At 41.6% G+C, this 288,358-nt stretch overlaps 1 protein-coding gene across 3 annotated transcripts; it reads left to right on the top strand.

Annotated features, from left to right (window-relative positions):
• The first annotated feature begins 5,598 nt into the window (after positions 1 to 5,598).
• DIAPH2 (diaphanous related formin 2) lies at positions 5,599 to 173,698 on the top strand. Of its 3 annotated transcripts, none has more exons than XM_084213270.1 (28): positions 5,599 to 5,843; positions 21,171 to 21,203; positions 23,468 to 23,644; positions 24,502 to 24,606; positions 28,149 to 28,169; positions 32,275 to 32,414; positions 32,797 to 32,871; positions 32,953 to 33,022; positions 33,699 to 33,835; positions 34,612 to 34,723; positions 37,035 to 37,145; positions 38,974 to 39,092; positions 40,018 to 40,134; positions 40,665 to 40,783; positions 41,070 to 41,134; positions 41,784 to 41,888; positions 43,515 to 44,147; positions 46,558 to 46,672; positions 64,057 to 64,158; positions 65,593 to 65,687; positions 67,453 to 67,554; positions 73,532 to 73,771; positions 78,213 to 78,342; positions 89,083 to 89,206; positions 105,716 to 105,881; positions 113,815 to 113,950; positions 122,942 to 123,037; positions 169,115 to 173,698. In XM_084213270.1, the coding sequence occupies exons 1-28, from the start codon at positions 5,727 to 5,729 to the stop codon at positions 169,177 to 169,179; spliced, it is 3,627 nt and encodes a 1,208-aa protein (XP_084069396.1). In that variant the 5' UTR covers positions 5,599 to 5,726; the 3' UTR covers positions 169,180 to 173,698. The 3 variants fall into 3 exon arrangements, with proteins under 3 accessions (XP_084069396.1, XP_084069398.1, XP_084069397.1); XM_084213272.1 differs by lacking the exon at positions 169,115 to 173,698 and adding an exon at positions 124,677 to 127,130; XM_084213271.1 differs by lacking the exon at positions 28,149 to 28,169.
• The last annotated feature ends 114,660 nt before the right edge of the window (positions 173,699 to 288,358 follow it).

A 288,358-nucleotide genomic window follows, 5' to 3' on the forward strand; every position in this document is an offset into this window, starting at 1 on the left:
TATTAACATTGAGGAGTTGTGTCCTAGAATATAAAATGCTGGGAAAAAATAGAAGTACTAGTGCAAAAAGTTCTGATTGTTCAATGGAATAGGATATTTGAAAGGTAAAAGGGGAAAAAGAGCATCAATTATTAACTAATTACCATTACTTCATATATCAGCAGTTTGCTTAGTTTTTCTTGTGGAAAAAGTCCAAAATCAAGCAAAATAATTTCTTCTATTTTTTACGTTGTCCTCTGAAACAACCCTGTGCTATTTTTTTATACATTCCTTGTTTCTAAAAAGCATGAATGGAGCAAGAACTATGTTTTCTTGCTGTTCTGTTAAAACCTGGAAGCAGAAAATCTTTTGGAGAAGATAAACCTTGTTGGGATCTAGAATTATAGACTGAGGGGTCAAAATGGAGAAAAGAGTGACCAGACAATTCACCTGAATCAGTTCACTGCTTCAAGGAGGGGAAATGCATCTTACAGAGAAGAAACACTTTGGAAAATATATATATAAACCTAAAAAACTGTACTGATGTTTTGTTTCCTAAGTATTAGGGGAGCCTGGCCTGGAGTAAATTAAAATCTCTAATGATTTTTTTCCAGATTAAAACAATTATTCAGTTTAATGAAAAAAGTGTCTTAACACAAGTAAACTTCATATTTTTACTGTATCATTTCATAATGGTAGAGCTCATCCAGCCTTAGATTTTAAATCAGAGCTGGATTTAGTCAGGCAGGTTGAACTGGAGGTTTGCTGTAAGCACAATTACCTCCCCAACATATTCAATGTGAAATCTTTCCTGAACAATAGGTGGGAAACTCAACTTCCTCTTCCTACAAGGCAAAACGTGTAAGTTGTCTTGGAACTGAAAAGTTTAAAGCCCAATAAATGAGCTGTGGTGCAGCCACCTCACAGCTGGTTAAAAACAAACTGCAGCCAGGGAGAATTAACCTTGCTGAAGTGTCAGCCCGAGCCATTCAAATGAATGTTCAGAATCAGTTTTAATTAACATTTTTTAAAAGGTTAATGTAAGATGTTTTAATGTACCTTCCAATCACTAATAAATTTTATACGTGTGTGACAGTAACTTCTTGTGGCCTCATTTACAGAAACACTACAGAATGTTCAATTATTGCCTCTAGAAAGCCAGGAAATTATGGTTTAGATTATATAAAGTTTTAGCAAACAAATAATTCTTGGAATTATCAGTGAGTGGATTTTCTGTGGATTTGAGTTGCAAATAAATGATATTTATTAAGTAGTCTAAGAGAGTATTGTTTAGAAAGCGAGGTAGTTTTGTCAATAGAGACTATCTATTCATATGCAATTAACGCTCTTCATTTATTTTAATTGCTTAGCAGTTAATACTTCTAATCCTATTTTCCCACCTGTTAAGATAAGCTGTTCAACCCCATGCTTTCCTTGTTATTTACCACATTCTCATGCACTGTCAACATGCTTAGACTGATTTCCATCCGAAGAGAAATTCAGGAATTTTTTAAAATTCCTCAATGTAAATTGATTCCAACTAAAACTGCAAAAAGGAGAAAGAGACAGGAGAGTAAAAACTGACTGCAGTAATGACACTGATCAAGAAGAGAGAAAAGCTTCCAGCTCACCAGGAGCAGGGGAAGGATTGTGGTGTGTTCCCTGTGGTACAGTGGTTGTGCTAATGACATAGAATTTCTGGATGAAAAGCTGGGAATGTACTGCTGGGTGACTTAGCAACATATTTCCTGTTTGTGGTTAAGTTAAATACTGTGTGCTTTCTCTTCTGGTAGCATACAGAGTAATTACTTTTTCCTTTTTTTTTGTTTCCTCCAGTGCAGTTAGGACAAAGACTACAACACTGTTAACTTCTTCAGTTCCAGAAATGTGGAGACCAGAACATTTCCCAGGGACTAAAAGTGAATTGCTGCTCTGGTGATTTGTCAGCTGCACTTTTCGAGCAGAAACCTATGCCTTGTCTGGAAAATGGAAATTCTACCACTGAATTATGAATTCTCACAAATCCAGCATCATTTTCCTTTTGGGATATGCTTGGAGTGAGTGCCTCCTGCAACCCTGCATGACTGAACTTTTGGTGTTTAGAGGGAGAGTGTTAAGAGCTGTAAGATCGCCTATTGCTGGGTTAGCCAGTCATCCTCAGAGGCCTATTTCATCAGCTCAGATATAAAATCATGCACATTTTGGGGATGCTCAGAATGCCTCATGCTTATTAGTGCCTGATCATTTTGCTGTCAGGTAATTGTGTGGTCTCTGAGAGCTGCTGTGGTTGTGTGACTCAATGGGACTGAGATCACACATAAGGAGAAATGCCAGCACCTACAGAGCAGCGGCTCTTTGGAGTTACATGTTTGCAGTGTTGTGAAATGCTGTTTGTAATGAATAGTTCTGAAATCCATTTGCTTCAGAGATGAAGCCAAGTTAAGAACAGTTTGTACAACTACTCGTTTCCACCCTCAGGCCACACTGTTGCTCTCGGAGTTGAGCCAAAATACTGCATTGCAGTGTCTGCCAAAATGAGGTTTGTCTGCCTGCCTTAGGCAGAGCTGTGGTTTTCTGGAGGGTTTTTTCTTTGTTTCATGTTGATGTTGAGGGGCTTTTCCCTATATGTTTTTTCCTAATTGAGATAGCTGTATTATTCCTTTTCACTCCTTTTGCTTGGAACTACCTGCAGAGTTTATATGGTCATAAAGGTCCTCAGTTCATACATGGAATATTTGCTTCTCAGTCCTGGAAACTGGAGTGGGGTGGGGGAAGAACTCTAAAATGCAGCAATATGACTAAAAACATTTTCAAAAAGAAAACAACAGGCTTTAACTTCTGCTGAGGAGGCTGTGAAGTGGATCTAATGGCACTTTATCTATAGCAAGCCTTTCAAAAGCAGGTCTCCAGCAAATCCTGGAGCAATGTTTTGTACAACACAAACAATTTTAAGCCACAGCTGAAATCTCCAAATGGAGACTTGCAAAGCATTTGTAAATCAGAGTTTAAAAAATGAAATCACTCTGGTAAGCAAGCAGCCATCTGTCCCAGGAGAGCAGGCAAACCCAGGAAGGGGAACTAAGAGCAGCTGTGGGATGACTTTTCATCACATGATGCAGCTGCAGCCCGATGGTTGCACATCTTTTCTCCATCACTCAGACAAGGGTACATTAATTACAATGTACCAGTGTAGGGGGATACAGAATGGGAGAATGCAGGTGGTATGGAAGGTGATCTTATCCCCCAGTGAGTTGCAGCTGGACCAATTACAATTATCAATTACACTGATAATTCCTGATCTTAACAGGCCATACATGTAGCCAGTAAGAGCAGGGGGTATAAAAGAGTGGAGTGGTGGGATCTGGGGAAAGAGGAGCCAGATGATGCTGCAAGGACCAGGCACAGGCAGTGCATAGAGGAGCTGCTTGTGAGACACATTGAGGAGGTATGAAGCCCTGACAATATGAAATCCTTGCACTGTAATGTTGTTACAACTCATGCTATCTAACATACATACCAGCACTACAACAACAAATCCCCTGTGATGTTTTTGGTGATGTGTGGCATCCCCGCACCTGACTTCACTGTTTTTTTTCATGTTTTGCTAAAATCAGGAATACAATCTGAGTTCTACTCTCTCAAAACTAAATTAACTCAAGGCCTGACTGTACATTTGCTCAGTTTTCTCAATTTCTCACACATACGCTTGCTTTCACTCACACTGCAAATTATTTTTGGTCTGTTGTGCCAGCTGCTCCTGAATCTTAGAGGTCAGTTAATGTAAAGGTTTTACTGAAAAACACTTGGCTAGTGCAGTATGAGCAGCATTGTGGCAAATTTAGACCATGTGAGGACAAAAAGTTCTTGAGCACTTAAGAAGGTGTGCTGAACAACAATGCTACAGAATTTGGTTTAAAAACTCTTCAATTTGTGCACAGAGATGCCAGGCTGTTGGAAATTCTTCTCTGTTTTCTCTGAATGCAGACTGACTGAACTTTGTGCTCCAGATACGGGTGCTGCTTAAAACAGAAAAATAGAGACAGCAGAGAAAACTCAAAATGGTCATTAGAGCCCATTGAAAAGAAGAAAAAAACAGATTTGAGCATTTTTTTAAACAAACCACTGTTAAATTGGTGCTGTAGAATCATATCCTGTAAACTATAAATGGATGTAGTTGGAAATAACATGGCATTGCCTGATGTTGCAAACAAGCGATTAAATTAATGATTACTTGATTAATTTCATCATTACAACTTAGGTATGGTTAAGATGGTATCATAAACTATGTCCAAATAATTATTGCTAAAATCAACACAATGAGAAAAAGGAAGATTTATACAGGGAAGAAGAGATGAATCTCTAAGAAAATTTTACAACAGAGCATCTAGACAGACTGGCCTATTTTATAACCTCCTAACTTCCGCTGCCAAGATTCTACTTTGATTTCAAGATGCCTGCCAGTTTTACAGCTGTCTTTTTATTTGAAAGCTGGTATTGTCAGATTTTATCAACAGGTTTTCATTGCTTGATTTAAAAGATAAGTATTTCTCCCAGTACTCAGGTAAGCCTTGGAGACTCACAAGAAACAGAAAGCCCCCTGAATTTCAGGCTTTGTATCACTGTGTATGTATTAGAGATCAGAAATTCACTCTTCTGTCTTGTTTGTCTTTTAGGACTCTCTCCTATAAGGCAATAAACTGATACATTTATAGCTGAATGCAAACTGCAAAGGATTGCCCTTGTCCCACCAAAACAACGGATCATGATGGTGTTCATCACTGCTTTCTCAACATAATTTAGCAGGTATGGATTCAGCTATACCAACACAAAATGTTCATTTTTCTTTTAAAAACAGCCACGATATTGACATGATGCATCTATCAGCATGATGCCTTTAATAACCAGACATGTGGCCCGTGATTTTCCTCTGTCTGTGCTGATAGAGAGCGTCCTGAGACTCCTTCAGTTTACACATCAAGGCTTGGCCAAGGGGATTCTGGACTCCACAGCAACGGTTCAAACAGTTTTTCATTGTTGTAATCCACGGCGGATGATTCAGATATCGTTCAGCCTGGAGAAGAGAGAGGCAGCTTTGGGGTGCTCTAAGCGGCCTTCCAGACCCTGCCGGGAACTTTCACCAAACATTGGGAAAGGCAATTTACAAGAGCACGTAGTGACAGAACACGGGGGAATGGGTTCAAATGGAAGAGCGAAGGTTTCCATTCGATATTAGGAAGGAATCCTAATTGAAATCCTAATCCTGCGCGGAGGTGCGGCCTTAGCACGGGCTGCCGAGAGAGGTGTGCCTGCCCGTGGATCGCTGGGCGTGCCCAAGGCCAGGTGGGACGGGGACTGCAGACACCCGTGCTCGCGGCAGGTGTCCCGCCCATGGCAGGCCGGGCAGTGCACGGCTCCTCCCAGCGCACCGTGCCATAACCGCGGCCCGGGAGGCGGCCGGGCGCTTCCCCGCTCCGGGCCGAGCCGGGGGCGTTGGAGCCGGGGGCGTTCCGAGCGCCCCTCACGGTTCCGCCATTTGCTGCCCGCTGCCGCAGGGGCGCATGCGCGCGCCGCCCGCTCAGGCGCGGTGGCTCGGGCGGGCCGTGCGCGTGCGCGGCGGGGCCGGGGCAGCAGCGGAGCCGCCCCGGGCGGAGCGGGCGCGGGGGGCCCATGGGGCCGGTGCGGCCGTGAGCGCTCGGCTCGGCCCGGCTCGGCTCGGCTCGGCCCGGCGGGGGCAGCCCCGCGGAGCCATGGACGGACACGCGGCTCCGGGCGCGGGCGGCGAGGAGCCGCTGAGCTCCGGCAGGATGAACGCGAAGCGCGGCGGGCGCGCCGCGGAAGAGGAGAGCCGGAACAAGCCCAAGCTGGTGAGCGGGCGGGGAACGGCCCGGGCTCGAGCGGCGGCAGCAGCCGGGGGCGCGGATGCGCCGCTTCCAGCGGGCGATGCGGGGCGCGGGAGCCTTCCCGGGGATTAGCGGCCCCGCGTTCCGGGGTTCCGTGGGGGTTCGGGGGCTCCCGGAGAGGCAGCGCCCAGAAGGGCCGGGCCGCGGTGCCGCTGCCCGGGGCCGGGTGGGCGCTGAGCGCGGGCGGCAGCGGAGTTCCCACGCTCGGGAGGGGACAGGGACAGCGCCAGCGCTGCTCCGCAACCTCTGCCCCGCTCCGCGGCCGGAGCCGGGTGCGGCCGGCCCCGGCTGAACCATCCAGAACGCGGTGATCGTGATGCAAACCACGTGCTTGCCAATGGAACCTCTCACTTAATGGGAAAACAATTTCAGAAACTGGGTGGTGTCTCATGGCTTTTTTGAACGTAAATCCTGTTTAGGACTGTAGTTTGCTTATAATGGCTGTGCTCGTTGATCTTTTTACGGACAGACCTGATAAATCAAAATGCAGGTAGAGTTCAAGGCAGCATCACTGGGTTGTGTCACAGTTCATACATGCTGCAGCAGCAAAACCTGTAATGTGACAGTGTTTACCTTTGTGTGTTTACATTTGCCAGTTGCACGTGTTGAATCGACCCGATTTAGTTCAGTTCTTGCTGTATTTCCAAGAGCAACAGTGTAGCAGACATTTATAACTCCTTGAGTCCTCTCCTTGGAGAGAGTACTAAAGTTGCAAACTTTATTTAACCTGTTGCAAGGGCTTTCCCCGATACTGGTAAAACTAAGTCAGTTTTGAAGTTCTCCCACTGTGTGTTCCTTTAGTGAGCGTAGAGCTTTCAGATAATCAGCCTGACAATTTCAGTTCGGGTTCTTGTTGTTTGTTTGGGTTTTTTGTTGCAATTGTTTCAAAGGGTGGCAGTCAGAAGCCTGAATGGCTTGAACTGCCCTTGTATTAAAATTGACTAAGTGTATCTTGGCAAAAGATAAGCAAGTGTGGTGTCTTGTTTTGTTTCATGGTGTTATTGGAAACAAACTCATGTTTCCTTGCGTAGGATAAACTTTGTATAAACAGCACCTTTGGGTGTGTTTATACTACCCCTACTATTTCCTGCTAAAGTACATAAGAAGGCTGCCTGAAGATTCCTGCAGGGAAGTGATTCAAAAATCACTCAGGGAAGTGCTTCTCTTAGTAGCTGTGAACATAAATTTGAATTTTGCTCTAGCATAAGAGAACTCTGTTCTGCTAGAAACACATAATTTGAAAAATCAAAGTGAAATGAGCTCAAAATTGGATTGAACAGGATGACTATTTCCATTGCATGGTCTATTCGCTTATTTTAGAATCACTGGAATAAACTTTCATTGTTCCATTGAGTGGAAAAAAAGAACATTATGTTAATATTTGACTTCATTCACAGCAGTATGCTCTTGTTTCTTGAGGGGGTGGATGATTGCAGTCCAGCAGCACCCTGGATCAGAGCAGAGATATGTTGCTCAAATCAGAGCCATCTGAAAGATAGTTTTGCCCTAGGGTTAGTGACTGGCCTTTGATGATGTAATTGAGCAAGTGTGTTGAATAGGAAAGCAGATTTTTTTCATTCTGGACATGATGTACCTGACACGAACAGAGATTTACTTGTGAGGGAGAAAAAGGGCTGGGATTCAGGTGTGCTTTAAACTGAGTTGGGGTGACTGGACAGCCAGATTTACCAATGATTGCCGTGGGTTTGTTAGGGAAGAACAAACCTGTAATCAGAGAAAGGCTTCATTCATCATACAGGAGAGTTGTCCTACAAAATTTTGCTGGTTTTAAGTAGAATGAGGAGTTGGTTCTGCTGGGGTGGCAGTGTCCCCAGGCACTGGCAGAGCACTCTTACTTGCACCTCATCCCTGTTCTCTTCTTTGTGCAAGATAAGGATGTGTTTGGGACTTGTGGCAAGGAAGCCACACTGTTTGTGCTGTGCTGAGTTTCACTGAGTTCATATCCAAAGTTCCTCACAGCTGGGTGTGGAGGTTTTCTTGGTTCATCTTTGTAACTTCCAATTCATCGAGTTTCAGTGGAGTTGCAAATCAACCTGCACTCCCTGTGAAGTGTTGGGTGTAATTCCAGGAGCTCAGTGTGCTGACAGGAGTGTGCCTCCTCCCAAACTTATTTCACACATCCAGGGGAGTGCTGAGCAAGGGCTTGCTGGGACAGGCTGTGCAGCTACATACAGAGGAGAAAGTATTTTTGGTTCCTAGCACAGGAGCTGAAATTAGGCAAATCCTTGGGAAGAAGTCCAGAAAAATGATTTTTTTATGATAAAAATGGCTCTAGGTGACAGAGGGCTAGGAACTGAAGTCATTATCCTGAGGGAAGGGAAACTAGAATAGAAAGGTGGAAGGTTTTTATTTCCCTGTTCTCTTCATCTGAAACTAAAAGGTGTGCAGTGCTGCTCTGCCTGCAGGAGTGCAGTGCTTTGTTTGGTGGGGTTTTTAAGGGCTGCAGCCTGATCAATGGCACTTTTCCTGATGGACAGGAAGTAGGACTGTGCTGTTGGGAGAGAATCTGTGCTGGGAAGGAAAACAATGCTTTAAGTATTTCTCTGTAAGACAATTGACTATATACACACACAAGTAATTAAAAGTGAGCTGGATCAGGACTACTAATTCATTTATTTTCTGCTTTAGGTAGTTGGGAGAGGTGTTCAGGTTTCATGCAATTTGTTGAATGTGACTGAGCTGCACAATGAGAATTTAGTTCCAGTTTTTATAGTAGCAGTGTGTAAACTGGAGTATTTTACTGAAGTTTGATATCACTGTTAAGAGCACCTGGACTCAACTGCTGCTGAGGGAGCTCTGGGTTGGTGTTTTGGGGGTTTTTTCCCTTTTTTTTTTTTTTTTTTCTGGCTTAAGGACTAGAGGTTGGAATAAGTGCCTGGTATTTTTGTCGTCATTTTTGTTTACAGTGAAATGCGCAGAAAAAAGATCGAGATTGTTTTGGCAAACAATCATCTGATCTCACGTCAGCCCTGAGAATAGGCTGGCAGGAGGTGGCAGAGAGCACTTCATGGGTTTGGCAACATGCTAATTTGCTTGTTTTAAAGCATGCCTGTTCTGCTAGGGCAAACACACTAAATTAAGGTTGTCAGGGAGATTGCTGGGATTCCTCTGTTGGTTAATGCTTAACTCAGATGTTCTTTGCTCTCCTCCACGCTTCAGTCACATGGGAAATAGATAATTCTGTCAGGGACCTAGGAAATGGGAAGTGCTTGAGAGTGGCAGCTCTGGTTTGACAGAGCTGGGGTAGCTTACCAAGGGCCTGGCAAGCTGAGCATCTTTTTGGTTGAGAAGTTGAAGTCAGACTTTTGACAGGAGCTCATGGCAGAAGAAGGGGAGACAGAGGTCATAGAAAGGAGCTGGAGAGGAGACTCAAAGGGGAAGGTGGTTTGAAGGATGAAGTGTTTGTTGGTCAGAGACACTGAAATCACTGATGCTGGAGGTTTTCAAGTTCTGAACCTGGATAGAGTCTTTAGCATGCTGATGTGAATTTGGTGGGTGACTCTGCTTTTTGGGCTGCCCTGAGAAAAGAATGAGATCCATTCAAACGTCTGTGGTTTTGTGAGTCAGCACTTGAAAAAAGGTGCTGTAACAGGGTCTGGGGTGCTCTGGGAGTGGTAGAGCACTGCCTGATGAGAAATTCATGTGGCCAGTGGTTTTGGTGGTGTTTTTAATTCCAGTTAATATCTCGTGTCACTGTAGGATTAGCAGAAGCACGTGGTGGCCAGGACATGCTAGCACTCACTGCTTTACCCCCAGGTTCCCTCCAGGTCTGTGTGGGAGCTGTTCAGTGCAGGATTCTCCACTTCCTACAGACCACATTTCTGAAAGGAGCTGCCTTCTGAGTGTGTTGTGGCCTTTAAAATCAGATTAGGAGAAAGATGTTGTGTAACTTGCAAAACAAATTGTTAGGGGGAAGAGAGAGCTCCTTTAATTGGAGAGCAAGTGGATTTGGTGATTCACCCAAGGAGCATCTCATATTTTGTTTTAAAAGCAGAAATTGTTTGTGCTTAACACTGAAGTCTTTTAAACCATGTGAGCTTTGAGAAAAGCTAGGAACTCAGCATTCTGACTAATATGCCATAACCTGGCATCAAACAGTGGGATAAAAGTTTTTATGAAGTCACTTTAAAACAGAAGTAACCTGAGTGCGCTTGGGAGAGGTTTCCCAGCTGAGTTGCACCACCCATATCAGTTCAGGAGTGGAGTGATTTAAACTGTGCCTATCAATCCTTGTCAGACAGACTGTGTGCTGCAGGACCCACCAAAAAAAAAAAAAAAAGGCAGTGTTCTTCTTGCATGACTCCTTTAGATATCTGTGCACTGCATACGTGAACTATGAGTCAGGTTGAGCAGAGATTTTTGGCAATCAAATCAAATGTCTTACATTTGAAATCACAGTGTCTCTGAGTGAGATCTGTGCATGCCTGCAGAGAGTTCTTGTTTCAAGTGTATGCTTGAGGAAGAAGTGCACCAAAATGCTTGTGTTCTAAAAGAGACTTGATATTACCAGATCAAAGTCAGGGTGTTTCAGCAAGTGAAGCTGTCCCGGGGTGACTTTATGATGCTTGTATCCCCATTGGTCTAACCCAGGAATCATTTTGCACCTTTAAGACTGGTTCTGAGGGCAAAGAGCGAGGAAGAAGAAGCACACAGTTTTTCTCCCAAATTTGCCCTAAACCAGGACAGAAGTTTTCAAGGGTGCAATCATTACTGAAGAGTAAAATTAATGTCTTCTGGAGCTTCTGTTACTTGGACTTGTCCTGGTCAGGCACTGCTGCTGACATGGAGGGAAGGGCAGGCTCGATGCTGATGTTTAGGTAAATGCTGGAGCTTTTAATGGGAATTGCTGTTAACACCATGTGAGGTGATAGAGACAGTGATAAGCCTATCTGTGGTAATTAAACTTCCTGAACTACTCCTTGTAAGACAAAACTGTAGAGCACTTCTGTACACTACAGGAAGCTTTGCAAACAGAGCAGATTCCACCCAGGCTGGGTGAAAGGCAGCTGTGGGGACTGACAGTGTCACAGCGGATGGAAGTGGTGCTTTCTGAGACTGCAGGCAGTGTGGTGCTGAATGTTCAAGGATGAACTTTGTTCTGGTGTCCCAGAATTAGGATTGCTGGTGACCCAGCAGAAGGAAAAGATCTGCCTTTCCCCATGGAGTGGGCTACAAGATGATGACTTCATGATTTCTGCATCATTTGCAGCTCTCTAGAAGTAAACAATAAAGCAGTATTGGCTAATAAGATCCCTCTGATTCTTTTCATCCTTGTCCAAATTCAGAGTACAACAAGCAATGTCAGTTGCTGCTGGAGTAACTGTCAATTTCAGTTTGTTCTTCATCAGTTTGCTTATTCAACCTTGAAGCACAAGAAGTTAGCAAATTACTCAAATGAATGGTTTTAGCAGTTGCTTACAGTTTTTATATCATTATTCCTTACAAAAAAACAATGCAGTAACTTTGTTTAGGAGGAAATAAGGTTTTTTTTTCTTAAAATCAGCTATGGTGGTAGAGCAGATAATTTTGGGAGATTGAAACAGTTAAAAAACCTTCTTTAGTATTTGTCTAGCAATTGATAAAGCTGCAGGTAGACAAAGATAACTTGTCTTAAACTTGCATATTGGTTTTGTATCAAACTGATCTTCAGATCTTGTCAGTGAAGTGGCTTTTTGCTGCAGCATTGGAGGAGTGAGCAGCACAAGGATTCCACCTTCACCTGTAGCTTCCTCCCAGGTAAATAGGTGGGATGTTGTGTGCACTAACACAGCCCTCAAGGCAAAGGTGTATACCTGGTAACAATAAATTGTATGGGAGAAAGGGGTGCCAGGTCAAGAATTGGCTTTTTTAGGGAGCAGTGTGGGCTCCAGCTCTCTCCCTGCTCCCCTTGGTGCTCTGCTGACATCAGTTTGGTGTGGCAGTGGGACAGACAAGGTCCTGAAATGAACCTGTCAGAACCACTCCTGTACTATTTGGTCATCTTTGATTATTGCCTAGAACCAATGAGCCTGGAATTATGGCACATTATAACTCCTCCTGTTGGATGAGTTTGTCTAAAGTTCATCCACCAGTTCCATGGAATTGTGTCTGCTTTTCAGCCCTCCTCTCCTGATCACCTGGTCATGGTGTGATAGCAGCCCAGATCTGAGAAGGATCTGCTGTGGCAGTGAAATGATATTGTGATGTACATCATGATCTAAATCATGGACTCTTCTGATTTATAGAAATGGAGAAATACCTTGGAAGTTCAGTTCTGGAACAAGCCACCAATAGGAATTTTATGGTTTGCTTCAGCTCCTGAAGGTTTTCGGTTCACCTGGGTGTGGTAATATTTGGCCTGAAGGTGTAGTGCATAGTGTAATGTCACCACACCTTGTGTGTTGTGAAAGGCAAAAATGTTCTGAGGAGTTTCTAATGGATACTGGCTCCTCCCATGTCAACAGGAAACCCTTGGGAGAGTGAGGGAAGGGCAGTGTTGAGGTGGTGCTTGTGGCAGGCAGCTTTCTTGTCAGGCTCCCTTCCTTTGAGTGATCCTCAGAGAAAATCCTTGCAGAGGAGGCTAATGGAGAAAATGATGAATATGGTGAATGTCTGATGTGTCTGCTGCCTGTACGTGTTCTTTGCATAGTGTTACTAGAAATCTTTTCAATTTGTAACAGTTTAAACTTGTTTCAAAGGCTGAAAATGTTAGTGTGAAAGTGGCTGATTAAAAACAATGTCATTGGAAAAGGTACTGCCTTGCATTCCTTAGTGATATTTGTGTGTATGTGAATATATGTATTAACACACTTACTGCTGCCCTACTTATTGTAGAAATAGGAACTTTTCTTTTTATAACAAGACCCCATTAACACATTTAGTTTGTCCCTTTGAGTCAGAATAAATACAGAACAACTTGCTTGAGGATTGTGGAACTTAGAGCATTGCTGCCTCGCAGTTTAGAACAAGTTTCTAAATAAAAATTTTAAAATATTTGGGGCATAGTGCTGTAGAATCCCAAGCCCTGGTATTGAAGGACTGTTGCTCTTCAGCCAGGAGAGCAGCTGTGATTTTTATGTTCCAAAGGCTGAGGGAATTGCAGGATTGGTGGGTGCAGGTTGGTTTGAGGGACGCAGGCCTGGTTCTTGGTCCAGGGATTAGCTGGTCAAACATTAATAACTTTGTCCTGGCTGGAGTCACATGAACAAACTGTTCCATGTGCAGGCATGAAGGTGAGAGGAAATAACCTGAGACCTTCAATGTCCCTGTGGACGCCTTTTTGTCACAATTTGTTGGTTATGTGTTCACAGGTGGCTCTGTATAAATTCAGTTTGGGCTCAGGGATGGTGGAACAAGACAAAATAAGTACTTGGTCAGGAGAAATGCTAGTTCTGCAGTTCATTTCTCCTTCTTAATATGGTAAGAGCTAATGATGGTTGTTATAATGACCTTTAAGGGTGCCTGTGGTTCAGTGTTTTTAGAGAGTGTAGCTTTGTCAGGAACAAATACAAAGCCAACATGAGATTCATTAGATTCTAGCCCCTAATAACAGAATACAAGCTGTTAATTCTTGTGCAGTATAAAGTTTTCTGCTTCGTTCTCTGCATTTTGGTTCTTTGTGTTCTTTCTCTTGCTGTGAATTATTTTTGTCTGTTAAATTTGAGTAACTTCTGAAGTACTTGGGTTTCATAATGGAGCTGTGCTGGATGTTTGCATTTGTAATTGTGTGAGTACAGGAGTAGATGAGAACTTGACAGTTATTAAGAGTTGAAGTGGTTGTGTGTCCCAGTTGTATTAGAACAGGGGAGAATTTCCATAAAGAAGAAAGAAGGCAGCAGCACATCAGGCTGAGAATATGCACTGGTGCCATGTATGTTTGAGGTTTTGTGCCAGCCACGAAGATGGCCAAGTTCCACAGCTGCCCCAGGAGCTGAGCCCACTGCCATCCTTCAGGCTGGCCCTGCCCCTCCTGGGGAGCTGCACAGTAACTTTGCTCTCTGATTTGTACACACTGAAGGAAAGTGTACAGTGACAAATGCACAGCACTGCATTTTGTTTTCATCCTCCAGTTTATTGTAGCTTGGTGGAGATGTTCCCAAACTGGAAAGGTGAAGAGTGCAGCAGAAGGGTTTGGTGAAATTTCTGCCTGGAAACCCGAAAGGAAATTTGCATTTTTAATATGCATTCTTCAGACAAAGGTTGGGTGGATAGGACAGGCTTCCTAAATCCATTAAGGTTAGTTTACACTGTTCTGTGATTCAGACTGATTCCTGAATGCCTTCTAAGATAAGCAGTAATCCCATCAGTTAACATTTGATATTTCAAAAGAATTGTTTTTGAAAAACCTTTATAAAATTCATGTGAGTGTTCTGAGATAGCCAGAGCACATTGAACACTTAATATTAAGATAAACTTTTTTTTTTTTGCTCATCTCCTTTAGATCTCCTTTAGCAGACAATAAGATTCTCCACAATCTATGACAAATTTCTGTAATGTCCTGAATTCCAGTTTCTTAATAGGGACCCTCACCTGTACTGAAGTCAAGTGATACCATGGGATTCCTCATTATTAAGTACAATGTAATTCCTTTCTGTTCACATGGTGCTTCATTTCCTACTTCCCCAAAGGACAAATCTTCTAAGGATGCTGTTATAAACAGGAAAGAATAGGGAAGAGGACAGGAAGACCTGGAGTGTGACACAGCAGCTGTACATTGTTCAACTCAATATTCTTTGCCTCTTGAGGTACATTATGGTCCATGCCTGTGGAAATTATTTAACCCTGAATTTCAGTTCTGTGAGGAAAAGCCAGAGTTCCCTGCTTTGACAGCAGCACTACTCATTTTTCCAAGTTTTAGTATCATATCATTTATTATTAAGGGAGAAAAAAGTGTCTTTTTCATTAACTTATGGTAATGCAGGGATCAAATACTGCTCTGATTGTGTACTTGCTCTTTACTAGTAGGTCTGTCTTGGAAGACAGACAACATTATTCTAAGTTGTTGACATGATCCCTGTGACCATGTTCCAAGTCTGCTGAGTACAGACAAAATGAATGTTCTTCACAAGGAATTCCAGCTCCTTTGGCTCACTGCACCCCTTCTGCTGCCAGTTTGTTTGTGGGCTGTGGTTTGGTTGGTTGGATTTTCTTACAAAACAACCCAAACAAAGCAGATACACATGTTCTCACTTTCTCAAAGCCTATCAAAGGCAATCTATTCCATTTCCAAGGAGCTGCCCAGTATCCAGTGAAGCTCCTGCAGCTTGCTGTGGGTGTTCTGCTTTATTTTAAAGTGCATCATTCCTCTCCCAACAGATGCATTCTGCCAGTTTAACTTCTCAAATGGTTTCGTAGGAAAATCCAAATGGAGTCTGACACTTATTTCAGTGTTTACTGTACCCACAAGAGCAAGAGATGTTCTACACAGCCACCAGCATGCAGTGCAAAATCTTACCAAATCCGTCTCTGCGCAGAACAGCAAGAAAAGTTTATAGAAGCTGAGCCTCTCCCTTGCAGGGCTATTGGGCTGTCCTGTGTACACTGTCATAGAGAAAGCAAGTAAGCTGAAATGAAAAAAAAAGTGTAAGTATTAGTGCAAGTATTAGAGTGAAGAAATTTCTCAAAGCAGTTTCTGCTTCAATTTTCAAGATAACTTCAACTCTGTCAAGTTGCTCCTCTTGAGAGAAAATACTTATGTTACAACAAAAGATTAATTTCAGGTTCAAGGTGTGTGATTGTGGTTAAAAGGGTAAGAACTAGGATTGCAGCTCAGTCAGAGCAAAGATGACTCTCATCATGATGAAAAGGTGTCTCTTGAGGAGGTGAGGCATAAAAGGAGACCTGCTCTCACTCCTCTCCACTGACCCACCTCAGAGCTGTGCAACAGCTCCCACTCGGTCCCAGCAGCTCCCCAGAGTGTCTCAATGAAAAGCTCAGCACCTGCACCCAGGAGGGCCAGAGCAGGAGCCAAAGGTGAGCAGCAATTCAGTGCACATCAAGTATTGCTCTCAGAAAAACTGCTTTGTGCTGCCCCTGGCATGGAAGCAAAGAGATCAATCCCACTGCTTGTATCTCAGCATAAAACTGAGATAAAGTCTGCACGTATTATGTCAGGAATTGTTTTGACGTAGTTTTTCCAGTTTAACTGTTCCAGAATATTTCAAAAGCACTTCACAATAACATTATACCCAAAAAGCAAAAGCCAAGTTCCCTAAAACCTCAAAGGTCAACCATATTTTTGAAAAGCAAGCAGCAGAGATCCAGTGCTGAGCGCTGTGCTGCTAGGCACACTTTGCAGGAAAGCAACTTGGCTTTTTCAAAGGCTAACTTGCAAAAGCTTTAACAGCAAACTGTTGATAGTTTCAAGTGAGGAATGTAAAAGCTGTAGAGCATTCTGAGGAGAGACTGTGTTTTTGTGCTATGAAAATTGTGGTGTCTCTAATGAAAAGCCTGCTGCACTTTTTCCAGGTGCTCAAAGCAATCCTTGCAGGATGCCCAGGCAGCAGAGCAGGACCCAGCTCCTGGCTGGAGCAAGGGCTGCCTGGGGAGCTCTGCAGCTGGGTAGCAGGGATGTGAGCCCTTGTCTGATACAGCTGCTGGGGAGACTTGATGGGAAGTGTTTGGATTTCAGCTGTGGCTCTGGAAAATGCTGGGACTTCCTTAATTTGTCTCTGCAATTAAATGGTTCTCAGATCAGTGGAACCTGATCTGAGTGTCCTGTGCCACCCTTGCTCTGTGTCTCACACCCAGCAATTTTGTTGGCTTAGACTGACATGGAACTGCAGCTTTTAGAATAAAAACTTGTAATTTTTTTTCTGGTTTTTAAAGCTTACTTATTAATGAGCACCAAGAAACCATTGTCTGAAAAAAACTTTTCAAAACACTGATGGCAGTTTTGAGCTTCAAATTATATATGTATTAAAAAAAAGGTCAGATGTCTTCCTCAACTCCTTTTGTATCTTCAGTTACAAAGCTGATGAAATTGACTGTTTGTTTACAGTGATTTTTTTTTTTTCAATTTCTGACTGAATTTGCTCTTTTGTAAAAGCTCAGTCCCTGGCATTTGTGAGGGGAGTGTCTGATATGATCCCCATCCTTTGGCATGTGTTCCCTCCCCTTCTGTTTGGGAGCAGTGCTGAGGCATCTCCCAGCAGGTGATTAAGGATTGGTGCCCTCTGCTGTTAATGATTTACCAGCCTCGGGCTTTATTTAGCACGAGGAATTGTCAAACTTATTTCTGGAGCATTGCTCATTTGTGGATGGTCATTCTCCTGGGGAAAAAGTGGAGAAATTGGGCAAAGCTGGCAGCTTCCCTCTGGGGGGTGGTGCCATCCTGCCCTGACTCAGGGATGCCAACAGTTCTCCATCTGCATTTTGGCAGCCTGTGCTTCCCTCCATGCTCAGGCTCTAGGTTAAGCCTTGATTTAAAACGTTGAATAATGCACATTCAAGGAGTTTGTGAAGCAAGCAGCTGCAAGGCAAACATGATTTTTTCCATATGGTGTCATATAGCCCAAATGTAAATGTACAACAATAGTAACAAAACCATTGGTATTGCTCAATTCAAGTGTTTTGGAGAAAGCAGATGGATTACAACAGTCATTTCAAGGTTTTTCTGAAAGCATAGTGAATGCTCCTCGAAGTGTGAAAAATATTATGCTAAAGCAGACATTAGTAATAAAATTAGTAAAAATATAATTCACAAAATGTCAGGTATACTTCATCATGGGTAAAGATCTTGAAAGGCCTAAATGAGTGTGTAGTCCTGGTTTCTGCACATGAGCTTTAATAGCTTGGGTATCTTTTCACCATTTCCCAGGTGCCTTTTCAGATTTAATTCCAAAGCTGAATATGTTAACAGATGGTTAAATTGTCTAATGGGAACATTATTCATTCTCTGAACTGAAGAACAGAGGTTGTAGGAGTGAATTCTATTTTGTGACTAAGACCTAGATTCAAGATGCAGACAACTTTTTGTACTTCAAATATTAACCAGGATGGCATCCCTTTAAACTCCCTGGGTTCAGGTGCTCATATGGGAAGCTATTCCTTTGCTGCTTGTATGCAAATTAAAAGGTCTTGTCCTTGAGTGAAACTTTACCATGGCTTTTGCAGGTGTTGAAGTCGAGGTAAATTCTAGAAAACAGCAGTATCAGTTCAGTTAAAAGAGAAAAAAAAATAATAAAAACCCAAGGAAGTTGAGAGAAGGTCAAGTTTCTGGTTGCTACCCCTAGAGAATGAGCTTTGCTGGGCACAGTGGGAGCTGCTCCCTGAGCTTGCAGCCTGGCTGCAGAAATGGGTGTTCCAGCACAACACAGTTTGCCTGGTCAGTGGAGTAAAAATTGCTGTTAGGTTTAGAAGTTACCCAGCTGATCATTGCTCATTCTGCATGTGGTGATCTGGGAGTTGCTGCTGATTTGATTTTTGTGGTGAGAGTGAGACTCCTGAGCATAATAATTAAGAACATGGGAAAGTAATACTTGAATATAATCAATCCATGTAAATGTACCTCAGTGTACAACTCATGGCTAGCTCAAGTGATTTGGAAGGTTTTATTAAAACACAAGTTAGGAAAAGGTATAAAAAAGTAGCCTTGGTGTGAGTTTTGTATTAAAAGTTGGTGCAATCACCTCAAGTAATTGAATTCTGTGAATGTGACATTGTTGCTGCTGTAGCCTGCATTGTTTGCATGAGGAAGCAGTGATTTCTGCATCAGGAAATGTAGTGATCTACAAATATCTTTCTGCTGTTTTCATGTGCAAGATTTCAATTACTCTGAATATTAACTTGGCTGAGACCTTTAGAGATAAAAGAATTGTCTGGTGCAGGTGCATTAGTGTGTGCTATTATTTTTGTGTGATTTACTGTCGTGATCTGTCTGTGCTTATAAAAGTAGCCAGATACACAGAGTAAACTGAGACTGGGAAGAGTGACTAGAAAATGATATTAACTGTTGATGGACAGGAAAGGCTGTGTTTGGAAGGGAGAAGCTCTATCACTTAAATCTGCTAAGTACAGAACTATGTAAGTCAGTAGGAAATAGTTCTCTGGTGTAGAAGCTGAAGAAATTCTGTGGTTTGTGTTGACATTATAACTGGGAGAGATGATCTACAGCTGTCTTAAATTGTATATATATTTTAGATATAAATGTTAATTTGATATCCCTTATCTGCAAATGTTTCTCTAGGGATTTTTGTGAAGCCTTTTCCCTTGGGCTGCTCCTGCAAACAGGGACTCAGTGTCTTTAACAAGCCAGGAAGGTACAGAGTTTTCTGTCTTGTGTTGCTCTCTGGCTGTCTCATAGATGGCAGAAAGAATAATGCTAGAGGACTACAGAATCTGCAATATCTTAAATTTCTGTCTAGGGAGGTAAACTACTTTTGGGTTATGTTCTGAAATCAGCCTGGAAGTGCAATTTCTTTGTTAGTACAAGAGACTGTCAAAATTGTGTGAGGATCTGTGGGTACAGAAGTGCCTTGACTTTGCCTCCAGCTACTTGCAGTGTCTCTCCTACCTGTTAGATGTGCTGCTTATCTCGTGTGGCTGCTGGCAGCAGTGGAGTTGTGCACCTAGAAGGATATCTGGGAAGAGTGCTTGCAGGGTCTGCAAAAATGCAGTGTGCTATCTTGTTTTAGTATTCTGTACTTTGCCCAGAGGAGTTTGAGTGACAAATGCAATATAAGTGTAGAGATGGGGTAGATGATCCTGTTCCAGCTTCTGGCAGAGATTGACAGTGCTTAAATGAGAAGGGGAAAAAAATGTTCTCGTACAAGTAGCTCCTAAAATGTATATGGAGTTTCAGAACTTCTTGCTTGCCTGGCTGTCTCTCTATTAAAAACAGGGTCAGGCTTTACTTCATTTTTTCTCTGCAGTCTCAATTAAAAGGTTTTTTTACCAGAGTGGTAAGTGGACATCTTAGTTTTGATTTCAGGATGATAAATTCCATACTAAGTCCAGGTGAGGGGAATACAGGAGAGGTGTAAGGAAGGGCCTTGAGATGTGGCAGTTTGGGAGATGAAAGGTTGGTGTCAACACCTGGCTGTGCAGATGTCTGTGCTGGGTTAGGCTCTGGTGGAGCTGGTTCAGAGCAGCCCATCTGGTGCTGTGTCCTAGATTTGTGACCAAAAAGAACCAGAAGGAACCCCAGTGCTTCAGCTTTTGCTGAACAGCCCTTCCCAGTCTCCAGGATTTCTGCTTCTTGTGAGCTCCCTCCAGGAGCAGGGTGGGTGGTCTGGAGGTGGGAACACAGCTCATCCACAGTGACCAAAGACATTCCAAAACACATCACATCATGCTGAGCAGTAAAGGCAGGACTGCAGGGTGGGGAGGAGCAGTTTTTCCAAATCATCAGGTGCTCAGAAGCTGGGGATGCATTGCCCTGCTGGTACCAAATGATGGCTTTAGTTGTTTCTTCATTTTGTTTATTCCCATCAGTTATTACATTATATCTCAACCATCAAGTGTTCCTTGCTTTTTTACTTTTGATTGGCTACAAGATCCTGCTGGGAGGGAATGAGTGGGGACTGACCTGTGAGCTGGGGTCAGTCCTCTCCGCTGTCCCATGGACTTCTGAATGCTTCTCAAATTCTGTCCCCCCAAGACCTGAACTCCTATTCACGACTGATTTGTGTCAATTGAGCGAAGTTCATGAACCAAATGCTTCCTCAATAATGACTGTTGATATTGGCATGCAGTATGGGTGGCTTTTTTGGCCGTGAATAAAAATGTAATGTTGGTGATTGTTGTCAGCAGGATTTTCCTGCTTAGGAAGAAATTATGGGGCAGGAGGGAGGGAGGGAGGGTGGTTTGTGCATCATCAGTTCAGTGACTTGAGCCAGTTCATCTCCAGGCTGCCGTGACTCAGTGGCCAGCAGCAGTTGGCAGGAGGCTGCAGAAGTTTGGGCAGAGGGAGGGCCTGGGCAGTGCTGAGCTCTGAGCTCAGAGCTGCTGACGCACTCCTGTCCCTGCACAGTCTGTGTTTGTTTTGGAAACCCTGCTGGGAGCCCTGGCTGCTCCTTTGGGCAGTACTGGGGGTGCTGCAGCTCTGAGGCTTCAGGTGCATCAATTCCGTACCCAGAGGATAGGGTGCAGTGGGACGCAAGCTTGCTTTTTCACAGAAAAAATGGACATTCCATGTCCATTTGCCTGCAGTGTTTTAGAACACTTAGTTAAATTTCAAATGCTTTTTAATGTTCAATTACATGAAATAGAATTCTTTATTCTGAAGCAGTGGGTAACACTGTCTTTTTTTTCTTTGATTTGTGTGTGTTGTTTTTTGTTTTTTTTTAATAGAATATTCAAATAAAAACTTTGGCAGATGATGTGGTAAGGTCTTTGTAGCATCTTAATTTGCAATGGTAACTCCACGCTGCATGCTACTTTACTCAATGTTGTGGACAAAATAACATTCTTATAAGGATATTAAGCATTAGATTTCAGAAAGTTGAGTGACTATTCCTAAATAACTTAAATTTGACGAAGATTAATGATTTCTATTTGGAGAAACTTCCGTAAGCACATTTTAAATACTTTAGTAATACTGTAGCTATGTTGAAACTGTTACTCAACAGCTGAAGTGTTATTTCTCTTGACCTTCTCTTTACCAGTAAATGGTCTGCAGTGGCTCTTCAAAGTTGGTTGCCACATGATTCAAGTGGAACCATTCTGGGTAATAAATGTCCACTGAATGCCAAGGAACAAGTGTGTATTCAGTAGCACTAACTTGATAAAGCTGAATACTTTGAAACTGGTTCCAAAGTATTTTTTCAGAAAGTTGTATCAAAATTGATTTCATTAAAAGGATAGCCTTGTATTGTATATGTACAAAATAAAGCCAGACTGGTTCTTTAGTTAATGATTGTCTGCACATCTGAAATGAGGAAATGGTGCCTGGAAATCACACAGAAGGTTGCTTTGTGTCTTTCCAGTGATCTCACTGGTGCAATCTCATTGAGCAAATTTGGTGTTAATAAGTTACACTTGAAACAGATGACAGTGTGGTGCAATTGGATCTTAAATGACTTTTGTGACTGTTGAATGGTCAATATAAAACTGCACTTGGCTACAATTGGCTACAATTCAGACACTGTTGTATCCTTGGCCTTTTCACCAGGCTATGCCCTAATTTATTTTCCAAAAGTGTAATTTAAACTATTCCAATAAGATAGAAAATGGATTAAAGTTATATTCTTGCTTTGCCAAGAAAGCAAATTAACAGTATCCTTATAGGTATTGTGCTTCTGTCCACAAATATAAAAATATCTAAGGAAGAAGAAAACCCCCATACAACCCCTCCCTCAAAAAGAAAAAGCTCAAAAGAAATTCAAAGGAAATGCAGCTTATCTAGGGACACTTTCCTTCACAGATTGAAGGTAATCTGGTAGGATCTCAAAGATAACAACAAAAGCAATGAGCAACAAAAATAAATAAAAAGAAACAAAGTAACAGAATAATAATCTTTCTTCTCCGTACTCCGCAGCTCTTGCTCTAGTGTCTCCACTCTGGACTCACTAAACTAAAATGAATCGAAATTTTTGCAAATGAATCAAAATTTTTTGCAAAAGTCTGTCTCCATCAGACATTTCAGACCTCGTTTTGTTGTAGCCAATATAAATTTTGGTTTACAAGTTTTGGTGGAGATGACAGTGATGCTATGAGTGATTCTGGTAACCCTACATAAGCTGCTGTTAGATGAAAGCACATCTTCATAAGGCTGTTGAGTGTCTGAAACAAATACAGGAGTATTTGTGGGTGCAAACAGTTCTTTGAGGAAAATTGCTGTATGCATGATGTTCTCAAATTGAACATACATATATGTATATATATATAAAAAATAAAGAAATTAAAGAAAAAATTCAGACTTTAGTCAGCATAGAGTTCTGTGTTATAAATACAACAGAAATGGCCTTATAAGGAAGGTGCTGGTTATTTCCAACATTAACCCAGTAACTGAGCATGCTTCCAGCCCAGGAGTGGGGCTTGGTGTCAGCCCTAACCCGAGAGCCCTGGTAGTGTCTGGCCGTGTGTTTAACCATGGGTGCTGCTTCTGTGGGAGCAACCCTTCACCTGCCTTTCTAAAGCTCAGCACTAATTCCAACAGTTCCTCCTCACAGCTATGCTTGGAGCATTAATTCCTCCACAAACTTTCTTTTACTTCAGCAGGATGTTTTATAAACCTGATGAACTTGTGAGTACCTCCTTCCCCATGCTGCCTTTTCCAGTTGTCCTCCAAAGACTTGCAGCTCTTCAGGGGAAGGAACAGTGGACATTACCTTTGTGGTACCATATTTATTCACTATCAGGATAATTAGTAATGGGAGAAGATGAGCTGAAGATTTTGAAGTGCTAAGAGTTTAACCTAGCTGGTGCAATTTTGGATCAGTGAGAGTTATTTAAATCCCTTTTGCATGTAACCTGTCATGAGTTTACCTTATTGTCTTTCTGTGCAAAGTAATCTCTAAACATTAGAGTATTTTTACTTACAGTTCAGTTTAACTCTGCTGCTTGAATTAACTAAAAACACGTGCATTGCTGCCATCCAATTGGCTGCTTTTCTCTCTATTTCTGCTTATTTTGGAATGTCTTTGCAGCGTGACAGAATCACAAGCTTCAGGAAATCAGCTGTGAAGAAAGAGAAGCCTCTCATTCAGCACCCTATTGACTCTCAGCCTTCCATCAGTGAGATCCCACATGCCCAGGCACTTGTTGATGAGCGCTGTATGAACTTATCAGAGAAGGAAGTTATGGATCTCTTTGAAAAAATGATGGTAAGATGTGGTGTGGGGAGAACTGTCCTGTTGCACTGGGTAGCTCTGCTCTGTTCAGTGGAGCTGTGAATGTCTTTTGAAAGATTGGATAAGTGTTAATTAACTCTTGCTTGATTTGCTTGTTAAGGGATTCGTTTTTAACTTTTCCAAGTAATGGTAATTGAAGCAGACAATAGGTCTGTCTCACAGCCACTAAAGTTCTGTGACAAGGCTTGTTCACCAGTGACTGCAGGAGCATTGACTGCTCTTGGGTGCCAGTCCGAAATTACTTTGACTTTTAATGGCAAGCCTAGTCATGACTAGTAATGACTGCATTGTATTTAATCTCTTATCAAGTTAAAAGAAGTGTCTTAAAAGATTTATTCTAGCAGAGCATTTTGACTTTTAGGCTTGTTTTAAATACGTTAGTTGGAACAGTTTCAGCTCTATCCCTTCCACAAGCTACTAATCCATGTAATAAGAGCCCTCTGATTAGATAGTGCAGGAATGGTGTCCACTGTGATAAGATTTCACTAAAAACACAGGAGCATCTCAAGAGTTGGCGCTTCTTCATCAACTTGCGATGTGGAATTGTTGCACTTGTCCTCTAGTTTTACTTCTTGAGCCACATTTCACAACTGTTAACTCCCCTTGATGCAGTTTAAATTTTGGGTAAGTCTCAAAAACAATGAACACTTGAGGTGACAGAATTAAATGAGAAAATCAGGTAGGGCAAAATCAAACACACAGATAAACTGGAAAAAGTCACTTTTGTTTGTTTGAAAATTAATTGTTTAACAAAAGTAGCTTTAGAAGAGCAAAGACTACTAAAAATCCCGAGATGTGTTCCTGATGTTGTGTGGTCTGGTTCTTTGCAGGAGGACATGAACCTGAATGAGGAACGTAAAGCTCCTTTACGAGACAAAGACCTGAGCACCAAACGTGAGATGGTTGTCCAGTACATTTCTGCAACTGCCAAATCCGTAAGTACTCACCTGAGGAAGGAGCCTGCCTTGGAGTCTTAGGCTTTTCAAGCTTGAAACTTGAAATTTTTTTTAATCTGGATTTATCTAAGAGTGGTAGGAAAAAATGAATGTGTGTTACTAACACACTTGGGAATGCTTGCAGCTGCATCTGAGCAGCTTGTTTGAATTTCCCTTGCTGGGCAATGTCAAAACTTGGTCCTTTCTTGGAAACTGTAAGAAATTTCAAGTCCAATGATGTAGAGTCATGGATGGAACCTGAGCATATTTCTGTGCAATTCATCTTAAGAATTTTTGGTACCCAAAGTTTCTTTGTGGTTTCAGTAGCGATGTATGTGCTAGACTCCTTTAGTGAAAGGATGGTCTTAAAACCAGTTCCAAATTACATTTTCAGTAGAAAAAATGTTTTGACTTTTCATTGATGTTGATTATTCTTTGTCATTTAATTGATTGATTAACCCTTCATGCAGAATTTTTGAAGTCTGTCATCTTTGGCGTGCAAGAAATGTAAGAAAACTAAAGACTGTATACACCAACATTTTTGGGGTAGAGACATAAAATTTCAAGTAGTAAAGAGCTGCAGTTTATTTTCTGCAGTTGAACTTTTGTACTAATTAGTTATAAAATGCAGCAGCAATGCTTTGTGTGTGTTAAAATTGACTATGGCAAATATAGAAATAAGATTATGTTGGTGTCTGGCTAAGGAGTCTTTAAGTGTAGACTGCAAGTAGTACAGTTGACTTGTTGACCTTGAAAATCACCTCTGCAGAGTTAAATTTCAAAAATTAAGATGACAATGACATGCAATTATTATGCAAATGCCTTGCCTGAAACGTTATAAACGTCAGAGAGGAGAAGTTTGTGTTATAATGGTGATGAAATGGTAATGAAAGTGTTGATTTAAGTTCTGAGAGGAGTGATGTTCCTGCATGAGTTCATCTTAAACAAAATCCACAGTCCTTTAGTGTGTGCTGGAAGGGATCCAATGCTTTAAGCATGGTCCAACTAAATGTACAAATTACTGGAGAATTATTCAAGCTTAGGCAGTGAATGTTCTGAACTATGAACTAGACTGTCTTTGGAAACTGTTAATTATGCTTTGTAAGGTTTTTATCTGCACTTATGATCAATATTAAATCTGGGATTTTTCTTAGTATGGAAAAATACCTTAGTGAAGCAGTAGAAAGTAGAAGTAGAAATGGAAGTATTTGCATTTTTTTCCCAAAATGTAGTTGAGCAATGGTGGTGTCTCTCACGTACACTGCAATTGAAATGTAGCTGCCTCCAGCCCCAGAACTGTGCAGCTGAGTAAGGAAAGCATGGCTACCATTGCATGGCTCGCTGCTGAAATGTTCATGCATTGCATTGCTCCCCGTGTGTGCTGCAGCATGGGAACCTTAACAGAACTGGGAAGACATTTGCCTAAATGTACTAATAATTTAAAACCAAGTTATCCCAAAAGGATCTCGTACATGAATGTGCACTTTGGGCTTAAGTCAGCACCAGTGTGGATGTTTTACGCATTGCAAAGTGTTTTTCCTAGAGGAAAAACAGCTCATGTTAAAGTTTGTGTGCTTCAGTACACCCTCCTTGCAATTGAATCACAGCATTTGAATGGAATCTTTCAGAAATACACATTACCTTTCTGTTGTGTTATCCTAATTTAACTTGTAAATAGCTAGCATCTTGATTGTTAAAAACCAAGAAATTAAAATACAGAGGTTAATTTTATAATGTTGATTGGGATCTTATGGTGGCGCCAAACCTCATTTTCACTTGTAATTTCATCTTCTGTTTAGTACAACTACTATTCTACTCAATGAATTCAAGCCCTACTCAATCTTTACTGCATCATTAATTGTCAAACTTTGCTTTCTTCAGGATTTTCTTCCATGAAAATGCTGGTTGCATTCAAAATGATCTGTCTTTAAATTTTCTGCCTTTTTCTTTTGTCATAGATAATTATCTGTCTTCCTTTTTTACACTGCAAATGCTTGGACCTTCTGCTTAGAGCTCACAAAACACATTTAACAGTTGATGTGACTTTTCTTGCAGTTCATTTCATGTTTGTTTTAATTAGGCTTTTGAGCTCTCTCCCTTCATGTGAAAATATCACTCTCATTTGCTGATGTTGTCTTAACCAAATTATTTTCAATTTGGTGCTTTATTTTCTCTGCCTGTGTGCTGTCTGCAGCATGTTGACCATGCTTTTCTGAAACACTTGTCTTCAGAGTTCTGAGAAAGGAACTTTGGGTTTCACTGGGTGAGGAAAGTTTTCCTTGGGTACGGAGGACATGTAGAAGCTGATGAGCTGGATGCTTTCATGGGAAGTCATTTTCTGTGCTTCTTATTCCTTCTCTCACTTGAAGAGAAAGGATGTTGACCATGGGAATTATACCTGAGAACTGGTGAAGGATTGAAATGCTGTTTCAGAACTGACCCTGGTGACATTTTGTGCTGTACTGAATAGTTGAACGTTGGTGAGAGGAGAAGATAATAGATTAGGAGAGGAGATTGTCTGGTGATGGCAATCCCTTCTTGCGCTTCTAGGGGAAGAGAAGTGTTGCTTGTGAAAGACTTGCAGGGACTTTTGTTTCTGAAAGAGTTCTTAAAGGAAAAATGGAAGAGCAATAGTAGAAAATGAAGCAGGTAGAGGCTGAGCAGAGTGAGTCCCATTGAGATGTCAGAGCAGAGCAGTGGTGATCAGGTGAAGGTGGTTGTGCAGTGAACTGGCTGCTGTCAGCCTGCAGCAGGTGAGCTGAGCAGAGAGGCTGCACTGCTGGAGCAGATGTGCATGGTGCTCCCAGCAGCATTGGCATTTGTGCAGGGTGACAGAACAGGGCACAGATGTGTGCCTGCCTGCAGTTACCTCTGGGGCAAGTCACCTTTTTGCTCATGAATATAGAGAGATGCTGTTCCGTGGTAAAGAGGAGATGGCATTCTGAAAATCACTGCTCAATTATCCATGTAATTAAAAGCATCCATACCGAGCAGTTGAATAAAAATGTCATGTGAGGTTTTCTGAAATGCAAGTTGGAGTTATAACTGTAGGCTATGTTTTTGATTACAAAAACTTAATTAAATTCAATGTTGACATCATCTAAACAGATCAAAAGCTCCATAATAAAAGCAGTTGTTATACATACAAGGAAGTCAGTATGCCATTAGTGTGTTCTCGGTGTCATATGTAAAGTATCTGACCTGATAATTTTAACAACTGGCATTTTTAATCTTTCAAGATGTAGCTGTCAAGACAGGCATTTAGTTATTTGTAGGTAAATGTGTCAAATACTGAAGATTCACCAGCAAAACATAAGAATTTGAAATTGTTGCTCCTGCTGTAGAGCTGCTGTTTTCCTGTAGAGAAGCTGTAACCCCTAAACAGGTTGATAAAGTAATAAAAGAATGTAACTACTACTAATAATTAAACACTGAAAAATGTGTGTGCAACTACATCCTACTAAGTACTGTGCTGTGTTTATTTATGTGTTATTGTTATCTCTTTTACACAATAACCTCTCTTGGCTGACCACTGCATGCAGATAGTCGGAAGTAAAGTTCCGGTGAGTACGAACACGAGAGTTTTGTTTTCTTTATGAACTTCCCTTTTTAGAGATTAGGCTGGAATAGTTTGCACTTTTATCTGGGTTTTAAAAATTCAGTGGGCACAACTGAATCCTTGTGTTATCAAAAGAATTGTCAGCCATCTCAGTCATGTTGATCTTACCAGTATGAGATCATTGCTTACACTTTTGAGGGATTTCTTCAAGTTTTCAGGAGTCTGTTTCCAAATACTTTAAACTCACTGAGCTCATCTCTTCATTATGAGCAACAAATACAGTTTAACCTTGTCTTGCCTTGTATTGAAGGCAGGCACTTGAAATTTAAAATTGACAATATTTGTCTTACTTCATTCTGTTTAGATGGGGAATTTTTTATGTTCTAATTGTTGCTATTCATAGCTTGTCTTGGAAATGCCAACTTCAGCAGATCAATGTGACAATAAATTAATTTAGAGGATTCAGGAGGTCAATATGTTTAAGATGAGATCACTAAGAGCATAACTTTTCTCATATTAAGGACTCATCTACATTTTATGTGTTTTGATTGAATTCAAATATTACAGATAAATATTTGGGATTTAATTTGTTGGAGTGAGTTCAGCAAGTTTTTGTTTCCTCATATATAGGATTTTTTGGGGGGGAATAATTACATATGGATTTAAAATAGTAGTTGAAAGCAAAAATATTCTTTTAAATTATGGATGGACTTGATTTTTGATTACAGCCAAAACAGGCTTTTCAGGTACAGCAAGGCTTTCTACTTAGGTCATATTCAGTAATTAAATTCTGTAGTAGAAATAATAGAAAACAATCTATGACTTCAAACTGCCTAATCACCACCTCAGATGTAGTTAGGTTTTTCTCCTACACATTATATTCTTGTATATTTTTCTCTTGGCTTTGCTTTATTCAGAGTGGCCTTTAAAGAGACTTTTATGTTCACCAGTACTTTTTAGTTTTGTGCACACTAATTCTTCACACTAATTAGGTTCTTCTCCTAATTGAGGAAAATATCTTCATCGTGCTTATGTATTTAAAAGTATTTGATTTTTGAGGGGACAAATTATTAATTTTCCAGTTCAGTGTGTTAAAACCAGTTTCAAAAAAATCCCCGCTGCTGTGTCATTTCCTTTTGGTGTGAATTAGCCTGAACAGCTGCTTTGTGAGGAGGTTATTTTATAAAGCAAGCTGATATTCCCACAATGGGTAGGGGGGAAGTTCTAAGATGTTTTCTTCCCTGTGCCTTTGAGTTCAGGGTCTGATAGAGCACAAGAACAACTCTGCATTAAAAGCATGTTTTTGTGCAAATAACTTGCCAAATACTAAAATAAGAAATGCTGTGCCTGGTGTATGGCTTTGCATATCATTGCTTAAAGAGCACTTGCACCTCCATGTGCTTCTTCCAGGGTTCATCCTTTAGGACCTGTTTGCTTCTGCCAGCACGTGGAGCTGTTTCCTTCAAGATGTACAGATCCACTCTGATCAGGGAGGAGAGGAATTTTGGGATGCTCCTGGTAGTGCTGTTGGGTGTAGAGATGGCAGAGAAGAAGTTTCCCTGTTCATGGGAACTTGGGAGCTTGAACTTACTTGAATTTTACATGGAATCCTCAGCCCTGGAGGGTCTGCTGTGTGGTGCAGGCTCTCATTTGAGTTGGCATCAGGCAATCATTCTATGCCTTAATTGTAACACTGAAGGTGGCCAGTCATAAAGGAATTTCTAAGATTTTCCTTCTTGAGCACTGGTTTAATCTCTGACCATTCTGATGTTTATTTCTACTTCTGTTTATGTCTACTTCACTTGTGCTTCCATCTTTATTAGGTGTTCTCCTGTAAAACATTTTCCACTGAGACCTTACAGGTCAAAGTAAATGAGAAATGTTTGTATCAAAATCTGATCCATATAAAGACAGCAATTCTTAAGAATAGTATTCCAAACTCTCTTTGAATAGGGAAATAAAAGAAGTTGCACCTGGTTCAGCATTTGAGTTAGCGTGGCTAGAGGTGAAGTGGATTGAGTCTGAGACATTGATTGCAGGGAATAACAAAGAATCCTGGTGAGCTGAAAATTCTCTGAAAGATTTCAAGGGTAGATTTTTATGAGCTGTCTTGAGTGGCCATCCATTTTGAAGGAGGAGGAAAATGAGGAAGAGGAGTTGGTTCCTTATTGCTGTGCAGTTAAAGCTGCTTTTTAAAGAACCAATGAAGAAATGTGCCTGTCCTGCAAGCAGTGGCAAGGAGCCTTAGCAGAGCACACCACCAGTTCTTTTTGAACTGTTGATCTATTTTTTAGGGAGTCATGGGTCTTCTGAAAATAAGGGACTAGGCAGAGGAGAGGGGCTTCACCAATGGCCTGAATGGCACAGAAGGAGGAGGCAGCAAGATCCCACCTTGGTTTAAATATGTAGCAAAGATCAGTCCAGAGTAGCAAAGTTTCCTGTGGAGCTTGCAGCAGGCTGGAGCGGAAGGACAAACTCATCTCTTGGGAGAAGCCAGTGTCTCGCATTCTGGAGAGCTGCTCAGGGTCTAGCTTAACAGGCAGTGGCCTTGATTGAAGTTGCCATAGCCTCATCTCTGTACATTTTGTGGCTCACAGCAGCATTTCTGTTCTCTTCTTTTACCATTTGGGGAATGGCTGAAATGATAACATTTGTGCCCAGTTGGTTCTGTACTGTGTAGATGATGTGCACTTTTCTGATTCCCATCCATCCAATGGGTGGGATAAAGCTGTTCCTTTTTCCTACTTCTTTACCCTATGGTCCTTCAGAGTGATGATTTTTTCTGAATTTTGATGATTTTTGATGTATTAATCTGACTTACAATCAATTCCTACTCCTATAAATATAACCCTCCCATTTATTCCTTTTTCTTTTGGTGCAAGAGCATCTCTTTGTTTAGGATGTTGATGATGACTGATTCAAGTCCCTTTATATCCTTCTTACTCATCTTCGCTTTGGTCCTTTGATGTGATGCCCAGCTGAAGGTGCTTTGCATGTCAGCAAGGAACAGCTTCAAAGCTGACACAGTGCAGAGGACCCTGATGTCTCACTGCAGTCAGTCTGTCCTGGTTTTGTTCTGAATCTGAAAGTATATTGTGAGCACAGTTCTGGTTTGTGCCTGGAATCTGCCTAGGTCGAAGTCATTAACTTAAATTTAGCCAAGTCATTTTGTCATCAGCCATACTTAGTGCATTTTTGGAAAATGAATGGTAAGAATTTGAAGAGAGCAAGCCAGAAGCTTTGTAAGAAGTGGAGCTTTGTGAAAAAGAGACAAAAAATGGAATATTTGTGGTGGAAGTGATACAATTAAAACCAAATGCATATAAATCCTCTTCTAGGACAGGCACTTGATACTGCCTTTGCACCCATGACATCTTTATCAGGCTCTCTTCAACAGACCCTTCAGAGCTAAGGAGCTTTAGGAGCTGCAAATGAATCAAAACCACTCTTCTGAGATAAGCCTGCTGCAACTTGTCAGAGCTGTACAAAAGATTAGTTGCACCTTTTGGAAAAATGTTTTGTCTTGTTCAAGAGTTTGAATACTAAAGCTCTAAAAACTGATATTCAGGTATTTAATAGTGAAATGCTGTGTAAGTAGTTATTCTTCTGTAGTGGCACTTCAGCAGGAGGGAGCTCTTTGTCAAATCTCCTGGATGATTTTTTTGCAGCAAACAAGATCCTCTAGAGATCTCTATTAGGGGTCAAACACGAACTGTGGTACAGCAAAAAATTGGCTCAGGAAGTTGCACGATCTGGGGTTTTTTTGTATGTCTCTCTCTGATTGTTTCCAATACAGTGTTGTGAAGTAGATGTATAATGCACTCTCATTAAATATGTTAATACAGCTGAATGATGGAATGAAATTTTTCTATTCCATTTGTAGTATATGTGCTTTTACTCAAAGTGAAAAAGATTCCAGCAAAAATAGTTATCCTTGTGATGTAAAACCAAAAGTATTGAACACTCAGAACAAATCCAAGTCAAGTCAGGTATCTTGAATACTTGTACTATGATTTGGAAATTCATATGGAAATATTAGTCTTCTGTTTTATCATCTAAGCACTGGTTGATCACTCAAACACTCAGCAGCATTCTGCCTTCTGTGATAGGGGGGACTAAAAAACAGCAAGCACGAATGTACCCTGTCCTCACAAGAATACATCCATGAACTGCGGTCTGGAATTTCAGATGAAAAGCTTCTTAATTGCCTGGAGTCTTTGAGAGTGTCTCTAACCAGCAACCCAGTCAGGTAAGCAGAGCAATTTCTGCTGGAGTTTTCATCATGTTGTTTTTGCCAAGCAGGAGAGTTGTGGGCATGGGTTTTTTTTGGAAACCAGAGTAATTATGCTAATGCTTGTTGACAGGAGAGCAGTGTTCTCAGCACCCCGGATCAGGAGCAGTGAGATGTTTGCAGCTGTCTGCAGTATCTCCTCACCTCTGTCTGTGGCTTTCAGCAATTTGTACTTGTTGCAACTGTTTGCCTTCGTGGCTGATCAGATCTTTTGGGAAGTGAGACCACGAGTGGAGCCTGTGAAGGGATGCACGAGCAGTAACAGAGAAATAGCTTTGCAAGTTCTGCATTTGATTAAGAAATAATTAAAAACATTTTCCTTTGGTTTTTTTTTTTCCAGCTGGGTTAACAATTTTGGACATGAAGGTCTTGGGCTTCTGTTGGATGCATTGGAAAAGCTTCTGGACAAGAAACAGTAAGGACCTGGATTGTTTGTAGGGAGGGATGCGGAGGTTGTGAGGACTTTCCTTATGTGATTTTCCTCTTTCCTTTCAAGGCAAGAAAGTATTGATAAGAAGAATCAACATAAACTTATCCAGTGCCTCAAAGCATTTATGAACAATAAAGTAAGTATTATTTTAAATTCACATATTGTATCATGTTTGGGTTTTGTTGAGTTGAACATGTATATAGCATATTAAATGAAGAAGAGGGAAGGAAAGCTTGTATATCCAGTGTTTAACTCTTTGGGAATGCAGGTCCTAAACTTAGTGTTACTTCTGTTGAGAGTCTTCTTCATGAACCTTTCTGCATTTTTTCTTGTAATTTTGCTTTATTCATAGGAAAATCTGAAGTCTTTTATTTATGTATCTTCCCCAGCAAATAAAATTGCATAAAAGTTACTTATAGTTACTTCTGGTCAGTTTAGAAAAATCTCACAGAAGAACTTGTCCAATGAAATGGGAGAAAAGCAGATTTTTCATACTTCTGAGGTGTTTCAGATATAGGCAGAAAATGAAACCTGACTTGTCTTTTGGTGGGTGCTGATTTCACAAGGTCCTGGTGTCCTCCTGAGGAGCTGAATCTGTTTCTCTCTGTCAGGAGAAAGCCTCAAATGCAAGGCTGGGGACCCTGACCTGTGTCCCCCAGCAGTGATGGCCAGGGGGTTGGTGGGGTTTTGGGGGAGTGCTGCCAAACCCCTCTGGGAGGGAGGGGTTGGGAGAATCCCTCAGGATCTTAAGTTGGGGATGAGTTTCCAAGGCAAGCACAGCCTTTTCACCATGAGCTTTTTGTTTCTGCCAGTATGGTTTGCAAAGGATTCTAGGAGATGAAAGGAGCCTCTTGCTGCTGTCAAGAGCAATTGATCCAAAGCAACCACACATGATGACTGAGACAGTGAAAATCCTTTCTGCTATCTGCATTGTTGGGGAGGAAAACATGTGAGTGAGCTATTGAAGCTTTTTTTGGTGCTCATGAGTTGTTAATTTGGAGACAGGTGAGAAAAGTTGTCAGTGAAACAAATGTAACCTGTTAAGTCTTTAATAATGTGGTTTAAAATTAGAGACTTCACCTGTTGTGTTTCCCTAATTCAGTATTAAATCAGAGAAAAGCAAATGAGCAGAGACCTACACACTGTGGCTGAAGTGGAAGGTGTGAAAGGACAAATCACCTCTACCACAGGAACCAGGAGTTTACATTTACAGCTGGGCTTTGGAACAGTTCAACTTGGAGTTATTTTGCACCTGCCCATGAGATTTTTAAAACAAAGATGATCACTTGGCATGTTTCCTGTAAATTCACCACTGGGTTTATTTACTGAAGGCTCAAATGGGCAAACTTCATGTCTTCTATGCAATAAATAGATTCAAACATTCTGATTCCTGAAAGGACAGTTTATTAGAATTTCCAGATGTTAAACATGTCAACTGATATCAAGTGCACAGTTTGCAAAGGGAGGGATTTTTTTTCCCTCATTGGTTGTCTCATTGCTGATATAATAATATAGGGATTTAATCCCCCTTTTTTCTTATTTCAACATTAATCTTGTAGACATTTATAACACTTGGTTCTTGGATTGTTTTCAGCTTCTGTAGATAAATGAATTTAAACTCTGTCAGTGCACTAAGCCCTGAGATGTGTGAGTAGTGGGCTGAGTATGTTTAAAATGAGCAAGTTGGCTGTGCTGTGCTCTCCTGACAGTTTGTCTTTCTCTTAGCCTGGACAAGCTTTTAGGTGCTATAACCACTGCTGCTGAGAGGCACAGCAGGGAGGAACGTTTCTCCCAGATTGTGGAAGGCCTGGAGAACCACGAGTTCATCCAGCTGCAGGTGAGTTTGGCTGTGTGCTTCAGTGAAAGGCTGGACACTGGGTATGGCTTGGTGAGCTTTAATTCACACACAACATCTTTTAGTGCTATTCATCAGTATAAGAGGAGAAATAAATACCACTGACCCACTGCTACTAGATTTTCTACTTGTTAGTGGTGGGAGGTTGAGGAACTCAATTCCTGTCCCAAAAATAGAATTAAGAAATCTTGACCTTATTAAAGAGAGCAATTAGTGATATTTCTTTCCTTGGATGCCAGATGTAATGTTCAGGTACTTTAGGCAGCAGAACCTGTGGCCTCTGAAATATTCAGATACATGCTGATTATGGCAGGTGTAGCATGGGGTGTGCCCATTTTTGGCAGGGTTCCTTTTGGGATGAGTGAAGTGCAGCAGGATATTATTGGTACTTTTGTCAGCAAGGACTCTGCATTCCTTGCTCTGTATGTTCAATGTGTGCCTTTCACCAGCCACCAGGGCCTCTCTGAGGGTAACCTAGTGGGCTTTCAGAATTAGTTTTATAGAACAATAAAATGATCTGTGCCAGTGGTTGTTGCTTCATGACTTTGGTCACGTTCATTGCTGCTGATGTGTCCATGGGTGGAGGTTTTTGTGCTCTGTGGGCACCAGAGTTTTGGCTGGCATTAAGATGTGAGATTTTTTAGTTGGGATTGGTTGGGTTTTTTTGGTACTGCCATTTTTGCATGGAGTTCAAGTGACTGAAGATCCAATAAATGATGACTTTGACTTATGGCCTTCTCATTATACAGTAGTTATGCACATTTTGTACTAAAATTTATTTTTCAGCTACCTTGGCTGAAAGATATGGAAAAATACAGGCAGGGCAGTATCCTTGAGATGCCTTTTTCCACTCTTGGCTCAAATACACATCAGCTGTAGCTGCCTTAATGCTGTGTTTACCATCAGCACCTCTTGTTTCAGAGCTGATGAGCTAATGATGGCCAATAAGTTTCTATAAATGACATTCTAATCTTAATAGTGCTATCACTGAAGAATTCATTCTGGAGTTTCTCCCACTCCATGACCTTGTTGATTTAAGGCAAACAACAGCCACCACCCCCCATTCCTGCCAGCCTCCCCTTCCCAAAGCTCACTGATACCTCAGTGAGGGCACAGTTGCAAGACTCATTACCTTGTTTCTGACAAAATCCTTCTTTGCTGAGAATGTATTAGCACAAGCCATTAAGGCAGAGTCTCTCTGGCAGAAGCAATCACAGCAGATGGCACCTCTCCTCTCTATTAATTTCAGATTGGACATGTGCTTTGGCTTGTTAAGTCATGTCATAGTAGTAAAATAACAAGAATCATTCAAGCAAGCATGATGATACTGCATTATCTGAAGATGCAGCTCTATCAAGAGAGTGCCTTTGAAAGGGTGTTTTAATAGAAATTTGAGACTCCAGAAGGTGTTCTATTAAAGCTAAATAGTGAATGTAATTAAAACAGGAAGGTGCTTTTTATCTGATTTTTTTCCTCTGCAGCTATTGATTTTTTTTTTGTCCTACTCTAAAGCTACTTCTATTTGCAGTTAACATCTTTTACCAAACTTGCCATTTCCCTTGAGTCCCATTTTAGTCTTTTAAAGTGGAATCAGCACTTTTGGCGTTGTGCTGTTGTCTACCTGCTTTCAAATAAATCAATTAAAGTGCACAGCTGTTCAATTAAAGCATTAGCCACTATCCTGAGACCAGGCATTTTGCACAAGTGCTCTGCAGGAATGGAAAAAACACCTGGTGATGTGACTAATTTGGGTATGGGTGTTCATTGGGTGGTTCTGATGTAGGGATTTTTCAGTTTTTAGTTACTGTAGAAACAGTTTGCTTTCAAACTGGTGAATGCTGAGGAAAAACAGAAGGAGGTACATTGGGCACCTTTAGTTTGGGAATAACTAGGGCATGATTTTAGGGTGGGAGGCCCTGGCACAGGGTGCCCAGAGCAGCTGGGGCTGCCCCTGGATCCCTGGCAGTGCCCAAGGCCAGGCTGGACAGGGCTGGGAGCAGCCTGGGACTGTGGGAGGTGTCCCTGCCATGGCAGGGGTGGCACTGGGTGGCCTTTAAGGTCCTTTCCAGCTCAAACCAGTCCATGACATTATTCTGTAATGATCATTCATGTGGTACTCTTGTGATACAGTGGAAGCATCCTGATATGGAAACAGAGCAGTATTTGATGTTGCTAAAATAAACCCCAGTGTTGCATGTGTGCTGAATAATAAATTATTGCCATCTCTGGTTTTATAATTCAACTGAAAGAGTGAGTGAAAGTATTGATTTCCATTCTGTGTTTCTGGTTCCAGGTGGCATGTATGCAGCTCATCAATGCCCTTGTTACATCTCCTGAGGACCTTGACTTCAGGATACACTTGAGAAATGAGTTTTTACGTTGTGGCCTGAAGAAAATATTGCCTGTAAGTCATTTGTATCCAGGAGCTGGTCACTGTCCACTGTGACTGCTGAAGATAACCAAACTGTTTGGCCAGGAGAGCAGATGGGAGGGATTGGGGGTGCAGAGGGTCAGATTATCAACCCAAATCCGCTTTCAGCCTGCAGAGTTACAAATTCAGACTCTCATGAGCTGTGTAAACCAGAATAGTAGTTGAAACAAGTCACTATATTAGAAATTAAATGAGGGTAGCCAAATGCTGCATAATGAGCTCAATGCACATGCAGTGAATGTGAATCTGGCTGTGGAACCAATCTTGGCTTAACTTTCTTTGGATATGCTGTTCCTGTTGTTTTCTGTGAAATCTGGTTTTCTTTAATCTGCCTGCTGAGAATGCATTTGGACATTTCAAGGAAAAATCAAATCAGAAATTCATTCTGAGGCTGCATGTCTGTCTTCATGCAGCTGCACAGACAGGAATATTTCTGACTTGGGGAGAGATTTGTAGCTCTTAGCCAAGAAACCATTCTGATGCTTACACCAAAAATAGGTGTATTTAAGGTACTCATCGCTTTCTTACAAAAGATGAGAGAAATTGGAGTACCTGCTCATATTTGTCTGAAACAGAATTTATTCTGCTATGACTTCTAAGATGTGAAATTTCAAACTGTCAATTTGTCAGGAACAAAAACTTGCATTTTTGGCTCATTCAGCCTTGAGACACTTTCAGATGTGTGATGTTATTTTTTCTTAGGGATATTTTTAGGGTTTATATCATGTAGACACATTAATATGATCTAGTGGCTTTATTTGCTGAGGAACATCTGAAAGCCTCAAGAACTCAAGTTGTTTTTTTTTTTTAATCAATTGAAAGTTATTTTATAGAATCAATAAATGCCTTAAAACTTTCAGAACTGGGGGTGCATTAGGTAGCAACTGAATTGTAACAAATCATGATATGATAGAAAATTTGGAAAAGTGTACCAACATCTGCCATACAGATCTGAGTGTAAAAGCAATTAATATTTGGTGATAACAGTCTATTTTAAGAATGTTGAACAGCTAATGTGTTGAAAAAGAGTCAGGAGGGGGATCCAGAGCTCTGGCTCTTAATCTGTTCAGATGCAGAGCTGCCTGCTCTGCTTTTCAGCCCCTGGAGCTGGCACAGGCTGCTCCTGTTTTAGGGAAGCACACTTGGCTGCACCCAGCCAGGACAAATCCAGGCTCCCTTTCAGTCATGGAGTGCATTCCCATCAATGGATGGGGAGGAACTTTTTTAATGTGCTTTGCCTGGTAGGAAGCTAAACTTGACTCTGGGAATTAGGACCAGTCCTTACATTTCTTAAAAGAAAAGCACATTTTCCTCTGCTCCAAATGCTAACTTGTGTGTTTTTTTGGTTTTTTTTCTCTTCTGTATTTCTTCTTGTACTGTGGATGCTTTAATGCCATGGTCTAGGTTAACTGAGGAACAGAAATTTTAAACAAATATTCTTTACACTTCTTTAAAGTTCTTAAGTTCATGTCAAGTAATTTTTTGAAGTATACCTATTGTGGTTTTTTTAATGCAATTCTGACATTAACAAGCAGGAACTTCTGTGTCCCATTAAGAGAAATGGATTCAGCTGGAAGTCTTCTTGTTTGTTCTGGAGCCCATACCTGCCCTGTAAGCTGATGTTTTGCCTTTAGTTTTTCTCAGTTGAATCATTATAATAAAAAAAGCCCAGGCACTGAGTTGAAACTTACTGCTGTTCTAAAGGTTAATGTCTTATATTTCATCATGATGCAGTCCTTCAGGGGGGTAATTCTTGCTTTAAAAAAGGAAAAATTAAGATGTACTCTACCTTGAAAAACAGGCCTTGAAAGATAAGGAAAATGAGGAGCTTGATATTCAGCTGAGGGTGTTTGATGAGAACAAAGATGAAGACCACTTTGAACTGTCACATCGTCTCAATGACATCAAAGCTGAAATGGAATATCCTTTAAGGAAATGCTGTTATAACTTGTGTTGTTTCAGAACTTTATTAAATGGAAATTACAGTGCTCTGTGTGCAGGTTATTTGTCTCAGTTGTATGTCTTACCAGGGGCTTTGTCAAGCAGATTTCTCTCCAGTTGCCTTTTTTGTTGGAAAATATTTGGATAATTAGTGCTTAAATTTGCATGTCAAATGTAAGTCATTGGGAACTGAATTAATTTTTCATAAATAACATTTATTAAGCTAAACTCTGTCTCATAATACATGAAGAGATAAAATTATACCCGTGGAAGATCATAAGTTTGAAGAAAAATGACTTTTGATAATAAAAGGAAGAAAATTTCTTGAAGGTTCTGAAGCACTACAGATGTGTGCCTTTTCTAGCACTGAAAGAGCAGAAAATTTTAAATTACCTAAGTTCAGAATGGCTGCTTGCAGCTTTTAGGAGGAAGCAGAGGGAGGTAGAGGCAATCAGTGGGAGGACTGTAAAATCTCCTGGAATGTTGTTGCTGTGCAGAACAGGTAATTACAAGTAAGGGTCATCTCTAGGAAATGACAAAGATTGACCAGCACGTGTTTGCCAACAGCCTGGCTGAGCTCAGAGTGGAAACAAAGCTTTGTGGGAAATGTTTTTACAGGATTCTAAAACATGAGGTCTATATATGATTGTTCTGATTGATAATGAAGCATGTCCTAATTGATAAACTGGGCACACAAATTCAGTGCATGATCTTACTGGAGAAATAATATTTACTGCTGAGGATAGGAGCTGAAAGTGTGGAGGGGTTTTACTTGAGCAATGGGAACTGGCTGGGAGCTGTTTGGGTGGGGTGGCTGTTCTGACTGCAGTGGGGTTTTTTTGGCTTTTGTTGTTTCAGTTTGTGAGTTTTTTATGTACTGCTATTTTCTTAACAATGTTTGCACTGATGTGAGCGAAGTATTTCATCTGCTGTACAATATGGTGAAAGATACTTCTTCTGAAAATTACTTCTTGTCAATTCTCCAACATTTCCTCCTGATCAGGAACGATTACTATGTCCGGTGAGTGCCAGCTGCCAGGGGGACTAAGGGCAAGAATAGAAGTTGAGAACCTGGTAAACTGAGTAGCTCATGCCTAAAAAGTCACTCTTTGAGACTGATGTGTTATTTTTCTTTTTGCTTCATATTAGTGTTAAAAAGGTCTTGGTAAATATAATCGTGTTTATTTCAAAGATGCGAAGCTTAGTCTAACACCCTCATCCCAAAAACCTCTTATTTGTTGGGCACTTTTTCTTTATTCAATTTTGATATATTCATTGCTTCAAAGAACATGGTAGTTGTACAACTGATAATTGAAAATACTCCCACGTGCCTTGGATCTGCTCTTTTCAGTGTAAACTTCTCTTATGTGCAGCACTGTGTCATAGCAAGGTCGAGGCATCACATCCAAAATATTTACAAATAACAGTTTGAACTTGGTGCTTCTTCTGGCAGTTGTAGAATTCAGATATTAGGAGCTAGTTACCCCTTTTCCCCAACTGCATAAAGTCTTGTTCATGTTCTTATTGTCTTGTAAATGTTTCCTGTTTTAGACCTCAGTATTACAAGATCATAGAAGAATGTGTGTCTCAGATAGTGCTGCACTGCAGTGGCATGGACCCAGATTTTAAATACAGAGGAAGGATGGACATCAATTTTACACATCTTGTTGGTTTGTACTCTTTAAGCAGTTTTACCTTGTTTTTCTTTGTGTTCTTCTGCCTGGACTTAGGCTGGCTGGGAATTTTGTCAGTGTTCTGGAAATATGCATGTGAGCTACAGGTGGGCTTGTGGAGTAGCAGACCAATGCTGTGGCCTTTAATGAAATGAGCCAGGGTCAAAAAAAAAAAGCCTGTTGCTTTTGTGTCATGGGCTCACAGGATAATGATGGTTGGATGCACCTCAGAGCTGTGATATGTTTGACTGGACCTGTGTGTGGTATTTTATTTAAATTCTAGATGCATGTGTGGACAAGGCTAAAGTAGAAGAGAGTGAAAAGAAAGCAGCAGAATTTTCCAGGAAGGTAAGTCCTGCTCATGGTGTGGAACAGAATCCTGACAGGAGCACAGTCAGTTTGTTTCCCAGCTGAAACTGGGAAGTAGTGGCTCTCACAATTCCACTTGTTGCTCTCCTGCCCTGAAATAATCATAATTAAATAACTTTAGTGCAGGTATAAGCTTAAAAAATGAATGGATGTGCTATATTAGCTGCACTAGTACTGAAGTTCAGGTATTATGGAGGTGTGTATTGAAATAATTCCAAATTTTGGTACTTTTTGCTGGTCTGGTCTAAGTAGGCATTTTCAGGCCAAATGGCAGAACATGTTCTTGAACATGATGATTGCAGGTTTAATTTTTAATGAATTTAAGCTTGCTGCAATAGATGTGTACTTGAGTTTGGTTTGAGAAGTCTGCAGTGTTCTCTTGGAGGGAAGAACCTGAACTGAGTGGTTCAGAGAACCCCCCCTGAACCGGTGGTTCTCTGTCACTGACTTACTGATGGAAGAAACTGTGCTGCTAAAAGTGAACATGTTAGATAGAAAAATGCCTCTAAAAGGGTTAAAAGTGCATCAATTGCTGCAGCTCTGATGTTGTTCAAAGAATTCCTGCCAGTGTAGGCTCTGGTGTGGCCATAACTGGACAAACTCTCCTGTGCTGGTTGAATCTTTACAGTTTGATGAAGAGTTCACAGCTCGACAAGAGGCACAAGCAGAGCTGCAGAAACGAGAGGAGAAAATCAAAGAACTTGAATCAGAAGTCAAACAGCTCCGGACCCAGGTAATAAAATAATGTCACATAAAGTTCCACAGCTGAGGTGATTTTTTTTTGAGGAGGAGTTGAGAAAAAATTGCCCCAGAGTAACTTGTCTGTCTGGAGTTTGGAATGTCTGGTGAAGGTGTATTGATTTGTTTGGCAGCCAGCATAAGTTGCTAAGGATAGTTAATGGAGGTAAGATTTTACAAATAGTAGCATGTTCAGCCTGTCACAGGCATCTGCTTTATTGAGGAAAAAATGTTCCTTAGCCTATTAAAATCTTGCATCCAGCCTGATATTTTTTTTTTCCCCTGCAGGTATTTGTTTATGCTTTCATATTGCTTCTTCTGTATGTTTTGCAGAAAGTTTTTGTTTTGGAAGTGTTTATTTTTAAAGGCTCTTGGTTTTATATATATTTTTTACTCTTACACTTTATATAAGCCTTTTTTATTTTTTACAGGAGCTTTATGTTTTAGACAGGTTATTTATACCTTTTAGGAACTAACAGATATTATGATTTAGTTCTTTTGCCTCAGTCTGGCTTATTTTGTACTCCTTCAATGCTAGGCAAGATCTGCTTTTTTGTCTTTATTTTTTCTGCCTTAAAGCCTGTGATCTCATTTCCTATTTGGGCACTAAGGTGGAGACCCAGACACTCCTGTTCTTACTTCCTTCTTGCCAATTTTCATGTTTGTTACAAATTCCTACAAGCCAGCATTACACTGAAATGTGACAGTCTGTTTTAATGAGTTCTCCAGCAATTGTTGCATTATAACTTGTGAGCCAAAGAAACACATTGTGCCTTGTGCAAAGTAAAAAATGCACTTTTAGTCTAATTAATTGTTAATCCTTTTTTATTGATTCTAACACAGTTCAGATTATCCAGACATGACAGGGCATTCACGGTAATGCTGACCACTGGCTAATTAACCATGTAATTTTGGTATCTGTTCCCTTCTCTAGTGTTATGCTCCCCACAGAATATGATGACACTTATTTTTAGCTGCACTCACCCCTCTGATGGTTTGACATGCTGCTGTTTCTCTTCCTTATTAATTAGTAAGAACTTATTTAAATGGATCTTTTGATTGCTCTCTCTTCCTCTCAACAAAGAAGCACCCTCAGACAGATCCAAAAGACAGCAGGACAGGTTGTTGCACACCCTTCACCCCTCCAGATGTCAGAATAGCTATGAACAACTGTGGTCCTGTGACCTCTTCCACTGCAACAGCTGCTCCACTGATTGCTGGGGAAAATCTCCCAGCAGCAGATGAGTGCTGTTAAAATTCAGCATGGTTATTCTCATCTCTGATGCCCCAGCTTGCCGGGGTATCCTAAGTGGAATAAATGTTTTGTGCATTGGTAAGAAATAAAATGCTGTTCTGTTTCACTTAAATGTTACTGCTACTATTAAATTTTCTTTAAAATTGAAACAATTTGTTTTTATAAAAATGCTAGGTTATTCAGTTTACTTGGCAGCTTTATGGCACGTGGGATAATCTATTGTTATTGTTTCTCATTTAAATAGGAGAACAGTTGCATTTCTCACTTTCTTGAGATGCAGTTGGCTAAAAACCATCCTGGTTGGTTCAGCTTCGTATCAAACTGCCTCCTGTCGTTGATGAAAGGAATTCCTTTGTTATGTTCCAGGGTCCAGGCCTGACAGAAGTCCCAGCAATACCTCCAGCCCTCCCAAGTGAGAATGTCCCACCATCTCCAGCGCCTTCACTCCCTGGTGGAGCCATCCCTCCTCCTCCTCCGCTCCCTGGTGCAGGAACAATTCCTCCTCCCCCTCCATTACCTGGTGGAGCACCAATTCCTCCACCACCTCCCCTGCCAGGTGGAGCAGCAATTCCTCCACCACCTCCCCTGCCAGGTGGAGCAGCAATTCCTCCACCACCTCCCCTGCCAGGTGGAGCAGCAATTCCTCCTCCTCCTCCATTACCTGGTGCATCCCTTCCTCCACCGCCCCCTCCTCTGCCAGGTGCAGCCATCCCACCGCCCCCTCCGCTGCCTGGTGTGCCCCCACCACCTCCTCTGCCTGGGGGAGCAGGGCCTCCTCCTCCTCCTCCTCTGCCTGGGGGAGCAGGGCCTCCTCCTCCTCCTCCTCTGCCTGGGGGAGCAATCCCTCCCCCGCCGCCTTTCGGGGGCCCCCCGATGCCTCCCCCCCTGGGAGGGGCTCCCTTTGCCCCCTTCCCGGTGGTGCCAGCACTGCCACATGGGATGAAGGAGAAGAAGAAGTATAAGCTGGAGGTCTCAATGAAGAGAATCAACTGGTCCAAGGTACGCCAGCAGGTGTGGGGATGATGTTCCTTCCCCTCCTGCACTGCACAGATAGGCTCGGTACCGTGTGGTGATGGGTTTTTAAATCAGATTCATCTTGGCAGAGCTCCTTGTTGTGCTGAGTGTTGCAGGAAGCCAGCTTACTTCCAGTGCATTTTCTCAGCTGCAGTGAACATCAAGTTGTATATAAATATACATCTGTCTCCAAACTGTTTCAAAGCAGCTTTCACACATACCTAGCAAAGCAAACCAACTTCAGCTTTTTAAATTCGTGACGTTTGATGTTGCTGTGAGTTCAGAGATTGCTGCTATCAGGCCTTAATGTTACTTGTTGGTTATTTACCCCAGATATTTATTGTTCTCAATCAGTGATGTGCTGGAGCAGGGTTGTGGCCACTGGGAGGAGCCATGGGACTGCTCAAGGGAAAGGTTTGGGCATCATGAGCTTCCAGAATCATGGCTTGATTGTATTTAATCACATTTCATTTCTAAAGCCATCTTAGAAATGGAAGCATTACTTGAGCAGTGAAGTGCAAGCACAATCTGATTTGCAGGCGAACCCTTAAAGCAGTTCCCAGTTATTCCCTGCCTCTCAGTATATCCAGTCCCTCTAACAGAAGTTATACAAACATCCAGGTGGCTGCTGGGGTGTGTTGTTTTAAAAACCCCTTTTTGATCAGTGTAGCCACTGCTCCTTCCATGTACAGGAGATGAATGTGGAGTATTAGACAATTGCAGCTGTTATCGAGACTAAATCATTGCATCTTAAAGTTGTGGTTGGCAGTATTTTAGTGGTATAAAATATGACAGATATGTTGATGTTTGGTGTAGGAAAAAGTACCAAAATCACCCAAACATCAAGGCAAATGAAAGAACTTTTATATATTCCATGCTGTGTGGTTCCTCTAAATTTGAGTAGTCAAAAGTCTTTGAGATAACAAAACACCAGAATAATCCTACCAGTCTTGGAGGAGGAACCCGGAAGGTTGACAGAGAGCCTGTGTGGAAATGTGTGGCATGTCAATTTATAGTTTCTTTTGGCAGAAGAATTAATGCTTCAATAATTTAAAATTATTTCAAAATATTTGGAGATGTGCTAAAACAATCTGAAAGTGTATCTGGTGGCCATAGTTTGAAAACAGGCTTTCAATATATTTAACTAGACTGATATAAAACAGCCTGCCATGTTTTTAGAATACTAATTTAAATAAATTTTAGAATCAGTTGGAAAATCTTTACTTTTTCTGTAATTCTTATAAAATAATTGCATAAAAGGATAAGCGATAACTTCCCTTCATTCTGGGAGGAGGAATTAAATCTCTTGGGGAGAAAGGACTGGATCAGGATGCACTGCAGGAGTTTTGTAGCTGTGGGACATAGACTGCTGTCCTGTAAGCACAGAGAAAAGCAAGCTTTTATTTTATAACACATATTGGTAATTGCAGCCAATTTCATTGTGATCAGCTCCATTGGGGAGTTTGTGGGAATAATTTCTGAAGTGTCTGTGTGAACACTGGCTGTGACAATGGGAAGGAACTGCAGATGGACGCTTTGCTTAAGTGCTCTGGGAACAGTGCCAGAGATCTCCTGCCTACTGAGAAAGTGCAAAGTCTGTTTGATCATCACTTTTAAGGAGCCATCATTTGAGGAATAAAATTCTTACTGTTTAATTTAGTCCCTTTTGCTGTAACTGTCTTCCCCATTAGTGTTGGATTAAGGTAGTTTTTTAAAATGTCTTCCCTGCAGCTGCTGGTGAAGCAGGGCTGAAAGGTGGAGGACCAGGATGTGCAGGGAAATTGGAGTGAGGCTGACAAATGCAGTATTGCTAAATTCCCTGCATATCATCTTGAAGTTAAATAGCCCTTGGAAATTATTTTCATTTAAACAAATTTATCAACAAGAATTAATAACGTGCTCAAAGCTATTAGAGGAATGTATTTTGAAAACAGAACAGCAGTTCTGAGTCATACATGAAGAGTCAAGTTGTCTTTCAGCTTATATTGCAGAGCATTTTCTTCCTTAGTGAGCTCAGTCTCTGCAAGGTCCCCATGGGCAGTTCCTTTCCTGGTAAGCTGTTCCATACAGTTCTCAGGTAGCAGGGAAAAGGAGTGCTGAAGAGTTTGGGAACTCTCTGGAAAGTCATCAAGAGAGAGCTAGAACACTTTGAGAGCCAGCTGCTGTTATTAGTTCTGTTTGGAAAACTTGCTGAGTGGGAGAAGTACAGTAAAGCCCCTTTGTGGCCAGAGGCAGCTCAGCTCACCGTGCTTGTGCAGGAACAGCAGGGAGAGAACATTCCAGAATGGGGCTGAACTTCATCAGCCCAATTCTCACCGAGGTTCTGTAGCATTTGTTTTAACTGGGCTGTTGAAAACATTCCTAATTGACTCAGGAGATGCTGTTTTTCTTGCAGATTGAGCCTCAAGAAATAGGAGAAAACAGCTTTTGGGTAAAAGCTGAAGAAGATAAATTCGAAGACCCGGAGCTGTTTGCAAAATTGGCACTTACCTTTGGAACCCAAATGAAAGGTACATTCTTACTTTGCTCTTTATTGTGCTTTTATTAAGTTTAAAACTGTGTAATGGCAGTTTCTTTTATGCTTTGTGCAATACCACGGAATTCATTTGATGGTTTTATAGCAGGAAGATGATTTAAAACACATATTAAGCATAACAGTCTATTACAAGAATTGCTCCCCCTTCACTTTACAGCATGAGGGGAGGAACCTTTTTTGCAATATTACCTTTTAAAAGTGCACTGTATGTTGCAGACAGATGTGAGTTTTCTTTTAATGGAATTATAATTAAATTTAAATTCTGATCCTAAAATCATGTTTATTTGCATTATTATTCCTAGCTGAGAATTTCTGGAATAAGAACAGCAGTTCTTACTAACACAGTGTTAAAAAAGATTAATTCAGGAAGGGCTCTCAGAGGACTGTAATGAACTATTTCTTGAGTAGATTCCTTGAATTATTTCTGAATGTGGTTTTTTCTGTGTCCTTTTGAAACCTCTTCAAAGAGTTGGTCATGGCTGTGTTTTTCATAAGATATTCATATTCCTTTCAGTAGTCAGTGAATTTAAACCATTAGAATTCTCCTTTTGCAGCACACCTTGGAAGCACTTTCTGGTCTAAATGTTCAGCTATTCCATGCAGTAATTCAAAAGCATCATTTGCATTTTTCCATGCCCAAGCTGGATTGACTCTTGGTTCCTAGCACTGCAGGGAGGGTAAAATGCTGTGGAGTTGGTCACTTCCTTTGGTGTGACAAGAAGACCTTTAAGGGAAGGAATGCCCAGCAGCAGATGACAGAATGGCATGAGCCCCTTCTAAATGAAAAGGACAAGCTTCTGCCTTGAGCTGAATTCTTTCACCAGAAATCTGAAGAAATGTTTCAGAATTCCTGAAAAGCTTCTTCATTAAAAATGCTGAAAAAACCCTCTCGAAATGTTGACATAGTTGACAGTTCCCAGTGAGAAGAAATTCTTGTTGACATAGTTGCACAGCTGTAAAACTAGGAACAACAGAAACTCCTCCAATAGCTGGGTGTACTGATAGCCTTGCAGATATTTTTCCTTGTTTTGTTCTCAGTTAATGGTTGTAGAAAACAAGATGCCATAGCAAAGATGCACATTAGAAATGCTGCTGCACAGGACTCAGGTTATGAAAAACTTACTTGGCTGACTCCTGCAGAAAGGCAGAGTTGTCTGAGTTCAAGGGGGTTTTTTAAACTCGAGAACCTACTGGAAGCTAAAAAGACTCTTGGAACATTTGGTTGCAGCACAGACCCCAAGAACTGCATGCCAGAAGCAACTTTTTTCCTGCAGCTGCCACCTGCAAAGGGAAACACGGAATGATGTTCACTGTTCTTCCCCCCTTTGACCTTAAGCAGCTCCATGATGTCCCAAATACTTAATTCAGGCATCATCTGGGATCAGATCTCCCTCTTGCTTTATCCCATTTCCTGAGATGGTCTCTGAGTACATTACAGGAGAGTGATAAAAAGCCACATAGAAATGCATGTGATATTCTCTCAGGAGCACAGTCAGCATGTAAAACAAACAAAGGGATGAGTGGAAGCAAACTGACAATTGCCAAAAGCAGTTTGGATGACTTAGTGTTTACTGTCTTGTATTCTGTGGAATTTTGGAATGCCACTGGGAATGGTAACTGAGCTCAAAGAAATGGTAGTGTGCACATTTATTAAAAATCTGTGATTCCCTGTAAGTTGCAGCGCCGAAATTTGATTAAACCTCTGAATGCTATTCATGGTTCTTTGGTACAATGAGAAAAACACTTGGTGAATTTTTCTCATGTAACATAGCTTTGGTTTAGGATACTCCAAAAATGACTCAATGTTGGCTGTCACTGAGCTGCCAGCTGCCTTGCTGTTTGAGTGCTGTCAGTTTGAGAGGAATGCAGCCAGAGCCGAAGGGGTGTGGTGCTTCTGGGGGAGAAATAGTGAAGTTGAACAATAATTATTGCATATTATTAATCCAGTGTAGTTATACATCTCAGGAAAGCTGGGCTGCTGCTTTTTGATGGAGTTGGGGGTGTGCATGACTTAGTTCTGTAGAATGTCCTAAAACCCCCAACAACTGAAATTAACAGTTTAAAATACTAGTGTTCTTGTCAAGAACCCACTTAAATCTTTGGAATCATTTAAGCAGGCCATTTTATGGCAAGCACTCTTTTACCAAACTTTGCTTTTGTCCCTTAGCTGATATGAAATTTTCTCTTTGGCCACCAGCAGAAGGGAGAGCACCAGCAGCTCTGTCATGTCTTCAGTTCTTGCTGGAGTATGATGTCAAAAAGCTCCTGTTTAATTTATGGGGTGTTAAATCCATGTAGAATTGAATGCTGAAGTGTCTCCTAGCAGCACAGGTCAAGGCTGCAGTGCTGTGACTCTGCAGCCAGGTTGTGACACATCCCATCCTCAGGACTGGGACAATACTCAGGGCTGGGCCTGCTGCTATCCAAATAATTTCTCACTGTTTGATTGATGGTCTAATTGCAAAACACTGCAAAGCAAGTTAATGCCTTCTCCCTAAAGGATCATGTTAATTTCTGCCTCTTGTAATTTAGGTTGTGTATTTTGCCAGTCAAGAATGATAGTAGTGCTCTGAAGAAATTAATTATGTGTACAGTAGGTCTGTAAAGGTAGTAATTAGTACATAATAGTCTGTAACTACTGGGATTGTTCCAATACAGAATTCATTATCCATCCAGCTTGCCTCAAGGGAAAACTTCTCCATCAGGGTTCTGTTGCTTTACAATTAGACTTTTAAAATATAATTCAACAATCATTTTCATATGTTTTCAAAACTGAAGTAAGGTCTTAATAGCTGAGTGGTATTATTCACATTTTGGGAATTTGAGTGGGAAGGGACAAGAGAAAAGAGAAGCTTCCATGTAAGCTGTAATTGAGCACAGCATGAACAAAATATCCAGGTTTTGATTTTATATGTATAATGTACATAATGTCTAGAATATGTTTGTAAATAATGTGTGTAATATATATAAAGAATATATGGTAGGTCAGTGCACCATTCAACTTGAAAGAAAACTCTTTGCATTCATTTGCATTTGGGACTTGTAAATACAAGGAGCAGCAATTAGTACTTTTAGAAAGTGGCTTTGAATTTGCTATGCTGAGAAGGCCAGATCTAATTCATCAGAGAAGTTCAACGTTTGCAAGCTTTCAGTGAATCCAGCTGTGGCCAGATTTCCTCTGAGCCAGCTGCATTTGTAGGTGTGAGGCAGCAGGACTCAGTTGATGCAGAAATCTCTGCTGTTAAGCGTGGCTGTGTTGCACTAGCTCAGCTTCCTACGCTGCTTTGTCAACAGAAAAAGGAAGAAAAACCTCTGAACTCACCAGGAATTTGCTTCAGGATTGCAAACTGCAGGTGGCTCCCTTGGTCTGCTGATGGTTCAGGCTGAGTGTGTTTGGTTCCCCTCCCTGCCCAGCCTCTCCTTGCAGAAGGGTGGAATCCAAAGCAGAGCAGGATCAGCTTTGCAGTGTGGGGTCACCCAGGGCTGTGTGGCAGAGGAATTTCATTTCCTTGGCTTGCACACCTAGGTCATCAGTCTTCATATCTGTTTCACACGGAAGTGCAGCAGATTGGTTTGTTTTCATCTCTGGATGTATTTGAAATTGTTGTTTTTCAGCAACAGAATAAATTCAAGTACCATAAAGGAGGAGTGAGTTATTAGTTTACTATTTTTCACTTTCCTTTTCTTCTCCACTGGATTTATCTAGTAGGTAAACTCTCAAACTCAAGGGTGAAAAAAGCTTTGCATGGTTTAAACAAACTGCTGCCTGAAAATATTACCATCTAGCATAGATTTATATATGTATATTTCCGTATTTTGGTATATTTTATGTACATTTTAAAAATTCTTAAATGATCTTAGAGTTATTTTAGGGTCCAAGTCTTATTTCCAGAGCATCAGGACCCATGTCATCTATCACAGGACAAAGGGACTGATATGAGTATAGTGTTCAGAAGGGTCTAAAAGAAAGCAAAAGTTCCATTTAGGAGGTAAAGATTGTAAATACTAGTTCTTAATATTTTATTTCAAATAGCATTTTAATGCACTCACCTTTCAATAACTTAATCTTTATGTCAAAGGTAGTTTGTAATATGGAGTCTAAGAAAACATTTTTTTTTTGAAAAAACGTGCAATGTAAAATACATGTCCTGTTGGTGTGACCTACTGACTGTAGTTGTTTTCGTCATGTAACAGTGAATGAAGAATGTCCCAGATTAAAAAATAAAATCTGTTTAGACTTTTTCAGAAGTTAGGCTCAGTGTCAGTTGTGCTATTTTTGTTTATTGCCTTCTTTTTCTGTAAAATCTTGTTTATATAACCTTGTCAGAATGCTCTTGCTGTAGTGTTGGACAGAGGCAGGAATTTCACTGCAGGTCTCAGTGTGGCACTCTGATTGTGCCTCTAAGGACTCTGCTCTTAAAACGTTGTGGTAGATTCCTAAGGGGGGAAAATCAAGAGGGGTGGATCAGGTGGATGCAATTTTCCTCTCTCCCATTTGTTGTTCCTGGATCCTGCTTTCTTTACATCTGCAGCATAGTTAGAGTTTTTTCAGAGCATTGTTGTTCCATAAGAGGGTTCTGAGAAAGAAGTTTGGGCATTATCTTAATCAGCATTACAGCAAGAACTGCAATAATTGCACCTTCAGAAAATCAAATCCAAGCAGCCTGTGTGTGAATTAAATTGTATTCAGATGAGGAGACAGGTGGGAAATAGTTGGAGGTCTGGGCTGTTTGAAGGCTGCTATCATTATTCATGGATTGCTTGGAGGTACAGCTTAATGTATTCCCCACAATTCCTGGAGAAATGGAGTTCATTTCAGAATCAGCATTCTGTCTGTTCTGAATCCAGGTCAGATGCTGTAACGTGGAGGCCATCCCTTAGTTTTACTTTAATTGGCAGAGCTTAACCCTTTTGGAGCATCAGTGGGACAGGTGAGAACTCTCTACTGGAGATGTGAGGAGCAGGGATCTGAAATGAGGAATCCTGCTGGCTCCTGAGTGACTGGAGTAGTTCAGGTACAACCTGATTATCCACCTGCCTGCTCAGTGCCACGTGGCAGACTGAGATTGGAGGGGCTCTCCTGTGTGTGTGCCTGCTGCAAGGCCATCTTTTGGTTAAACAAACTCTGGCACTGAAAAACTCCTGAAAAATATTAGTGACACACCCCCTGCTGCTCAGATTTTCTGCAAGTTTCAATTAGTAATTTTGTCAGAAAGCTTCACCAGAAGAATTTAAAGAGAATTTAAATAGAATTGGAGTGGGGACAGACATGTATTGTCTAAAAAAACCCTCTTCTATGTATTTTTAACAGTGTTGTGACTGAGTTGTCTTAGTAATGTGCTGTATTTTAGGTGGTTGCTTACAGAGTTTTTGTATTAATTTGTTATGCCTCAACTCTCAGAATATGAAAATCTTGAAGAGGAAAGATGGAACAGCAGTTGTGACTAAAAAAAAAAGTCAAGGGAAGGTGAACTCTCAAGGGCACTGGGTTTTTCCTACAAAGGAAATTGGTCCAGTGGGTTTTTCCCAACCTTTGAGGTATTGGAGGTTCCCATTAGGAAAGTGTTTGGGTCACTGCTGGTGACACACAGACAAATGTTCATTACCCCCACATTCCAGGAGCCTGGAATTCCAGCCCACTGTGATCACTCTGCTAGAAGCTGGTACCTTCTGTACCTCCTCCATGCTCATTTTTCTCAGGAGCTGGAGCTTTTGTGTGTATGAGCTTGCTGAGATCCAGCAGGGGAAGAAAGGCAGCTCTGCATTCCCAACTGTCTGATTGAGGCTTGGTGATGCAGTGCTCAAATAAAGCCCAGCACTTTTAATGAGGAGCTGAGGACAGAGACACATGTACTGGCACTGCAGAGACAGGGATTGTGTACAAAGACTAATTAGCATGAAATATGAATACATTCATGAAGCAGTCTTGATCTATAATGCTCTTACAGAGAGTATTTTTTTCCTATGAATTCGATGAAAAAGAAATTCAGAAGTTGAATTGAAAAAAGAATCTGTGTTGAACTGCAAAAAGAAATGGGGTTTGTTTGTTTTTAAACAAATGGAAAATCTATATTTCTGGAATAAAACCCCTTCTGTATGAATAAATAAAGAGATTAGACTGAGAAGAATGCTTTCTCTAATGTCAAAACAGAAAGAATAACCTGCAGAAGATGCTCCTCTTCAAGTATGCAACTGCATTTTTCATGGGAATTTAGGTTAGATGTCCTAAAAATCTATTTGATGTGAATCTAGTTACTCCCAACATGAAGTGCTTAAGGCCAGGTTGAAAGGAGCTCTGAGCAACCCTAGTGGAAGGTGTCCCTACTCATGGCAGGGCTTGCAGCAAGATGATCTTTAGGTCCCTTCAACCCCAAACCATTCAGTGATGATGAAATCATCCTATGGGTTTGACAGCAGTCCTGTGTTCAATGAGCTGTTGGGATTATCCACTGTGGCAATTCTCCTCAAGGGTGGCTTCTCTTGCACATGAAGGAGTTGATATCTGTAAATGCACATGAAATGTGCTGATGATGAGTGGGAGGTCAGTTCTGGGTCTGAGCTCAGTGCAGAATGCTTTTATAACCATTCCTTTTGCCTTCTGATGTGTTTGGAGCTATAGATCCATTTTCTGGCAGCTCCCTCGGTGTTGGGAAAGGGAGCTCCAGCTGAGTGTTCCAGTGCAGGTTCTTCAGCTGAACATTGGCTGGGAATTTGTGACCCAAGTGAAGTAGGGGAAGAATAAAAAGTCTAGAGCAAAGGATGGAGAGCAGACCAGCTCCTTACCAGGACAGTTGGTGCTGACTATGGAACAGCTTATGCACCAATATTTCACTCTGCTGAAAACTTCCAGCAGAGTTCTAGGAATAACAATGTATTTGCTTAAATAAATAAAACCCCACTGTAAACAAAGCCATGGTTATAAGCAAAATTGATGGTCTTACTAGTAAAATAGTTCTTTCAAGGCTGCATTAAAGAGCTGCCCCCTGCATCTTTCAGCAGAACCACGGTTAGCACATCCTGCACTTCCTCCTAAATCTACTTTCTATCAAAAGAAATAGAATGTGGAGTTTTGTTTTTTTTCCTGCAGAAGCATAAACTGACAAAACGTGTCTGATTCATGGCCTGGTTTCACTTGCTCACTGTGCTGACCTGCAGTGATTCTGGGTTTGTAGAAAAATGATGCCCTCTCCATGGATTTTATGTTTTATGTGCAAAACTGTTTTTTCCTTTCTTATTGCTGACCAAAAAACCCAAAAAAATGTCATCTGCTCTTGACATGGAACATTTCTCTGAGTGATAGTTGCTTCACCTGTAATGCTGTTCCAGGCTGCTTTGGACAGAATAGCTGCTATTGCAAGAATTTCTGCCATTTATAGTGGAGCAAGGAGAGTTGTGTTACCTACATGAATAAAGGTTCTTTGGAGAAGGAGACATTCAAAAGCTATCTAAAGGATTAAAAGTTAACAATCATGCTATTAAGTTTCCGAATTCATTGAGAAATTGAAAATGCTAGGTACATAGGCATTAGTACAGATAATAACAAAAGTATCAGCTTTTTGAATTACTTATTAATCATCTCAAATGGATGTAAAGCTATAATTACAACTCTCTATATTGTGTGTCTTGTGCAATGTGAGAAACTGAAATATCTCTGAAACTTCTCCCTTTCAGGTGCTTTATTCTGTTCTGTGAGGTGGGAATGTAGTTACTGTAGAATACTACTACTGAATCATTTCCCACTGTGAAAAGGCTGTGGCTTAAAGGCTTTCTAGAAGCAAGAAGTCCACCTGGTAACAGTCAGTGTGGAATTCTCATCAAGTTGCATATTCTGAATGGGAGCACCTGTGGAGTGAATGTTAAGGTGTTCTTTGGCTTTTTTGTTGTTGTTTCATTGAGGACTTGGATCATTAGCACAGATACTGCCTTCTTAATGAGTCACTCTAGTCAAATTTGGCTTGTGTTGGTGGTATGAAAGGTAAGCAGAGCCAGGTGCTAAATTCAGCTGTCCAGTGGATCCTGCCTGTGCTGAGGTGAGCAGTGGAGCCTGACGTGTCTGCTGAAGGTGAGAGCCTGGGAGCTGTGTGTTCTGCACTATTTTTAGTCTGCTACAATGCAAGCAGCTTAATTTAGTACCCTGTAGGTCCCCTGGGACTAATGCTGTGATGTGGCAGTAATTTATCTTGTGTGTCTTGACGGCAGATAATCATTGCCTGGGTGTTCTCTGGGCACCTGGGTGTGTTCACAACACTTTGGGTACCTGGACCCCAAGAAAGCCTTTCCAAGGTCAATCTGAGGTGGTGGCAGCACACACAACCATCCAAGGCTGACTTCAGGCTGCTTGAGCCCTGCATTTCATCTTCAGCAGGTGACTGAGAGCAGCTGCTCAGTCCAAAGAGTAAATGCATGTTAATAGATATTAAATGGCTGCTGCTGGATGTACACAGAATGGATTAAACAGAGATCCTTCTCAGCTGCCAGCAGTTGATGTTTTTTCCAGGCCAGAGGTCACATCTTTACACCTAGTAAAGTCTTCATTGTGTTTTGTCTTCAGTGAACTCAGGGTCTTTTAGCATTTATAACCCGTGCCATTGCACGTCTCTGGATTTCAGACAGATGTGTTGTTTTGCAGAATTTTAACCCTGCTGCTTCTGGTCATCCTGGTTTGCTGCCTCCTTTTTCTCTCCTTGAACATCTCATTAATAGCTAATTTATATTTATTTCTCTTTGTTTTTAGAGACTGCCCAAAGGGGCAGACCCAAATAGTGCATGACCCACAGAAGATACAGTAAAACACCCCTCTGGCCATCAGCCAGCAGTGATCAGTGGGTTCACCCCCTTCTGAGGGGCACTCAGATGTCCTTGTCACCAAATACCTGGCTGTTTGTTTGTCAGAGTGCCATCAGAATGCCAGGAACACTGCAGTGTCCCAGGGTATTGGAGCTGTTGGGATGCCCTGGTTAAGGTGGCCGTGAGTCAGAGTGCTGGGGACAGTGGCAGTGCCCCTTCCCTGGGCAGCATGGGGCCTGCTCCAAGCCAGCCCCTGTGAGAGCTGAAACCAGGGATGTGGGACTCCAGGGGCTCTCCAAAATGCAGTTTATTATTGTACCCAAGGTGCCACAGCAGTCCAGGGCCTGGGTGACAGAGCCTGTGCCTACAGCTGTCAGCTGCAGCTGCAGGCAGGCTGGAGACCCTTTGGTTTTGTTACAATGCATTATAGACTTTTCTTTTGGTTCCATTGCATTATATACTTTTATTTGCTAATACAGAAGAACCAATCTATCCCTTAACTTTTCCCTATAGCCTATCATAACTACTGTAGTTACCATATTCGTGTTACTATTCCACAATCACTAAAAGTCAGTACTTTACAGCTTAAGCTAAAGTTGTTTTTCAGTTTTCTTGCAGTGGAAAATTCTGAGACCATTTTTCTACTTGCAACATTGGCAGTCTTGTTTGCCTGTGCTATCTTTTTACTTGGTAAAAACTTCTTGTTTGTGCTCAGCTTATGTTTTGCTCTAAGTCATAAAATCCCCTTCTGACTAACACACCCTTTGCCTCCTTGGTTACCCAGCAAGACTGGCTCAGCAATTCTTTTCTTTATCAAAACTTGCTTCCATCTCTATTCATTCTTCAGATTCTACATTCAAAAATCTTCCTGCCAAGCACCCATACCTGTGAGACTCTTATCAAACTTCTCTTCTTCCCAGCCAGCCCTGCCCTGTGGCTGCTCCAGGGGCTGGGGCAGCCCTGGCACAGCCTTGGTGCTGAGCCATGGTGGGGCTGGGGGCACAGCTGGGTTTAGGGGGCACTGCCCACCACAATGCCTCTGTTTTAAACTCCATGTGTTTATGGAGGACGAGTTTCCCTCCATTCTATCCTTATTTCTATTGATCAGCTATCTAAGCTCTGCTTACCAGTCAACCTCGTGGGGTGCTGACTTTTACTACTGAAATTAATGGACTCTATTAAGGCAGATCATTTGCCAATTATTTTTAATATGATCCTTTTACCCTGTGAAGTTCTGCTTTGGCCCTGAGGCCTATGAAAGCTTCTTTTTGAGTTTTGCAGGATCAATATAACAATAAATACCAGCTTTTTTTTTTTTTTCTCTAAATGGGAGAATAAACATAAACATAAAATCAAATTTCTTGTGTACTAAATCAGTGGACATGTAACATTTGGATTGTAGGGCAGAGTGTATAACCAGGGTGGGCTACATTACACTAAAAAGTCAAGCAGTTTGGGATTCAATATGTTTATGTATTTTGCATGCATGTTTATTTAAAACCTTGTTGATAGAGCAATGCTTTAAAAAGGAAGAGAATACTAAAATGTCTGTTTGGACATGTGTATTTTAGTGTTTCAATATTTACTCAGGATTGTTAAATGTCAGATATCACAGTGATAGAAGAAATCAATTTATCACTTCATTTTACTAACATTTTAGTGTTTTCCATTAAGCACCAATATCTAATTAACTTGAGTGTATAAAAGGATTTTTGGATATTGGGATTTTAGCTTCATAATTTGGAAAGTTCCTTTGGAAAATGCGATTCCCATAAGTGTGTTTGTTTGTGAAGGTGAGCTTTTATGGGCATCATCAAGGGGAACAGTAGGTGAACTAATAATTTAAGAGATATCTACTTATTAGACTTCTCATAGTAATAAAAGAAAATGAGATTGCTAGAATCTTGGTAAAATATGACAGCACTTTTATGACTTTTTTATTTCCCTGAGTCTTGATACTTTTTTTTTTACTTCTGAAAATTGTATGGATAAGAAACTCATCAGAATCTGGGAAATAATTACAGCTGTCCTGTCTCAGTTTGGTGGTGATGGTGGCCTGATGTCAGAGGAAAAAATACAACTGGGCCATGTGGCTGTTGAAATTAGAAATGCTATTATGGGCAGCGTGTTATTGACGTAGGCAAACATCTTCTCTCCCCCGTGAGAAAACTTCTGTGAGAGCTCTGAAAGGCAGGGATGGCTCTGCTGGCTCTGACCCAGAGCTCAGGATCTGCCCCCAGGATCTGCCAGCCCTGGGAGTGCTCCAGCCCCTCCAGGGACAGCCTGGGCATGGTGGCACAGGGACAAATGGGGTGCACAGTCCTGAGGTTTCTTATTGCAATATTCATGGGAAAATGGGAGAGGAGAGGTCATGGAAGAGGCCTCTGGGTGCCATTCCAGCTTCTTACAGCACATCTCCAACACAGTAAATGGGACCCACGGAGGAAATGTTCAGTTTAATCCTTGTTTGCCTGCTGTTGTTTGATTTCTAATGTTCATCTGTGTTTCTGTGACCATTTGTGTGTCATGAATTGTTAACATTTGCTTTGACTGTCTCACAGCAAAGGCAGCATCTTCCACAGGCCAAGCCAGTTGTGAAGTTGGGTGTGGGTGTGTTTGGGATTGAAATCAGCTGTGGGTGCTTTTGGGATTTTCTGTGTGTTAATGGGGTGAGGAGTTGTTTAGGTTGTTGTCTTTTTTTGGATTTTTTGTGGCCCAGGCATCTCCTTGATGCTGTTGATAGAAAGCTGAAAGCCATCCCAGTACAGAGTGGGTAATTAAGTTCACTTTAGCTGTACAACTTTGCTGCAAAAGTTCTTGCTAGAGATTGACAATTAGACTATTTACAGTCATTTTAGGGCAATTTTAACAGAGCAAGGAATATTTCATGTGAAATTAATAGTAGTCATTAAATGTGGTGGTCGAATAAAGTAGCAATCAATTATACAAACAATTAATAAGAGTACAGATCCCCTGTTACTTTTTTTGCAAAACTAATTTGTAAAACTAAGTTATGATCTTTTTTATTCTTCCACCGAGCATAATTTGTTGGGTTGATGCCACTTCCTTCAGCTTGATTACATTAATTAGGCAAAAAAACATACAAGATTGCAAGAGGTTCCATGTTTTTTTCCTCCCTGTTAGTTTTATTTTTTATCTTGAGAGCTCAGTGTAAGATTCACTTTTAGATCAATTGCTTGCTTTGTAATAATTCTTTTTTTTATTGCTGTACCAGGTATTGAGCTCTTCTGATTGCAGAAAGGACAGAGTGACAGCAGGAGTGCTTAATTAATTTTGCTTCAGGAATTGGTAACTGAGTGATTTTAGGTGAACTGAAAAATGCCAGGTGGCATTGGGAATAAACATGAGATCCCACAGCTGCTGCCTGAATTGACAGGAGGCGTGGCTGACATCTGCTGATGCTCTTGCATTTCTCTCTGGATATTTGGGGGAACTGTTTGCTGGCTGTCAAAGTTAGAGCCCAAATGGCAGAGTGAAGCTGTAAATGAATTTGGATGCCAAAGCACCTCAATCCCAGTTCCTGCAGCTCATGGATTGTGTGGCACATGTTGTGCAGGATCCAGGAGAGAGTGTGCCTTCAGCTGAGCTGTGGCCTCTGCCAGAGCCTCTCCTCTGCATCCTCTGCATGTCCTGTGGCTTCCTCCTTGCTGCCAGCACCAGGGCTCTGCTTCTGCAGGTGACAAGGGACAGGAGCAGAGGAAATGGCTTTGGGTTGCACCAGGGAAGGTTTGGTTTGCATCTCAGGAGAAATGTCTTCACAGAAAGGGTTGTCAAGAATCAACACAAGCTGCCTGGGGAAATGGCATCCTGGAGGTGTTCAAAGCCACCTGGATGTGGCATCCTGGAGGTGTTCAAAGCCACCTGGATGTGACATCCTGGAGGTGTTCAAAGCCACCTGGATGTGGCATCCTGGAGGTGTTCAGAGCCACCTGGATGTGGCACTTGAGCACGTGGTGCTGAAGGTGTGGTGCTGCTGGGACTCCAGGAGCTTAGAGGGCTTTTCCAACCCGAGCCATTCCAGCAGCCCTTGGACAGCTGGCACTTGTTGGTGCTCAGCAGGTTATTTATTGTGCAGTCTGGCCTGAGCACACAGACTTGTCGGGGTTCCTTGTGCTGCCTGCAGCCAGAGCTTGGGCGCGGTGCCTCTGTGCTCACAGAGCTTCCTCTGTTCTTGCAGGGGGCTGGAGGAAGGGCAGGCTGTGCCCAGCTGAGCTCCCTGTCCCAGTCCCTCGGTCATTCCAGCTGGGAATGCTGTGGGCACACCAAGGGACACCCTGGGGCTGGGGGGATTGCTGAGGGATAAAAGCAGCAGCAAATTTGCAAATTTGACACTAGTCTGTGTATGACTTTCCTGCTTCTCCCCCTTTATTCGACTTTTATTTCCACTTCTGAGTGCCTCCAGGACTAGCACAGAAATGGAAGATGATCAGTAGCATTCCAAGATGATCAGTTTAGCCAGACTCTGAGAAGCTTTGTTGTGTTGCAATAGAATTTGGTGCACTTTTGTGCTACAAATTACTTTCTAATCTTTTGGTGGCATTCCTAGCTCTTTATTTCATTTTTCTATCCAGTCATATTACATCAGGAGTTTTTAATTTTTTTTTTGGGGGAGGGGGTTAAATTCAATGTAATTATTACTTTCAGCTGCTCAAGTCTTCTCTTGTGTGTGTAGTTCACATCCCTTGTAACTGTATGGACACTTAATTTTTTCTCCTACACTCCTGTACTAGCCATAGCTCTTCTCCCAGGTAGAGGCAATAACAAAGCAGTTAATTTCTTTTGTATGTTTACTTCTGCTGCCAAGTACTGGTAAATGCAATTGGGAAGCCACTTGCCAGATGGAAATAAGATGAAATTACTTGTTCATTTCCCATGGCACTATAAGGATGTTTTTGTTCACTGTGTGAACAGACTTGACAGAAATTGGAGACTTTAGGCTCATGTTAGGCTAAAGTTCACCTGAATATCTGCTTTCTCCATGCTGTAATTCAATGTGCTCCTTTTTAGCTCCTTTTAATTTTCATCCTCATCGTATTCATGACTGACAGTTTTTGCTGTTAATTCTTTATTAAAATTATTCATTGATTATTTAAAGAAAGAAGGGAATTTCATAGGAACTGGACATTTCAGTTCATAATAAAAGGCTTTAACATCTTCAATATCATTAAATAAAATCATATATATTTCAAAAAATTAGTCATGGCCACTTCAAATTCTGTTCAGTAGCTAAATTAATGAACAGGTGTAAAATGATAATTTTCAAGAATAATGTATGCTTCCTTTTTTTTACTACAGAAGTACAAAAGTACTGATGGTAGGATTTTTTCCTAATTAAGTCTCTGAAGTATTTCAACCTGTTTTTATATGTTCTTTGCCATGGTTATCATTAGCCCTGCTTAATGTGTTTTGAGCTTACATAACATTTTGTTTAGGGTTTGTATGCCCTGGCTGGGTTTGCAGGGTTTCAAGCAGGGCACTTGCAGTGGGATTAGAGGAGCTCCCAGCTGGAGCTGCCCATGCACTGGGAAATGTCAGCTCAACAGCAAACAACGCCTTGCAGCTTCTTGCATCAGCTTTTTCCCTCCAACACTGATAAACAAATGTATTATTGCTAACTTAATAGAGCTCTAAATTAGGAAAAAGTCAGTTCTGTAGTGCTGGTGTTTACGTCTCTGTTTGCTGGTGGCCAGAAAGAAACTGTGTGTGCTGAAGGGCCTGGGCTCTGCTCTGGCTTTGCCAGGGTGGCTCTCCTTCCCTGTCCCTCCTGTGTCTGAGGTCAGGTACAAAGAAAAGCCCTCCCAAAGCCTTGCACAGCTCTAATGGTGTGAGCTGATTGTGCAGGAGTGGCTCAGCAGTTGCACTCCCAGAGCACACTCCCTGCTCCAGACCTGTTCTCTCAGTGCTCTATTGCTTCATCAGCAGAGGTCAGGGAGCAAGGAGCATTCCCCTCTGCTGCACCTTTGGTTTTAAACTCTGACCCTTTCTGGCATGGAAACCTGGCTGTGGCAGCACCAGGACTTGCTCTGGGAACCAGCTGATGTTCAATGAGGATGTAAGCCAGTGCCATTATCAAAGTGCTGTAATGAACAATCACAGCACTGAACTCCAAGGTCTCTATCAAGTAATACAGCTGCTTTAGCTTCCAGATTGATTTTTCATCTTGCTTTTCTGAGCTGCCCTGTGCTGTCTGCTATAAAATCCTTCTTTCATCTCTCCCTTTGGTTCTGTGGCATCAAACCAAAAAGTGTCTTATCTTTGAACAGGCACTTGTGAAAGGAGAGCCTGACGAGGGGCGGGAGGTTGGTCAGCGCTGGTGCATTGAGTTCTGCAAAGTATCAAGTCTCTTTTTAATTGAGTTAATTATTTTTCCACGTTCCATAATCCGTGGTTGTGTTTCAGTTGAATCACTGCTGAGATGGATTGTGTGAGCAAAGCCTCTGGCAGAGGAGGGGATGAGCTTTGGAGAGCTCTCTGATGCTCCATGTCATCTCTAGCACGGCTGAAATTGTGGTGGAGAGATTCTAGGAGCTGTCTCATCTAGAAACTTTAGTTGTGTCTCTTTCTGCCCCTGAATTTGGCCTTGGTGAGATTGGTGTTGTTGCTGTATTGTGGCTTTAGTGCAGTCACATAAGCATCTGGTTCTAGTGTTTCTCTGGGTTTTGTGAATTGGTGAACTTTGAAGTCTCATGTGTGGGAAGATAGAACTTTTTGGAAAGAACATTTCCTCTGGCCTTTCTCGAGTAGAAAATAAAATTGTTCTAACCCAGACATGTGATGTTTGTTAAATGGATGTCTGTAAGCAGTGGTGTTGCAGCCCTTCAGGCCTGAGTAGGTCAGAGTAGCCGTGGTTTGCTATGAAATGTGATGTGCTGTGGCTTAAATGCAGTTCCTGCTTTTACAGCCAGCAGAGGAGTGCACCTGCACACAGGTGAGCAGGGGTGATAAGGGAAGCTCCTTCTGTGCCCTGTACAGGCAGAGTTCCTGTTGTGAATTTTGCCTCAGCTCACCCTCTGCATGTCTGTCTGTAAAATATTGTTTGTTTATACCCCAAACCACTTTTCCTTTTTGCCACTGTAGCAGCTGAATAACTGAATACCTGTTCTGCATTGGGCTGCTGCAGCACCTTTGCCCTTGAACTCTTGTCACTTTTTCCCCCTGACTTGTGTGAATTACCACTGTAGGAAGAAAGTTTCCTTTCTGTGAGGCGATATTTGGTAACAAAACCATTTATTACTCTTGTTTTCTTTTCCACTGTGACTTCTGCAGTCTGCCAGCCGAGGAGCTGGGTGTGTTTTATGCAGGTTTGTCTTCGGTGCTCCCAGCTCCTTAGCTGGGAGCAAGGGTTGTTTGTTGTTCAATCATTTTTTTGTTCACTTTTCTCTGATTTAGGCTCTTTAGAGGTAGCTGGGGCTGAGAGCACTGCCTGGACTGGCTCAGTTAGTGCAGGCATGAACAGGGCCAAGATAAACTGATTATTCAGGGCTATAAACCCTGCAGAATTCCTTTGTGCCAGATGTTTTCCTGGTGGTAATGGGTGTGAGGAGACAAATACCTGGTATTTTACATTCTCTTATATTTTTTTTTTTTATTACAGAGATTGAAACAGAGGTTTTATGTTATTCTTCACACTAAAAATTAACATTTTTTCCTGAGGAAATACCTGTAATTAAACCCGCAATGGCTCATTAAAGTGCAACAAAAAATAGTGCTCAGAGAAAAAAACTGTATTCAGTCTGCTTGAAACTTCATCTTAATTTGACTTTCCAGTTTTTCAGTTACTTTTGAATGACTTAAAATATTCATTAAGTTCAATTAATGTTAAGCACATTAAGATTCTATTCCTTCAGTGCCAAATATGTGATATTTAAAAGGAAATAAATCCTTGTTAATGGGTTTACTTAATGCTTAAGAAAATTCTGCAAAAATTGACTGTTTTAAATTATGCAAAAAATCAGCTTATATTTTAGGTACTCCAATGCCACATTTCTTTCCATACAATTTAAAGTGCTGAATATAAAGACTAGTGAGTCTTGCTAATTTAAAAGAAATCACTCCAAAATATACACTGTTTTCTTAGTTTTGCTCTTTACCACTGACAACATAAATAATTACTGAAAACATACCTTTGTTCAGGGTGATAAATATCAAGTGATTTATGTTGTTGGTTTTGGATGAAGAACTTACAAATATTATTAATGTTTCAATAGAGGGCACTCATGTGCTTCGAGGTAACACCAAATCCCTGTGTTTTTAAAAATGCTTGCAATGAATTGGAGCTGAACTCAAATTTCATGGGGTTAAAATACATAAATATTATTTGATAGTGCTTGGGAAAATTGTTCATTGTCATATTTTTATTTCTTGTTCCTTTCAATTTTGGACATTTGCTTTGTTTGTTTGGATATTTTACAGCAGGTGGAGGCAGTGCAGTCACTTTGCCTTGAACTGATTGTAAAAGATGTATTATTATGGCTTGCTAATGGACTTGCTGTTAGCTAAGATGGAACTGTTGTAGTAATGAATAGAATTTCATAAATAACTTCTTTCCAGCCAAAAAGCCTGTAGAAGAATCAGAAGAAAAGAAAGCAGCTCAGTCAAAGAAGAAGATCAAAGAATTAAGAGTTTTGGATGGAAAATCTGCACAAAATTTATGTAAGTGATGTGAAGGACATTAGGTCAATGTCTAAGCAGCATCTACACCTCAGTGTTTGTAAATTGTCTTTTTGTGTTTGCATGTGCGATTGCTTTCTCTAAAAACTGTTAATTGGAACACGAGTCTTAAATTCAGTGATGTTTAAATACACATTCTGAATTCACTGTACAACTTGGGAAAAATGAAAAAAAGCCACATGGAAAAATGATTTAATGAGTTCCTGGGGTTTTTGTCAGGTAATTCTCTCAATTAACTGACAGGATTAACTGCTCAGGACTAGAATTGCAATTAAATGATCCCTAATTTGGGCAGAGCACAGTGTGGGGTGGGGTTTGTGGGGTGGGGTTTGTGGGGTGGGGTTTAGGGGCCGTTCCAGATTGTTCCTCCTGGTCAGAGCAATGCAGAAATGGAGGTTCAAGGGAAGGGGGATTACCAAATTACCAAACAGGCTACAGAGGTGCAGGTACTACTGCTACAGATGGGAACCAAAGCAGCCCACTTGTACATCCAGCCTGCTGCTTTCCTCCTTAATTATGGAGGCAAATTAATCATTAAGAATAGCAGAGTCTTTTATTTGAATCAGAAACACCATAAATGTCACTGGTCCAGCTGTGCCCATGGCAAATAAGTGTGTAAACTCAAATGTGGGCATTGTTTAGTACCACACCCACAAGCAGAAAATGAACTATGATAGAATAGTTCACAATTGATAGAAAACTTCAAATTTTGAAAGCATGGATGCAGGATAATCAGCCACACTAGTTAGGCTGAATATAAAGCATTTTTTCACAATGTTATGCTGATCCATCTGTTAAGAATTCTTTGTAGTTTACTGAATGGGGCTCTCTTGAGATTTTATAACATTCTGAGATCAAATTGCTTTGAGAGCTCCATCTTTGAAGGGTTTGCATTATGTGTGTCTCTTGTATAAGTTCAGCTGCCCTAAAAGTGGTAGAGTTAGGGCATTTTTCTTCCTTTGCCCAGCTCTTCATTACCACTTTGATGTGAAATCTTTTCTAGACTATCACATAAATATCATTGACCCAGTTGTACAGCTATTCATACACGGTTATGGAACAATAATAATAATAATACTAAAGATATCTGTTATTGCCTGAGTAGGTCTGCTTAAGTGGGAATGCAGATGTCATTCATAAAGATAAAACTTTATTGGAAAGTAACATTGCAGGGGAGCAGCTGAGGCTGACTTACAAGTTAAAATTGTTGTCATAGTTTCATTTTTTAGAAAGGAAATTCATTATAAGTCAAACTGCAGCGGTGGGCCTACCTAGGATTTGTTTATATGGGAGACTTCTCAACTGTGAAACAGTTTAGATGGAGATGTGACTTTTTGAGTTGCTAGAAATGGTTTTCCTTTGTATATCAATCTTTTTTGACCATTTTGATTCTGATGATGTGTTACTGAATTTCAGCAATATTTTTGGGTTCCTTCCGTTTGCCTTACGAAGAAATAAAAAATATCATTTTAGAGGTGGATGAGGAGAAGCTGAGTGAATCCTTGATTCAGGTATGTGAAAACACCTCTGCTTTTGCTTACAGCTCATTCTCCAATGAAAAGGTCAGGAGGGAGTAAGAATTCAAGAGTAAGACAGGGCATCAGCTGCAGGGTATCAGTTGTGTTTCCTGTTCCATTGATTTCACTTCTGCTTCTGAATATGGCCACGTGTAGCACTAAAACTGCTTTTCAAAGACCCTGCTAACAGAAGAATTCCTTGGGATTTCCCCTTCCCAGAGGAAATCTTTGAGAATTCTTGTTTCAGCTCGGAAGAGAAGCTGAAGAAGATGCAGGCTGGCGCATAATGAAGTTTTAGGAGGTTTCTTGTGGAAACAGCTCTGCCTGTCTCTAGTGAGAAATGAAACTCCCTGAATGTTTCAGGATACTGCTGCAGCTCCTAAGTTATCTGTAAATCTGCTCTCAGGCTGGTTTAGTCTCATTTTGAGCCCCAAATCTCTCAGCTGGAGAGTAGAAAGGATGGAATTCAACTCCTGTGCATCCCTCCCTGATTCTCTGATTCCCTCCCTCCAGGAGGAGAGCAGGTGTGCTCATGGCCCCTCGTGCTCTGGGGAGTGACAGAGCAGCAGGGAGCCACAAAACCCTAAAAGTCACAAAGATTTAGGGCCCCAGCAGTGCATTCCCAGATTCCTGCTCCCACACTGGGCCTGGATTTATCCTTTCATCCTTCCCTGTCTCCTGTTTGCACCTTCCCCCCCTTCCCCCAAAGTTTTCTAAATTAATTTCTTCTTCCTTTCTTGGACCTGCAGGATGGTTATTCTGAGGGTTCTGGTCTAAACTGAGTTGCCTCAGTATTTGAAAATAGGTGCAAAGCCCTGATTTTATTGAGGACTTGGTTTATTGATCAGAGGTGGTAGATCAGATGAGGATTAGGAAACCTTCAGGTTTAGTAAAATCTAAAATCAAAGGGGAGGAACAATCCCACCTTGGATAGCTGAAGTGCAGAGCAGTTTCATATTGATCTTCCCTACTACAAATACATTATTGTTTGGGTTTCAGCTTGTGTAGATATGAAAATGTTATATATTAAATGCAATCTTCACTTTTAATAATGCAATCTTTTAATGCATTGTTTTAAAAATATTCAATATTAAATGCAAATCTACACTTTTACTGAGTGTTTCTTTAACTATTATTCAGTCATAACATAAGTATTTTAAATACCATATCTGTATTTTGACACCTTAAGATCATACAATAACTGACAATTTTCTTTGGGGACATGAATAAGACTGCAAGCAAATTGAACTTTTTCCTGAGTTCCTGTCTATTTGCCATCCAAAAGATCTGTACAATTTTGGGGTTTTGACCTTTTTTTATAAGGAGTTTTTAAGTGTACTTTGTGCACAGATATTTTGAATGTCTAATGATTTAAATTTTTTTTTTTTTTTGCTACTTCTGTCATGTTTTACACAGACCAGTTATTCCTTGATTGATGTTTAATGAGCAAGATGCAAGCATTAGGGCAAAAGGAGATTGTAGAGAGACAAAACTCATTGATGCTGTCAGGCCCTGAAAAATTATACTCTAACCTTTTAATACATTCTTCAAATCAGAGCCTGCAGCAGAGCAGTTGATGTCTGTATTAAATAATTGCTGCTTTGATTTGATGTTTATATAAAGTTAGAGCTGTGTAAATAAAATAAACGTCCCGTAATTTCCTCGTGCATTTCCATGTTGTGGTATTTTAAGCCTGTTATTTTTAATATCTTAGGTAGTTTCATGTAACAAATTTGATATAATGCCTTGTTTGTTTTAGAACCTGGTGAAGAATCTTCCTGAGCAGAAAGAGCTCAATGCCTTAGCTGAATTAAAGGATGAATACAACGATCTTGCCGAGCCAGAGCAGTTTGGAGTTGTGGTACGTATCAGGGTGAGGATGAGCTGCAGGGCTCCGCTTGGGCACGTAAAAAGGAACAAATTTAAGGATTAAATTCTTCTTTTAGTGTTATTGAAAGACCTGCAGTAGGGAAAGGTAATATTTCCTGATGAGTAGTAATCAAAAAATCTCTTCAGTGTGTGTTAGGCCAGCCTGGGCAGGGCTGTGACCAACCAGATGGGAAGCAGATCTTCCTTAGTAAAATCAAAAATCAAAGGGGAGGAACAACCTTGGATAGCTGAAGTGCAGAGCAGTTTCATATTGATCTTCCCTACTACAAATACATTATTGTTTGGGTTTCAACTTGTGTAGATATGAAAATGTTATATATTAAATGCAAGCTACCCTTTTAATAATACAATATTTTAATAATTTAATTTTTTAATAATTTTAAAAATTATTTTAATAATTTAAATATATTATATATTAAATGCACACTTAAAATACTATATATTAAATTTTAAATATTATATATCTAAAATAGATTATATTTGTAAATTTTAAAATATTATATTCATAAAAGATTATATTTATAAATTTTAATATTTTATACTTATACCTTTTAAAATATTATATATTAAATACACATTTCCTGTGTGCACCCCTCTGATTCTGGGTGTTTTTCTGGGAGGAATTACAGGATAGCATTAAGAACAACAAGCACTCAGGTGCCAGACCAAGTCTTTTGTCTGCCTGTCCTGCCATGAATGTTTATTGAGCAGTTCTGAAGAACCCTCTGCCTTCAAGCAGGTTCATTTCCAGGAGCCCATGGAAGACCCAGTTACCCCTTGGCATTGTCAGCCCTGTTCAATTTGTTTTGTATCAAAGCCTGTAAGCAGCAGAAAGAGTTACTGTGTGCACATCCATATTTTATATGTGTGAATGCATGCACATATCAAACATCTGCATTTATACCACACAAGCTTGCAGGATGGCTCAAGGAGAGGTGGGAATTTATGCCAGAACTGAACTTGTAGCCTGTGTGCTGCTCCTTCCAGTCCTGGATCTGTTCCAGAGCAGGGCTGCCAGAGTGGCTGGGCCTCTGGAAGGCAATCCCAGCATTTGCAGGAATTCTTTAATCCCTGCCTGGGGGAGGCTGGGACCCCGAGTTCTGGGCCAGCCCTTGGGAATCGCTTCCTGCTCCTAGTCTTCCAAAGACCTCGGGAGTCTTTAGGCAAATGAGCTCCTGTTTTCACTTCCCCTCTCAGCCTGGGAGATTAAAATGATGATGAGAGCCTCTGGAACGTGCTCAGGATTTATCCCCAGCTCCACAGGAGCTACGCTTGCTCTTGCTGGATTTTTAAGGCATTATGTACATTAAAATGCATTAAAACAGAAATAGAGGCCTCTTAGAAGACTTTTTTACTAAAAAGCTCTGATTTGAGCATAATTTGGCTGCAGAAGTGGCTTTTGAGTGCTTCTTTTTTTTTTAATTATTTTTCAGTTGGGGAAGTAACAGAATATGATTTGTCCTAATGAGATTTTTGGAGAGGATTTAGAAAATGAAAGATACCAACGGCTTCTTTTGAAACAACTTTAGCCTATTTATTTCCTTTTCTTTTAATAAATGGCATAAAGTTCCAAAAATCTTATATTTCCAAACAAAGATGAGGAATTCTGGTAGAAGTGGAATACATTAATTAGCCTTACTACAAGAAGTAAAACATTGCCATTTTTTCATCAGTAACAATCTAAAAATCTCTATAGATACATATTTGCTGCTTTCTTTGAAGCAATAGTAGCATGCATATACATTTAAAATATAAACATTATTATGTTTAAAATATGCATATACATTTAAAATATAAACAGTATTATGTTTTTAGAAAGACCAAAACTTACCTATGAATATGTGTATTGTGATACATGCATATATTATATATTATTTTATATGTACACCTATGTATGGGTATATTCCTCCCTACCTAGATGTTGTCAGACAAAGTGAGAAATTGCTTGGGCTTTGTGCAGGGTTTTGAGCAGGGTTTTGAGCAGGGTTTTGAGCAGGTTTTGAGCAGGTTTTGTGCAGTCCCTATCTGGAGTGTGTTGAAGGGAAGTGCTCAATGGGAGCAGGCAAGCTGGAGGTGTTAGGACGAAGGAAGCCTCTGATATTTGGGAATTCTGTTCAGTTCCCTGCTTGAAATCAGCCAAGAAATTGGCCAAATTGTGCATTATAATGACTTGGATTGGAAGGGCTGTGTAGGCATCCCTCTGCTTTCCTGCTGGGAATTCCTCAGTGCTTCACCCTGATCTTTTCTTGGATCACTCCTGCCCTGCTCCCTCCTGACACAAATCCCCTTCACAAGCATCTCCTGCCTTGTCCCAGCTGATGTTTCTGGCTGAGGATGCTGCCCCCATGCCTGGGGCTCCTCCAGGCTGGGATTCCTGCTGGGCTGGAGCTGGCCTGGCCTTTCCCTCTGGTTCCTGGAAAAGCCAGAAAAGTCCCTTTATTTTTTATTTCCCAGCAGCCCCAGTGTGGCCACGGTCACTGTTCCACGGATTCCTGAGGAAACACTGACTAGAGCAAGCTGAGAGAGTTTCCAAGTATTTAATGCAACATTAATTAGCAAAAACTGCTTAATCAAACATCTCCAAATGGTGCTGTTTGCCTTATGAAGGAAGCGAGTTTCCTGAAGCTTGTTTGCTTATCCAGCTTTGCCATCTGCTTTAATAAAAACCAGGACTTTGCCTAACAGGTCCTGCTTCTGCCTCCTTTCTAGAGGCCTCTGAGTGCAGCTCTGGGGCTGAAATGCTGGGTTTGGTTCTGGTTGTGAGGTCATGGAACTGTCCATCCAAGTGGGAGAAATGCAGCTGAACCCACAGCCTGGGCTGAAGTTCTTTTTTCTAATGTGTCTAATTAATTTTGGAGTTCCTCATTAATAATAATCTTAACCTTGACTTTAGGAATAGAAGACAGATTACCTCAAATAATAGTTAAAGTGTGTCCCACTATTTTTATATAGATTTAGGTGTGTTAATTATTAAGATATGTAAATTGGATAATCACTTTGCCCATCAAATTTAATAAAGTTTGGAATAAGTTGCTTAAAATTTGTGCAGAAAAACCGTACTAGTTAAAAGATTAACTTATGTGAAGGAACCCATTAACTTAATATTCAGCTGATATGTAAATGAAAATTAGAACCGCATTTTCATTGAGATGAAATTTAAAATCAATTATATAGTCTAATTAGTTACTGGAACTTTTTGAAGTTATATCCTGGGATAAAAAAAGGCACCACAACTTCCTCTAAAGGAAAGTTTGCATTGATGTTGAAGTAGAGCAAGAAAAATAGAAAAAAAATTAAAAATTAGAAAATTTTTAAAAATAGAAAAAAATACAAAAAAATAATTTAAAAAATAGAAAAAATTAGAAAAGTTAACTGTATCAGCTGTGTGCCATGGACTCAGCTGGGTGCCTGAGTTCTGCACCTAAACCTCGTGTTCAAGAGTTCATTTGTTATGATATGGGAACAGCTCAGCTTCAGTGAGGAGCTGCATTTCCACTTCAGTGCCAGCTGAACATTTTTAGCATTACAAAAGCATAAATTTGAGGAGTTGTATAAACTTGCATATTCTGTGCCCCTCTTTTTCCTGTGTAACCAGTTCAGCTGCCATGAGCAGTCCTGGCTGGGAGGCAGACAGAGTGAATTGAGAATTGTACAAGTTTATTGCCCCTCCATTGGTTTAAAGTCATTCAGTCTTTTAAATTGAATTTATTGGCTGCTTGTTTGGCCTCATTCTAATTTTGTGAGCTGCTGCAGAATTAATCTTCCTAGAATGTTTCCAGGGGAAAAAAGGCAACTTTAATATAACATAGGTAAGAGGCTAAGTTTTCTTAGTAAGTTGACAAATTTTTATTAGAGGAATGTCAGCTTTTTCTCAGGAAGTGAGGCAAATTTAATTGTGCTTTTTGCCTTTCTCCAATAGCCTTTGATCCTCGTTTTAATACAGGGCTTGAGAATTGAATGATGCTAATAAAGCATAAAGAACTGAATAAAGAACTTGATTAGGTGGAGAGTTCAGACAAGACCTTTATGGGAGCCCAGAAGGGGAAATGATGACATGCAGCCCATCACTGACAGTCAGCTGGAAAAGGAAGATCCATTTTCTTGCCTCTTTAACGGTTTGCAGTGGATGCCAGAGCTTGCTGTTCCATGCACCTGTAGGAATGTTTCATTTCTTATATAAATAAATATATAAAATATATATATATATACACACATATAAAAATGTATATATATATATGCCTTTGAGAGTAATTTTATTTAAAGCCATAAAGAATTTGAGCTTTCCAAGTGAATGTAGGCTTTGCTCCTTACCTAATTTTAGGAGATTGCTCCAAATGCATTATGTGATCACTCCTTTCTCTGCCACTGAGCACGTGGATTTAGAAACAGGCCCAAAAAAGGGGAAACCAGGGCAGGGTGAGGCAGGAGGAGCTAAAACAGCATTTGTGCCCATCTTCTGCTGATACCTAAAGGGCATTATGTGTATAAAAATGTTCTGGGCTTAAGGAAACAACCCACATGAAAACAGCTCTTAGGAAATTACCAAAATAGTTTTAAAATATTATGTAGGTCAGGGAATGGAATTAAAACTTACTGCTGGGTTGGTGGTCAGAAGCTAATAAATGGTCAGTGTTCCATGACACTGCACAGGATTAAAGAGGAAAGGACACTTCTCTCAAGTTTAAGGATTATTCTTCACTAATGTTTATGCCGCACTCTCCTGTGGGCTTGTACATGTTTTGTTGCACTCTGGTTTTGGGATCTAAAGCTTTTGACATTTTTTTTCTGTGCCATTTTGAGTAAAAACAGCAACTGGAGATTGTTCTACAAAAGTTAAAGCAAATTATGTGATTAATTTTAATTTCCATCTACTGCAGATTAGTGTAAGTAGATCCTTTCAAGGCAGATGTTTTCAGTATGATATTTCTGAAATACAGGATGATTAGAAGAATAATGTTTCAAGACTTTCAATGATTCTGGCTTATAGAGGCTCAGAGAGAAATTTGTGACAATGGAGATTTATAAAAAAAGATCACTAGTTCTGCTGAGATGCTTCTTTTCTGATCCTTTCCTTTTCCTTGTTCCAGCCTGATCATAGGAATTGTTTGAGACCATCTGGAGCGCCTTCATGTTTATGTTCATTTTAGAATGAATTCATTATTATTCAGGCCACTCAAGTCCTTCCTGTGGAAGTTATGCTGCTGCTTCTGCTAGCTGTTGGGAGATAGCACTGGTAGAAAAAAAAATCGTGGTTCCTCAAAGGACCATGGCCAAATTTTGGCCAACAGAGACAGGAGCACATCAAAATCTTCCTGTTTTGTTAGTCAGGATCTGTGATTTGTCAGATGGCAAATCTTTTCTTGTCAAGTGCTTCAGGAACACCCCTGATGGTGAATACATTGGGGAAGAAATCTTTCTGTGTTCTGCAGAGTAAGATGAGCTAGATTTGGAACATAACCATTCTTGCAATTAAATTAAAAATTTCAAGTGGTTTAACAATGCTCAGTACATCTTTTTTCCCCTAATTTAAATTCCTCTTGTGAATTACGGTGTGCTAAGTGGGAGGAAATAACTCTGATCACTCGTGCAAAATACGAAAGATATTTTGTGACCTAGGCTAGTGAATTTGGTCTGGGGATTTAAATTAATGAATCAGCCTTGTAGATTACTTTCAGTATCTGCTGTGTTACAACATCAGGACTGTAACCTCCTTGTCAGGATTGATAACAGAGCAGGAAGGGATGAGTGCTGTGCTCTCTTTTGCCCAGTGTGAAACACAGAGGGAGGTGCTGGGATCCTGGGGTGCCTGGAAACACAGGGCAGGCAGTGCAAACGTGCAGAAGCCGTGGGCTTGCTGGCGGGTCCTGTATTGTAACAATGAGAATTGGAACTTTTTATGCTGCTGAGGGTTTGAGCTGTCCTGCTGAGTCCGCCCTTGGTGCTTGCAGATGAGCTCGGTGAAGATGCTGCGCGCGCGGCTCAACGGGATCCTGTTCCGGCTGATGTTCGAGGAGCACGTCAACAACATCAAGCCCGACATCATGGCAGTCACCCTGGCCTGCGAGGAGCTCAAGAAGAGCGAGAGCTTCAGCAAGCTCCTGGAGCTGGTGCTGTTCCTGGGCAACTACATGAACTCTGGCTCCAGGAACGCTCAGTCCCTGGGCTTCAACATCAGCTTCCTCTGCAAGGTGAGTGCAGGCACCGAGCGCCCGGGGCAGCTCCTGCGGCTCAGCCCAGCAGAAGGGCCCAGAGCTGGGACAGCATCACAGTGAAAGTCACTGACTGCACCCTGTGTGTGCTCATGGGCACACAGCCAGCATTCCAGCATTCCTTGGGGATTTGAAGGTGTCTTTATTTTTTCTCTTAAGGAATTTGTTTCAGCCTTCAGTCTAGCAGAGTTTGGGAGCCTCTATTTTGCATTTTATAATAACTCCATTTATAGTTATAGAGTTATATTAAACTATAGCCATATAGTTATAACAACTCCTTTTTCAGACCAGTGACTGTCATTTAGTGCACTTTCTGCCCATGTTAAGAGATTTTTATTATTTTTTTTTTTGAGCCAGCTGTCAGCAATATGTCTGCATACGCATTTCTATGTGCAGAATACACACACTTCATGATGAGGAGTCCTAATGTGATGAATTCACTTTTCAATACAACCAGAGTTTTGTATTGATTTTTTTTCTTTTTGCTTGTTTCTTGAACAATCTTAAAATTAATTGTCTGTTTACTGGATGCAGTACTTACATTATGCAGTCTGAAAAAAAGAGGAGAAAAGAGGCAAGTATTGATCTGGGATAAACGTTTGGTTTTGGAAAATAAATGATTTTACAACAGAGCTGGTCATTTTGTACACAGAGATCTGGTTGTGTTAAAACTTTTATTAAAACATGATAAAGAAAATAAAAGAAAGCACAATTCCAGCTTGTCTGGACTGAGCTAGAAGGCTAATGACTGAGGAGTAATTGCAAATCCTTAAAAACAGATTATCTCTCTGGATGTTATATTGCAGTGTATGATGTTATTGAAGATAGAAATGATCTGTAAACACCCTTGGCAGAAGGCAGAGAATTTAATTTTGCTCACATAAGAGACATCAACATCAGAATTCCTGGGATGTGTCCAGACTGGCCAGGGAGAGCAGGTGTTCCTGTGCCTGCAGCAGAGCATCTTCAGTGCCTGAGCATGGAATGCTCTGTGAGAACACAAACACAGCAGCAAAAGTGCTCAGGATGAGGGAGGCTGCTGCAGTAATCCACTGAAGTTTGCTGTGTTTGTTTAATATGTCCAGAGGAGCCAGCTGCTTTTTGAACCCCCAGTGCAGCAGGAGCCCCCTCAGGAGTTCCAAAATTCTGCTCTGTGGGAGTGGAGCTGAAAGGAAGGAGGTTTGTTTTAGGGGTGTGCAGGTACAGCTGCTGGTCCTGTGGGCTGAATTCAAGTGAGGACCACGAGCTCAGTCTCCATAAAGCTTTTGCAGTGTTCTGCCTGGATCAATGTCTGCTCATCTGTTAAGTGCTGCTGTGCTGCTCTTTGTTCAAAGTGCAAATAGAACAAGACAAGCTGTTTATCCAGGCTGAGCATTACTGATGAGGGGACATTTATTGTCCAGCAGCCCTTGTTCTGGGAAAGGGGGGGAAGACTTCTAGGCTAGGAGAAGGTCTATAATCTCATAAAAATCAATAGAGAGCCTTTTTATAGCTATAATAAAGTGTCACTCCAGTGATGGTTCCTACATAAATTTTTCCTTGCATTGGCTGCCACGTTTAACCCTCACACCTGAGAGCTGCATCCAGAAGCACCTGGGAGAGCCCAGCCCCATCCTGGCAGTGGGCTGGGGTGTGCTTGGCATGGCTTAAATGCTTTATTCGGTGTAGAGGGAGAGTTTTGTCCTGGTGGTGTTTTTCTGGCTCACAGAATGAAACATCTTACTCTGTGTGACTCTTGATTTGAGTGGCTGTGCTCTGTGTTGTGCTCTGTGTCCCTTGGCCTTTAGTCCTTCCCCAAGCCATGGATCTTATGGAATTGACCCTCAAATTGATGCTTCAGCATTCAGCTGGAGCTGCTTTCTGTAGCCCCCACTGATCTAGCAATTTATTTCATTTATTTTTAAACGGAACGTGTTATTTCCAAATTCCATCTCTTGGGCAAAGAAAGGCCCTAGACTCAAAACCTGTATTTTAAAATTTGAACACCACAGTGTTAAAAATTTATCCTGAATCATAGAATGATAGAATATCCTGAGTTGGAAAGGACCCACGAGGTTCATCAAAGTCCAGCTTCTGGTCTTGTAAGCACAACTTAATAGGCTCTTTTTGCTTTTCATCCACTTGGCTGGAGTGTGTAGAACAGCAGAAATCAGGCTAAGCTGTTAGGTTCTTTACCAGCCAAGGAATGCTACATCTATTGGGCAGAATTACTGCAAGGAAAAAGCTGAATGTAAAAAGTATTGCATTTATTGCAAAAAATAAAATAATGGGTGTGTTATTGAACATGAGTGTATACTGAATACAAGTACAGGGTGTGATACAGACACAACCAAGCTGCCACCTGTCCAGTTCCTACCTTTCATTTCTATTTTTATATTTAAATATTATGTGCTAAGCTACACTCAAACAGCACCTATCTTATGTTTCATTGTATGAGTGGGCTTAGGACTTGATTTTTAAAGCACAGATATTGATTCTAAATATCAAGCAGACCTATCTGCATCCATTTTGTTAAAAGTAAAGATGAATAGAGCAGAGACTTGTTTATGATTGGGCCAAACAAATTAATTTGGCACATTTGTTCAAGTTCTAAATAAATGTTTATTTAGGTGTTTATTTAGATGCTTACCTTTACTACAAGGTGCCAATGCTGACTCTTATTGTGATGTTGCTCTTGGTGGCAAAACATGTTCCTGTTGTAATTTGAAAGCAAAATAATTTTGTCCATTTAGAAAAAAAAGTGCTTTATCCACTTGATGATGTCAGAGAGATCAAAGACTGCAAATCCCACTACTGTTGTTCACAGACAAATTGAAATGCAATTTCTTTTTTCCATGCAGATGTTTAGCCAGTAAATCTACTATTTTTTTTTCAAGTCACAAGAACTTCTGTGTATGTAACACATGAAAGCCCTTTAACTGCATACCATTACTGAGCATTGTTTAGTCTTTAATCGCTGAATTGGTATGAATTAAATTGCTTTCTTAATTGCCTAAATACCTTATATTTTTAAAAGCCTGTTTTTCCACTGCACTCATTTATTCCTAACAGGGTAATCCTTAAAGCTGAAAGGCCTCTATTAAATTGAACATCGATGGCAAGCCTGTCATGAGGATTATAGAATTAGAACTTCAAGTGATTTAGAGAATGAGAAAACAAATAGGAGATTTTACACGAGCATTTATGTATTCTTCTTAAATAAATCCTTTATTTCATTTGTTGTGTATGTTGTAGCTTACTCCTGTGTAAGAACTGTACCAGATGAGTCAAATGCTGTTAAAACAATTCTTTCCAGATGTATTGCTAATTCTCTGTCAAGTGAAGTGTGCTCCTCTCAAACTCCTACATACACCTACTCTGTCTTGCCTTTGTGACTAAATCTCTGCTCCTGCTGGATCTTCCATCAGCTCACACATCCCTTCTTCACATCTGCACAGAAATGGGCAAACTCGGGAATTTGGTCCTAAATTTGTTCTCTCATTCTCTGAAGTTCATGATTTTCCTTTGCCTAGACTCGTGCACTGTGCCATGGGATTGAGCCACAGGGTTATTGGAAACGTGCCACTCGTCCTATATTCTAACAATTAGTTCAGATTTTTATTTTTTTTTACCAAAAAACCTCATTTCAGCATTTCGTGCACCCAGACTAATGGAGAACAGAGTTTTATCATTCCCAAGAATACTGATTTGTTTCAGGCCACTAAAAATGCCTCTGCAGTTGAAAGAACAGCAAAAATATACATTTACCTGTTACTTCCCATTGTGCAGCTTTCCTGCAGCTTTCCATCAATGCAGCTGGCTGCACTGCATTTCCTTCAGCCACAGGCAGGATTACCTTTGCTTTTTGTTATTCTGTGTTCTGGTAAGGCAGGGTGCATTTATTTTGTGTATCTCTGTAGAACTGGTCTCCAAATCTTTAGCCTAACGCAGCATGGCTTAGATTTTGCCTCCAAGAAAAAATTGTGGATTTACAAGAAGGAGTTACTTTAATTTGACTGGTCAGAATGCAAATTCTGAGAGTTAGCATGGTGTCCAGCACTTCAGGGATTCCTGGGGGGATTTGGCATTTATGGCATTGAAGGAATGCTCTAATTTCAGTTTTGTTTAATTTCTGTCCACAGCTGGTTTTTATCTGGGGGATTCTGAACTGGCAATGCTAAAATCTCAGAACTTCATCTCAGATCTTGTTCTCATCAAAATTAATCATTATTTCTTAAAATACGTCATAGGGTAGCTTCCTTCTAGTCCTAAATTATGAAGAATTCAAGAAATTTCATTTTTTAAAATAATCTATTTATTTGCAGGCAACTATGTAGGTAACTTTTTGCCAATGATTTGAAGTCTGCAATATTCACTTTATTGAAATGTTTTAATAATTTGTTTATTTTCTTTTTGTTTTCTCCTGTGTTCACTTTTTTAGATTCGAGATACAAAATCATCAGATCAGAAAACCACCCTGTTGCATTTCCTGGCAGAAATCTGTGAGGAGAATTACAGGGACATCTTAAAATTCCCAGATGAGCTGCAGCACGTTGAGAGTGCAAGCAAAGGTAAGCAGCAGACAAAGGACCTAGAGAGAGCAGTTGTTTGCTTTGACATTAAATGCTTCCAGCATTGCATTTGGGATTGTGGGATTATGTAACCTGTAAGCATTGCTAATCCACGTGGATTGTGCTCCTCTGGTATTTATTGAGCTGAGAAAAAAAGGGGAAAAACAGTAATAGAGCATCTCCTCTTCTTCTGCAGTAGGCTGTGAAAATAATACAATTTATGATACAATTAAAATTTCAAAAATTAAAACTGTATAAAAATTTTAAATTGTATTAAAATAATACAATTTATGTCAGTGAGGTGCTTGAAAAGCCACAGCTCAGGAGTTGTGCCAGCAGTGCAGGGATTGTGTTGAGTGTCCCATCAATCCTCTGAAGAGTGAGCTCTGAGGAGCTTTCACACACAGAGCTCCTCATTTCCACACCTGAGAGAGAATAACACATAAATAGTTATGCTATTTATGCAAATAAATATGTATATTGATATATGAAATACATACATGCAAGTATGATATATATAAAATATACGTACTATAAAATATATGTAATAAACATGCATCTTGATTATTTATGCAAATAAATGGGATGTTCTAGAAGAACCCCAGGCTGCCTGTGGGTAGATCCAGTTTAGTTGTGCTGCACAGGCCACAGTTAATGATTATTTTTGGTCAGTCAGCAGTGCTCCCCTGTTGGCCACGTTCTCACGTGGCACAGGCTGTGCTGCTTGGCACCCTGGCTGCTGAGGTTTCTGCTGAGGCAGAGGTAGATGAAGATAACACAAACTTTTAATTGGTCCATTTCATTGGAATATAAATATAAATATAAATATAAATATAAATATAAATATAAATATAAATACCTGGGCAGGCACGAGAACATGGTGGAAAATAGAGCTGAGAAGGAGTTGGATGCACATTTCCAGTCCAGGTTTTCTCCTGGAATTTGTTGTCTCCTTTCCTCCAGTGTTATCAGTCAGTGTCTCTCCTCAGTGCAGTGATTAGCTGTTGGATACTTTATTAATTAGGCCATCACTTGCTCTCAGTCTGCGTTCTTCTGCCTGCTGAGAGCAGAGCTCCTGTGTCCCCTGGGTGTAGCTCATCCATCAGCCCAGCTTTGCCACTTCTTCACACTTTTGTGTCTCTTCTTCTCATACTTTTTTTTTTTTTTTGCTGTTTCTCAAACTTTGCCTGCACCTTTCCATGTTTTTTTCCTGCATACAACCTGTGTTTTATTTGTGTTGTTGAATGTGTCACTTTGCTGCAGGATGGTTCATTGGCCTGAGTCCCTGCTCTGGGATTTTTGGGGTGTCTGTGCAGGGCTCAGAGATCCTTGTGAGTCCTTTCCAGCTCAGGACATTCTGTGATTCTGTGGACTAACATATTAATTAAGTTATTTATGCAAGTAGCAGTTTGGCATCTTATCTAAATTCCAAAAATGTTTTCTCCCACTTGATAATTCTTTTCTCGAGGTGACTTTTCATCTTTTTCTTCCTTTCTTTGTGAAGTCTTCTGGTTTACCAGGCACTTTTGATGATCTTTTATGAATTTTCTTCTGTGGGTGACACTTGACCTTGCAGCTTTGAGATTTTTATAGTTTGATTCAAAGCCTCTGATGTTCTGTAAGTTGACTTGAGGAATTAAACTGGAAGAGTCAGTAAAGTTTAGTTAAGCTGTAGCATCCTAAACAGAGAAAGCATATTAATGGGAGCAAAGCCTCTCATAATTCTCATGCTTAGAATACATATGAAAAAGATTTTATTGCAGTTAAATTTGTTTCATTCTGTAAGATAAAAGCTGCATTTCCTATAAACAGCACTGACTTCTAGCAGAGCATAAATTGCTGTTCATTTTTAATGACCAAAACTTCTCTTTCAGCCCTTCTTTGCTTTCTGGAGCCAGGCAGACTTTTGGCAGTATAAATGGGATTTGTGCAAGTTGCTTCAGCTGCTCCCCATGGTGCTGCTGGGGGTTGGGTGGTTGTCATCTTCATCTGCTCTGTCACACGTGGTGCTTTTCCTGTGCAGGAATTTGGAGTGCTTTGCATGGAGGAGATTTGCACTTCCTATTTATTGTTTGGTGTTTTATAACCCAGCGGTTTTGGGGACAGACAGTTGGGTTTATTTTTCCTGTGGGAAGCCTCTTTTGGAATAAATTGGCTGGATGTGAGGATGCTGGCATCGGTTATTCATAAAATAGGAAGAAATCTACCAGCAAATATTATCTCTGCATGAATTTTAAATAAGGAAATATGAGCTGGGCAGGTGAGGGTCATAGCTTGAGATGGATGCTGGTACTTTTTAGTCAGGGGGCAGCCTCGTGGTCTGGGCTGTGCAGAACCTTCCAAATGCTGCACTTGGCATCTGCAACTTCTTTTCAGTCTTGGCTGCATATTCTCACTTCCATGTGAAGGAAAAAAAATCCTTTTCTGCTTAATTTTCATATGAGAATAAAGAACCAGCATCTGAACAACGGCTGATTTTTTTTTTTTTTTTTTACTTTTTAACAAAGAGCAGATAAAACTGGATTTTAATATGAAAAGGTCAATGGGATTAGATGAACTCCCCATGCATGTACTAAAATCTTCAATAATCTGATATTAGGTATAATAAAATAGTTGATCTTTTTAAAGATGGAAGATCAACCTGCAGCTTTATGAAAAGTAAAAATAAATTAGGAAACAGTTTTATTCTGGAAAATACAAGCAAAGGTCAAAATGATTAACTATCAAAAGATCATTGGAAAAGCATTTCTTCTTCCTGGAGGCAGACTGTGAAAGGAAAACCAATCAAAACTCCCAATGCAGTGCATGGTTTGATGGCAGTGATTTCCTTCTCCCCCTTTTTTTTTTTTTCCCTTTCTTTCTTTTCCACCTTTATTTTTTTCCCTATTCTTTTTTTTTGCCCCTTTCTTTTCCCCCTTTTTCTTCTTTTCCCCCTTTTTCTTCTTTTCCCCCTTTTTCTTCTTTTCCCCCTTTTTCTTCTTTTCCCCCTTTTTCTTCTTTTCCCCTTCCCCCCTTTCTTTTTTTCCCCCCTTTCTTTTTTTCCCCCCTTTCTTTTTTTCCCCCCCCTTACTTGTTTTTTCCCATATTCTTTTTTTCCCCCTTTTTCTTTTCCCCCTTTTTCTTTTCCCCCTTTTTCTTTTCCCCCTTTTTCTTTTCCCCCTTTTTCTTTTCCCCCTTTTTTTCCCCCCTGTCCTTTGGAACCAGGCCCATTCCTGTTGGCACACTCCTGCCTTCTTCACTTTACTTGTTATCCCTCTTGCTGCTCTTCATGGTATTTGCTCTTACCACTTTATAAGCTCAGCTTTTTATTAAATACCTGGAAAATTCCCATCCCCTTTTGGGCTTCAGACAAATTTCCAAACAAAATCAAGAGGTACCTTACAAATCAGATATTTCTAGACAGCCATGTGGTTATAACTCAGAAAATACTCAGAAAATAAATATATTTTTAAAGTTAAAGCTCACCTGAGTGTCAAGCCTCTCAGAAATCATAAAAGTGAAATAGGTAACACACAAAATGAAGATGATTAAAATAAGTTAGCCATGTGCTTCATAACAGCAACTTAATTTTAGATATTAAGAGGAGCAGTTTTTGCATCCCAGTTTGGGATTTAACCATTGTGCCTGTACATAATAGAACAAAAATAAGCCATGGCTCTGTCCTTATCTGTTGGATATCACATTCCTGATGTAGCTGCTCTTCCTTGGTCTGCCAGCAGTGGCACTCACTGGGCTGTGAGAGCCACAGCAAATTGAGATTAACTGGGAAAGTGGAAATATATATATAATATAAATATCTGCATTTTTTAGCCTCTTTCAGTAATAATGAGGGTTTTTTTAAGCACTTAACCCACAGTTCTTTGCCTGATATCAGGGTGTGCCACTTGATAGTTCTTTTCAAGTGGTGTTGGAAGTAAAACCAAGGGAAAGGTGCTTGTGGGGGTGAATTAGATCTGTGCAGTGGACTGGAAAATGCCAATATCACCAGCACTGATTTGTCACTCACTTGGACATTGGAATTTATTTCATTAATTTGCAAGCATATGCTTCTGATGGTGGAGGCATCTCTCTGGAAAGGCCATTAGCAATTGAAACACTGGGGAATGCAAATACCTGTGTACTTTTTATTACAAATACTGTAATAAAGTATTAATTTTGAGATTTTATACAGGTACTTCACTGTGATTTAATGGCATCATTTTAGAATGGGGGAAATATTTTAAAACATCCTGTGCCACTGTCACTTTGAAGCACAGCAATTTAAAACATGCTCATAAGCAGCAGCCGTTTTTCTGTCAGACAAAAGTTTTATAGTTTGTTGCAGCAGAAAAAAACCTGGGTTTTAGCAGAGAGATCTGCAGCATTTCCACCTTTAAAGCACAGTTTAAATTGCTGAAGCAGATTTTGCCCAATCTGGCACATGAGTGGTGGGAAGCAGAAACCTCACAGGTGCTCCTTGTGTTGTAATTCTGAATTTCTCAGAGGGATCCTTTTGGAGCCTGGCTGACATTCTGGACTGCCTCACACTCTGCAGAACGGCTCAGTGAGCTCTCCCAGGCTGGGAGGCTTTGGGGATGTTTTAGTTGCTGTCTGTGTGTAATGAGTGCTGTAGAGAGCTGTGGCTGTTCTGTGTTCTGGAGCTGCATTTTGAAGTTATAATTTGGAATCTCCATTAAGCAGCTTTCTGTATGGCTTGCATTTTAAGGCTCTGCTCCTCTCCCTGAAGTGTAAGTATCAAGGGCAAAATGAAAGAACAGTCCAAATGACTCTCATGGGCTGTTGCTTATTAAAGAAATTAAAGCATTTAAGAATTTCTGGCTGTAGTTAAACCAATTCAGAAGTGTAGATTGCTTTAAATGTCTTAAGTTGTGTAATCCATTTAGAATTCCTTAATACAAGCCTCCAGAGAGAGGCAAAAGCTGCAAAATGGCACTTTGTTCTTTCTTCTCCTGCTTATCTGCGGTGGAATTTGCACTTTGGAGCCTCTGAGGAAGGTTCTGGCCCCTCTGGAAGGGGCTCAGGCAGCCAGGAATGCTGGCTGAATGGATGAAGTTGCCCAGAATCTCTGTGAGCTCTTCTCTCAGCAGCAGGTTGTGTGACAGCAGCTCTGCTCCTTCTCTGTGCCTTCCTCACTTGGTGTTTACTTGTCTCCTCTGCTTCATTTGCAATTTGTCTTACACCCCTGCCAGCAGTTCTGCTTCAGCATGCTCATTTAATACATACTGATTTTGTAATTATGAGCTCTCTTTTAAAAATAAACTCAACTTCTGAGATCTTGAAAGACATTTGTAATTAAGTCAACATCAAAGTAGGGTGAGTTTCTGGAGTGCTCTGGAGGTGATATCCCACACTGCTGATTGCAGAGCTCTCCTCACCCAGCAACTCCAGTGCTCCTGCTTATTCTTCTAAAATCGGGACATCTGTTTTCTAAAAGATTTGTAGTTGCAATATGAAAAGGCAGTTCAGCTAAAAAGCTCCTGTTCTATGGCATAGTTTGGTTAGTGAGGTGCATGTGGAAGGCTGGGGGAAGCAGGAGGGTGGCACACACAGAGTGCCTGAGACTGAATTTCTCATCAAAGAACAAAGCAGGAGTTACTGGGCTGGTTACACAGGGCTTTTACATGGAAATGGGGTTCAGCTCTCCTGCAGGGGGGCAGGACAGGGACAGCAATGCAGCTGCTGTGCCTGCAGAGGTGCAGCACAGCCTGGGGAGGTGCAGCACAGCCTGGGGAGAGGTGCAGCACAGCCTGGAGAGGTGCAGTGCAGCACTGCTGTGTCCCTGCCTTCTGCCCCTTCCCCTGCAGGGCTGGGAGCAGGCAGAGCCTCTGCTGGGCAAGGAAACCTCAGCATGCAAATCAAAAGTGCCAATGCACAGCCATGAGTGAAATCTGTCTGTTAAAAATTCTGCTTTGAAGCTTCCTCAGATCAAATCCCAGCACACAGTGATAGGATACAAACAAAGCATTGCCATTTGGGCAGACCTGCTCCTGCTCCTCCTCCTCAGGTTGCAAATGTGCAGGGAAGATTCTGTCAGGGACAAAGTCTGTTCTGCATGGTGGGTTGGTTTTTAAGCACCAGGACGTGTTGTCAGAAAGCTTTCCCAGTTTTTGGAAGAGGAGGATGGCAGCTCCTCTAGCTGGGTAAGGTGGGAGTTGTTCTTCCCCTTTGACCCTGAAGTGTTTAAACATTTATTGTCTCAACAAACAAACTTGCTTGGTATGAATTGAGTAATCAATGCTTGTAATTCCTGCAGATTATGAACTTGCTCACCCATTTCCCTCCAAACTGCCTCTCATTCCTTTGTGAAAGGCTCTTTCCATCTGCCCTCGGGCAATAAGAAATAAATAGTCATTAGTATGCTTGCAATGTAGTTATGGTGCAAATACTGTCTAGACTTAAAAATCCACGAGTTAATTTGCTTGGTACAGACCTGCTTTTGCTTACAGAAGTAATTGATGTTGGCTTTCCCTTCAGAGTGTTTTCCAGCTGTGGACGTGGCCATCCCAATTCTGCATCATGATCAGAGACCATTTAAATTTCTCATGCAAGAGGCACTGCACCTAATCAAAATGTATCATTTCACCTCTTGTTGTGGGGAGGACTCTCAGTCTGATGCAATCTTATTTTAGAAGGGATTAGTCTGACCTTTGGTCCTGTTGCTGTATTAATGTAAATACAAAATGCTTAGCTTGGCTACAGGGACCAGCTAGCGCTCGCCATCAACATGAGATTAACTGCTGGGAGCATTTTTCTGGGGCTGAACTGCTCCAGCAGACACTCACTAAGCCCTCCTTAGCGTGCAGACTGTGCAATGCTTTCTCCAAAACAAGTGGATAGGATTGGTTTGAGGGGTTTTTTCAGAGGAGCAATTAATAGAAGGAAAATAATAAGGTGAAGGAAATTATTACGTTCCACATGAGAATAACATTGTTCCATCTCTGCAGTGGCTCTGATTTTCTACTATAATTAAATAATAATATACAAAATAATCTTTTAATCATTCCAGGATTGAATGATGCATGATCAAGTGAGCTGCATTCAGTATTTGTGCAGAGACAATATTGATGGATGGAAGTGCTTGTATTGCCCTGTCCCTGACAGGAATCACCTGGACAATGCATTGTCCCACATCCCTTTGCCTTCTTCATGTTAGCTCTGTGTGTTACAGTGGCTCTGCAGTCAGTTGAAACACAAGTTTAACTTCTGTTATTGGCTTGTTTCTTTGTCTCATAAATCCTTTTGGGTTTGGGGTCCACACATTCAAGGTGCTGCATCTCCTTCCACCTTGGAGCTGCAGGTGCTGTCTGCCAGCCAGCCTTTTCTTGGGGCTGACCTGAGGCTCAGACTGACACAGTTTGGCACAGACTGAGAAATTCTGCTGCTCTTTTCCTCTCTTTGGCCTTGAGGATTGGTCCATATGTCGGTTTTGGGGTTTATGTGGGTTTGCAGACAGGCTGACAGGGGAGAACACTGCAGTTCCTCCAGGCTGTTTCCCCCCCCATCTGTGTGTGTTCAGACTTTAAAAATGCCATCCCTGCCTCCTACCTTTGACTTCCTTCTAAACCTGCTGTCCAAGAATCCACATCATTCCTTTCTGAACTCATTTATCCTCTGTCTTCACTGTTCCCCATGTCAGCAAATTAGTCTGACTTTGGAATTCTCCAATTTCCCATTTCTTGGATGCTGCCTTTCTACCATGGGTGGGTGAGGTGGTTCTGTACTGCTGCTGGTTTCTTTTCATTTGGAAATGAAAACAGCCAACCTTTTATCCTTGCTAATACAAGGAAATAAATGGCCAGGCATCCTTTAGGTTGCTTCCTTTTTTTGGGGGGGTCTGCTCATCCCTGAGTGTTTGGGGGTTACACACAGAGCGTTTTTTTCTGGTGACTTTTGCTTCTGGGATTTTTTCCCTTCATGTTTTCCTCATTTTCTGTACTTGCCTCATGTTCCTACCTTGACATCAGTTATTTATGTGTTGGATTTAGTTGGTTGTTCCCTCTTGCTGCAGCGTTAAGTGGAATCATATTGGAATGGCTGCTCCAGAGAGGCTTTGTCAGTAAGAGCCCTTGCTGCTGAAGGCCAAGTGCTGCCTTTCATGTCCATTTGTGAGACCAGTTCTATTAAATGCCTAATTTTCCTGTGGAGTGATGGGCAAATGGAAGGTGAAGGAGGCTCTGTCTTTGAGGAGTGCAGGGGACAGGCTGTTCAGGGTGTGCATTTTGAAATGGTTTCAAGGAAATGGCTTTGTGCTGCAAGTAGAATTTATGCTTTCATAAATTAAAACCTTGCAAGAGTTTGAAGAAATTTACATGAATTTCCCTGAAAGTAGAAGGTATTCATGTTGATTCCTTTGCACATTACTGAAGTAGTAAATCTCTAATAAAAGGGTTTATGGGAGGAAATGCAGATATTTTATTATAGTCTATATATATATATGTTCCCTGTTCTGTCGCCTTTTGAAATTTGTCTTGCAGAACAACAACTGCATAAATCATTTGAACAGAAACTTCTGCATTTGCCTGGGCTAGGGGGGAAAAAAGTCACCAGAATTGCATAGTCTAGAACACTTTTTTGTTAATTGAGTGTGAGTATAGGAGTTAATTATGGGAAGCACAGCTTTAGGCTGCTGCCTCCTTGCTTGGACAGAGTTCCTCCCTCCTTTCAAAGCCAGTGTGTTCCTGATCTGGGCCTCTCTGAACTTGGTTTTGTAGAAGTGAAAACACTTTCCATCCATCTCAATCACAGAGTTCAACAGTTATTTGTCATTGCTTGCTGAATGCCTCGGCACTTTTGAATTCCAGACAAAAATAAACTTTTACACTTGCTGCGTGGTCGTGCATTTCAATATTTTCAAATTGCTGCTAGCAGTTAAACTCTGTGTTATGTTGCCTATTTCCTTACCAGCTGCTATTCTATGAACAGAATGACCATTTGCATCCTCCTCATTTATTTTTCACTTCCAGCATTTTCCTTCAGTGCTGTTTGTCCCCCTCTGCAACTCCACAACAGCCCATAAAAATATTACAGTAATTCAAGTTCTTCAGTTCAAGCAGAAATGAGTGCTTTGATCATAATATCAAACGATTAAACTAATGCAAGCAGAACCTAAAAGCTTTGATAATTTGTGTTATTCAGAGTGTTTTAGTGGTTGATTTCAAGGTTAACTCTCAAATGTGAATTTAAAAGCTACAAGGATTCTGTGGTCAATATAGATTCCCACCCCAGTTGAATTAAGCTTAAAAAACTTCCACTATAATTCTAGGATTACATGATTAGTAGTTCCTCTGGTACCCAGTATAAAATGGATGAAATTGAAAATAAAATCAAGATAATGGCTGCTATAAAGACAGCTCTATTGGTGCCGTATGTGTTTGAACACGCTCGTGAAATCAGTGTTACAGCTGATGTGAGTCCTCACTTGCAAAGAATAGAAAATTGATTTTCCTCTGGGAACAGCTCCCTTATTTACCAGATTTTTATTTCCTATGTGCTGTTTCTCAGGCCATCGTGACTCAATTTCCTTCTGCTCTCTAATCTCGTGTATCCACAGCATCTTTTTTTTTTTTTTTTTTTTTTAATAGCAAGAAAATAGAAAAATAAACGGTTCTTTAGAAAATCCTTCGTGGAACTTTTGGGCAAACTGCTTTCCAGCAAAACATAATAATAACTCCTTTTCTTGGCTGCAATGGGGCAAAAGGGTCTTGGGATTCTCTGTTTTTTCTTAAGAGAAGTGAGTTTTGAGCTGTGCAGGAGGGGACAAAGAGTGGGAGAGAGCCTTGGGTGCAAGAGGCAGCCTTGACTGGAGAGCAGGAGCTTGGCCAGTTGTTCTTTGGGGTAAAAACCAGCCTGACAAATGGGCCTCTTGCCTTCTGCCATCAAAGTCAACATTTCCAGTTCAGGTTGTTTTAATTCTCCAGCTGGACCAGGGATTTCTCTGCTGAGGCTCTGTCGCTTTTCATCAGGTCTGGGGTTTCTTTGTGAGGTGGGGTTGCTTCACCTCCACGATGCTGCTGTCATTTTTTGCTCACAGGATGCATCAATTAGGGGCTGTTTAATCCAAATTGGCAGCACAGTGCTTTTCATTAGAATAGCTTGTCACACAGCAAGCAGGAGCTCTTTACAGTCCCCTCTTTCTTTTTTTTTTTTTAATTAGTGTGCTGTACTCCGAGTCCTTTACTTCCTTTTGATTATCAGCAGCTTTTATTATTCAGACCTACCTTTGCTATTACCACAGCTCTGGGCCCCAGAAATCAGAGGAACTTCAATATAAGAAAAAATATTGAATTTTTTCCTCCATGTCTATTCTTTAAATCATTCCTGTAACAGAAATGTGCCTTAATAAGGTCATTCATTTAACCAAGTACATGCATTAAGAAGATGAAATCTCTTTGAACTCTAGTTAGTTTTTAATCTTTGAATTAGATTTAAAAGAATATTAGAAATAATAATATTAGAAATATTGGAATTTTTACCATAAATTTAAATAGAAATGGAATAATTTGAACTAATGGTAGAATTAAGTGGTGACATTTCAATGTTAAATATGATGATCTGGTATATTACAGTAGATATTTTCAATTTATTTTTATGACGGGAAAGATTTTTTTACGAGCTGTAATTCAGAAAAATATGAATCTACTTAATGGAACCATTCTCTTTCAGATTATTTGTACTGACATTGTTTTTTCCTCTTCTGATACCCTTTCAGGAATCACTTTACAAACTCTTTTTTCCCCTCAGTTTCAGCCCAGACTCTGAAGAGCAACCTGGACTCCATGAACCAGCAGATCCAGCGCCTGGAGAAGGACATTGAGAACTTCCCCAAGAGCCAGGACGAGCACGACAAGTTTGTGGAGAAGATGAGCATATCCTTTTGGCACATCCCCACGGGGGCTCTGGGCATTCTCATCCTCTGCTTGGGCATTTGCAGCGCTCCAAAATTGGTTTTAGGTCTCTTTTCATGCATTTCTTTCAGAGCAGAGAAAAAGCATCAGTGGGTGTGGTGAATGTAAGCAAGCAGAGAACTGAGAGCATCAATAATCAGATTTTCAAGGGGTGCCCAGACAGCTTTTCTGAGCAGCCATAAACTCAGTATGGGGATGTTTTTTCTGTTTGAGAAGAATTATTGATTCAATTTTAGAAAAATACCAGCAGTACAGTTGATGTATTTTTTATTTTAGCTCCAGATGTGGTGTTTCTTGAAGGGCAGAGTGTTAATTTTGCTAATGGTTTTAAGTTGCATTTTTAACCTCTCAGAGGAATATTTACATTTGTTTTCACTCTGAAGTGTTATGTCCTTTAATTTCTGTAGAGAATAGAGACTAAGGATTCTTTAAGTTAAATCTGGGGGCACTTTAATATGATACCTGTCTAGCTTGTTTTTGTATATCCACCTTTCATTTTGTTCAAAACTTTAAAGTAACAAGTCTACTGGAGATACAAGAAGCTCACAAAAATGCAGCAAAGACTGAGAAAAAGCCCTTAAAAAAAAAAAAAAAAAAAAGGAATTTCCCAGGTTTTTCTTGTGCTCAAATCCCAGCTCTGTGTGGAAACATGGGAGCATTTGGAGTGTGGTGCCAGGTCCAGGGCATTGTGTGCACTTCCAGAAGCTCAGATCTCTCTTGCTGGAACAGAACTGTTGGGTTTGGGGTTTTCAGAGGAAAGGAAAAGGAGAGGATTGATGTTTAGATCCATTCACAGCTGCTCAGCACGTTTGGTAGGTGGCTGGAATGAAGATTTCTCCCCTCTGCTGTATCTGTGCAAAGTCAGTTTTTTGCAGGATTTGCCATCTGAATGGAGTCAGTGACAGAATTTCACAAGCAGATATTTAACATCTCCTCTGGATGGATTTATTTTAAGTTTCTGACAAGGCTGCTGGAAAGTAGCTTAAGGGAGACAACTCCTGACTAAGTGGAAAATTGTTTCTTGTTCCTTCCATCTTCCCTTGCACCTTGTCTTGTGTGCCAGGCTCAGAGACCTGCTGCTGGTAATCACTTGTATCAGTTCTGCTATTAAACAAAGCTCATTATTATTTCCCTGAGCTTCATTCACATCAGAAAATCTTTCAATATTGCCCTGTAATTGTTCTGTGCCTTGTCACCCCAGCAAAGGCTGAGTTCTGTCACGTTGGCCCCACTTCTGTTCATAAATTAAGCCAATTTATGAAATGCACCTTTACACCTTTACCACTTTTTTTTTTCTTGTTAAGTTTGCCAGTTCTGCTCTCCAGGTTTCAGAAATGATTGTTCAGTTGTATTTTTGTTTTGCTGCCTGTGTTTCCTTATAGCCATGCTTAGCATCACTCCGATGGTTTGGTGAGGAAAAAGAGCCAAGTAGATAACATTTAACATTTTTCTCCCTGCAGAATATCACCTGAATTTCTTAGAGAAGAAAAAGTTTGTCTGACAATGCAAACAAGTTAAAAAAAAAGGTACTCATGTTTCTTTGTGTTGGCAGAAATAGGAGGAGGCTCTGAAATGCTGGAGAGTGAATTATTCCCAGGGTCAGTGAATTATTCCCAGGGTCAGTGAATTATCCCCAGGGTCCTGGGCAGGCTGGCTGCCTGCAGGTGGATTCCAGGTAGATCCCCAGAGCTGTGCCTCCCTCCTGCCTTTCTCAGCCCCGCACTGGGGGCTCACTCACAGCAGAGATAAGGCTGGAGGCAGGGCTGCCTGCGGGGATTTGTGTTTGCATAATGAGCAGATGACCCGATAAGGGCTGTGCTGCTATTTCAAAAGTCATCTCCCCTCGGATCAGGAGATCCACTTTGTGTCTGCTTATCGCTGAATATGTTAAGGCTTTCTGCACTCCCATCTTTTTTATTCGACTGAAGAATCGTTTTGGAGGGTGTAAAAGTGGCACCCTAGTCTGCAGTGTCTGTTTCTTTGATTCCTTCTTTGATTTGTTGGTGATGGCACATCCTGAGATGGGAAAGTTACAGAATTTCAGGCTGAACATCTCTCTGAGTGGTTGAGAAAATCTGAGATGTCTCAGTAGAGTTTTGGGATGCAGCAATTATAATATTCAAGGCATAGTTTCTCATTCCTGTCATAAACAAAGCTATTTACCAGTAGTTGTGGATGAGACTTTCCTCAGAGGATGAGAGAGTGATGGATACTGCTTGGAGTATCAGATTCATGTAGGAGGCCAGCCACAAGAAAAATACCATTCATAATATGAATTTATAATAATGAAATTAATATTCAAAATACAGAAGCAAATTCTGTCAAACAATTTAAGTAATTTTATTTTTTCTAACTTTTTTTAACAAATAAGCTTTTGGTGCTGTGAGTGACAAGAAGATGAATAGAAATTCTACCTGCATTTTCATTTTGGATTTTTTTCTTGCTCAGTTTCTAAGCAAGATAAATTTTTCTCTTCACTTAATCAGTTTTTTATTTAGCACATACAGTTATTCATCTCAGTGCAGAGTGGCTGAAGAAAATAAAGGGATTAAAATTGGTCTTCTGTGAATTTCTTGCTGTATTAAATAACTTAGGTGTGATTCCTGAAACAACTTTTCCATGATCTGATCCGTGACTGGAATTGTATTTTACCTGAAGATCAATTTGTAAATAATTCAGCTTTAAATGGGAGAGGTTCCTTTTATAATTAGCCCTGCTGCATGCAGCACTGGGGAGTCTGATTCAACAGTTTAGAAAAGTAATTACTGACTTTGCCAAGTCTGGCTTTCACTCCTTGTTTTATTTCAGTGTTTGTGCCTCTAATTGAAGAGTTTTCCAAAGTGCAGAACTCTGAGTTTTATCTCTGTGTGCTGTGAGTGTATACAGTGATTTCAGTGATGTTGAAACACGGGTGTCTAGTTGGGGATTGAGAAAAGTATTCACATTCATGGAGTTCAAATGGAAATGTTATTTACAAAGATTAAAAACAACTGAATTGAAAAGCAATTTCAGAGGGTACAAATGGAAAGTTGTACTGAGCTAACATTAATATTGATTTAGAACTATAAATACATGAATAATAAATATCACTTCTTTCTCCCTTCCAACACACAAACTAAAGTTTATTCCTCTAGAAAATAATTAATTCCTCTAGCACTATATATAATATATATAGCTCCTGCTCTAGACAGGAGCTTTGAACGTTGTTCCAAGGGCACATATTTGGTCCCTGGGTTCATGCTTTGTGTTATCCTGCTCCCTGCTCAGGAGTAACTTTGGCTGTGTGTGTTTTATAAAATATCTGCCATGAATTTATTTCTCCAGTGTGTCCTGAATGAGCCTTAAATGGAGACCTTGTGTGGCTTCTCTGCTTTTCAGCTGCTCATTTACCCTAATCAGAGACATTAATGTGCCTAAACTTACTGAAATCTTTTGCCTCCCAGAGCAATCAGTGCTGCCACGTGGCTTTTCTACTGATTGCATACATGTGGAGAATTCAAAGCTTTTTTTTTTAAAGAGTTGCGAAATTAAGTGAATGATGAATGAAAGAGCAAAAATTACTGCAGATAAAAAAAATTCAAAGCACTGTGCATTCATCTTATCATTAAATGGAACAGCAGCAATTTGTGAACTAATTTTAATTTCCAGTAAGGAACGCCATTCATTAGGAGAGAATCCTTTTTATGGAATGAAAGATCTGCCTTCCTGACAGGCATGGATCCTCTCTTGATGTGCATTTATGCTCCCAGCGCTGTCTAACAGCCTCACAATGGAACAGGAGGGGTTCATTTCCTCCCTTGATGCACTTCACTTGTGCAGAAATGGTCTGGGGACAAGTCCAGGGGACTTTGGTGCAGTGGCAGGGTTCAGATAAAAACCAGCTGGTGATTCAGCTGCGCTGCAGAGTCCCCCAGAGCAGGAACAGACATCCCCAAACTCCTAAGTTCATTTATTGGTTAGGAGAGACAACCAAAGTGCTGATTGGAACAGGCAGCTGCAGGATTCTCTGATTTATCCTCTTTCTGTCTTAGTTTCTGTGCCAACCACCTTGGTAGGAAATTCTTTCAGGGGTGAGAGCATGGATCTCTTCTCAAACTCCTCTCTGGCTCCCAGAAGTGCCTGTAAAAGCTCTTCCCCAGGGAGCAGGAATTCCCTTCAGGTGGTTGGAGATGGCCTTTTCAGGACAGCCTGGTTTTGGTTTTGGAGCTTGAGATGTGCCAGTGTCTTCAGTTCTGCAGGAAAATGCACATCAATATCCAAATGTGCTCCAAAGCAGGGGATTCTCACAGCTAACCCCACAGGGAAGCATTTCTAGGAGCATTTCTAGATGTCCCTACATTTGAGGTAATTACCTGAGGGTATTTAATTGTGGTTGTCAATGTAGAGGCATTTCTCAGGGCTTTGGGAACTGAGAGAGAGAACCATTCAATGATTTTGAATTTCAGGTCATCTATAAACCTTACATGAGTTTTATATATCTGCCATTTCTTGCAGTATTTTTATAAAGTTTTTGTTCTCACTGGCTGCAAAAATGCCATTTGAAAAGAGTTTATTTGCAAGTGCAGCTCTTGACTGAAGGAGAATTATGGCTATTTATCCATAGAAAATGCTTCTCCTAAATATTGTGTGGGGAGAGAAGTCTACCTTCCTGCTCCTGGATGAGGCATGGATTGTTTGCTGTATTTTAAGTTGCTGTTACATCACAGAAGTCATCAGAGTGTTTTCTTAGAGTGTTGAGCATTTGTTTAAATTGATTTCTTCTGCTCACAGTTCAAAACAAACTTTAGGGGCAGGAACAGAAAGTTGCAGCTGTTTAAGATGAAACAATTATGAACTTGTTGCAACTTTAGGATTTGCTTAATATCAATAAATTGTAATGAGCACCCAGCAGTGGGAGGAAGCTTCTGTTAGGTATTGATTTTTTAAGACTTTGTAATTTTTTGTTGTTGTTTGTGTTTAAGTATGAGAAATTATTTCTTAAAAAATAAACTTGGGATTGATGTCACTTTCTATTAGCTTCATACAGAAAACATCTATTTTTTTCTAAATTAAAATACTCAGTGGAAGAGAAAGACTTTGCAGTGCCTGTTGAAGGCACAGCACAGAAAAATAATGATTTATTTACTGTTGAATCTTTAGTTTTATGAGTTTTATGTTTAAATGGAAAGCCTTTTAAGCAATAATTGCAAGCCTTATAATGCTGTACATCTGCTTTGCAATTAATTTTAGTACATAAATTGTTCAAGTTTCAAGGAACTTGTTGAAGCAGAGCCTGTATTTAAGTGCCAGGAAGGCCATTTTTTATTTTTTTTGCCCTGCTACAGACTTGTGTCAATTTGAATTTATTGGTAATAAGTTAATCAAATGTTCTTCTTGCAGCACCTGTTTTATACAGATTGGTTAACTTGAGCAAAGGAGAAAGTGTCACACGGGCCGTGTACATTGAATTTTGCATTGAGGATGCTCTGTTCTGTGTTCTTGTTGCTCTAAGACAGCAGAATTTATGATTTGAGTATTAGATTTGAGATCCCAGTGATTTGCTTGGCTGTTTGACAGCCCCAGTCTGCGTGCCCCAGATTTGCATTATTTTGTATTGCCCCAAATGCAAGTAAAGCCTCCCTAAAATGCACTTTGGAGAAGGAAATTGACAGTGTCTCATCTTCTGAGAGGTTACATTTAAAAACCTTTTATCTCTGAGCACTCGCCTGGTATTTAAATGGGGCTGCCAAAGCAGCCAAGGCACATTGATGGAAGTGCTGGTGCAGTTGTGATTCTGAGGAGTGATCCAGGGGCTCCATCAGCCCTGCCAGAAAATCCCCCTGCTGAAAGCACAGCCATAGTAGATAGGAAGAATTAGTTTGTACAAATAATCTGCTTTCCTTTTCCAAACCAGAGGCTTTTTTGGGAAATTCAGGGCATTGGTGAATAAGCAGAGTTTTCCTTCTCTGGTTTTTGCATTGCTAATTGTTTCAGCTTGTGGCATCTCAGCAGTTTGGATCCTATTGGAGAACTGACCCAGCCAAGTTAAAAATCAGATTACAAGCAATTTGGGCTATATTTAGTTACTTATATTCAATTGACATTATTAAGCTTTAGGGGAAAAAACAAACCACCAGTATTTGATGTTGTTGAGCTCAAATGTGCTTTAGTTGTTTGCTTAGTCTGTGGGGAGTGTGTCGCCCCAGTACACAAAATAATCTCTGTGTGCAGAGCTGCCTTTTTATAGGTAAAAGTTAGAAAATAAGATAATTAGTGTGTCAGAAATATGGCCAGGACCTCTTGCAGTTAGAGAGAACAACATCAGAACACATTCTGAAATGTCAGCCCTGAGCAGCCCAGCAACACTCACACAAGCAGCCCCAGAAGCTGAAATTTGTTTATTTGTTGATTTCTTTGGAGAGCCTGTTGTTCACTGACAGTTGTGATAGAACTGTTGTCATTCAATTTGATTTCCACTGAGAAATGTCCTCTGTGGCATTTACTAATCCTTTCATTTACCTGATTTTTCACCCTGGAATTAAAAAAAAATTAAATAATAATGCCCCCACTAAGAGAGCTTTGAAATATTTGCATGACTGGTGTCACATTTGGTGTGACTGGATGTTTGTCATGGAAATCAATGGATATAATTGAGTTAAGGGGAGGTTAAATGTTCTGATTCTGCTGCAGATAAATATTCCAGACCTGCAGCTCATTACCCTTTGTGTTTGCTGGGATGTGCTGCAGGTGAATGCTGTGAGTCTTTGGATAAAGTTAACTTATAAAAATATAGGGCTGAAAAAAGGCAAATTGTTTTGCTGTTCTAATAGAATGGTTCTCCTTTCCTGGTCATGGCTGAAACCAGTTGTGTTTGGTTTGTTATTTCATACACGAAATGGCAATGTTGCTAATTATTGTCCCAAATAAACGTCTTTCTAAATTAGTGGGGGGAAAAAAATCAATCAACTTGTCATGATCCCATTACAAACCTAATTTCAGAATTGCTGTGCAGGTTTTTACAGTGGCCATTTAAAGGGAAATGGTTTTCCTTCATTTCCTCCTGTGCTTTGAGCATGCATGGTTACTAAGCTGTAGCCCTGGTAGAATTAGATATTTCCCAATTAAAGATGAGTTTAACCTTGTGGAAAAACAACTTTAATCTCCTTCTGCTTGGTCAAGTCCAGTTTCCCTGCTGAGAGGCAGGAGAGCATGAACATTTCTGTGCTGGGAGGTGGCTGAGGAATTCAGGTTTCTCTCATTTTTCTGCCCTCTGCTTTGTTTATCCTGAGTAAATTCTAAGAGGGCTGTGAGAAATCCTGGTGGAAAGGACTGGCAGCCTGTCTTCTGTTCAGTCTGGAACTTTTAAAAGTCAGGCTGGAATCACAAGGGCTCCTCGTGGGGTGTGAGGAGTAGCAGGTTTATCTTGAACCAGAGCACCACAGCATCTCAAACCTTTGCTTTACAGCCTCTTTTTCTCAGCTTTAAGGAGCCATGGTGAGGATTCTGGGATGGTTGTGGGTGATTCTGTGTGTGTAGGGGTTTAATCACTCCAAATATGAAATTTTCCACAAGGTGCACTGAAATTCTGTATTTGCCTCTGCGGTGCACTAAGCATCCAAAGAATTGTTAGGCTGTTTTTATTGCAAACCATCAAGTAGCAGGCGTGCTGTTGAGGTATGTCATGTGAATTGCTTAATTTGATGTAGTCTGCATGTTGAAATGGAATTTGAAAAACCTTAAATTGGTCAGGTCTCATCTGGCAAGATTCCAGATGTTTATTTTTATCATAATATGAGTTTTTTTACAGTACTCTGCCTGGTACCTGGCTTTGTTCCCTTTATTATATCTATGTATTTTAATATCTTTATGTTCATTGTTGGGAAAAAGAATTCTACCCAGGCCTGCATAATTGATCATGAGATATTCCATTCTTTTATGAACAAAACATGGTGTAAGCCAAGAGGGAGCTATTAGCAAGTCAGTGTTTCAGTGCTTGACCAGTAATGTGCAAATTGTTGATTTGCTTTGAGACAAGCTCAGCCTCAGACTCCAGGCTGCCTTAAGGGTGTGAGCACAGCCAGAGGAGAGGTAACAAAATGTTCAGCAAAATAAGGGAGCATTCAGGGTCTTCAGGGGCTGGTGAGAAATCCATTTTTATCTGCCTGCTTCTGAGAGAGGCTGTACCAAAATTTAGTCTTATCTGCTAAATTACCAGATTAAAAAAATAAAAATCAGTGAATAATTCCCATGCAAAGAAGCAAAATATGGAAGGGTTGTGGATCAGGAATCATGACCTAATAGTGAGGGAAAACTTTGGAGAGGTTTTTCTCCACTATAATGGAGAAAAAGAGTAATGGGCTTGTGCATCTAGGAGGATGTGGTCTATGGCAGGATAAACTGTGCACTGTCTGCTCTGTTTGATGAGGTAAAAATCCAGAAAGTCAATCAACACAGCAGGAATTGCAGCATTAACAATATGTTCCTCATAAAGCAAAATTAATTAATTAGGGTATTTGCTGAGGGGGTGTCCTTTATTTTGAGGTGCAGGATGGCATTGTTGTGAGAGTGTTGGTCCCATGTCTGTGCAGATGCCAGACCCTGGGAAGGCAGGGCACTCTGGGCATGGCTGGGAGGGTGATGGAACCTCCCAGAAACTCCTGTGGGCAGGCCAGGGGCAGGAGAAGCACAAGCAGTACACAGAGACAGAAAATATGGCACAGAAGTGTTAGTAATTCATCTCCATGAAAAATCCTCTGGCTTTTATAGGAATATTGAATCTGGGAACTAACCCGAAACCTTGTGTTTGTATGCCCTCAGTCATGTCTGATAACAGCTTTTGTAAACTTTCCCAGATGGTGAATTTACCCATTTCAGCTGCATTTTCAGGGTCTGTGGGGACTCATTTTTTGTTACCTTGCTGTTGCTCCTTAGAGGGGTTTTCTCTCCTTGTTTCCCCCTTGTACAGAAAGAATTAAATCTCTTGTCTTGCCAGACTCAACAGAGCTTTCTAAAGAGCTTTCCACTCCCTTTCCTATCACATAATATTTCATTTCTTTATTTTTTTTTTCCTCTTTGATCCATCTTAAAGCAAAGTGAAAATGCTCACCGTGTTCCAGGTGATAACTATAGGATTATTTAGGTATAATCTTTGCTTGGATTGAATTTGAAAAGCACCTAATAATGTGTCATGTTTTACTGCACAATGTTCATTTCTCTTACAACTATTTGATGTCAGTAAAAAAAAAAAAAAAGACAAATCCCTTTGGAAAATGATCCTTTCTATTTTTACTGGTCTGGACTGAGGCAGAGTTTTCATAAAGTTAATAGTTTAAAATACAAGAACTTTGGAGCATTCTAAAGGAAAATTATGTTATGCAAAACACAATATCAATTTCCTTTGACAGTTTATTTCTACCTTCAGATTTTCATTCCTTTTTCCAAAGGAAAGCCCTAATATGAGCAGACACGGGATTATATTGACTCTTTCACACTGGGTGCAGTGAGAATTCTGTGAGCAGGTGTCTGTACATTCCATGGCAGTGGGAATAAGGAGGAAATTGGTAAATGGCACAAAGGGGAGGCAGAATGATGTGCAAGAGGTGGAGCTGTGGCACAGTCAAGAACTTACAGTCACTTGTTTTTCTGGTTTTTATTTCCTGACAAACATTTATTCTGTAAATTGTATAGAATTGTACATTTAATTGCTGACTTCAGATCAGAGATCTCTGTTGGGTTTTTGGTTGAATCCCCAATATAATGGAGCTGTGCCCCAGGAGGGAGCTCTGTTCTGTTCTGCACCCTGGGACATCCCCCAAATTGTGCTGCAGAGCTGAGGAGGATCCAGAGAGGGCTGGGGACAGGGAAGGAGGAGAGAATAAAGAGCCTGTGCTGGCTGGTGGGGACAGAGAGCTTTGGCAGCAGCCTGCAGCACATGGAAAATTATACAGGGGAAAAATCATGTACAGATCCCATAGAATAAAATTCCATGAACAGAACTCCACTTCTGCACTTGTACCAGGGATTTAATGGCTCCTTGACTGTGAATCTTTGCCTGGGGGAAACTGGGCTTTCATCCTTAAATTTATATTAAACCGAGTTGTCCAGATCACTGAAAGATATTCTTGTAAAGGATTGTGGTTTATTAGAGTGATAATCCATTAGAAATCCATTCCCTAATTATTGTATGCTTATTTTAAAATCAGAAATTGAAGGGGAAGTGCGCTCTATAAATCCCTGGAGCTGCAGCCTTTGGATACCAAAATCCAAGTGTCCTGAGATTCTGCTTTAGCAAAACTCTTGGTGTTGATGGAGCTGCTTTTTGCCCTCTACAGTTCTGTTTTCCAAACTGAAACTTTTATTTTTGAAAGGCTCAAGTGTTTTGGAGGAGAAGGATGTCACTGAAAAACCAGAGCTGCCTGTGGGCAAAGGAAATGTGGATTTCAGATCCCCATTGCCTGTGAGTCTGCTCTGGCTTCTCCTCTGGCCAGAAGAGTTCTGAAGGGATTTTTCAAGTGCCTGTTGTCTGAGAGAGAGTTTGGAGGGATCCCTTCACTTTCCTGGCTTTTCCTTGGGTCAGTCCCAGCCTCTGGGGCCAAGGCTGTTTGTGGTGAGCTTCTGGCAAGTCATTGCCCAGTAAGTTATTTTTAATAATTGCCCAAAGTTGTGGGACCGTATCTGGAGAGGAAAGGTGAGCGGAGGGATATACCCCACCTTACTCAAATCATGCTTGATGCGTGGTTTTACCTGAAAAATAAATTCATTTTAGTGTAGTCTTTCATTTTCTCCTCTGCTTGAGTTTGTGAACGTTTCATTGCAACAGTTGTTTGTGCTAAACCATTGTCAATTTGCTTTTTTCTTTTTCCTCAGGTGACACAAAATTCCTTTTCCTCCTTGAACATCTGGGCTCTTGAAACATTATATAATCAGCAGTTTCTCAGATTTCTCAAAACAAGAAATTGAGGATTTCTGCCATGGCAGCCTTAAGGGAAACCTAAAAATACAGGGGGGAATTTCTCTTTTCCTTCCCCAACCTTTACCAAAACTTTCTCTTGCTGAAGTGTCCATCAGATCTGATTGAAGCTTGTGAAAAGCAGCTGCAGTGACAGCTCAAGCATTAATTAAAGCCAGCTGAAGTGAGGAAAAGCTGTCTGATCAAAGAGAGGGAACGTGGCTGCAGCTTCCCTGAAAGATTCAGGGCACACCAAGCTGTAATTAATGTTTAAGGCACCTGATTGTGTGATCCAAAGGTAACAGAATATTTCTAGGAGTGGCCACCAGGCTCTTGCTGAAATACCTAAAAAGTGATTTTTAACATTGTTAGAGCGTGTCAACACTTTGTTATTTGAAACAGTCACAACTAATTTGAGTATAATATGCAAAACAAATGTTACACCAGCATTTCATTTGTACTAGCTGCATTTCTGTTGTTTCCTTCTTGCTTTTATTCATCTAAAGAGATTTTTATCTAATTGTTCTCCAGGGAAGAGATGCTACAAATCCATTACTCTGGCAACATTTTCTATCTGATACACGCTTGACTATCATGTTCTGTGTTGCCTTCTAATTAATGCAGGAATAGTGATTAATGGTTTGCCACCACAAAATAAAAAAAGATATTTGAGTTTGAAAAAAGCTGCAAATACCACTCTTCATAGTGTTTGAAATTAGTTAAAATCAGAATATCACAACTGAGAATTAAGAACTGGGTGGTTTTTGGTGTCAGGCAGCATGAAGGCAGTTTCACAGTTCTGGTGATGGCATCAGTGGAGATAAAGTGTTGCTTTTGCCAGGATGAAAGGTTTGGTTTGTTTCAGTGCTTGCAGAGCTTTTAAAAACTCTCTTTAAAATGGGACTGTGGAATTTGGGGGTTATTTCTCTGTTACAATAATGGGGAAAAATTTCTGAGTTCAACAACTTTCTTTTTTTTTTCACAAGTGGTTCAGGTTAATTTAGTTTAATGCCCAGCTCTAATTTTGGAGTGCTTTTTTAATATGGATAAGATCTTGCCTTCTCTCCAGCCTGTGGCTTCAGAAATTTTGTCCTTTGTTTCTCCTTGGAGAGCCAAGTGCTCTTGCTTATTTTTAAAGTTTTCTTTTTGCTACCACAGGAAATTCCTAAATTTGCCACCTAAATCTTGGAGCCAACTTTCCCAGATCAAACAGTTCTAAGTTCTGTGAGGCTTTGCTCCTTGGACTGAATATTTTATAAAGTAGGCCCTTGTTTATCAGTTTTTGCCCAGAGACTTCCTCTGGGACTTTTAGAGAATTGAGCAGTGATCTTTGTGTCCTCGTTAACAGAAGTATAAACAAAAAGTAATATTGAAATGATGTTGACAGAAGCTTTCTCCTGTGCATTGCAATGTGGTGGAATCAATGGGAATTGTCCTTTCTTTATAGAGAAGTTTGGATGCAGCAAAGTTTGGGACTGGATTGATTGCTTAGAGCTGGGAGGAAGTAAACACTGACAGATTTTTTTAGTGTTTACCAAGATGAAAGTTTTATGGCCATTTAGGCACAAGACTGAAAGCTTCATCTTAATTAATGTGAGTTAATTGTTATTCTGAGATTCTGGGAGAAGGAGCAGGTCCGAGCCAGGGCTGTTCTTGGATGGTTGTGACTTTTCTGTGCTTCATTCCCACAAGCACAAAACCCACTGAAATCCTGGCTTTTTCCAGTGAATGCAAGTGTGTTAGATCATTCTGATAGTTAATGATAATTTCAGGTACTAATGGAACAAAGGGGGAGGCAGAGCCTTCCTTGCTGAGAATCCCCTGCTCCACTGTGCTTTGCTTTGTTTGGGTTTTTCCCTGAGCTGTTCTGTCAAACGCTGAATGATGAGGTAATTTGCTCTGTAATGAGAAAAAAATTCTCACACTGAGCTTTTTATGGTGTTTTATTGGGGAGCCTTTCAGCTTTGCAGGAGCACATGATTTTGTGTGCACAGATCAAGATGGGCTCCTGCTATGGCTCTGGGTTTCTTTGGGTTCTGATTTGGGTCAAGTGTATTGCAGTGAAGATTTCTGCAGGTGGTTTTTTTTTTTGTTTTGTTTTGTTTTTGCAAAGGCTTCCAACAGGAGGAAAAGATTAGGGATATAATTGTGATTCATAATTATCCGTGCATGCTCCAGAAGTCTTGGCTGCTGTGCAGTCACAGAGATGCATTATGGATGGAGTGAGTGATGAAATTGTTAGCATGTGTTTACATCCTGATAGCAGGTGAAAATAGAGCTATCAGTGGAAATGACTTAGTGCTGTTAAAGCTGAGTTTCTGTCTTCAGTTAACAAGTTCTGTTTGCACTGCCACAGCTCAATTCAAAGAAGGCTCCATTATGAATGAGCTGGGAGATTAGAAGCTAAGAGCTCTTGTGCATCCTTCATTAGCGATGACACCATTGACTCAAACTTTCTCCTCTAACAAGTTAAAACAGTTTTTAGCCTGGTGGTTCCTCAAGCCAGAATCCTGCTCTGCAATGGCTTGCAAGAAAATGGGGGAAAACCAAGCTTCTGAATAAAGTACTTTCTGCTACTTGAACAAGCTCCTTTAAACTTGCTAGTGATTTTGGGTTTGGAGTGGTGAGAGTGAAACCAAGTTTAGAGTTTCTAAATGAGCACTTGGCAAAGCTTCAATCTCTCTTCAGGGAAGTTGTTGAAATGAAGGGTTGCTGTTACACAAAGCTGACACACCTCAGATTCCTCACTGATTTTGTATCATGAAATAGTGTTGGCACATCTGGCTGTGCTCCCCTGGATCACTCCTTTGCCTGAATCATTTCCAGGGGATGTTTTCCACTACTAATATGTTGGAAGTAGGAAGGTTGGATGAAGCACACCGAGTGTGGCAGTAACTTTGTTAATATTGCATGCTCCATGACTGGGAACTGTTGTCTTTACAGCTCTGCCTTGTCTTCTTCAAAATGAAGCACAGCTGAAATCCTCACTTCTCCCTTGGCTCACCCTGCTCATCTGTCTTGCTGACATCCCTTTGTCTTGCAGGCCATCTGTTAAAGATATTCCTTACTTGCAGTTTGGTACTTAATAGATAAAAAATAATAATGTTGAAATTACAGTGTCTATTTCCAGAGTGGTGCTTTAAAATATCTCCTTTCAGTAGCACTGCTGGGGTTTTTCAGAGCTCACTGTTGTTATTTGTTACGTGAGTGCAACGTCAGTGGAGAGCTGGGAGCTCTGTCTCCAAGAATAGGCTGCAAGTCTGGAACTGTCCAAGTATTTTTCTTTTTTTCAGACTTTTCAGTCATTTTTGGGTTTGTATCACATAATGTAAGATTGCTTTTAAAGGATCCACTGAATTAATTTGTACTTTTATATGTATTTCTTTTTTTGGTGAGCTGCTCACCACAGCAATCTGCTGACTCTAAGGCAATTCGTGTTTTTCTAAAATTTTTAGTCTGTGCTCAATAATTCAGTAATGTGCCATTATTACCTATTTAATGTATTCTCGCCATTAAACTTTCATTTCCTTTTGTGCAGTTAAATGTCACTGAAGACTGAACTGCACCAGGTTTATCTTGAGATGAGCAGCTCAACAGTCCAAGCTTGACATTCTAATCAAGCAGCTTAAACTTGTTTTCAATAAACTGAGAATTAGGTGTTGCCACTCCTGTGGCACTATATAGGCAGATATTGTTTCAAAATCTTCATTTTATAAATTAATATCCATCACTGAGTGGGTTTCTGTTTCTAAATGAACTTCAGGAGCTTTTCTCTTAGGTCACTGAGGCTTATTTGAGAGGATTGCTTGGAAAATTTGACATTGATAAAGTTTCCAATCATTCTTTCAAGAATCCATTTTTAACTGTTTGTTTATTTATTTATTTATGAGTCTCTCTTGGTTAAAATGGGCACATCCAGGTGGGGTGTTTGGCCCCTTGGCAATGGAAGGCATTTTCAGCTGTGTTGTGCTTGAGCAGGGAGAGGCTCTGGGTGCTCAGCATCACCCAGGAGCTGCAGAAACACTGGAACAGAGCATCCACCTGCCTGTCCCTGCCTTGCTCTGCAGTTTGCTGACTGTGTCTGCAGGAGCCCTGCTGGGTTTGGTCTAATCTCACAAAGAAAAGGTTTTTTTTTCAGGATTTCTCAGTGTGTCTGTCCCCTGTGTGGTTTGCAGAGCCTGGGCTGTGTCAGCAGTGGGGTGTGATCAGAAATGTGACCCCAGCAGGCTCAGAAATGAGGGGAGGCTCTGGGGAGAGGCTGGAGCTGAGCTCTGCCCTGTTCTGCACCAGGGTTCTCACGGAAGGAGCTGCCAGAGGGAGCAGCCTTGGACTCTGCAGGGTTCTGTAGCTCAGGAACCTCTCCTGTCCTTTATTCTTCCATCAGCCTCAGTCCACCATCAGCAGAGCTGCTTTCATCCTGGAGCAGATGTGGCTTGCCTGTGATTTGTGACTTTGTGGCTCCAAACAAGCCCACAGAAGAAAAGAGCAGACTGCAATGCACTTGCTTTGAGGCAAAGCAATATTTCCTTTAGTAGCTTGCACCCTTCCTCTATTTCTAAAATAATTGTGTGTGTATATATATAAATATAAAGTAGTATATATATATAAAATATAGCTTTTATATATATTATATTTTTTATATATATTCTAGAGATATTATATATATATTTATTTATAAAGGTTTTTTACACCTAGGGAGAAAAAAACACCACATTTTTCTATTTAAAAGCATTATGTCCAACTTTTAATGATGGCTGCTGGGATGAAAGTCAATCTCAGTCTCATTTCCAGGCTTCCACACTTCCTAAGGAAAAAAAAAAAAAACCCAAGACTTGTGTTGTTCCATGGTGTTTTTCTCACTAATAATTTCTCAAAGCTGTCTGTCAGTTTGCTGGGATGGGTGGGTGGATATTTCATTTTTGTAAGTTGGGTGAAATTACAGAGTTGTGATTGTGCCTCAAAAAGTGAACCTGATGCAGGCAGCCTGAGGCATGAACTGTGTGGCTGGGCAGGAAAGAACCCACAGAGAAGAATTTGGTGATAAAAGGCAAAGAAAATGAGATGTCAGCTGTGTGACTTTGTCATTGGTAGCTATGCACTTTTTACATATAAAATATGTGTGTGAGGGGGGACATGGCTTCTCACAGCACACTGAATTTCACTGGGTGTTTTCATTGCATTCTTTTTATACAATTCTTCATCTCTTCAAATAAAAATGCCCATGGTATTAAAAAATGTTATAGAGCAAGTTGTATTCTCTGTCAGTGGCAAATCTTCACCGTTGGAAAGGGATCATTGAATGGAAGTGTTGCCATGAACTTGCGGACATTAATAATATTAATTGATAAAATGCTAATATTAATGATATTACTAATTATATTCATTTATTAAAATCTCATATTTGGAAGCACCTGCACATTTTGCAGCTGTAACCTTTGTACTGAGAGCTCTTTCCTTGTGTACTGTTTCCTTTATTTACTGTGGTTTTATTTTTATTCCTTTCTTTGTGCTGCATTTGAGGCATTTCCTTAACAAAACCTCACAGCTTTGCTGAGAGTGCCCGAGAACAATACGAAAAACTGTCCAACATGCACAACAACATGACAAAATTGTATGAAAATCTGGGAGAATACTTCACCTTTGATCCCAAAGCAATAAGCATAGAAGAATTCTTTGGTGATCTGAGCAACTTCAGAACTCTGTTCTTGGTGAGTAATATCTGCAAAATGTTATGTAATTTCTTACAGATTTTTTTTTCCTTGTCTCTCTATTTTTTCTGTTATGCTTAATTTTGTGGTTTTTTCCATGGCAGGAAATTGGGTGAACATTTCCAGAATTATTTAGATTTTGATCATGGCATATTGTCCTCCAGTGTGGAAGTTGACAGCTCAACTGTGGATAAGGTTGAGCCAAATTTAATTCAACTTTAATATTTTAGCAATGTAATGAATCAGGTTTAATGGACCAGGGCAAACATTAAAACTTCACAGTGAAGGATTTTTGTTTTTCTATTAGGGGCAGAAAAACTTACAAAAAAAGAATTAAGATTTTCTGCAACATTTTGATGCTTGCAAGAAGTTTCCCCAGAGGAAAAATAGGCTGGAATCCCTTTAATCTGTGGGATTTACTTTGAGAAAGTAATAAGTACTGATAAGAATTCAGGAGCAATCAGATGAGACTGGGGTAGAGAACATCTCCAACCATTCCCTGGAGCCTGCACTGTGTGAAATTTGTCCTGTTCCCATTCCTGACTCCTCCCTGCTCCCTCTCAGGGCTCCCATCAGCTTCCTTTGGTGTTTTGGTGATTGCTGAAGTGTAATTCCGGATATTTTATAACTATTGATGGCTCATTTTTTTCCTGTTTGTCATTCTCTTATGTTCTTGCTAGAACCAGAACTGTCTGGTGAATAATTCTCCTTTCTGGTGCCATGAGCCAGTTCAGTTTGGAGGCTCCCAAGTCCTCCAGGTGGCTGCAGTAGCACAGGAATTAACTGAAGCATTTGCACAGGATTCCCCTTTGCCATGGAACATGAAATTCAGGGCTGGAGCATAAAGAGAGAGGTGGATTCTCCTGGAGCTGCCAACTGCAAATTGAATTGAAAGTAGCAAAAAGGGTGGTTTGCTGTGGGTTTTCTTTTTTTTCCTCTGTTTGCTGTGGGTTTTCTTTTTTTTCCTCTGTTTGTTGTGGGTTTTCTCTTTTTTCCTCTTTGCTGTTAAAGATCCACTGGATAATAATATTTCTTTAATATTTAGAACTTCTCTGAAGAATAAATATCTTTTAGATATTTAGTGCTTTATTCCATTGAAAGTAAACACAAATTTCCATTGTCCTTGAGGACAACTGCAACCTGATACAACATCAGGCCCAAAAGGATCAGGCTCTTATCAAATAAAGATTAATCAGCTGCCTGGAGCAAGATGCCAGTTTGTTCTTTTCCATTTTTTGTCTTTAACCTGCCGTCTCACACTGTACCAAGTGACCTGTGATGTTTTCAGGCTGTCACTTTCTCAGTGTTTGTTTGTGTTGGTGGCAGAGGATTGCATTTGTAAATGAACATAAACATCCTTTCAGGCTGACTGTGCTGTGGAAGTTGTGTGAAATATGCACCTCAGCACTAGATTGGAAAATTTCCTTATTTATTAAAAAGTTCTCCTTTTTTCTTAAAATTTCTTTTTTTTCCTTTTCATTTAAAAACCCACTTAAATGTTTTAGATTCTGTTTGCTCTGTGGGCTTTCTTTAATGCAGATGGTCTTAAAGGTGAATTTTGAGTCTAAAAAAACAAAGTTGTTTTTGAAGGGATTTTTGGCTCTAGTTACATGAAATGCAGAGGGCTGGTTTTTTTGGAGTGATATTTTTTTATCTGGTAGACACTTTTATCAGTGGTGACTGCTTCCCTCACATTTGTGTAAATGCAGCTTTTTGAATAAGGAATTAAATCTTAAAGTCCATTACAAATGTACTTGGAGGACAAGGGTTTATTCCAGTTTCAGGCAGTATTTAAGCAGATGTGAGTAACTCATCAGGTGGCAGAATGAGAGATGGGTTTGGTAAAACAGCAGTGAAATAAATTGTCCTTTTGTATCAACACTGCTGTTGATGGATGGCTGCTGTGTGCCCTGCAGTGCAACATCCACAAAGTGAAAATCTCCCCAAAATGAGGAGGCACATTAAATGATCAGCAAACTGAACATTTTTTATTGGTGCCCACTTCTCTGGGCTCCAGGATTTTGGAAGATTGATGCCCTGAACCAGACAGGACAGGAACATCTGTTATGTTGCCTTCATACCAAACTGCTTTTCCCACAGTGGATTCAGCATCCTGAGTACAAATGTACCTGTAAGACCCTTCCTTCTTCCTAATATTTGTTTGTTTATTGCTTGCTACAAAGGAAGTTTCAAGCTCTGTGACTCAGGAGTGGTTTTTGTGGTGGCTTTTTTGAAGTGTCCCTGGAATGCAGCAGGTCATTTGCTGCAGTAATACAACTCAATGAATCTACAATACATAAATAAATACATAATAAACGTCTGATTTACCATGAAATACAGTGCATAGTCAGGCTAAATTCCCAGCTTTCAAACTCATAAATTGTGTTTGTAATTCAGGAGTGGTTTAAAAGAAAGGCTCTATTTATTCATTGTTCTCTCTGGTTATTTGTCTGGGAATACACTTCATCCCTTCTGCCTAAAAAGTAACAGTTCTTTAATGCAGCCTGAAAGATAACAGTTTCCAGCTAGCAGGAAGCTGGGAAAAAATAAAGAATAATGAGCAAGAAGTATTTTCTTCAGCAAAATTTCCCAAGAGGTGGTACCAAAAGTGAAACACTGTCCTTATTTAACAGGCAATATCCAGCAAGCCCTTCCTCCCCCCTGCCCCAAACCCGAAATACAAACCTTTGTGAGCTCTCCCAGCTCTCATCTGAGTGTACACATTCAGCTGGTGCTGAGCAGAACGGGTTTTAATCATTATCCTGAACAAATCAGGAATTAGGGGAGGGCCAGGAAAGGATGCAGGTGATGGAATTCCCATAGGAGCAGTAACTCAGTTTATTTACAAGGGGTTAGTGCTGCTAGGGAAGTGCTTTATTCATGGTGTAAAACACAAGGATGGAATTTCTCTTGGAAGCTCCCCAAAAGGTGCAAAAATAAATAATAATAGAAGAAATTAAACTGAGTTCAAGTGCACTCTGTTGGCAAGGGTAAAATAACTGCCCAGGTGGAGTTGGGATTTTGTTCTGACCCAAGCTGTTTCTCTCTTGAGGTGGCTCTTTGTGGATGGGGTAACAGCACTGGATGCCATATTCCAGGGTAGAGATGCCATTGATTGGGGAATATTTTCAGAAGTTATAGTGGAGAACATGGTCCAGAGGAAAGCATGATGTGAAATTTCCTAATCTTGAAAGGAACAGGATTTGAAAGTTTTCTTTCATTTTTTTCCTGTTTCATATTCAGTGCTGGTAGCAGGGAGTCCAACTGAGAAATGTCATTATTTCCAGGCATTATCTTTGGAAGTTTGTAATATTTAAATGAGGATTTTGAATCCTCGTTGCAGTCTGAAAGCAAAGCCTAGTTTGGGATTTGGGCTGAGGCAGAGCTTAATCTGCTGAGAAGCTCTTGTGGAGCAGTGCCTTCATTACCTGCTCTGAGTGAGGCCCCTGGGGCTGGGGCCAGCAGAGACCCTTGCACAGGTGATGTGTGCAGGCTGCAGCTGCCAGCACCTGCCCTCAATCCTTCTGAAAACCCTCCTGTTAGAATGAACCTGACTCCTCTAACATCTCCAGAGCTTGCTTTCACACCTATCACCTTATCCTCATCATTCTGTTTGTTCCTATAGCCCATTAAGATAATTTGATAATTGGAATCCGTATTTGTCTTAATTGTGATTCCAGATTGATCACTGCATTATTGCAGCTTCATTTAGTGTGATGCTGGAGTCAATTACAGCTCATTCACTTCCTCAAGTTCAGATTTGCTTGCTTAGCACGTGTAGGAAAACCCAGGCAGGCTGATGGAGCTGGCTAACGCTGTCAGAACTCAGAGTGGAAGGTGCAGGAAACCTCAAGGAAGAAATTGCAGCTGTGGGAGCGTGTCCCTGCAGTGTTGTTCTTCCCACATTTGTTATTTCTTTGCAGGGTAATGCCACACACCCTCTGCAGTGCTTGCTTCCACAGTCCACCAACCATGTCTTTCAGGAAGTCCGCAAAGTCTTTCCAAGCCAGGCGTTTTTATTTTGTTATTTAATTACATTTTGTCCTTATGTACTACACTGGGTGTAATTCTCAGAGTCTCTTTGAAAATCTGTCAGAAATTTCTACCCAGAAACTTTGAAACCTTTCAGCATGTCACGTTCAAGGTCCTGCTATTAAAAAGAGCAGTTCAGGGTTTTTTGGTTTTGGATTCAGGCTCTTGTATGAGCAGTTCTTACAGGCTCACCTTAGAGAGAATTTTTGTTGAAAAGTCTAAAGGACTGTGCTCACATGATGATGTGCCAAAACACTGATTTGTCTCTTCCTTGATCCAGAAAGATTGCTTTTGGAACAAAACAATAATTGGTCTGCCCTGGGCCGTGGTTTCTCTTTTAGGGCTGTAGCCAAAGAGACAACATTTGTTTTCCTGGGGTTTTCAAGTTGTGTGTTTTTTGTAAAACCAGTGATACAGCTTTGTTTTTGTGTGTGTTCTTCAGCTCTGGGTCTCTACCAGGAATAACCTGAACGAGGTGTGAGTGTTTGTTCTGCTACCCAAATACTGATGGACAGGAGCAGGAAAGCCAGTCCCAGCCCTGTCCACTCCAGGGCCATTGAATAATGATTCCAGCTTATTACACAGTGCAGTAATTAAGGGATACCAAGCAGCTTTTCATTCCTACTGTTAAATTTGCTTGGTAAACACTGCAAAAAAAAATAAAATTGGTGAGTAAACCCTGCAAAGCTCCTGTGCCTGGGCAGTTTTTGGTGGTTCTGCTCCCAGCAGCAAACCCCTGTCCCTCCCTGGCCAGGCAGCAGCAGCTCCCCTTGCCGAGCCCTCTGCCCTGGCAAGCCCAGGACATTTGTGTCCCTGGGGTCGCTGTCCCAGCCTCATCCCCTGCTCAGGGCTTCACTGCCACCCAGCAGGAATTCAATTTGTCTGCCCTTGTTTAATGCCAGCTCTTTCCCATGATTTTCATAGGGATAACAATGTATTTAAATGTGTTATCCTCCGAGGAACGCCCAGGGAAGATCTCCCTTTTACATGTACGCTGATTGCTCAAGCTGCTGTGTTTTAACTCTGAATTTCTGTAGATTAACTTCCAGATAATCTGAGTTGGCCGTTCCTGACGATTTATGGCTGAAGAAGATTATTTTGCTGGAAGTTCAGCTGACATATTTTGCAGTTGCAAGGCAAATTTGGGGAAGGCCTGAGGGATCACAGGCAGCCTCATTATTGGTGCATGACCGCTTTGTAGCCAGCTGCATCTTTAATATCCAGGGAGATTTGTGCATTACAGTTTGTTTTCTTTCTTCTTGTTTTTAATAATTTACCTTCGAGAGTCTATTTACAACCGTGTCGATGTGTGAATATGTTTGTCTGTCAAAACTTAAGATATGTGCAGAATGCAAGAGATGCATTAATTTTTTATTTGCTTCTTAAGGAAGCCAAGCTGTAAACTGGCAGTGCTGAGTACCAGAGCTGCACTTCAGTGAATCCTAATAAACACAAGGGGGAACATCAAACTATGTGCTCCTTCAACTAACTCACTTAAAAAGAGATAATATTCCTTGCTGAATCTTTCTGCTCTGCTAGGAGAGACAATAATTCGGTTTTGGTTTTATTATAACAAAGCAAACCCACACTCAAACTTTCTCAAACTTTTAATTTGCTGTTGAATTAGCAAAACTGCTTGCCCTTATGCACCAACCAAAATAACAGAGGGTCATGAAAAGCCCATCAATAAAAGGGTTTTATGCATTTAAATACTTCTGTCTGCTGAGATTCACTCGAAAATTATTTCCCTTTTTGCATGCACTTACATGTTTTCAGAAGACAGCATCTAGATGAGTACTTTTCAAAATGTGCTCTAAGGCTGTTGAGAAGGCTTTTATTCTTACCAGAGGATTGCTTCTTTGTCTGATTTCTAGCTGTTAGATTAGTTTAGTTTTAATTGGAGAATAAATTTAGTTGTCCAGTAGATCCCTATGAACAGTAGAAGTTCTTTGTCACTGTGGAACTGTATTGCAGTATCAAAACTGCTGATTTTTATTCCTACTTTTAATGGGATTTGCAATGCCAATTACAGAACTATTTTTTTTTTTTTCAGTTTTCAAACTGATCTTTACCTTTTGAAGTAATTCAGCCTGCAAAACTACCCAGAAAGGGGATCACTGGCATTTGATAGCTGAAAAAAAAAAAAAACCTGCTAATCTGGAATAGCACTGTTCTGTGTTAGAAGAAATCCACTGCAACTCAAATGTTTGGAAGAGAAAAGGTCTGGGGGAATATAAAAGCATGCCATGAGAGAGAAAAAGAACCCTTTGCAGTAGAACTGTAGGAAATGAAACTGAAAGGATTGATACAATTCAGGCAGAGCAGATGCTGTAGAAACTGCTGTACACCTGAGTCAGAATTCTCTTTATTTACATTAATCATCCATCAGTTTTGAGAAACTATGATCAAATTTGTTAGCAATATTAATTTAAATCTAAAGTGTGCTTATAAATATAGATGAAAATAGATTTATTTTGCTTTCTGCACTGACTCTGATAGCAGGTGGGAGTATGTTCTTGCCAATGATTTATTCCCAGCTTTCAAGTCTGACTAAATGTATAGCAGTGAATGACATAACAAATATGGAATGGGTAAGAGTCCAGCTGCCTGATGGAGGGGAGTAACAGGCAAGTCCATTCCAGGAGGTGGATGGGTGTAGATAGATAAAAAGGGCTACTCTCACACACAGTTATTTTCTTTTCTTGCTGTTTTTCAGGAAGATTACACCTTTATTTCTGAATGGCTTTTTGTTTTTTTTTTTTAAATCACCATTGGTATCCATTCTGTTTTATGAAGTGCAGCCTGAATCTTCCTTCAGATAGAACTCATAGAGTTTGGCTCAAGGAGAATTTCCAGATAAAATAACTTTAGAGCTTGTTTAGCTCAGTCTGCTGGTAGAAAATGTGCTGGAGTCTGTGATGTGATCACAGAATGTCAGTGGCTGCTGAGCTACCATGACATTTCATATTTGCTTTCTCTGTGAGACTGGGGGCATTTCCTCCCATTCCAGCCTGGGAAGCTGCAGTAAAATGAAATCTCTGTCAGGTGGGATTGAATGTGCAGTGACAGAACTGCCCAAAACCAAAAGGGACAAGACATTGGGTTTGCCCTTTAGCTGCCTTTTTTCTGGCAGAGAAGGTGTTTGTGGTGTTTGAGGGGTTTGTGCTGCAGCTGGGGCAGTGGGTGCAGGTCTTGGTGCAGTTTGGAGTGAGGCCCTGGGTACCAGCAGAGTCTCTGTAGAACAGGGCTGAAATGTGGTGTTTGACCTCAGGAAACCCCTGAAATGACACATTGAAAGGTGCTGCCCCTTGCTTGAATGAATATTTTGTATTTGGAAGCATTTGGGAGTCTTGGATTTTTAATTTGCTCTGTATAGCAAATATATAACCTGTTACCTCAGAGACCTTTTAGTCATAACCTAAAAATTCAGCTATTTTCCATTTCTTCTCCTGTGTATTCTGAATTTTAAGACATCCAGACTGGCTATTTCAACAAAAAAAATTGATGAATTTTATTTAAGTTCTAGCACTTGAGTTTCAGCCACTTGTAATTGAATTTCCATCACAGTGGACACTTGGCTTCCTCCCCACTCATCCCTCCTAAGAGCATGGCACAATATTAATATTGCAGTCTTAATAGGGAAAATACAAACATGTTGCTGCTGGTAAAAAATTTTTTTTTCTTTTATCATAAATACAAAGCTATTTCAGTTTCCATTGCTCTGGTCAATAATTCTCACATGTACAATTAATGTTCTTCATGATGTTCTTTCCAAGATTTGTGAGCATGCTCCAAGTGTTGGGTCAAGTCCCTGGTTTCTTCTCCTCTTATTTCATTTCAAGCCAGGTTGTTTTGGTTCTCCTCAGTGTACAGACACTCACATTCCTTTCCTCTCATGCAGGAGGCGTTAAAAGAAAACAACAAAAGAAGAGAATTGGAGGAGAAGACCAAGAGGGCCAAGCTGGCCAAGGAGAAGGCAGAGAGGGAGAGGCTGGAGAGACAGAAGAAGAAGCAGCAGCTGATTGATATGAACAAAGGTAAGGCAGCATTTTTAGCTGGGAGATTATCATTAAAAAAGGCAAACCCAAGTCGGGAGGAATAAACTGAAGGCTATTTCTGATCAATATGAGAAGCACTTGCTGACTGCTCTGAAAGCTGGAAAAAGTTCACTTTTCAAAGTGGAAAATTCTGTTTTGTTTCAGCCTACCTGGTCATGTCATTCTATTTCTGCCACTTAATGTCTGTAATGTTCCTTTCCAGGCGTGCTGTTGTGAATTATTGGCTTTTTTGCATTTGTAGCACTTAATTGATTTTTTTTTTTCCTTATGGATTGACTTCCAAGAAGAAGTGTCTTCCTTGCTTTGTTGTTAATTTCATTCTGTAAACATCTCTATAATCAAGGTATTGTGGCAATTAATGTCTTTCTTTTTGGGCTTGGGGGTCTGTGTTAGGATGGATGTTCTCCCAGTAGTCCTATTAGGAGCTGGAAAATCTAGTTGAGCTTGGAGCCTGAGTACAGAGTGACATTTCAGCACGATAAAAAGCAATGTGTTGAGCTTGTCAGCTGGGAGAATATTGTATTTCACATGAGACCTCTGTGGCAGAGAGTGAGGTAAGAAAGCAGAAGGAATGGGGTGGGCTTGATATTGATGCTGTGCAGATTTCCAGAAGGTTGTAAAATAGGGGCTTTATTCTCTACCTGACTCCAGGAGGCAAGTAGAGGTAAAATTGGATTTAGGCAAGAGATCACTTGCAGTTTTTTGTTCAGTTTCTATGAGTTTGTGTTAATCTGCTAATCTGACCCAGCAATAAAAACACCTGTCCTTGTTATCCTTGTAACAGGCCCTGCTCAGGGGAAAATGCTGCAGTGGTACCACAAATCCTGTTATCTTTGGCCTTGCTGGAGCTGGCACTGGCACTGCATGGAATGTTCTGTAGCAGAAACTCCTGTCTATAGATGGCAAACTTTATTATCAGATCATTTAAAGATTAGTCTAATTTCAGTATAAGTCCTATTATATTAGTCCTGTTTCAGTATAGCTGTAAACAAAAGGTAAAATTCAAACACAGGGGGATGCATAAATACATTTTCTTTTCTTTGTGAAGTTTGGAGTTCCAGCTTCTGCAGCTGCCTCAGCTCAGCCCTGAGAGCACACCTCCATTTTATTTCATTTTTCCCTTTCCAAGCAGGTGAGGGGACACCACTCTCAGCAGTGGCAGAAATCACACTGACAGCATTCTGCCTTCCATCATGAAAGTCTTTTCCTATTAAATGATACAAGTAAAGTTCCATTTTGCATTGTAGTCCTCTCTCAATGAAAATGCAAATGTGTGAATGTCTTTACATGGCCCAATGCACCAAAACTGCCATTTAAATAACTAATGTTTGCAAACCTGTGACACAAAGTTAGTTTAATACTTCTAAAATATTTTTTTCCAATTTGTAAATATTTTAAAACACCTATTTCACATATTACAGCTCTGTTGCTGTGGTAGGAGGAGGGCTAAACCTCCATCCCCAGTGGATTCCATGACATTGATATTCAATTGACTATTTTTTGCCAAATAACTAATTTTTTCTTGATGCAGCTACTTCTGTTGTGCTCATTGCTGCTTATATAAATGGTTTGTAAATTTCTCTAAGTGAATGTGACACAGCAGGCTTAGAGGAAGGAGGCAGATGTCCTCTCAAGCTGTCACTTGGACAAGGTGATTTCCACCCAAAGGCTCATTTTAACCTCACCCTCTCTCAGCTCTTTCTCTGCATCTCCCAGAGTCAAATTGGACTCAGAGCTGCAGCCTTGGAGGTCAGAGCAATTGGCTTCCTGCCTTTGACAGCTTCTTGTGCAGCTCTATAAAAATGATTTCTCCTGCTTTCTGACTATTCAGTGACCGCTTTTTGTGGTCACTGGAGAATCCAGATTAGGTTAGTTATAATTAATAAACTTAAAATTAATATCTGTTTCTTGGTGCAACTATAAAAAAGCACAGCGTGGCCAGAATCAAGAATTGTTCTGAATATTTCCTAGTGATGAAGTAACTCAGACTTTGGCAGTGTTTTGAAGACCACTTGACTCAGTTTGGTGGTTTTGTGCTTTGTGTGGCTGAGCTGCCACATAAACGCTACATGTAAATTGATAAAAAACCCGCTGAACATTCCAAAAGATTTTGAAATGAATGTGAAAATATAAAACAAAACCTCTATAAAAATGAATATTTCAAAAAGTTATCAAGATGGTTAGCATCAGGTGAAGAGTCCAGGTTTCCTGGCGAGGTTTGGAGGCACAGAAAGGTTTCAGCCTTATGCACACACCTGCAGATCTGAAGTGTGACAGCTCAAATCATGAACAATTCCTTCTCCTTGTGGGAGATGAACTGGGAGGAGAAGCCTCTCATGACTCCCATCTGATTCAACATCTGCAGAATTCCTGCAGCATTGCTTCTGTGTGAAGGAGAGAGGGGAAGAATTGGAGAATTCAGCTTCCTGGGAGCTGCAAAGTGTCTGACTGCAATTCTGATGCAAATGTTATTTAATCAGAAACAGTTTTGCTCTTCATTATATCTGATTACCATGGCAATTAAAATCACCTTTTAACTACCAGGATTCGGATAAAAGATGGAATGAGCTTTCTCAGTCCCAATTAGGGTTGAATTAATTGGTTTTAAGACATTCTCCCCTAATGCAGCTGAAGGTAATGCCAGTGCAGTTCTGTGCTGGAGGTTGATGGATATTTCTGCTTTTCTTTTCCAAGAACCCCCTTAGAAGATTTCATGGGTTTTTTATTCAGACTGGTTCTGTTTGCTTGAGCTGGTGTTTGATTTCACTGGTGCAGGATATAATTCCAGGGGTTGCTTTTGCTGCAGTTTTCTGATGATTCTGTGCTTTTGTGGTTGGTTTGTCTTCCTTCCACGTCCTTTAGCATAAACAGAAATCCATACTAAGCTTATTACGAGTTACATGTTATTTTGTAAAAGTCTTTTTGGATTTCTGTATTGGCTGGTGATTGTATGGGGTACCTGGAGTGGTAAATCTTGGCTCTTATTTACATTTTAAAGATTATTAGTTTGTGGTGCTGGATGTCAATGAGGCAAACGTTGAAATTCCTTTGGGAAGTCATTATTTTTCATATTGACATGGATGGTCTGTTTGAATATGCTGCACACCTCCTGAAACCCGATATTCACAGAACAAAAACCAGATTGAGCTTTGCATTATGCTTAAAGGGGAGCATCTACAGGTTTGGGTTTTCCTCTTCAAAGCCATTCTGCAGGAATTGCTAAAAAACTTTGTGAGAGCTGTTTGTGCAGAGTTTAAAGTGGTCCAGAGAACGGGGTGAGTGTCAGAGTTACTGAACTGCTGCTGAATGGGTCAGAAACAGCTCAGGAGAAATGCAAATGGATGTGAGCATGGACAGGAAGTTAGGAGGAAATTACAGCTTGAAATTTAATCTCACCTTTAAATGTTTTGCTCTGGAAAAGTTTGGTTTTGGTAATGAAGATGGCCCATATGGTACCTCTGATTGAGTTTATCGGGGGAAAATTATCAGACTGACAAATCTGTGACTGGAATAATTGCAGGGGAGAAAGAAAAATTGGACTATTTTCTCTTCAAAGTAGGTTTCTTGGGGACTGTTTACTGAACAGTAGCAAGTAGTAACTTCAGGGAGTTTTCTATGCAAATTCAGCATTTCCTTAGAGAAACATTTGTGTTTCAAAAACTAGGTACTGTTATTAATGTTGAAAGTAGCCCTAATTTGGTTTATCTCAATGTAATGCTGTAAAACAGTTGATATTTTGTAGAACTTACAATGTTAAAAAGCATTTCAGAAATAATTGATCAGCCTTGCTGTAAGGCTGGTTCAGGAATTAGGGTGGGATGGGCTGAGGAGCAGAAGGACCCTTGGGTCTGCTCAGGGATAAGAAAAACCCCCTGAATTATCAACAGGTTCCAGTTCCAAAGCAGCCCCCACCAACTGCTGTGAGGAAAATTAACTATCCCAGTCAAAACCATCATCAGTATTGAAAAAAAGAAAGTAAAAAGTCATCAATAATGTGTAAGAACTTCCCATTCCTCAAAATGTGTTCCCAAAACTCCTTTTTTTCCCTAAAATGTTAGAGCAGTTGTTCAATAGTAAGGGACTTTTAAAAGGAAATTATTAACAATATATAAGAGCATTGATGATTTGTTGTTCCTTACATATCTGCTCATCACAGAAATTAAAAGTTGCTCAGTACTGCAGCTTAAATGCAGCCTTGGAGCTGCAGCAGGATTTTATTTCCAGGTGGAATTACTGAGGTATCACATGGGATTTTTTTGGGGTGGGATTTTTTTTGGTGAGCTGCACAATCTTTTCTTTCCCACACAGAGGCAATCTCTTCCCATTTGTTCCAGAAAATTCACATTACAGCCTGTTTGAGGCGTGGTCCTTGCAGGAAGAGGCTCCAGGGGCTGTCTGGGGGCATCTCAGTGAGGCCACAGCAGACCTCGACCATTGCGACATTTTCTCCCAATAAATAAAAAAAATGTGCATTTCAAACATTGTTTTCAATAGCCTGCCTCTACAACAAAGCAGATTTTTTTTCTTCTTCTTCTTCTATTAATTTATTTAAGCCTGAGGTCAGGTTACCATCAACAATATTCTTAATTGGTGTGTAAGCAAGACTTTGCCTTGTTTTGTAAACTGACATGAGCTGGGGGTTCACTCCTCAGTCACACCGTCCTAACTTGTTCTCCTCTAATTAAAAAGTAAATAAGAGGCACGAGACACCACTCTGCTGCAAGCTGCAGAGCAGGACTGCTTCCTGGAGATATTTATTATGCATGCAAAATGAATTTAGCAAATGAATAAAATGCAAATATATGAGGAGAACACAAAAACACGCTTTCCCAAAGACATTGAGAGCTGACCTTTTTAAGTAAATATATTGCAATTAAAAATTCTGGTGCTGGTTATGAATAAAAAGTCTTGTTTAAAAGTTTCTGCAGGACACCCATTAGACTTTGAAAAGTGCATGAAAGTTCAAAGCCAAACAGGGTAGTGCAAGATGTGAATAGAAGCATATTTTTAAAACCCTTTGGAGCAGCAGGAGGCAGCATGTGTAACCTAATGAGATATTTGACTGGACTCTTTCAGTAAGGGCCTAAATTCATGAAAAATTTCCTGTAGAATTCCTGGAAACTTTTGCCCAAATGGCTGTGCAATATCTACACTTGTTGTTAACACAGGTCAGTTTGCAACCTGTGTATTTGTAATAATGAGAACAAGGCAAGTGCATGTGGAAAATCCTAGAAAATAAAAACGTGCCAGAAAAGTGTGTCCAGGTTGTGCTGTAGGGATCAGAGCAGACAGCAGGAAGGGAGTGCAGCAGGAGCTCGTCCTGCATCCTCCCAGGGCACCCTGAGTGCAGCAGGAGCTCGTCCTGCATCCTCCCAGGGCTGCCTGAGTGCAGCAGGAGCTCGTCCTGCATCCTCCCAGGGCTGCCTGAGTGCAGCAGGAGCTCGTCCTGCATCCTTCCAGGGCTGCCTGAGTGCAGCAGGAGCTCGTCCTGCATCCTTCCAGGGCTGCCCCAGCGCAGCAGGAGCTCATCCTGCATCCTCCCAGGGCTGCCTGAGCGCAGCAGGAGCTCGTCCTGCATCCTTCCAGGGCTGCCTGAGCAAAGTAGGAGCTCGTCCTGCATCCTCCCAGGGCTGCCTGAGCAAAGCAGGAGCTCGTCCTGCATCCTCCCAGGGCTGCCCTAGCGCAGCAGGAGCTCGTCCTGCATCCTTCCAGGGCTGCCCCAGCACAGCAGGAGCTCGTCCTGCATCCTTCCTGGGCTGCCCCAGCACAGCAGGAGCTCGTCCTGCATCCTCCCAGGGCTCCCTGAGTGCAGCAGGAGCTCATCCTGCATCCTTCCAGGGCTGAAGGAACTGTGCTGCCTCGGGCACTCTGAGCTGGAGCCCACCCCTGGTTGCATAAAGGCTGTGCCAGGGGGATTTCTGTCCTGTCAGTGCTGTGATCACTGGTTACAGTGCCACACTGCTCCTGCAGCCACGGCATCCGGGGGTTTTGTTGTTGTTTCTTTGGTCACCTCTGTAGATTGGAGCTCCTGGGCATTCCCTGTTGAAGAGCTCCTGGCTGGCCTGTGAAGTTACACACATTAATTCAATTATTCCAAATGTTCTGCACGTTGGGTCTCTTCAGCAGTGCAAGGGGCAATAAGGTTGTTCTGTGGAAGAAGAAAGTTATTTTGTCTTTATTATTAAAAGTGGCCCAAATCTGCTGAGCAGCACTGGTTTAGCCCTGGGCCCTGCAGGAGCACGAGCATTTCTGAAACTCCTAAAAACACCCCTGAGTCTGGGGCTCCAGAGCACAGGGAACAGAACTGGTGCCAAACCCAGATTCAAGCAAATGGATCTCGTGGTTAACACTTCAATTCATCACTGAGAATCCTTTTGCAGCCCTCTTTAACACCTGGAGTGAACCTGGCTCTTTGCTAAGGCAAATTAAAGGAAATTACCAATTTTTTTATTTTTTTGCATGTCTCCACACATTTTCTCTTTTTTAAATGCTTGGGGCCAACTTGGAGAAGAAACAATGAGGAAGAAAATTACTTGTTCCAGATGAAACTCCTGCCCTTGTGTACAACGAAAGACATCTAAAAGACAAATAATGATTCTGTGTTTTATTTTTGCTGACAGAAATGTTGGAAATAAGTTTTTAGTTTTCAAACTTCTGGCAATTTCTGTCTTTGTTTTTTTATTTGTGTCTATAAATTGCTGTGGGTGGTATAAAAAAGACAAATGGAGGAGGTAGCTGGTACTGTGGGAAGAACTGCAGCCAGAGCTATAGGGAAAGACTGAACTTTCTGTTCAATTTTATTTATCAATTTTAATCAGGGCTCCCTGAAAATGCAGTTCTTTGCCCAGTTCCCACTTAACCACCTGAAGGCTGTGATTAAGATGCACTGCTGAGATCAGACCTTGCACGAATTTTACTTTGAGGAGTTAAAAATCTCATCACTCTGTCCTGCAGCTTCCTTAATAACGTGTTTTATGCTGTAGATTGTGGGCATCCCAAAGCCAGGCTGGCTTTTGGCAGTTGCAGTAATTAGCAGGTAGAGCAGCTCACTCAGCAAAAAAGTGGAAGGCTGCATAAACATTCATGAACTATTGAAGGATTTTTGTCTTTTTTAATAAACTCTGCCAACTCTTACTTTTAATGAAGATCGAAGAATATTGTAATTTTTCCACACATTAAATATTCTAAGACATTAACTAGTTCTGTGTCTGCAGTCACTGCCATTGAGTGTTTCAGACCAGCTTGATGTGTATTAATTTGGACAAAGTGTATTCACAGACCTTTGATTTTGAAGGTAAATTTAATACAGAGCCAACAACAAATCAATGAATAAGCATGGGTAGGATAAGAAGCACAAAGAAAACAATTATGTTGGACAGTTTAGAGAAAATTCTGGCTTTGGGTGTGAGTGGGAATTGAGAAAAGCTGATTTGCTTATTTGCTTTGCAGGAGCTCAGTTGTTTAGGCTTTTAGATGGGATGTAATTAAAACTGGTATTTCAGAGTCTTGAGCTGGTTCCTGCACTTGCTCTGCTCCCTTTGCTCTTACTCTGGGTGTGTTGTGCAGTGTGTGTGGAATGGTTTCAGTTAGGTGGATCTATAATTTAAAGGTAGCAAGTAGTTATTCTAATGATCAGCTTGTAGAAATTTGAACCAGGTTCTGTTGTAGGTCTGCTCTTACATCAAGTGTGGATTGAGTCTAATAAATCTGAGTGTAACAGAGAACCAGGACAGAACAGCTTATTCATTAATAGGCTGCTGTTAAACTTGAGCATTAGAGAGCCTGAATGCACATCTAACCTCCCACACCTCATGTGAGTCAGAAGTTTTTTACCATAATGTTTTTTTTTTTTTTTTGGTTTTTTTTTGCATAAAGTAATGATCTTCCCTTTCCCAGAAGGGGAAATTTAGATGAGTTTGGAGTCTGAGAGATGTGGATGAAGTGTCCACCTACCTGCTGAGCCTAAGCTATATTTTAGTTTTGGGTTATAACACAGATATGGGAACAGAAAGAGGCATTCATCAGTAGTTTTGTAACCTTTCAGTTCTTTGACCTCTATTTTTCATGCTGCTGAATGCTCCTGTCAACTGTTATTAACAGACTGAAATGCAAAGGGATGTAAAGACTCAAATATATGAAAAGAAGTAATTTTTCCACCCAGATTTCCATAATGCACTATAAAGTCCAGCAATTTAAAGGCTGCAAGTTAGCTTGGATATGGAAAAAGCAAAATAAAAAATGGAGCAGAAGTAAAATTCAGCTGTTAAGAAATGTTACACCACTGACTTGCACTGCACAATTATCCCCTCCTCCTTCTCTTTATGGCACCTGCAGACCATCCATGCTATTGACTGTATAGATAATTTTTCCAAAGATCCAGTGAATCATGAAGTCGGGAGGCATCATATAAAATATTTTCTGTGTCCTGCAATATTGAACTTTCTGCTGTTCAATGCCATCAGGTGCATTGATTAAACTGACCTGGTTCCACTTCAGAAAAGCCTTCAGCTATCCCAGCAGCCAGGCAGCCATCACCCACAGCAGCTGCCCATCTGCATGCTGAGGATGGCACCATAAGCACAGGGCAGCATCTCCAGGCTGAAGGAAGGGTTGGCATCCCCTTTGCCTGGGGGGCATCACCCAGAGCAGAGTGCCCCTGCCCTGCCAGCAGCCTTGGCCTGCCTCTTCTTTGGCAGCATTATGGAAACAGGACAGCACTTCTATTTCCTTCTCAAGTCTGCTTTCAGCTGTGCTGATGGGATTTTCTTGCTGAAAGAACAGTAGGGGTGGCATCCCCTTTGCCTGGGGGGCATCACCCAGAGCAGAGTGCCCCTGCCCTGCCGGCAGCCTTGCTCTGAGATGGGCTGCCTCGTTTGGCAGCACTATGGGAACGGGACAACTCTCGGGCTGCTCCTGCCTTCCAAAGTCTGCTTTCAGCTGTGCTGATGGGTTTTGTTTTCCTGCTTGCAGAGGGCGATGAGACAGGGGTGATGGACAGCCTGCTGGAGGCCCTGCAGTCGGGAGCAGCTTTCAGGGACCGCAGGAAACGAACGCCGCGAGCGCAAGGTAAGGGAAATTCTGCAAACCTTGGGGTGTGGACTGAGCACCTTCAGCTGGGCTGCAAACAGAGCACCTGAAGCTGTTTGGCAAAGGCTTGCCAGCAGTTTTCACTGGGCAGTGAGCTCCTGTGAAAGCCCTGCACAGTCACAGATTTTTAACCTGCAGCTCGGGCTCTGTGCTCTAAGGGCTCCTGTTGTCTTTGAAATGGCATTTAAACATCCCTGCACTGAGTGTGCTTCATTCCTGCAGCTGTAAGTACAATTAATTCATTGTAGGTGGTGCCATGATGAGTATTAGCTCCCTAACAAACAAGACTTTGAGTGTTCAGCTGATCATCATTTCCAAGCGTTGCTCTTGGGTGTGTTGTGCTCTGGTAGGAACTTCCAGTATTTGGAGTCTTCAAAGTAAAAATGCATTCAGATAGCTTCGTTTTCCTGAGGAAGACAATGGTATTGGACTCAACTCTGTCCACTTTACTGAGCAATTGCTTCTTCCTGCAAAGCTGATTTTGAGACAATTTTGAGGAAATCTGAGAATCAGTGGCAGCGTTTCCTTCGTTCTCCTCTCTGCTTGTGATATTCCAGTGGCACACACTTTGTGAAATGCATTTACTCTGCTTTCACTTTTCATCAAAGCCCATGGTAACTGTGTTTTGCAGTTTTTCATTTGAAACATGTCTTATAGTAAAAAATTGCAGTCTTAAAAATCGACAGTTGAATTTATTTGGCATAAAATCAAAAGCTTGGTTTGGATATGTTTGGCAAAAGAGGGTCATAAATAAGCCATGTTAATCCACCTGATCCTCAGTGAGCTGGGGTTAGGTTCATGTTGGCTGATGATTTTTTTTAGAGGAACAGAAGAGTAAAGTCAAATTCTATTTAATTGCAAAGGTAGTGTATAATTATTTTTAATTTGCCATATGCATGATCTCATGAAAAAAAAACAAATAAGTGACTTGATTTTTTCATACTCTGAAGTAAATTCCACTGCAGTTCCAGGATCATTCTTAATTCAGGGCTTGTTTCCGCTCTCAGATCAGACGTGAAAGAAATCCTCGATCAAAATTTGGTTTTTCCCCCTATCTTGAGAAGTATCAGTTTGAGAGATGGTTTCTCTGTATTGTGACTTGAGGAGACATTTGTCACCAAGTGGTGACAAAGCAAAGCTTCCCAGGGACCAGAGGAGATTGCACAAAATCTGCTGCAGCTGAGAAAACAGAAGATGATTGAACCTGGGGCAAAACCAGAGATTCCTCAGCAAAAACAGGGGACAGAGCCAGTTAAAAATCCCTTTGACTGATCTTCTGCTTTATGTAGTTACTTTGGCCTCTGTGTTTGGAATTTCATTGAGTCAGGTGGTATTCCAGTGGGGCCTGGCTTGTAAATTTAAGGAGCTGATTGACTTTGGGGAACTCACTGTGAGAAAAGGACTGGATCCTCCAGTTCCAAACTCTGGCCAGCTCTAAGTGTTCTGTAAGAGAAGAAGGCCATAAAGTAAAATTTTCAGGGGTAGCTAAGAGTTGAGAATAGGATGCAATAAATGTTAGTGCCAGTTAAATATCTCATTGAAATGTTCATGTAAATTTTCTCATGTGGTTTAGAAACGTACGTGACATTTTGTGAGTTACTTGTCTACACTCCAAAAGGTGCCTAAAAATGTGGCTGTGACATTTCTGAGCAGTGAAGTACAGCATGAAAATCCTGGGACCACATTTGCAACCTTCCACATCTCTGCTTCAAAAAAGGGGCAATGACAGTTCCCTCCTTGGTGCCACTCTGTCCTGCAGAGCTCCATCCAGTGAGATTGGGATAAACAATTAATTCCATGCCTCCTCTGGTCCTGTGTAAAGGAGAAAAAAGGAAATAAAAGGTCTGGAAATAAGAGTTTGGGGGATTTCTGGGCTTGCTGGGTTGTGTGGTTGTGATTGGCAATTGGAATAATTCTGTTTGTGGGCAGGGAACAGAGCAGGGATTTTCTGGGCATTATTAGAGCTGAACTCCCCTGGAGTCAGCCTGGGTTTGGGACACTCATGGGGAAAAATTAATAAAGGTGTTGCCATTTCAAAGTTAGACATGTCCAGCAAAGTTTTGGCTTTGAACTTGGTTACACATTATGGTCTGAGAAGAAAATCCATTAATAGTTTCCTGCCTGTTTGGACACAGATCTCATTTTTCTGTGTCACTTGTCGTTTTAGTTTAGCAGGGAGAAAAAACAACTTCTGCTTGTTTACTTTGTGTAGTTTTGCTAATTCCTTGGTAACAGGTGGCCCCTACAGAAAGGCAAAATACCCAGTCCAACCCCCTAAAAAACTGGCAAAGGAAATGTCCCCAAAGCCACTCTGCAATAACAGTGGGTTCACTTTTGTGCACTTTTCATCTGTGTGCTCTAGCTCTGTCTTTTTCCAAACTTGCTTATTCTGTTTGCATATTCTCATGGTGAAAATTAAAACTAGAGAGGTTTCACACTCTTACAGTGACTGCAATCAGAAGATCATGGAAATTTAGCTTTTGTTGTGTTTTCTTCCAGTGTTTTCATCAAGGAAATTTAACTCAGAAGGAACAAACTAGTTTCACTTCTAGATTTTTGATCAGTTTGGCTGAAACCCCACAACTTTGCAAATAAAAAAAAAGCAAAAAAAAAAAACCCTGAGTTTGTTCCCTGTGGCTTTAGGTGAGTGGGCTGGACCTGGGAGGGATTAATTAATTTGGATAATGGAGCTCCAATTACTACAGGCTTACAACAAGGAGTGTCACTCCACCTCTTCAGTTTGCCTTTTTTGCAGGGGTTGCTGCTGTACCTTGGAGAATATTTGTGCTTACATGGTCATGCTTTTAAAATAATTTATTTTAAACTAATTTGTGGTCAGATTCAGACTGGTAAGAGGTGCAGAAGGGAAGAGAGGAACTGCTCAACATTGCAGTCCTTCTGCTGGGGAAAATCAAAATGTGAAATGTACAGGCAGGTTCAGAAACACAAAACCCATTTCAAATATGTTTCACTGCATTATGTTTGTTTGCTAAGCCTGGAAATGAAAAGCTACACTTTAATGGGTTGCATTACATCCCCAGACTTTTCCAGTAAAAATGGTTTTGTTAGCAGGTCATGGAAGTAATAATAATAAATTCCTGCCTCCCTCCTCTAGTTTTACATTTCACTCTACTCTTTTGTTTTCTTTCTGCTGTAGATTTCCCAGTGTGCAAAGGCATTGTGTGGTTCCCCTCTCCTGAGCTCAGTGCTCCCCTTTATTATTGTTTCTGGCCACTGGATTTTAGGGAGAGAGATTGTCCTTCCAGTGCATTGCTTTGCTTAGAGAGCCTACAAAATAATTATTAGAAATCAGCTTGTAGGAATGCTGGCTCCTCTTCCAAAAACACCCCTGCATTCTGCAAGTTTGCCAATATTGGGGTAATAAAGAGCAGTTTTAGGTGGCATTTATCACAGGGTGCCATTAAAATCTGCATCCAGCACTGCTGCTGCACAATAATCCCTGCCCTTTTTCCTGGCCCTGGGCTATGAAATTATTAAAAGAAGACCAATTCAGAAATATTTTTTTTCTCTAAATTAGCTTAAGCAAATTCTCTGCACAGAGCTAACTATTCTGCTAAGGCTCTTTTTATTAAGTTTCTAAGTTTTCTTGGCATGGAATTTAATTTCTTTTAGGAATGTTAATAAGCAGTGCCCTCTCCCATATATGCAAACTCTGGCAGCCTCCCTGAGGCCCTGGGCCATTTTTTCTGTGGCTCTCTGTTGGGGATGCAGTGCTGCAAGGGACCTGCATGAAGGTTCTGCTGCAGATCTCTCTGTGTTTCTTGAGGATTTCCTCTGCTCTCTTAGCACACATTTTGGATTTGTTTTTAATTCCTGCATCAGAATCAGATCAGTTGCTGCCCTGTCATTATTTCCATGCCAAGAACACACATTGAGAATGAAGGGGAGACCCTGAACATCCCTGGTTCAGTCTCAGCATCTGGTTTGTGTCTTTGGTGGGAGCCATCTGAAGGGCTTCCACTCCTTGTTTAACCTTTGCAAGAGAAAAAGGAGTTGGGGCAATAGTGTTCCTATTTTTTTAATGATTTTTGGTAATTTTCATGTGGTATTCAGACATTTTAATTTAAAATATGGGTTTGTTTAAGTAGGTGGGTATTTTTCATTGCATCAGAATTCGAACAGAAGGTTATTGTTTTAGGGATCTTGTGTCTTTTGCTTGGAGATACAGCTGTGCTTAAAGACTCACTGCTGCTTGGATACCTTTCTAAACTAATTTTACTTTGCACTGATTGTATTAAGTAAAATCTGGAGGGTTATTTGGGTTTCTGCGTGCACAATCCTCATTTACCTGAACCACATTCAAATAAAAACCTTCAGTCAAAGCAAATTTGCTTTCCTGAAAGCCTTGTCAGTCATTCTTGATGTGTCAGTTGTCTAAATAAGCTGGGTTTTGATATGCTTGCATCTGTGAATTGGTGAGAATGTCACAAATGTTCAAATGCAAGGAGGTGGGAGGCACACTGAATTTCTGCTCAATGCAATGTTGTTCAGAGGAGCAGATCCTTAACATTAAATACTTGGTATCAAGTTGGAAATAATCCATTATGGGCTACAAAAATTTAGTCCTGAGTTTAAAAATCAGTTTGTATTTTAAACTTCTTCATCTTTTCAAACATTTTAGCTTTTGGGAGCTGAGTACTTAAAGGCATGTTTGCTATGCAGTTGTGTCATGGAGGATTTTTGCTTACAGTCAGGTGTTGGGGACTAATGGGACTCACACAAGATCCAAGTGCTTCAAAATTGCCACATCTGTAATAGCAAGAGCTAAACAAGATCACCAACAATAAATTTACTCATTTTGCTATCATGGCACTATTGTAGATTTAAGTTTGCTTTTTATTTCTAAATATAAATATGGGCACCATTCAAATTGAATCTCAGCAAGTTACCTGAGTCCTGAGAGCTCCATAAACAGTCCCAAAGCTGTTTAAAAATAGGTATTTGTGGTATAATCTGTTTTCACTGTGTCTGCATTTTGTCTTATGGCTTTTGTAATTAAAGGAGTAGTTAGACAATACATTTTTCCTGTGGCCTGGCATGAAAGGAACAGCTTTGATACGGGGAGATTTTCCTTGACAGGTGGAGGTGCCTCTGCCCATGGCAGGGTGTTGGGAATAGATGATTTTTTAGGTCCCTTGCAGCCCAAACCTGAATTCTGTGAGTTTTCAGAGGAATTCCCCTTCCAGGCAGGATGGAGGAGAAGTGGACAAAAAGGGGCTAAAGAGGCTTCAGCCTGCTCAGATGGGATGCTCCAGGTTTTTGGGTGGACACCACATTCCCTGGAGCATGCAAGGAGTGAAGAGGCTCTAGAAACACCTCAGGACCAGTGGCTGGCTGGACAGAAATTCAGGAATTCTGCATACATTTGCATAATTGCCTTCACCTCTGTGGGTGTGTTACCCTTCTCTGAAGCAGGTGCTGGAGGTTGATTTGTTGTCTTTAAGATTGATTTTCTGTTCTTGGTCTGCAGGGATTGTTCACACCTAGAGCATGTCGAGTGTTTATAAATGTTTGGGGAGCTCCACAGACACTGAGAAATGGGACTGTGAGCTCTGGAGCTGGGATCTGTTGTGCTGCCTTCTCTAAAACTAAGTTGTTATTTGCCATTTGATGTATTCTTATTTCCCAATACAAGAGTTTTTCCTGAACAAATGAAAATGTGCCAGCAAGTGGCAAAGCCACGTGCACATTCTGCTAAATGTCCTTCAGAAAGTTGTTGTGCTGTGTAATTGTAACTAATTACCTCAGTTTGTTGTTCATCTAAAGCATTTTATTACTTACCCAGGCTAAGGAGAGTTCTGTACCCCTTGCTTTTATTAGCTTGCTTCAGAGTGCATTCAGTGCAGTGGGAAAAGTTCTCCCTGTGAAATTGCAGAGTATTTTTCAAGTTTCAGCATTTTTAAAACTCAGCGCTGGTGTTACTTTACTCACTGCATTGCCCTAAGATCCAAAAATAGGAAATTCGAAATTTTTGTGCCTTTTGAAGTAAAAACCCCCTGTTCCATGAGTGATGATGGGAGTTCCATGGGAGCCCTGAGGATTCTTCATCTGCAGCTGGTACCACAGAACTTCTGAGCTTGTGCCAGACACGTGCAGAACTGTGCCAGTCGCTCCAGACCTTGCAATTAATTGAGTGTTGTATTTCATTTTAAATGTCCCTACAAATTTGTATTTATTTATATTTATTTCTTTAAAGTTGTTTGTGTCTGTTTGGTGGCAGGACTCTGCAGGCACCCACAGCAGCCCTGGAGTCACTCAGTGTTTATTGTGGAGCTCCTTCCTCCTTGAGTTGCTCTGGCACAGTTGCCTCTGAACCTCCTAAAAGCCCTTAGAAATCCAAAATGCTCTGTGTTGTGAAATAGATTTTTACAAATAAAACAAAGCTTTTCTGAGAACCAGGAATTCTTCCCAGCAAGCAGCCTATCAAAAGGAGTGATCCAGGAGGACACTGCCAAGGTCACAGAGCAGGATTTTGTACAAGCTGGAAGTCACTCACCATTCTGAATTTATTTATTTTTTAATTCACACTGAATATGAAAACTGTTCTATTTTAATGAGCTATGTCCTGCTAGATGGGAAGGCCTCCATTTCCAGAGATTGATGGCTGAGTTTTGGCTGCATCTTTATGCAGTAGCTGAAGTTAGAGGAACTTCTTTTACATGCAGAGAAAGGATATTCATGCATTCATTTACCAACTACATGAGTAGTAATGAACGATATGCAAGGCTAACTTAATTTGCATTTGGCCATTTGAATTTTCTTTGTCAGAGCTGACAGTGTTATCATGCAATTATTGTGAAACACTTCTATTTGAAAAATTTTCTCCCACAGTACTGTTTACTGAGGTAAAGCACATTGGCTTTAATATTTTAATATATATACATAATGAATGGAAAGGGAAGAGATGAAAATCACTGTTGCAGTGGATGGCTTGGGAGGGGATTAATTGAAGTGACATTAGTCCAAATGGTTATTTTGTAGATAGGGAGGATTTCTGTTCCATCCTGTTCAGGGCACAGGGTGTAGAATTGAGTCCCCAACCTCAGCACGGAGCCACTGGCCCAGGGTCCTTCATTGTGGCTGTCATCTGAACTGTAAGAACTTCATTTGTTTCCTTCCTGCAAAGGCAACATTTACCCTATGGGCTACGATGTAACACAGCAAACTGTGAAATTTCTCATTTTCTTGTGGCATTCACAGGAGAAAATAAGAGAAAAACCCCAAAACAATGAAGCACAGTTACAGAGTACTGATGCCATCTTAGGCAGGCAGTTATGTCATTTTCTGAGAGGTCAGCATTGCAGTTGCCTCAAGTAACTCTATTTTCCTGATTTTTTTTTAGTTTCATAATCATAAGAATTTATTTTCCTGATGGTTTAGGTTCATAATTTTTCATTTCATAATAAATAAATTTATTTTCCTGATGTTTTTAGTTTCATATCCTTCTAAGAGGATAAGTTGAAGATGCAGCCCAGGTGTGCAGTGGGACAGGTCAAGACCAGCAGTGCTTTTGGGGCAGCTCTGCAGAGGAGGGCACCACGAGTGGAATGGCAATGCAACCTGAATTCTGGGCTTAAACCTCTGCTGGCATTATGGTGCTCACAGAGGTGTGCTGCCCAAAACCTGAGCTTGGTCTTTATAGCTTATTACAAGTGGAAAATGTTGCCAGTGTTGTGATATAGATTTTGTGATATCACCTCATCCTCTATTGGATTGCTTTTGTGCTTCTAGGAATTTGGGGGAAGATCATTTCAGGAGCTGATTTGTGTATTGGCAGGTTGTTTGCACATTTTATGTTTGCACTTTTTTGCATCATTCTACCAAGCATCTCTGGCCATTTATTCCCTGGGCTGAGATTTGGGTCATTTGTCCTTAGTGCCCAGCTGGAGCAGGAATTGTTTTGTCTCCCTGCTCTGTGCACAGAGCTCACCATCCCATAATGTGAAGCCCAGACCCACACACTGAAGCAGCACAGAACCTGAAAATATAAAAACAAAAACCTGAGGCATCATTGAGACCTGGTCAATCATCATTTCAAAGCCAATTTCCTGTCGGTTTCTCCACTGCATTTCTGAAACTGCAGCACAGGTGGTTCATCTCATTATTGCACATTATTGCCTCAACATAATGTAGCTGAGCTGGTACATTTGTAATGTATGGAGCTCCAAAATTGCTCTCACATCCTGAGCACTATCCATGCTGGTTAATTGTAGGACATTTGCACTGCTAGGTTGTTTCAGTTTCAATGCTGTTATATTTTAAAGGGTGCTGCAATTAGGGTGAAGTTATTTTTAATGATGACTAAAACCAGATGTGAGATATTGATGATGTACATTAATAATAATTCTGTTTTTTAGAGTAACTAGTTTCAAATCCCAGGATTGCCTTTATTCTGTGAAATCCAGACACCAGCCTTGAAAGAGTTGGTTTTATTTAGCCATGCTCAAACACCCTGCAGAAGTGAACCTTTGATATGGTTTGTTGATCTTCTCAGTAGATCTCTGCTTGTTACACAGCTGATTTCTCTTTTGGAGGGGAAAGTGATATAATAGGCTTTGATATAAGATTTTGCAAGAACATTATCACTAATATATCTATTAGTGTGTGCATTAGCTCATCTCCTTTACCCTCTCATGGAAGTATATAATGTCATAATATTGTTATTTAAAAACTATATACACACTGTATAGTGCCTTCCAGATGGAGGTCTAAAAATAACAGAGATACTAAAGTTCTTCCTTAGATCTACATTATATTCACTTCTCATTTTCTCTCTGATTTCTGTATTTTTTTCTTCCATTTCTTGTTGCATTGGGTATTTCTTCTGTTGGTGAAGAAGATTCTATTTAAATAATTATAAGGAGAGTATATAAAATTTTACAATGCTGTCTATGTGTCTGTAATTCCATGAATATATTACTGGAGTGGAATGTCAGCCTTCCTGCATTTTTCCCTGCAAATTTAAATTACAAATTAAAATAGACATACCACACTGAAATAGGGAAAATGTTCAGTCATTGTGAGGATGATTTTTTTTTCATTTTAAAGGGAACAAGTTTCTAAAGTAACATAATAGGAAAAAAAGCCATTATTGCCAGTATTCCCTCAGGAGAGGGAGAAATCATTCAGCTTGGAGGGCCACAGCATTTTCTGTGCTGTGATCAGGTTACATTGTCAGCTCAGCTGGCTTTAGGCTCTGTAAAATTTTGTCCAAACCAGAATGGGCTGGAGGGAGGACCCAAAAGGTCCTTAGGACTTCATGGGGCAGAATCTGAGTCTGAGAACTGCAGCAAATTCCATCATCACTGGGGGTTGATTAAAATCCAGCAAGGTGTTGAATCAAGAACTTGGAAATTAATTATTTCCTTACAAAAGAAACAAAACAAGACAAACCACCCAAAAAAAACCCCTACCAAAAACCAAACCAGAACAAGGAAAAACACCCAGATCTGATGATTCACTCCTGAAAAAATACATTCTCATCCCTGTCAGACATTGCAAAGATGACTGGCAATTTCTTTCCTTGTAAAATCTGTTCATTACAAGATGCTTTTGACAAAAGCTTATTTTATTTTTAAATCTCCTTTACCAGAGTGTAAACCTTGAAGGGAGATTTACTAGAAGTTTCTTTTTTTTTTTTTTCTCCTAATGGATAACCACTCAGAAGGAAGCTGGAATTGTGTTTGTAGAGTCTTCTGAATATTTAGTTCCTGTTGAAATAATAGAGGCACTATTACTAAGGAATATACATTTCAAAAAGATCTCTCTTCACTGAAGGCAATCGTGATTTGGTTTAAAGGAGTAGCAGCTCATCATCTGAGTGAACAGATATGAATCAATTCTGAGCTGTCCTTAAACTCCTTAGGAAAACCTCCTGGAATGTGTTGTTAGAGAATCAGCAAGTTCTGTAGCACCGAGGGGGGAGGATTTCAGGAGTGGCTGAACATTTATAAAGCAGGTTTAGAATTTTTCTGGAATTGCATTTGTGCCAAACCCTCACTGGTGGGACAGGAGTGAAGGGAGGGAGCATCCACAGACCAAGCAAGTGCAGCACCAAGCCTGTAGCAGAGGAATTGCTCCTCAGTGCAGGGAGGTGTGGGAATAAATCTGTGGGGAATTTTAGGGTCTATTTGTAGGTTTGATGTGGCTTTTTTGTAGTTGTTCACTTAATAATTTTTTGAGATTATTTAATTATTTCTGTTTAAGAGGTAATTGATCTATTTAAATAGATTGGTTTTTTATGATAACTTTAGAGTGGTAGGTGTTGATGTGGTTTCTATCAACAACTATTTATCTTCATTTTATTGGGACAATAATTGGCATGAGAAGGCTGCATTTGATATTTTTTTAAGAAGAAATCTCTCCCAATAGCTCACTGTAAATCTCAGTCCTTCAGGTTAAGTGTAAATAGTCTGGGCTCTGGCTTTAGCCTTTTGAAAATGACTCAATATGAATCTACTGTAATGATGGGCTAATTAGTTAAAGTTCACTGAGTTTACCTAAACACACAGTGTTTGATTTAGAGAGATAAATCTGTGCTCTGTCAACCTTTCCAGGCATAATCCTGCTCCCAACATTATGTGACAGGTAGTCAGGCCTGGGGATGTGCTGCAGAGCAGCTCAGCTCAGCTCTTCACTCTTGACTAGTTATTTATCTCGTGGAGCAGAATTCACAACTGCCAGATGGGAAGTGGGGAGCACCCAAGGAAACCTCTCCAGCCTTCCTTTCCTCCTTCCATGCAGCAGGAAATGTTTAGAGATGGTGGCTGTAACTCGCATTGCTGTGTTTTGGGGTTTTGCTTGCTGTAAACCCTCTCTTTGCCCTCTGTATTCTGAAATATCTTTATATTTATCTGAAATATTTTTGCATTTAGAAATGCTCTGTTATAAATAAGACTCTGCAAGCATTTTTAACATTTTGCATCTTCAGGATATTACACAGCTCCAAAAGACAGTTTCAGAAATGTGCTCCCAAGTGAGGTGTTCACACTTTACCAGACAAACCAAAACCCCCAAACCTTATTTCTCTGCTCTGTGGCACCTCTGGATGTTATTTATTGGAAGGACAGTGATGAGCTGTTTCTGCTGTAGTTCCATTTAAATCAATCATTTACTGGAGCCTGTCCCCTTGGTGGGGAGATAAAAGTCAGTGGGGCAGGGTGGTGGTGCTGGGGTTGCTGTGCTGGGGGCTGAGCAGGGGCACTGGATAAAAGCAGCTTTTTTGAGGCAGCATCAAAGCCCCCAGCAGCAAAACCCTTTTTGCTCTCAGCTGCTCGAGCAGCCTGACCCAGGAAGAACTTGCTCTGGGCCACAGATGAGAGCAGTTGTTTAAGAGAGAGACGAACAACAAAAGGAGCCACAAATGTCATCCTGTACACAGAATTTTCTGACAATTCGTTGTGGAAATCCTGGCATTTTAGCAAATGGATCAATTGGAAGAGCCCTCATGGTTTAAGGAGAAAATGGCACTGTTTGCCCTGAAAATGAATGAAAAAATAATGAAAATTAACGTTCAGCAGGTGAACAGCTGAGCTGACTGACTTGTACAAACCCAAAGCCCGTCCCTTCAGGGTTTGATGGAGCTGCAGCAGTGAGGGCTGTGGGAGGGGTGTCAGCAGAAGCTCTGGGAGAAGCTGCTCCCAGTTAGTGTCCCAGTGCAGACTGGGGCCGGGTGGGTGCCACTAGGTGGAACCATCCTCCCTCCCTTCCTGCCAGCCTCTGCAAGGGTCTGAGCCAAGAGGTTTTGTGTTGGTTTTGTGTCTGTGTGTCTGGGAGGGAAGGAATAAATTGCTGCCTGCTTGGCTGAAATTGTTTTTACTAAAATAGGCAATACAATCTTTTCCTCTATGACCACTGGGATTGTGTGCACTGGCAGCAATGCAGCCTTTGCAGTGTGCTCACCCCAAAGTTTCTGGGTTTGTGTCCCAGGTCCTGGCTAAAATCCCCTTTCATAGTATATATATGATCACTTCTCTGAAAATTAAGCCAGGCTTTAATACAAATTTCATTCTTTGCAGGTTTTTGAATGAGTAGTGTCAGTGAAGGAGAGCTCTAGAAATACGTTTTTTAGAATCACATTTAGTATTTATATTAAATATATTTAGTACTTATATAGTATTTATATAAATGTTTATATGTTTATTTCTCTTCTTAGCAAAAGAATAAATGGTTTTTCATTAGGGAAAAGATGAATTCCAAACTATGGCTGTGAGTAAGGGGTAAGATTTCTTGGTTTATTCTCATTTTCTGTGTTTGCTTGCGTTGTGCTGTATTGTCCACAATCCTTTCCTCCAGTAATTAATTAATCTTTCAGTGCTGTCACAGGGCTGTGCTCACTCCAGCTGCAAAGCCCTGACACTTTGCTGGACGTGGGGATCTCTTGTGAAATGATGCAACAGCACTAAAAATAATTGCACCTTGAAATTGGGGACATCAAGGGATGGAAACAGTTTGTCATCGTGCTTTTCCTTTCTTTCATTGCCAGCCATGATTGGAGTAAAAGATAAGCAGAAAAGAGAACTTTTCTGGTGAGAATAGTTCCTTATGTCTTATTTTCTCTCCTTTTTTTCTGCCTTTGGTGCAGCAAAGGGGAAGCTTTTCATGTGGGGACCCAGAGAATGCAGCTGCAGACAGCAGGGGGAAGAGTTTGGTCAAATTGCCACTCTACCAAACATCTATAGAAAAAACAAAAAAAATTTCCATTGCCAATGACAAATCCAAGCTGAAAGTTGGCCTTGCCTGTTGTCATTCATTGCCATTCATATTTAGGAAGCAGACTGCTGTGATAATTGATTTGATGGTCCAGCTTGAGTGGAAGCACTTCTGGGCATAGCAGGCCTCAGAGATGCCAAAAAAGAAGAAAAGGTGGGAATGAAATAATGCACTACTTTCTCCTCAGAGGCATGTGGCCCAGTTTTTGAGAAGAGAAAAACATGCTTTAGAAGAAGAAAGAAAAAAGAAAAAAAACTTAGTAACTCAGTAATAAGTACAAAAATGACCATATAGCCTCAGTCAGATAAAAATAGGCATTCAGAGAGAGACAATGAGTGTACATATTTTACTGGCAGGTGAATAATAGGAGAATGCTGTGGAAATAATCTGATTTTTAACGGACTCTGTCCAAGGGAGTACCTTTCTTGCTTCTTTTTTTTTTTGTGTAACAACAGAAGAGGCTCCCTTTCCTCAAAACACAGACGCAAAATAAAAACCACCCAAAAAAACAATGTTTAATTTTTTTTTTAGGCTTTCCAAAGAGGAATTGATAGTTCAGAAGAAGGGAAGGAAGGCAATTATTGAATTTGAAAGGCAATAGATGTGCTTGGATGATGTGAACTCCCGTTGGGTTTATTTACTTCCAGCATAGGTGATAATGAGGCTTTTCCCTGCATTTCTGGCCATGGGGCAGTGTTCACCCACAGCCTCCTGCTGCTATGAATAACTCAGGACACTGAGTGCCACTTGGGGGGAAAAGGAGATTTAAAAACTTTTGTGTTCAGCGCTTGACCTCTTAATCACAAGTGCCAGCAGCCTTTCATCGATTTAAAGAGCCAAACAAAACCAGATCAGCCGTGAGCCATTGAAACACAGCCCTGCAATCACAACTGGTTTGTCTTCTGAGTGATGCTTATTTACTGGCAAAACCAGTGTGGTCCCTCCAGTGCTGGACTCTTTGTATTCATGGTCCTGAGCCTTTTATCCAGGCAAAGCAGGAGGAACTGAAATGTGCCAGTAAAGAAAGGCAGAGCTGGTGGAGGAGCAGGAGGTTGGGAGTGTGCTGTTCCAGGCCATCCATGAGCATGACTCTGATTTTTGGAGGACCCATCCTGCCTTCATGAGATGGTAGCTGGTGTGAGCACAGAACAGAGTCTACACTTAGAAAAGAGGCTGTAAAAACACACTCATTTCTTAGGAGAAAATATCAGATTTTCTGATATGCTAGGACTTTTTAAATTCCTTTTTATATATTGGAAGCAGAAGCTCAGAGTTTCATAAGCCATTAAACATCTGAAACTGATGTAACCTGTCTGCCATTCTTCCTTTGAATTCTTCTTGCTTTCTATCTACTTATCTATAAAATTCCTTTTTAAGTATTAAAACACTCCATTAAATTGATGGATAGGAAACATCACACATGGCAGATATTCGAAGGAAATGCTCTTTGTGCATCTCAGCAGAAGAAAACTTCTCTAGAGAAGCCTTGGTTTGGGGTGAAGCTGAAGTTCAGGGGGCACGCTTGTCCTGGTCAGAGGTGGGGCAGAAAGGGAGCAAGGGGAACCCTTGAAGGGTTCTGGTTTGGTGGGAATTCATGGAGGGCACTGAAAGTGGCAGCAGGAGGAATCAGCTGGGGAATGCCTGGATGAACCCAGCTCTGCATCCCTTGTGCATCCCTGCTGGGTTAGTCTGGATCTGCACACAGATCCATTTTCTGTGGCTCTGAAATGTGGGAATTCTCCCCTTGGCTTGTTGGAAGTGTGCTCTTCCTTCCAGGGTGCTTTGGAGACATTTGTGACAAATTACTGTGGCTCCTGAGCACGCAGATCCTGGTCAGCTCATCTGAGCTGGAGCTAGGGAAGTGCTTCCAGCTGAGCACACTGCAGTAAATATTATTAGACCTTGATTAAAAGATAATTGGAGTAATTTAGATTTTGACTGCGAATTCTGTGTGAGCCATTGTGTTGCAGTGGTAATGATTAGTAATTATTTTTATTCTATTTTCAAGCTGGGCAGCACCTCCATGCTTCACCAAGGGCACGCTCCTGCCTCTCAGGAGAAGCCAGAGGGATTCCAGGGGATGGTGCTGGGGCTTGCAGGTGGAGCTGTGGGATATTGCAGGAGCTCACTGCCCCCCTGTGCTGCTGGCCCTGGGAGGGGGAGCCTGGCACCAAGGGATGGGGGAACCTTCCCAAACTGAGTGCATTTTCCCCTCTGCTGTGTAATTCACTGACAAGTGAGGGCAGCACAGGTGGATCCCTTTGGAATTCCCCTGCTGTGCCATCTCCCTCCCCGTGGTGTGTGTGTCCTCAGACCATGGACAGGTCTGGTCTGGAGGGGACCTCGAGGTCACCCCATCCATCCCCTGCTGGAAAAGCACCCCACACCAGGGGCTGCCTCCCCCTGTCCTGGCTCCACTCTGTGATGCTTTTACCTGCAATTCTCTTGTTCTGCTGGTGCTGAATAAACTCCTCCCAAACGTGCCCTGAACCAGGACACCCACCAGGCTCTCCTGGGCGTTTCCAGGACAGGAGCTGGGTGTTGTCTGCTGATATTGAATCGCTGCCACAGTGGATTTGGAGCTCACCCTGCTCACCTCTGGCCTTTTGGCAGCCCCTGGTGCTGGCAGTGCCTGGTTCCCCTGGGAGCACCAGGAGGAGCCCAGCTGGGTCTGGCTCAGGGTTAGGCTGAGCCCAATCTCACTGCCAGGTGTCACAACATGTCAGGAGGGAGCTCCACGCTCTGTCAGTGGTTAAATGTGCCTTCTGTGCTGTCACATCATTTCTAATAGTCACATGCAACTGCTGCATCATAAAAGCAGCCAGTCCAAAGCTCTGCTCAAAGCAAGGCAGAGATCAGCACAAAAGCACCTGATTTAAAAAGGGAGAAAGCTACTGGAAGGTGACAGCTGGGATTCCAGTGCTTCATCTGTGTAATTAAAACTTTTCTGAGGAGCAGGAAAAGCAGGTTGGACTTGAGGTAGTTTTAGGAGTTAATTAGCAAGGTCTTTTTGAATATTAAGAATGCCTTTGAAGGATAAAGTTTTAAAAAAACTAGTTCAGGGCTTTCAAACAGCATAAATTAAGAGAGAAACTTTCTTTTTACACATCCTCAAGATGCAGACAGAGTCATCCTCCCTAAGCATGCCATTTCCTTCCATCAGAAATATAATCATAGATCCTCCTCAATGTCTGATCTTCATAAGGATTTATTAGCTTGCTAGCAGTGCACTGGCAATTTAACTGGAAATAATATTTCACAGGAGTTTTTTTGCACGTTCACCATTGCAAATACTGAAGTCAGTAGCTCTCAAGTCATAAAGTGAGTTTCTTCCTGGGCTGGGTACTGTGATACATCACCAATATTGGAAACAGCAGCCTGCAGATTTCAGGGTACAGCCATAGAGTTATAGAATGCTTTGGGTTTTATAAGGCAGCTTAAAAATCACCTGAACCATCCCTGCCCCACCTCCCATCAGCCCAGTTTGCTCAAATCCTTTTTTAACCTGGCCCTGGACACCCCCAGGAGGGGAGGGGGCGTCTCCATCTCTTGGGGCAGCTACAGCCCCTGTCTCAGCACCCTGACCATGAAGAATTCCCTCCAGGATCCCACCCAGCCCTGCCCTGCGGGTCTGGGGCCATTCCCTGCTCCTGCCACTCCATGCTCTGGTCACAAGTGCCCTCCCAGAGCCTTCTCTTAGACAAGTTCTGCCTTCTAACAAGGGGCTGCAGCTGAAAACACAGCCCTGCTTGTTCTCACACGGCTCTGGTGGCTTTTTGTAAGCATTTGCCAAGAAATAAAACTTAAGTACACTGAAAATTTGGGGCCGTATCTCTTAGAACATATGGAGAGCAAGGGCTTGTTCTGTTCATATTTTACCTGGGTTTATGCTTTGTTTTGTGAATGCACTCACTTGCACAGGGAAAAAGAGCTCTCTGTTTCTTTTACAAAGCTATGTGGAAAATTTTAGGAGGTGTACTTTACTTTCACTCACTTTTTATTAGTTCTGATGTACTCAGCTCTTAGAGAATTTCTCACCTGTGAGCTGTTTCAAACAGCTGTTACAACAGCAGAGTGCATCTTGATACGAAACTAAATGAATTCACCTGCTTTATTTTGGAAAGCAAATCAGCCTCAGAATCATCTATCAACAATAAATCCATCACAGCAGGACACACTCAGTGAGTGGCAGGGAAGTTCTTGTGCTGTCTCCTGAGATGGTTTAAAGAGGAGTGCACTGTGCTTTGGGTGGGGACTCCAGAGGAACTGCAGAATTTTGCAGCACTCATTCAACAGGCATTATTTAAGTTTATTTTAGTACAGCGTGAATCCATTGAGTATTTAAGCTTCCCAAACATCCAGATTAAACAAAAATAAAATTCAACAGGCTTCAAAACCACCTGATGAAGAGTCAAAAAATCCAGCTCTGAAAAGCAAGATGAAGATACAAATTAGTATTTGAAGTTTTACTTCTTCCCAGTTGTGAATTATTTAGAACTGTTACACTGATTGCTTCATGAATCAGTACTTATCTTCCTCCCTAAAAAGGCATTGTTCTAGAAACTGTAGAAATTTATAAACAGAACTGTCCAAAAGTAAAATGCTCTGCTTCTAGGACAAGGGGACTGTTAGGGTTCCTAGTCAGAGGAAACAAATTATTAAAAAAAAAAAAAAAAAAAACAAATAACAAGAATAACAACACAACCTAAGCCTGAAGTTCATTATAAAGCAATGTAAAAATGCCAGAATTGAGTGGCAGTGTTGGCCTTGCTCCCCCAGCCCTGTGTGGAACGGTGTGGGGAGGAAGCACGTTCCAGCTGTGCCCCAGCTGTGCTCAGACAGCCAGGCTGGGAATTTGGGACCCCTGGGAGCTGCAGCCCCAGCCCAGTTTGGCCCCACAGCTGTGCAGATTATTTCCCAATTAAAAGGAGGTTTGGCATACAGGGAAAGCCTTGGTGGTTGGTAGCAGGAACAGTGTCAAGCATGAAATAATTGATTCATTTGCTCAGAGTTGGGGGTTGTGGTAACACAAAAAGGAACAGAACCTCGTGGTGGGGCATATGTCACATCTCCTCTCTGTTGCACCTCAGCTTCGTTATTTAGGATTTTTGGATGCCTTTTCTGTGGTAATGTCTGCCTCAGAATGCCAGAGAGTGACTCTGATGCTGGTGGTGTTTGTCAGGGTGCCCTTGCCCCAGCTGCAGCAGCTTTCAGCAGGAGTGATGAGGAAATGCTTGGTGGCATGTCACACACACAGAGTGCCTCAGACAGCGAGGCAGTGGGGCAGGCAAACCTCTGAGGAAAACGCTCCCTGAGCAGGGCTGATGTATTTAAGAACATATTTTAGACAACCTGTCTGTGGTGCAAATTAAAGATGTGAGAGGTAAAACACTTTTAGCATGAACGTCAAAACATTTTATCATTCCAAAAGCACCGTGTCTTTTTTATCAGTCACTCATGATGCTGTGTAAGGGGGGATCTTCAGACCTGAAAAGTCATTTTTGCTGTGCAGAAAATGAGACCAAAAGCTCTGTGTAGGTATCATACATAGGTGAATCTGTGTTGGGTTCTGTGTAGACAAATACATGTGTAAAAAATTCTGGGCTGGCACCAGTATTTCATGAAGCTCTAAAATTTTATACTGACTCAAAGCAGACTGGCTCTGCATGCAGAAAGAACCCAAAATGTCCCATAAGTTCTGTGAGAAAGTTAAGATGCAGTTGCAGTGTATAAACTTATTTTAGCTGACTTGTAAATTTTCTTTTTAAGATAATCCATACTGCCTGTAGTTTTAGTGTCACATCACCATTTATCTCTGACTCTCATCAAGTTTTGGAGAAAATGCTTAAATTACAAAATAATTCTTTCTATAAATATTAGTTCAATTTGTCTTTATTCCTCATTTTCTACACAAAAAGGTTCTTGCTGCTATTTCTCTTTTTGGCCATAAAATTCACTAAGCAGAAATGTTCCATTTGTGACATTTTCCACTCAAGTTATTATTTCCCATCCTTGGTAATCTGATTCCATCTCAGGTTATTTGTGGGCTTTAGCCAGACTTAGATGAGTACAGAAGTGACCTTAAAAAAAACCCCAAAAAAACAATAAACCAAACCCCAAGAGAATATCACCCCAAATGTCACTCTTCTGTCGGGTTTATTTCCAATTTGGCTACAGAGTGGGCAAGGCAATGGCAGCATCCTCTAGCTGTAATATTTCTCTTTTTGACTGTTTGAATTTCTTTTATGACAGCAGGGGTTTATATCCTGGGACAGGCACGGGATAAATCCTGATCTGTGCATTGGAGGGGGCCTGAGCTGGCCAGTCCCATTTGCAGTGCAGAGATGGAAATTTGTGTCACTGCTAAACCCTCAGTGCTCACTGAGAGGAAACATTTCTGCAGCAATGGGACTCTGATTGTTTGCTCCAAGAGTTGTCGATGGGTGTGAATTTTCAATACATTTCATTTTGAATACCTGCTTGCCAGAGCTTTGCTGGGCTCCTGGATCAAACCCCAGCCCAAGCTCTGAAGTCAGGTTTTAACAAAAGGCTTTTGCAGGTGACAGCAACCTTTTAAATGTTTCTGTTTCCTGTGGTGAGCTTCCAGGTGACAAGTTGCTATAGAATGGGTGAAGCTGTGCTGAGGAGTGTTAGCAGGTAAACAGCTTTTCATTTCCAGTTAATCCAAGTTGTTTTTCTTCACCTTCTTCTGCCTTCAAAAGTGGTAGGAATCATCATTATCCTTTAATTAACCCCTTCAAAAGTTGAATATAAAAGTAATGAGATATTTATTTTTACAGCACAGGGGAAAAACAGATATTCCTGAAGTTAGAAAATGGTTTTATCATCATGAAAACTGTTTTGTTCAATTTTGCACAGCTTTAATTAGCAACCTTTCTTGAATAATGGGTTACTCATAGTTGTTCAGTTTCAAATTTCAATTTATCTTCACCTCTTTTATTGGCAAGGCAAAGGATCTGAGAGTTCACAAAATGCAGCCAGTATTTGCCTGTCAAATGGAGTTTCTCCTTCATCAGAAGATGCAAATATCTGAAATATTTTCACTTTTTTAATATCCTCTGATACTTTGTTGTCAATTTTTTTTGCTGAATAGTATGCATATTAAAAACTAGGAAACAGTAAATTAATTAAAAACAATCAAATTAGACAACTCAAAACTAATGGTAATTTCCAATGCAGATGAAGACAAAATTACTTTTGTTTTGTGGGTTTGTTTCTGGTGCTAACATAGCTCAAAGAAAGTTTCCTTGTCATAACCCAGTTTCTCCCAAGGACAAGTTTTTCTCAGGTGCAAATAAGGATTTTTGCAGCTCCAGACAGCTTTTCATATCCACTATAGCTCTGCTACTTCTAATTCTGCTGCTTTAACTTCTGCTCCCTTTAATTCTGCTGCCTGAACTCCTGTGTGAGTCCCAGGGCTGGCAGGAGAGCACTGTTGGCCATTGGAGTTGTTGGTCTTCACAGATATTTTTATTTACTTTTAATTATCTGCTGCTTACAGTCACATATTTGTATCTGAAAATGATATTTTTACCCACTGAAGCCTGAAGCTGCTTTGTTGAGAATAATTAATAACAGTGGCTCACATCTCAGACCATAAATTCTCAATATTCTCCAAATTCTCAAATTCTCAAGATCTCCCACAAACATCATTGAAACAGATTTTCTAAATAACAAAGGATAGTTTTAAGTGGATTCCCTCTTCATTTGTCACTCTACATCTTTCTCCAAAGTTCAGCAATACCAAAATAACCTTTTGGGGCTTTGCTGTGTTTTGCTCTGCCACAGAGGGTGCAGTGGGGTTGGTAATGGGTTTCAGAGCTGTAGTTCCACTGCTCTGTAAATCTGTGAAATAAAAACACCTCCCATGGCATTTTCAGTAGTGAGGCAGAGCTCATGGTGGCCACCAAAGCACACTACTGGTGCTTTAGAGTTCTGTGTTCCCAGAGTGTCTGGAGCTGGGCTTGTCCTGGCTCTGCAGGCTGTGCCCAGTTTTTATGCTTGCATCATTCACAGTCCAAACAGGGAGCAAATCCGTGCAGATTTCTGACTCTGTTGGAGGAAGCTCAGTTGGGAAGTGATTTCCATGCAGATAAAGCCACAGTGGTCTTGTGATGTGTGTCACTTTATTCTAACAGAATTTTTTAAAGGGCAGTGAGTTGTCTTAAAGGCAGTGTTGATTTTTCAGTGTTGAGGTTATGTTCTAACCTCAGAATTAATTAATTGAAACTCATGAGTTGGGCTCCAAATCTAGTCTGATTCTTGAAAGAGCTCTTTTAAAGGAAAGTATGACTGTGGCCACAGTGAAATAAGAATTGCAGATCTGAAATGAAGGGTGTGAGGCGTTTGGGGGCTGGAGAGGGGTGGGAAGGAGCAGTTTGGCAGTGCTGAGAGGCAGTGGTGGGGCTGTTCCACGGCCCTGCCTGCTCTGCTCCCAGCACAAATGCACTGCTCCAGTCAAGGTGACTCAGAGAGAAAACCCAGGGGCAGCCTGGCTTTGCCATCCCCTCGCTGGGAGATGCACAAATGAAAATGGACAGGCCCGTGGTATTTATGTTTTATAAAGCTGAGCACTTAAAGGCATCCTGATAAACTCCTCTGAGCAGAGAGCCCTGCTGGTGCTGCTCTGGTGGCATTTCTGATCCTCTGCTTGGGCTTGGGCTACCTCTGGGCTTATCCTGGCTTTGGCAGCCCTTGCTCTGCACCACATGGGCCAATATTTGGGATTTGTGGGTTTGGCCAATATTTGGGGTCTGTGGTTTGGACAATATTTGGGGTTTGTGTGTTTGGCCAATATTTTGGGTCTATGGTTTGGCCAATATTCAGGATTTGTGTTTTGGCCAATATTTGGGGTCTGTGATGCTCTCACTGAGCACTGTCAGGGACAATCTATCAGGAAAAAGCCCTTTGGATACACACACACCCCTCACTCTTCCCACAGGGACAGACAGCTTTGGGAGAGTGATACTGGGAGTTTAATATTCTCTGTGCCTTCAGGAATTAAAATTATTAGGGAAATCCATATTTTAGGCCAGAGTAAGACATCCCACGTTACCAAAACAGACAATTTAACTCCAGGTGCAGTTTGAAATCAGCCACGTGCCTCAGCATGGGAAATTTCTGATGTGGTTCATGCGTGACAGCTCCTTTTTCACTCAGTTATACTCAAAGCACTTAAATTATCCTAAAGATCTCCAGACAGAAATGTTCAGAAAGCTGTAATTGCATCAGCCGTGCACCCACTGCTGACCTTCCAATCTGCTGGAGCTGCACAGGGAAAAGAGCCCAACTTTGGGGCTGCTGCAGAAACCCTGAGGTCAAACCCAGACTTTTGTTTTCTGGGAACGTGGGCAAGGAGTTCATTTAGCTTAAGTGCCCTTCATGAGGAAGGAATGAGGTCACAGGTTGTGCTGCTGCTCTGTAGCTGCAGGTGGGTTGCAGAGTGTCACTGCAGAAGAACTCTGTTCTCTTTCTGAACGAGGTATTTTGGTTAAACACACGGCCTCTGTTTTCCTTTGGAAGAGTGGAGCCATGATGTTTTATGAAAAATCCTTTCTTTAGGATTTTTTCCTCCTGAGAAGCTGAGAGGCCTCAGGAACAAAATGCAAACAATGATTGTCTGCTGCTGTGGGATGCAGCAGGTGGAGCTGGGATGGGTCTCATGTGGTTGTTTTTCATTAATGGCCAATCCCAGTCCAGCTGCCCAGACTGTCTCAGTCAGAGACAAACCTTTGTTATTCATTCCTTTTCTATTCTTAGCCAGCCTTCTGATGAAATCCTTCCTTCTATTCTTTTAGTATAGTTTTTAATATAATATATATCATAAAATAATAAATCAGCCTTCTGAACATGGAGTCAACTTTCTCATCTCTTCCCTCATTCTGGGATCCCTGCAATCACTGTCACAAAGGAGCAGTGCAGGATTCAGGGGAATGGAGATAAAGCCTTGGCTTTGCTGTCTCCTGAAGGTGTTGGGGGTGGGAAATCCATTCTGGGCTTCAGGAGAGCTGGGGACTAATGGCACAGTCATGAAAAAAAAACATTTCATCCTAGTGCTGAATTAGGGATACAGGGCTGCCTGGCAGGAGAGCTCTGTGTCCTTTTGGAGACTTGTCTGTGTTGTTCAGTTCTCTGAATTCCAAGAGATGATTGCAGGTGCAGTGCCTCAGCCTCAGGACTGGCTTGCACATTGGTATGCATTTAATGTTTTCAACATAATCCAAATAGCCATATTAATTTGCATTTTATTATTTTATTTACTCTGATATCATGGTTCAGAAAAAATTATGACTTTATTGGATCATCATCATCTTTTGAAACTCTTCTGCTGTAATTAACCACGCAAAGTAATGAATTCTAAATTACATTTTCAATTACTCGTGACTAAAATTATCTTGAATTTTTGAAAAAATGGGTTTTTCCTCTGGAAAGATTCATTGCTTTCTCGGTGTTGTTGTGGTAGAGCTCTAGATTAGGGTAACTTGATTTTTAAATGTCAAATATAATTTACTGTTAGAAACATAAAGGGTATGCCTGTGTTGTGAAGGAGAAAAAAGTCACTTCAGCATCATTTAATAGTGATGTGTATTTAAAATCAGCTTTTCACCAGCTGGATAAAGTCTGGCAGAACAAAGGAAGTTTTTATGTCCAAAGGAAGTTTTTAGGTACCCACTTCTGTATGGATGGATCTAGAATGTGTCTGTGCACACAGTGCTGGAAATAGAGGACTCTGCAGTTTGGTCTCAGATCTTCTGGAAGGAAAAGATCCCAAAACTGAGAACTTTCCATGAAATACGAATGGCTTGGGAAGGTGAGGCTGGCCCGTTGGCCATGGACACCTCGGGCTGTGCTGTGTGCCAGGGGATGGATTTCAATGTTCTGAGTCCCAATAAAACAGGAGGAACAGAGGGGAGGGAACTGAAACAGGAATTGAAATGTATGGAAGAACTTGTAGGGAACGTGTTTGAGGAGTGTATTGTAGGTGTGACTTGGTGTGAGTCAGAGTTATTCAGAGTTTTCATGGACAGTCTTCAAAACAGAGAATTTCACCTGCTCTGCAGAGATGGGAAAAGGCTTCCAGTGAAAGTTCCATTTTCCTCCTCATCTGCAGAAATGTGTTCTGTGAACAGTCAGCTCAGCCTTTGCTCTTGGAGCAGGTGTGCCTCTAGAAAGTGAACATAGGAGAGCAGTAATTTGAGTTAAAATATTCAAGATGTGAGGACTTTTGGAGCAGTCTAATATAAAAGTAGCGGGGGGACATTAATCTGAAGGGAAATTTGGGGGCGTGGTTCATCTAAAACCTCACCAGCATCACTGTTGGCATCAATTGTCACTCTCACTGCTGCTCACTGCATGGGGACATGGATGGCACAAGTGCCAGCATCTGTCACTCCTCCTGTGCCAGCTCTGGCATTTCAAACTGGGCTGGGGAGGGTGGCAGCCCCAGGGGGCTGTGACCCCTCAGAGGTGACACTGAGGGGGCTGTGACCCCTCAGAGGTGACAATGATGATGAGGCTGTGACCCCACAGAGGTGACATTGATGAGGCTGTGACCCCTCTAAGGTGACAATGTGTCCCCTCAGAGGTGGCTCTGAGGTGGCTCTGTCCCCTCAGAGGTGGCAGTGCCACCTCTCTTTGTCCAGAGAAGGTTGTGCCTGTGCCCCTCGGGTGGGCTGAGCACCCTGAGCACCAGAACTGATTTCCTGCTCATTTTCCTTGCTTTGAGCTGGCAGCAGTTTGAGGTCCAAGCCTCTCTTTAACTGTGAGGTGGCTCCTCCAAAGACTTTTCCAAACTGACAAAGCAGAATGGGAAGATTGAGATGGGGAGGGCTTGGAAGGCAAAGGAAAGTTAATTACTTCCTGCAAATCCCAGGTTCCTCCTTTGCCACTGAAGATATTCAGCACTTTTCTCAGCACCTTTTAGGTTTTATGTTGAAAATAGCAAAGAAATGGATTTTATGGGTAAAATGGCATCTTTGGGGAGCCCAGAAGTGGTATAAAGTTAGCATGAAGGACAACTCATTCACCTTTAGCTCAGTGTGCATTCTGCAGCCCACTTAATGTGAGCTCTGTGTGCAAGTTCAGAACTGCTCTGATACAGAGCAGAAAATGCCAGGGATTAAACACATCGTGTAAATGTGGGGAGAATGGCAGAGAAATGGATGTGTGCTGGGAAGAAATGAGAACCCTGACTCCATGGTTCAGAGGGCTGATATATTATATTATATTATATTATATTATATTATATTATATTATATTATATTATATTATATTATATTATATTATATTATATTATATTATATTATATTATATTATATTATATTATATTATATTATATTATATTATATTATATTATATTATATTATATTATATTATATTATATTATATTATATTATATTATATTATATTATATTATATTATATTATATTATTATATCATATCATATTATATTATATTATATTATTATATTATATCATATCATATCATATATTACATTACATTATAATATATTACATTACATTATATTATATCATTTATTATATAATAAATTATTTATTGTATAATAAATTATTTAATATATAATATCATATATTGTATAATTGTCTTATATTATTTATCATATTGTATTATATTTATCATATTATATTATATATATCATATCACAATGATGTACTAAAACTCTGCTAAAGAAAGAGGAGACATCAGAAGGCTGCACAAGACTGATAATAGAATCTCGTGACTGACCAGAGTCCTGACCCAGCTGGACTGGGATTGGACATTAATTTTAAAAAATCCACATGAGCCTGATCCAAGATGCATCCTTGCTAAGCCATCTCCAGACCACATTCCACAGCCATCAGGTAATTATTGTTTACATTCCTTTCCTGAGGCTTCTCAGCTGCTCAGGAGGAAAATCCCCATGAAAGGATTTCCATGGAATGTGTTGGTGACAGGGGTGGAAGCCCTTGGCCAGGGCAGAGGTGTCCTGCTAAAAGCACAGCTGCATTTGGTGACACCTGGGGACAGGGCAGACAGGCTGCAGGAGGGGAAGGGAAATGCTGTCCTGGTCTTTGATCACCCCCCATCATTTCTGCAGATGGAAAGAAGATCTCCAAAATCTTTTCTCAATTGATGCACAGGCCAGTCCAGGCAAACAACATCAAATCAAGCTGTGCTCTGTGAAAGTGTCTTGGTATTCCACAGCGAGAGGTTTTAGGATTGTTATGGAAAGCAAACATTTGAGATTGTGGTGTGGTTTTTGTTCAAGCACTTTCCTCCTCCCACTGGATGGGAATTCCTGGGATGCTCAGGCTGAAACAAACAGGTCTGCCATCAGCAAGAGTGCTTTGTTCAGGGGTCCGATTGCAGCAACCTCTAAATCCTGATTCCAGTTTATACAACTGTAAATTTTGGGGAATTTCAGGGAGGCGTTTGCCAGGATTTCTGTTGCAGCCAGAATTCCCTGGAGCTGCCTGTGGGGCTGGCTTTGGCTCTCAGGTGTCCTGGTGTACTCTGGCACTCAGTGCTCACAGAGCTGCTGCCCTGGTTTGGGGTTTGGTGGTGATGGCAGTGAGGAGAGGCAATGTCCCACCCACGGCAGAGCTACAGTTTGAGCTGATTTGGAGAATAAATGTCCATGAACAGAGAGGATAAAGGCTGAGCAGTGAGGTTGGACACCAGGGGAAGGAAGGTTCTTCCCCCAGAGGGGGTCAGGCACGGGAGGAGGCTCCAGGGGAAGGGCAGAGCCCCAAATCTGAGCCCCCAGAGCACCTGGACCGTGCTCAGCCCAGGGTCAGTGCCCAGAGATCCTGCCAGGAGCAGGGAGTCACACCTGGGCACCCTTGTTGGTCCCTTCCAACTTGAAATATTGTATGATTCTGTACATAAATAGATTGTCATTGGCTTGTTCTTGGTTTTACACTGTTCCTGCTGCCAGAGACAGCTCTGGGGCAAAAAAAAAAAAGAAAAAAAAAGAAAAAAAAAATCAATGCACAGGCTGTAGAGCTCCTGCATCCCCATTTTTCACACCGCTGTTAGTTGTAATGTTACTTCCCTGCAGACATGACCTGAAAGCTAAAAATTTACCTAAAAATCATTTACTGCATATCATTTTTACTCGGCTGAAATCAGTTGCTCTGTAAAATTGCACAAAGCACATTATTTTAATGCATTATTTTGGCCTGATGGCCCTGGGTGAAGGGATGCCTTGATCTGGAGAGCAATGTTGTCTTAGAGTGAGCAGCAGTGTTTCCTCAAGGTCACTGGGTTAAAATCCTTCCATGTGTTTTCCCATTCCAGGCTTTTTTTGGAGGAGTGCTTGAGGGGCTCAGTTTGTCTGTTTGATCAAAGCACAGGGTTAGAGCTCTGCAGATTTTAATGAAGGCCCCTTTTACCTTCTGAACCTTTTACTGTACATACCACGTCTGTTTTTTTGCTCTGTGTTTTCTTAAAAATTAGTTAAAGGGATATTCTGCATGATGTTTTCCTTATATATGTAAAATCATTTTATTTTGTCTGAATTATTATCTCAGTTTACTTTGTAATTCCTAAGGGTTATCAGATGATCATTAAATCTTGATTTTCTGTCAGGAAGAATTAATAATCTTGACTTCTGAATGAATTTAGAAGCAATAGGGGATTGGAGTCAAATATTTGAATACCATTTCAGTGTTAAATCAGTTATTCATATTTCAACTTAGGCTTACTGGTAGATAAAAAATAAATTCAATTCATAAATCCTCCTTTGCATTTGAATATTTTATTTTCTTACCCCCACAGCTGGGTGAGGATTGCTGCTGGAGTGTTTAGAACATATTTTCATATACATTCCAGCACAGCATTTATGTAGCCCTGTGCATGCATCATATATGATGCTGTATTAAAAATCAGCTGTGCAGAAGAAAATAGGAGTTGGTTTCTGGGTGAATTGGTCAATTCAAGATAAGGAAAGCTCAGGTTGAAGGTAAGACTTGATATTGTGGCACTGCCTGGCCAGGAACTGCCCCTTGAGAGCTGCTTATTCTCTTTTGTGATTACTTTAAATGGCTGTGCTTTCATTAATTACTTATTGCTTCCCTCCTCAATCCCAGGGAGCTCTGAAGGAAAATCCAGGGCAGCTGCCAGCATTTCAGAGGTGTGTGTGGTCTGTCCTTGCTCCCTGGGATTCTGAGCTGAGGCATCAGTGCCCCCAGGGCCACAATGTGCCACGGCTCTCCTGGTGGCCAGGGCCGGCTCTGGAGGACACAGAGCATCCCCTCACCACTGTCTGGTCTGGATGGACCAGCACAGCAGCTCACCTCCTCCTCTGCTTTCTTCAGCCTGGTTTTTATTTACCTTGCCTGTGCTGCTGCACAGTATTCACTCCAGGAAAACGTTTTCCTCAGCTCTGCTATTCCCAATTAATGAATTTTTCTGCCTAGTTTTTCCTGCCGTGACAGATTTCTGATCAGCTCCTCTAAATGCCGTGGATTTCTCCCAGATATATTTGTGTACATCCATGCACCCATCAGCAGTGGACATATATTCCACATATTATGGATGTGTTTATGGCTTTAGGCTTGGAGTCTTTACAGTATTTTGAACCCATATGTCATCCCGTCTGTCCTTTGAAAATAAATCACATTTCTTGCCTGTATTTTGTTCTTCCTTCTGTGTTTATCCTGAGCTCGAGGACACAATATTCAGCTCTCGGTGAATTTCTGAATCTAAATCATGTTTTAGCTTCTGTAGTCCAGCTTTAAAAAGCCACAAACTGAAAGCAAAGATGTGTTGTGAATTCAGTCTGAATAAGTATCTTAAATTCTAGATCTAATAACATTCATTCATTCATTCATTAAGTGGCAATGAATCCTTTTGTGGATAACAAACAGGTTTACTTAGGAGCTACAGGAAAATATTTTGTCAGAAGGTCAAAATCAGTCCGGTTTGCTATCATGAAAGTTAGTTCATCTTATTCTGTTTTCCTGTTAATTATACAAAGTTTTTCTATAAAAATTAATGTTTATACTTTCTAGAATAAGAGCTGGTTTTAATAATATTTTGTTGATTTATAGGCTTTTTTCCCATTTTACCTCTAAGGCAAAGATCCTACCTGAACAAAGGCTTCCTTGGCAGGTGCAGTTTTCAGTGGTGGCTGAAAGTTATTCCACAACTGAAGCAAAAATATGATCAGGCCAATTTATACCAACCAGTTTATTCTTGCCTTGAAGTTGCCCTGTAATTTATTTTGTTTCCAATTTTAGCCCATGTCATAAAAAGCAAAGCTAAAGTCGCTTGTGCTTCATGTTTCAGACCACGCACACTTGAGAGACACCTGTCAATCTCCAGTCCCTGCAGATCCCATCTTTGCTATAATAAGGCCACAAAAAGTAACAAAACAACCCCAAAAAAGCCACCACATCACGAAGCAGTCTGATGGGCTTTTTTTTTCCCCTTTGGTTTCTTTTAACTTCTGAATTTCCTTCTGTTTTCCGTGCTGACTTTTCTCAGTTACACGTCGTTTTCCTCTCACAGACACGTTCACAAATCAGTGACATCTCAGGAATTTGTCAAAACTCGCTGCTTTTCTTGGAATGTCCTTGCTTGCTGTTACAGAGCAGATTCTGTCAGCCTTGTGGTGGAGCCCATCAGCAATCTAATTAATAAATGAAGCAAGCAGAACTAAGTTTTCCCAGCCTTCCACTTGCCTTCCCCCTCCCTCACCACCCTAGCCCAGCTCCCTCTCTGGGTGAATGCTGGAGAGGATCTCGAGAGCTGATTTAGGGTTCTGGAAACCTGATCATGGCTGCTGCAGTTGTGAAAATAGTATTAATCATGTTTCACATCTATTAAATTCTGGGACGTTATTGGAAGTTTTGGGAAACCTAGTTCTGCCACATCTTCTGAGTCCTCACAAAGGGGTGAAGATCCCCTCTCTAAAACTTCCTCACAAAGGGGTGAAGATCCCCTCTCTAAAACTTCCTCACAAAGGGGTGAAGATCCCCTCTCTAAAACTTCCTCAGAAAGGGGTGAAGATCCCCCCTCTAAAACTTCCTCACTAAAGGGTGAAGATTCCCCTCTCTAAAACTTCCTCACAAAGGGGTGAAGATCCCCCCTCTAAAACTTCCCCAGAAAGGGGTGAAGATGCCCTCTCTAAAACTTCCTCAGAAAGGGGTGAAGATCCCCTCTCTAAAACTTCCTCACAAAGGGGTGAAGATCCCCTCTCTAAAACTTTGGTTTATTTTTTTCAGTAGATGCTGTAGCCCGTGGGCATATGTTAACTATTTTAAGAATGAAGCCAAATAATAGATGTTAATTTATTTTAATTTTGTGCAGTTATTTATGAAGAAGTCTCGCTGAAGAGTTCTGGCTTAAGCTTTGAACAGATTAGAAATGATAAATTGGCAAAAAAAAAAAAAAAAAAGCCCTTTCCTTTTTGAAAAATATCACTGAAACAGGAGCCTTGGCATTTCGAGCTGCTGAGAGTGTGGATGTAAATACTAATGACAAGCCCAAAATAACTGAAGTTAATAGTTATTATTTCTGAATGCCTCCATGTGCTTGCCAAGAGCTGCTGAGCTGATGGGGTGTGAGGAATGTTTGAGAGGGCTTTGGGATTCATCTCCTGCAGAGCTGCCCAGCTCCTGGGCACCCCATTCCTTGGGTAGAATAGGGTTTTTTATCAATTAAAGCTGCAGGTTTGTGCTGCTGGCTCTTGTTTTACCTCCTGGCTGTGCCCAAGAATGTTTGACTCGAGGCTTGTGATTTTTTGTGATTTTTTGTGATTTTTGTTGTTAGGTCCTTTCCCAGCCCTTCTCTTCACATGAGCCAACAAGACCAAGTCCTTGAGCCTCTCTGTAGCCCACAGGAGCAGTCACCTGTCTGCAGCTCACCTGAAACAAAAAGCAGGACAGAACATCTTCATAGGCTGAGTTTTCTTCCTTTCTTCCAGAGCCTGTATGACCTGAATTCATTTGTGGATTTTGTATCAAAAGTAGATTTTGCAAAGGCAGGGGATTGGAGACAGAAGGATCAATGATTTAGTGAATTATCTGAATATGGGCAATATTAGTATCACAGATTAAACATCAGTTCTGTAGGATAAGAATTAATGTCTGGTTCCATCAGCTGTCAATTACAGGCAGGGAGCTTTTTAATTGCATAAAGGCAGGCTGGATGATAAAGCCATTTTCAGGGAGGAGGAAGGAAGGAGCTTAACTTGAGGCTCAACTACAAGGATTAGACCCAGCATATCCAGGGCTAAGTGGTTTGCTTAAATGCTGACTCTGTATTTGACCTGGGATTTTTTAAAGATACTTAGTGAGATTTTCAGCACCACTGAGATGAACAGGAAATAATTCTGCCAGACATCTTTCACTGGGAGAGAGGGAGGGGTGAAAAACCTCCTGCTCTTATCCATTCTCTCGTGCTACAGTGGAAACAGGGGTGGAAATAACATTGCTGCTTCTTGTCAGGGGCTGGCTTTGGGAATTTTGGGTGATGCAGAGATCATCCTGCTTTGCTGGAATAATTTAGACAAGATTTGAGCTTTTGGAAGGATTCCTGCTTGTTCAGAACAGCTTCTCTGCCCCTCTCAGCACTGGTGCCTCCCCTCCATCCTGTACCACACTCAGTCTGTTTCTCCTTTTATTCCTCCAAAAATTCCCCTTTCTTTCCTGTAGTGGCTGGATTGTTGTAAAACACCTTGGGGAAAATCAGATTGTACCTGTGGATTTAACTGCTCTCTAAGTTAGCTGATGTTTTATTTACAAAAATAAGAGTGCTCTGCATTTCTTACAGGCTTCCAAACATATTATTGGGACTCGGTGGGTGTAAATTATTTTTCTCAGTGCCAAATTGGTGTGAAGACCCTCCTTTTTTATTTTTTCTTTTTTAGAAAGCTGATGGGTTGTTGGTGACACAATTTAATATGCAAAACAGTTTTCTCTCTGTCATGGATCTCACCAGATAGCTCTTGGCAAAGTGCAGTTAGGATAAACCTGTTAAATATCCTCACTCACACAAAAATCATGAACTCCTCATGGTTACCATTGCCTTGCTTTGTTTTTTGCAAGAATTCTGAAGCTTTATATCACATTTCCTTATTGCTCCCTAAAGAGGAGACACTGAGCAGCAGACTGAGCCTTTTGTACTTCATCTTGTGCAGCAGAAATAAATCACTGGAAGTGAAATTATTTGAAAAAATCATTTGATTACAAGCAAACTCAGCAGAAACTGAGAAAAAAAAGTAGCTCAGAGGTGTACAAAGTCAAATAATCTGTAAATGTACTTAGATATTTCATAATAAAATACTGCAGTGTCCTGTATTAAAGTTGAGAGGTCTGGTGGTGGCAAATGAGAATGGAATTAATGTTGTCAGCAGCACAAAATACTCCCCAGATCCTCCCTGCCTCGTCTGCAGGGGACAGCCCTGGACAAGGAACATCCAAGAAAAAGGGGAAATCATGTCAGTGCTCAAAAATCTTCCTGAGGAAGAATGAATATCTTGTGTAATCCTGTATTTTCAGAAAATTTAGAATGTGCTGGAGCCATATTGCTCTGTATAATTACCCTAAACCTGACTTCTCTGTTTGAAAAATGCTTTGGGGAAAGTGTTGAAAATGGTTCAATATTACACTTCATTGCTTCTTAAAGGAAAAAAGTTTTGGTTCTTCATTTAGTCAGTCTATCAGAACTTCATTTAATACTAATTTTATTGGGTTTTGAGAACATTTTTAGACCTTTATCTTTCTACTCAGATTTCAGATGGCAGAGATTTTTTACATGCTCTGAGAGTGAGTTTAAAATGCTAGCATTTACTAGATTTAGTAGTGCCTTAAGTGTTGTCTTTAAACTGCAGGCCCATAATTGTTTTCAGCTGCTAATCCAAGCCCAGAGACCCAGAGGTGACCAGAACTAGAGTGAGATCCATTTTCACTGAGTTATTGCAAAGCTTCTGAATTTCCAGCCCTCATACAAGCAGTCATTTCCTATGTCACAGGAAATCAGGAATGCTGGGCATCAGCTGTTTATCATTTTTGCAGGGACACTTTGCCTGTCAAAAGGCACAACTTGGTGTTCCTCTGAAATATGCATTTATGTACATATATATATATAACTTATTTTCAATTACCCAGAGCATCTTTATGTGACTTTTGGAGGATCCCTTCTGTGCCTGGGTTTGTCCATGTGAGTGAGAATGCAGCAGAAAGAGATGATATTTTTAAAGAGGGGAGGCTCACAGACCTTCCAGCCTGATGCAGATTTTTTGAAGGCACCCTGCTGGACTTTTCCTGTTCAAACTCTTGACTCATTCCCTATTTTAAGGATCTGCTATGCCCTGAAGGTGTTGTGACATTTTCTAATCTTTCCTGCTGGACTTTGCAGATATTGAGGCTCTCTCATGCTGGGCTGGACTTGAAGTGCACGAGGCTTGGGTTTGAATAAGAACTCAAAACAAACCAAATAAATCAAATTGCAGTTAGCACTTTGACTCTTTTTTACTGGCATTCCAAGAGTATTTAACTGTGTTCTTGTAAAAAAATTAAAAGGCATCCGAAAATACTTTGCATAGTTGAGAGTATTTATCTTCCTTGGATTTTTCCCTTCTGGAGTGAGATATCATTTCCAGCCCTCTGCAAGCATGCTGGTTTATGAAATAGTTATCTGCCTTAAACTGAGTCACTAGAACTCTTGGAATATAAGTAGCCAGATTTGCATAGTTTATGGGAAAAAAATATCTCTGTAACAAACTTCGTAGTAAACCTTTTGAAAATATTTCATCTACAGTTTGCTTTGCTGCTGCGGCTGAGTAGGAAATTCCAAAATCACAGCTGTGAGTTTCATGGAAATAAAACCACCCCTTATTTTAAAAAGTCCCTCACAGAAAAGTCCCTGGAGATGACTTTCTGTATCCAAAGCCTAGAAAACTTGCAAGTCAAGTTGTTAAGCTGCAATACAAGCTCTCTTATTTACTATTTCAACTTTTTGCTGTCTTCTATTGGAATATTAGGAAAATTAGAGGAGTTTGCTGACCTCTTTTTGGCTTTTTTTTTTTCCATTCATGATAAGCAGCTGATGAAGCACTTTTAAGAGCATCAAAATATCTTTTTTTTTTTTTCCCTGTAAGTTTATATAATTGTTTCCTTGAGTATCCAGTGCAAAAGAAATACTTGGACAGCAGCAGGAGTTATCATCAAAGTGCAGCAAAGTCTCAGCCCTGTTTTACAGAAAACCCTGTCTGAAACATCTTTTTAAAGAGGACACAAACAAAAAAAGGCAGCAAGTCCTTTGATCAAACATTTAATTCAACAAACTGGGCTTTGCTGGTGCACAGTGGACACGCTGCTCTGGGTTTGCACTGGTTTGGATGAAAAGCAAGCAGAGCCCCTGGCTCTGGGAGCTCTGGGAAAGCTCAGGGAAGGGGAGCTGGTGGATAAAATAAAGGGCCAGGGTGGGCAGTGAGTCACAAAGAGGTGTGAACTGTTAACACCCTGCCTTTGTTCGTTCTGAAGATGAAACCAGTTCAAGCGTGAAGAAATATTCCCTGGGATGAAATAGAAGGAGCTTGTAGTGAAAAGTGTTTATGTCCAGCAAAACATCATTCTAAAGGACATGATCGGCTTTGGGCAAAAAGCAGCTGATGGAGTCATGTGTTTTTAGTGGCACTCAGGATGTATTTTCCTAATCATTTTATCCAGCAGCAAAATTTGGGTAAGTTCCTACTCTCTCCCACCCCAGAGAGAAACTCCTGACTCTTTTCTTTCACCCAAATTCAGAATTTCCTTGTCTGTGCGGTAAAACCAGTTTTGGGGTGGCGCTGCTGAGATCCCTAAATGGGAGCAGAACTGGAAAGAGAAATAATGTTTATTTTGTGGCACAAATCATTCTTTTCAAGTCTAAGGGCATGAACGAGGCTGTGGTGGATCCTGAAGTCTCTTCCATGCAGGAGGGAGGCAGCTCAGCGTGCAGGGCTCACCGTGGTCAGCCAGGCAGGCTGGCTGTGCTCAGCACCTGCTGGAGGCCAGGTTTGTCCCTGCACTGCTCATTTGTGTGTCCTGTCAGCAGTGAGCTGCTCTGAGCCCCTGCTCAGCCCCAGACACAGCCCAGCTCCCCCTGCCTCATCCTTGAGTGCCGCTTCAGCCACAGAGCAATTCCAGCCCCAAACTCCTGCTGGGTGTGGGAGCTGCTTCCCTGCATCCCCAGAGAGTGGGATGGATTGCATTTATTCACTCTTTACATCCCCACCTCTTGTGGGTGCTGCTTCCCTGCAGCCCCAGAGAGTGGGATTGCATTTATTCACTCTTTACATCCCCATCTCTTGTGGGTGCTGCTTCCCCTGCAGCCCCAGAGAGTGGGATGGATTGCATTTATTCACTCTTTACATCCCCACCTCTTGTGGGTGCTGCTTCCCTGCAACCCCAGAATGGGATTGATTGCATTTATTCACTCTTTACATCCCAATCTCTTGTGGGAGCTGAAGCAGGGGCCTGCTTTAGTCCCTCTGCATCTGGAGAGAAAAACCCGAGTGAATTTGGAGCAGCTCATAAAACAACCCTGCTCAGATACAAGTGTTGATCAATAGGAACTGTTTTGAGCTATTTAGGGACTCCTTGCTGCCCTGTCCCAGCATTAGCTGCTTCTATAGTTTTATTCTTTATATGAACAGAAAGGGTCAAATTCTGCTTTATGTGAGCATGGGGTTCTCACACTGAATCATAACGGAGTTGTCCGTGCTCAGCCAAGAAAGAAATTAGACTCCTAAGTTCTTAAAAGTTATTATATTTTACCTCAGAGCCTGCCATGTATAGTCTAAATTACTTTCTTGTATGAATTATTTTAATAAGCAACACTTTCACATTCACATAACCTGCCCATGCAAATAATACAGACTAAAAGTCACTTTCAGGATGGGAGTTGTTCTCAGCTGGGGGGTGCAGAGAGGCAACAGGTGGTGCTGAGATCATCCTGCCAGGCTGGAACAGGAGCTTCTCTTTCATGTCCTGTGCTGAAATGCAGATGGGCACACAAAGCCATGGCCTGTGCCAGCGGACCATACAGGAGCGATGTCGTTTTAAGTTTTCTCATAGCATATTCAATTCCATTTAAATATTGCAAAATGCTGAATTGTAAATGTTAACCTAGCCATGAATAAAAAATGCTGATATTTTATTTAATCAAAAAAAAAAAATTATGGATATTCTGCCTTTATTGTATTATTTAAAATATTTTGTTTTACTTGTAGCCTACAAGTTCTTGCAGAGTGGGTTTTATATATATATTTATATAGAGAGAGAATATTTTTCTGATGCATAAAAAATACAGAAGACTGACTTTTGCAGGCTACAGGGAATATTGCCATTGTCTGGGTATGGAGAAAAATCAGTTTACATGAACCAGAAGGAAATTCCTGCTTTTCAGGAGTGTTCCCCAACTCCTGGTTTAAAAGAATTTCCCTTTTCTCGCTGCATTTGAGTTCACTGCTGTCCTGCTGAGTGCAGAGGACAAAGCAGCTGTGCAGGAGCTGTGGCTGCAGTGTTGGAGCCTGCAGTGCAGGTGGGGTGATCCTGGAGCCTGGAGAGGCTCCCTGGAGCAGAGGCTGACAGAGTTCAAGAACAAAGCAGGGATTTATTGAAAGGCCTCCAAGGATGCACCTTGGGCAGTGCAAGAGCTCAGCCAGGGCTGCACCCAGGATGGACTCTGGGGCAGGAGCTCTCCCACTTTTATGAGTTTTGGGCCATTTCCCTGTTGGGTTCAGGTTCCAGTCCCAGCTCAGTTCTGCAGTCCCACCCTCCCAGGCTGCTCTCCTCCATTCCCTGTTGGCACTTTTGGGGCTGGAGCTGCCCTGGTGTCCTTGGTTCTGGGCTGGACAAGGATTGTTCTGGATTGTTCTGTGTGCCTGAGCTGTGAGCAGAGCTGCTGGCACTGGGTGTGGAGTTCAGGCTGTGCCAGGGCAGTGCAGAGTCTGGGGAATGTGGAAGATCAAACTGAAGGCATCGCTGCCAGCCAGGCAAACCTGCCCTTGATGCCTTGGAGGGGCTGCCTGGAGCAGAGCCCAGACAAGGTTAGGAGAGTAAAGTAATTCTTTTTAATTACTTAATTATTTATTTTAGAGAAAGTAATTTTAAGTAATTATTTCTTTTAAGGAAATAAATTTATTAAAGGCCTCCCATAGATACCCCTTGGGCAGTCAGAGCCTCCCAGAGGAGGATTGGGGATGCACCAGGATAGGTGATGGGTCACAGGGAGCCTGGGGTGTCACCCAGGATGGGTGATGGGTCACAGGGAGCCCTGGGGTGTCACCCAGGATAGGTGATGGGTCACAGGGAGCCTGGGGTGTCACCCAGGATAGGTGATGGGTCACAGGGAGCCTGGGGTGTCACCCAGGATAGGTGATGGGTCACAGGGAGCCTGGGGTGTCACCCAGGATAGGTGATGGGTCACAGGGAGCCCTGGGGTGTCACCCAGGGTGGGTCACAGGGAGCCTGGGGTGCCAGCCTGACTCCTTTAAGGACAGATGCAGCGGGATGAGGGATGGGAGCTCTGGGATTCCCTGTTCACTTCACATTCAGAAGCTGTCACTGTCTGTATCCCTTGCCCTGCTTTGTGACCTCCCAGCCACCTCACTTCCAGAGCAAGCACAAATTGTAGGAGTGGAGGTGTTCATAGGGGAGCTGGGAATGGGACATTTTCAATTTCATTATTGATGAAGAGTGCAGCGGATTAGCACCAGGCAGATCTGTTTAAAACGTGAATACATGGTTTTTGCAGTGTCACTGGCTTTTCCTTGGCAGAGAAATAGTAGGGACAATTAAAACAGGGAAACACAGCTTTCACATCAGCCCCTCTGTCCTCTCTGACATGAAGTGGTTTTTAAGTGTAGGCTCTACTTTTACTTTTGGACAACTACTAAAAGTGTGTGTGTAGTCATGAAAGAAGAATCACAATCTCCGTGTTTTGAGATTTGGATTCTTTCAGTACTGAAGCAGGCAGTTAATTTACTCTCTGAAACTTGTTTTACCCTTCTGATTCATCAGCTAAATGTTTTCACTATGCAGGAGAGGTTACAAAGGAAAAGTTCAAGGGAAAAACTATCTGAATAAATGTATTTTTATTGCCAAGGATCTCTCTCTCTTTTCCTTTGTTACTGTTACTTAGTCCTGACCTTGCTGGATTTGACACATTCGATTCTCATGTGTCTTATTCTTTTCTTGGAGTTGTTTTCTGAAGTACTTTCATTTGTCTCATTTGGCTTCAAACAAATCATACAGTCATGTCCTAAATGTTTCACTAGTCAGAATAATTAAGTTGATCAGGTCTGGGAGCAGTGGAAGGAAAATAATAGGGTCGCTGAAGCATTCAGGCTCTAATGGGAACCTGAGTTCATTCAGATATCAAATCTAATAATTGCTTTACACCTGTACACACACTCCCAGTGAGAGAGGTCACATGAATGGTTTAGTGCTCTCAGGACTGCTTCCAGGGAATATTAGTTCTGTTTTTAAAGCACTAAGTTGTTTTGACTTTTTTCGACTTTGTTCTTGTTTTTATGTATCAGTTGTAGCTCAGCTGATTGCTCCTCTTTATGCACAGGGAAATATTTTCACGTGACAATCTCTTATTAAAAAGTAGAATGTGATTAATGTATTGCAAAGGAGGTTTAATAGCAATCAGAAAAGTAAGAAGACTATCATCTGAGTTTCACTGCTATCAAACAATTTATTAGCCAATTTAAATGCACTGTATACAATCTACCAGCATTCAAAGGCTGAAACTGAGTCTGCAGGTGATTATGTGTACAGCACAGCAGAAGGATTCTAGGGATATTCACAGCCATGATTGCTCCTTGAAAAAGGCAATTTCAGAAGAATGAGGTAAAAATCAGTATTACTTTGTGAGATTTTATGGGAAATGAAGCAATAATTATAACTCCTCAGCCTGAGTAAATTCTGTGATAAATCTCCATGAATGCCAGCAGTACAGGCTGTCACAAAAATTTGAGAAAATTTTATCACAATCAAGAATAAAAAAATAGTGCCTAGGAAAATGACAGCTATTCATAGCAGGTTTCAGTAAATTCCAGCCTCAAATGCTGGTCACAGTGCTGCTTGTTATTGGAGGGGATTTGAACTGATGCAATCGTTCCTCTTCATCTTCTTTTTATTTTCCCACCTTTATAAGTTTACCTCTCAGCTGAGAATTCCAACTGAAAAGGAAATGGAAGATGGCTGTATATGTGCCTGCATTGTGCTGACATGAAGGCCTATTTTTCTCTGTAATTTTAAAGGCCAATTACCCTTGGAGGAAAGGAGAAAAATAGATTGATTTGTCTTGTAACCCCCGAGGCAGGCATGTGTTGTCTCCTGCTAAGGCTTTTCCAGTGCAACTCTTGTGGAAGAGCTTTCACTGCACATCCCAAGTGGTGCTATTAACAAAGAAAGCAAAGGCAAATTAAAATATTAAACAGATCATTTAAAGGTTTAAGGAATCTTATCTTACTGGGCCAGTTCTTTTCTTTGTTTTTCGGGTGGTTTGGAGATCTTAAGGCCCGGAGTAAGCAATAGTGAAATTTCCTTTAAACTGATTACTTGAAAATAGGGTTTACAAATCCATTTGTCATCCTACAAATACTGAACTTCAGCTCTAAATAGGGTAAGTATTTATTTCTTTATTGGAATTATGATACAGATGGCCAATATCCTCGCTCTGGGTTGCAGCAGTGTGACTTTCATTGTGCTGCCACGCTGGATTGGCCGTGGTCACAGCTGGATTGAGCTGAGCTGGTAAATGTCATCACACATGCCATTTAGCATTAAAACTTCCCACATTATTCCCTTTTAAAGCATTTTTGTGTCTAACACACAGGACACAAATAAATGGGTTTTCTACTGATGTTCTGCATTTTCCTCCGGCTCAAAGGCTACAATTAACAGTGCCCAGCAAGCTGGGTCTGAGTGGCAGCACAGAGATTAGACGTGGCTTTGTTCCCTTCTAATCTGAGTAAAACTCTTTTGTGGCAGGGCTTAAATTCTTTAACTCTCTGTATTTTAGTCCTGCTTCTGTGCCACGGCGCTGCTGGGCATTAACAAATTTATTTAGCGAGTTAGAGAGGATCCAAACAGGCACATATCTCCTCCATGAGAAGTTGTTCCTCCTCTGGAAACCTTAAAATGAAGGTGCTGTGTGTTACCTAAATGACTTCCCGGCTTTGAAGGCAGTATTTCTGAACAGAACACGACACTCCTGACTCCTGCAGATAACTCAGGAGATGTGTTTCTGCTTTTTTCCTGAGGAGGAAGCATTCAGCCTTCAGAGACATCCTTTTAAGTGCTGCAGCTCTCCTTAGTGCTTTTTCTTCCTCCTTATTTCTTCTCAAACCTTTTCTTCCCCCTCAACGCCTCACAGATCAATGTATTTGTAAATATCCCAGTAGCCAGGAACACACTTTTAACAAATGATGTCTTTATAATTAATGTGTGCAGCTGTGCTGTCTTGATTTGGGGGCTTTAAAAAAAAAAAAAAAGAAACAACAAAAAAAGCAAACACAAAAAACAGTTTGCTTTCTTTTTGGCCTAAGGGTAAGTTTCTGTTTCTCGATCATAACATTTATAAACCCAGGTTATCACTCAGCTTTCACATGAAAGTCTTGACCTGAACCAAAATAAACCAGGATTTATAGAATTTGACCTTACAGCTCCAGGGTTGGCTTGAAATCTCAATGTTTTCTTTGAAACTGATGCTAAAATAACCTTTTTAGCTGGCATTTAACTCTGATTGTCAAGAATTTGAGATTCTGTTTAGCAAAAAAAGCCCAAAAAGCTGAGAGCAGGGCTGTTGGATCAGTTTTTGGTTCTCATTTTTGGTACAGACACACCAAATCCCAGTGAGTGAATGGCAGATGCCCTGCTGTGGTGGGTATAAAGGGCTGAGGTCAGATTTTGCCAGGCATGTTTGGGTTGAAATAAGAGTGGTTTAAATACTTAATGATTAACAGAAAACACATTAACTTACAGTGTCCCTCAGCTCAGCTAGAAAAGTGTTTTATTTGCTTGTTTCATCTGCTGGCAACGAGGATCTTTTGAAAAGAGCTATTTCAGCCCCTTTTCTGCAGGGTTATTTCGGCTGTATTTCTCCCATAACTGATTTTTACCTTATTGCTATTTTTTTTTCTCTATAGGCCATACATTCTGAAAGATCAATTTGAAATCAAATCTCACAGAGATGGACTGAATCTTAACAGAATTGAGGTTAGGAGAGCCATTTTCTCTCAAAAAGGGTTTTGCTCCAGACAGCAACAGCAGTTTTGATGCTCTTAATTTCCTTTCCTGGCCTTTTTCTCAGCTGGGATCTGCAATAATGGCAGAGGGACAGGCCAGGCACAGCCACAGGCAGTGTTCAGCTGCTAAAGAGGTGCTGGGTGGGGATGGATTTCCCTGCTGGTTTCCTCTGGGTCAATTCTGCTCCTGCCTGAGGTTCTAAAAATTCCATTTCCCAAAAAAATGTACCTTTGACTGTGGGATTCTAAAGGGGATGAAGGTGCCTGCAGTCCATAAAGGAAAATAAGAATAATAAAATCAAAACAGTAATAATAAAATTAAAACTTAAACTAAAACTATTATTATTAATATTATTATTTTTCTTTTTCACTTGGGTTGTTCCTTCAAGCAGTTGATAATGTGCTGGTACAGCAAATGATGAGTTGGCTCCAGTTTTCCCTGTGCTTGGGTAGCTCCAGGAGAAAACTGGAGGCTACCCAGGCTCAGGTGAATTGAATTTCACCTAACTTGTCACAGTTTTCACACTAGAAAATATTTGGTTATCTTGATCAGAAAAAAGTGATACTTGTAAAACAAAATTCAGGTTTTCACCTTTTTCTGTGGAGTAAATGCCAATGTCATCATTATTAGAGATGAGGTGTTTGATCCTTGGAATCCATCTGCTGTCCCTTTATCCATTTAAAACCTGCTAAAATGAGTCATTTCCTCATTTTTTCATCACTCCCCACCTGTAGGAAATGGTCTTGCTTCTCTGGCTGCCCTCCCTGCCTCACTGCTGCAGTGCTTGGGTCTGCAGGAGTATTTTCCCTTTGGTTGCTCATGAAAACAAGATGTGTTTCAGTAGGATTTCCTAGTGAACAAGATTTTACATGAATGAAGAAATAAATGTTTGATGTAAAGGCTTTCATTGATTCCCAAAGGCACGGGCCATACAAATTCCCTTACAGCACGCAGTTCTGTCTCTTTTGCATAGTCAAAACTATTTCAAAAAGATGAAATTTTAAATATTTTATTAACTGCTGAGAGTTCTACCTTCTTGCTGTGATCATTTTCAAGGCAAGTCAAACCAGGACCTCCTTTCTCTGAGCACGGAACAGTTTTTATTATTATTGTCAGCTGTGGAAAGGTCAATTCTTCCACCTTGGGGAGGTGATTTAGGAGGGGAGAAAGGAGTCAAACAAGGTAGCAAGCCCAAGGTAGCAGTTTGTAACACATTTATAATTTTAATATCAGGGCTGAGAGATAATGATAGAAGAGAACTTTTTTTCCTTGTTGCAGAATAATGCAAATTCCAATCAGGCACCTTTGAGGTATGGTTTTATAGACTCTGTCTTTCCATTATCAGATATCTCAGTGTCATGACCAGTCTATTGGACTGCACAACATCTCTATTAATATTAGCATTGATTGCTCATAAAAAATAGGGTTTGTAATTAGGAGTGCATAAAGTTACTACCTGGAAGAGTGGATAAGGAGAAAATGAAATGGAAAAGTCACTTAATCTTAGTACTGCAGTTGTGCAAAGTACCATTTATTTTTCTCCTCATATAACCGAGTTCTGTGTTGATAACAAGCTGCTGAGTTCATAAATCTGTGGCAGCTATTGAGACTTCTCTTTTAATAACAGAGCTAATGAAGGAGCATTAAGGAAAGGAAAAATAGATTTTGCAGGGTTTATTCTCATCTTGGTGCTACGCTGAGTGCAAGACTTGAGCAAGGAATTGTTTTTATAACAAAGTCCGTTTGTTTTTTGCAGGGTCACCACTGCATTCCAGGGTTGTGTGTACTAAAAAGGAGCTGCTGATTTGATTCCTCAGCATTTAATTTTATATTGCCTTCATTTTCATTTGATCCAGCTAGCTAAAAGATGGAGATTATTTTGTGATATAAAAATCTGCTTTGTTTCCCATTTTAATCCTTCACTCTCCTACCTTTCACTGCTGTAAGATCCTTTCAGCAGATTGAGAGGCCACTCTGAAGGTCGTGTGTTCACTTCTGAGACAGATTATAATGTCTCTAATGGGAGCAGAGTGGGTGTGCCCTGCTTTTAAAAGAAATGGACTTCTAAGATTAAAGTGAGAAATCCAATTCTCTCCCTGTGGGGTTGCCCAGAAGGCCTGGCTGGTACCCACAGACCCTGTGATCGTGGTTTCTAGTCATGTGTGCATGTTTTCCAAGTACACCTGAGCCTTTGGGCAATGATTTCTTATTTCATTTCAACCTCTTTTAACTTACTCTTATTTTCCCTCTCCATCCCCCCCTTATAAAAGGAAAGAGTTTTTCCATTTATTGATGTTCTAGTTGATTTTATGCCAGAATAGTCAGTCATGTTTATGAGCCAGAGCTGCTTTGTGCTGTATTCAATACCGTCTGTTACATAAAAAAGGTAAATACAGATGTTGGAGATAACTGAATGTGCATGCTGAAAGTGATGGAAATTTAATGATTCTTCAAAATTCTTGCTCAAGTAACTGAAATGCCAGCCCAACCCAGCTTCCCAAAGCATCAAGATATGAAACCATATGAAACCCTTTGTTTTAACTTAACACATAATGTATAAAGAAAATACTTTCTTATTACCTGAAGGAGGAAATGATTTTTTTTTTTTTTTTACAATTTTGTTTTGCGTTTGCCTCAAGTCCCAGCCCAGCTTTGCAATTGCATGATGGTAAAAAAACTGAAGGGAGAAAATTAAAAAAAAAAAAAAATCAACAGTTCTAATACTCTCTTAATCTGTTTTTAACCTGTGGAGTTGGAGCTGGTGTGTTGAGGGCCACTGAGAGCAGTATCATGCAGCCTTTGCTCTTGGAGGAGCAGCAGCACATCCGAGTTGATCACTTCCCTTCCTCTGTGCTTTAATTGCCAGCTCTTAGTGACACGGCAACCAGCACAGAGATTTATTCCCATGCAAAACAGATTGACTTAGGGTAATTTGAATACTTTATGCATGGCTAGGTTCATTAGGAAAAGGAGGCAAGGCAGAACTATAAAAAGAACTAATAATCTTGCTAAAGGAGCCGTTAATTCCCCATAGCGCTGCAGACACTTGCACCGAGCAGGGAAGGGGAGGCTGATTCTGCAGCCTCTGTTCTCTGTCCAGGAACAGATCACAGAGATGACTTTCTTTGTCTCCTTTAATTGCCTGCCCGTTTCTGGCTCTGCTGGGCTGGAGCAGGGCCTGGGGCTGGAGGGGGCTCTGGAGGTCACCTTGGCCACCCTGTGCCCAGCCTGGTGCCAGGGGAATGGATGGGATAGCTCTGAGCATGGAGCCTCCAGCCCGTCCTGGGGCAGTGCCCAGTGCCTTCAGAGTCTGGAGGAGTTCCCTGCTGCTCAGTGCCCTGTCTGGAGGAGTTCCCTGCTGGTCACTTGTGCCATCAGGAGGAGTTCCCTGCTGGTCAGTGCCCACTCTGGAGGAGTTTCCTGCTGGTCACTTGTGCCCTGTGTTGTCCCTGTGGCCAGCTGGACGCCCCTGGGCAGAGCCTGGCTCTGGCCCCGTGGCACCATCCCTGCAGGTGCTCACAGATCCCAGTGGATCCCTGCTCCAGCCTCTCCTTCCCCTGGCACTGCAGTTCCCCCAGAGCCCAGCTCACACCCCAGGGGCCTTGGGGACCCAGCCTGTGCCCAGCCCAAAGCATGGCACTGCCAGGGGCACAGGGCACAGGGAGTGAGCCTTTGGGAAGGGCTGAGTGCCTGCAGTGGGCCTGGCAGGGGCTTTGCTTCTGAAGGGACTTTGGTGCCTGAGGATTGGGGCTTTTCTATTTTTCATGGATTTGTGACCCTGCAGTTCTCCAGTGGGTAACTCTGAACTCCACACACAGTGTGAGCTGCTGCTCCCCCACTTTGGGCAGACACAGCAATTCCTCTCCAGGCTGGGAACCAAGGACACCTCACTGCCCCAGGGCCTGAGATGGAAACAAAAGGAGTTTGGGCAGCAAACTTGGGGTCAGTGACTTCATTACCTGAAGCTGGAATTGGAACATGAACCCCCAAAATGCAAATCGCCCAAACTTATCAAAGTGTGCAAAGCCATGACCTGTGGTCCATTTTGGGTGGGGTTTGTCTGCCCCAAATGTACCTGAAGGCCCTTCAATAAACAGAACTGCTTTTATTCCCTTCATTCTGTTTTTTTAGGTAGCCCCAAAAGGCATCAACCTCTTCATGATATTCCAGCCCTCTGTAAAAGTCCCAGCCCCTCTTTTGGGACATCCTGGTGATGCAGCAATGTAGGGACAGAAATGGTGCAGAGCAGCACCTGAACGAGACAGGACGGAAAAGGTCAAAAGGAAGCAGCCACCAAAAAAAAAAAGGAAGAAAAAAAGAGAAAATGTGCATGGCAGGAACTCATTGTCAAAAAGAAAGATGCAAACCTGCAGAACACTGAGTGGGGGTTAATCTCCTGCCCCTTTGTGTGTGTGTGTATTCATGGCTTTAAAATTTTATTGTAAAGGCATTTAGGAGCGTGGCTGGTACATGGTGATTGTTTTCCTGTGATAGAGACATTTATTATTCATTGCAATAATTACTGGGTAATATTTTGTACTGAAAGTTGTTCTCGTTGCACAATCAGGAAATGCTTAGGAAGTGGCTGATTTAACTGTTCTATTTTTAACTCTGTACCAAATTACAGGGAGAGGTGTTTGGGCTTTTAGGCTTGGAGCCTCCAGCAGGTTTTCACTGGTCAGTGCGTTCTCATGAAACTTGGAATGTATTTTTCCAGAGATTCTGTGCATAAATTATTTATAAAATTTGAAAGATTTTTACCCAGAATTGTATTTATTATGTGCTGTTTCCAAGGGGACCGGGTTTCAGGATTCTCCCAATGCTTTTATCACCCAGCTTCTCTGATCAAGAAAGTAATTTATTGCTGATTGCAGAACTCTTGAACTCAGTCTGGCAGCTGCAGTGTGAAACTTCTCTGATCCAGTCTCCTACTTGCTTATTTACATATCATTCAGAATGATTTTCAGGGCTGTTTGAAAACCTCTTGACATTGCATTATCCGTGTTTCAAATCTTGTGGTGATTTGTTTTTTTCTCTCTTTTTGTTGCAGATAACAAACGAGTGACTTTGGAAAGGTCTCGTTCTCGACACAACGGAGCAATTGCAGCTGTATGATTCTTCTGATGCCAAAGAATTAATGAATTGTTTTATTTACAATGAAATGGATGTGCTTTGGGAAGAGTTTATCATCCAAATTGGCAATGATCATAAAGGAACACTGGTATTGATTAAAGAGATGGTGTAAGAATATGTAATTTTAAAGCAGTTGCTAAAAAAGATCCACATACTGTATCTTATCACCCCAACTACCAAGATCTGTAAACAGTGTTAAACAGTAGGGTATATATCTTATTTTCTTACGTTCTTTCTTTTTTTTCCACCCCTTTTGTTTAAGCTGGCAACTCACATGAAAGGAGTTGGGGATTTCTAGGTTATGTTTTATATGGGTTAGAAAATACACTTCTGTAGAAAGAGTACAGCTGTGGATTCCATTTGCGGTCCTGATTTGAACATGAAAGGAAAAATAATAAAATTGTATGTTAATAAATTCAGAGATGAGCTGGTCTACATTATCAGAATCTTTTTTGTAACCATAAAAAAGCAACACATAGCCCCAGTCAGGTTGCTGAAAACCTTATCTCAGTGTAAAGCCTGGTGGATTCAGCTGTTTCAGCTGCCAGTAGGATACACCACATATCTACTGCACTTCTGGTGATATGATGAGGTGTAGTTACTTATCACTGCTAAAAAGAAAAAAAAAATTAAATAAAACAGAGCATAGGATTTTTCCAAAATTATATCAAGGGCAGAATATGTTTTTAACTGTATCTAAGGAGGGATTTTTCTAATTGTGCACTTGTATATTCTTTATAAAGCTGTTTGGGGGAAAGTGTGATTGTCCTATTTTGATGATGCTAAAATGCCTGTGTGTAGGTTTTTAGAGACAAGCTACACAATGAAGTTTTTCAGAACTGCCTCTGAGTTTTTCCTCTGTTTCTCAGGTAAAATATGTAGGGGGTCTCCACTGGTGGATTTTAGTGCTGAGAGTTTAGCAGCTACCAACACGTTTCCTAGCTGGAGCACTGCCTAGCAGTGACCAAGTCTGATTTTTGGGAAGCTCCTCCTGTTCCCCTTTGTGTCCAGGCCCTTGCACTGCAGTTCCTCAGGGGAGCAGCTGCCCCTGTTTGTCCTGGCGCTCCTGGGGAGCCGCTGTCCCCTTTGTCCCCAGGGCATGGCCAGCCTGCCCCATCCTGAAGCTCCACTGCTCACCTGGAGGGGAAGGAGGATTGGAAGTGGAATTCCATTCCAGTGGGACTACTGCATAAGTTGCTGAGCTATGATATTTGTAAGGAATCAGGATGCTCTGCAGCAGCTGGCACTTGTTCTCAGATTATTAATGCTTATCACTGATTGATGAAATTATTGTGGATGCTTTTATTGCCTGGGGTTTTGGGGAACTTGGGGGTTCTTTGGTGTCTGTAAAGGCTGTTTGGAAGGTGAGGTGTCAGTGGTTTCTGTGCACAAACTGCTTGCTCTGGAGGGACTTTGCTCCTGGGGCAGTGGATCTTTGCACTACTGCTTGAGCCAAGCATCTTTGTACAGTAGATTCTTTTTGCTTTTCTGCTGAGATCCTCTTAAAACTATTGAACTAGTTTGGGATAAATTCCCACAATTACAGACTGCATTACTGAGAAAAAGATACAGCTCCTTTTCAATCTAGTATTGAATTGTAATTTTTTTTTTCAAAGACTACAGGGGGTTTGCCCATAGCTCTAAACATAGGAATACCACTGAAGCCTAGTGAAATGCTTGCTGTCAACTAAATACTCTCCCTAAATTGTCTGTGGGCTTTAGGAACAAACTGAAGGGTTGTATGGTACTTCAGGAAAAAAAAAAAAAGGAAAGAAAAAAAACCCACATGCAACAGGATTTTGTCTCCTTGTTTATCAGTAAGAGCTAAAAAGAATTAAAGAATTCTGTCCTGTTTCGTGCAAGGTCAACATCAGCCTTGTATTGAAGCCCTGCTTCTTTAAATGGAACTATTAAATTTACACTTATAAAAATGTGCTTAATGTACAAAGCCAGTTTAAAGGATTAGGTTCATAATGTCTATAAAAATCAATAGTGTCTTAGAATTCAGATTTTGAAATTAGCATTTTGCTGGGATTTACAAGTATTGGTATAATCTTTCTATGTGAAAACTCAAAAGCTCTCCACAGAATCTTTATACGATAGCAGTAGTTATTAGTGCACAAGGTTTTCATTTCCATGGGTTATAATTTTTTTTTGAAAGCTCTGTGAAAGCTGGCTACAGATTTTCAAGAACCAAATCTTAGGAAAAAAAAAAGGCAAATCCAAAATAACAACATCATCTGATGCTTCTATTTTACTACTATTTTTTTCATATTTGAAACATTTATATAATTTAATGGACATATCTGTTAGAACGAAAGTGTCTTTCAAAGGAAAACTAGTTTAGAAGATAATTTATGTAAATATAGGGTGCTCGTATTTATGAAGTCTAAAATATTTTCTGAAATTGATGCTGGTCACTTTGTCTTTTGATAGTTTTTCAGTCTATATTAAATTGCAGATATTTTTAATGTTTTTATTATTGATCTAATTTTCAGAAGTGTCACATGTTTATCTAGAAGTGTAGAAGAGTAGCACCTTTTTCAGAAATGCACTTGCCTTATTTTCTAATTTAAAAAAAAATGAAATATATCAGTTAAATTATATTTGTATTCAAAGTAATCCCAGAAAGAAAATCACTGGAGGGTTCATACATAAATTTCTTGCTAATTATGTTTCACTCTCTGTCCTCTGAGACATGACGTTAACAATATACCAGCACATCTGTTTGCATTCACATTTTACCAGTTACAAGTACTGAGAGAGTTTTTTAAATGATGTTACACTGTTTACATTTCTTAGTTTATTTAAGAGGAAGATAATTTTACCTTTGCGAGGAATCGAACTCAACCTCCGAATGTCATGGGAATGGAAAGTTCCGGTCACGTACAAATTTTACGTTTCTGTGCTGAGCTCCTGGCCGTGCAGCTCAGGAAGGGGGAGGACTGGGCTCCTCCCGCTCCAGTTTCCTGCAGTTTGCTGAGAGAACAAGTGCAACCTGCTCTGTCACGTGTATTGGTGTGGGATCCAGAGGGACCCGTCCCAGCACGGCCCTGATGTTTGTGTAAATCTGATTATTTGGCTAAAACCAAAACAGGAGCAGAGCCTCAGAGGGCAATGGCAAACAGCTCCAGGGAGCGTTCCCAGGAGCACTGTCCCTTGTTCTGGTTTCAGCTGACTGTGGTCACTCTGAGCAGTGTGATCTCAAATGATCTGTTCTTCTTGAGAATTGAGATACAAGAGCGTTCCCATAGTTCCCTTCTGTAATATGCAAATAATCATGAATATCTGTATATTTTTGCATTTTTGTGTGTGGTATATGTACTACCTCAGACAAATGCTGTAAAAAACCATAATATTTTCATGGTTTCTATCCAAGCCACAATTCATTAGTAACCTACTTTAAATTCATCCCACGACGCACCAAACTCTGAGAATCTGGCTGAGTTTGAGGTTTGGCTCTGGAAATCCTCCTTATAGCTTTTGTTAAGGAAACTTTGCAGCCTTCAGCTTTCACATCCCTCGGGCAAACCCTGCTTCGATGGGTGACTCCAGCCCTTCCCACCCTGAGAATGATCTAGCTGGTGAATATTTCAAACAGGTGATAGTTCTGTGGGAGCAAACTTCCCTGTGTGTGTAAATTGCTTTTTTTCCATTCAGCAAAGGCTTGGCTGAGTTCTACTTTGCTGTTTGCCTTCCAAGTGCTGCAAGGTGGGGCAGGACAAGTGCTGAGCAGTGTCCAGCCCACCTCTGATGTGCCATACTGTATTTGCAAGTTTAAACTCATTTTGAGATAAGTCTTGTGAGAAACCTCTTCTCCCGCGGTGTCTCCGCACACGCCCGCGCATGCGCACGAAATGTAAATAAAAAAGTAACTTAAAAAAAAAAAAAAGAAATTAATCAAAGCAGATGCAGCCAAATGCCTCAGCTTCAGGTGTCTCCAGGTCTCCTAGTGCTGCTTTTGTGCTCCAGGGAGGGAGCTGTGTGAGCCTGTGCACCCTGCAGTCCTGCAGGCGCCCACTGGTGCCACGGGGAGAGTGGGGAAGGAGAAGGATTTGTTCTTGGAGCGCTTTTAGCACTGTTTGAGGTGATACATATGCCACAGAATGTGAACAATAACCTATTACACTTCAGTCAGTCTGCTACCATGCACCATTTGATTTCCCTTTTGGAAGTCATAGGACTCCTGATGCCAAAAAAAAAAAAAAAAGGATCAAAAAAAAAAAAAAAGGTGACAAAACTCATGCATTTCTATTTTTTAAACAGCTCTGTGTTTGTATGTAATGTTTAAAATAGGAATTTGATGAAATCACAGCCTGGCCATTGTTAATCCATGTATTCTGAAAACTGTAATAAAGATATACATACCATGATTCTGGTAGATGCACCAATGTTTTACTTGATTATCATGATTATTTCCTGTTGAGTACCATCACCTCAAAGCCTGGGTTTGCTGTATAAAATTGTCATGCTGAAATTACATTCCGTTTTAGCTTACTGTCGTCTTGTGGATTTCTGTCTTTTTTTTCTCTGAGGTGTCAATTCTATTTGACTTGAATTTGGGGAACCTGGTGCCTTTTCTAATGAAGGAGGACTTTAAAAACCAAATAACCCAAAAAAGTATATAATTTAAAAAAAAATTACATCATGGTGATACCATTTAATTTTTACAAAAATAACAATAAAAGGGAATCAATGAACAAATCCCATGGGTCCATATTTATTTTAAGAGGCTGGATTTCAGTATAGAATTTCCAAGCAGACAAATAGTCAGACAGCTATTGCTGATGTTTTCCAAATTATTTAATTAATTCCCAGAATGGTCTTATCAGAACAGAAACTTGGCAGACTCTTCCCTTCAAAACTGTTAATGATGTCACCAGAACAGACTGAACTGCACAGCAGTATAGAGAGATTTGAATTTCAGTCAAAATTCTAATTGGATATAACCCTGATGAATATGAGCAGCCATGTTGATACAACTCTCCTTAAGTAACTTTTTATATGTGGAAAAGATGTGCCCAGAGATGGTCAAAGGCACCATATATACATATATATATATATATATATATAAAACATTCCCCCAAACCTTCTGCAAATGCCCACATAAATATTAAATTTTATATAAGCTTTGATTCTTGAAGCATTATTAATTGTGGGGTTTTTTTTGATAATGCTAATATCAATGTATGGGTTTATTAAAATTGTCATTGCTTTATTTAGCACTCTGTGCATGCTGATAGAGTATGTGTTGGTTATGAAATTAATGTTTTCTCATAATTACCTGTAAGCTGCTGATTCCCTGCCTTTAAATACTCATTATGTGAAACTTAAAAGTACAATTCATCGTGGTATCAGATGGTTAAAAATTATTTCATCAATTCTTTTTCACAAAATTGGGCACGGATTCTCTTTGGGAGAAAACCTTTCCAAGTATCTCCAAGTTCCTGTGCATTTCCCCAGGCACAATGGGAGTATCTTTTGAGCCATCCCCATTCTATTTGCACATCAGGCAGTGAGTAATCTGCAGTCATTCACAACAGCAGAACTTGATTATTACTTTATTATGGCAGCCCTGCTCGGTGGGATATTTAAAGCACACACTGGTAGAGAAGAGCTCTCTCCAGTTGAGCAGAGTGGGAGACAAGCATCTGATTTTTGGATGGTGAGGGATCAACAAAAGCAGGAAGAGGGATGGTGATAATCCCCTGTCAGTCTGAGCTCTCAGTCAGGCTGGCAAAAATACCCTGAGGAACTTCCTGATTTACACATTTGGAAATGTTGGAAAGCAGCATTTGGCATAACACATCCTGCCAGAGAGGACAGGAAGCAATAAACACACACAGGAAGAACAAAACACACACAAAACCTTGTTATAAAGCCCTGGCACTATGGAACACGAAAGAGCACGGGCACACACCCCTGCTCTCAAGGTGAAGGGAAAAGGGGAGTTTATTTTCTGACTCCAGCATTTATAGATTTCCAAAAGTGACAGTGGATGGGAGGGTGACAGTGCCACCTCTCCAATGACACTGGACCAACCAACAGCCCATCAAAGTTCTCCTCCTCCATAAAGGAATGCAAAACAGAGTTATTTACAGGAAGTGTGTGAGAAAGCTCACTACAAAAATGTCAACATCAGAAAGCTTAGAAAATCTTCAAAAATCAGGGTGACACAGCCCCAAGGTGCTGGGGAGGGCAGAGGGCTTCACTCCCCCCTCAGCACAACTGCCTTCCAAACATCTAATCTGCATTTTGGAAACAGTGACCATTCCCTTCTTGCCTGCTGAGATTTGGTGGCCATCCTCAGCTCTGCACTGACAAAATTCTGTGCAAACCTTCCCTGCACAATTCAGACAAAACTCCCCATCCCCAAAGTGGATTGTTCTCTTCAGAGATCCCTGAGGAGCTGCCATAAACTCAGAAAACAAGTTTCTCTAAAGCAATGCTTTACAATATAGGATGTTTCTTAACTATAAGGTGGAATTAGACATAATTGTTAAAAATCTGGAATCAGAAGAAGCTGCTTTGCCCCTGCAATAGTTCTGCCCTTATCGCAAGACCTGCATACCTGCTGAAGTGAGGGGCTTAGTGCTCTTTTCCCTTGGAGTTTTTCCAGAATGTGATAGCCATAAACTGAAGTAGACACAATTCACAAGAGGGGACAAGAAGATAACTCTAAATAATTCAGCAGAAACTATTTCAGGTGCTTCTGGAGGCTTTTTGCGTCTACCATTTTATTTTCTTCCTAAATAATTCCATTTTGGTAATCTGACTTGTACAGCAGAGGCCAGTTAAAGAAGCACTAAATCACAGGTGGCATAATCCCTTTTACACAAAGGAACAATTTACAAAGGACAAACTCCATTCCTCTGGGTTTCAGCGGACTCTCCCAGGGAAGTGTTGTCTTTTGCCATTCATTTGTGTTTGCCTCGAGCTCACCACGTGTCCTGCCCTGTAAAATCTGAACATTCCTGATTCCTGGATTTGGCAAAGGACTGGCACAGCACATAAAAGGTCTCTTGATCTGTTCCCCTGTGTGGCCCAGCAAGGGATTCAGGCTTGCAGCCATTTATCTGTGAGCCACACAAGCTCCAGTCTGGGGGTCAAGCTTAGCACTGGGAGGCAAAATTTAAAACACCAAATGCAAAGCAAAGAGAGCCTGGAGGGCGACAAAAATGCATCTGTTGGACACCAGCTCTGATGTCTTGGTCTGGTTGGACTGTTGGAAAATTTTGGCCTTTCAATAAAGCCTATTTATGCATATTATTGAGAGATCAGATAGAGAAGTTATGCCAGGTTTAATTGTAGGTACTGCAAACTGCTGGGATTATTCAGTACTCAGGTTTTTGCTGTTCCTCACTAATTTCCCCATTATTGGCTTTCAGCTGGAGCCAGAGTGATGAACACTGGCAGTGAGGAGAGGTGCATTGATCTGGGAGGTGGGAGCTGAAGGAGATGAGCAGGGGAAGCCTTTAATGTAAATTCTTCTGTGAAGCAAAACTATATTTCTGCATGGAGTTCCTTGTATAATCAAGGAAGCAAATTATATAAAACAGATCTTTGATCATGAAGATGTTTTCCATGCAAAGTATGCTGCTTTTCCCACATTAATATCCTGTTTGCTCCTAATGAAGGCACAGCCTGCAATTTTTGTTACAATCCAGTACCAACACAGTCATCATTTTCTTTCATTTTGATTTTCATCAGATTTCTTTCATGGGGGATCAGTTGCAGGTGCCTGAGTCTAGAAAGGAGCAGGTGTGAAAGATCAGGCACAATCTGATGGCTGATTTAAACCAAGAGGTTGCTGTTGAACCTTGGATTTTTTCCACCTGTGAAGCCAATTTTCCTTCCCCTGTGTGCTTTGTCTCAGTTGGTTTGTGTCTCTCCACACCATTCCGGGGGCTGCCCTTTGCAGAGCAGAGAACTGGAGTTCCCAGTGAACATCTGCATTTTCCAACTGGAGAAGCAAGGACTGCCCAACAGAGTAGGTGGGAGAATTTTCCAAAGACACAAAATTCAGCAGCTGAAGCAGGGAGAGCAGATCCTCCTGGTTTTCCTGGCAGCAGCCACTTCACTCCTGCAGGCAGGATTCACCCAGTGGGCTGGGGTGTGCTGTTAGAGCACCCTGCACTCATCCCTGCCCCTTGGAAATGACTTTTAGCTGAGCTACCCAGCAGGGCAGGGCTCCCACTCTGGGGGCTCACCCTGCCCCTCTCTGGGCTCCTCTCTCTCTGCAGTGGGATTTTCTCTTCCCCACTCCCCAGAATCACTTGGTGAGTGTGGGTGCTCACAGTGGGACAAACATCCTCATGGCCATCTCCTGAGGAGGCAGCATGGACCTGGGATGGACTGGCAATTGGTTTAGAGATGCAGCGTGCTGGGAAATGGAATTCTGAGCCCTGAATGAGGATTTTTCCTTAGTGCAGGGTAAATGTGTGTGGGAGGAAGAGGGGACTGTGCTGCCCTGTCAGGACTGCATCCCTCCCTGCAAGGCTGAGGGAAGCAGAGGTTTGTGTTTCTCTTGTCCTGGCAAAATGTAAATACATCAATCTGTGCCCACCCAGCAGCCTGCGATGGCAATAATTGTTTTGGCCCCAATTCATTTTAACAGCGGTGGAATTAAAATCCAATCTGTTGACTGTTGGTTTCCTCTCCCCCAGAGGAGGCAGCCCCCTGCCAGAAAACCTCCTGAGAGAGGAGGAAATGAATCTCATTCTGCAGGTGGCAGAGTTAAATTTATCTAAATCCACCATCTCTGGGCTCACACCTAGAGCTGGGCCCAGCCTTCCTGCCAGACAGCAGCACCAGCACACAGCCTGATTAAAAACTTTCCACGGGGCTGGTAGCCCGATGCAATTTAGAATATGAGTTGCTGTACTGAGATGCTGAAAACTGTAAACAGTATTTGCATTTTGCTATGAATGTTTTGCATAACTTTAAGGATGTTTTCTTTATCCCCAAGTGGGGCTGGTTTGAGCCCATAATGTGCTGTGAAGTTCTAGGAACAGAAAAAATTTGTTGAGCTCAAACAGGCCAGTATCACAGCAGACATAAGAGTGTTCAAGCAAAGAGTGTTTTGCATCAAAAATGTGTATATATTTGCATTTTTGATGCAAAAAGCTACTTCATCGGCGCTGCAAATGGAGCCCATAACTGAGGCAGTGCAGAATTCTATGAAATTGAAAAGTTGTGTGTAATTTCTGAACAACAAAGTCTATTTTGCACAGTTCTAACTATAGCTAATATTTAAACCAATTTAATCATCAGCGAACTAACGTGGCAGGAGCACTCTGAGCTTCTTTATCACTATAAGTTTCTCATGTCCCTAGCTCTATGCAGCGTGGGTTTTTTTAAACTTTTTTTTTAATTAAACTTTATCCTATTTAATTGTCAGGAAAAGAAAAAAGTGCAGGAAGATTGAGATCTGAATTTTAAACATCCTCGTTTTAGGTGTGTTGGTTTTAGTTCTCAGTTTTAAGGGAGCTGCCCTGGGGGAATCTCAGCACAGGATTCCTCTGGAAAGCCAAAGTTGAACTTTTTCACCCCAGTCACAGTTAAGGTGCCTGTTCTGGAGCTGGCTTTGGGGTTGCACTCTGTGATCACTGCCCCAGGCTCATTAAGAATTCCTGAACTTTATTCCCAAAACCCTGACTTTGGAAACACTATTCTATCAGAAGGAGTTCTGTTTTCTGGTACTGGGGAGTCACCAAACTGCTCCTCTGAGCTGGGGTCTCCCTGGAAAAGGGAGAGGCCTCCCTCCCAAATCAGGTAATTGTCACAGCCAGCTGTTCATTTTTATGCACTAATTTATTCCTCATGCAATCCTTCTTGCTGCTGTTGATTGGTTTTTATTTTGTCTCCACTGCCCAAATTCCACCAGTCCTGCCAGGCTGGCTGCCCAGTGCAAACTGAACAATGATTTTATCCCAGTGCCAAGCTCACCTCCCTGAGCTGAGGGGTGGAATGGGGGTGTGGGAGCTGGCCAGGACTGCTCATGCAGGTGGGTGATTGCCAGTTGTCTCACTGGCTGACACTAAGAGCTTCTTGCTTGGTCTCAGAAAAAAGAGAAAAAAAAAAAAAGGCAAAAAAATCTTAATTTTTTGAAACTGTTTATAACAAACCCTGATTTTCAATATAGGATCAGAGGAAATGTGATTTTAAGTCAGTAGTGTGGTTGGTCTTTTTTCTTTTTTACATTGACATTATTAAATTAAAAGATCCTTCTTTCACAGAGTAAGAGAGAGCTCTTATTCCTTCTACAAGCAGAATTTCTTGTGTCAAAGGCTTGAGATGTTTTGTAAATACTGTAATTGCAGCATTTCTAGAAAATGTCGTTAGGCTGAGCAGGGAATCTCAGTCAAATGTCAGGAGCTTGTCTGTAAGGTATTTCCACTCCTAAGTGCAGTGCAGAATGTCACTGTCATTCCAATTAGTGCAGCTGATTGGTATTAAATTTGCTTTATTTGACATCCTGCAATATTTTGCTTCAAGCCAGGCATTTTGTGCACCACACAGAAACACCACATAATAACAACAGACATTAGGGCTGGTGGCAGACAGGACCTCTAAGAATTGTCAAAGAAATCAACTTCCTAATTTTTGCAGCGTTTCAGCTCTGTTTGTTGCAGCAATCCTGACAGATATTTTAGGACAACAGAGAGATATAAACAACAGCATTTACATTTGTGTGCCCCTGGTTTGCTGGGCAGTAATATTCATTTACTTTGCCAGGCAAGGACGTTCATTTTTAACACTTCGCTCCTTTGTCATTGTACATTCACTGCCTAGGAAATTGAGAGGATGAAATTTAAATATTCTCAACATTAGTCCCCCTCTTCTTAAGTGGCTTCTTGTAAGGCTTTGGCATCCCAAGGGTGGAGCAGCTCTGCCCTGCAGGGATTTTCAGTGAGAGTGCTGAATTTGTCCTGGGCTCACAGGAGCACAGGATGTCCTGGGCTGGAAGGGACCCTCAGAGATCATCGAGTGCAGCTCCTGAGCCTGCAGGGCACCCCAGGATCCCTCCAGGGACCCCTGAGAGGATTCAGAGCTGCCAGGGAAGCATTTGTCAAGTGTCAGTGTCAGGCTGAGGGATTGGTGAGGGATTTCCTCTGCTGAGGGTGCAGGGACAGAGCCCCAGGCTCTCCACAGGTGATGTTTGATCTTTACCTGATCTGCACCTTCTCCTTTCTGCCATGCAGGGTCTCCACCCCTGCCTGCTGCTGGGCAAATCCTCAGCACTCAAATGCACCTTGGCTGCCCTGGGGGAAATATTCAGGGCAGAATTAGAGACCCCAATGGTTTGCAGCGACATCTTTGCAGTTTTGCAGGAGATGTTGAAGAGTGAAAGGGCTGGAGCCTGAGCTGCTCTGCTGTCTGCCATTGTTGGCCATGCAAATTAAACAAAAGCTGTGCTGGCAAGGCACTGGGGAAGGAATGGCAGAGGAGGAGGAACCCTCCATCAACGCTGCCTGTTTTTATTTAAATAAACCTTCCTGTGTCTGCCTGTCAGTCACACATCCTCCACTAGACTCACATCAGGAACATTTATGCATGCCTAACTTAACATTTTACCTTGCTACAGCGCACTTGTGTTGGAAAGCAGGGCTCAGCTCATCCATCTGACGTTGGTGGGTGCAGCAACAGCAGCAGAGAACAATTGCTGAGCCAAAGGAGCTCCTCACACGAGTGAACACAGCTTTTCTTCCCACATTAGCCCAGCAGTGCAATTACACTGCTCATGGGACAACTGTCAGATTTCCATCTGCATGACAGGCTCCTTGGGCTCCCTTTCAGGCAGGACCTGGGCACCATTTCCATTGCAGGGAGCCAGCAAGCTTCAGGAATTCCTTGGTAACAGAAAATGTCCTGGAGTAGAATGATGGCAAACATTGAGGGATGTGAGAGAGGGAGGGTATTACATACTGAGAATACTTATGTAGACATATTTGTAAAAATAATCCCAGACAAAGCACGTTTCTATGTCTTGAATGTCACAAGAGGAAATTTTCAGAGGCTACACTGCAATCTCTTTAAATGATTCCTGGTATATTATTTATTACACTGGCATTTGGGGAATTATTATTTTTGTTTTTGCTCGTTGTGGCTTTCAAAGCATGATGGTGCTATCCACATTTTCAATCAATAACATGACATTCTCAGGCAGCATTTCTCTGGGACCCAGTGATGGCCAGAATTTCAACCATCATCCTGAAATATCAGCACAGGACTGCTCAGCCAACTGAAGCATCACTTCCCCTCTCTCAAATGTTCAAACCAAGCTGCACAAAACAGAATGGTCCTTTAGGAGACTTGGCTCAAAGTAGGACCCAGAAAAGGTTCCCATGGTTCAAAAGTAGTTTTAATAAATTCCTGAAAAGGACAGGAAAAGATCTTACAAGCTGCAGAGCTTTCTTCTCCCCATGAGAAGGTACAACTACTCCTGCCATATTTACCTGGCACCCACTGTTGCTAACAACTACAATTAACCAGAAAATGGAAAGGGGGATGGAGCATTGTCAGTCTGCAGGGACAGTACGGACTGAAAAGATTCCTGGGCACTTTTCAGTGCACAGAGGAGGCTTTTCCATGCAGACCCTGAGCCCGGGCATGTCTGAGCCTTGCTCTCAGGCTGAGTCTGTGCAGCAGGGCACCAGCACCCCACGCTCCAAGAGCAGCCCGGGGCTGGGGCTGTGCTCCTGGTGCTTGCAGAGTGCTTTATTTGCATTTGCATTCCACTTCAGCAGGGTGAGCTTGGTCAGAGGCCAGGGGCTGGGCAGCACTGGGGGATATTCACACAGTGTGCTGTAGCTGCTGCTACAAGGGAAATATAAAATTGTTTAATGGTGCCAGGAGACTCCAGTGAAATGAGAAATCCAAGGCAGACAGGGAATCATCTCTCTGGGAGAAGCAGGAGCTCCCTGCCCAGTGGAACCCAGGGATAGGAGGGTTATGGTTTGCTGCTCCCTCCAGCCATGAGGGGCATGGGCTGGGAGAACCAGCAGGAGCACAGGGAGATTACAGCAAACAAAACCCTTCCTCATGCAGCTGTTCCCCAGCTTCTAGTGGAAGTGATATGTGGATGGAGCAGAGCTGCACCAGGAGCTGCTGTAATAGGGGTAATATATCCTGTAGATAAACCCAACAAAACATCCTACAGAGAGCGTGCATGGTCCTCTGGGATTTTATGCTATAGCTTTATGGACTTTTCAAATGAATATGTATTAAATCTAGCATATTAAATATATGTCTAATTACTTGTATTTTTAGTGGCTGCTGACAGAATTTATCCCAGCAGCTCTATTTACTCATGTATGAGAGAAGAGACTCTATTATCCACTGCTTGCAAAGCCTACATCTGTTTTTGTTCCATTCTGCTGCCATGTAGCTTTAGCAGGGCGAGCAGGAGCTACTTCATTCTGTCAGAACACATAATCATCCCAGGTTAATTCAGAACTTCCCTTCTTTCTCCCAGCATTACCCTTTTACATCCATTGCTCCCTTTGTTTTGGGTCACTGGGCCAGGCTTTCTCTCTTGCTATCAGAGTTTTTCAGTTCACAGTCTGAATCCCCTCCAGTTGTTAACAGATGTTTAACCACTGCTGCTGCACAGGTAAACAGAGCCAGCGTGGCAGGAGGTGAACAGTTGCACTCCCAAACAGAAAGGACACAGTGAGATGCTTTACTGAGGCTCAGCTCACAATTACCTGAGGTTTAGGAAATCCCTTTCCATTGTGTGCCTTCAGATGTCCCTGGGATTTCAGTCCCACTGCCTTTAGAGGCTCTAAGCAGAGGCACCAAATAAATAATATTGCTCTAAATAGTGCACTGGGCAGAGCTGCGTATCAGGCTTTTCTGCTCATCAGTCTGAACAGAATTTTGGTGATAATAAAGTCCTGACCTTTTGGTCTAATACAGACTTCATCCAACTGGGATATCAACCAGATTAGTCCGTAGAAAATTATGAAGAGGAGGGTGTAGATCAAAACTGAAATTCCTGGTGAGTTTGGGAGCCTAATCCTGGTTTGAGGTTTTATATCTCAGATCAGAATCTTGGAGCTGAATTGCTGTGTCATATGTCTCAATAATCATCACTATTTTCTCTTAATACACATCTGGAAAAGATGTATTTCTGCTTCCTGCTATCTCCTTTCATATAACTTGTGGCCCTATCATTTTCTCAGGCTGGGAAAATCATCTTCCCAGAAGCAGGAGGCAGCATCATCCTGGCTCAGTGTTAGCATTCCTCAGAGTACTCCAGGCTCATGCTCACGTTTCCTGCTCCATGGAATATATTTATTCAACACCTTTTTTTTTTTTTTTCCTTGCTGCAAAATGTACAGACAATCCTTTCAACTGCTGAACTGCTGTATTACAAGAGGCCCCAACCAACTGCTTTTACTCTGGCAAGCTGCTGTGCTTGCTGAGTTTCCTGCAGAGCATGATAATGCATGTAAAGCATGGCCAGGAAAAGCCCACTGGGAAGTGCTGCATCCCAGGGACAGCAGCAGAGTGCCTTTGCATGTGATGATGCCTGTGCTGAGCCTCTCAGCCCAGGAAGAGGCAGCCTTGAGTGTGAGTTCCTGGTGAGGATGAGCAAATGCAGAGTTTTACACACTGCAGACAGCCCACTGACCACTGGTGGCTCTGAAGAGAGATAAAATAAAAGTTTGAATTTTAAGTGCATGAGCTAGGACAGATTTTGTTCCTGCTGGTGATGTTGTTACAGTCAGAGAAAACAAAGCTGATGGCACTGTGGCCATGCTGTGTCTGCTCTGTAAATAGTCTGGAAGTGTCCAGGGCCAGGCTGGATGGATTTAAGAAGCCTGGAGCAGTGGAAGGTGGCTGTGTCCACAAAAGGGGGGCTGGATTAGGGGATCTTTAAGGTCCCTGCCAACCCCACCTTTTCATGATTCCTGGAATTTCAGACTCTTGTGCATCCAATCTGGCACTTTTCATATTCGTCATCTATGGAAAAGTGTCAAATTTAACTACATTTCTTGAAGCTGAGCTTGGTCTCCTCTTTCCCTGATTTTTGTCATAGCACCTCTAGAAAAAGGATGGAGGAAAAAGGAGAATTTAGCATTTGTCCTGAGTGCTCTGAGCAAAGGAGAGCAGCCACAGCAGGGCCGTGCTTTGCTCACTGCCCATTCTCCAGTCCTGTGTCTGTTGTTCCACTAAATCTTTAAGGCAAAACTTCATATGCTTATCTGCTTGATTAAGTATCCACTATCTTCCCTCATCCTCATCATGGAACTGACAGTAATTACACCAAATTGAATGCATGACCTCTGGGTGTTTGCCCCAGCAAGTTACCAGAGAAGGACTGCTTATACTTTAATCCACTTCCATCAAAGTTACAAAGATTTAGTTCCCCCAACACAGGCAGTGGTTCCCATCAGAAGAAGGTGCAGATAATTGCCATTTATTACTTGCAACACAAATCAGGTCTGAATCCTCTGTCTGTGTTGGCATGAAAAATAACCACTACTCAGTGGAGCAAAAGGTGGTGACCCCGCAGCTAATGAAGTGTCAAAATGAAGCCAGCAAAAAAGGAATGACTTTCAAAGTCAATGAAATGGACAAGGAAAAAAAAAGGTAAATATTTTATATATTTTGGAGGATTAGCACTAATTAGATTTCTTACTTTTTTATTTGCTCTTGTTAATTCAGTCCTGCAGAATAGGCTCATCTAAACCCAAATATTTTTGTGGGAAACTGTATCATGTTGAGAAAGCTTAAAAATATAGGCAACCCCTCTATTATTCAAATAGAGGGCCCTTCTACTTCTCTGCTTCTGCCAGGCTGCCAGGCTCAGGCAGAGCTGCCTGTCTCCTGGAGGCAGTCAGCCCCCAGACCTGCCAGGCTGGGTGGCACTGCAGGAAATCCCAGCCCTGCTTTGTTTATCTGGGAGGGAGTCACACCCCGTTTGTTTTCAGCACAACAAACAGGAATAAATGTCACTCCAACCTCTCCTCAGGTAAATGGCTACGTCTGTATTTAACATTTGACCTAGGTGCAATAGGGTCTAATCAATCGCTAATTTCTTTCAATGTAGGCATACATGAGAACTAGTAAAGTGCTGCTGTTCTTTCAAATATTTCTCTGATAGAGCAGCTTTTATTGGAATTATTCCACAAGAAGCTATAGGGGCACAGGTCAGTGTCTAGGCTACTTTTTCAAGAAAACAAAAGAATTAAAGTTTATTTGCTTTATCTGGAAACTATTTCTACAAGCTGTTACAAAAGTTTTGTTTGCTACATGACAATTTACTACTTTAGTTCCTAACTTGCATCAGTTGGCACATAATGAGATCAAGTGAGAGCTCAGCCTTAAGCTGTCTGTCTGTCAGCATATTATCTGTTCTGCCATGGAATAGGAGCTAGCAGAGCAGCTTGGATAAATCAGCTTTTGCAGTTGTCATTTCCTGCTATATGGGGACTTTATGGGAGAAATACATTGTCTAGATTAGGCATGGATTGATAGCTGTGCTCTCCAGGAATGATGAAGAAATACCAGAGATGATCATTATCCACAGAGGCAGCTTCTGCCAGCCCGTCACTGCTTCTCCTTCCGTGGGAATAACTTTTTTCCATCTCCTTCCACAGAGCTGGGCTGAGCTGGTGTGAGAAGCAGTGAACAATTCCATCAGCGAGTGCCTTTGTGCCAGGCTGAGCAGCTGCTGGAGCAGAATCCCTGAAAGCTCTGCAGTGGCTGGACACAGCTCCTCAGCAGCTTTAAGGCAGCACGAAGGAAACATCAGGTTTCATCCAGCAGGAAGTGGAAGGAAAGGCTAGGAGAAAAAAAGAAGAAGGAAATTCAGTCTCTGCAGAGCAGAGCGAGGTGCTGAACATGTCACAGGCCTGGAGCAAAGGTTAGAACTGGAATGTGGAATGTTGTACAAATCTCAGCCCCAGTTTCAATCCCACATCAGGGCAGGGGGAGGTTAGAACTGGAATGTGGAATGTTGTACAAATCTCAGCCCCAGTTTCAGTCCCACATCAGAGCAGGGGGAGGCTGCTGGCACTGGTGGCACTGGTGGCAGTCCCACGGAGTGCAGTGGGGAGCTCTCCCTTCCTGGCTGGCTGTGCCAGGGCTGCCCAGGGGCAGGAGCAGCCCCCAGGGACCCCTGAGCCCAGCAGCCCCCAGGGACCCCTGAGCAGGGGCTGTGTGAGCCCAGCCCTGTGGGCTCCCTGCTGAATTGGCACACCCTGTCTAATGCAACACTTCATTCCCAGGAAAAAGATCAATAAAGAACATTTCTCTTAACTTTAAAGGTATTTCATATTGGCACTTTCGGGTTTATACTGATGCATCAGACCAGATCTTGCAATGTTTCCCTTTCCAGCTGTCCTGCCTTTGAACCCATCTGTCTGAAGAGCTGGAATGAAAGAACTTCTGTTCTCCTGACCTCCTGGTGAAGGCAACAAAGACCACTGAGGAGTGTGTCTGCAGTGGAACCTGCTGATGGTGAGGATGCATTAGGTTACTAATGCTGTGTATATTTTATTATATTAATAATTATTATGTTGTATTAATATGACATGGAAGTGTGCACCCTCCTCTCCATATTCTGTTTTCACACCTCTGGGGCCCAGAAAAGCTGGCTGGACACAGTCCCTGTTCTTTAGAGCACTGGCTCAGGTAAAAACGATTCTTACACATAGAGCAGTGACTCCAAGAAAAATCTGATTTCATAGCTGTCCATAAGAATCCTTTGATTTGAAAATGCTGTTTTTCCATGTGAGATAACTGAAGCATGAATATTTCCACCATGATAAAAGATGAATCAGCTTTCCCCAGGAGCATCTCCAGACCCACTGCAGTCTGTCAATCCAGGGCTTTGCTAAGCCGAGCCTGCCACCCCTGCCAAAGTGTGATCTGGTTCTGAGATGTGGCATGTGGGCACTGAGATTAAACCTTCCAACTTATCACTTACAAATTAAGCTGGGATTGAACATCAGAGGCATCAAAGTGTTTCTTGCCCATATCACAGACTGAAGAGATTTTTGTAGTATTCTGACAAGGCACAAATACAAGAATCAAATCAAGCAAAAATTGTAAAGGAGCAATGCAAGCAACGAAATCAAATGCGGAAGGAGCTGAAACTTGAAGTGCAGGGATTTGATAGGAGCCCTTTTTGTACTCGTGCAAGAATGAAATAAATACTGTCTGGCAGCATGTGAGGCAGTGTGCTGAGAAAAACACAGAAGGTGATCTCTAACTCAGGATGATGAGATTCCTGACCCCATTTCTCCAAATGCTTGTTGTTCACAGTCCAGGAGCTATTGTTATTTTTGTAATGCAGATGTGAACCAGGTAAAAGTCTTACTTCAATTCATTACTACATTTTCACTGCTCATCTGGGAGCACCCTGGAAAGCTGAACTCCCACCTGAAGGCCCCAACATTGCAGGTTCTTCCCCAGGTGTCAGGATTTAAACTCAGCCAAATGCTGTTGGCTTTAACACCAAGTAAATGGAAAGACTTCTGACCCCAGTTACCACCTTCGTGCTGCTGTTGGACTTGACAATATTCTTATATTCTTGTCTTCACAGAATTCTTTCTGGCATCTCTACGGAAGCAGAGCCTGCCCTATACATTGCAGTTTGAGGTAGGATTTTTTGTTTGTTTACCTAATTCCCACTAAGCCTTTGAAAGGAAGGAAACATATGGATGCTATATATAGGAGTTGTTTCTCTCCAAATAAAGTGCAGCTACCTGTGGACTCAACAAAGCAGCTGTTTAAAGATCACACTAATTTTTGAACACGGAAAACAAAACGTGACTTCAGGATCTTTGTGCAAGTCAGCAACATCTGTGTTTAATACAGCAATCAGGCAGTGCTTTGTTTTTGCAAAAGTACAGGATTCACTTTAAACCTTGGGGATTTCAAACTAATCAAATTAAAGATCAAGCCAGGGACTGATGCTTTAAAGATGGATGCTGATGCAGTTTTTAAAACAGAATGTCATTACAGTTGGGAGGAAGCAGTGAGGCACTCCCTTGGCATGGTGCTTTTTTTACAAACCTGCACAAGTGACAGTGAAACAATGCTCAGACATTGCTGAGTGGACTCTTCCAGCAGTTTGGGGGGATTTGTCAAACTATTGCATTTACCTCTCTGGCAGTCAGTAAGCTTGGATGCTCCAAAGGATGAACTTTTGCAATGGCCACTTGTGCAGATTCAGCACTAAATAAATGCCAGCACACAGCAAAAATGGATGTGGTTTATGTAGGAATGGCAGAGATAGCCTGTGCATGCTAATTATTTTAATTTTCAAGCACTTGTGCTGCATTTTCCCATTTCCCACCCTACTGAAGATGGTCATAATGCCATCGTGGGGTAGATGAGAAAATGGACAAATAAAAAGAACAGTTAAATTATTCTTCAATTACAGAATCATGTTTTTCAGTTCAGTAGCTGCTTTCATATTAAATGTTCCTTTTATTTGCTTGTTGTTAAACAACATTTAAATATTGTGAAAGATTATGAGTTGGGAAAAGCAGCACATTCTTTACACCCCTTCTCTGCTGCTCGAACATTATTGCAAATAGATCAGAGAATTCACTTTGCTGGTATTTGGTTTAAGGCCTTTTTCTTTCAAACATCTTAAGCGAGCTGCTTGCCACCTCCAGAAGAGTTTGCAATATGTAAAGGTTACATTGCAAATAAATAAAACCTCAAATGCAAACTCATTCAGGCTGTGATATTTCTCCTCAGAGCATCCCAGCCCCTCGCTGTGCATTCCAACATGCAGCCCAAAATGTGTTTATTTCCCTGCCTGGTGCTGGGGATCATTTCAAGCCCATCAGGTCAGACCTGGAGAGGGATTGTGCAGAGCTCTTGAAACTCCTAAGGAAAAAAAATTACTATTTTGGTCACACTAAGGCTTTTGCCTCTCCCCCTTCCCATCTGTTTTTGAATGTCTGGATGCTCAAATCTCCCTGTGGGAAGGTGCTGAGGGAGCTGCTCATCACTGAGTGGTGGTGCAGGGAACAAATGGCAGGGGGGAGCTGTCCCCAGACAGGGACAGACAGACAGGGAGGCTGCTGGGGGGTTTGGGCTCCTCATTCTCTGCTGCCTCCCAAGCTCCAGCTTTACCTCCACAAAGCAGTTCGAGTGGAGTTTAGCACAAGCTTTATATTTAGCTTCCCTTGAAACAAATTACTCTGCTGCCTCTGAAATCTGTGGAAATAGGATGTTATTTTTAATGGGCAGGAAGATACAGTCCATGTTTTCTGGTAGGATTCCAGAGTCTGAAATGGGTTTGTGTTGCTGGAAAACGCCATTTGAATTTTACCTTTTGTCTTAAAGATTACTAAGAGCAAACTTTCTTCTGAACATCCATCAACTGATATGGTTTAGGGTTTTTTTCATTCCTAACAGTGAAGCAGAATGTTTGGACGCCATTCTTAAAACAGAAATAATGTTAAATATTAACTACAGGAATGCCAGCCAAAGAGGGGAACCTCAGGATGGAGTTATGTTTTAATAATATAGGTTAAGTGAGATTCCATATTTGACTGGAATATGATAGAACTCACAATTTTATATACATACATCACAGTTGTAACCACAAATATATGGACACAACTTCAGTCTTGTGCACAAAACTGTTCAAAACATTTTTAAAAAGCCAAGTCCTTTACTGAAAAAGCAATTCCCCAAAACCAGGGTTGCTCATTTTTTTAACTAACCAAATCAAGCTAAAGCAAATGTAGATATTTATATTTTTATTTGAATGTTGATAACGCTTAAATATTTGTTTTTCAGAAGGTGTTTTGGTTCATCCAGCTTTCTGTGTGCTTTTTTATTATTTTGTGATCTATTTGAATATTATTGAATTTTCTGTTGAATATTAATATGGAAACCTTTTAATAGCTCCATGTTGTTAAGATTTTGAGATTTCTCTCAGATTTCCATCCATTTTATTCAAAATGCAAAACTGATATTGAATTCCATTCCAACCCAAAGTAAATATTAACTGGAATTTTTCCATTCTGCCAATAACCTCAATCAATATGTGATATAACCTTGCTAACACATTCAGAATTTAATTTTGTATACACAATAAACAATACCTTGAATGGTATTGAGATTTTTTTGAGCAAGTACTTTAAGACTTTGGTTTCCTGGAGGTTGCTCACGAATAAATCCAAGTTGAAAAATTCTAATTATCACTGAACAAAAATGTGTAAAATAATTTAGATATGATCTCAGCTGATTTCCAGAATTTGATTCAGTAAATACCAAACGCAAACCTAAAATTTCTTTAGGTTCTGACATCTTGTCAATCCAAACTCGTCCCAGCTTGTGGTGGCAAGGCTCAGTTTGCTCACAGAATGCATTTTTGTGTCCTGATAATAAACTCCTGCTCACTGGAAGGTATTGGAATCTTACAGAGAAGCACGAATTTGAACAGAAGGCAATTTCTATGCTGCTAAATGTGAAATCATAATGTTTTTGCTACATAAACCAAGCTTATTTCACAGCACAGAAAAAAGTCATGCAAAAACCATGATATACTGAGTCACTGAAGTGAATCAATCTTTAAGAAAGCCTAAGGTGTTAATTTTAAAAATCTGCCTAAATATTTTCTGCGTAGAACTCGTTTTTATACGCAGCGTATAAATGGTGGCTGTTCTTCTCAGAGTGAAATTTTTATTTTCTTTTAATTCCTGTGTTGTGGAGATGTTTTACAGCCAGTTCTGCAGCACACAAAGATGGGAAGAAAGGCAAGGAAAGGAGAGCTTTGCTCAGGAAGTTCTGTCCAAGATGCGTCACCAGTCTTGGAGGTGTCCAAGATGCGCCAGCCAATCTTTCATTCACAGCAAACAAACCCCAGACCTGCTGGGGGAGGAGGAATTGGCAGCTGGAAAAGCTGCCTGGAGCTCAGCAGCAAGGACTGGTAATTTTTTGCCCTCTCATCCACTGCTGGGACCTGTGCAGAGGTTTTGGCACGAGGAAAGTTCCTTGCCCTGGCAGAGCTGGAAGGCGCGGTCGGCAAAGCGCGGCAAGAAGGGAGCAGCACATCTCTGCAGAGTCTGCTTGGGGAGACAGCTCACAGGGCCAGCTTTGGGGGAAAGAGGGGAAGAACAGCACTGAAAAAGAGAGGAAGAACAGCATTGAAAAAGAGAGGGAGACAGCATTGAAAAAGAGAGGAAAAACAGCCTTGAAAAGTTGAAAGCGTTGAGTTGGAGTACCTGGGGTTTTCAGCTCACTTCAATTACACCCTGTGGAAAACACACAAGAGGAGCTGGTTTAAAGCAGATTTCCTCCATCAGGTGGAAGATTTCACTCCTTAGCTGGGCAGTGAGAATGTCATGGGCATGACTGTCCCATTCCTCATAGATCAGGGGTATCAGCAATGGGTGGAACCCTGGCCCAGGCTCATGCCAGAACAAACTCCTTTCCTGAAAAGGAAAAGGTTTCACTCCAGCAAATCAGGAATTCTTTCAGGGTCAATGGGATGAGACAAGCAGTGAGATTCTTGTTCATTTGCAGAGAGAGAGCAGTGAGATTCCTGTATATTTCCAGAGAAATCGTGACTTGTAGAAATACTCTGCATTCCCTGTGCCCTATTTCTTGTCTGCCTTTAAAACTGTGGATCCCAAGAACACAGAGTGAGGTCAGCAGAGCAGAGACAGAGGCTGCCTGTGGCAGAATTTGGCCCAGAACACGAGATTTCCATTCTCATCTCCTGTGGTGCAGAGGAAGGTAGGCATTTACTCAAGTCTGTAACATTAGATGTGGGGTTTTTAGGCCTTGTTAATAATTTTGGTGTTTTACAAATGTTTTGAATTAAACAAGATTACAGGGGGAAAAAATCCATTCTAATTCAATCAAATTAAATGTAATTAGATTTTATATTAATTTTTTTTCAGTATCAAATTTATTACCTTTAGGAGGATTTGTAATATAGTATAAATTGTAGCTTGTAATAAGGGGTTGGAGTAACAGTGAAATGAGTTCTTATTTTATTAGACTTTCGAATTATGAGAGTGATTAATTTCTTCTTTAAAAAGATTTGTTCCTTTACTTGACAAGTCAGTGTTTATGAACGAAACTTTTAAATTTAGTTACCATCACACCACTCTCAAAATCAATAAACGCAGATTTTTATTATGCACAGTGTTTGTGCTATTTTTAGCCTTATGGCATAGAAAAGGAAGAGAAAATTGAGATTGGTTTGCTCCTTTCTGCTCCAGTGGATGAAGCAGAAATTCTGTCTGTTCCCAAGCGCATTGACCAACGCAAAAATTCCATTTGTTGGGAAAAATCTTCCTTTGGTAGCCAAATTTTTAGGATGCAGGCACAAAGCCAGAAGCAGCTGCAGGGGCTGCCTTTGCTGTATTTGTGCTGTTGATGGGATGAGGTTCAGCTGGAGCTGGAGCTGCTGCTCAGCTGAAATGCAGGGATTGTCCAGACCCTGATTCCAGGCACCCACGGCAGCTCACACCGGCTGGGGCCAGTTCAGCTCACAGCAGCAGCTCTGGGGTGTTGTGGGCAGTGTGCCCCAAGAAATCTGGCTTTGCTGGGCTGGAGGGGGGCTGGGGTTGTGTCAGGCCTCTCCTGCCCTGCCTGAATTGTCCTTGCTCCTTGTTCTTCTCAACCAAGAGCTCTTTGTTCTCCTGTTCCTGAGCATCCTCTGTTTTCTTGCCCCACACCTCACCTGTGCTGTCCCCTCCCATTTTTTGGGACCTTTCAGGATCTCCAGACCCTGCAGTGAATCAGAGCCTTTGCCTTTCATTTCTTCTGCTGCTTCCCCTGCACAATCTGACCTTTGCCATGACTTCAGCATTCCATTTTCCAGCTTTGGGCAGATGCTGACCGCTGCTCGTTGACCTCAGGTTATCAGAGAGGGTGGATTTCCACTCAGGGCTTTGGCTTATTTCTACAACAGGAACGAATATTTTTACCAATTTTCCCTTGTAGATTCCTTAACTCGCCATGAAACACTCCCAAGATTGGATTCATCAGCTCTTGCCAGGCCACAAATTACTGCAGATGAATAATAGATGTTCCCCACTCCTGGCTCTGCCCCTCTGCCTCAGCCTGGCCCTGCTTCCCAGTGGCTGCTGAGCCCTTCAGCTGCTGATGAAAAGCAAACAGCCACCAAGGTGGTGAGTGGCACAAATTCATCATCCATTCCTCCATTCCAGGGATGCCTTGCATTTTTGAAACTATTTTCATTCCTTTTGGAGCCTGGAGACTGCTGAAGTAATAACAGCTTACCCTAGGAGCAGATTTCTTAGTAAACACTATACCTCTGTGAAAAAATAGCTGTTATTGTGCTCCAAAGGAAGCCAAGGAGACAGATTTATTGGATTTGCTTTTTTTGGTTGGGTTTGGGTTTTTTTTTTAGTTGATTGGTTGAGGGTTTTTTTGTTTGCTTTAGTTTTTTAAAATTCCAAATCTTGTTCCTTCATTAAAATGAACAGAATTTGGGGGCGTTTTAATCCACCCATTCCAACATCAATGAGTGTGATTTGCCTTTTCTGGGTAACTGTCATTGTCATTAGAGATGGATTTTTGTTAAGTGGATGCCTCATAGCACAGCTTGCATCTCTGTATCTCACAAGCCAAAATTAGAGACTACTGAGCAGAACTCTCACCTGTGCTTTAACATCTTGGTGAGGAGGAAACTCAAAGATTATTTTGGAGCTCCTGTCTGTATCCTCCCCTGTAGCTGAAAGGACTCACTGTCAGTAGCAACTGGAGATCTAAGAAAAGCATTTCTATTTTGAAACCTCCACAGCTGAACACAAATCTGGGAATTTCATGCTTTGGGGATACTTCTGCTACATGTAAAAATAGGTGAAACTGAATCAATATTATGAAGAAAACGACGTTTTGTCTATAAATATTAGTGGAAGAGTTTAAATGTTTGGTTTCACACTGCAATCTCAAAATCCAGCAGGGAAGTGACTGATGGCACATAAAGCAATCAATGCATTTCAGGCATCCATAACCACATTCCTCTTTCCCCCTCATTGGGCAGCCCCGAGTTTCTGCCCCAAACTTCAGCACTGATCTGCAAAGGGGGAGGCAGCAGCCCTGCAGTGACATTAATGCCATAAATAACAGCTGGTTGTGGTTTTATTCACTGGCAAGGGACAACTCGTGGCTGCACAGCTCGTGCTGCCCTGCATGTCCAACCCTCCAGGATCCAAATCCACCAGCAGCTCATCAATAGCTGCAATTGATAAGGCTCCCTGCAGCTTCCAGGTAAAATTCAGCAAGGATTTGGCAGCAGTTAAGTGCCAGCTGTCCTCTGGATTTACTGATGAAGAGACTCTTGGGTGGTGACACCAAAAGTGTTGTCTGGATCAATTCTCTTTGCCAAATTGGGTGAGAAGGCCACCAAAAAAAAAAAAAGTTTGAAATTTTTTATATTTTAAATATTTTTATTTTTAATATTTTAAATAAATTTTTATATTTTTAATATTTTTATATTTTTAATAAGAAATGCAAGTTATTTCTGTCTCTTCTTCTTGCAACAAGGAGCTCACAAGCAGGCTGCAGAGGAGCCAGAGGGATCTCCTGGATGTCTGTGGGGGTCTGAGTGTGCAGCTGAAGGCCCTGCCAGTGTGGTATCGGGTAGGTTTTCATCACAAGATGCCTTTCACACCTCTGGTCAGCTGGGAGAATTCTTATATTGGGTCTAATTGCTACAAGAGTTCCACCCCAAGCCCCATAATCTCATTAATTCAAGAAAATGTCTTTCTGTATGAGCACAGATCTATTCACAGTTACAATAAAGAAGCAGAGAAGGTATTATAAAACTATAGCTAAAAATGGATAAGAGGTACAGAGAAAGTCACTTCCCTTGCTTGCAGTTTGATTGTTTTGAAAGCCTAGAAAAAGATTCCAGGTGGCCTAGATGCTGGGAAATCTGGGGAATCTTGGATCCCTTTGAAGAATCTTCAATCCTTTTGATTTTGATGCCAATGTGTATTTTCTTCTTATTGGTCATTATTATTTTAGGAGAATGTTGGAGACCTGTTACAGCTGGAGTTGTGAGTTATTGCAAGGTTAGAGCAACATGCATATTCTGGATATTTAATGGAGAACCAAAAAGATGACTTAAATTACAGGGCTTCTCGTGAGTTCTTGTCTATCAACCCAAAAAATAATTTCAACCTGTCAGGAAAAGATGAAAACTGGAGTCCTACTCAACAAGGTGCAAAATTGTTGCTTAATGTAATAGTAAATAAGCTTATTTTGCACTGTTATTCAGGATGACTGATTTGCACTGCTATTTAGGATGATTGGTTTCAGTGCAAATGAAATATTTTTCAATTTCAGAAGAAAACCAATCCAAGTATATTTTAGGTCCTTTATGCAGATAAAATATCTGGGTGAATAGATGGGTGAGAGAGACTTCCATTGAACTTGTGCCTGGGAAAACAATTTTCTAACAGCAAAGGCAGATTTCACAGAATCAGCTTTGGATTTCTGGGGTTGTTTCCAGGGGAGGAATTTTTTAACTCCAAAAGCAGATTGCACAGAAACAGGGAGGTTTTCTGGTTTTGTTGGGAGTGCATGATTGCTGATATTTGCAGGGGAGCTCCAGGAGCTCATTCCCTGGTGTGCTCTCCTTTCTTTGCACCAAGACACAAAACTCTGGGAGGCTGGGGAGGCAGGACAGCCCTCAGCTGCAGGAGGAGCAGAGGGTTGTCCAGTTAGCCCTGCTCCACTGCACCACAAACCCAGAGGTTCAGAGGGATGGAAATGCAGCCCCCAGCAGCCTGGTCTCTCCCTGTTTCTATTCCTGCTGGTTTTTGGCCAGGGCTCTGATTTCTCCTGCAGCAAAGCCAGCCTTGATGCCCTGGGAGAGGCAGAACGCGGATTGGCAAATTTAATAACAGTCCAAAGTGAGACATTTCTCCTTTCCCTACCCACACAGCCCTGGCACCTGCTGCCTGCAGTGTGTCCCAGATTCCTCTTTCTCCCAGCACAGGGACACTCTGGGTGTCAGCAGAGTGAGCCATCGCAGCTGTCAGCATCCCCAAACTCACACTGGCAGTCTGTGCTCTGCTAATCCAACTCCTGGGTTTCAAACTCCTGGGTTTCACCCCTGCTATCCAAACAGGGTCCTGTCCCTCACATCCCTGCCCAGAGAGCTGGATTGTGTTTGCTTGTGTGTTCATTTCCTTTGGGAATGCTCAGGTCTTTTAGAAAGAGTAGGGCTGAAACGTTTTGATTTCTCACAGAAGTTTTGATTTCATCTCTCATCTCCAGCTTTACAGTGCCTTCCCATTATCAGTACAAAACTTCAAATAACAAAAAGTGTGGGAGCACCTGGGCTGGAATTCCCCAGGAATTTCCAATGTGCTGAGTGATTTAGATCACTGGCTCCAGCAGTCTCTTGAGCAATCACACCGCCCTCGTCCCTGCAGCTCAGAAGTGCCTTTGTTTCTTTCATGTTTTCTGCTAATACCGCTGCACAATACAAGCAGGCAGCGTGCAGGCACACTGCTTTAGCCTCTGCCTCCTCCTGAAGGGAATTTTCCCCCTGATCAAATGAAGTTCTGCTGGCTGTGGTGTCTGGTGCTCTCCCTTTACCCTGTGTGACCTGCAGCACAACCCTGCTCACCAGGACCTTGGCTGTGCGAGGGATAAAAGGATCTGCCAAAGGCAGGCACGGACAGCTGGGCGAGGGGAAGCACGGGAAGGAATTCCTTTCTGCCCTTAAAATCCTGCCTGAGATTTACTGCACCTCTGCATAAGGCAGGGATTCCCTGCTGGAACCTCTGCTGAGGAGTCACCACCTCGTTTCCCTGCTGAGCATCTCTAGAGGCACAGGCAGAGTTTTCCCTCTGGATGTAAGGAGCTAAGGGGCAGGCTAATTTTAGGAAAAAAAAGATATCTTTGCTAATGAAGAGTTTGCTTGCCTGTGCTGAGGAAACCTTCACTAACTGGTTTTCTGTCCAAAAGTTTTTGTTTGAATCTATTCTATCTATTCATTTGAATCCATTCTCTTTTTCTAGGTAATTTTACCATTTCTTGCAAGTAGAACTGAAGGATTTATGTTCCCTGACCCTTCCTCCTGCCCTCAGCCTTTGGTTTTCCTGCCAGCCCAGTTAAGGACCTTCCTACCTGGAGTGCCCCCGGTGGAGGGCAGTTTCTGCACAAGTGTTTCCAGCCTTTCTGCCAGGGCTGAAGTTCCCATTTGCTCTTCCCAGACCTTCCAGACAGGGGTGATGAGCTCAGGCACAGCCCAGAGAGCAGAGCTGGCAGAGAGGCATCAGGAACTGGAGCTGAATCAGTTTCCATCTTCCCTTGATGGCTGTTGAAATCCACCCAGACAGAAGCAGAATCAATTTCCATCCTCGGACTTAGAAGTGATTTGGTCTTTGTTGTAAGTGGCCAATTTCTGAAAAGAAAAGAAAAAAAAAGTTTTTTCTCCAGCTTGTATCTTTTTTTTTTTTCTCCACCTGAAAACCAAACACCACTCAGGAGTTTCCAGTCTGTATCCAACAGATATTTAACAGATCAATTTATAGAGAACTTAAGTGGGTAACATTCACATTTAACTACTTTTGCTGCGATTTCTCTAGGAATTAAGCTGTGCACTCCTGGCTCCCCATCCTCACCTTGAGCCTGCCTGGGAGCTGAACTCATCGCGACTAACTGAAGGTAAGCAGGGAGTTGTTCCTGAGAGCCACAAGACTTTGTTTTACTAATTTATTTTACCCAATTTACAAACTGGGGAGATGAAGTACAACAAAGCTGCAATGCCACCATTTTTGTCAGTCTGTAATTAATTTGTTGCTTCCACAGACAATGGTACCATATTTAATTTTTAGTAGCTCTTTAATTCTTTGTGACCCTAAGAATTTTCTCTCTGCTAACAATACACTGTAGTTTATTTCTGTTTACTTCTGAGCATTGTTCAGTTTCCTGTTTTGTAATAGAATCCTATTAATTTGTCACTTATTTATACGGAACTCATTACTTATCTCCATTCCTCATCTTTGTTTAGCTCCTGCAAATATATTTTTACTGCATAATGCTCTCATTTGATATTTCATTCAACACTTTTATGTAAATGACATGACATTTTTCCTTTTCTTGCCTCTGAATCACTATAGATTTTCTCAAGTGCTTTTGTCCTAAATGTATGTTATGGTCTCCTTAATTTTGTGCTTATTATTGTGTACCCTTCAATCACAGCTTTATATTGCACTTTATTCTTTGTTTTTTGTATTACTTTTCCAACTGCAGTGCTTTCTGCTTCCACTCCTGTTTTTGACACTATAATTACTATCCAGACCTGACATTATGTATTAGGTTCCTTTACTACGTTATTTTATCTACTTTTAATTCTCATTTTTAATTTTCTTTTATTAGTAGTGTTTTCCTCCTGTTCTGACAACTGTACAGCCTATTCTGATTCCACCCCATCCCTCCTCATCCTGCCCTGTTTCTGCTTCCCTTCCCCACTGCCATATCCTAGCTGATACCATCTTGATGAATAAATTATCAAGATTGTTCTACAAGAAATCTGTCATGGGGTGTGTGACCTCTTTTAAATCTGAGTTTTAGCTCTGAATTCCATATCAGCAGTGCATGAGCTGCTCTGATGGAAATGTGCAGGAATGGGTGGCTGGCTGTTTCTTCTGAGGCCTTGCTGTCTTTGTTCTGCTTTCCCATCCTTCTATAACTGATCACTTTTAGGACACAGTAAGTGACTTGGAAAAGGATGTTTTGCCCCAATTACAGCTTGATTGAAGTCAAGTTCAAACAGCTGTATTCAATACACAGCCTTGGGATACTCTAATATTGCATATTAAGAAATAAACACACATGGACACGTGAAAAATGTGTGGGTTTTCACTCCACCTTTATTCTTTCATGATTAATTAATGATGGAAGTGCCAAATTACAATTATGATAATAATTTCTAGATTTTATTTCAGCCAGGGCAAGGTAGAACTAGAAGCCTCTGTTAAAACATTATCTGAATATTTTTTCAAATGTTCTAGATTAAGGAAACTTCTGTATTGTTTGGTTTTTATTACCACCTTAAAGGAACTCCTTCAGCAGTGGAACAGAAGTCCCAGTGGTGACTCAGTGAACTTTCCAGGCAAAACATTCATTTTAATGTTTGCTGTTATGAAAATGGTGCAGAGATCTCAGACTTTCCATAATGGAAAGGAACATTAAAAAGCAACAAAGTAAAAACAAAGGGGAAAAAGATGGGTGGGAAATGAAGATTTTCAGTCACCTGTCTGAAAGCACCGTGGTCAGGCTGGGGTTTAACCCCATGTGCTGCTCTTTCAAGTGCAAAGTTTTCCAGAGACTTTTCTGCCTCTGTCCCACAGCTCCTCAGAGAGTGGGGGCCACCAAGGCTGAGGATGATGATGATGATGAGCTCTGGCCTCTGATGATGCCTCAGGTTTTAACTTTTATATTTTTCAGATTCTGTGCTGCTTTAGTGTGTAACTCTGAGCTTCGTACTAAGGGATGGTGAGCTCTGTGCACAGGGCAAGGAGACAGAGCAATCCTTCTCCAGCTTGTCCAAGGACAACTGGTACAACCTTCAGGCCCAAAAAAGTATGAACAATGGTGAATGGAAGAGAGAAAAACAAGCAGGGTGGGGCTGCAGGGGCTAAAGCTGGGATGGGACAATGAACTGCAAGGTGCAAATGGAGCAGAGCTGATCCCAGGAGAGACCCCGTGCCCGGCCGGGCATTTTGGGGCCGTTTTGGTTCATCTTGGGTTCATTTTGGGACCATTTGGGTTCATCTTGGGTTCATTTTGGGGCCATTTTGGTTCCTCTTGGGACCATTTTGGTTCATCTTGGGCTCATTTTGGGACCATTTTGGCTCATCTTGGGACCATTTTGGTTCATCTTGGGTTCATTTTGGGACCATTTTGGTTCACCTTGGGTGCAGCCCTGGCTGGGCTCTGCTGCTGCCCCAGGTGCATCCATGGAGGAGATCCTTTGGATAAATCCCTGCTTTATTCTGGAGCTCTGTCCAGCCTCTATTCCAGCTCAGCCTTCCCTTCCCAAGGCATCTCTGCCCTCAGGGAGTTCTGAGCCCTGTCCTCAGAGTGCAGCCCTGGCAGGATGGTCCCAAATCCCATAACTGAGAGGGGCTGGGCTGTTTGGAGACCCTCTCTGTGGTCTGTGTGGGTGTCATTGTGGTGTACAAGACTGTGATTAATTAAACTCGTTAGGTCCAGATTAGTGCTGCATGCACTGAGTGCAGCTCCTCTCTGGCAATATTTTCACTGCATATTTGTCATACCCACAAAGGATTGGAATCAGCATTCTCTGCTTTGTAGCTGAGACTTTCTAAGTGTAAGTGGGGCAAGCACAGTGATGTCCCCAGATGTGAAACATCTGCTCCCCCTTCCTAGGCTGAGGAATTCTCAGACTCAAAAGTGGAATACAGAGAGCAAATCTTCTCTTTTATTGTACAGTGGAAGAGGTTTCCAACATGTTTGTGTGTAAGCAATAAGTGAAAAACTGATAACTAAGTGAATTCCTGAGGGCTGAACAGCAAAGACTCTTACAGATTTTGATTTGTTTTAAAAACTGTTCTTTAGACTCCCAATGTATGTGTAGTTTATGAATTTATGAATTTATTTTACACGGGAGTTTAGTAGGCCCTGCAGGTGCCCCAGAAGATGTTTGGGGCACTCAGGTGCTGCAGACACAAAATCTGGATGCAGGAATGGGCTGAGGCAGAACCATGCAAGTCCTGGGTGATGAGCATCCCAATTCCCACACAGCTCTCCTTTATTCCCATTATTAGATCACTGTCTTGTCCTTTATGAGGTCTCTTTCTGCCTTTTCTGAGGTTTTCATAGATGTGCTTCTATTACAGGAGCATTTAGAATTTAATTTCTGGTAATTGTGGCTCCATATTAACTGCATATACTTTATGTACATGAATAAGTCTCATTATGCCTGTATCTTTTCCCAGGAGAATTATCCAAGAGACAATATTCACCATGCTCAACTAGGCAAAGCAAACTGATCATTTCTGTGCCAGCAATTCTGAAAAAATATAAATCCACCAACTGAAAATCCAGTCTTGAGAAAGTAAATCTTTTTAAAAGAAGTTTCAGCCAGCTTTCTTGGAGGCATTACTCTCCTGAAATATCTCACATCAAAATAGAGAAAAATCAGTTTCATTTTAAAAAAGCGTAGAGGACTGTGGGGTTTGTGTGCACGGGTCTGAGATGCAGGGAGAGAAGAGAGCAGCAGACAGCTAATTCTTAGTTTGAACATGGGTTTTCCTGTGTGCTGAAAGAGTATGTGTGACCACAAAGGGAATAATTTACAGCAAACTTTGGAGGTTTTTGGAAGAAAAGGATGTATTTTGGGGAGCGGGGAAGAGAAATCTCTGTATTTTATCAGGATGTATTCAAGCCTGAAGAGTGACATTTTATACAGTATAAAGCTCTGAGGTTCAGAATTCAGCTGTGGCAGAGTTTGGGGCAGATATGCAAAATGTGGCATTTCACATCAGGGGTCAGGAGAGCACTGAGAGCAGGACACGAGGGCCTGGCTATGGTCATCAACTGCAGCTTGATTAGATAAGAAGGGAAATGCAGATTACAGTGGGAGTGTGGTGTGACATAATGCAAAAATGCCTGTGGAAGATGCACAGAACCCAGCAGAGCTCCTCAGTTCATCAGTATTTGCATGCAAATGCAAGAAAACACAAGTTAATCTTTAAAGGCATAGACCAGTGATTTCCACAGTGCTGCAGCCGAGCAGGGGATGGATTTGCAGAAGCCTCACTAAGAATACCAGAGAAAACAGGAATTACAATAGAAAGATAATGACTTTTGCCATGCTTTAAACCAGATTGTGCAGTCCTGCAGCACCCACAGCGACAGAGAAAACAGCTGGGAGGTGGAGAAGAGCAGATTCTGCAGAGGGAAGGCGCTCACAGCTGGGATCCTGTGGGTGACAGCAGTGCCACCTGGGCTGTGGCAGTCCCAGGAGATCTCTTGGGCTGCAGGACGTTCTTTCCAAGCTCTGTGGCAGAGGTGAGTCCACAGCTCTCCACCAGTTTGGTTCTTTTAGGTTCTTTTTTCCCCTCTCTTCCAATTCCTTACGGTTTTTTCCGCTCTTTGCTCGTGTCCCGCAGCTCACACCTCAGGGCCTTGGCAGGAAATGTTCACCTGATGTTCTTTGAAGTGTGTGTGCTCTAAACTGGCAGCACCAGGACAGAGCTGTCCTCCTCTGTGCCCTCCCAGCCTCTCTGAGCTCTCAGAGCCCCAGGAGCTCTGGGGATGTTTTCCTCACCTGGGCAAGAAGTCTCCATGCAGATTTTGGGCTCTCAGGAAAGGTTTGTGCCCTGGAGGTGGTGGCCAGGCACTGGCTCAGGTGGGGTCTCCATCCCTGGAGATGGTCAGGGGATGTTCAGGTGTGCTGCTCTGGGACAGGGTCAGGCACTGGCTGTGCTCACCAAGATCTTACAGGGCTTTTCCACCTTTAACCATTCCAGGATTCAGCAGCTCCTGCTGCAGCTTTTGCCACCTCTGAATGTCCACGGAGTCCCCCTCTGGCTGCACAATAATCATCAACACTCATCAGTATCTTTACTTAAAGTCAGCAATTACTAAAAAATTCTCAGATCAGGCATTTATTTTATCTTAATTTAAAGAGAGGCATGAAAAATCCAGCAGCTGCTCTGTTTCTTACTCAGTATACAAAACCTTCTTTCTGTAATTTCATGCAACCCTTTATGACCTTGTTTTTTTTTAAAAAGGAAAATGAAAAACTTTTTCAAAATTCTGCTCAGAACGTAAATGGATTGGCTCATGTTCCATTTCTTCTCTTTTCTTTTGATAATTCTACAGTCCTTGGGACTCTAAAGTTCTGGGAACTCCTCTGCTCCAGTTGTGCCTCGTTGGTACTGGAGGAGGGAGGAGAACCTCCCTCCTTGTCTGGATCATCACAGAAGAACTCTCTGAACCCACTCCAGAGGCTTTCCCCCTTTTACAGGGAAACAATGAGAATGAGCCTCCCTGACACTCCCAACACGATTTCTGGGCTGCTTGGTTGTTTATTTACCACTCCACTCTACTGCACTTACAGTGATATTTTCCATCTGCCCAAAGTGTTTTGGGGAGAGAGGCAGAAAGTGAATCCAATGCTTACTTCCAAGGCAAAAATCGATTTTAACTAGAACCAATGCATTTTTTATTCCTTTGCAGCTCAGGGCTGACTTGGTATTCATGGTGCTTTTCCTGATGCAGCCCTTGTGCTGAGTTCCATTTGCAAAGAGGCAGGCACAGGGAGAGGAGCAGAGCCCTCCTCCCTCCTGCAGAAAGCAGATTCCTCTTTCTGAGCACTCTGTCTCTTCAGCCTGGCAAACCACTGCCAGTGAAATTCTCTCCTGATGTCCAGTGCCTTGTGGAACAAATCTGTAGCTTGTTTGAAGGGCAGTTTGGAAATAATCAGCAAACATCTGCAGTAATCCAAAAGGAAGAGGTAAAGTGTCAGAGATGGGAGAATGATCAGGGACAATCAGGTGCAGCAGATGGAAAGGTTATCAATGGAAAGCAAGGCAGCCAGGCTGCTCCAGGAGGCCCAGGAGTGCCCAGGAAAAACAGAGTTTGTTGCCTGTCCTGCCACACAGAACAGCTGCAAAAAAACTACAGGAGAAAGTCAAATGACAACGCTCAGTTCCAGCTCGGTGGAAAATGTTTGGTTTCACCAACTTCTAATCCAATGGATTGACTGAATTCCAGTCTAATTGTTTCCTAACTGCTGAGTGGAGGTGCAATTTTCCATGGTATCCACCCAGTGAACATTGATGAACACTGCAATTGTTCTCATGCTGATCACCTGCCCCTAAAATCAGAATTTGGCACCCTTGTGGCCTGGCTGTAGAAGGAGAACTATCCACACACAGAGATGCCTGTAATGTGCATTTTGTTCACTTGTTCAAGCACCTCACACCCCAGATATCCAGCTTTTATTTGCTTCTGCATTTGCAGGGCAGCACACAAAATCCTTGCTGAGACTGAATCTCTTTGGGAAGGCCTGTCTGTTTTGGTTGGGACTTTCTTCCTTGGAGGTACAGTGGGTTTTCAGTGGAGTTAAGTGACTTTCCCCACGGCACGAGAGTTGCTAGGGAGAAACAACAAAGAGCTGAGGCAGGCTTTTGTGGCTCCCAGTTTGTGTTGTCACCCACCAGCCCTGCCGTGCTCCCCAGGGGCAGAGGTGACTTTGGGGGGCTGTGTGGGGTCACACAGAGCCCCCCAGCCCAGCAGAGCTCCCAGGGCAGGTCAGAGCATCCACAGCACACGTGTGTCCTCCTCCTGCTCCCCAAGCAAACCAATATGTTCTGTGTGAATGCACCCCACAGCAGACTGGGGAGCAGAGAGCAACCAGAGCAGATTACTGACAGAATCCCTCTGTCAACTTAGCAGCAAATCTAAACAGCAGGAACTTCACTGGGATGGGATAATGGAGAAAAGGAAATGCTGATTTCGTGATGCTGCCATGAGCTAAAGGAAGATAATTGAAATGCTGAGCAGAATTTATGTCAATTTACCTCCTCTTCCACTGTCCTCCTTTTAACTTCCTTTTGTCTGTCTCTCTTAACTCTATCTCACATAATTTTTCTCAGTTTATTCATGTTCTGGTGATCTTTCTTCAAGAACAGTTTTTGGTATGCATAGTTATACCCACTCTTCCCATATGCATCAAGATGCCACTTTTATTCCTCTTATTAATGATTCTTCTCTGTTCTGGCTTTAAATTTTAAACACCAAAAGATTTTGGAAGTCTCAAAAATCTTACTGCTTAATAGTTCATATTTAACTCATGTTAAACTGCTTTTATCTTGCAAATGTCAGTCCTTCTGACTGGTTTATCTCCCTTTAGGCTTCATGATCAGTTTGTTAATCGTGAAGTAGAGAAGCACAACTGTTTAGAAATATATTTCAAGTACAAATGAAAATTCATATGGCTGGAAGGTGTTCAGAAAGAAAAAAGCTAGAACTTCTGGAAGATTCAGGTCACTCCTCTAATCCAAGAGTAAGATTTACATTAGGGCCTGAAAAGCAAATTCCACTACTGACTGACATTTCTTTTTCCTGGAAAACAAAGTTTTGGAAACCTTTAATTCCCCTCTGAAATAAAAATGGAGCCACTTAACAGTTTTCAGAAAGGGGGAATGTTATTCTAAAGTTTATATTGGGCGTTTGCTTGTGGGTCCCAGATTCCATATCAAAATATTTTCATTCCACACCACCTTGAATGAAGCAGAACAGGAGCTTAAGTGGTGCCACAGACCAGTCTGGAAAGGGGCCTGCAGCAGCTTTGCATTCAGAATTCCAGCCCAGCTCTTTGCTGGTGGTTTCACTGGCTTTCCTGAACAATTGCTGCATTGTAGGTAATGGTTTTAGACCAGTGAGCCAAATCCTGCCTGCCTTTCTCTTCAGTTTCACTGGGAGCTCATAAGCAAAGCACCAGAGCTCTGAAAATGGCACACAGTCCTGTTTCTGAGCTAAAGGGAGAATTTGGGCTAGGGGGAATGCAATTATCAGGCTGGAACTCAGCCAGGCTGCGGGCAGGAGCTGTGAACCTGTCAGGTGGCTTTGAAAGGGCTCCAAGTTGTCCCCAAAGCAGAGGGAAAAGAGCAGTGGGCTGAGAATTCCCTGTGCTCTGCTTCCAGGGGCGTTGGGATGAGAATTCCCTGTGCTCTGCTTCCAGGGATGTTGGGCTGAGAATTCCCTGTGCTCTGCTTCCAGGGGCGTTGGGATGAGAATTCCCTGTGCTCTGCTTCCAGGAATTTTGGGCTGAGCATTCCCTGTGCTCTACTGCCAGGTACATTGAGCAGTCCTTGAGCTCTTTTCCTAGGTACACTGGGCTGAGCATCCCCTGTGCTTTGCTCCCAGGAACATTGGGAATTCCCTGTGCTCTGCTCCCAGGTGCATTGGGAATTCCCTGCACCTCCCAGGTGCAGAGGTGAGGGGGAAGCTGAGGAAGAGGAGGAGCTGCTTTGCAGAGCGTTCAGGGAACAGCAGGGAGTGCCAAAGGTGGGAGAAAGCCCCAGGCAGTGTCAGAACCCAGAATTTGTGCCCTGTTCAGGGGAGCACCAGCAGGGCTCTGCTGTCACAAAGGCAATAAAACACCTGGGAGCTGTGGGCTGTGGGTTATGGAGCAGCCCTTTGCAGGAAATGCAAAGGGAGAGCAAATTAAGGTGCAGAGACCTCATCCAAATCCAATTTTCTGAAGCATTAGAATTGCCTAAACAGAACTCTAAGGCTGGTTATTAAATTATGAGGAGTCCTTTATTGCCTCTCCCCACTTGCCTGGAGCCCAGAAATTCCTTTTGGTAAACAGGACCCAGGCAGAGCTGGGTTCAAATTGAGACTTTCCTTTGGTTCTACTCGATTGGAAGAAATAAGGAGAGATTTTTGATGCTTCTGCTCAGTCCCCAGATGGATATAGCAGTAATTAGAAGGGATTTTTCTGCTCTTTTTCTCTCCTTTACCAGTTCAGTTTTTCTAGACAATAACTTTCTCTGGAGATTCGAGTGACAGACTGTGTTTAAGTTAGGAAACAACACATCAGAAATAGCTGCTGGTGGCTGGATTGGCAGTATTGGACTCCAAGAAGCCCCACAAAAATATGGCAGAAACTGGAAAAGCTAATTTTTTAATCAATTTTTTTCTTTCCTCCAATTAACTGATGTTTTGAAAGCCGTCTGTTTTCATCTGTATGTTGAAATTGCATGTTATTTCAAATGTTTCTGTATTTTCCCCCTTCCTTTTTAATTTTAAAGTATTTTCCTGAAGTTAAAATTAGCTCAGAGACTGTTAAGAACAGCAGTGATGCAGTGTTTGGCATTTTTTTGCCCAACACTACTTCAATAAAATATGTTTTACTGATTAGATGCATGTACAGGAAAACTAAACGACATTTCCTCAATCAGATTGTCAAAAATCTGTGCAAAACTGAAACATAAACCCCACATTCGGACATGCGTGTAACAGAGACATTCTTTGGAACCAAAAGCCCCAAAAGATCAAAAAAGCTTATTTAATTCTTTAAGAAACTGTAATTAACTTTTGTAATAAATGTTCCTTCTAAATGGCTACACGGGGAAGCATCTTCTGAGAACGGAATATGAAATTATCTCAGGGCAATTACAAAGAAGTTTTTGATTTACAGAATTTAGTGTAATTATGTGATTTTCTTTTGTGTGCAAGCAGCCTTGGCATTGAACTCCCACAAAATGATGAGTCATCTGGAGCTGCTTGTTTCCTGGAGAATAGCAAGAAGCGAGTGAGAATTATCCTTTGAGTTCAAGAGCCCAGGAGTGCCAGGCACGAGTCGGATTGTACAGCGGAACCCGTGGCACAGAGTTCCCCCTGATGCTGGAAGGAGGTGAGCTCTGGAGCCCTTGGAGGCCTGGCAGGGTGTGCAGGGGTGGAATCTCCTTCCCTGAGGGGTGGGGATGCTCTCAGCCCCCAGCTGCAGCAGAACTCACTCCATCAAGGATTTCATCAGGGCAGGAGCTGTGAGAGCTGGTCTGACTTTATAATGCACTGGGGGGTGAGCACATTGCAGGCACTTGACAGGTTCCTCCTCTCAGAGCTGGTAAAAACAGAAATTCAGGGTTGTGCTGAGTGCCTGGCTGGGTACAGCAACAGGTGCTACAGAGCCAGCAGAGACACCCTCAATCCAGGGGTAATGACTGAGGCTGCGCCCTTGGACACAAAATTGCTCCTCTCAGGGATCTTAGCCCACAAAACCATTTGGATTGCATCCCGGTTTTGTCTGCACCCAAAAATTGCTAATTCCTTGCTTACAAATAATCTTTGTAATTTCTCTTGGTTTTCAAAGTCCTTTTTGCTGCTAAATTCATGGCTGAAAGGTGCTTTGTCACATTGTGAAAATAAAGTGTTCTACCAAGAGCAGGGATTCAGTTGTAAAAAGATGTTTTGGATTAAGCAGTGCCTTCTGTATTTTTTCTGAACTGGAAATATTTTTTTCACAGGTTTTGTTTTATATAAACAATAATTAGAATTAAGTTCCTTTACAAACCCACAATCAGATGTCAGTGGTGCCCAGGATGAGCAGCAGTGGACATAAACCATGAGGCAGGAAATCTAATTTAAATATAGGAAAATCAACTTTTTGGTAGTTAAGGTGGTGCAATAGGTTTGTGACAGGGTTAGAAAGGAAATTCTTGGAGAAAGTAAAAACCAGACTGGCCCAAGGCCCTTGAGCCTGCTCTGAGCAGGGGTGGGAGCAGCTGTGCTCAGGAGCTTCCACCTCAGGGACTCTCTGAGAAATACAAATCAGCAAAAGGGATTGCTCCCTGTTTTCAGAGAAAGGAAGCTCTAATTAATGCACCCTTTTCAAAATGAATTATGCCTCTGCTAACACAGACTTTAGAGCAGGAATCTATATTATAATTCATTTTTTTTCCCCTGGATTCTGGCTCTGGCAAGCACTTGTTGTGCCATCTCTCTTCATTAAGAGATCCATGACATGTTCACAGGAGCAAACCAGGGCCTTTACAGGACATATGCCATGTGACTGGAGACACATTAAAAGATAATCAAGCATATTAAACAATAATTTGATTTATTCCACGTTTGGTTTATATGGGGATATAAAAACTGCCTCATGCCTGATTCATTTCCAGGCAGCCTCTTCCCATGGCACAGATGTGGGCAGGCAGTGACAGTGCAGATGTGGGCAGGCAGTGACAGTGCAGATGTTGGGCAGTGACAGTGCAGATGTTGAGCAGTGACAGTGCAGATGTTGGGGAGGCAGTGACAGTACAGATGTTGGGCAGTGACAGTGCAGATGTTGGGCAGGCAGTGACAGTGCAGATGTTGGGCAGTGGCAGTGCAGATGTTGGACAGGCAGTGGCAGTGCAGATGTTGGGCAGTGACAGTGCAGATGTGGGCAGGCAGTGACAGTGCAGATGTTGGGCAGTGACAGTGCAGATGTGGGCAGGCAGTGACAGTGCAGATGTTGGGCAGTGGCAGTGCAGATGTTGGGCAGGCAGTGACAGTGCAGATGTTGAGCAGTGACAGTGCAGATGTTGGGCAATGACAGTTCAGAGGTTGGGCAGAGGCAGTGACAGTGCAGATGTTGAGCAGTGGCTGTGACAGTGCAGATGTTGGGCAGTGACAGTGCAGATGTTGGGAGGCAGTGACAGTGCAGATGTTGGGCAGTGGCAGTGCAGATGTTGGGCAGTGGCAGTGACAGTGCAGATGTGGGCAGTGACAGTGCAGATGTTGGGCAGTGGCAGTGACAGTGCAGATGTTGGCAGTGACAGTGCAGATGTTGGGCAGTGACAATGCAGATGTTGGGCAGTGGCAGTGACAGTGCAGATGTTGGGCAGTGACAGTGCAGATGTTGGACAGTGACAGTGCAGATGTTGGGCAGTGGCAGTGCAGATGTTGGCAGGCAGTGGCAGTGCAGATGTTGGACAGTGACAGTGCAGATGTTGGGCAGGCAGTGGCAGTGCAGATGTTGGGCAGTGGCAGTGCAGATGTTGGGCAGTGACAGTGCAGATGTTGGACAGTGACAGTGCAGATGTTGGGCAGGCAGTGGCAGTGCAGATGTTGGGCAGTGGCAGTGCAGATGTTGGGCAGTGACAGTGCAGATGTTGGGCAGGCAGTGGCAGTGCAGATGTGGGCAGTGACAGTGCAGATGTTGGGCAGTGACAGTGCAGATGTTGGGCAGGCAGTGACAGTGCAGATGTGGGCAGTGACAGTGCAGATGTGGGCAGTGACAGTGCAGATGTTGGCAGGCAGTGACAGTGCAGATGTTGGACAGTGACAGTGCAGATGTTGGGCAGGCAGTGGCAGTGCAGATGTTGGGCAGTGGCAGTGCAGATGTTGGGCAGTGACAGTGCAGATGTTGGACAGTGACAGTGCAGATGTTGGGCAGGCAGTGGCAGTGCAGATGTTGGGCAGTGGCAGTGCAGATGTTGGGCAGTGACAGTGCAGATGTTGGGCAGGCAGTGGCAGTGCAGATGTGGGCAGTGACAGTGCAGATGTTGGGCAGTGACAGTGCAGATGTTGGGCAGGCAGTGACAGTGCAGATGTGGGCAGTGACAGTGCAGATGTGGGCAGTGACAGTGCAGATGTGGGCAGGCAGTGACAGTGCAGATGTTGGGCAGTGACAGTGCAGATGTTGGGCAGTGACAGTGCAGATGTTGAGCAGTGACAGTGCAGATGTTGGACAGTGACAGTGCAGATGTTGGGCAGTGACAGTGCAGATGTTGGACAGTGACAGTGCTGTGCCCGCAGCTCTGGGCTGGCACAGAAAGGCTCAGCCAGTCTGGGAGCAAAGCATCCACCACAGCAAGAGCACAGACACATCTGTCCTTGAGTGCTTCTCACATCTCTTGGTCAGAGGTTGACCAGCACAAAGAGAAGTGCTGAAAACAGGTAAGGACAGTTAACTAGGAGAGGGAAAAATAAACCGAATTCTGTTTCAAGAATTTGTTTTTTCTCAAATTTGTTTTTTCCCAATTTTTTTTTTCCCCAAATGACAAATAAAACTAACTTATCATAGGCAGAAACCTTAAAAAAAAGATGTGGCAATTATCCTTTCACTTTTCTCTGCATGAGGGTGGTTGCTTGAAGACATGAAAATTTTATGATAGACTTAACAAATTTTTGGTTTTGTCTGAAGCAGGTAATGGTTTATTCTGGTTGTACAGACAGTGAGGGTTCTACTAACCGAAAATGGAAAGATAAAGATAAATAGACAAAAAATTAAATGCAAAGTTTATAATAACTCCAAAAAGGTGATCTTCCACTTCTTTGTTAACATGTATTCTAATTTAGATGGCTGGAGTGTCGTGAGTAAACCATTGCTATGAAACATCATTTATAAAACACCACTTAACACATCTTGTGTGAAGTATCTATTATTAGCAGATTGTTGATTTCTAAAGAGCAGAAAAACCCATCAAAGGTAGAGGTGAGATAAAGGATGAAATTTCACTTTTGTAAGTAGTTTTTAAGGAGGCAAAACAAACCATGGAAACTTTTAGCAATTATTATTCTTAATGCAATGCTATTATTTTAGAAATTCTTAAGGGGATAAATCTGGAGGTCAGGTTTAGAAACACACAGCAGCAGCACGGATATGAAAAATAAAATGTCACATCTGAGAGCTCTTCCAGCACTATTTTGGCACAGAATCAGCCGCTCTCCAACATTCTCCTCAAGCAGCAGCCAAGGTCAGCCAGCACACATCCCATTTCACAGGATCCTCCCTGGGCTGGGCTGGGACCCTGCTGGGCTTTGGAGGGAGCTGGGATGGAAGAGGAGGTCTGTCCCTGTCCTGCTGTCCAGCCAGGCTCTGGCTCCTCCCAACCCCCTGAAGCAGCAGCTGGGAGTGGGGGGATGCTCAGACTCAGCTGCTCGCTCCAGAGCAGCCCCAGCAGGTTTTACACAAACCCTGAAGTCAGGAATGGCCAGTTCTGGAGGAATTGGGGCCATGAAAAATGGGGTTTATGTCAGATATTGCAACTCCTCTTTAATTTCAATTCCAGAGAGTCAATCTTCAATCTCCCACCATGGTCAGGGCACTGGAGCACTGCATAATTCACTACAGGTCTCCTTTGATAGACAGGACTGATTACTAGCTTCTTCTTCTTTTTTTTCCTCCTAATTTTTCATTCTTTCAGAATATCTCTGCTTTTGAAGGCAGAACCAGGAAGTTTTTCTGAGGACAGCTACAACCAATTGAGTAGAAATACTTTTTCCAATACTTGCTTACCAACAAGATTTTCCCTTTATTGCTTTTCTAAATAAATACAATCAGTGTTTAACATCCAATAATCATCTACTTCTATTAGGATGTAAGTGTAATAAACACATTTTTTTCATTTATTTGTATGCTATCACTTAGATCCCCTCATTTTTAGATCATGGCTGGGTTATTCAGGGCTCTCTGCAGACCTATAACAAAGGAACAAGTGCTCCAGAGAATTTACAGTATACATGAAAGAGAAGATGAAATAACGGAGCAAGACAGACAATCAAGGCTGGGGAAGAAAAGGAAGATAAAAAATGAACAGAACTAGGCAGAAAACAAGAGTCACTCATGACTCCTGGTAAAACAAGACACAAATGTGATATTTGATCAAAAATGCTCTGAGATGCACAGATGTTATGAAAAGTAATAAGATCTGCTTGCATTATTTCTAATTAATTACCTAAAATCACAGCCACCTTTACATTGCAGGGACTGAGACTCCCTGCCTCTGTTTGTTTTTCAGGCTCTTTTCCATTTCTCTCAGAATTTTGAGGCCTTTTGTCCTCAGGTTCTTTGGCTTACCTGGTCTCCTTCTCAGTTTTATCAGTAGTGTTCTCTGTGGACAGTTATTTATTTCCTTGGGTGATTTTTGTATTTAGTGACTGATTTTGAGAACTGATCTTTCATGTTCTAATTGCAGAGATGCTGAGAAGGAAGCTGGATTATTTTTTTATTAAATATAAACTATGTCCTTGCTCAGCATTCTACATGACTGTCAGCTCCCTCTCTCTCTAAATTGCTAACTCAAGATTCAGAACATGTTTCTTCCATTGAGAAAACCTTGACCAAAGCTAGTTTCTATCTTCAAGAAAGATTATTTTCCTGTTGTCTGACATTCTGCTCTGGAAAATGTTTAAATGTGAATTATTTCTCACTCTCTGGCTTTTCCTGTGCTCGTATTTACCTCCACAGTCCCGTGCCCTACACATACAGGTTTATGGAATCCTTGCAACATCAGAGGAAAACACATCTCACTAAGTACACACCAATTAATTCCTGCCTCAGGATTCTAATGGTTCCTGTTCTGTGGTGATTTGTCTCTTCAGGCCCTCGTGGACACAGCCGAATTTGGTGTTGTAACATTCTGGAATTCCCTCCACACCTGTGCTAAGGGCACAGGCTCTGCTGATGAATGCCCCGTGCTTTGAGCACTGATGTGTCATTAATCACATTAAGAAATAGGCCTAACAAGCCATAATTTAAAAGTAAGACTGTGTTACCAGCTCTGTTTTCAGTAAGAGTGAAGCAGTCTGTGACTATCTCTGCGTGGGGAGTGCAGGGTGTTGCCATGTCCTTTTCCAGGCACACTCCCCATCCCAGGGATCTGAGCTGGGAATGGCACAGAGTTCCCTCCCTGCCCTGGAACCCCCAAAGTCTGCTCAATATTGCACCAATCACAGCCAGAGCACGGGCAGATTACTGAACCCAATTCTCATTTACTCTTTCTGTGAACAGGACCAGGAACAGCCCAGCCTGGAGGAGCCCAGGAATCCCACCCACAGCTGGAGCTATTCCCCCCTCAGCCACTCTGAAACTGTCATGAGCATTGCTTCAAAAGGTAAATGACTGCTAGGAGATAGAATTAGCATCATCTGTTATTAAAAGCTACACCTGCCACTAAAGTTTTAAAGAAATGAAATCTTAGCTGAAACCACCTTTGTAATTTACTAACACTCATTTCCATACAATTTTTTGAGAGCAGCACAAGCTTGGTGTTGGCACAGCCTGAGCCTCCAAAGCTGGGCTCAGTTGGTGCAGCTCTCCTGTCTGTAAGGCTGACACTGATTTTCTCAGATTTCATACAAATTTTCCACTTAACTCTCAGTATTTTATAGCCAGCTTTGAGCAGGTGAGGCTGGTGAGAAACAATTCCCTCTGATGCCAAGCACAGATCCCGAGTGAGCGCTCCCACTGCCACAGGTGAATGCAGGGGGAAGGAAGCACATCTGGAAGTTGGACCCTTGTGAGAGGGGAATGGTTGTTCCTCTGCCCTGGCTCACGTTCAACTCCCTGAGCACAGCACCCCCAGGTCCTTTCCTCCGGGCTGGAATTGCACCCAGGACCTGCCAGACCTCAGACATGCTGCCTTGTTTTTATTTGAATTTTAAAAAAGCCAAGCATCTGCACCTGTTCACCTTGAACGGCCTTCTAAGAACCGTTCTAGAAAGTCAAACCCTAACTTTTTACAATCCCTCTTTGCAAGTAGGAGGAAAAAAAGGACAGAAATATCACATTCCATGAGAGGAAAATGGGGACTAAAATTGCAAAGGTCACTTTTCACTTGGAACTGCAAAGATCTGTTATCTCAGGTGTTGCAATGTCAAAATTCTTTTATTCACCGAGGTGCCACCTCTCCTTGGGCTTGTGAAAATTCTCCTACAGTTACACACATTTAATGAGAAGTAAACAGGCTTCTTAAAGCCCTGGACTCTGCAGGAGCCAGTGCAGGTAGAAACATTAATTGTTTTAATACTCAGGTGTTTATTTCAGGGCATTGTAGCAGTAAAAGCTTTCTTGTTCATGCACTCTTCAGTGAAACTGTGAAAGTCCAGAACAAGCCACAGATGTGTTCAATAATAATTTAAGCTTCTTAATTTTGTCTTAGCTGTCAGGTGAGGGTCTCTGCAGGTGAGAGCCCACCTGAGGCCATTCCTTGGGTTCCTGGGGAGGCACCAGGGGCTGGCAGAGCAGCAGGGGTGGCACTGGTGGCACTGCCTTGGTCCCTGTCCCCTCCAGGACGTGCTGTGCTGCTGCAGGGCTGCCAGGCACTCCCTGAGCAGGGATGAGCAGGCTGGGCTCTGTGTGCACATCCTGACCTCAGCTGCCTTCCCTGCAGCCTCCCAGCAGGACTGGCAGGTGGGGAGGGCAAGGAGAGGCAATTCCAGTGCTCAGAGGGAGCATTTCAGCCTTCCCAGCCACAGAACCAGGTTCAAATCTGATAAAATCCGAGTTTGGAAATGCTGTTTATCTGTTTGTGTAGGGGTGCTATAAAAAGCACATCACCATGGCATCCCAGCTCTTTCCAATTAAAGAAAACCATTCCTACCATTTACTTAGCAGCTCTGACAATAGCCTGCAGCAGCAGTAAAACAACTTGACTGCCTGGCATTTTACAAGATAAATTCTTCACTACACTCTGTTTTTTCTTGCACTGTTGCTTGCAAAGACTTTAAAAGTTACTGCTCCTTCAACGACTGGGACTGGTATTGTTACACTCATTTGGGCCATGGATCACTGGCTACACTTTGTGCCTTCACATGCCACTTTGAGAAAAATCAATTTCCGTCTTGAAGAGCTCAGACTGGTGTTGCAGAAGATCAGTGCACATTTCCAGGTGCTGCAGGGCATTGGCATCTTGATGTGGATTCAACAAAACATGACATAGGTATGGTGCAAAATTGCTTACTCTCATGCTAAGGGATCCTCTGAGAAAAATTGCACAGTAAATCAGAATACTGTGAGGGCGTGCAAGGCACAGCAGCTGCAGTAAACACGTCTACATTTCTCACAATCTTAGCACAAAAAACCATAATTTATGTTGCTGACTATAAATGGCTATGCTAATAAGTGTTGTAGGTACAATAGGGAAATCAGATAATACTTAATATAGAGATTAAAAATAGCACGGAACTGATGTTGAGGAAAGAAGCAGTTTGAGCCTAATAATGGTCAGAAGTATCTAAAAATCTTCTGTCCAGCATTAGCTGTCACCCAAATTGGATATAATGTCAATACAGTTACTCTCTACCTTTGTTTGAATTCTATTTTAAATCTCAGCAGTGTTTTTATACATCTGCAAAGCCTGAGAAAAGGATGACTAACTTTCTTTGCCCTGCTGCCTTTCCACCCAGACAGAAGAGTTAATTTCTCAATCTGTGTAATTTAGCAGTGGGTGTAGCCTTGTCTGTCTGAAGGGCTCAGGCTGCACTTGCAGGGGATATTAACTGTGCCTCCAGTGAGCACAGCCAGAAATGCTGAGTCCAGAGAAGGCATTCTGCTGAGCTCACAGCAATCTTCTCTGCCAGATCATATTTCTGATCGTTTTTGAAGGAGTAACTCTGTCTCCAAAGAGGTTATGCTAAATCAAGGATCATCTGTTTGTAAAAATTTCACTTCCTGCTGGGTCAGGTGCTGCCTGTCCTCCTGCAGCTGACAGAAGTCAGATGTGTTCTGGTGCAAGGATAAAGCAGAATATTCCCTTCCCTGGGCATCCAGGCTCACTTGGGCAGATCTGTGCTTCTGTTTGTTGTCCCACCAGCTGGAAGCTGCTGCTGCCTCCTCTGCACAGCACCAGGAATGAAATCCTCTCTGTAACCTGCTGGATTTCCTTCCCTGGGCCCTCCTCAGCCAAATGAGCCAAGCTGGCAAACAGAGCAGGCACAGGGGAAATTTGCTGATCAGACTGACTGGGGCTGGGACAGGTTTGGGATTGCTCACAGGAGCAGCTCCACCAGGAGATGTGGCAGCAGCGACCTCCAGGCACTGCAGGGTGGTGACCACAGAACCACGAAATCACAAAATCACAGACTCAAAAAAACACAGCATCACAGAATGTCAGAATTACAGAATCGCAAAATCACAGAATTACAAAATCACAGCATCACAGAATCAAAAAATCACAGAATTAGAAAATCACAAAACCACAAAATCAAAAAAAATCACAAAACCACAGAATCGCAGAATCTCAGAATCACAGAATCAAAAAATCACAAAATCAAAAAATCACAGAATCACAGAACTACAAAATAAAAAAAAATCACAGAATCACAGAACTACAAAATAAAAAAAAAATCACAGAATCAACTAGGTTGGAAAAGACCTTTAAGATCACCTATTCCAACCTATGAGCTGGGATTATTGCCCCAGCCTTGCTTTACCTGGAGAAGGAGGTATGAAAACAGCTCAGCTGATGAACAGGGTGTGGATCCCAAATAAAGAGAGGCTGGAGCTCTCCAATTCCCAGTGGAAGCAGCAGGTACACAGCCAGCTGCAGGCTCAGAGCAACACCAAAAGAACAGCAAGGGAGGTTGAGCAGACAGGCTTCTCTGAGGATTTACTCCTCTTTTTTCTTACAGTTTTCCAGAAGATACAGTTAAACAAGCAGGTGTGGTATTGAAATACACTCTGCATCCTTCCCACAACAAATATGGATTCGTGCAGAGACAGTCAAAACTTCCCCAGTCATGCCAGCTTTGTTTGTGCTCTGTTTGGAAGAAAAAGGCAGGTGAAATTCACTGCCAGATATCAGCTCTGTGCAACAAACTGGGTAAAGGAGCTGTAAAATAAGGCTGAATTAAGAAATTCCAAATCTGTGACTCAACTCGACCATAAACCCAATCTTCACTGAAATATGAAAACCAAACAAGGATGTTTAAAGTGTTTCATTATGCAAATTCTGGATTTTTTTTCTTGTTTCCTTTAAAAAAACAGGTGGTGATGGCGAGGAGGATTTTGTGACAAATGATTTTGACATTCACACATTTTGCTGAATGCTAGTGGACACTTGTTATTTATTGCAATGATTTATGAGCAAAGAAGCCTAACAGTGCTGAAGTGCTGATATCTTTTCTGCAATTCTGGCAAAGATTTTCCAAACAACAATGTTCTCCTTTTGTAATTCAGGGTTTCTGCAGCACATAGAACATTTACATTTGTTCCCACGGGGGAAATTTCACAATGACATCACCTGCAATTTATCTTCCTTTTTTGGGAATATCTTTGAGCACAAATCAGTTTTTACATTCCTAATTTTATGATACTCAAGTCACAGATCATTTGTATCACAAGTGACTGAACACCTACTTATCCAAAATATTGTCAGGATATCCAATCTCACTCAAGTTCCCTTCTAGTGGGAGCAAGGCTTCTGTAGGCATCAAATACACTCGATATAGTTCTTTTCAAGGAAATCTTGAAAGAAATCACTTTATCTTGGAGGGGGTGCTGTTGTTCCATTTTTGTTAACAAGTGTGTTAACAAATATCAGGAGCCCGGTTGATAAATTGGAACATCAGAAAAATAAAAAGGAACTTTGGGCGATGTGGGACCCAATCCATCCACGGCAGTGACCCTCAGGAGGGGATCAGTGGTTCTGTTTTCAAGCACCAGAGCAGGAATGATGGGCTCAGGCTCTGCTGCTCCTGTCCAGGAGCCCTGGAGCGTTTTGGTGCAGAGCTCTCCGTGGTGTTTCCTGGTGCAGTTTGAGCTCTTTGATTTCCGTCTCATTTTACTTAACAGAGAAATGTGCCCCACTTACAAAGAGAAATTCCCACCTCCCCCACTAGAAATGAGTCCCACTGTTCAAAGCTGAGTGGAACAATGCAAACATTTCCTGGAAATCCTCCTTGTGTTTCTGTGGGATTGACTGTCAAACTCTGAAATGCATTTGATGAAATTATGGCTGTGCAAACCCACTTGTGTGAGCCCTAGCATGTAATTCCAGACTGTTTTCATGCTGTTCAAGAATTGTTCTTCCTATACATTGGCTTTCCTGACCATATGCTTAAAAGTTTATTTTCAGGAGCAGAATCAGTTGATAGGGCTGAGTTATATTTGTGTTATCTTCACTGGTGCGCTTAAAGAAAGCAAAACTCAGTTTTGGAGATTTTCCTAATTAGTCATCACCTTGAATGGAGTGGGCTCAGGGAAGAATGCCTCATCCATGGTCTCATTTTCATTGCTTTCTATTTGTTTCTTGTGTTGAGGGTAATGTTTAGAGCAGCATTACTGCTCATTACCCTGCTTATGACTTGACTGTTTCCACTAACTGCCAGAATCTTTTTTTGGAGAAAAATATACTTTTCCTCTTAGTTTGCTGTATCTAAATCCAACAAATATTTCACATGCCATTTCCTCTTTTGCAGTTTCTGCAATACCATACTTCATGTACAAAGCTAAAATTATCTGCGTGTTCAATTTTAGGTGATTTCAAAATTAGCTCTTTTATGGAAAATATTTTGGAATGAGCGTCTAAAGCAACTCTACCCCTGTTCCTTTTCATACCCAAGAGAAGCAGACCCACATTTTTTTCTGTCTTCCTCTCCTTACTGCCTCACATGAAAAGCAGATTATTTTTTCTCTGATTATTCCCTGTTTTGCTGCATTTTAGGACATCTTTGAAGAAGCCACTCTAGGCAGATACTGTGGAAGGAACTGAAAACTCATAAATTAATTAGATAATCTCCTTCCAGCCTCAGCTGGCTCCAGTGAGTGCTCTTCTAAAACCTCATCAGGGTGTTTGGACTTGTAGTGGCTGTTCAGAAGGATCTGGAGCTTCTCCTGTTCACGGCCAAGTGTGCACTCCACAGTCGTAATGATTTTCTCTTGTTAAACTGGGGTAAAGGTACCTGAGCTCAGTTGAATGACTGAATGAATGTATTTTAAATATTGACCAAAAAATTGGTTAGAAGGCCAAAAATGTGAGTTTGATTTATTTAGTTTTGGTTTAGCACCACTCATTGCACCTGGTGGTTTTCCTGCTCTGTAAACACAAATGCATCAGGCACTGAATCAAACCCAAACCCTACACCTCTACAAGGAGGGTATTAACTTGTCAGAAATTCATTAAAATGATAATTTGTGAGTGTTTTAATGAAATTATCTTGACACAGAGACAGGAGAAGCAGCAGAAGGATACAAGAAAACCGTGAGTTAATTACCTGACCTTAAAAACCTCACCTAAAATATCAAAAGAAAAAAACAGGGTTTATTTTTGCTTCAATACTTGTGACACTTCTCACAGATACATCTTCTTTACCTGTGGTGCTCTAAAAGACCTTTTTGAGACATGAATGATTGTGAGAAAAACAATGCTCTTACGCTAAACATCTTTATTAATATGGATACTGTGTGATTTAGCTGTGCCTAGCTTCAAAACATGATGTTTTGGAAGACAAAGTACAACCAGAATTTAGAATGAACGTGAGAAATAAGTATTTGTGGATGGATACTTCACTGAAAATTCGAGTTTAATCCTTATTCAAATTGGATTTCCTTTGAGAAAGCTTAAGGCTATCAATCTATTATCAGACAACAAAACTATTACTCATTCCAGTTGGGTTTGTTTTTTTATATTAAACCTGAAAGAAGTGTGGTGAAGTAATGTGTTTGTAAACCCAGCCTGCAAAACCACAGCAGATTGACAGTCATGTTTAATTTGGGAAGAAAAGAGCTTTGGTGCAGTTTGTGTTTTCTGATCCTTTTCCCCTCAGTTCTGATTCTCTCACCTTCCTTTTGTCCCTCGCTGGTTTCTCCTGCTCTGTTCTTGTTGTGTTTTGTTCTTTGTTCATCCTGGACTGAGTTAGGGCAGAGTGAGGGTGGTGCTGGTGTGGATTCACAGCTGGCCGAGGTGTCTGTGCTCACCAGCTGCTCCAATGTGACACAAAACTGTTTCCATGGCAAAACCTTTGACACCTGAAGGTGGCCAGGGATGCCATGCCTGGCTTGTCTTCAGCAGGACAGAGAGGAATGAAGGGGATTCACCCTGAGCCATGAGGACAGAGCTCTGCAGGGCTGCTCCAAAGGCAGGGCACTGCAGACAGCTGGAGCTGCAGCAGCACCATCAGCAGAACAGAACAGAACAGAACAGAACAGCCCTGTGTCAGTGCCCAGCCTGGCACTGCCACCTGGGCTGGCACAGATTCTGCACCTGCAGGGAGCCTTCTAGAGCCCCTGAGTGCTTTGGGCTGGAAGGGACCTTAAAGCTCCTCTGGTTCCACCCCTGCCATGGCAGGGACACCTTCCCCTGTCCCAGGTGCTCCCAGCCCCATCCAGCCTGGCCTTGGGCACTGCCAGGGATCCAGGAGCAGCCCCAGCTCCTCCCCACCCTGCCAGGGGACAATCCCTGCCCAATATCAAACCTAAATCTGCCTCCCTTTAACTCAAGGCCATTGATGTTCATCAGTTGTTTCCTCATTGTCCCTCTGCTCGCTGCTGGTTTTGCTCTGCAGCTGTGCTCATCTCTGCCCTGGACCAGTGATCTCCTCATCTCTGAGCCTCCCTTTTATATCAACACTATTGCTTTCATCCCCTCCTGCTCTTTAAAATAATATTGATTTGTTTGTTTTGCCAAAAGAATGCTTTTAGGGGACCAGCCAGGACCAATAAAAGTCACAGATACTAATTAAGGCAGTCGCACATTAATAGATTGCTTTTCTAGAGGTTTGAAATCACCATACGTCGTAAAGTCAAAATTAATCCTCTTTAAGTGACGTGTAAATGAGGACAGGTTATTATTTGGGAAACAGGAGCAAAACCTGTAGCCTCTATCTCATTGAGTTATTTTGGTCTAGAACCATAATAATCAGTGTTGCTTGGGGCTGAAACAGATGCCCAAGGTTGTGATTAAAGATATGTTTATGCATATATTTTAAAAGAAAGCCCCAGAGACGAGGACACAGCAGGATTCTGTATCCAGGCAGTTCTTCTGAGCAGGGAGGGAACAAGAATGACATTGCTCACCTCCTTCCCTTTTTGTGAACAATACTTTAAGGAATAAAACTCCACACTAACAGCAGGAGTCCAGCTGATAGGTTTTGCTCTGAATGTGCTGCTCAGTCACGGCAGAAGCAGCACTTTAGGTAGATTCAGTTCCATTTTTCCTCCTGATAGTTGTATCATTAGGATTTTGCTTGAATTTCAGGTGTTAAGTATACAATAACACAAAATGATTAATGGCCCATCCTAGGGAACGTGTCACGTCAATAAAACTGGTCTTTAATAGCTCTGGTGCAATTCCCAAGTTGAAAGAATTTCAAGAGTCACTTAGGACAAAACCTATTTTTCTTTATCAGAATTCCTTAGCAGTTCTGTGCCTGAGCACAGAGCACAGGAAGGGCTCAGTAACCACATACAGGATTATTGCCCCTCAGCTCCCATTCTCTCACTCCTGACCAGGGATGAGAACAACAGAAATATTGCTTGCAGTTCATTTCCTGGATCTCCCACCATCCCAGTAACCAAATTAACCTGGGCTGCAGAAAAAGGGCAGGAAATATCACTGACTGCCAGCTACCAGAGCACAGGAGCCATGTGCCCAAAAAACATTAGTTGGAATATTCAAAAAACCCATTTGTTTCCTTTGTGAATTTTTGTGGGACCAAAAAATCCTTTGTCAGACCTCATCCACTCCTCTTGGTGGTGTGTGTGGAAATCAGCCGTGGGTTGGATGGAAGGTGAGGACAACTTCCAGTTTTTGCATTGCCCCAATGTCCATTTCTTCAGGCACAGTTTCTGCCCCAGGAAGGCAGATGCAGCTCCTGGGCTCAGGTAGGCCTGCTGAAATAGAATGGTTCATAAAAGGGAAAAACAAAACAAAAAGCTCTAGATGTCTGGAATGTTGCTGCTGAAAAGCTCCAAAATTACAATACTCAAACTGATTGCAAGAAATTTCCAGCTGTTAAAAGCTGAACTTGATTCCTCCTTTAATCACTCTGAACACATAATACATGTCTAAAATTAAAGGTCATCCACTCACCCAGGGCCCTACAAACGTGCTTTGACATTAAAAGGTTTACAATTAAAATCCACCAGGACTGGGAGGTACCAGCAGGGCCTGCAGGGATGGAGCAGGGCTGCTCCTGGGGCCAGGGACAATTTTTATTTGGTGCTGGGGCTGACAGGGAGGGGCTGGGCAGGCTCAGGCAGGGCCCCTCCTGCTGCCCCTGCTCCTGGGCGTGCTGGCAGCTCTGACCAGCAGACTGGCCACGCTCAGGGGCAGGGGCAGGGGTGCTGCCCATGGCCAGAGGTGTCCCAGCGCCTGCCAGCCACAGCTGCAGAGCTGGGACAGGCTCAAGGTCACAGGTGACAGGTCCTGGGGAGTCACAGCTGTGTTCCAGTGCCTGCCAGCCACAGCTGCAGAGCTGGGACATGTCTGAGGTGAGCCTGGGGGGGCACAGCCATGTCCTGGTATAGCCCAAGATGTGCTGGGGGTCAGCAGGGTCAGCCCCAGATGTGCTGGGGATCAGCAGGGTCAGCCCCAGATGTTCTGGGGATCAGCAGGACCAGGGACAGCCCCAGATGTGCTGGGGATCACCAGGACCATGCTCAGGAACAGCCCCAGATGTGCTGGAGATCACCAGGACCAGGGACAGCCCCAGATGTGCTGGGGATCACCAGGACCAGGGACAGTCCCAGATGTGCTGGGGATCACCAGGACCAGGGACAGTCCCAGATGTGCTGGGGATCACCAGGACCATGCTCAGGAACAGCCCCAGATGTGCTGGGGATCACCAGGACCAGGCACAGCCCCAGATGTGCTGGGGATCACCAGGACCATGCTCAGGAACAGCCCCAGATGTGCTGTGGGCACAGCCCCAGATGTGGCACAGCTGGGCTGCAGGTCAGGCTGCAGCCAAACATGCCAGTGCCAACTGCAGAGCAGCAAGGGGGGCTCAGCCCTGGCCCAGGGCACCCCAGATCTGCCTGGGCAGGGGCACAGCCCAGAGCTGAGCTGCCCCTGAGCCCGGGCAGCAGGAGGGACAGAGCTCTCAAGGCCATCCCACTTTGATGCATTAATGTTTAGGAGAAATCTGGCTGTTCCTCTGCTTAAAATTATTTCTTTACCAGCAGAGCAGAGAGTCTCTTTTTCTTTACATTTCTGTCAAAAAACAATTGGTGTGTCAGGCTGCATTATGTCTCATGGTTTGGTGAAACACGAGCTGACGTACTGTAACCAAAAGGGATTTGAACATATCATGTCAGAAACTGGAAGCAGGAATACAGCCTCTTGCTCTCTCTGTCTTGGCAGGAGTTCTTGTTTTCCACTCTTGTTTTAATTCCTCTCGATTGCCAATTAAAAAAAAAAAAAATCACTGCAAAGAGAAGTGTCCAGTTCTGCTGCCTGTGCTCAATGTGCCTTTAATCTTTCCTTCTGTTCCTTGAGAAAATGCAAAAAAGCCATGAAAGCAGAAGAAAGTCTACCCAGGTCAGAGAATTTGCTTACAAAAATCACCTGTGAGACTTGACGACCTGAAGAAAGATTAATTAAAATAAAAAAAGAAATCTGGAAATTAAAGAAACAAGAAAAAAACCCTAAGGAATCAACAGAAATCAGTGCATAAGAAAGCCGAGAAACCTGATGCCAGTCATCATCATTTTGTGGGATGATACATGTCAAAGATTGAAATTGAGAGATTGGCAGTAATTTTTTTTTAAAGGAGAAATCCAGGGCAATTTATGCTGCTGTCTCAGTGTGATGGGATTAGGAGGCAGCCCTAGGCATCCCCTGGCTCTTGGTCAGTCTGGATTTATGTGCTCCTGACCTCTCCTGGTATCTTACCCAATTTATAAACTCATTCCTTCATTGAACTGTGTGCTTTTACACTGATGCTTTTCCAGAAACTGAAGGGAAGGAAATATAATCTCATTAGTGTTTGTTCTCCTTTCCTCTGCTTTGTTATTCACTCTCTTGTCTGTCACTGCTCTGTGCTTCCTTCTCTTTCCTGTCCTCCCTCCTTGGTTTGTTCTTCCCTTTCACATCCCCTCAGCACATTGTCCTTTTCCTTACTCTCAACCTTCCCCTTTCTTGTTCTCCAATTGCCTTATGAACTCCATTCTTTTCCTCTATTATTTCTCCTTTTTCCTCACTAGAATATTCTTCTCTTGTCTTGCCCAGGAGTTGAATTTTGCTGGAAAGGACTTGGAAGGAGCTGCTGCTTCCCCAGCTCCCTTCTGCTGTGAGAGCTCCCTGGGCTGAGGCTTCTTTGGCCTGCATTAATATTTACAGACCTGGTTTATGAATCTGGAGATTGATTTAGTGTGAGAGTAATGCAGGGGAGCAGATGAACCATGGGAATGGGGAGGTCTACTTTGCTAAAACTCATAAATCTCAAAGCTGTGCTGAGGTGAAACAGCTTTCAGAAGAGCAGCCCTAATGACTGAGAACCATTGGATGTCTAAAGCCTTAAACAAGTTCAGAACTTATCTTTCACAGGTAGCAAGAAATGATCTTTAATGGTTAAACACATTCTCCAAACTCTTACAGAATTACAGCCTTTCTCTTTAAAATGTATAAAGTCTAAGGAGTTCAAGGAACAGCAGTTTTCCCAGGCAGTCAGGTGATAAATGTGCTATTTGCTAACATCAGGTATGCATTTTCTTACAAAAGCACAGCATATTTAAGATACTCTTGGCACTCTCATCCTTTTCTTTTTCAAAAATTATGGTGGGTTTTTTTTTTTTTTTTTGTCACAGAGTTTTTTGTCTTCTAGATACTAAACCCAATTATTTTTCAAGGTCAAACCATGCAGTACAGATTTAATTTCAGCATGGACTCGTGAAATTGTAATCAACTCATAGTTATTATTAACTCCAACAAAATATTCCTATTACAAGTGGAACACAGAATGACTTTTAGCACCCCTTGCTACAGAACTGCTGTGCTTTTAGTCCAAGTAGAAAGGAACATTCTGGAATAAAATGTGACATTCAGAGGTTGGACTGTTATGTCTCTTATGCACAATAAGTTCAGTAATGGAAGCATTAGAGCTGTCTGAAGCAGAGGATTTAACACATTTCCTGCCCTGCTGACAGGGACAAGCTCAGAGTCTGTCACACAAACTTGCTGTTTAAGGGGACACGTTCTTCTGCTGGCAGCTGGGAAGCAGTGGGAGGGAAGGCACCTGAGAAATGCACCTTGTAGCAGTCAAGGACTTTGCTTTCTCTTTGTGTTGCGTGTTATTTTGTGCTAGAAAAAGCGAGCTGAACTCCAGGGTGAGTCTGGATGTGTATTTGTGTAGTCCATGCACAGATGCTGCCTTTTACCTGTAAATCCATTTTGCTTTCAGACAGGCAGAAGAAACCATTTTCCTTGAACCACCGAGCTCTTCAAACTCCACCAGTGAGACATGCCTAAACCAATCAGAGTATTTTGCTATTTCCTGCACATTGTTTGATGTATTGTGAGCACTTCTCCTCAGTTTAGGGCTAAAAGCTTGACTTGTATAACCAAGGCCCATTAAAGAAACAAGAAGTCAAAAGAAGAACGCAGTGTGCAAGAGTAAAACTGCAAGAGAGTTCTGTTTTCATGAGGGTTTTTTCCTACCAAGCCATCATGCAAAGTGATGTTTATACAGCTGCTGTGAGTGCCTCGTGTGTGTAATACCCACATCACAAAAATGCACATTTTGGAACACAAAGGGCTGCCTATGCAAGATGGAAATGCACAGGAGAAGTCACTGCAGAGGAGAACCAAAAAGACCTGTGGGGACCTACCCTGGATTGTGAATCAAATGTGGAGCTGGGCACGAGGTGTGAGGAGAGTTTGCAGCAGTGACATGAGCCTCGGTTTTACTCAGGCACTGAAGGGAATCCAGTGCTAATGAAGCCTTTTCCAGCACCATCCACTGTTCTCCTGGAGGAATGTGGTACCTAGTGGCGCTTGTTCCTTGGCAAAAACGATGTTTTTGGTGTTTCTGTTTTGGCAAATCAACCCACCTGCAGCTGTGGGCTCTTTGCTGAGCCCCACTGCAGCCCCTGGCACATCCTCTGAGCATCTCTGGGCACTGAGAGCTGGCTAAGGAAGTTAGAGTTCCACAGCTTGGCAAAAGTTTTGGGGAAAAACTCACCCAAACCCCCTGTGAATGCTGTTTGATTCTGTGTCTGCTCTAGATTCCTTACTCTGATGGGAAAGTTTGGAAATAGAGCAGGAGGTGTAAATATTGTATTGAACACAGTGGCTTTCAAAAGTGTCCTGAGCATCACTAAAGAATCATTGCTACCAGGAGGATCTGATCATTCCATGTTTGGCTGTTTTTTCCTGCTGCAAAAATCTGAGGTCTTTATCAATATTTGAAGAGTCAAACCATTCCCCCCAAATGATTAATAGAATCCCCTAACATATAGGGGAAAAGGTTTAAATTTTATTTTTTTTTAAAGTAATCTAAGAATAAATTGTTTTCATATAGATTTTTTTTTTCTGAACCTATATTGAAGCATTTGAATTGCGCTCATGGAGCTACATTTATAAGAAAAAGTATTATCTTTTATTAGATCACATAGCATATCTTGAAAAAGAAGCATCTCAGGCTCACAAATGCTTTCTTGGCCCCTCTGCAGGGATATGGAAAATAATCTTGCTGGGAGGAAGAGAGCTCAAGGGAGAATATAGATGTCCTGTTAATCAGGACATAAAAAAGAAAGGAGAAGCTGTGATGTGACAGTGACTGGTGGGAGAAAATCTGGCAAACAGCAGAGAGAAGATTGGGAGATATGACAATTTGGGAAATGTATGTATAATTTATAAATGCAGACTTATTTTATCAATTTCATGTAGCACTCCTGCTCAGTCTGTATTTAATCTGCCACTGGCTGGCTGGGGCTGTGCCATAGATCACACACTCTGAGCAGGGAGGGATCTGGGGACAGATCACAGGAGGGGTTCTTGCTCAGAAAAGCACCAGTGCTGGGTGAACCACAGGGAACTGATGGTCCCAGCTTCTCTTCCAAGGGGGAGCAGTGGGAGCTGCCCAGTGGGAGAGCAGAAGGGAGAGCTGCCCTGGAGCTGGGGAGCTGCTGGAGCTGCAGGGCAGGGGGGTTGTCCCAAACTCCAGGGTCTCACAGGGTCACAGTGAGAAGGTTTGGATGTCCTGGGTGTTCATTTGCCTTTTTGCCTTTTATTCTGAGAGCTGTACCTCTGGCTGCTTTCTCCATTAACAGGGCCTGGGTAATAATGTAAATTTATGGTCTCCACTTGCTTTGTGAGTGCTGTAGGGCCTCACAAGATGAAACTGCAAGCTGCACTGTTGTGTGTCTGGAGTGGGAGCTTATCTCATCCTCCTGGCTCCTGCTGTTCAGACTTTGGTTCTTCCTGCTCCTTTTACTGATACAAAATGTTCGGGTTTGGCTTTCCATCAGTGAGTGTTTACCAGCAGCACTTTGGCACAATCACCCTCCCTTCCTCCTCCCTGGCTCTTATGGCTTTGAGGAACTTTAAATGAGGGCTGAGCACAAGTTTCTGTTTGTGTTCTCTTGCCCAGAACAGGGAGAATATTTGACAGCAGCTGAAGAGGAAGAAGGGTATCCTCTCCACATCAGCACAGGTCAGCACACAGATGTTTGTTCTTCCTGCCTCCTTTGAAGGGTAAATACTGTCACAAGTTTAAATCGTGGGGATTTTTTCTTTAGCAAGTTTTTAAGTGTTTAGGATCACCAAGGTGCTGTTCCTGTGATCCCCAGTTGCTATTAGAACACAAATATTTTCTAAACACAAATGCAGCACAAGTGTGGTGACAAAAATGTGAGTGCCCAGCCTGGCCTGGAGTGAGAGTCCAGCCCAGGGTCTGTGTCTCCTCCCTGGGGGCAATGGTCCCCAGTCAATGGAAATACAGGAATTTAAAATATCTTATTATGTTTGTTAAGTCTTTATTCATACTGAAATATCCAAATTATGGATAAAATGACTCCTTTTTTCCCCCCAGAGCAGTTAGAGCTTCCCTGTGTGAGGAAGAGGAGGGGCAGGCTCTGCTCTCTTCTCTTGGTGGGTTTGGCCTCAGCTTCAGGAGTGGAGCCACAGTTATGAAGAATGAACCAAGTCTTGTAGGAAATGTTGGATTCACTGGGGTTTTTGAAGTGCACCCTATAAATCTCCAGCTGAAGGTGTCTCCTCACCCCACAGCAGGTCCAAACCCCTCCTGTGCGAGCCACAGGTGACAGAGGAACAGTGTGTTCATTTTGACAGAAGTGTCCAATTTGTCACAAATCAAGAGACTCTTTTTCAAACAGTTATTTGCTATTTTTAGTTCCTGTTGTAATATCCACTTTTCTAGTTGCCTTTTTTTTTTTTCTTTTGTACCAGAAGGAATAACAGTATCTTTAAGGAAAAAATCTGATTTCTGAGGCTAGTCTTGGTTCTTAGAGCTAATCTTACTCAGTTTCTACTACTTTTTGTTTGTTGTTTATAACAAGAAGTCTTCTCATGCAAAGCAAACATTTATGAAAATGTGTAAATATTTCCTTTGGAAATGGAGGCTTTTAAACCAATTTCAGTGAAATTGGCTTACACTGATGTATCAGAGCACAAACAGCACACTGCATGTCTTACTTAGACTGGGATATAAAACTGCACTCTGGGGCAGCCTTGCTAATTTAATTGTTTCACTTCTGTGCAGGGTCTCTTTAATTTTTTCTTGATTTTTTCCAAGTATTCATAAGAGGGAAGGCATCTTATCCCATTCTAATGAATGTTCAATTTGCATGTTTTGAAAAATCTCTTTTTTTAAATTTGGAATCTGAAAACTAAACAAGAGAAGTATCAGGCAAAATGCAGAAAGGATCCCTTTGGCTGCAAATCCAGAACAGGAAAGAAGCAGTTTTGGGATGTTCTTTACAGGAGCACAAGTGCATGGCAGGAGTGCAGTCCAAGGACTCCTTGCCCACATCTCATTTAGCTCTTATCAGTGTGATAATGAACCAGCTGCATTCTTTCAGCTGGTTTTAACATGGAACACTGTAAACCAATATATGTTTATGATTTACCTCTTTTCTGACAATATAAATTTCTGTATCTAGCTATAATAAAAATAGGTAGATTAAAAATTATAAATTTCTGTATTTTTATATCTATATATAATAAAAACAGGTAGATGATTATTATTGTGTCCTACCACTAGATGTGTAAATTTAAGAGAGAATTCAAGACAGACATCCAACTAAAAGCAGTTTCATGCTTTTGACTTAGAAATCATGGTGGTGCCATGAACAGCTGGAATTCCTGTGCCTGTCTGGAAGGGCTGTCTCCTCCTCCTCCTCTGCTAGGGGTTGGCTTTGCCTTTCCTTTCATTGTGGCCAAGATTTTCTGACCAAAGGATCTTTTTCCTGACCAAAGGATCTTTTTCCTGACCCAAGCATCTTTTTCCCAAGCAAAACTGGAGCACCCTTCTGCTGCAGTGCTGACAGCAGGTCAGCAGCAGACCCCGAGAGCAGCCCAAGATGATGTGTGCTCAGAAACCACAGCTCAGCCCTCAATAGATGCCTGACAGGTGCTGTAGGCAAATGTTGCTTTAGCTCCCAAAAATTGCATTTGAAGGAGTCTCTGGCCTAAGGGATGCTAAGCCTGTGCTTCTGCATATTTCAGTTCAGTCTGGAGCAGAGGCATTGCTCAGGACATTTTATGTCCTGTTCTATTAGAGATTTGTCCATTTCTATTAACTCTTGGGGTTTGAGAAGTGGGAGAACGTCCTGTGTATTTCTTGGTGTAATATGTGAGTCCTGGAGTGAGCATGTAACACATTTTTTATTTTTTGTGTCTGTCCTATCTGCTGACCTCCCTGTGTCTGAAAACCATCTCCTACCAGTACCTGTCTTGCAAATATTTCCTCTCTAAGCAGAACACTTCCTGCTCTTTCTCCAGGTGCTCTGAATGCAGCTGAGTCTCTGCTGGAGCTTTGAGCCAGTTCTGAGGCAGTGGTGTCCCCCTGGATGAAGAAGCAGAAGCAGCATCATCCAGGAAACACCAACGGGGATCAAGGGTAGCTTGATCATCTCCTCAACCAGAGAAATCCCATCTGGAGATAAAGGGAAGTTCCTAGCTGGCTCCTTTCCACAGTGACCACACACACTCTTTTCCCTCTGCTCCACACCTCAGCAGCTGGAAACAAGAGGGTCAGAAAGACATTTTTTGACTTATGTGCAACTTTCATTTTACATCTCGGGCTCTCTAGCAGTAAACACAAATGAGAGTGAAATACCTGCAAAGAAAACAACGTTCTCAGGAGCCCCTTGAGAGCACCCAGTGCAAACCCTGCTCAAACAGGGCTGGACAGAGCAATTGCTCAGGATTGTGTCCATTCAGGTCTGAGCATCTCCTCAGGATCATTAAGGAGGTGTTAACATGACTCAACAGCTGCTGCAACCAAAAAGCAATTACTGGTACAGCAGGACATGGTTTGCTTAACAAGGCCTTCCCATTTTTCCTACTGACTGCTGGAACAGAGCAGGGATTTAGGAGGAGCACAAGAAACAGAATTGGACTCTTTAAATAATTACAAATTTCTTTATCCCGTGTAGTGCCTGCACAGTGCTGAACCTGAGCGAGTTCTCAGCAGAGATTTAGGGGAATGTTAAATCTGGTGATGAGCAACCAGCACAAAACCTTCCCCCCAAATATCCCAGCTGGAATTCCACCACGGAGCTCACCCCAAGCCCTGCAACATTTGGCGTGGAGGAGCAGATGTCCAATGCTGCTCCAAAGGCAGCACTTACTGGATTTGTAACTGTGTGGTTTCTGCTTGGGGAGCTGGGAGTACATCTCTTCTGCTATTAGAGATAGCAGATATCTCTTAATATCGAAGTTAAATTCGGGTCTTTGCATATTTAACAACTGTATTAGTTTAAATATGCAAATAATAACAAGTTATTCTGAATTTACTTCATCACTAAAATATTTGTGCTCCAAACCTGGGATATTTTACAGGTTCTGAGATTGACTTTGCAGACAGCTTGTCAGTGAGTGGGGGTTACTTGTGTGGCCTGGTGAGATGTTTCTGACAATCTGTTGCCAGAATATCTGTCTATCAATAAGTTTATCAGCAGACTTCATTTATTAAAGAGAAAATTAGGAGCTAGCTTTATTTTTTTTCTTTTCTGCTTAAGGAGGGGGATAAATTTCCAGTTGGCTTGTTTAGTTGTTGTATTTTCCCCTGTGTGTTTGTGGTGGGGTTTTGGCTTTTTTTCACTGCAGTATTTGCAGTTTGATTTGAATTACCCGAAGGAATAAATTCCATTTTCAGTGATGAGGATTAAAAGAGAGCACCAAGGTATTACTACAGTCAGACAACATCCACAGTGTCCTACATTAAGCATTCCCTGAAAGTAAAGATTTGCATGTTCCACGTTAATTATCCCACCTCTAATTGTACCCCCTTGCCATAACACCCTAATGCAAGTGCTATTTATATTAATAAAGCATTACAGTCCTAGGAGCAACCCATCACACTGGCCTTACCTCTGCACGTAAACGCCCTGAAATTGAAAAGGAAGAGCAGGGAGCAGTGAGAGCCTGGCAAACACAGCCATCCCCAATGCCACCTGACTGGGGGGCAGATCACACCAGCCTCTTCTCCTCCCTCAGGGGTAATAATTCTCTTCAGCCACTCAATTAACATGTAAAATGAATGCTGTTCCTGAGAATATCACTGATTGGGATTTGGTAATGCTCACATCAGTGCATTTTCCATGGCAGTTCAGGAGGCAGCAGAATTCTGTGACTCCCCTGTTTGTCAGATTCTTGTCCTCTGCACCTTACAGGAGACTTTAAAAAGCCCAGACTATTGCACTTCAGAGGGAGAAATTTATTTCTTTTGCCTTTTCTCGGTGGGCTCGCTGCGCTGGTTGACACTTATCAGTAATATTTAATCACGGTGTGGAGCTGATACAGAGTGACTCCTCTGAAACATCCTAGCCTATCTCTTTAAAATAACTCTGTCACATATTCATAAACAAAAATAGAGGTCAGATAATGTTACTTGTCAGGTCTGACTGTGCCCTGGCTTTTATTAGAAAGTGTAGAGAGACCAATCTTAATAAAAGAACAGCACTGCTGCATTTGAATTACATGCTTTTTGTCCTCTTCTTATTTGAAAATCCTGCCTGCTTAATTTGGCAATAAATTAAGCACTGCTGTTAAAACCAGATTTTCATTGAGACTGAAGGAGCCATGTCCCTGCTAAGGGGAAATGATTGCAGGGAGCAGGTCTGGGTCATTCATCCTCACCTTAGCTGAGCTCTAGGACTCTGGATTTGGAGCCCAAACAGATTTAGATTCTCTTCCTGGTGAAGATCAGCCTCAACAAACAATGTCATTTTAGGATCCTATAAAAAAATGGCTTGATCTGCATATTTCCCTTTTCCCTGCTCCTTCCCCCCCTGGGCTGGCATGTCTTACCCATGCTGCCCTCTCCCCAAAGTCTGTGGCCAGGCTCAAAAGGGAAAAAAGATATATTAAATGCATATACACATATAATACATTCTACATATACATGTACAATATGTATTTCTATTAAATACATATATATATCCATCTATAAAATGAGATATATGTATCACATATCGAGCAATTTTTAATGCTCAGAATTAATTTCTTACCAGGAAAGTATAATTATCTAATAATATACTTTACTAAAGCTGTTCCGTGGCAGTGAGCATGATTAAGAAAGAGCAGTTTTCATCCTGTAAATTATATTTTGAAATTAAATTTTAATAACACAGTAATGCTGTCACTCATGTTTCCTATATTTTAATAAATGAATTGATTACCTTTCAAATCTTGTATAAAACTGGATTTCTTTTCTATGACAAAACTGAAAGTAGCGCTTTTCCCAAATTATTAAATTATAGAAATTAAGGGGAAATTCCGAAGAGATTTCATTTTCACTCCACATTTAATCTTCCCATTTGTGTTTATAGAGGTTTTCTCTGGCTCTTGTTTCTAAAATGAACCTCCTGGTGAACATTCCTTTGCACTGAACCCATATGAGCAGACATTTATTGCACTGTTAAAATAAACTCACTCCCTCCAAAAGAGAGCTTGGTTATACATTTTAATCTATTTATCTTTGTTTTTCTGTCCAGTAACAGACCTGAATAGCTCTCTTTGCTGGCTGTAATGACTCGAGTGGAAGAGCTTGGCAATTATTTCATTAATTCCACTGAACATTAATGCATGTGGTTGCCAAGATATTTATGAGCTGGTTCAGCTTGCTCCTCTTGTGGAGCTCACTGCCCTTGGAAATCCCTTCTCTCTTTAAGATCAGCACCTTCCCCTGAACAATGCACATATTTGTGGTTGATTTTGCTTTTTGCCACGTGGCATGAAGAGGAGTTTGTACTTTTTCCTGCCCACCTGCTTTTTAAAACAGAATTCCTATAGATTGGGGTGTTTTATGTGGAGCCTTCCACTGCATTGAGGGTTGGGACACTGCTGGATTACCCCAGTTTCAGGGATAATTCAGAGGAATTATGGACAACCACAACTTTCTGAAGCCCCCATCCATCCCAGCTGGGCTGTGAGGCACAGCTCTCTGTCCCCTGAGCAGGAGTTCCCCCAGGGCAGGGCTGCTATTAAACTGGATTAAACTAAATTCTCTTTAGTTCCCCCCTGTGTCAAACAGGCTCCACTGAGGAGCTCTCACTCGTGCAGAATTAACTCCTACAGCAGGCCCTGTGTTGGCAGAATGTAAAAAATGATCAGGTATCATTCCCAGGGGCACAAACCTCACTGCCCTGCTATCCCCTGACTTCCACAGCATTAGTGTTTGCTTCTAAACAAAACCAAAACACTCAATTGCTTGTACAGGTGGGTAAGGACACTGTAAAACTGTAATTCTGGACCTTTGTCCAGGAAAAAATCCATCCAAAATCTTGTAGGTGGAAGAAATTGCACCTCGTGGGTGAGCTGTGCACAAAGAGCAAATTCAAGAATAAAATGTTCTCTTAAGAGAACATGAAGTGTTTGCTGAATATTAACGCTACAATGGTGCAGTCCTGGTCTGAAAATGCATCCTGCAAACAGCACAGAGCTCCTCTGGAAACCAGCAAAACTTTGGGAAGGATCTGAGACAGAGAATTTCTTCCCCGTGGCACTCAGAAAAGCAGAAAGTGGAGCAGAAGAAAATCTCAGCTGTTCAAAAAGTGGCTACATATGGTTCCCAACAAATCTTGTAAGCTCAAATTTGGCTAATTCTAAAGAAAAGCATCTAAACAAAGCCTAAGGGAAAATACTGGGAGAAAAGTATTCAGTGGGAATGGTGTGACAGGAATGTGGGCAATTATTTGGGCATTATTTGGGCATTACAGAGCAGAGGTCAAACTTCTGCTGGCAGCAGGTTGGAGGAAGGTAAGACCAGATCAGCTGTTGCATCTGCTAATTTCAATTAGCTGAGTTTCCAAAGTACAGACTGATTGAGGAGATCAGTCTAAACAGCATTTGCTGCTTGGATCTGGAAGTTTCTTAGCTGCCAGTAAATATTGCATTTTCTCAGCAGTTCAGCGTCTCAGAAATCCTCCCAGCGGTAAATTCTTTTGGAAAGAGAGTTTGGATTGTCAGGAACCTCGGAGCAGCAGCTCTGAATCAGCCCTAGGGATGGGGTGGGCTTTCTCCAGGCCCCCCAGCCAGGCTGGTTTTGTCCTGTTTTTATCTGGCCTCCTAGGTTTGCAAACACAATTCAGTTTCTCTGCCAGCTCACCCCTCGACCTTCTGCTGAGAATGACATTATAACCCCAGCTCTGGTGCCAGTGTGGGATGTGGATATTTATCCACTGAAGCTCTGGACCAAACCCATCAATTCCCTGCATCCAGAGGGTGAAATGTGCCACTGGGCAGCTCTGACTTTCAGCCTCTGCTGTCTGGGGTCAGCAGGGAGCCAGTGACCTTTCCATGGGTGACACCATGGCCTGTCAGAGAACTCTCATTTAAAATCCTCCTCTAAAATGGATAAAGATACACCCTAATCACTAATCAAAGAGCAGCTGTAATGCCTCAAAAATATGGAGCAAGCTGCAGGCATCAGAATAAATTACAACTGATTTTGAGCAGCCATTGAAGAAAAAGTTCAGGGGCCGTGGCAGGAAGAGCCCTGGGACCGGGTGATCCATCATTAATTCAGCCCCTGCCATGCTCCCAAATGCCTGTGAAACATTCACAGCTCTATTTTTGGCAGTTCTGTGCCACACTCGGGGTGGATGGGCACATTTGAAAGAGCTGTTTTGTTCAGCTGTGCAGGGCACATGCTAAAGGTGTGCTGAGCAGAGAGCTGGGCAGCAGCACGCACCCCAGCACGGAGCTGTGCAGAGAGCAGCTGCGGGTGTTTGCTCTCATTCCATCGCTTGCTCTGCACTTTCCCCTCCTGCTTTCACTGGGCCTTGCCAAGGGTAGACCCCGAGGCAAAATTCCTGCAGGTTTTCCTGCCTGAACTTTCCTTCCTGAACTCTGACATCCCAAATAATTCAGGAGGAACACCTCAGACCAGTTTCTTCCTTTCTCTTTCCTTCCTCCTCCCTTGCAGCTTTATTGCCTTTATTAAGGATAAACATTAATAAAGCATCATTTGAATTCTTGATTTTAAAAAAACACACAAAAAAGTTCCTTTTTGGAAAAAAGGCTTTGGGGGAATGACTGTGACGTGGAAAAAGAGATGAAAAGTAGTTTTTAATTTGTGGGGAGGTAGAATGTAGGAATATAAAGATGGTGCAGAGGGTAGTCTCACCCCAGAAGAGGGGCAGCTGTGCTATTCCCCCAGGATTAGGAACAGAACTGCCCTTAAGGCCACAGCTGAGTCCAGTGAGGATGAGAGCTATAAAAGAGTGGGTGAGGTAGGTGAGCAGAGGGCTGGGGTTTGCTGGCTGTGCTGTGGGGAGGAAGGAGTCAGTGCTGCCAGGAGCTGCCCACAAGAGGTCACTGAGCAGGTATGGGAGCTTTGCAATGAGATAACAACATTAATTCCCTGATGATTTTGGTTTTGAGGCTGGTGCCAGGTGGTTTGAAGCAGGTAAATGCAGCTGATGCTCAGCCTGAGTCCCCCATGGTGCAGCACAGCACTTTCACAGTTTCATGTGCCAGTGTTCACCTGCAGGGAGGTAAAACCTTGGTGCTTGCTGGCATTGCAGGTAATCAGGGAAAGACAATGCCAGAGAGCCAAAATGACTTCCTTTTGTCAGTGCTCACCTCGCAAAAGTAAACCTCTCTCTTAAAACACAGACAGTTTTAGAGAGTTTGTTGTGGCAAAGAGTTCTTGGAGACTTTCCTTCTATAAAAATAGAAACCCTTATTTATAAGAATTAAACTATCATACATTAAAGAAAATTATTACACCAAACGTAACTTTTTCTTACAGATAAAAATAAAATGCTTTGCAGTTACAGCTTCATCCAGTTGATTTATTTGTGCATGTAAATCTTCCCAAGGATGTGTGCATTTTCAGTACCCTTTTTATGCTTTAATTTGCAGCTTATTCCAGAGGGCCTTTGTTAGAAAAACCCATGTAATGTCTTAAAAGCATCGATTTGTGACATCTAAATAGTAAAAAAATCAAAATTAGAGGTTTGTGATGCATTCTTCCACCTGTTTTTACCTGTGCAGAACTTGGGAGCAGCGAGAAAAAAATGTCACTTCATGTCTAGAAAGTGCACACCTGACTGAGGGAATTGGCTGCACAGGCTCATAAAATGGGTTGGACTTAATAAAGCTGGATTGGCTCTCAGCTGGTTCCTGGAGGAAGCAAGTTTGGTGTGTGAGGCTGTTATCTGTGGAAGAATTTTTCTCGTTGAACAAGTAATTCACAGTAATTAAAATAAAAATGAAATGGCTTTCACTGTAATATCCTCAGAGAGTTTACCAAACTAATATCCTAACTACATAAAGGCAGAGGTAATTTTTCATCCATAAGGTTTTTATGGAAATACATCTATTATTTCCCAAAGCAGAAAATGATACATTTTATTTAAATTGCGTTTTCTAAGCAGGAAGATTTTTTTGCAATGGAATTTTTTACACGGCACATAATTCATAGACCCGGGGAACAGGTGATTTGAGAGGGAACCTTTGACAGAGCTTAAGTTCACCTGTATTTATGATAAATTTATACAAATTATACAAACATATAAATTACAAATATAAATAACTTTATAAATATAAATAATTTTATAATATAAATAAAAATATTTTATAAAAATAGTATATAAAAATCTATGAGTTGTATTGTAGAAATTTATATAAATTATTATTTGTTTTTATCTTCACGTGGAGCTTTCCCAGCACAAGAAAGCACAACACTGCCTGGGCCTATTTGTGTTTATCAGTCTATTCTGTGTTTACAGGGCAGTTTATTTTATGTTCTGCTTTTAAAAACAATAAAATCAATTTGGGCTGTTTTGAAAACAAGCAAACTGTAATTAGAGGCAGTGATGGATAGCTCCATCAGCAGCTCCTCAGCAGCCAATCTGGCCCATCTGTTGTGCCTGCTCTGAAGGGGTTAACAGCTTTTGGCTGCCCTGCCGGGCAGGGCTGGAGCTGCTCCTGGGGCTCAGGCTGGCACAGCCCTGCCCGGGTGAGCATGGCCAGGCAATTCCTGGGGGCTCCAGGCGATGGGTGTGTGCAGCTCAGAGCCAGCTCTGGGGGGGAGAACTGCTGGGTAAAAAGAAAAATAAAACCAAGAAAAGTTTCAGGGAATCGCCAGAAAGCACTGGATGCCTTCAGAAAAACTCTGGGGCTGGCTAGGGAAGAATGCATTGTTTATCTTCGATGCAAAAGGGATTTTTTAGATGATTTAATGATTTTTTCATAACCAATGCTCAGTGTGTTGGCACAGAACGAGGGGCTCTGCTGTGTTTGTGGGGTCTGGCACAGAGAGCTGTGGCTGCCAGTGCAGCTGGGCAGTGCCGGGGCTGCACCTGTGCCCAGGTGTGGGGAGGTGCCGGGGCTGCACCTGTGCCCAGGTGTGGGGAGGTGCCGGGGCTGCACCTGTGCCCAGGTGTGGGGAGGTGCCAGGGCTGCACCTGTGCCCAGGTGTGGGGAGGTGCTGGGGCTGCACCTGTGCCCAGGTGTGGGGAGGGGTTGGGGCGGTGCCAGGGCTGGGGCTGCACCTGTGCCCAGGTGTGGGGCGGTGCCGGGGCTGCACCTGTGCCCAGGTGTGGGGCGGTGCCGGGGCTGCACCTGTGCCCAGGTGTGGGGCGGTGCCGGGGCTGCACCTGTGCCCAGGTGTGGGGCGGTGCCGGGGCTGCACCTGTGCCCAGGTGTGGGGCGGTGCCGGGGCTGCACCTGTGCCCAGGTGTGGGGCGGTGCCGGGGCTGCACCTGTGCCCAGGTGTGGGGCGGTGCCGGGGCTGTACCTGTGCCCAGGTGTGGGGCGGTGCCGGGGCTGTACCTGTGCCCAGGTGTGGGGAGCTGCCGGGGCTGTACCTGTGCCCAGGTGTGGGGAGCTGCCGGGGCTGTACCTGTGCCCAGGTGTGGGGCGGTGCCAGGGCTGCAGCTGCACCTGTGCCCAGGTGTGGGGAGCTGCCAGGGCTGCACCTGTGCCCAGGTGTGGGGAGCTGCCAGGGCTGCACCTGTGCCCAGGTGTGGGGCAGTGCCAGGGCTGCACCTGTGCCCAGGTGTGGGGCTCAGCCTGGCCTGGCACACAGCTCCTCCCTGGGGTGCTGCAGGAGGAAGGGCTCTGTCAGTTACCCCCTTGGTTTCTGCCTTCATCTCTTTATCAGCAGCATAGTTTTCATCACAGGGGAGGGAAAAGCACCCCAGGAGAGGTAATAGTTTTGTTCATATATATATATACACACACACAGAGTTCTTTCATAGTATAGTTCTTAAATTATACTTTATTATAATTATTAATAGTTCAATAGTACTAACTCCTCTGACTAAAATTAAACTATTTGGGTTGTTCCCAGTATCATGGGGGAAGGTTTCTCCCTCCTGTGAGTATCTGGGTGGTGGCTTAGCCAGGAGGGAGAAGGCAAACTGTGGTAAAAGCAGGAAAACTGAGAAGATATTGAAGGGATAATTGAGAAGCCATCACCCCTGCTATTGATTTCCTCCCAGCAGAGAAAGCTTTGTAGCAGATGAGAGCCTGGCTCTTCATTCTCCCACCTTGTAGAAAAGTGGTTGAAGGAGAGCATTTGGTTATTGCTCTCGACTGGGTAAGAATCCTCGAGGGCTTTGTTTGGCTGGGTTTAACTGTTTGACTCCAACCTAGGCAGATTCTCTGGAAATTGTTTAAGGAGCTGAAGAGGTGAGCTGTGCTGCAGTGGCTCTGCTTTTATCAGCCTGGGGGGGCAGCTCCAGCGTGCCAGGAATATTCTGCAGGCTCCTGTAGGGCTCTCTGAGCTCTGCAGTGGAAGCAGGAACCTGCCACAGCATTTGCACACCTGAGTTCATCCATCTCCATCACCTCTGAGTTTGCTGCAGCTCAGGGCTGTGAGAGCTGCTCAGCTCTCTCTGAGGGCCAACCCCACAGCACAGAAAATCCAGATATCCAAGTGTCTAACCACAGCATGGGGCAGAGCCAAAGCCATTTAACAACCAATCATCAAAAAATTCTCTGATCAATTAAAAAAAAAAAAAAAGAAATCACTGAAGTATTTCTGAGTGGCTGAGTAACCTCCAGAGCAAGAAATAACACTTGTAGCTGTGAATAGAACTAAGTGAACAGGGATTATAAATGAGAGAGCTTTATTCTTAATAATGCCATAAGAGGAAGCAGTAGAAGAATAATAGTACTCTATCAAATATCTTGTGTGTTTGGATCCCTATGAAAAATATAAGAAAGCAATGAAAAATATTTACAGTGAGAGGGAGGAACTGGAGGTTTCAGCAGGATGTCAAGCTTATGATGTCATTGGTGTTCAGAGACTTGAAGGAATAATTCACATTTTATGAATTCTAAATAATATTTGAATTTTACCATTCTAGATCTTGAAAAGAAAAGGAAAAAAAAAAAACCAAGCCCAAGCAGAAGACTGAGAGTGGTATCTGGGATTATATTTTTAAAGTAAGAGCAGGAGAATTATCGATGAGGCAGCTTAATTTCACTTTTGGGAAAAGCAGCCAACCAAACATACTCCTGCTTTTTCTTTCCACTTTCTTACTCTGATCTCCGAGCAAATGTCTCAATGAAAGTGCCCAGATGTACAGCTCCAATCAGTGGAAGATAATTAAAACTTGGGGAAAGTTTTCCTGCACCTTCTGCTTCCCCTTGCAGCCCATGGCCAGCCCCGTGTGCTGGCTGCCTTTAATTGCCAGATATCACCATATTTTGCTCCTCATGCCTCAGGTTTGCTGCTCTGCAGCTCCTGTGATTTGTTTTGAAGTAAACTCTGCTATTGATACATTATTAAGAGGGAGTGGGGTTAGCACAGCCTTGGAGTGAGATTTTTCCAAGGGTTGTAATTTCTTCAGCAGAAGGCAGGTTCTGTTTGATTCCAGATGCTCTGTACAGAAATATTTTGCAGGCTGAATTTCCAAGTACTCTCCAGTACCTGAGCTGACTTATGTGCCCATAATGAAAGCTCTGTTTGCATCCAGAGAGAGACACATCCTGCTATCCCTGGTGTCGTATTTTGCCCTCTCTTTTAGGGGGGAAAAAGGGAAATAATGTTGTTCCACTGCTAAATTTTTCCAGCTACAGCTTCGTCCTGAGCAGACACAGCCTGGCAGGCTCCCACCCAAAGTTTCTTTGGTCAGCAGTGAGAAATCCCAGAGAATCTGGGAAATGTTTGAACTTTTAATGTGAGTTCAGTGCCTGTGAGTGACGTTTGGAGGAGCTTTGCTGCTTCTTGTCATTCTAGCTTCAACCTCTGACAGCCTTGTTGTGTGGACCCTGAATTACTGCTTTCCCCTCCTTCCCAAAGGACTTTCTGTATTTTTTGTCTAGAACACACAAATTTTTATGGAATTAATGAAGGAAATGAGCAGAAGGTGTGCTCCTCACTGTTCAGCTTCTCAATTGCATCACCAAGGTGTGGTGGGTGTGTGCTTGCCTTCTTGCTTCTTGTGTTGGTTTTGCTTTGTTTGGTTGTTTTTTAACCAAACTGAGGTTATGGTCTCTCTATCCAAGCCCTTCCATCCATGAATGGAATAGAATTGCAGATCTGGATTTTGCATACTTTGAAAATCAAATTAGCCTTCAATTATTTAGGGGCTTGTCTTCAATTTTCCTTCTCAATGCAAATTCCTAAAGACCTTTCCTACCCAGAAGAGTGTCTTCCTCATAGATTAACATTACCCAAGTTACTTTAGAGTTTAATTACTGTTTTGTGTAGGGTTTAAAATCAATGGTGTTGCAGGGGCTTTTGCTTTGAGAGCTGAAATTTACAGTATCTGCATGTCAGGTGCACAGCAATAATTTCTATTATAAATTTATTCTCACCTTGCAATGCCACACGAGTGCCTTTAGCATTGCAGCAGACCAGAAAACCCAATCTAACACAGAAATATGTCCTGGCCTGTGAAAGTCTTTACAGCTCTGATTTCATTATGTTCATCACAATTACAGCAACCCAGCCTCCCAGGCTCCTTGCAGATGTCTTTAATTTATGAGCCTTGGGCCCATTTCTCATACAGAGTTTTAAGGTTGTTTGATTTAACTTTTTAATTTTTTTTTGTTGTTGTTAATAGATTGGTCATCCTCATATCTTAATAAAACAAAAATTGAATTATATGCACCACTAAGCAAGCGTGACAGGACTTTTGCTAGCAGATGTAGAGTGTGAAAACCTGGGGGAAATCCCATTCACTTTAGGTTCCACCTGAGAACGCTGCAGTGCACTGCAAATGGATTCAGCCTGAAAAACACAGGAGCAGGGGAACAATGGAAATCAATGATTTGAACCTAATTAAAAAGACCTGATAAAAATTCTGGAGAGCCAGATGGCAAAGTCAATTTCTCAGTATAATATCTGTGCAGATAAAGAATATGATTAGCTGTTGACATTCTGCAAGGGTAGAATGATCTTATCAGCAGGATGTCAAAGTATTTCTTTAACAGTATTAGACTGTGCTTTTATAACTATTGTACACCTGACTTAATGGAAATCATTTTTCTTCCAGGAAGTATGAGACATAATGTTTTTCTCAGATGTCACAGTGCAAAACTCACGGGTTGGTTATCTTGATAAAAGCTTTAGACTTTGACTGCTGAAGGCAGACACCTACATGACTTGAACATTAAAGCTGAAATCAAACTCCAATTACAGGTGGTGCTGAACACGTTTGTATCTATCTCTCCATTTGTGTTTGTGCATTCCAGACAATTCTGTTGAATGAGGAGGAAATTTTGGATGAGGAAGTTTTGCTGTTCACATGTGTAGTGAAGCAAATATTTCAGTGCCTTCAGCTGAGCTGTTCAGCTTTTGTGCAAAATGCTTAAAAAGACAGAATGAATAAATGATGGGATGGTTCCATGGCTAAAATAGTCATGCTGGAGAAGAGATTTCTGGTGTCTTTCAGCTCCTCCTCCACTTCCTAGGCTGGAAACACCAAAGTGTAGACTGACACTTGTGTGATTTGAGATTTTCCTGGGAGGGAGAAGGGCCAAACTGAAATGTTTTTGCAGGAAGAATTAAATCTAGGTCCTGGATGTGCCAGGCAAGAGTGGTCTGATCACACATCTACTACTGTGCACTAGTAAAACACAGATCTGTCTGGCACACAGTGCAGGGGGAGCAGCTCTCAGGAACTGAGCACTGAAATCTTCTTCCTTTATAGTTTTCAGATAAAATCAGAAGCAGAACTGCTGACTACCAATTGGCAGAAAACAATATTCAGATCCTGGCTTCAAAGCAACCTAAATTACTCCGTTTCGCTTGTATATTTTAATTTAAACACCTTTTAAACACCTCTGAGCCCGTTAATACTTTGATTAGCTCTCCCCTGGGAGTTGGAAAGGACTGGCTGCATACAGCACATGGCCCCTGGCAGTCATTGACTCCTGCCCTTTACTGAGATACCAGACCTCGTTATGCTAATGTCAGCATCGCTCTCTGTCCATCTAAAGAGGAGCACCACTTCTTATTAAGTGATAATTGATGAGGGGACACAGATGAGGGGTGATCAGGGTTCCAGGGACTGCTCCCCAGCTGATGCTGGGCACAGGAGCTGTCACTGAGGAATTGTCACAGACAAACGCAGCCCCACTGTCCCAGGCACTGTCCTGACAGCCCTGCCTCATCCCTCAGACAGTTCAGAGCTGAAAATCCTCCTGCTGTGGAAAGGAGAGGTGTGGCAGAATTCACCTGCTGCCTGATGACTTTCTTAACTAAGAGTGAAACTAATATGTTCTCTGGTAAAAACGATACCTGTGTTTCCCTCATGGTATAGCTCAGTGAAGGATTTCATAGGTGATTAGATCCCATCTAATCTTCCTGGATTTTGAAAGCTCATTTTTCCTTCTAATCTGTGTTTTGTACTGCTTAGATATCAAGATACTATTTGTAATGCAAATGACTTATGCAGTTTGTATTTTTGGAGTTGAAATTGCAATAATCATTTAGTCCTTGGAGTGAAAGTCATTTTGCAGCCTTTATTTCCTCACCCTTCTGTTCCCCAGTTCCTCTGTGTGTGTGGCTGTTCTAGATCTGCATTTCCTGATGCTGTAGTTAGTTCTGTTTTATTGTGCAGCACATCTGCAGCACTGCTGGGAGTGTTTCTGATGATCTCATTACTGGATCAAAGCTCCAGTCTCTTGGGTCACAACCCAGCTTAATGTTCTTGTGCAGACCCCTCCAGATTTCCACTAAAAACAGCATTTTGTGCTCATAAAAGCAATTGCTCAGGACATAAGGAGCCAGAAAAAAAAAAAAAAGGGCAGTATAAAAAGTACTTTTGAGTAAAAAAGAAAAAAGGGGTTTGTCTGTGCATTTAGGTGCCTCTTCTGCTCTTGCCAGTGCAAATAGCTACCTGTGTTTTCTTACCTTGCATAATCCTTCATTTGGAAAAAAAATACAAAGGTGAGGAGGGGGGAGCATGAGAGGGAAGGGGTTCACAGATCCTCTAGCAAAGAAGATTTTAATGCTTGAATAACTGCAATGTGAACTTATTGCCACATGTAATATTGCCTCTTGATTTATCACCTTGGAAACAGCCTGAAGTCTTTGTTTTGTGTAGTTGCTCTACTGTGATTTAAAAGCAGATGATGAGACAGAGATCTAATAAGATTTAACTCTTCCACGGTAAGAACCTGTAATCAGATATATATTAATTATATAGTATATATAATTCTATAGACTATATATATTATAGAATATATATACTATAGAATATATTCTATATATTCTATTAATATATTCTATATTAATATTTATAATATATATTCTATATCTTTACTGATATGAATTAATATTTATTATATATACGATATAATATATACGATATAATATATATGATATAATATATACGATATAATATACATGATATAATATATTGAACAGGTCAGAGTAGGAGGACACCCAGTGACTTGCCTTTTGTGAGCTGTGTTGAATACAGCTTCTTTAGCCTCAGCACTGCAACTCTTTGTAGCTGATGCAACGTGTTGTAAGCATAAAATGGAAATCATCCTCTTCCCCTTTTGGCTGAGCTGTTCATTCATTTTAGGGACTAAGAAGAAACATGCAGTCCCCCTTTAGTGCTTGGGTTTGAGCCTTGCTCAAGCTTGGGTGTTGGTTTTGGCTTCGGCTTTCCATGGTGGTCTGTGGTTAAGCCTTCAGCTATGTTGAGGTTAAAGGATTCTTGTTCAGGTTAAAGGATCCTTATGTACTTGTAGGATCCACAAAGAGCCCTAACTTTGCACATTTAAGTGGTTCAGATGTCACAAGAAATGCAGAACAGTTGGGCACACTGAGCCCTTGCTTCTGTTACCATACCTAAAGCGGGATGTGCAAGGAACCATTTTTTTCTGTAGTCATTTGCAGTCCAAAGAAATAGAAACTAAACCAAACCCTGTGCTGTAATGCATCATTGCATTCATTCTAGGGAGCAGGTTTTCATATTATATAGTATATAACATATATTATACATATTAAATATTTAATATTATATAATATTATACATATTAAATATAACTTCTCATTAGTTTTGTTACAAGTAGTGGCACCAGCACTCCCCTGGAGCACAATCCTGCTGAGAGCAAAGCCTCCCCAGCTGGAATTCCTCTGCCTTGCTCTGGGAGCTCAGCCCAGGCGCTGCTTGGAAAGACTTTCTTTCATTTTGCAAAGCCCCACATTTAATATTTTTTTGACCTTTTTAATATTCTGGGTTTAGAGTGTTCACCAGGCTGCAGTATTTCACCAAGTGAATGAGTGACTGCAGTTTAGGATTTGGACTGGGGATTTAGGTAGGAGAGGACCAAAATAAATTTCCTTAATCTGTAGATGAGATAGTTTAAATAATCATGGTTTCCAGACTGTAATTTTCTGTTCTTCCTCAACAACTCTCGCTGCTACAGTTTCTTCCTGTAGATCAGGGTTTTTATTTATTGAATAGCATTGAAATTGTGCATGAAAGTTCTGCTAAGTTGCTTTTATACCTCTCTGTCATAATCTGAGTGGTAGGAGGTACTGACACCAGCAAAGGGGTAAATTCTCCACATCAGTGACACAAATTTTCTTTCTTAGGTTTTTAGAGTAGGAGGAGTTTTGATTTCTCTCAGCTTGCTGAGCATTATTTGAGCTGTTCATCAGATCTCTTTAAATTTGCATGCATTTGTCTTTGTATTTCCACAATGCTGTATTGCCAGGTAAAGTGAATTACAGATTAATATGCAAGTGGACAATGCAAAATAACTGGAGTATGCAAAACATAAGGAAAACTTTAAACAGCTCTTGGTGGTTGGAGGGGTCAGGAAAATATTTACCTGAGAATGAGAATCCATCCCTAATCACTTACAAATTAACCATTGCAACTGGGGCTGGTTCTCCTCTCCCCTGGGACACCCTTGGGGAGTTCTGGGGTCAGCAGTGCTGGGAGCCCCAGGAGTGTTTGCTGACTGATCCTGGGCAATCAGGGAACAACCTGCAGGAGGCCCTAGGAAAGGGCAGTCCTCAAATCAGGGGGATAATCTCATCTGTCTCACTGCTGAATCAATCTTAGCCCCTTTCCAACCAACAAAATTCAATTAACTTTTATGAATTATTTAGCCACACTGAAGTCTTAGATAGTATTAATATTTGTGTTTCAACCTGTTTTGTGCAAGGAATATAAAATATTTCTTCTTTATCATCAATCAAACTCCTATGTAAAATGTAATTTTCTATTTCTATATCTTCTTAATCTCACATGATGTTGACTAAAAATGTTACATAGTAGCTGTTGCTTATGTTTGGGTTATTAATTGCCTCAAGAGACTATCAGGAATTCTATGTAATTTAAATTATAGATTTTTCATTAATTTTTTTTTACTCAATGGCAACTTTTTAAACAAAAACTTTTAGATCTGGAATGCTACCAGGCAAATTGCAATCTGCTACCACAACCCAAGGAGGAAGGGTTTGAACAGTGTTGCTGCAGTATTTATGTCTTTGACAAAAGAGTTTAGTTCTTGTCTGAGGAAGTGTGCTCCAGAGAAGCTAAGAATAAAACAGGATTGACTTGTAGACAGGAAAGACTTATTTTGTGTCTCGAAAAATGAAAGACTGTCAGTCCTTCACTCACTTCCTGCACTGTTCTTAGTATTATAGCAAAGATGTAGTCATCAAAACTGAGAAATTAGGAATGTGAAGGCTTGACAAGCCAATCACAACAATGAGAATGTCTCAGTGGAATAACAGCCAGGCTTGGAGGGGGAGAGCGACAATTGTCAGAGCTTTGGAGCCACCTGTGTCCCATTTGTTATGAAGGGGTAAAAAAATCCCAAAACTCCTTCCCCAGCTGCTTGTTCCACCTCCTGGCTGAGAGCTGCAGGAACTTTGTGTTCCTGGTGCCTTTTGGGGCTGCCTGAAAGCAGAGGCCAGACTGAGCTAAGGGAATGAAAAGCAGTGATATTTATTGAAGGGCATTCAGGTACACTTAGGGCAGACAAAGCCCCCCAGGGGCTACACCCAAAAATGAACAATGGGTCACAGGTTTGCTCACTTTGATAAGTTTGGGCAGTTTGCATTTTGGGGGTTCATGTTCCAATCACAGCTTCAGGTAATGAAGTCACTGACCCCAAGTTTGCTGCCCAAATCCCTTTTGTTTCCATCTCAGGCCCTGGGGCAGTGAGGTGTCCTTGGTTCCCAGCCTGGAGAGGAATTGCTGTGTCTGCCCAAAGTGGGGGAGCAGCAGCTCACACTGTGTGTGGGGTTCAGAGTTACCCACTGGAGAACTGCAGGATCACAAATAAATTAAAAATATAAAAGCTCCAATCCTAAGGCATCATTTCTTGCCCAGCACTGGCACTCCTTCCTGAGCTGCTGGTTTAAACTGGGGGGAGGATGGACAAGTACAAACCCAGGGTCAGAGCAGGGAAAGTGTGAGCAGCATCTCCAGCCCTTCCATAATTTATCTCAGGCCTTTTCTTCTGGAGCATTCCAGGCAGTCCTGTGCATGTAAATGAGTTACCCAGCAGCTGTGTGCTCTGCCTTCCCCCCAGCTGGGACAATGCTGCATGACATCCCCTCTCCTTGGACTATCACATCCTTCCCCATCCATCAGGTGTTTTATCAGTCCCCTCTGTTTTCTCTTGAATTTCCTTAGGCTGATCTAATATTAAACTTTACTCTGATTTTTGACTGCATCTTTTCCATTTACTTTAATTAAATGTCTGAGCCTTGTGGATCAAGATAACTTTTATTAAAGTTAATAAATGGATGGTCCTTTCAGATCTGCTTGTAGCTGCTTGTGGTTTGTCCTGTCTTCATCAAAGCCTGAGATTCTAGAGATAGAATGAGGCTATAAGAGAGATGGGAAACCTGAATATTGAGGGATTTGTGACATGAATTTCAAGTGCAAGTAGCTAATTTTTCCTTGAGGAAGCACAAGTGCAGCGTTCCCAATCAAGCTGCAGAGATGCCTTTGTGAAACACCTCAGTCAATCACACATCAAACATGATCAGGTAAGATAAAAATTTACTTACAAAAGCACCAAGGTTTCCACTGAAATTTGGCATGTTGATTGTAGATGTTGAATAATTTACAAGTCTCAGCAGTGCTGCCAATGCCAGGAAGAAATGCTAATTCTTGTACAGGAATGTGCTGTTCTGTAGCTTTGATTTTCCTCTGCCCTCACACCAACCTCACCTTCCCAGTGAGCGGAGCTCAGAACTGATTTTTGAGAGTGTCAGAGCTGTGTGTGATGGAATGGCAGCATTTATCACATTGATGGAGTGCTGCTGGAAATGGTTTGTGTGGCACAACCCCACCGGTTCAGCTCCAAAATCTGATGTAGGAAGATGCGTCTGCTTTATCTTCTCCCCTTTCAGTTGTCTCTCTTGCATTGTAGAAACAAGAGTTGGGGAGGAGAAACTGTTTGAAAATCCTGTTTTTTGTTTGCATGAGGTTTCCTCACTGTTAGTGTCAGTAGAAATAACAGCATTGATATTAGCTTTTAAAAATAGAGCTGTACAGGAATTGTTTTATTAATTGATGTAGACTGTGGTCTTGCTGCTAAAGCAGAATAAAATCAGGTTTGTTCCCTTTCCTCAGCATCCTCCCAACACTTTACAATTCCTGTTCAACAACATCCATCTTTTCTGATGTAGTTTGCACAGCACTGTTAATACTTTGATTAGTTAATGTTTATTATTAGCATAGAACTCAATTAGGATTTCTGCTGTTGCTTATAACAGTACACTGATTATTCTGGGATGTACAGACTGATGTGTGTGTGTGTGTATGCACACATATGTTTATGTGTAAAAGATTGATGGTTCTATTAATATGCTGAGGTTTTGGTTTTCTTTCTGTATACCTGTGGCAATTTCTTATAAAAAAAAAGAAACAAATTAAAGGCAGCTAAGAAATATAAGACTACACAGAAATCAGTGGGAACAGCAAGGGATGAACTAGAGAAAACAGCATTTCCACTGCTTATGGAAGGGTCCATCCAGAAATGTAGCTCAGGAACACTAAGGCAGCCTTGCAATAAAATCCAGAGATTTTTAAATTCAGGCTTCTTGTTAGCACTTAAAAATCTGTCTGGACTTTGTGCCACAGCCAAATTTCCTCATGCAAATGTTCACATACATGTTAATATGTGCACCTGGCCTAGCTATGGGCTGTGTAATTACACTGACAAAACTGAGGAGAGCTTTAAAGTCAAGTATTTGCTTAATTTCAACAACTGCTGAACCAGATCTGTGCCTTCTACACGTGACAGGGGTTTTTCATTTTTATGGAGTTTTCCACCTGGATAAAGGGAGCTGGGCCTCCCATACACCCTGGAGAAACAGTGAATAAATGTTCTTTCAGTGAATAGAAAAGCTCTGTGATAAATATCAACACTTACAAATTTAAGTTTGCATCCAAATCCAAGTTTTACCCTTTGAGTGTGTGGCACTGGATATTTGTCAGGCCTCTATTGTGTGTGGCATCACAGTGCTGAGGGGTGAGCAGGCTGCAGAGCCCTTTGCCATCCACTAATACCAGCAAAAGTCATATTTATCAGGCTGTTTAGCTGTACTTGAGCCTAATGCCAGGCTGATTGAAGTTTTTAAATCCAGGGAGTGTGAAAATAATTTAAATTTAATTTCCAGATCTTTCAGGCAGAACTCAATATCACAGTGCAGGTCTCCAGAAGAGAAAAGAAAACTGTTTAAGTCCAGTTTAGGATCTAATAAATGACTTGTTTGTGGATGAAATATTTTGTGGTAACACTGGTTAGCTAGACCAGGCTCCTGACAGAATCAGTGTGACTGAGCATAAGCACTTTAAAGATTGAAAAAATTAAGGAAAAATAAGGTCAGAAAACCTGATTAAGAAAGTTTTAAGCCTGCTTCAGTAAAATAGGTCTGTTTGAATAAAAAGTTTTAAAATGCTCTACAAATAGCAGAAGGTATGGCAAATTTTCACAAGATCCTATCTCCAGACTGATAAGGTTTATAAGATTGCCCTGCTGCAACAAATAACAGCCCAAATGTCCAAGTTTCTAAGCAGCTTGCTGCAAAACAGCTAAAAGCAATTATACAATTTAGATTTGTAATGCTGTAAATTTGGGTAGCGTGGCACTGATCCAGACACTGAGCTCCGTTTCCATCTATGCTAAACAGGTTACAAAATAGACATTTCCTTGAATTTCCTTGGAGGTGTCCACTGTCCCTCCTCTCCTCTGAATGGGGAATTCTCTGTGCCTGTGCTCAGGACGTGAGGATTAATAGGAGAACTCAAAGAGTGGTGTCTTTGTCTCAGATAACCAATGCTAGGAAACCTGGAACCAAAACAGAGCCTCCTCTCAGGGAGCAGAAGCAGATTTTGCAGTATTGTATTTTTTTGTATTTTTGTGAATATTGTGGTTTTGGGAATGTATTTTTTAAGTTTGGTTTTTAGAGCAGAATGTTCTGTCCTATTGAGGAGCTTTGAACAGCCCACTGTTGTTTGACAACAGTCAAAAAAACCATTGTGGACTGTTCAAAGCTCCTCAATAGGACAGAACATTCTGCTCTAAAAACTAAACTTAAAAAACTTTAAAACTTAACATAAAAAACTAAACTTAAAAACTTAAAACTAAACTTAAATAAACTTCTCATGGGCACTGCAGCCAGGACAGGCTTCTGGAATTTCTCTAGGTTTGTTTTGTGGTTTACCAGTGCACACCCTCCAAAATCAGCACAGTAACCTGTGGAGGAGGAGGGAAACGATTTCCATTCAGGTCCTCTCTGCGCACAGATGTAAGCATTAGAGAGGTGACTGAAAGGTAACTCTGTTTACTGTAGCTTTATTTTAATCCTCTGGGAATTCATTAGCATCCCTCTCAAATGCCAGTGCTCAAACCCCGTCTAAGAAAACAAACAGAAATGATTTAGGAGAAGATATTTCCCCGGGTTATGCAAATGCAGCTGAGGAGACACTGCTTTGTTCTGGGTCTCCCTAATTCACTGTAGTAAAGATGCATTATATGGGTTCCCCTATTGAAAAATCATTTATCAGGATGACAGGTGAATAATGAATGCAATTCACTGATATTGCACCATCTCCTCATGGGGGTTAGAGAGAAGAGGAAGGAAGGAAACTGATCTGCAGCTGTTTTAGGAAGGGCTTAGGTGAACTGCATCTTTTTGTCTCCTTGTAAATTCTGCTTCAATGGGACAAGGAGGATGGCTGCTGCTGTTAGTGAGGGAAACAATGGCCAACAATTCGGTTCCTAAATTGGCCCTGATAAGGGGGTCGTGCTTGCCTGAGTTCTGTGTTTGCAGCAAACCACCAGCACTGGTGGCTGCTCAGGGATGTCTATGTCCTGAATGCTGGATAGAAAATCTATAAATAATGCTGGAAATGCTTTTCAACGGAAAAACACCATTTTCACTCATCCCTAACTGCTCTTTGGAAGTTTTACTCGTAAAGCCGAAATTCCTTATGCATAATTAATTGTCTGTTGTGTATATTGCTCAGGTACACGTGCACATTTCATCTGCACTCAGAGGAAACAACTCAGGCAAATTGTGTCTCTGGCTGTCACTGACCACCACTGGAAATCTGGCTCTCTCCAGAGTAATATGAAAGCAGCCAGTGCTCCATCCTGGAGCTCCTGGAGGTTTGCTTTCTCTCACTCCTCGTGCTGGTCTGCAATATTCACCTGCAGGTGTAAATGTCTCTGGTGTGGGAGCTGTGTTGGGATGTGCCCACCTGAAGTGAGGGATCCAGCCCTTCATCCTCAGGCTCTGTGAACCCATGAGCTGTAGGGCTTCCAGAACATCCCTGGCTCTGCTCTGAAATCCAAACCTTATTCATTGCCACAGCACAAAACAAGGCCCCTGTGAGCTACAGATGGTCACCAAATTGACAATGCATTTGCTGAAGCATGAATTTCCAGCCCAATGAAGCTCTGCTCCCCCAGTGCTCAGGAGGCTCTGGGATAACTCAAAGTGACGTGCAGGGGTGTGCAGGCAGGCACAGGATGCACACAGCATATGTTGGATCTTGCTTTCACATGGAGCTGAAGGGAATTGAGAGAGAAAACATCATGATCTTAGCAAAAGATCTCCTTGGAACAAGCAAAGCCCCTTCTCAGTGGCCATAGCTGGCTGCAGATGTCATTTGAGTCTCTGTTTCTTGTGAGGCACACCACAATTCCATCAGTCTGGCCACACACACACTGGAGGCTCTGCAGCTCTCCCACATCCACCTGGAGCACTGACTGAGACCAGACCTTCCCTTCATGGCTGTAACTCCTGCAGGGCTGCTCTGAATCATGAGATGTAGCTTTAAATTGCACAAGAGTGTGCTTACTCAATTTACAAATGTAAATTCACGTTTGCATATGGAACTTGGGGGTTCTCAGTGGACTGGAAATGAAAACATATGGCTCCTGAAGCCAGAGCTGGTAAGGGAATGTTTGACTTCACAGCAATGCAAGTCCATTCATACAACCAACATATAAAACCAGGATACCAAAAAACCCCTCTCATGTATTTATATAAACACACATACACACACCAGTGGTGCTACTTTAATGTTCATGTGAACATATGTTTCCCAGTTTTACATTCAGCTGTTTATTTTTGTTATTCCTCTGGAACATGCTTGGGCTCTGCTGAAAATTTGGTGCTTAACCATCTGGTTTTAATTGCCTGGTTTGTTAATAGGTATCACTAGGTTATTTTTCCAGGAGTTTTTTTCCTTATACATGTTCTTTGGTGTCAGGGCTGAGGTGTAAGGAGAGAAAGGGAATGAATCAGGTGCCTGAATGCAGCTGCAAATAGAATCCAAAGAAATTATAGAAAGTTGCCTAGTTCTGCATCTTATGATAACCTTATGATAATCTTGTCTGATTCTTTAGAATGACAAACTAGCTCAAAGATCTTTCTTTTTCTCTGAAACTGAGAAGAAATATTTCCAATTTTAATCTAACCTTCCATTGCCTCAAAACTATCTGGGCCAAAATCACTGAACAATTTCTGAAATTGTTCAGAAAAGCAGCTTTCTGAAAGCTCCTTTTTGTTTCAGACACAGCATTATTGGAATTTCCCTGGGAGATCAGCAGCTCTCACCAAGATGTGAGAGACCCAAGCCCAGGAGGATACAGAGTCACTGTCTGCCAAAATCCTGGTCCAAATCCCCTCTCTGAACCAGCTGCAGAGTAGATTTTTAGGTGTATATTCCACTACCCCTTTAAAGAAGTTGTGAGTAATTTCAAGTGGATTTTCAAATGGATTTTTATAGCTGGATCCAGCAATTACATTTGTATAAAATATTGAAATAATCTCCAAGGCAGAGAGGGAATAAGTCACTGAGTTGGTGACTCACCTAGGAAAATGGGGCAGGGAGCTCAGTCTCTTCTCCAGACCTTAAAGATCCCTGCAGGGTGGAATAACTCCGTGTAAGATAACAAGAAAAGCATGCATCAATAGCCCACCTAGGGCAGTCTGTGCAGGAACGTAAATGTGAGTAAATGTGAGTGCAGGCAGAGCCTGCTCCCCTGGCTGGCTGCAGGATCCCCCTGGGGGCTGGGGGGAGAGGAAAGCCCTGCCATCAACAGCTCTTTGATCAACCTTTGATAAGAAACTGGGATTTCTTCTCAAACAGGTGCTGTAAAGCTGTTTTTTTCATTTAGGTTCTGATGGAAAGTTGGAATTGATTTTATTTCTCTTCATTTAAAATCCTCCTTTGATGGGATTCTTTTCCTTATTTGACTTTATCTGAACATTTGTTGCCCCTCTGGTTTATCTGTGAAATAGGAGCATAAAATCAGTTTACCCTTTGGAAAGAATGGCCTCAAGCCCACCTATTTTTAGGACAGCAAGTGAAGGCTGAAAATTTGGATGGGCACTGTCCTGATTACCAAAGACTCTGTGTTCTTTGTGTCTGGTGGGTTTAATAAGAAAAATTTTAGGGAGGAAGGATGGAGTCAGTTCCTTCTGTTCAGCAATGCTGTGGTGGTGAAGCCAGTAGAACTCCCTGCCTCTTTTCCATTTCTAATCACCATTTAGAATAGAGGAAAGAAGAGAAAACCAAACAAAATCATGGAAGTGTTCTGGTTCCTAACTGCTTTTCAGTTGTTTCCTAATAATAAATAAGTGGCAATAACAAGATACACCTTGTGCTGGAACAAGCTTGGCATCATTTAGCACTGCACAGTCAAGGAAAAGGGAAGGCTCCAGTCTCCCTGGAATTGCCAGGCCTTTGGATCATCTGGCAGAATGTGCAGTAGGAGAAGCACAGCTGGGTCTTTTTCTCTCAGGAGAATCCAGTGAAATACCCTGGTGTCAGACTCAGCTGGCTGAAAAAAGCTGCGTGCCCAGAGTTGGCTCCCAGTTGCCTGCAAAATGCCTTTTTTCATCTGTCTTGCACTAACTGGAATTAGTTCAGCATTTCGCATTGATTAATAAGTGTTTTAATAATATTCAGGGCAAACATCAGTCCCAAAGAAATCCAGAGATGTCAGGAAAATTGCCATTGGAAATATCAGACTGTTGGAGACCAAAAAATGCTAAATATTTTTTAACGAACACCATGAAAAACTATGGTAGTTGCCATAATTTTTATTTTATTATTGGAGCAACAAATATTTTAAGCTTTCATTGAAATGATACAGAAAATATGGACTAAAAATTAACATTAGCATTTCAAATTTAAAATAAGAAGGGAAAAACTTGGCCTGATTGCTAGATGGCTTCTGTGGGCCCTGGTCTTGCAAATATGTGCACAAGTTTTTAACTTTTTCTTGGTGACTGGTACTGCTGAGAGCTAAGAGAAAGTCTAACTCAAAGAATCAGAGAAAAACTCATGGTGGACTAATCTAGCTTAATTCATTTTTTTTAATTGGATTAACTTGATCTGTTGTTTTGACTGGTAGATGTGCAGTTTTCATAGGTGGTGAGAATTACATCTAACAAACATGGTTTGTAATTGTTGGGGTGTTAATCCAGTTAGTTCAGCGATGTGGAGATGGCACTGGCCACACTTCACAATGGAATAATGTACATTACATACTTGGCTGGCTGTGAAACCTCCAGGCCCCAAACGTTCCCTCTTCTGATGCCTTCATCTGCCTTTCAATCATTCATAAATATTCAGTGTCTATGGACAGGCTTGGAGAACAAATATTGTCTTATTTACAGTCACCAAGCCTAATTAATGCATCCAAAACCTTTAACTCTTTACAGACTTTAACCTAGTTATTCCACCAAGAATTGGTTTGACTGGGTGGGTTGGTTGAATTGTTGGTTGGTTGGTTGATTCCTTGGTTGGTTGATTGGTTGGTTGATTCCTTGGTTGGTTGGTTGGTTGGTTGAATGGTTGCTTGGTTGGTTGAATGGTTGCTTGGTTGGTTAGTTGTTTAATTCCTTGGTTAGCTTTTTAGTTGGTCGGGCGTTCCTTCATTGGTTAGTTGGTTGAATAGTTGCTTGGTTGGTTGGTTGGTTGATTCCTTTGTTGGTTGGTTAGTTGGTTGAATGGTTTCTTGTTGGTTAGTTGGTTGATTCCTTTGTTGGTTGGTTAGTTGGTTGAATGGTTGCTTGTTGGTTAGTTGGTTGATTCCTTTGTTGGTTGGTTAGTTGGTTGAATGGTTGCTTGTTGGTTCGTTGGTTGGTTCCTTGGCTGCTTGGTTGGTTTTGGGGTTTTTGTGGCACCTGTGTGTATTTCTGCAACCACCCCTCACATTTTAGTCCACAGATGAATATCTCAAAAGTGTTGACAGCCTTAAGTCTATAGATGGCTACAGGTCTAGTGAGCAGCAGCTGGGTGGAGAAGAGAGATCCTGTTTTCCCTGCAGGTGACAGAAATCTGTGGTTTCAAGCAGAGATCTCCACAGGACGGGGCTGCTGAGAGCTGCCAGAGCTCCAGCCCTGCCCTGTGCAGAAAGGGTTAATTCAGAGCCCACCAGAGATCAAACAGTCCCAGCAGACACCAGCCTGGCTCCCCACGGGCCCCAGCGTGTAGAACAACCTGTCACTTAGCTCTGTTTGGCTTCTCTCATGCAATTTCCATCTCCAGCAATCAAAGCATGCATTAGAGTCATTATCACTTCTGTTGCTTTCCTTGTACCTGACTTTCAAATCGTCAGAACAACGTCTTTTGTTCTATAATAAATTAATTGTCTTTGAATCTTCTATCATTGGCAGATGGATTTCTTTGTTTAAATATAAATATGAAGATGCTGATTTATTTGGATTCCTGAGCACTGATTGTATGATAATTGCATCTTCTTGTGAATAATTGAATTATTTTCATATTATGTTAATCTCATTTCCCTTAAAGCCTGCCTGAAAATCAGACTGACTTATTTACATGTATAGGTGAATACTAATCCAGAAGGAGCTATTTTTAGACTGCAAAAACTGTTTTCAAAGTTGTCCTTTCATGATTGGTGGTGCCGGTAAAAGCACTGCAAATGCAGCTGCAGGAAGTAGCATTTTCCCAAAACAACAGCTCATGCTGGTTATGCTGCTGTAATTCTATCCTGCTGATGTTTTATAAATAAATAAATAAAAAACCAGGAAAGGACTAAAAATGCAGATCAGGCTCACATTATACTACATATTGGGAAAATATGTTCTTGAAGTTTCTGCTTATCTAAGAGGGTTTTTAATAATCAATAGCCTTTGCTGGTGCTATCAATTTGTTGCATCCAAGTTATGGAATGTGTTGCAGGGATCCTCCATCAATTTCACAGGCAGAATCCTGTAATGGAATACAAAAAGGAAACACAATTCATGCTTGAAGATGAAATTCTATTATTATCTCAATTGAAGTCTTAACTCTATAAAAATATAATTAATTGTGTTATGATGATTGTGCAAATTGTGTGCAGTCAAAGTAAGTACAAATAGTCCAGTACCTGCCACTTTACCCCCAGGTCCTGAGGTCACAGCTTCACCTGGGGCATGAGCACAGGGTACAGAGGATCAGTAGTGTCCTGGGACAAGTAGGATATAGATGCTTTCCTCTTCGGTGTGGTAAATTCTGGTTCATCTTCCATGTATTAAAATGTTCTAAAACTTGGTATTCCTTGGGGTGGAATTCCACTTTACATCCAAAGTTGCTACAAAAGGTTTGGGTTACATGCATTGGACTCTTGCTGTTTTCCTCTCTCTTATTCCTAAAACTGGCTGCAAGGCTACTCTGGCAAAATTTAATCCAGAATTTAAAACCTCCACATGTTTTTCATTTTTCATCTGGAAAAAGATATCTGAGTACAAACTACTTTTGTATCAGTTATGCAATATTGACACGTTTTGACCAGAAAAATGAAAGACCTTTCTCCAGCTGGAATATCAGTACACAAGGATATTTTATATTGCTGAATACCAGCAATGCTGATCACAACTGCTACTTATGCTCCTCTTCCTCAGGAAAAAAATTTTATGAGAAGTGGAAATACGTTGATGATTAATGCTTATGCTTGATCCTGTGAAGTGAAATCCATAGCATTTAACATCATTGTGAGGTCACAATTTCTTCTATGGAAAGAAATCTATAATAGAAGATTTATAGGATAGAAATCTATAATAACATATTATGGATTTCTATTCTATAGGAGTCCACATTAGACTTCTTCTATAATAGATTTCTATTCTATTCATAGAATTAATTAATTAATAGAACAGAAATCTATAATAAAAGAAGTCCAATATAGACTCCTATAGGAGTCTGACTGGTGGGAGCTGTGTTCCAAGAGTGTCTGGAGCAGTAAAATATTTGAAAGGAGAGGGACGTGTGTTGGCATGGCAACACTGCTTAACTCATATTTGCCAAGGCCACTGTAATTACTTAGCTGAAGCCACAGGTCACAGGAAGAATGTTATCAGAACTAAAATTGTTCCATCTTGTCCTCAGCTTCCAGGCCAGAGGTTTCTAGATAAATCAAGAAGTGCAGTTTGACTGGAGGAACTCACTCTCTCTTGCCTTGGCCTCAGCAAGATCTCATGGAAGTACCCTTTTGATCTCGTGTGTTCTCGATGCAAATTGCAGATTGTTTTGGTGAAAGAGTCTTCTTTTATTTACAGGATGTAATGTCGGGGTTTGAAAAGTGGATTGTTTACTTGTTTGAGGTGTCACTTTTGAGTGTGTTTCAGAAATTGCTACTCAATACCTGAGAGCAACCCCGTGTGACAGCGGGTATTAGAATATAAATCAGTATATCAAAATCAAGCAGGGATGAGGAGGGATGGCTCAGCACAGAGCACTGTGCTTTCCTGCATTTATACAGGAAGGTGGAAATGTGCTCATTTGGGGGTTGAAAGAATTTGCTGTAAAACTGGAAGGTGAGCAGAGCTGGATTGCTGTGAGGCTTGTGTTCAGTCGTGGTTTAACTCAGCTGAAAACCAAGAGCTGTGGTCTGCCCTCCTCACTATTACAGCTAAAAACTGTTCTTGTCAGCACAGGGGTTTGATTTTTTTTGATCAAAGTTGAAATTACCTGATACCATTAAAGACAGTTCATTGAAGATAAAGGTTGAGAATTTGCTCTCACAGTTGTCATGTCTTTCAGGAGGAGAATTCAGATATTGTTAATATTTCTGCCTCTCCAAATCCATTTACCTTGCTTACAAATCTTCATAGATTAAACAGTGATAATTAAAATTCTAGTTAAAATAATTCAAATTCTCGTTGATGTTTAAACTTAATTTTATTTTTTTTGATTTCCTGAAGTTGTGCACACCGTATTGTAAAATTTCCCATGTAGAATTTCACATGTGGGCTATAACACCCACTGTTCCTGAGAAATGGCTTGTAAAAGAAAGGCATTATGGATTTTAATGGTATTTAAACTTTATTTCTATTTTCTTCTTGGATTTATAATGTGCTTCTTCTATTGATCCATACCATTAATGCCGAGATAGGCTACATTTATTTTCTGAGATTGATCAAGCTGAGTGTGGTTTGTTGGCATTAACTGGGATGGGCATAAGGAGAAGAATCTTTGAGCAGAAGGAACAGATCTCTTCAGTGAAAAATTCCTAGGGAATATTTCTCTTACAGTATAGATTTTAGATGCTAGTTTGAGTTACCAATAAAGATAGAGCCCAGAGGGAAAATTTTGCTTTGCTTCCCCCGGATAGATTCTCAGCTGGTAGAAATAGGCTCAACTCCTTCCATTTCAGTGGGCTTACACCACTTCACAGTGTCAATATGGGGAAAAAGCATCACTTCCATCAGCCTTCCAGATAAATAATCCAGTAATTAATACGAGTAGCATTCTCAAAATAAAAATGTAGAAATGTTCTTGTTGGAGCATAGAAACAGAATAGCAAGGTTGTCTGAGTTCACACCTTGCTGAGGCTACTAATTGAAATTGAAAAATCAAAACAATTTACAAGAAAGCGAAAGCAATTAGCAAAAGAATATAACAACAGTGAAGTTTATCACTGTGAAATGATCTTATTTGTTCCTCAGAAATCTTTATGGATGAAATTTCCTTGGAGGTGTTTCTTTTGTAATTGACTCGTAGAGTTATCTATTAGCGTCTGTCTATTAATGTTTGGTGGTAACATTTCATTTTGCTCAATTTGCTGAAAATGGAGCAAATGGGGTCAGCCTGGCAGCTGGGGCAGCCCCCCACGTGCACCATGGTTTGAGGGACAGCCCCTCCAAAGGCTCCTCTATTTTCACTGCCAGTCCTTTGCTCCTGCCCGAGGACTTCACCCTCCTGCAGCAAAATCAGAGCAGCCTTGGACAGTTCCTGAGGGAATTGGGGAGAAAGGAACACCCGCTGCAGTGTGTTTGGATAAATGAAATGTTATCTCCAACCATCAGCTCATCACCCATCCTGTTCATTGTGCTGCTGCCCAGAGATTCTGGGTCAATTCCTGGAAAAATCTGGGGCTTTGGGTTGTTTGTTTTCTCTATTGTTCCTAAAATGTTTTGCTGTTTTCAGTATTTATGGCTTGATGTCTGTCTGACTGTCATCATTATCAAGACTTGTGGCTTATTGCTATTGATATAAAGGATTTTATTTTCACATTGGGATAATTTAAGCTGGGAGAGGTTTGGGAGCAAGGCTGAATGAGTGTTCCATGATGAAAGACTGCAGTTATCCCATGGCAATATGGGTGTCTCTCAGCACAGAGCATCTGGCTGACCTTTGACTGGGCCATTCCCATGGAGTGTTGCCTGCTAGAAGTGCCCTTTAATGAAAGATCTAATCACTAATAACTTACTGGAACTCTCCTCTTTTGCTCTTCTTCTTGAGGCCGCAAATCTTATTTCAGAAGTCCAAGGTGTCTGTAACTTCCCTTTTACATTACATTATTAAAACAAAAGATAAATTCCTCCTACTATTAATGTTTAGCCTTTAAAGTTTCATTGACTAAAGAGAGCTCCATTGACTCAAAGCAGTTGGAAATCCCTTCTTACTCAGTTGTGATGCTGTCAATTAATAGGTAAGAATTAAGTCTTCCTGACCCAGGACTTGTACCCAGTTTGTAGCTGAGATTCCCAACAGAGGAGGATGAGACTACAGGGTTTAGACTGCACCTTGTGATTTCAAAGATCCAAGTCTTGGTAGCAAAGAATTAAACACATAGGGTGCAGAGCTTAAATTCCCCTGCTGCTATATATATATATATATATATATATATATATATATATATATTTTTTTTTTTTTAGGGGCAGGATGTGAGGCTCCATCTCCTGGAGCTGCTCCAGCTGTGGGTGCAGCCAGTGCTGGGGGTTTTGATCCTGCTCTGAGGGCATCTTTGTGCCCTGTCAGGGGCTGTGCACATCTCAGCCCTGCCCAGCACTCCAGTTCCCAGGCACTGCCCTGAGAGTTGGTGATGCAGCAGTGAATAATTGCAGGGTTTGTGCCCTTTCTCTGCCATTTGGTCGTCCTGTGCCTTCATTGTCAAAAAATTTGATATTTTCCAACTTGGCATTAAGTAGCATGATGTGTTTGGTATCAGGATAATACTGCCACTATAAATTTATTATCTACATTGTGATGAACTCGGCTGAACTTTTATTCGCCATCCTGATTGTGATCTTTTAAAAGAAACCACTTCAAGCTGCAATAGGTACAAAGAAGAGCTATTAATATGATTAGAAAATAACTGAGTATGCAATTTTCTTCTAAGAAATTTTCTTGTTCCCGTCCCAGTTCCTTGCACATACCAGAAAAGCTTCAATGTTTTAAATGTGTATTTTCTTTCTGCCATGTAGATGAAATTGCTGTAACAGATTTGCATTTTTTTTTCTCCTACAATGCCTTTTGTATCTGTTTTTACTCATCTCACAGTAGCACTGGGAAACAACAGAGCAGTGTGGGATAGGTGTGACATCTCCTACAATAACTGCACTCCCACACAAGTCATTTTAGGGGGTGCAAAGCTTGTTCCCCTTATTACTTCATCTAAATCAATACTGTAATCTGTTCAGTTTGAGGGACGAAGGGCATAATCCTGGTTATTGTACTGTGTGGGCAACTCAGCCAGTGATTTAATAAATATCACACAAAATCAAATTTAATGCAAAGTTAGAATTCAAACTTGACATGGTTATTGAATATATACCTCCATGTCAAGTGGAATGAGATTCCCCTGGCAGAGACAGAACCAGGAGCCAGCTCTGTGGGCAGTGAGAATTTGGAGTTAGAATTTCAGGGAGAGACAAAAGCATTTTTCATTTTCTTAACCTGGCCTGCCCTTGGAAAGAATCTGGAGAATCTTTGGATAGGTCTCCTTGTGGAGAACCTAGGAAAGGTTTAGTCAGATCTTTTGGGGCAAAGAAATGAATTGCAATCAAGAAATCCCCTAATTGCACTGTGACTCACAGGGAAACTGCCACGGGCTTCTGTGATCCCTGTTTCTAAGAATGGGGGTTGAGAGTAATAATTGCATTAATCCATACATTCTATAGATAATTATGGCACAGACAGGAGGCAAAGAGAAGCTGTGATCCCTGCTGCCCCGTGAATGGGAGCCATGAAATGCTGGTGAATGCCCAGTTTGTGGTGACACAATTGGGAATTTCTCCCTGTGTGCTCTGTGTCTGAGCCAGGACAGCAGAACTGAGCAGTGCCAGAGGGGCTCACACTGGGGACCAGCAGCCTGGTGGCCCAAGGGGCCAGGGGAGAGCAGGGAACATTTTCTGCCTGCAGATTTACTGGGCCACCATGCAGGGGTGTCACTGGCCCAGGGGGTTCTTCCTGCTGAAGCCTCCATTAACAGAAGATTTCTGTGGGTAAATGCTCATTTCCATTCATCTGACCACTAACAATGGAATTAATCACAGATAAAATCATTGTGTTTCTTGTTTCTGATGTCAGGTTCAGTAAAGAATCATGTGTTTTATTGTTGTCTGTTTGATTTTAGAGAAACCTTGTAAAATGCATCTTAAAGAAAAAACACATTTTCCCCCATGATTAATCCACTATTTGCTCCTAGCTGCCACTAGCCAAAATTTGGCTTCTGTGGCTGATAGCAAGCAGAAAATGTCACCTCTGAGTCAGAATTAGTAGAAAACAATTTTGAAGAAATAAGGTTTTGGCAGGGAATCTTCATGTCATGCTTTCCTGGCGAAGTCTTAATAAAAATTTTATTTTAAAGACAAGTGGGACAGCAGCCTGGCACAGTTGGGGCATCCAAAACACCCTGAGGGAAAATATCAGCTGTGGTGTCAATGCTTACCTGAAGAACAGGACAGATACATCTTTAGAATCTCTCTATATTAATTACATTCATTCTCTCTGGCTCAGGTTTTATTTTAAAATCTGTTCTTTTTTAAGGAAGTCATTCTAAGGGCAGCTCTTTCCAGGCTCACTGTGTATTATGTAATATATTATGGCTTTCTTACAGTTCCAAGCTGAACTTGGGCAGCTCTTAAGAAAAATGAAATTTCTCCCATTGTGTCTGGAAGTCTCCTGTCTCTCTTTCCTGCTCAGCTGTCCATATTTCATGCCCCTTATTCTGTCATTATGATATAATTTGAATTTTCCTTAATTTGTCCTCAAAATGAATTTATTTTTCTTCGTTTTTATTTCAACCTCAAAAGCTCTTGTTTGGTTTTTGTTTATTTGTTTGTTTGTGTTTTTGGGGGGATTTTGGCATAAATTTGTAAATTAACTTTTACTAACCAAAAAAATCCCCAAGGATGTTTAGCTTCCTTGGCTGGGCAGGATCAGATGGGACAAGGGAAGGGAGCAATGAGGGCTGTGCTCAGCTGAAGGGACAAATGCAAATCCTTCTGTTAGCTTGGATTGAAAAGGGCTCCCCTGAAGGGTAACTGAGCAGTGGCTGCATTACAGTGGCAGGTGCAAAACCTTTAATGGAGAGAAATTGCCTCAACTAATCCATTTGTCAGAAGGGAGGGGAAGTAGGAAACTATATATAACTTAGAAGCTGAAAGGTTTTGCCCTTCTCCAAAAGAATAAAATAATATAGCACTGAATAATGGGTTTGATTCCAGTTTTAAATTAGAAATCCAATTTGTTCTTATGAGCTCCCTACTCCATTCCTTACTACTCTCTCAATTCTGCTGGGTGACATTGGGAGATAAAGCAGAATTTACAAGATTGAAATAGGTAAATTTTTCTTAAAGGTAGACTGAGACATGTCCAGAATGATGTATTATAAACTGTATTGCATTTATTAATAAATGCCAAGTATCCCCAGATAAGATAATTAAGCTTTATGCTTAGAGATGTGTAAAATGTAGATGCCAAATCAATTCTTTTCATAATTAGTGTTACCTGTTGTAGGAGCTGAAAAATGGGATTTTTGAACCCATCTGAATGCAGTATTGTGTTATGGCCATATGAACACATGCAGAGGAACCAGAATTGGCAGGGGGAAAAGTGCTGTTAGAATAAGTGATTTATATCATTTGGAAGCACTCTCAGAAAATGGCCTCCCATAGAAGTGCTATTTAATAATTTATCTCTGTTTAAGTTGGGATTTGTCTGCTGTGTTGCGTGCTCACCCTGCCCCAGGGTGGGAGGGATGAAATGACTGAGGGCACAATTGAGGTTATGAAAAACTCTGCCAAATGGCACTTCCACAGCTTAACTTTAATGGAGCAGAGATCTTCTCAATAGTGAGATAAGTCAAATTTATTACCTTCTCCTGAAATGATTTTTTAAAGGAAAACAGTACAGAAAGAGCCCAGGTTCCACCTTTCTATTCTGAGAGTCCCATTTGCACTCAGAGAAGTGAAAACTTGGGTGGTGGCTGGAAAGTCAAGTGCGAACATTAAAGCCTGGCAGCAAAACATATTTTCTACAGGAACATTTATTGTTTCCATGAAAATGGAAGTGTTTAGAGGGAGTATCCCAGGGGAATCGTATTTTTGAAGTTTTGAGTTATCAGTACTCTCTTGCTCACAGGACTTCAGAGTCCTTCATTACCTGCTGTCCATAAATCACATTCCTGCATTTGGTTACACAAATTAATGGATTCCTTCCTCTCCTCTGCCTCACACAACCTTCACCCTCTTCTCACTGAGTAAAATTCCCACTTGGAAAAAACATAATTTCAAAATATGAATCCTGTGGAGTACAACTGAGGCTGGACTATTTCTTATCAAAGACCTCACCATTTATTATTGCTGTAGTGTTGTGTATTTTGTGTAGAGGACACTGCTGCAGGGACAGCAGTGAAAACGTGGGGACAATGACAGGACCACAGCCAGGGGGTCCCTGTGAGCATTTTCCAAGTCTCCAGCCTTCAGTTCTTGAGGCATTTCCTGAGCCAGAGCTGAGCTGTAAATTTCTGGGTGGAGAAAATATATTTAAATTTAAATATTTACTTCCCTGCATGGACACTCTTTTGACATTAATGGACAGGAATTGTCACTGAAGGATTTTCCAGATGCTGCCATTCAATGACAGAGCACACATTTCATCTTCCAGAGGACACAGTCTGGCCATGAAATTGCAGAATGTCATAGTTCAACAGGGTATTAGTTCATGGTGAATAGAGGGGGTGTGATGAGAACCTCTCATGCTTTTATTTAAAATGTGTTGTGTCTAATAGCACAGTCTGTGCTCCAGTGCCTGGAAGGGAAGGATGCCATTCCCAGGGTAAGGAGTGCCAGTGCATGGCAAAGAGGAGGGAGCTCCTGGCTGATTCAGGATGTGTCAGCAAGGCCAGGGACAGACAGGTGCAGATGTGTCTGCAAAGAAATAATTCAGGGCCTTAGCAAAAGGGTATTGACTTTCTTTCTCCTGATGTAAGAACACTTACACTGAATTTTTCCTCATCTCCTCCAAAGTGAGAAGTCAGCAAACCCTTCCAGCACTCAGGAGCTGGAGGTGATGGATTCACCTTTCAGCCAGAGTGGGAGTGAAGGCTTTCTGCAGAGAGCAGCCCTGGCTCTGCCCTGAGCACTGAGCCAGCCCCAGGCTGAGCCCCACTGCCCTTCCAGGGGATCACAGCATTCCCTGCTAGCATTCCCTGCCTTGCCAAGGGTTTGCTGGGCTGGGACCAGCCTGCAGTGGCACAGAGGGCACACACTGCCAGGAGGGAAAGCTCCTCACTGATGGAATTGCCCTTTTTCCAAGATGGAATTGCCCTTTTTCCAAGATGGAATTGAATGAAGCCCAACATGCCCAGCCAGAATGCTGCAGCCTGTGCCCCCTTCCCCTCCAGAGACATTTGGCACTCTCCAGAAGGATTGGCATTCATGGAATCCCAGAATGGTTTGGGCTGCAAGGGAGCTCAAACCTCCCCCAGCTCCAGCCCCTGCCACAGGCAGTGCACCCTGGTGGGTTTCAGTGCTCGGAGAATTCCCCAGCAGCGCCTTGGCTCTGCAGGTGAATGATGAATTGTCCTCTTTACCCACTCCCGTCACTCGTGGGTGAATCCTCCTCCTGCCATCCCCCACACACATCCTTGCTAATATCTGCTGTGCTCAGATGTGTCCCCCATGGAAATTCTCAGCCTTTAAGTGCTGGCAACGTTAGCATATTGTTGCTGTAGGCGAAGTGTAATCCTTTTAATCTTGATGGTAATTTCCTGGTTAAATATTTTAAATAAATACATTTAAATAAACAACTTTGTACAAGGAATATTAATCATATCACTTCAGCAGTATATTTGGATATTTGGTTATTTCTGATTCTCTAGTTTTAAACTTTAATATTTGGAGTCTAATTTGGCAAAGAGGATTGTGTCTTGTTGGCAATCATGTGTCTTGATCAGCACGTTGGGTTTCTGTTGGTATCAGTGCACAGAGTGAAAAATGAGGGAGGGTTTGGAATTCTGCTCTTCTCAGTGATCACCTAGAGCACTGGGGGATGACAGAGGACCTTCTGCTGTGCTCCCTGGTTTCAGGATGTTTTAACTCACAAATCTGGGGCAGAAAGGCAGGTTTGATGCCAGTGCCTTTCACCTGTTAAAAATAAAGGTGAACAGTTAATTGTGGCTGAGATATTATTTGTGTCCTCGTGAACTGCAATTGTAGCACAAATGCTTTTATTACATCCAGGACATTCCTGAAACAAAGGGATTTCATCTCAATTTATGCCAGTATTCACAGAAACGTGTTTTGATGACTCTTGGCACTCTTTCATTGATTTCAGTGCAGGGCAAAGAAAAACCAGGATTTCAGCAAAGAGCCAGCTCGAGTGGATGATTGTTTTCTCACAGACAGTGACAATCATCAGCTTTTAAATAGTCAGGAGACAACCAAGGGATGGAATCTGAGCTGAATTGTATTTCTGGCCTTGGCATGGAGGATTTCACAAAGGGGGGAGTGATGAGTGAGGGGATTTCATTTTACCTTGGGGTTTTGGTGCTGGTGCAGACCTGCTGTGATTGCTTTTCCTCCTCCCTCCACGAGCTCCTCACAGTTTTCAGGCTGACCTGCAAAATGTGTAGTTTTTCCTGCTTGGAGAAGTCTCCTATGCAGAAATGCTTTCTTTATGGTCAGTTTAGACTTCTGAGGAAAAAATACCAAAAGCCTCAGAATTTCCATGGAGAATTTCTGGATATTTGCTCCTTTGTGCCCCACCTTTGGCAGCCCTGGCTCTGTTTGGGTCTCACCACAGCCCTAGGGTCGCGGGGAGCACAGAAAAATCTGGGTTTGTTTTTGTTTCCAAAACATTTGTGCTGTTTTCCCTCATTTTAGTGCTCTCCTCATGAACCTGGTGGAGCTCAGGTTGCTGCAAATGAGTTAAACTGGGACACCATGGAGATAATTTCTTTTTATGGTACCGCTGCCCAGATATGGAACAGCTCAATAGTTTAAGCTTTATTTTTTCACATAACAAAATGCTAAATTTCCCTGAATGTCACCAAAAAAAAAACCAACCAAAAAACCTCCTACAAGAGGAGTTGAAGACATCCATTGCATATTTTTATAGATCCCATAGCATTTTGCTATTTCCTCTGGCTTAATTTTATGTCTTTTTCATCTTTCTGTCCTATTTTCCTGGCTTCTCTTTTTGCCCCGTCTCTGTAATAATGCAATTTGAATTTCTAGTACCATTCCAATGAATGTTTCAGGAAAACCCTACACTTTGTAAGGTCCTAATGGCAGTCCTTTAAAAGTTAATTTTAGAAAACCAATTTATTCCAATCAGTTCTGTATAGATGACAATTTTCTTGGCCCTGTGTCTGTTTTACAAATATTCATATAGAGTTATCAGCACTTACAGTTTTCAAATAACATTTGTTCTCTTTGCCCCTGTTCCTGCTGCATGGAAATCCTGAACTTTCCTGTTGGGGGATGTTTTTTATTTGTGACTAATCCCACCAGCCAGTGACAGCTCCCACGTGCCAGAAGAGCAGACTCAAACACGCTTTGGTGAGAAGCAGAGCAGGGAACCTTCAGGAGCTGTGAAGAACAACTGGAGAAGGTTTGCACAGCATCTCACTCCGAGCAGGGGATGCCTTCCAGCAGCCAGGGGCTGGCCAAGCTCTGCTCTGCAGTTTTCAGTTCAATCAAGGGAAGCAAGCCAACAATGCTGCTTTGGATCAAACTTTGAGAGTGCTGAGCAGCGCAGAGAAACCGATTGCAAGAAACATCTCACTTAGGATAAAAACAGAGAGGGAGAGCTTAAAAACAGTGGGGACCTTAGAAAAATCTGTTTATCCTAAACCTGGGACAGCTCCAGGGGGGAATAATGAGAGGCCAAGGGGATTCTGTGTCATTGCTGTGCCACTGGCACTGACTCCTGCTGAGATGCTAGGGGAGATCCTGCAGCTCTCAGACCTTGCCCAGCAGATTCTGTGCACAGTGAATCCAACCTGGGCTGCAAAATCCCCACCTAGAGAAATGCTGGAGCTCCTTTAATTCCACAGCAGCACCCTGGGCCTTTTTTGGCTGATTATTGGATATTTGTTTGGCATTTCAAAGGGTCTGTGCCACGCTCTCACCACTTGTGTCCTGGCTGGCACCTGCTCTGCCAGAGCTCAGAGAGAAACTGCTGCTGGATGTGAAAAAGGGAATTGTTATGGAAAGAGACTTGGTATTAAATAAGGAATTGCTATGAAACATAATTGTTATGAAATAGGGAATTGCTATGAAAAGAGAATTGTTATTAAATAGGGAATTGTTATTAAACAGGTGATTGTCATGAAACAGATAATTGTTATTAAATAGGGAATTGTTATTAAACATAATTGTTATTAAATAGGCAATTGTCATGAAACAGATAATTGCAATTAAATCCATAATACCAGAGATGCAGGCTTGTGCTGGTGTTTGACAGGATTCTGGGCACTCCAGCATTAATTAGCTGCTGTCATTAGGCTGCTGCCTCTTGCCACAGCCTGACAGCAGAAATGCAGCAGCTCAGATGGTGACATCAAAAAAGCACTTGGGTACAGCATTGTTCAGCTTTAAAAATGGGGTTTTGTAAAGCACATTTAAACCCACCCAAACCATATCTGCAGAAGTAATTTAAAGTCTGTATGAGTCTTTTTTCCATTTATTTTTCATGAGACAGGCAAAGTGGATAAATTATCTTCAAATTGGGATTTAGTTGTCTAAGTAACTTGTTACTTACTCAAACTTTTAATTAACTAAACTGTTCTCTTTATAATTCATATGGAGCAATTTCCTGCAGCAGTATTTTACAGGTGAAAATCCATGGGTTGCTGATTTACTGAATGTGAAATAAAATATGAAGAGAAGGACTTGGAAAAAGATTTTAATTTATTGTTTTTTCATTTCACTTGAGGATGCCCTTATTTTTTCTGTGCAATTCCAATTTTTCCTAAAAGCATTATTTTATGAAAAAATTGACATATATACCATCACTTTCTTAAGCTGTAAAGTTATTTTAAAGAATTTCAGGATATTCCTCATGGAACAAAAAACTACTCAAGCACCAGTTTTAAGGGTTTTATTAAGTACCAATAAAGAAATATTTTAGCAAAAATAATACTAATACTAAAAAAAAAATACAAAAACCAAACCAGAAGGAAACCCTTGAAAGAGCAAAAGGTTGAAGAAGTCTTGCAATGCCCCAAAAAGAAATGCTGGTTCTTTGAAGGGGAATATCAAAGCATCTCTTCTTGTGATAACCTGTATTTTCCTCTTATTTGTCTCATCATTAGAGATTTTCTAAAGCATTTCTCCTGTGTTACATTGCATTCTGAACATGGTTCCTACTTCCAGGAGAACCTGAGCACTTTCTCTGAAGTGGCTTTTGAGACCCACCTGAATTTCCCTGGTTCTTGTGACAATCTCAAAAGAAATGAAGACGAGCTTCCATGACAGGGACATTTCCCTCCTATTGCTATAAATTTTATATCCATTTTGTTTCCTAGAGCGTTATTAAAAATGGTCAGCATTATATCATTCCAGTAAGAGAGAATTATTCTTTTTTGCCACCCAATCCTGCATTTCCCATTTAACCCTTCCTCAGTTCCCTTCAGGCAGAGCTGCTTGGATTCTTTGGGGGTTTCCTTTTCCAAGGTCTGACATTTCTCTCTGTAATTTAGTTCAGCCTGCCTCCAGTTCCTTATCACTTTGTAAATGTCAGATTTGCAAAATGCACACAGAGCTTTATAGAAATGTGAACAGTTTAAGTTTGTGTCAGCTCATAATTCTGTCATTCTTACCCACTTCACTCTTTGGGTTTTCCTCCTGTCTGAATTTCAGGCCTCCTGCAGTTCCCATTTCTCCTTGCATCCTTCTGTTTGCTGACTCTGAATTTGATATACGTGGCATTTTCCCAGACACCTCCCATTGTCACGTTTAACACGAAGCCAGAGGAGAATTTGGGTGAGAAGGAATCTCCAGAGGTCTCAGGAACAGCCTAAACCTGCAGAGTCCACAAGGAGAAACACAAAATCTTTGTTTCTTGTGCAAAAGAGATTTTTAACAACAGGGAAATTTGAATTAATCACATTAATCTCGTAATAGTGCTACCTGGAGACTTCAAATTAGGCATTAATTGAAATAGTTTTTGATATATTACTTAATTTGGAGTTGGAAAATCGGGCAAATTGGACATTATTATGATAAAGAAATAGTAAATAAAACATTGTTCTGTGTCAATTAAAGAGCTATGTAACATTCTTAGCTGCTAATAATGAACCACAATGCAAATGGAGTAGACTTTTAAAAATGATTCTCCAAATTCCCTCTGCACCAACTGAAGAACAGATAATGGCAGCATCAAATATATTTTCCTTATATTTTTCTTAATGCATTTACTACTGTAATGTCTGAGCATTTACACATTTAGACATAATAAATAACTTTAATTTCATAGAAAGATGGAGCTTCCACTTCCAGGTGGCATTTTTTAAGCAAATAAATGTAATAGATTTTTGTGCTTGCTTTCTTATCTAAGTGCCTCTTTATCTATTAAATACTTGACGTGCCATTTGCTGCTAAGTTATTGATAATTGTATAGACATTTTTATAATGACACAGAACAAAACACCATTGTGCAGAGTCTGCAAGGGGCTGCTGCAACATAAAACATATAATGAGCTAATGGATTCAAATTAATCACTGAATTAGTGAGGGGAAAATAGAGACTGGCAAGGAGATGCCATAAAACTGTTCCCTCAGTGCTGGAAAGGCTGGAGGAAGGAGCATCAATCCTCAGCTCTTCCTATCCTTCCTCTCTGCTTCTTTTTGGGGGCTGTTTTATTTCTGCAGGAGTTTTGCTCTGGCCCCTCTCTGTTCAGAGAGAACACATTTCAGACAGCACAAATTGTGAGCAACAAAGCCAGAGCTGTTTCAAAAAGGGAAGAGATGTGAAGGTGTAAATGGATATGAAGATGGAAGTAGATGTAAAGGGAAGAGGTGTGGGGTGGGCAGTTTTTCCTCCCCAATCAACTGAATATAACCACTCTAAGTGTGTTTGTTTAGCTTTAGACTTCAAAGTACATTGGTTTATTCTGAAATGCCAGGAGATGGAGAGCTGCTTTGGGTATATCAGGAGAGTGGGTTGGACTGAAAAACTGAGCCAGAGCTGCTGCTCCCTGTGACAGGGAGGAAACAGGATGGATTTTGATGCTGTGCCCCACCAGCAGACACATTTCATTCCTGTTGTTACCCACCTCTGCCTTTCAAGAGTTACTACTAAGGAGGCAGAAAAATTTTGATTTTCCTTTTGCTTTCTGAGCTTTCAAATTCTTTTTGCTCCGGGCAAAGATTTCTTCTCGTTAGTTCCTGGTTAATATACAGGGCTAACAAAACTCCAGAGAATAAAGTGAGTTGGGGGTCGAGGAATTCAAGCCCCCCCACCTGTTTGGGGTTTTCCCAGTGACCCCTGATGTCCTGATTTCCCTGTCAGCACAGCCAGAGCAGCTTGGCCAGGGACTGAAATCCTGAAATCATTCCCACATCCAAACCCCAGCACCTTTCACTGGAGCTGCAAGGAAAGAGCTACAGCTTGATTAAACCTCTCTAGGATTATATTTCAAGTCTACAGCTCTGAAAGTTGAGTAATAATATAATGAGTAATTAAACATGTGCATTAAAAGGTGAGCCTCACGCCGTGGGCTGAATCTGTTCAGGTTTTGTAGACTGCTTGAAAGGGAAAGGTCATTTATTAGCAAACTCTTTTTTCCTCTGTTAGGTTTCAAAAATCAAATACCAGCCTAAGAAAAGGATAATTTTATAGCTCACTTCTGGAATGAAAACTCCCATTTCCAATTGTATGTGAAATGGTTTCAGGAGTGAGTGTAATCACATTTAGTCATCTCCATAGGCACTCTCTACAGGCTGGAGTGTCTAGAAAAATGTTTATGTTGATAAAGTGAAATAAATGCCATGTCCTACAATTGTAATATTTCATCCAGATAAAATATGATAATGGGAACAATATGGGATGAAAATTGCATTTTCATTATGAAAATCTGGAGGGTACCAAAAAGAAGAGGGCAATTTAAAAACACGACATCCTCCAGATTGCTGCAGGGTGTTTGACTCTACAGTGGCACAGTGTAAGGGTTTGAAAATTTGATGTAAGTCCTTAAAACTGATTGTTTTGGGATATTTTCCCCTCTTTCCCCCCCCCAATACCTGTATGGGATATTTTGCTGGAAGGACAACTCGAGGTGCTGTGTGCAGGTCCTGGTTGGGTGGTGTGGCCTGCAGAGGGTGTTTTTGTAAGGACAGGACAGTAAATCCCCACCAGGGGCTGTGTTAACCTTCCCCTTGTCTTCTCAGGGGGGAATTCCTTCAGGGGCACACGGGAGAGCTGTGGGCACAAACTGGGAATGCCAATGGAGTGATGGAATCTTTCCTCTGCCAATGGAAACTCTGTCAAAAGTCTCCTTGTGACAATTCCTCGTATTTGGCGCATTTCACTGGTAAGTGAGATCTCTGTTATTACTGCAATTCCCTCCTCATACTGTTTATTACAAATTCCAGAGGGACACAAGGCATAAGAGGTTCTAATTTTCACCTTTGTATTTATATGAATGCAGGATACCTTCTAATGCCAGTTTTTTCTAAGAACAAATCCAGCAACAAGGGCTTTTTGTGTCTGAAAAGAATTCCTCTAACTTGAGCATGCTCAGTCCGTTACAAAAGACATAGAAAAGTTCCATATGAATAAACTCCAAATTTAGGAAGTGTTGTGACAGCTGAAGTCCAAGGGAATATGGTGACTTTTCATCTTGCTTGAATTTTTGTTGTGGTTTAACCCCACCTGGCAACAGCCTTGCAGGATCTTCTTTCCTGGGAATTTGGGAAGCTTTGCTTTGCACATCAGTGGTTCTGGTGAGGTGATTGCACTGTGTGGCCAAACTGCTCACATGCACTGAGTAATCCAGGTAAATCATTATATTCTCTGCTGAAACTGTAGCTTAGAATTAAGTTAACAACCCTTTATTCAGAACTGCCTCTGCCAAACGCACAGAGTCAATTTGGCACCGAGGACAGCAAACATTATGACTGGTGTCATGGAAATCTGGCTCCACAGCAGGGAGGTTCCTGCAGCTCAGTTCCACGGCTCAGGCCAGGAGCTGCAGCTGAAAGAGCTGAAAATCTGCTCCTGGCTGGGTGAGATGGTCTGGAATTCCCCCCTCAGCCAGTCTGATGCCCAAGCCAGGAGAACCCAGTCCTGCATCAGTTTATCAAATAGGAATTAAATTAATCTTTAAGTTCTGATGGTGGTGATGACTCAGAACATCTGGCAGTTAATTGGATCTATGACTTCTGTGTATTTAAAATAACTTCTAATGTGATTTCCTGTACAACATCTGGATTTGGAGTGCAATTTCAGTAGTGTGTGCTGGATCTCATTCATAAGAGGGTATCACAGAGGGTATCAGTGAGCATAGGAAATTAAACTCTGATAACTTCTTTTATGCTGATTTAAGCTTCCACTTTTTATTGATGGGACAGTTTGTTTTTTAATAATTTTAGGCTGGCATCAGATTTCTACGTGATCAGTCACTTGTGAAAATGAAGGGTAGGCTGCTGTGTGGTATTCTTGGAAAACTTAATTCTCAAGCATTGCTTTTTCATACAACCTCTTCTACTTCAAGATTACCACACCTCAACAGAAGTATGAGAGTTTTAATCTCTGCAGACACTTCTCTGCTATTTTTCTATACCTCTAAATTTAGTCAGTAAGATAAATAAGGTCATACTTTTAAAAGTGTGATGATACTGATAAGTAAAAAATCACCCAGCACCATTTTTAACCCCATCACAACCTAGTGATTCCTACACTAACTCTTTCATCTCTATTAGTACTTGTGCTGTTGTTAGTGGATAAATGATTATTGATGCAATCTCAGACAAGCTTTATCCACCCTTACAAAAACACAGCTCGTTTCCTCTGCTGGCCCCACGTGTGTAGGACAGGTTCAGGTTTCACAGGGACAGCTGTAAAGGGAAAAGCCTTCTCCAGCCTAGGGAAGGGATGGGAGCACTGTTAGAAACAAAAGGAATTTATCAGATGGCCCAGCTGTTCACTGGGTGTCAATACTGATCCCTTTTATTTGGGTGCTGTTTGGTATTTATAGCTAATTAACTCCCTTCTACACCACCCAGCAATCTGCCTTTAGAGAACAGAGAAAACTGATGCAGATTGAATTAGAAGCTGTTAAATACACAGGAAAAAAACCAGCTAATTTACTGTAGAACAGTTATTAGCAAAGCACTGAGAGATATTTCCAGGTGCTTTTTTCTGTTACTTCATCTTTATTTTTTTTTTAATTTTACTTAAAATGCTGAGTATAAAAACTTTCACAAGTTACTGAAACTCCCAAAATATCATTTGCTTCTTATTAACTTTGAAGAAATGGGTATTTTCAAGGTCAGATTAAGAACCTGTTTCCACTGTTAATGCTGAAGTGTTGATGTACAGGTCATGTTTTGGAGCACTAGCATTAAAAATTTCTGCTGAAGGAAATCCTTTGCTGTTCTTCCTCTTCCATTCCCCTGAAGGGAACAGATTTTGCTTCAGAAAAGCAGAATTCTGGCATTGTCACTTGAATGTAGTGAAATGAGGAATGCTGGTTCAGGACACAGCCTTCCACTGGAGCTGGAAATAGTTTAGAAAAGATTTGCTGAATGTTTGTTCACAGAGCACAGGTCCCAGCTGAACTCCATGGCAATACTCTGCATGTGCCTCCCCTCCACAGGCTTTGGGATTTAGGTTATACAATTCTAGAATATCAGTTACTGTTTCTTTTGGAGGACACTACCAATTAAAGGAAATTAACAGAATCTTTAAGGTTTCCTAACAGGAAAAGAACCCAGATCATTTGGATGCTTAAGCAGTTCCAAACCACTTTTTTGTTGTTGTTGTTGCTTTTCCTTCCAGTAACATTTTTGAACCAATATCAATTATTTCAGTTTGATGCTTCCAATTTTTCCAGAAATTGCAATTTGGTGGGGACTAATATAAAATTTTTCTTTGATGTGGTTATTTTCAACTGATGGATTTTCTGCTTCTTTTTATTCTTAGTTCTTGCTTGCTGTGCATCCTTAGCAGAGGCACTTTAGGGTAAATGTTCTACAAAGATTGCTACATTTATACAGTCCTGTGAAATGATGTCTTACAGTTTTCCCATTTGTAAAATATGTGATAAAACTGCTCATATAAGTATTTTGGAACCTTATTGTTTGAAAGCATTTGTTAATCTTTAGAGGAGCCTTTCTTCCCATTACAGATAACAGATGTAAGGGACAGGAGGCCTTGGTACTGATTTGGTTTATCTGCAGCGAGCCTCTTTCAAAAACCATTTTTGAGGAGCACATATGTGATTACTTCTGTTGTGATATCCCTGGGCAGATGAGGTGGGCGTGGGAAACCAAAGCAGGAGGGAGAAATCTGGAGATCTGCTGCTGGGAGATTGCTGCCCTGCTGGGACAGTCCTGCTGGGACAGTCCTGCCCTGCCCTGGGGCTCTCCCTGGCACAGCTGGGGCTGGCACCTGATTTTGGCTGCTCTGCCCTCAGGTGGAATGGCAAAGTGTGTATTTGGGGAGAATTAAAGTGCTTGTATTCAGGAAAAATTAAATCTCAGGGGATCTTTGTGGTGGTGGTCACAGAGGTCCCAGGATGAGGGGAGAGATGAAAAAGTTGACTCCCTGTTCAGAAGGCTTGGTTTATTATTTTATGATATATATTATATTAAAAACTATACTAAAAGAATAGAAGAAAGGATTTCATCAGAAGGCTGGCTAAGAATAGAAAAGGAATGAATAACAAAGGTTTATCTCTGACAGAGACAGTCTGGACAGCTGGACTGTGCTTGGCCATTAATTAGAAACAACCACACGAGACCCATCCCAGCTCCACCTGCTGCATCCCACAGCAGCAGACAATCATTGTTTGCATTTCGTTCCTGAGGCCTCTCAGCTTCTCAGGAGGAAAATCCTAAGGAAAGGATTTTTCATAAAACATCATGGCTACAGATCCTGGAGTGGTTTGGGTTGGGAGGGACCTCGGAGCCCACCCAGTGCCACCTCTGCCATGGCAGGGTCACCTCCCACTGTCCCAGCTGCTCCAGCCCCAGTGTCCAGCCTGGCCTTGGGCACTGCCAGGGATCCAGGGGCAGCCACAGCAACTCTGGGAAAATTTCCCCCTCTCTGTCCTGCCCCCAGTCAGTGAGACAGCACCAGCAAGAAAATGAATCCTTGTCCCCCCCGAATGAACCAAAACGCTTTTAACCCAAGCACAGCCCTTGCAGCTCTGCTCACCAGCAAGAAAATATTCAAATGTTATTCCAGTATTCAAATGGCAGGTTGTTTGTTTGTGTATTATTTAATTCTCACTGACTTTAAGGCAAGATAATGTTTCTATCTCTGAAGTTTAATAGCACAAGTGGGTGTTAATTCTGATAGAGTTCAAGAGCAATAAAATGCTGTTAGAATTCCACTGAATAGCAACCTGCTGTAAATTTTAGTCATGCAGTGCTAGTATCAAACAGAATGAGCAGCCAGGCTGCAGATGAGAGATTGAAACCACTTTGAACACATCTCAATTGGCAATCATTAAAGAGGCATTTCTACTGATTTTGCATCTGGTATTCAGACAGAATTCCTTCTTCTGAAAATGTGGAAAATAAGTGGCTTTTATAAGGTAGGTAGTCTATTGGATTTGATTGTAACTTCAGTTGAAAACCCCTATCAAGAATATAAGCATGAAGAGAAATGGATTATCTCTATAATTCTCTCTGAAAACACAACTCAGTGTGAATTTGTAAACACTGAACTACCTACAAGTCAATGGAAAATGTTCTGCAGATTTCAAGTACTTCATTACTTTTATTTCAGGGCTGATATTTTATTTTAGTGGGCTTCAAGGTTTCTACTCTCTGACCAAAGTATCAACCCAGGGAACCACTGAAAATGTCATCCTGAATTAGAGAATGCCGTATTTTAGTTAGAAATGTTCCTTTCAGTGAGTACTCCAGTCCTACTTGTGTGACTCAAGTGAGTATCACAGGAAGGGAATTAAGGTTAAATTCAAATACTTGGCAGAAAGCAGCCTTGAGATGGAAGCAGGAGGGGGAGCTTCCTTTCCATTCAGTGACTTGGGAGTGTGGAGAATCATGGATAAAATGAACACAGGAAAACAAATACCAAGAAGTGCTTTTCTCTTCATCCTCTTTTAGCACATGCCTGAGTGGGTTTATGTGACTGTGAGTCAGTCACTGGAGTTGGGCTGCCTAAAAGAGAACCAGTATTTTATCTTGATTTTTTTCTACATATATTTTCCAGAGCTTTATGATTGCTGTTATTTGTTCCTTTTAATCCACGAACTTTGATGTTTGTTGGCCAATTTCAGCCAGATTTGAGGAGATACAGGTCTGAGGTGTGGGTGCTGTGGAGGTCTGGGTGCCTGGCCCAGCCACGAGGTGACACAAGTCTGCTTGTGCTCCTGGCCACCAGTCTGGAGCTGCTGTGTTGTGGTGTTGTGTGGGTCCCCAGGACAAGGTGAGAGATGAGAATTTGACTCCAAGTTCTTAGAAGGCTGATTTATTATTATAATCATTATATTATATTAATTATATTATATTATATTATATTATATTATATTATATTATATTACATCACATTACATCACATTACATCACATTACATCACATTACATCACATTACATCACATTACATCACATTATATCACATTATATCACATTATATTATATTATTATAGTATCATATTATATAGCGTCATATTACATCATGTTATATTACATAATATCATATTATACCATACCATATCATACTATGTTATATCATATCATACTATATTATATTAACTATATGTAACCATATTTTACCATGTTATACCATATACTAAAACTGTACTAAATAAAGAGAAAGGATACATCAGAAGGCTAGACAGGAATGATAATAAAAACCCGTGACTGACTCAGAGTTTCTGACACAGCTGGACTGGGATTGGCCATTAAGTAAAAACAATTCACATGGAACCAGTCAAAGATGCACCTGTTGGTGAGCAACCCCCAAACCAATCAGGTAATTACATTTCTTTTCTGAGGCTTCTCAGCTTCTCAGGAGAAACATCCTGGCCAAGGGGTTTTCAGACAATGTCCCGGTGCCCCTGCGGAGCCGTGGAGCAGCCGCCAGCCGAGCTCTCCCTGTTGGTGTGGAGCTGCCAAGCAAAGCAGAGCAGATGCCGCTCAGCAGGCTAAAGAGAAACTGTTTGCACACGTGGAACGGGGTGGGAGCTCAGGAAAGAGAGGGGGAGCGAGGCGGCTGGAGCTTGAGGAATGAAAAAGGGATGGGTTGTAGATGTGAGGGAGCAGAATCAATCAGGAGTGATGCATAAACTCACAAAAGGCCAGCTTTTGCTATTCCTGCTCCTTGCAGTATTAATTGCTCCTCTTTGCTTTGCTGCTCTTGACGAGGAAGCAGAAGTCAGAAAGAATCACTACATTTCAACTCAGCTGGGAGACAAAAAATAATTCTTAAGCAGCTTACTCATTATGTTTAATAAATCTCCAAATAGTATTTACTAGACATTGTTTATGGTCCCATGTTCTTATATAATCTGTAAAAAAAAACCCAAAACCAAAACCAAAGTGTCTTAAAATTGCTGCTTCCAAAGCAGTTCTGAGGCAGCTCCTTCAGGGGGAGATGTTTAGAGAGCAGCTTGCTTGCATGTGCTGTGTGAGCCCTTCCTTTGTGAATTAATTGGGTTGATACAGAAACATCAAACCAGATTAAGAAAACCTGCCCCGGTTTTTCCTTCCAGACTCTGGGACCCTTGTTTGGGAGAAGTTCTGTGCAGGTTTTAAGACATGTCTGTGCATTTCAGCATATCCATATTTCTAAGGCTTTGCATCAGATGGAGGAAAAGCAGGCAGTGACAAGATTTGCAGGGTGCAGAGTGTATATAATCTGACATTTTCAGGACACGGATTTTAACTAATTTACACCATCAAGCCACACTACTTAAATTCGTGACAGCAAACCATCTTCAAATTTTCTACAGGAATGTCTGCACTTTACAGATCTGAGATCCATCACTTTGGTTCTGCAGAAGTTAATCTTCTTTTCCCTCCCAGGTTGTGGCTGAGGATCACTGTTGAACTTGCTGTTGGTTCTACCTCTGCTCTTTCTCATGTCCAGGAGCTCACCTGGGCTCTCAGGGCTCCTCCCTGTCACAGAGACTCCACAAATTATCCATGCAGGCATTAAACTGGCTTCTGGTCAGCAGCAGTTGGAATAAGAATTACTGTGGGTAAAAAGTTGCACATATTTCAATGTATAAATTTGAAATGCTAAGAAAACAGCAGGTGTCAAAGGTGTGAAATGTCAATAATTATTTGAAGTTTCTGACATGTGCCATTATATGTTTTATAATTAAAAACCAAACTCCTTTACTGATACATCTGTTTCCTGTAAGTTAAATTTCACCCCTCCCAAGGGTAATATTTGGATTTTTTCCTTAATGTGAAATTCCCTTCCAGTTTTAGAATCTGTTTTATTTACACCCCTGTTGTTTTATTGGTGAATATTTAAATTGTCGTGCTGACTAAGCAGGATCAATATCTGACTTTGCTGCTGTGCTGAAATGTTCCTTATTTACAGCTCCTGGATGACAATCTCCCTGTGGATGCAGCAGCCACTTCCACACCTCTGCTGTGCAATTCCTGCCTCTGTCCTGGGCTGACTCTGGGCTTAACAGGGCCAGGAGCTCTGCTTTAGCTGGGATTGTGTGGAAACCTCTGAATCAGCCATCCACCACTCCTTCTGCTTATTTATTTCATTGTTAATTTATTTCTGTTTATTTATTTCATTGTGAAATTATTTAATTTCATTTCATTTCCCTTAATGGAGGCAGTTTGTAACTTGCATGGACTAGAGGAAAAAGTGTTGTGAGACCCTGCCTGGGTTAGCTGGGCTGACACCAGGCAGGGTTTTGTTCCTCACAAGCTGCATGCTAAAATAACAAGCTTTCCCTGTGGTGTGCTGCAGTAGAATGAGCTGCACTTCAGGGCATTCCTTAGAAAAGATTCCTCCTATGCTTTCATAATATTATCTAATGATATGATTAAAATCTTTATGCTTGACAGAGAAATTAAAATTATAACTATATTTTATTTTCTCTAAGAATAAACACTTGGGCTGAAACGTTGAGGAAGACAGACACACGAACTACCCCAAGCTGCCCAACACTGAAAATCCCCCTGTGCTCCTCTGGCTCAGCTTCCCTGGAATTCCCTTCCTTAGCAGGGTGAGGGGAAGGGGGATGAGATTGATGTGCTGGGGTTTGTCCAGAGCCTCCCAAGCAGAGCAGCCCCAAGGAAACCCCACCAGGCCCTGCTGGCTGGGAGGAGCTGGAAGGAATTCCACTCTGAACTGGTTTGGTGGTGGGATTTATTGTAGGAATTCCACTCTGAACTGGTTTGGTGGTGGGATTTATTGTAGGAATTCCACTCTGAACTGGTTTGGTGGTGGGATTTATTGTAGGAATTCCACTCTGAACTGGTTTGGTGGTGGGATTTATTGTAGGAATTCCACTCTGAACTGGTTTGGTGGTGGGATTTATTGTTCCTGTGTTCTGCACAGGCAGGAAGGGTGAGCTCGGCTCGCATCTCCCCTGCATGGCTCAGAGGGTCACAAGACCTTTTCAGGAGTTATTGACCTATAAAACACTGCCAACAAGGATATTTACACTTTTGACCCAATCCTTCAATATTTTGTCTTATGGACCCATGTTACAGCGTAAGGCTTTTAGCCAATCATGTTATCATACACAAACCCACAGTGCTGCATTCCTTGTTACCTTTGTCACTACTTTTATTTTTTTCTGTACCTTAAACTCTAGAACTCTGAAGTTTCCTTTCCTTAGCTCAAGGTGTCTCTGCCTTAAACTACAAATCCACATTCTCTCTTCTAGCTCCTAAGTCTGGAGGCCTTTTCCAAGGTCTCAGATCAAACCCTGGGTTTAATCCTGGGCTTTGGCTCACAGGCCCACAGTTCTGGGAGCTCCCTGCATTTCAGATCCAGCGCTGGCAGTGCCCACACAGCTCTGAAGGGCTGCAAACAGCCTGCAGAGTTTCCCTCCCTGCTTTAATTCCGTGGAAAATTAATTCCACCCTGCAAGGGTGGGGTGACAGATGAGCTGGGCTTCCTGGATAAACTCTGGACACCTGAGGTGAGGTGAGGATTTAAGTGGTGTTAAACATTGTGGGCTCAGCTTGTCTGTTCAGAAACCTGTGCTGTGTGAGAGGCTCCAGAACATCCCAGAGTGCATCTTCCCCAGGAGATTCCCAGCTTCATTCCAGTTCTATTATTTACATTATTACTATTACACAATTACTTTCATTCCAGAGCTATTTAGTCCAGTTTATTCCCAGCTTTATTCCAGTCCTGGGGCAGCAGAAATTGCCTTTGTTGGAGACGGCAGCATCTCCCACTGCAGGGTCTCTGCCTATTTGTTGTGGTGTTGGGTCCCCAGGACGAGGTGGGAGATGAGAATTTAACTCCAAGTTCTCAGAACTAATTTATTATTTTATGATATTTGTATAATATAATATTTATATTATATTATATTATATTATATTATATTATATTATGTTATGTTATGTTATATTATATTAATCATATTATATTATATCATATCCTATTATATCATATCATATTATATCATATCATATTATATCATATTATATTATATCATATTATATTATATCATATCATATTTGAGATATTATATATATATAATATCTCATATAATATAATCTAATATCTCATATATCATCTCCTATAATCTCATATTTATTATATTATCTTCTAAAACTATACTAAAGAGAGGGAAAGGAGACATCAGAGGGCTGGATAAGAATGAATAATAAAAACCCGTGCCTGACCAGAGTCCTGACACAGCTGGCTGGGATTGGCCATTGAATTAAAGCAATTCCCATGCTGGGTAAACAATTCTCCAAATCCCATTCCAGAGCAGCACAACAGGGAGAAGCTGAGGCTTCTCCTCTTGCCAGGAGAGGCAATCCTGGAGAAGGGATTTTTCAGAAAATATCCTGGTGACAGCCCTTATCTCCTGCTGGAGCCTTCCCCACATCATCGATTGTTTCTGCTGCTCCCTGCTCAGGAACAAGGGGAGTGCAGAGGAGACTATTTGCAGTGCAAACACATTTTGGGTAATTAGGCTGGAATTGTTTACTGCTGGTGTTGTTCTGAGGGAGAATACGAATGAAACAAAGGCGAGATGATCTCAGTTGTTGAGCAGCGCCCGGTGCTGCTTCAATTCCAGACAAAAAATGACCTGTGATTGCTGAAGGTAATTGTAACTTTGGATTAAATATGCCCACGAAAAAAAAAAAAAAACCAACAAAAAAACCCCAGCAATATATAATTAAAGGTGGCAAAAGCATGCACTTCAAAGTTATTACCCAGCAAAATGAATATTTCCAGTAGAGCCTTGTTTGGGCTCCCTCGTGTGAGTGGATTCTTCCCCCATGCACTGCCTGCAATTTTTAACTCAGAACCTGGGCTTTGTCTTGGACACCAGGATAATGTAATTCACCCAATGAGCAGAGGTTCAATATTTCATTTAATTCTTACTGTTAATTGCTGTTTGCCTGCCTGGCTTGCTGGATCCCCCAGGGCTTTGGTGTGGGGAAGGAGCTGTTCATCACTGCATTGTCTGCGAGTGCCTCTCCTCAACACAATGCAGGGGTGTCTCTCAAACACTCATTTGATTTATACCCTCTCATACTGCTCCTGGGAGATGGAGGGCTACTATTTCCATTCCACAGATAAGAAAGTAAAAAACCACAGACGCTGAGGACAAAAGCTTTTCCTAATTTCAGAAAACTTGAATTTTTTGTGTTTAATCAATGCTCTGAATTTCCAGAACAGAAAAATGCCCAGGTATTGAGGGGAAAACCCATCACTGATTTCCTATGAGGAAGGTTGCTTTAAAAAGCCCTCAAAAATCCAATAATTTTTAAACTTATCAAAACATTTTTGGCTAAGCACACCTTCAGCTTTGCCTCCATGAGGACCAGGAGGAACTTGCCTGATTTCAGACTGGCTGTGGGGCAGTGACACAGACACAGGCTCTGTTCCAGGTGATCTCCCTGTTCTCTCCTGCCAGCCTTGGATCACAAGTGAGAGAAGCAGATTTGCTCTTTCCCACAACCTGGATGTCACTTTAAACACCAGGCTCAGCCCTAATTTCTCTGTTTCATTTATTTTCCCTGCTTAGATTCACTCAATCCATACCGAGAACACCTTCAGGGTCTTTGTTCAGAACAGTGTGAAGAAACTCTGCTTGCATATTTATTCCTCCAGCAAATTAGCTCAAAAACCAAGAGAATTGTTGCTGGGACATTGCCACAATTATATACAGGGTCTGCTAGACAGGAAAGCTGAGAAATCACCATAATGCCTGGGTTTGTCCTGGCTGTGAATCCTCCTCTGTCACCTGTTGGGAGCCCAAAAGACACCTTGTGGTTCTTCAGAATCTTTTCTAAGTCTGCAATCTGAACTTTTGGAATGTTTGTTAGGGGGAAAACAATTCTTTGCTCAGGTTTTTTCCCTCTAAATACTTTCCCAAAACTCAAATTTATAAATCTTATATGTATTAATAACTTGGGTTTTGTCAGCATGCTTAGAAAAGACTCCTTGACAAACAAAGTACTTAGGCATGATGGTGCAGCCTTTAATTAAAAATATAATTCAGGCAGCAAGAAGCCAGAGACAGCCAGTGGAACAATTTTTCATTGAAGAATGAGAGGAAAAAAAAATACAGTCAGTGATATAATTTGAGCTTTTCTAACCCTTTTCTGCCACACAGTTTGATTGGTAATTTTAGATGAATAGAGAATTAAATGCTTTTAAGGATGTAAAAAGCCTGCAATCTCTTTCTTCTTTGTCCACCTTTGCCGAAGTTATTAATTGTATATTATCTTTTTAAAATGTAACATTTCCTCCTAATTAAACTCTTCCAAAGGTAAGGAGGTATTCTTGTTTTTATAGATCAGAACAATTGATATGGGGATTGGGCTAAAAGTGGTTTTGTAAAACATCAGATCGTCTTCAGACCAGAGGGGAGCCTGTTCTGCTTTACACATGAAGGGAAAAACTCCCAAATTTACAAATCAGAGTTCAAAATTTCACCATTATGTGAATATAGAGGGGGAAATGGGACAGCCAGGCCCATCTCCCAGGCATTCCTCTTTGTGGGATTTCTCCAGCTATGTAATTTGGAATAATTCCAGCATTTATATTAAAAAAAACCAAAACAAACAAAACCAACCAACCAAAAAAGAAACAGAAAAAACAGCAAGAACAACCACCAAAAAAAAAAAATAAAAAAGGAATTGCTTTGTTGAATTCACCGTGGAGATGGCTCAGATCAATGGGCTTTGATTTGGAATTGTTATTCAGGATCCCTATAATTTATTAATGCGGTTTGTTTGATAGGTGATGGCTTCTGGAGGGAGGATAATGCAGCCATCTCCAAGGAGGTGACACTGCTCAGCCAAACGAGCAAAACTGAGCCTTAAAATTGGATAAATAGTGCTGGAGAGAAATGATTGCAGAACTCCTTTTGTCATATTTGCTCAGATCTCAGATAATCCTGAGAGCAACACTGTGCTTACACACCTAACAGAGAAGTCAGGCTTTCCTCAAAGCACTCCATTAAATCCTTGCTTTTGTCATTGTCTTGCATTCAGTACATGGCTTGGGAGGAAATGTCTTGCCTGTTTGCACAAATGTAAATTATTATCAGTGCATGTGCAAAATTGCTCAACTGATTTGAAATAACAGGATCTGCACAGGCCAAGTGAGCAGTTGATGTTCCAGTGATCATTGTTTTCTACCCAGCTGCCTGCTGTGAATGTAAGTCTTCATTGGTGACATATATATCTGCAGGAATGCAGAGAAATAGAGAGTAAATATATTTTTTTTCTTTTTCTTTCCTAATTTCTCTAGAAATTAGGGTCAAGAGTCCCGTGTGATGGTTGTAATGGAGACTTAATATATGGCTTCCTTTGATAGGAATGTGTTTACTCCCCTCTATTTTCTTCCTAAGCTGAAATGAAAAAAATCTCTCACAAACAACAGCAGCAAGCCAAACCAAACAGACAAAAAAAAAAAACCCAACAAAACCAAACAGCCACCAACAACAAACCAAACCAAAACAAGAAAACTAAACCAAACCCCCAAACAAACAAAAAAACCCACATCAGCATTTGATAAAAGTAAAAAAAAAAAAAAAAAAAAGAAAAATCCTGCTCCTGCCCAGTCAGTCTTTAAATTCATTAAGAAACACCTTGTTCCAATTAAAGTTACACCACCTGAAAATGAATAGAGATAAATCATCTGCTAACAAAGATCTCTTCCTTGTTTGCTCACCAGACACAAACCCCAGTGCATTTTTGGGACAGAATTGCAGAATTCTTCCCTCTGCATTTTTTGCTGTCACAGATGCCATAGAAGCCTTTTATACCAAGGCACTGTAACAAATCTCTACCCCAAAAATTGCATTTTATCAGTGCTTTGCTGCATGGACCCAGACTCTTGGAGATTCTGTGGAAAGAAGAGAAACTGATTTCTACTTGATGCTTTCAGCAGTTCTGTTGGTATGCTGTCCGTTGCTTCGGGGTTTGGTTTTTCTTTTTTCTTCTTTTTCTTTCCTTTTCCCCCCTCTTTTTTCTGCTGTTTTTACCTTTGATCGAATTGGGAAAAGTTCCTGGCTGAACCAGATCTTCTCCATGGAACTTTGATGGCCATGGACGTGCAGAAGAGCTCTTCCCAGCATTCCTTCCAGCAAGAAATGCAGATTTTTCCCACTCTCTTGGTTTAACAAGTCAGAGTTTAGGCTTGGATGAGTGTTGGTAGGAGCCTCCCCAGTCCAGGGAGTTTTTCTTTTTGCTGGAACTAAAAAAAGGAAGGTTTTTCCCTGCAGGCTCTGTTGGGGGAGTGCCTTGGGAGGATGAAAGCTTTGTCTCCTCTAACCCCACAAATGCCCTCACCTGCCACCACTGCTGCTTGGCACTATGGAAGTTGAGAAAACTTTATTCCCAGAAGGAGCAGGAAAAAGGTTTTTTGCTAATGTGGCTTTTCCCATCTTTCTCTCTGCATCCTTTTTTTCTATTTTTCCCAAGTTCTTTCTCTTTTTGGTAATTTCAGCAGGTCAAGCTGAGGTTTCCTGGTCTCAGACTTTGATCAATACATTTCCCTACCAAAAATAAACTGGTTTTTCTTCTGTTTTCAAATCAATGCCCTAAAGTCTGAAAAATAGTTAAACAACATCAAACCCATGGCATTTAAACAATCCTGCCATAACAGACTTGTGTTCATGTAAGAGATAAAACTTATCTTGACTGAGTTCAGGGCCTTTATTTTGAATATAATTCTTTCAATAAGTTTACACAATATTTACAACAATTAAAATGCTCCTGCTTTGTGGGTTTGGGTTTGTTTGTTGTCATTGTTGTTGTATTGTGTTTGCTTTATTTTGTTTTGTTTTTGGGGTTTTTTGGTTGGTTGTTTTTTTTGTTTTTTAAAAAATCTGTCTTTATACAAGCTACTTTTCCCCCACTTTTAACTTTTTTTTTTCCAAGTGCAGAAAACACTTTCAAAGTCACCCCAGGGAAAGCTCTAAGCCAGAGGACATACAGCATTTTCACTTTTTTATGCTTCAGGCTAAGATAGTTTGACTGATCCATCATCTGAGCAGGAGGCAAAGCATAAATCATGTATGAAATGTCAGCTGAAATGTTAGTGCACCTCCACGTCATTAATTGCATTTTTTTAATCTTCTGTCTGTATCACCCACAGAAATTCCCCAGCATAAACACAAGTATCAAACTTCAGAGGGTTTGGTTTGGTTTTGTTGGTTCCTTTCTCTCTTGGAGAGGGGAAGGTTTGTGGATTTTTGTTTGTTTGGGTTTCTCAGCGGTACAAAAGTTGAAGAGAGACTTGCAAGGGGTTTTTTATGACTGCTGTTCAAGGTTTGCTCAAAATCTCTTCTTCTAGACAAAAAAAACTAGGTAAGATCCTGAAGTACAAAGGAATTCCAATGGAATTCCACCTGCCAGCAGAATTTGTCCATTATTTTTAATTAGAAAATGCAATACATGTTCCATCAGAACTATTTAAATTCCTGTAAATGGATCTCAAAAGATACTCCAGTCCTGATTGAAATAAATGTAATATTTGATCTGCCTCCTTTGTGTGTGAGAAGACAGAAAAATCACTGAAGTTACATTCAGAATTTTGTGTGATATTCACAATTTGTGACTATTCACAATTTGCTGTGGAATTCAGAATTTTCTCAGAGGATGTGGAGCCTGGTTGGGTTTGGCTGTGTGGCAGAATTTGGGTTTTTTACAAACAGAAGAGATTTCCATTGCTTTGAACATTTCCTGCTGCAGGTTGGGAACTGAACAAATGAAATTATCTCCCTGCTGGCAGTAATGCAGGTTTTTGTCTGGAACATCACCTGAATTC

Source organism: Fringilla coelebs (assembly GCF_963513975.1).
Source record: "Fringilla coelebs genome assembly, chromosome: 11".
NCBI lineage: Eukaryota > Metazoa > Chordata > Aves > Passeriformes > Fringillidae > Fringilla > Fringilla coelebs.

Coding starts and splice junctions, on each gene's coding strand:
- DIAPH2 (XM_084213270.1), top strand. CDS start 5,727: ATGGACGGACACGCGGCTCCGGGCGCGGGCGGCGAGGAGCCGCTGAGC. Junction 32,872..32,952: donor AAGCTTCTGGACAAGAAACA/GTAAGGACCTGG, acceptor TTTCCTTTCAAG/GCAAGAAAGTATTGATAAGA. Junction 123,038..169,114: donor ACGAACGCCGCGAGCGCAAG/GTAAGGGAAATT, acceptor TTTTTGTTGCAG/ATAACAAACGAGTGACTTTG.